The 288358-nt window shown below is 39.6% G+C and overlaps 8 protein-coding genes and 2 pseudogenes across 29 annotated transcripts; 9 read left to right on the forward strand and 1 right to left on the reverse strand.

The window, feature by feature from the left end:
- Positions 1-36107: 36107 nt before the first annotated feature.
- On the reverse strand, positions 36108-112744 carry PIKFYVE (phosphoinositide kinase, FYVE-type zinc finger containing). 10 transcript variants are annotated; one of them, XM_082396307.1, is made up of 43 exons: positions 112679-112744; positions 108839-109019; positions 107101-107250; positions 106815-106850; positions 103953-104071; positions 102915-103086; positions 97098-97305; positions 95204-95293; positions 88421-88559; positions 87126-87283; positions 85877-85988; positions 84765-84912; positions 84056-84223; positions 78575-78634; positions 76832-76961; positions 76223-76403; positions 75537-75611; positions 72310-72417; positions 68992-69132; positions 68194-68320; positions 66798-67957; positions 64936-65036; positions 63670-63741; positions 62828-62999; positions 60629-60807; positions 58564-58677; positions 58066-58174; positions 57807-57961; positions 56820-56910; positions 53557-53617; positions 52540-52677; positions 51599-51719; positions 50715-50810; positions 49087-49170; positions 47887-47984; positions 46078-46242; positions 44621-44680; positions 43762-43938; positions 42870-42973; positions 41820-41948; positions 40459-40720; positions 39962-40036; positions 36108-39409 (listed from the first exon to the last, which is right to left on the reverse strand). In XM_082396307.1, exons 2-43 carry the CDS (start codon positions 109008-109010, stop codon positions 39294-39296), a joined length of 6333 nt encoding a protein of 2110 aa, XP_082252433.1. In that variant the 5' UTR covers positions 109011-109019; positions 112679-112744; the 3' UTR covers positions 36108-39293. The 10 variants fall into 10 exon arrangements, with proteins under 10 accessions (XP_082252433.1, XP_082252427.1, XP_082252426.1 ...); XM_082396301.1 differs by having other exon boundaries at positions 112591-112741; XM_082396300.1 differs by having other exon boundaries at positions 112536-112741.
- A 3149-nt stretch (positions 112745-115893) lies between these two features.
- On the forward strand, positions 115894-135669 carry IDH1 (isocitrate dehydrogenase (NADP(+)) 1). Of its 4 annotated transcripts, XR_014245910.1 has the most exons (11): positions 115894-116790; positions 117810-117875; positions 120215-120352; positions 123754-124045; positions 126208-126313; positions 127594-127771; positions 128896-129047; positions 131512-131593; positions 132082-132222; positions 132925-133087; positions 134732-135669. XR_014245910.1 is itself a non-coding variant. In XM_082396373.1 (10 exons), the coding sequence occupies exons 3-10, from the start codon at positions 120231-120233 to the stop codon at positions 135495-135497; spliced, it is 1170 nt and encodes a 389-aa protein (XP_082252499.1). In that variant the 5' UTR covers positions 115922-116790; positions 117810-117875; positions 120215-120230; the 3' UTR covers positions 135498-135669. The 4 variants fall into 4 exon arrangements, 3 of the variants coding, with proteins under 3 accessions (XP_082252499.1, XP_082252497.1, XP_082252498.1); XM_082396373.1 differs by lacking the exon at positions 131512-131593 and having other exon boundaries at positions 115922-116790; positions 135482-135669; XM_082396371.1 differs by lacking the exon at positions 131512-131593 and having other exon boundaries at positions 115930-116790.
- Positions 135670-158255: 22586 nt separating this feature from the next.
- On the forward strand, positions 158256-182741 carry LOC309630743 (uncharacterized protein C2orf80). 8 transcript variants are annotated; one of them, XM_082396397.1, is made up of 7 exons: positions 158256-162433; positions 164502-164583; positions 166534-166616; positions 167932-168019; positions 168408-168479; positions 174707-174794; positions 175085-182741. In XM_082396397.1, the coding sequence occupies exons 1-7, from the start codon at positions 162393-162395 to the stop codon at positions 175168-175170; spliced, it is 540 nt and encodes a 179-aa protein (XP_082252523.1). In that variant the 5' UTR covers positions 158256-162392; the 3' UTR covers positions 175171-182741. The 8 variants fall into 8 exon arrangements, 6 of the variants coding, with proteins under 6 accessions (XP_082252523.1, XP_082252520.1, XP_082252519.1 ...); XR_014245911.1 differs by lacking the exon at positions 158256-162433 and having other exon boundaries at positions 164328-164583; positions 175085-177328; positions 180494-182741; XM_082396394.1 differs by lacking the exon at positions 158256-162433 and having other exon boundaries at positions 164328-164583; positions 175085-175206; positions 180494-182741.
- On the forward strand, positions 178673-187928 carry LOC309630928 (gamma-crystallin A-like; annotated as a pseudogene). Its single transcript has 4 exons — positions 178673-178676; positions 182665-183003; positions 185031-185047; positions 185164-187928. The product of its transcript is annotated as a gamma-crystallin A-like (transcript).
- On the forward strand, positions 184328-184858 carry LOC309630747 (small ribosomal subunit protein uS12 pseudogene; annotated as a pseudogene). The gene has a single exon. The product of its transcript is annotated as a small ribosomal subunit protein uS12 pseudogene (transcript).
- Positions 187929-197983: 10055 nt separating the features above from the next.
- On the forward strand, positions 197984-200840 carry LOC309630749 (gamma-crystallin B). The gene is made up of 2 exons (XM_082396404.1): positions 197984-198193; positions 199663-200840. The coding sequence occupies exons 1-2, from the start codon at positions 198071-198073 to the stop codon at positions 199936-199938; spliced, it is 399 nt and encodes a 132-aa protein (XP_082252530.1). The 5' UTR covers positions 197984-198070; the 3' UTR covers positions 199939-200840.
- Positions 200841-207481: 6641 nt separating this feature from the next.
- On the forward strand, positions 207482-211772 carry LOC309630753 (gamma-crystallin B-like). Its single transcript, XM_082396412.1, has 2 exons — positions 207482-207763; positions 209236-211772. The coding sequence occupies exons 1-2, from the start codon at positions 207641-207643 to the stop codon at positions 209509-209511; spliced, it is 399 nt and encodes a 132-aa protein (XP_082252538.1). The 5' UTR covers positions 207482-207640; the 3' UTR covers positions 209512-211772.
- A 2230-nt stretch (positions 211773-214002) lies between these two features.
- On the forward strand, positions 214003-216447 carry LOC309630929 (gamma-crystallin C; the record flags this gene model as incomplete). Its single annotated transcript, XM_082396770.1, has 3 exons — positions 214003-214167; positions 214274-214516; positions 215450-216447. 3 exons carry the CDS (start codon positions 214003-214005, stop codon positions 215723-215725), a joined length of 684 nt encoding a protein of 227 aa, XP_082252896.1. The 3' UTR covers positions 215726-216447.
- Positions 216448-224344: 7897 nt separating this feature from the next.
- On the forward strand, positions 224345-231410 carry LOC309630930 (gamma-crystallin D; the record flags this gene model as incomplete). Its single annotated transcript, XM_082396771.1, has 3 exons — positions 224345-224521; positions 224602-224844; positions 225959-231410. 3 exons carry the CDS (start codon positions 224345-224347, stop codon positions 226229-226231), a joined length of 693 nt encoding a protein of 230 aa, XP_082252897.1. The 3' UTR covers positions 226232-231410.
- A 1936-nt stretch (positions 231411-233346) lies between these two features.
- LOC309631005 (gamma-crystallin F) lies at positions 233347-236294 on the forward strand. The gene is made up of 2 exons (XM_082396908.1): positions 233347-233547; positions 235329-236294. The coding sequence occupies exons 1-2, from the start codon at positions 233425-233427 to the stop codon at positions 235599-235601; spliced, it is 396 nt and encodes a 131-aa protein (XP_082253034.1). The 5' UTR covers positions 233347-233424; the 3' UTR covers positions 235602-236294.
- The last annotated feature ends 52064 nt before the right edge of the window (positions 236295-288358 follow it).

The following is a 288358-nucleotide window of genomic DNA, read 5'->3' on the forward strand; positions in this document are numbered from 1 at the left end:
CTCACACCGTCTCTTCCTCCCTCCACTCTGTCCCAGGTTCCAACGCCCTGTCTCTAGGGGCTCCCTGGGTCGTCGGGAGTGTCCGAAAGTTCCCGTCTATCCAGACGCGCGCTGACCACTAGCCACCGAGACTTGGGCAGTGTGGTTAAAGGTTTCCGAGGCCAGGGGCATTCTCCATCCAGGGCTCTGGGCTCAGCAGTCTCTACAGCGCTAAAGTTCTCTGGTTGCCTTTCTCCTAACCACTGTCATAATACTGTGCGTGCGTGTGTGCGTCTGTGTGTGAGTGAAAGAGAGAGGGAGAGAGAGAGAGTCTGCTCCAGCAGAAATCTCTGGGTCGAAAAATTTTTGGATCCATGCATTTAAAAAAAGACAACTATTTAATATTCTTTAACAGTTTTTTGTGTGTGAACACCTTCGTTTGACACAAAGTTTTTTTCTTTATTTTTCTTACAGGCATAATCATCAAGATGCCAGAGACCTTGCTTCACAGACATTGAGTTGAAGAATATACAGTCTCCGAGGATCTGATACAGTTGGGAAGGAATGAGTCCCACAGATGAAACACGAAAATCCCCTCACCTCCTCTTCACAATGAGGATCTGACATTTGCCACCACTGGCTTTCATTTGAGTGCCAAAGTGAAAACTTGGTTTGTTTGTTTGTTTAATTATTTATTTATTTTATTTTTGGCTGTGTTGGGTCTTCGTTTCTGCGCGAGGGCTTTCTCTAGTTGCGGCAAGCGGGGGCCACTCTTCATCGCGGTGCGCGGGCCTCTCACTATCGCGGCCTCTCTTGTTGCGGAGCACAGGCTCCAGACGCGCAGGCTCAGTAGTTGTGGCTCACAGGCCCAGTTGCTCTGCGGCATGTGGGATCTTCCCAGACCAGGGCTTGAACCCGTGTCCCCTGCATTGGCAGGCAGATTTTCAACCGCTGCGCCACTAGGGAAGCCCTGGGTTTGTTTTTAAAACAGGTAACTAATGACTGGCCAGGTCTAAAACACTAGAAATAGATGACTTTCATTTCTAATTCTATGTGTGTGAAATAGTTCACTCCTATCTCTATTTTTATTGTTTATAGTACAGATATTTGTTATAAACGATTTCATGTGCTTTTTGAAAGTAGCAAGATCTAAATCAGGGTTCCTCAACCCAGGGGATGCGGACCCATAGCGGTCAGCGGCCTGTTAGGAACCTGGCGGCACAGTAGGAGGTGAGCAGCTGGTGAGTGATGGAAGCTTCATCTGCCACTCCCCATAGCTCACATTATATGCATTTTCTTTCATTTCAATAGTGTTTTAAACAGCAAGTACAAATAAATGTCTTCTCCATTCACTTTTTTTGGAAACTCAAGGGAAAAGATATATTTTAAATTTCTTAGTCACATTTTTTATTATAATACATATTCGAAGAGAAAATTTTGCAAATGCATAAAGTCACAAGGAGGAAAATAAAATCCAACCAAATTTCTTTACCTAATCTTTTGTCTACTCATAATTCTTTTGAATTAAGATTGGCCTTGTACTGTACATACCATTTTTTTAAATAGATCTTTACTGGAGTATAATTGCTTCACAATACTGTGTTAGTTTCTGTTGCACAACAAAGGGAATCAGCCATATGCATACACATGTCCCCATATCTCCTCCCTCTTGAGTCTCCCTCCCACCGTCCCTATCCCACCCCTCTAGGTGGTCACAAAGCACCGAGCTGATCTCCCCGTGCTATGGGGCTGCTTCCCACTAGCTATCTGTTTTACCTCTGGTAGTGTATATGTGTCAATGCCACTCTCTCACTTCGTCCCAGCTTACCCTTTCCCCTCCCTGTGTCCTCAAATCCATTCTCTACGTCTGCGTCTTTATTCCTGGCCTGCCTCTAGGTTCTTCAGAACCATTTTTTTTTTTAGATTCCATATATATGTGTTAGCATACAGTATTTGTTTTTCTCTTTCTGACTTACTTCACTCTGTATGACAGACTCTAGGTCCATCCACCTCACTACAAATAACTCAATTTCGTTTCTTTTTATGGCTGAGTAATATTCCATTGTATATATGTGCCACATCTTCTTTATCCATTCATCTGTCGATGGACATTTAGGTTGGTTCCATGTCCTGGCTATTGTAAACAGTGCTGCAGTTTTACTTCTTATTTTCCAATTTGTATTCCTTTTATTTCTTTTTCTTCTCTGATTGCTATGGCTAGGACTTCCAAAACTATGTTGAATAAGAGTGGGTAGAGTGGACATCCTTGTCTTGTTCCTGATCTTAGTGAAAATGCTTTCAGTTTTTTACCATTGAGTATGATGCTTGCTGTGGGTTTGTCATATATGACCTTTATTATGTTGCAGTAGGTTCCCTCTATGCCCATTTTCTGGAGAGTTTTTATCATAAATGGGTGTTGAATTTTGTCAAAAGCTTTTCTGCATCTATTGAGATGATCATATGGTTTTTATTCTTCAATTTGTTAGTATGGTGTACCACATTGATTGATTTGCGTATATTGAAGAATCCTTGCATCTCTGGGATAAATCCCACTTGATCATGGTGTATGATCCTTTTAATGTGTTGTTGGATTCTGTTTGCTAGTATTTTGTTGAGGATTTTTGCATCTATATTCATCAGTGATATTGGTCTGTAATTTTCTTTTTCTGTGATATCTTTTTCTGGTTTTGGTATCAGGGTGAAGGTGGCTTCATAGGATGAATTTGGGAGTGTTTCTCCCTCTGCAATTTTTTGGAAGAGTTTGAGAAGTATGGGCGTTAGCTCTTCTCTAAATGTTTGATAGAATTCACCTGTGAAGCCATCTGGTCCTGGACTCTTGTTTGTTGGAAGATTTTTAATTATGGTTTCAATTTCATTACTTGTGATAGGTCTGTTTATATTTTCTAATTCTTCCTGGTTCAGTCTTGGAAAATTGTACCATTCCAAGAATTTGCCCATTTCTTCAAGGTTGTCCATTTTATTGGTATATAGTTGTTTGTAGTAGTCTCTTATAATCCTTTGTATTTCTGCAGTGTCAGTTGTGATTTCTCCTTTTCCATTTCTAATTTTATTGATTTGAGTCCTCTCCCTTTTTTTCCTGATGAGCCTGGCTAAGGTTTTATCAATTTTGTTTATCTTTTGAAAGAACCAGCTTTTAGTTTTATTGATCTTTGCTATTGTTTTCTTCATTTCTATTTCATTTATTTCTGCTCTGATCTTTATGATTTCTTTCCTTCTACTGACTTTGGGTTTTCTTTGTTCTTCTTTCTCTAGTTGTTTTAAGTGTAGGGTTAGATTGCTTATTTGAGATTTTTCTTGTTTCTTGAGGTGAGATTGAATTGCTATAAACTTCCCTCTTAGAACTGATTTTGCTGCATCCCATAGGTTTTGGCTCATCATGTTTTCATTGTCATTTTTTTATATGTATTTTTTTTAATTTCTTCTTTGATTTCTTCAGTGATCTCTTGGCTAAAATTTTCCGAGCCTTGATTTGTGACCCAAGATGTGATCTATCCTGGAGAATGTTCCATGTGCACTTGAGAAGAAACTGTATTCTGCCATTTTGGGGTGAAATGTTCTATAAATATCAATTAAATCTATCTGGTCTATTGTGCCATTTAAAGCTTGTGCTTCCTTACTTATTTTCTGTTTGGATGATCTGTCCATGGTGTAAGTGGGGTGTTAAAGTCCCCTACTATTATTGTGTTACTGTCGATTTCTCCTTTCATGGTTGTTAGAATTTCCTTACGTATTGAGGTGCTCCTCTTTTGGGTGCATAAACATTTATAATTGTTGCATCTTCTTCTTGGATTGATCCTTTGATTATTATGTAGTGTTCCTCCTTATCTCTTGTAACAGTCTTTATGTTAAAGTCTATTTTATCTGATATGAGTATTGCTACTCTAGCTTTCTTTTGATTTCCATTTTCATGGAATATCTTTTTCCATCCCTTCACTTTCGGTCTGTATGTGTCCCTAGGTCTGAAGTGGGTCTCTTGTACATGGCATATATATGGGTCTTGTTTTTGTATCCATTCAGCCAGTCTGTGTCTTTTGGTTGGGGCATTTAATCCATTTACATTTAAGGTTATTATCGATATGTATATTCCTATTACCATTTTCTTAATTGTTTTGAGTTTGTTTTTGTGGGTCTTTTTCGTCTCTTGTGTTTCCCGCCTAGAGAAGTTTCTTTAGCATTTGTTGTAAAGCTGGTTTGGTGGTGCTGAATTCTCTTAGCTTTTGCTTGTCTGAATAGCTTTTGACTTCTCCATCGAATCTGAATGAGATCCTTGCTAGGTAGAGTAATCTTGATTGTAGGTTTTTTCTCTTTCATCACTTTAAGTATATCCCGCCACTCCCTTCTGGCCTGCAGAGTTTCGGCTGAAAAATCAGCTGATAACCTTATGGGGATTCCTTTGTATGTTATTTTTTGGTATTCCCTTGCTTCTTTTAATATTTTGTCTTTGAATTTAATTTTTGTTAGTTTGATTAATATGTATCTTGGTGTGTTTTTCCTAGGGTTTATCCTGTATGGGACTCTCTGTGCTTCCTGGACTTGGGTGACTATTTCCTGTCCCATGTTAGGGACTCAACTATAATCTCTTCAAATATTTTCTTAGACCCTTTCTTTTTCTCTTCTTCTTGTGGGACCCCTATAATTTGAACGTTGGTGCATTTAATGTTGTCCCAGAGGTCTCTGAGATTGTCTTCAATTCTTTTCATCCTTTATTCTGCTCCTCGGCAGTTATTTCCACCATTTTGTCTTTCAGCTCACTTATTCATTCTTCTGCCTCAGTTATTCTGTTATTGATTCCTTCTAGTGTATTTTTCATTTCAGTTATTGTGTTGTTCATCTCTGTTTGTTTGTTCTTTAGTTCTTCTAGATCTCTGTTAAACATTTCTTGTATTTTCTCAGTCCGTGCCTCCATTCTATTTCCGAGATTCTGGATCATCTTTACTATCATTACTCTGAATTCTTTTTCAGGTATATTGCCTATTTCCTCTTCATTTATTTGGTCTTGTGGGTTACCTTACTTCTTCATCTGTGACATATTTTTTTCCCCATCTCATTTTATTTATTTATTTATTTTATGAGTGGGATTGTCTTCCTGCCTTACTGGTTGTTTGGCTTGAGGCTTCCAACACTGGAGTTTGTAGGCTGTTGGGTAGAGTTGGGTCTTGGTGCTGAGATTAGGAACTCCATGAGACCTCACTCCAATGAATATTCCCTGGGGTCTGAGGTTCTCTGTCTAAGGCTCCAGTGGTTCAGATTCAGAGCTCCCACCGCAGGAGCTTCAGCCCGACCCCCAGCTCATGAACCAAGATCCTGCAGCTGCGTGGGGCTGCCAAAAAAAAAAAAAAGAGAGAGAACAATACAAAGTAAAAAATAAAATTAGACTAGGAAACTAACAGATGTGTTAGAAAGAATATAAAAATGAATATATAGATGAATCAAAAAATGGAAGGTACATCAGTACCACAATAGTAAAAAAGAGGAGGAGGGAAAAGGAAAAAAAAAAGGTGGGGGGGAAAGGCCTTGGCTGTGGAGGGCAGGGCCTAAGCAAGGGCGAGGTTTGGGTGGTGGGCAGGGCCTATGCTTAGGACCCACAGGGCGGGAAAATGTCCTAGGGGATTGGGGGGGTTTAGGCTCAAGGAACAGAAGGGGCCCAGGCATGCCCCCCAACCCTGGTCTCGGAGAGAAGGGGACCTCACCTGGGAGCCCAGCAGGCTTCCTGGGCTCGAGTGGGCAGGGAAAATGCCCTCCTCTCCTCTCCTGCTCCTCCCAGAGGGCCCCTCCCACCTGCCTCTCCTGATCTCCCCGGCCTCCCTCCTATACCCCCAGGACCAATGCGGCCAGGGAGGAGGGGTGGCCTTGGAGGGCAGGGGACCAGCCTGGGAGCTCAGCAGGCTCCCCGTGCTGGAGTGGGCAAGGCAAACACCCTCCCTCCTCTCCAGCTTTTCCCAGAGAGTCCCTCTCGCCTGCCTCTCCTGATCTCCCCAGCCTCAGGGGCGCCAATCCTGTCTGGCCTCCACTTCTCCTCCCCTCTTTGTCCCCCCACATCCTACCTGTTCACTTTGGGGTTCCTCCCATCTCCTTGGGCGTCAGAGTCCCCCACCAGTGGCCGGCAGGCACCCTAGTTGTGGGGAGATGCTAACTCCGCATCTTTCCACACCGCCATCTTGACTCCCTATACATAACATTTTTTAAAGGATGAAAAACAGACTCAATAAGAATGTTCAGTTGGGTGGGTTTTATTATTTAATTTTCTATACTTTCTATGTATTATATAATAAAACATTCTGGAAACAAAAAGTTATTAAATATTCTAGAAACAAAAAATCCACTTGGATGACTATCCTTGAACACGTATTTTTATGTAAATCATTGAATATTGTCTTAAATTTTTAAATCAAAAATTTTGTAAAAAGATATGCTCAAATTTAAGACTTATTGTAGATATTTATAAACTGAACTTGTTTATAGTCATTGTGAAGCATTTCCTTACTCTCTTGCTTTCACTGGTATCCTTTTTTTAGAATCTTGTCCATTTCGCAAAGATGACATATCCTTTTTTTTTTTTTTAATTTATTTATTTATTTATTTTTGGCTGTGTTGGGTCTTTGTTGCTGCACGCGGGCTTTCTCTAGTTGCAGTGAGTGGGGGCTGCTCTTTGTTGCGGTGTGCGAGCGTCTCATTTTTGTGGCTTCTCTTGTTGCGGAGCATGGGCTCTAGGTGCGTGGGCTTCAGTAGTTGTGGCACACAGGCTCAGTAGTTGTGGCTTGCGGGCTCTAGGGCGCAGGCTCAGTAGTTGTGGTGCACGGGCTTAGTTGCTCCACAGCATGTGAGATCTCCCCGACCAGGGCTCGAACCCGTGTCCCCTGCATTGATAGGCAGATTCTTAACCACTGCACCACCAGGGAATTCCCGACATGTCCTTATTGTTTTAATTTCACTTTTTAGTTTATTAATAAGGTTGACTATTGCATACATTTATTGGCCAATTGTGTCACTTCTTTTCAAAACTTATTCTTGCCTCTTGAGGGAAGAAATGAAGTGGCACACAGCTTGAAGGCAGAAAGCCTGGGTTTGAATTCTATCTCTGCCACTTCCTAGCTGTGTAACCCTGGGGAAATTACATAATGTCCTTCCTTTTTCTTAATCTCCTCAATCGTAAAATGGAGAAAATAAGAGTACCTCCCTCAAAAGTTTGTTGGAAAAGTTAAGTGAGTTAACAAACATAAGCACTAAGAACATATCTGGTTCAGCAGAAATGCTCAATAAATGTTGGCTGTTGTGATTAGTTTTGCTTTATTTACTATTACTATTATTAATGATTTTAGTCTTGTGACCATAGTGTGTGAATGGGCAAAGGACTGTGGTGAGTTTGAGTGATTCTTATTTATGTAGAAAAGTACTATCTCTATTTAGAATATTAAGTCTTTTTCTGTTATAAATACTAAAATGTCTTTTCAATTTTCTTTCTGGCTTAATTTAAAACGTCTTAATCAGTGCAGAAGGTTTTTTTTAAAACTTTTATGGATCTAAATCTATCAATCTTTTATAGTTTCTTTCTTAGTTTTTAAGCCAAGAAAGAAATTGCATTCTAAAAATTAGAACATCTTTTCATCAGATCTTTTTCTAACTGTTTTTTTACTATTTCGTAATTTCACATTTAACATTTTAAAGTATTGACGTTTTAAAAATGGTGATTTAACCATTTTCCCAAGTACGTAACCAGTTAACACAGCATCATTTATTAAAGAATCCATCCGTTTAATGAGGAAGATATTTTGAAGAAAGGTGGAGAATGAACTTTGCTGATGGCTCTAAAATCAGAACTTCGGCTCCACATAAGGCCGCTATGCTAGAAGACATTTAGAAATTACAGCAAGGTTTGATAGAGCATCGGTCCATTTTATCCAGGGCGGAATCCCATTCATCGAATCCAGATGTCAAAAGCCCCTACCAAACAGTTGGCAATGTTTCTTCTGAGTATCTGTTAGATTTGGAGAGCTGTAAGAAATTAGCCCTCTGAAGGCCCAGTCTTGAAGGCTTTCTGGCTGGAACTCAGGAAGCAGGCAGATAGCAGCAGGAAAAAGCCTGGCCATTTAAACACAGTTATTGGTCAGTTACCCCAGAAGAGAAAATGTGCTCCACAAGGAAAGGGCTTCTGTCTGGACCCCAGAATGATGTTCAGCGGCTCATATGCAAGTGGTTTCCTGTGTGTTTCATCTGGGAAGGTTGTTCTTAGTAATAACCACTCGCCTTACAATGTTTGTGTGAGAATTAAACAAGATAATGACAACGTCAAAGAAAGTTTTACCAGTTGCACAGAATTACACAAATGATAGTAAGTTTGTATTTACAGAGTACTTTCATGTACACTATCACTCTCAACTTGTAATTGTTAATATGCAAAGCCTATTATAAAATACTTAGTAATTAATTGGTAGCTTAAGAGAAAATAATGAAAAGGAAACAACAGCAAATCTTAAAATTTTCCTACTGAGAATTAAAGAAAACAATTAATTAATTCAGAACCCAACTTAGTCAAGATAAAGCCAAAGAAAATTAAGAATTTGAACACTTATGTGCCTGGCACCTTTCCACTTCCTCTCTCTTTTCTTTTAATTTTTTAAAATTTTATTGAAGTATGGTTGATTTACAATGTTGTGTTAATTTCTGCTGTACAGCAAAGTGACTCAGTTATATATATATATTCTTTTTCATATTCTTTTCCATTATGGTTTATCACAGGATATTGAATATAGTTCCCTGTGCTGTACAGTAAGACCTTGTTGTTTATCTGTCCTATATATAATAGTCTGCATCTGCTAATCCGAAGCTCCCAGTCCTTCCCTCCCCAACCCCCTCCCCCTTGGCAACCACCAGTCTGTTCTCTATACCTGTGAGTCTGTTTTTGCTTCGTAGATATGTTGATTTATGTCATATTTTAGATTCCACAGATAAGAGATCAGAATGGCCATCGTTAAAAAGTCTACAAATAACAAATGCTGGAGAGAGTGTGGAGAAAAGAGAACCCTCTTACACTGTTGGTGGGAATGTAAATTTGTGCAGCCACTATGGAAAAATAGTATGGATTTTTCTCAAAAAACTAAGAATAGAGTTGCCATATGATCCAGCAATTCTACTGCTGTGTATATATCCAGACAAAACCCTAATTTGAAAAGATATATGCACCCCTATGTTCATAGCAGCACTATTTACAATAGCCAAGACATAGAAACAACCTAAATGTCCATTGACAGATGAGTGGATAAAGAAGATATGGTACATATATATAATGGAATATTACTCAGCCATCAAAAAGAATGAAATAATGCCCTTTGCAGCAACATGCGTGGACCTAGAGGTGATCATACTAAGCAAAGTAAGTCAGAAAGAGACAGACAAATACCACTTCTTCTCTGTTAAATCTACATTTGCCCTGGCTTGTTAAATACCCAATATTTTTCTTTCATTTCTTGAATAATTAGATGAGAATGTCTTTCCCAATAGCTAACTAACGGCTCAACTCAACCTTCCCTCCAAGACTTCTGCCCTCTGTTCCCTCTTTGTATTCTCTATTTATAGAGGTTTTAAAACTTGTCCCCAAAATTCTTTGAAACTCTTCCCTTCTTGGGGGAAGTGGGGGATGGTCTCTGTCTCCTCCCCTTGATTCTGTGACTGCTCAACCTATAAAATACAGTGGAAGTAAACCCTAGCTTTAAGAAACTGGCAGCTTCCACTTCTAAGGACTCAATTTCACTCTTGGAATTTAGCCTCCATGCTCTGTGGAAGTCCAAGAAGCCCACAGAGAAACTCACATGGAGACAACTAAGGATTTTAGCTCTCAACCCTAACTGATATTCCAGGCAACAGTCAATGCCAAGGCAGCCATATGAGTGAGTCATGTCAGAAATGGATCCTCTAGCCCAAGTTGAGCTTCCTCAGCTAATGCTGTGGGGAGTAGAGATGAGCCCTGCCCAAGTTACAGATTTCTGAGCTAATGAATGGTTATAGTTACTTTAAGTCATTACGTTTTGGGTTGGCAGGTTATGCCGTAGTCATAACCGAACACTACCATGCCATCTAACTGCTACTCCTGTGGCCTCATGAGCTCACCTACCAACGTTTATATGGAAGGCAAAAGACCCAGAATAGCCTACACAATATTGAAGGGGGAGAAAAGCTCGAGGACTGGTGCTATCTTACTTTAAAACTTACTAAAAAGCTATAATCAAGACAGTGTGGTAATGGTGAAAGAACAGACAAATATATCAACGGAACAGAATAGAGAGCCCAGAAACAGACCCACATAAATCCAGTCAACTGATCTTTGACAAAGGAGTAAAGGCAATACAATAGAGCAGAGACAGTGTCTTCAACAAATGATGCTGAAACAATGAGACATCCACACGCAGAAAAAAAATGAATCTAGACACAGGCTTTACACCCTTTACAAAAATTAACTCAAAATGGATTACAGGCCTAAATGTAAAATGCAAAACTATAGAACTCCTAGAAGATAACATAGGAGAAAACCTGATGACCTTGGGTATGGTGATATCTTTTTAGATACAACACCAAATATCCATCAAAGAAATAATTGATAAGCTGGCCTTTAATAAAATTTTAAAACTCTGCTCTGCAAAAGACAATATCAAGAGAATTAGAAGAGGGAAAAAACATTTCAAAAGACACATTTGATGAAGGACTGTTATCCAAAATATACAAAGAAGTCTTAAAACTCAGCAATAAAGGACAAACAACCCAATTTAAAAATGGGCCAAAGACCTTGACAGTTACCTCACAATGGCAAGTAAGCATATGAGAAGATGCCCCACAGCATCATTAAGGAAATGCAAATTAAAGCAACAGTGAGATGCCACTACATACCTCTAGAATGGCCAAAATCTGGAACACAGAATTGAAGCCATGCATGTGTGGGGGTAGGAGGTATAAGAGAAATCTCCATACCTTTTTCTCCAGTTTGTTGTATACCTAAAACTACTCTTTAAAAAATTAAATCTTGAAAAAAAATCTTATCTAGCTGATGGCATAGGATATGAGAATAATTTGGTTTCATTGTTAGTTCACTCGTGACCAGGATTCAATCCTGACCAGCTGTTGACTGGACAGGTGACCTCCTCTGTCCTTTTAACTCTATTTTTGTCTTTCCAAAATCTACTGGCTTTCTCAGAGTTGACTTATTCTTCTGTCCAGAATTTCTAAGAACTATGATTCTTCTCTAGAAATGACACAGAATACTGGAATTTGAAATTTTCAAACTTTCAACTTCTTCCCAATACTTAAATTGCCCCTACAAATCTAAAGCGATATTTCCTCAATAAAAATAATTCAAGTGATGAAAATCTTACTAATTCAGTAGGTAGTGAGATTTACATGGAAAACAACTGATTGGACTAGCCAATACCATAGATTAAATGGCTACAGCTGGCTGACTATAACAATAACTCATATTTTATAGTGTATAAAATTTTTACAAACTTTACAAATTCCCTTCAAAAATTCATACCTTGCAAAATATTTGTGTCAGCAAAATATCCTGGTCCTTCAAACAAGCAAATAGTTAGGTAAACTAAGGTGCCCATTTTAATGATGGTACCCATTTAGATGAGGAAACTGCAACTCGAAAGAAGCTAAGTGACTTGCAGAAGAATACACAGCAGGAAGTAGGAACTTAAGCTTTGGTCTTCTGTTTTCACATTTATCACTTTTCCTACTATCCTATCCTACCTTTATATGACGCACCATTTAGCATTCGTATAGAACTTCACAGATCTATTAAGTGCCTTCTCCTTCATTTTCTCATTTCTCCCACAAAGATAATTTCCTAGTAGAATCACATTTTTAAAGATATTCTTCTTAAACTACAGGATTAGTCACATCTCAGACAGTATGACATATCTCTGACTGATTTATTTTGAGTCTTTCAACACAGGGAGCCATATGCTCCCAAGAATGTACCAAATAACACTAAAAAGAGAAATTTAACCTAGATAAGCAAAGCAATGACCCTTTAACTTGGGGATGGATTAGGAAAGAACATTGAAATTTTTGAACTAGTTATTCCTCTATTTCTTAAAAAAAAAAAAAAAAGGTGCAAGAACCCTTGAAAAAGATAATTTGGCTAAGGCTTTTAAGACTTATGGAGCATAACAGTTTGTTAGCAGTTTATACTCAGTACTTTCTAGACACAGAAGCTCACTGTAAGAAGTAAATGTTGATAAAAACAAAGAAGGAGAACATATTGTTTGTGTCCTAAAGAATTTATATGACAAAGCGAAGTATCAACACAGACAAAATAAGGTATTATAAAAGTAGCTACAGGCTGCGGAGTGAGGGAATGATCACTCTGGGGCTGAGGTTACTTTAAAGGTTCTAGGAGGTGGGAAGATATGCAAAGCTCCTCAGGTGATATGACGGAGGGAGAAGGTGTTTTATGTGTTTTGTGTGGCATGAGCTTACCAAGAAGATGGATGTTTTACAAATTATATATTATAATTTTCTAATCTGTATAAGAAACCACGAAGAAAACTGCCTTGTTGGTAAGAATGGGAAGGTGAGAAGCAGCAGGGGCTGGGAGTCCCTCCTTCCGGGCTAAGAAATGGACTGTGGAATGGCATGGCAGCGAGTCATACACCACTGGAAAGTTGAGATATGAAAATGTCTTTATAGGAAAAGCATTCTGTTCGCTCGTGTAGAGCAGTGAGGAGGAGCCAGGGTATTGTGTAAGAGGTCCACGTGCAATAATAACACACCAAGCATTGTGTTAGGTACTAGAGCTTCAGACAGGACAGTCTCGTCCTGTCTCTGATGTGATCCCAAGAGAGAGCAGCGGACGCAGTGGAAGCCCACTGCACCCTGTGTGGGTGAGAGAAGATTTCTAGGGGAAACGTGGGAACTGAGTGTGAAGAGCGGCTACGTGGGAGTCAACACAGGGGAGGGACGCTGAAGAGGACATTCAAGGTGGGGAGCAAAGTCTGCGCAAAGGGAAGGAGATCGGGGAGAGCGTGATGGAACATCAGTGTGAGAAGGAAGGGGGAAGTGCAGCTGCAAGTCCTGAGGATGACAATGACAAGCAGGAAAACACAGAAGAAAGGGCAGAGCTGAGAGAAAACTTGAAAGCAAATATTAACAGGACTTGGTCACCGACTGGCACGGGAAGATAAAAGGGATGATGAGGTTTTAGAAAGTCCCACGTTTTGCAGGTCTTGGGGACGAAAAGAATGGGAATAGTGTTGGCTGTAATGGAAAGGCAGGAAGGGTACTGTTTTGAGAGGGAAGAGAAGCTAATCTTGACTTTCCTCGTATTAAATTTCAGGGAATATTAGAACATAGAGGTGGCAGGTGGGGAAGAATTTGGGGATTGAAGAGAATGTGAAATTGGAGAGTGGGGCTAAGATGAGCGCTAGAGCCAGATTTAGGAATCGTCCAGATACAGGTGGAAGCCGAGACCACCTGTGCAGGAATTACTTGAAGAAACTCAAAGTAATGAGAATATAAATTATTTTCTCATAGAACTTGTACACACACATCTAATATATAGAGTATAGCATTATCCTGTTGTATGCCTCCTTCAGACGTTTGGAGTATAATTAACAAATGAGCAGGATGTTGGTAAACTAGCTCTACTGACCCTCACGTATCAATATCCAGTTGGTTTCTAATCTGGAACTATGAGGTCAACACTTGTCAAACATTTATTAAGATGCACTATGAAATGTGCGTTTATTCTCTCCACAAAACTTTTTTGCTTGCACGGAAAAGTTCAAGAGATACAAATATCTGTGCAGACGTCAAATATCTTTTGATAAAAGACTATCTTGATTAGTTGAATTATAACACACATACACTGTATTTCCAATAAGACATAAATAGGCTTTAGAAATTAAAGAAACTTAATAGAGCCATTATATATTGAACTCTAGCTGACCTGATTTGAAAAACGTTTAGATAAAGTTAAGTTATTGTCTAATTTTTTCAGATCTAATAATTTTCCCTAAATTAAAATAAATCATTGGGATCTGTATAAAAAGTTATAGATAATGTAATAAACCTAATACCAAAGTAACCACTAACATAATTTATTCTGAACCATCCATTAGTGACCTGGGTAATGCTATTTTTACTAGGTTACCAGGTTAAACTAGACATCTAAAAAAAAAGAGGCTTTAATGAGAAATTCAAATTGCTCTTGCCATTCCTAAAAATAAAAGAATATCCCTTCACAGAGTAAATAGCCATAGCCCTTCATTTCAGGTGGTCCCAAGGATAGGTACTGATGACTAGCTCAATAACTGGGCAGATTTTTTTGGCAGGTACTTCTCAGGATATTACAATATTACAAAAGAGAGACGTCTACTAAAGTCAATTCTACCACTTACCTTTTAATGAATTTGGACCTCACTAGTTAGAATTCATATTTTGTTTTATTTGCAATAAACAAGTACTGTACTAGCCTCTGGACATATAACTACTATAATACAATATTTATTTTCATAAGCTATAAAAAGCAGCATTATCTGCAAAGACAAAATAGGTCAAATAACTCAAGGAAGTAGTCTGAGATTTAGAAAGAGAAGATTTAATTTTCCAGGTGATTTAACTGAAGACCTGTTGAAATAAAGTTTTATTTTCTATGAGGTAATTAATGAAGGTTTAAGGCTCCAGAAAAAATGAGTGTCATTATAAAGGGCTGGAGGAATACTAACATAGAAGTTTGCATCTCTATTTCAGATGCTGGAAAGGAAAAGGTAAGCAGCAAGCCTGCGAACTTTTCTCTATCAGAGGGAGAAAAAACCCTCAAATCTCTTTGTGAACATGCTGTATTGGTGGGGGGGGGGGGCGGGGAATCCCACAATCTTCACTCTGGATGAATTGCTAGAAGGACTCCTAGGACACAGAAACTATTATATGCGTGGTTACAGTTCGTTACAAAGAAAGCATACAGATTAAATTCAACATAGGGAAAAGGTACATGGGGCAAAATTCAGGAGAAACCAAGCACAAGCTTCCAGGTGTCTTCTCCCAGTGGAGTTGCACAGACTTTAATTCTCTCAGCAATGATGCACGCAAAGCACTGCCAACCAGGGAAGCTCACCCAAGCGTTAGTGTCCAGGGTTTTTACTGACCTCACCTACTCCAGCCTCCCCCTACCTCAAGCCAAAACAGATGCTCAAACATAGATCCCTTTTTTAGCATAAACTATCTGGTCAAGTCAGCAAGGTCTCAGGCATACAAAAATACTTTCATCCAGCAGAATATTGCCGGGGCTCAGAGCTTATCTCTCAGGAGTCACCCAAGGGCCAATCCTGAAGACTTGGCCTTTTGCAGGAATGTGCAGGAGGAGATCCACCCAGGCCTGCTGAGCTAACCGCCTTCTGCACACACGTTAATGACCAGACTTCCCAGTAAAGATACAAATGGTTTTACTAGGAATGGAAAGATAATGGCGAGAGATCTATATGTGTAAAATGTTGTTAGGAGGATATATCTTGACTATGTATGCTGTTTATTATAAATAAACTTAGAATTTACAGATTTATGGGTGATATAGTTTGCTACAAAATGAGATGACCATGCAAAGTTAATCAACAGGGTGTGAAGAAGAGATGTTTCATAACCAGAATTACACCCTTTGTTTGAACAATGTCTCTGCCTACATTGCTTAGAAAGAAACCCGTCTGTTTAATCTAAAACCAAAGCTCATTCTACTGCAGGAGAATAGGGACATTTTCAGAGGGACATTTGCTGAGAGGTATCAGACTTCTCCAAGAAAAGACTGTCTTATTTGTGCCTGGTGTTTGCTTGATCTTTTGAATCATTAGTCAAGTTTGGTGCTGGTTAAGAGCTAGAATTCAAGAGAGTCTAATTTGAAAATTCAAGCCTCTGCTGTGTTATCACAAGGACATAGGTCAATGAGACAACTATTCTCTGCTTTAAGACACATTGTTCTAGGTATGAATCAAATGGCACAAGATCAAAATAGCAAATAAATTGGTAATATAACAACTTTGGGAAAGACAGAAGTCCCTTTAAATATTGTTAGCGGAATGTTCTAATCGCATTCCCAAATCACATCCATACACCCAATGTATGGGCTCTAAAATGACTCTCTCTAAATAAATATATGTCCCTAAAGAAGCTTTTCCTTTGAACCCAAGAGTGTGATTGTCTTCCTTCTCCCTTTTTCTATGTCTAAGATTCTGTGCCTAAGATTCTATATCTAAGAACACACATTTAACTCCTCCACTAAATCACAATGGTAACTGGAAATGGGTGAAGCACTGATGGCAGCTGCTACAAAAAATAAACACTTCCAACCAACGATCACTATAAGTCCACGGTGAGTTTGCTGTTCCATTTCTTGCATAAAACATGTGTGTGCCTTTCACGGCCATTCTGGCATCAGATCCTTGAAGAGAATTCCAAGGAGTACTAAGTGTGACATGGACTCTATATTGAAAATTAAGAAACATCACTACTTCATTATAGATAATGAAGATGTATCTGTTATGGGACTTAAAATATTTCATTCTGAGAGAAAAAGAAACTAATATTTTTGAACAAAATGCCTAGGGTAGTAGATTCATTTTTGTCCATGATTTCTGTGGCTTACAGAACATTAAAAATCCAAAAAACTAATTTTCTATTCTTTGACTTTATTTTTAGGCTGGATGATAAATTGCTTTCTAGTAATAAATCACATGTATTATTACTACTATTATTCATTGAATAATAAATACTTTCAATTAATATCTTCTGATATGTGGTATTTGGAAACCAAGAAAAATATGACTATGCTCTCAAAGGTAGAACTAAAAGCAACTTGTTTATCTTTCCAAAAAATATTTATTGAACACCTACTGTGTGCCAGATGCTTTTAGGTTGTGGTAATACCATAGTTTTTTGTTTTTGTAACAGCATTATTGGAGTATAATTGCTTTACAATGGTGTGTTAGTTTCTGCTGTATAACAAAGTGAATCAGCTATATGTATACATATATTCCCACGTCCCCTCCCTCTTGAGCTTCCCTCCCACCCTCCCTATCCCACTTCTCTAGGTGGTCACAAAGCACCAAGCTGATCTCCCTGTGCTATGCAGCTGCTTCCCACTAGCTATCTATTTTACATTTGGTAGTGCATATATGTCCATGCCACCCATAGTTTTTTAGAATCAGGAAAAAATCTTTCTTCAAGGATCTTAAAATTTTGCTCATCGATAGTCTGTAATAAAACATCAGTGTTTGGCGCACTGTGTTAGAGGTAATAGCAGAGCCAGTTTAACCGTGATTCACGACTTCCCCTTCTGGGTCATGTACAGCCTAGACTTAGCAAGAAGGTGCTATTCCAGGTCTACATACCCACAGCAACCTGCAAACTAACAGGAGCTAAATCCTATTTGTTAGCTAGAAATTAAAAGATGCATTTCATTATCAGTCCTCCAGTGCTTGTTATCTTTTGACATTTATGAGAGTTAATAAACTGCCATGGTTTCTGCAATTACAACTGGCAGTAATCCACAATTGATTGAGTTAATTAAGCAGAACAGTTGTCAAGAGCTAAAAATAATGTGAAGGAAGAATTTTAATGAAATGGTGCATAATTCTATAGAGCTGCACAAAAGAGTGTAGACAGTTTATTTGCAGATTTTCCCTAATAAACCGTGTGTGTGTGTGTGTGTGCTTGTTTTTAATGTATCATTCTATAAAGTATTAGCATATTCCTAACATTCAGAGTAATGGAAAATAAATTTTTAGAAATTCAGTCTTTTCCAATAGCTTGACTGTATAATACTTTCTGATGTTTAAATTCTGATATAATGAAAGCATCTTCTCATTATGAACGCCCATTTATTATTAATCATAATCTTTTTAAAATTTATTTATTTAGTTATTTATTTTTGGCTGCATTGGGTCTTCGTTGCTACGTGCAGGCTTTCTCTAGCTGCGGCGAGTGGGGGACTACTCTTCATTGCAGTGCACCTGCTTCTTGTTGCGGTGACTTCTCTTGTTGCGGAGCACAGGCTCTAAGCGTGTGGGCTTCAGTAGTTGTGGCACGTGGTCTCAGTAGTTGTGGCTCGTGGGCTCAGTAGTTGTGGCTCGCAGGCTCTAGAGCACAGGCTCAGTAGTTGTGGCACACAGGCTTAGTTGCTCCACGGCATGTGGGATCATCCTGGACCAGGGCTCGAACCCGTGTCCCCTGCATTGGCAGGTGGATTCTTAACCACTGCATCACCAGGGAAGTCCATAATCATAATCTTTTGATTCTGAGATGAAGAGGGCAAAGATGTTGATGCTAAGGTTACTTTATTCAATTCAACATATTCATTAAAAAGGTTCAAATATTCTTTCATTGCTTTCTTATTATGTGTGTGCTATGCTGCAAGGAACCTGGGCTACAGGATATTCACTGCTTACATCCATGAGTTCTTACCAGGTATCAGACCCTGGGTGAGTAGAATGATAACCAAACACGAGAAGAAGCAGAGTTTCAGGGATTTGGGCAGTGAATTGGTGTGTGTCATATCCTAATAGTTTGGCCATCATCTTTGACAGTTTTCTTTCTAAAGTCATGTTTATTTCACCACTTCTACTTTGTCTATTCCAGAGCAGTTACTCTTATTTGATATTTCAAATCACACAATCTGTAAACATGTATTTCATGCAAAGATAGAGGATTTCAGGAGTTACAGTAGCTAGATACCAACACAGAGTAGGTAGATAGATAAATATGACCTAACAGTTTATCCCAAGTCTTGATGGAATGGGACTCATGAGTGGACACAACAGAAGAAAGAGATCTCATGGCAGTGTTGAGGGGTGGCATGAAATGTTACCCAAGATGAGACCTTCCTGAAAGTATGTGTGAAATTCTAACTTTAGTGGTGTTAGGTCCAATGCAATTGGCTTAAGCTGTTGCAAGTTCATCCTGACCTCGTCTACTACTATGTAGCCTAACTCCCCAAGGAGTTTGTGAACTGGCTTTGAGTGCGAGAGCCCTGCACCCAAATCCAGGGTCTGTCAGTGCCAGAATCATCTGTGATCCTAGAATAAGTTATTTAACCCTTAAGCACCAGTTTCCTGCTTTTTGTAAAGCAAAGCAGAGGAGAACGATACCTATATCAGAGATTTGTTGCAATGATGGAATCCGTGACTGAGACAGATGTGGTCACTCCCCTTCAGAGAATAGTCAAGTAAAAAGATTACAATACCTCTAAGTATACTAGTATGATGGTAGAATAACAAAGCAAAATCTCCCCAATGTCATTTTGACTCAGTCATTTTCATTATGGAAAATGATCTAATTGCAAAGAACAGAGCCACACTTTTAAGAGGGGATAAAATTCTCATATGATTAAGTGGCTCTTCATTTCTGAAGCCCCAGGAATTTGTCCTACAGGAATCAAAGCAGCGGAGTCAGGAGCTCCAGCGATTGGGAAGGCAGGGACAGAGAATGTACTGGAGGGAGACTTTTAGGAGGGTGCGTAGTGTTGTAAGTCAGGAACTGCCTGTTGGATTAACGTTTTAACTTAAAATTCTACCAATTATTAATTATGTTTTAAATATAGAATATAAATTCTTGAAATTTTTACCTTACCTGTTATGGGCTGAATGTTTGTGTACCCCCAAAATTCATATGTTGAAGCCCTAACCCCCAATGTGATGGTATTTGGAGGTGGAGTTTGGAGCTCTCTTTCTGCCATGTGAGGGTACTGCAAGAACCCTAACCTTGAACTTCCCAGCCTCCAGAACTGTGAGAAATAAATGTCTGTTATGTAAGCAACCCAGTCTATGGTATTTTGTTACAGCAGCCTGAACTAAAACATTATACAAATAAATTGTTATGCTTCTTAGCAGGTTCTCTTTTTCTGTGACTCTCTCTGCTTGTCTCTCCAACTCTCTCACTAATTATTGATTGATGGCAGTTTGCCAAGTGCTCAGAGCTTCACGAGTATCAATTTACTTAAGCCTCACAACTCATTATTGTATTGATGTAGATACAGTCCAGATGTATATGAAATATAGATGTAATTATACAGCTGTCTGTATCTATGTCAATACTGTATCTACAGCCATCTGTAGCATCTGGGTGTATCTACATTTAAATCCATGGATCACAACACAGACACAATGTGTTACACATACACAATGTATACACACATTCATGTGAGTTATATGAGCACAACTCCTCAGGGATTAACCTGTGATGTCCAGAAGATGAATACGATGAAGGATATAAGTCTAAATCTCACTTTCTCTGAAATAAGGTAACTGGGATACCTTCTTTGTCAGATATATGAAACAAATGAAAGATCTGATGATTCAGATCTTTTCAAGGATTCTGTATTTGAAGAGACATAGTAAAATCAAGAGTGGAGAACAGTAATCTAGCTACTTAAAATGATTACTAACAGAACATGGTAGAAATGAATGCCCAGATTTCTGGGTCTCTGAGTCAGTGTAGGCGTGGTGAGTTTTTTCATATGTGTGTTTCAGGAGGGAAGAGCTGCTTGGTTTAATATGAAAAAAACTTCTTTTTCTTATAAAAGAACTTTTTTCTCAGTTTAATTCTATTGTCCTGGTAGTTGGTAATTTTGGCAATAAGTTATCTGTCAAATTTGTTTCTTTATCTTCCGGGTCTAGGTCTTCATAGGTCTTTTACTATGAAGTTGGGAGAAGTCACATCAAGGCTGAAAGCCTGATTCCATTTCAAATCCAGAGCCCTACAAATAAATTTGACCCAGGAGATTGATTGGTGATATGTGGTTGAAAATTAGAGAATGAACCACTGCAAAAAAAGACTACAGCCCAGGAGAGGATTGCAGCGTTTCCCAATCTTTACATTACTCTGACACCTCTAAACCTCACCAGGGTTTCTTCCAATGACCACAGAGCTTTACGTAGCAAAGCCTAGAAGTGGAAATGCTGGGTCAAAACATAAAAATATTTTTAAAGTTTCTATTATGTGCATCAATTTACTCTCCCAAAATGTGTGTTGATTTGCAACCCTATCCATAAAATTTACGCAACAATTTTAAAAGTATTAATTTGAGAGGCAAAATCGCATCCCATCATTTTTTTTTTTTAATTTTTTTTAAATTTATTTATTTATTTATGGCTGTGTTGGGTCTTCGTTTCTGTGCGAGGGCTTTCTCTAGTTGTGACAAGCGGGGGCCACTCTTCATCGCGGTGCGCGGGCCTCTCACTATCGCGGCCTCTCGTTGCGGAGCACAGGCTCCAGACGCGCAGGCTCAGTAATTGTGGCTCACGGGCCCAGCCACTCCGCGGCATGTGGGATCTTCCCAGACCACGGCTCGAACCCGTGTCTCCTGCATTAGCAGGCAGGCTCTCAACCACTGCGCCACCAGGGAAGCCCGCATCCCATCATTTTAACTTGCATTTCTTTGAATATTAGTGAGGCAACATTTTTGACGTGTTTATTAACCACTTTTACTGCTTGCTTTTTAAATGACCTGTTCATGTCCTTTACCTAACAGGCCATCTGAAAATAATCATAGCACATGTCCAATTAAAGAACACGGTTTCTTGGAACAGACTGTTCCTCTGTATTTTTTAAAGAAAGGTACTAAATGAAAGTATTATTATCACTATCAGGTTAACAATTGTAACTTGGAGAATGACAAGTACACATAAAATTTCCCTATCCAATATTTTAAAGCAAAGGCTTTTATTTCTGTTCTAAGAAGGGAGTGCAGGATGGGATGATTCCCTGAGTCTCAGCACAAAATTGATAGTGAACTGTTTTCATTGTGGATCATTACCACCATCCCTCACACCCAGACTTTAAGTTCAGCTATTAGCAATTGACATGTTCCCCATTCATTACTTCAACCAAATGTTGTATTTCTAGATTGTTTTCCTGGGACCATTTATAGTCTAGAAGAAATTTAGATAAAGAGGCTAAAAATAACCACATTTTTCTATGCTGCACAATATGGCCAGAATACATGAAGTTTTAGAGAGTCGTTAGGGTTGTCACTGAATGTTGTCTGAATTTCACAAGGACATTTCAACATTTAAGCAATTCTACCTTTTGCAACAATTCTACCAGGAAATTTAAGGAATTCCTTACATCTTCTAAAGTGCCTTGGGGCCCGTGACAATGTTATTATTTCTCCTTGGCCGTGTATACCGCTCCCCTTGTAAACCTCTGCCTTGTAGCTACACGAGAGCAGTTAAGCAGAGATGCCCGATTGTTGGAGGAGGTCATCAAGAGGACGTGACCGACACCTGACACATAAGCTGTACCTGGACAATTGGAGGCTCCCCACCCTCTCCCCTGTCCTTGGAATGTACATTCTGCCCACCGTTCCCATAGCCGGAGCCATTTTCAAGGATGCAACCTTGAGAGAGCAATGTATTATTGAGACCATCTGGACACTGAACTCAGATAAAACCTCTATATCAACTTTTAAGATTCTGTCAGGCAGGTGCAGAGATCTACTTCTTGTGGCCGCCCAAGACAAGCTTCATATGTAAGTTCCTTTGCTAATTAAACTGGCCACCTACCAATCTTTGGTCTCTCGTTGCCATCCATGTCCAGGGGCCAGCTTCAGATTTCACCCAGGGAGCGCCTAAGGTTCTGAAGCAACACAGATACACCCTTACTTCATATCCATGATCTTTAAAAAATTTCTGCCCAAAGTTTAAGAATCAATTGGTATATGCTGTACAAATAATAAAAGGAAAATTGTCCTTGCTTTATATCCAAATTACACTTAAAAAGAAAGAAAAATATTTAGCACCTTACAATCTCTAACTACTTTCCTTGGAGTAGTTTTCTCACTGATGAATTTCTAGAGAACATAACAGTGTGACTGTAAAACAGTCTTGGCACAAAAATTAAGGGTTTGGGCCAGCCCTAGATCTACCCATTAGCGTGAAATAGAAAGAGTAAACTGGTTAGTGCCCAGGTGCAGTTCTTAGGTAGACTAGACTAATAACAATGATAAGCCAGAGCCCCAGGTCTCCCAAGGGGACAGAAATGGGAAGGCAGAGCAAGGAGCTTAGAGTGGAATCAATGCTGAAGGCCCAGCTTTATGACCCAGGGCACACTAACAGCACAAAATGAACCTCAGAGAATAACAGAGCCTACTGGTCAATGCTGGGCTGATAAACCCCAGGTTGAGTTGGCAGCTGGGGGTGACCTGTATGGCCAACCAGGGATCCATAAGTACAGAGTAATATCAAAATTTCCTTGAAATAGCTTAAGTTCTTCCTGCCTCTGTCTGATGGTTCAGTAACTAGAGCAGAAAAGGGCCTAAAGCCTGAAGACTACCTCTAAAGGTGAGGGGTTCAGGAGATCAGACTCAGCAGTGAGATGGGATGGGCAGTTCTCCAAGCCAAGTTTCCCATGTACCTGCTCCATCCACATTCTCTGTGTATTACTTGGACAATTCCTACATTGATGGGGAAGCTTTTTGATTCTCTAAGCTGGTGTATATATAGCATCCAAAGAGCTAGCCTATTTCTTCTTTTAAAAATCAAGTATGGTAAAACCATTTTGGAAAACAGTTTGGCAATTTCTTATCATCTTAAACATATGCTTATCATAGGACCTAGCAATTCCACGACTATGTATTTAGTTAATAAGGTAGCTATTATCACCCCCATTTTATAAACAAGCCTCCATGAAGGGTAAGTGATTTGCCCAAGGCACAGAGTTAATGAGTGATGGGAGCTGAAATTGATATTTAGGGGCATGTCCCCTCTACCAAACCTGGCATTCCATTATACATGGCACCTCCTCAAAAAAAAAAAAGAAAGAAAGAAAGATTTTTATTCCAAGTTTGGTTTAGGAAAAAAGTAGTCAAAAAATGAAACACTTTTTAAAAAATAACTCATTATTAAGAAAACTGTATTTTTCTGAATATTTCCATCATAGTGATTTTAATAATATCATTCACATGTTTCTTGTTTTATTAAAATATATGAATATTTAATATGTCCAATCAATTGTTTATGGTGCTGATTTCATAAAAATGGGGCCTGTATGATTATTACTAAAAATAGTTTGCTAGAGTTTTTATGGAAATCAGTTTCTCATTTCAAGGCTGATTTGGGAAAGAATGAAACATGCCCACTTGGTTAAATGTCAGGAGTTAAACAACCTATTTTTTTCCTGGAAAACAATTTTACATTCATTTCCAATTTGTTTACTAGCATAGAATATAGGTCTGTAAAACTTATCTTTAGTAACTTCTCTATTCTCTGGATATAAACATAAACCTGATTAGAGAATAAAGAAATTACTAAAGATAGGTTCTATGGATCTATAATATTATGCAGCAAACAAATTGGAAATGAATATAAAATTTGTTTTTCTGGGGGAAAAAACAAAACAATTATACACTTTGATTAATATAAATAGACCAGAATTTTACCTCTAATGTAAGACGGAACCACACAGGGCTTGTGAGGGCTGGCAGTGTATCAGAAAAAAAATCATGGGCTTCCCTGGTGGTGCAGCGGTTGAGAATCTGCCTGCCAATGCAGGGGACATGGGTTCGAGCCCTGGTCCGGGAAGATCCCACATGCCGCGGAGCAACTGGGCCCGTGAGCCACAACGACTGAGCCTGCGCGTCTGGAGCCTGTGCTCCGCAACAAGAGAGGCCGCGATAGTGAGAGGCCCGCGCACCGCGATGAAGAGTGGCCCCCGCTCGCCACAACTAGAGAAAGCCCTCGCACAGAAACGAAGACCCAACACAGCCAAAAATAAATTAAAAAAAAAAAAAAAAAAGAATAAAAATCATGACTGCACCAAAGAAACTTTTTACATCCTTTGTAGTAACAACTAGTTAGACTCCAAAGAGCATAGCTGAGAACAGGTATCTCTGTAAGGTACTGCTGGCAATACTCCTGTTTGAGAGGAAGTAGCTATTATTGAATTTTATTGAAACAGAAATAACTTTTCACCAGAATAAAGGGTATTCTTTATATGTGAGTCATTGTTTTCAGTACGTGAAGATCTGCCAGCAAAATGAGTCAAAAAAGAAAACTAACAAACAAACAAACAAAGAAAAACTACCAAAATTTATAGAATCATAGATCAGGCTCTGTTTAGAACTTCCATGATCTTAATTTAGCAATAAATGCTTGCCTGTGAATTCAGGCTTAAATTAAATTCATAGGAGCCTAATACAAATCCAGCAACAATCCTTAAATAATTTGGCTACTTTCTTGCCTTCCTGTATTTTTCCATGTCCTTATGAAATTCTTGAGCTTTCATGAAGAGGCCATTATATTTCCCACATGTATACTTATAGTTTTTTACTAGTTATAACATTTATTCATATGAAAGGTCTGGGTTAATCATTTTAAAATATTTGCTAAATGCTTTTAAATACACAGAGCGGTAGGAACTGGGAGAAACCCCATACTGTCAGGTGCCCTGTAAAGTCAGTGCCACCTGGAAACTCCTGAATGGCCCACTGAGTTGGCTTGATAACTTAATTAAATTAAACCAAAACAGATCTGAATTCTGTTAAGAGCTCAAGTCAGTCTTAGGCACTAAGGAAGGATACCAGCTATGCCTATGAGACCAAACATGTCTGAATAACAGTTTTTCCCCCATTTGAATCTGAATTCCTGATTTTATGTGTACAGACAGCCCATTTTAGAAAAAAGAAAAGAAAAGCACATGTTCTCAAGCCCCTGAGGAAAGGAAAGGGGAGGCATTAGGTGCTGAAGACAATCATCTGTCAAATGTACCTTAGATACCTGAAAGAGAAAATTTCCATTACAGGGGTGGGAGTGGGAGCTCATAATAAGGAAAGATGGAAGGGGGACTGGGTACCGCAGAGAATAGAGCTCATATATGTGAATATGACCAAGGCATGTGCTAAATATTATGAATGAAGAAATAAAATGCTACTTCATTGGGTGGAACCTAGATTTTAATTGATGATTCAGATTTCTTTTTTCTTATTCTTACTTAATTGCCTGTGTGGGCTGGGGAGCAAGTCCAAAAATAATAGCAAAACCCTGTGGGTCCTCTTACGAATCAATTTACAGATTGTAAATGAGCTTCTGCTGATCAATTCTTGTGGTAACATGAAATTTCGACTTCAAACAAGGACAAGTTTTACAACCATATTTAGTCTTCAATCAAACAAAACCTATCTGATGAAAATCACATATTTGGAGTCCTAATTTTATTTGTATGTACAAAATACGTTAAAATATAACAGCAGGTATTTGGATTTAAATAAGAACTAGTCTAAAATAATATGGATAATAAAATTTCTTCTCAAGCTTGCCTGGTTGGTTTTCTTTGTACTACTTTTTAAAGTGCTCATTTACATTAAAAAGCATAGTATTTCAAGTTATGCCATTTAACACTATATTATTTTGGCAAAAATGCAAGCATTACTGACTGAAAAACATAAAACAACATGGTGAATTTGGCATGCTGCTACAATGTGTGATATGGCAATGGAAGTATTAATAATTCCTTCTAGAATTATTAGCGCCTAATAATTAGGCGCTAGACTCTCACAAGCTGTAAGAAGCAGGCTACTCCCAGGCCACCCAATAGGCACTTGTTACATATGCACAGGAAAAAAGTAGCAAACCCTCGGACCTATTTGGGTTTCACGGAGAGCTAGAAAAGTCATTCTTATCCACGAGGAAGTGTCAACTCTCGCAACTCCAAGGTGTGCCGGAGACATGAACGTCTAGTCATCCCATCAGAAGCCAGCTCTCTCTAACTCCTTCTACTGAGCCCACAACACTCACGACTCACCTTCCCTCTCAGTTTCTCCCTCTGACGTCCCATCCCGGCTGACACACACAGTCCCAGCTTCTACTGCCTTCCCCGGGACATCAAAACGACCAAGGGAGAGAATTTGACTGGATCCATTAGGCACTATCCAACATGGAGCATCTCTATTGGACTGAGTCCTCAAACCAGATCACCTCATTGGCTGGTGGGCTCTATGCTTCTAACCTATGTGGCGAGTTGCTTTGGGCATAGAGAAGGGTTCATCCATCAGTAAGGGTCATGATAACCAAGTCACATGACAAAAAAACTGAAGAAACTACAGCTAAAAGTAGTAGCACTCTGTCGCTAGAGTGCCATGGCCTTGTTTCTAGTTCAACTATGCAAAGAACTGTTAGCGAGGACACAAAAGTGAGTAAGGAGAGGTCCCTGCCTTCCTAGAGCAGTTTCAAACTATTATGTTTTTAGGTGGGATTTCATGTAATTGTCTCACAAGGGTTTTGAGTTATCCTTCTGCCTTAACTTAGAGAAACCCCCTCCCTGAGGCATTCAGCATGTTCCATGAGAGATGCTTTAAAATTAGGTGCTTAACTTAAACTTTCCTGATGTTCACAGCGGGGATGTATCACTTTACAAAGAAGACTACATAAGGTTTGCACCTTAAAAATGAATAAATAAAAGATTTTTGCAACTAACATGATTCTCTAAAATTAAAAAAGTAAAAAACAAATCTCTTTTCTTAATTCACTTAAACAGCATTCTTCCAATCACCAAAATTGTCATGATGCTAATTGAATAAACATTCTCAACAGAGAATGTTTGCCTCCATCAACAAAATAGATGTTTATCAGTCTCTACTCACATCTTATGGTTATTTGTTTTAAATCCATTGCCATCACTGAACTGTAAGCTCCTTGAAGCTGGGAGTAGTGTCTTTCATCTGAGCAGCACCAGGACCTAGCCAACAGTCCATGTTCCAGACATGTTTGTTGATAGAATGAGTGAAGTAGTGCCTGGATTTAGTTGTTTTTAAAAATAAATGTCTTTTCAATTCTAAATGGTAATCAACATGTAGTTAGGCCCTTAGATTTCACAAGTATGCTAACTAAACCAATGACCTTCAAAGGAGAGATCAGTGGAGTAGAAAGCAGACTGCAGAGGGTGAGGTGAAATTAGTATTAGGTAGCAGTGAATGTGGCATGTGCTTTCTCAAATTCTGTAATAGGAAGAAGAGGAAGGAGAGGATTACAGCATTAGGGAAGGTTGAGAGAGAAGCCTGTGACTGATTGGAGCTTCAACAGACCAGCATATGGAAAGGAAAGAGTAAATACAACAGAAGAAGCTAAAGGCATAGGAGAAATAAGGGCTAATTTTTGAGAAAGATCCAGCAGGAGACAGGCAAGTAAAGGATTAAGAATAAGAGGAGAGAGGAGGTCATCTTTGAGAGGAGAAGACACTCTTCCTCCTTCAGGATGAGGTTGAGAGGAATACAGGAGAATTGAGAAATGAATTCATCTAATTCACACAAGAGACTTAAAATACTGTATAAATGTAAATAGATGATACGTAATACTGAGTAATCTGAGGAGCCATGAAATTTCACATGAACTGTAAAACTAACATTTGCATGGATTTCGGGTTCATCTTATTCTAAAAATGATATGTTGTTGCTGCCCTGAGAACAATAAAATTCTTCATTTATCCATATGTACGTATTGTTCTGGAACGATAGCTTTTAGTTGGCAATTTTTTAAATCAGCAAGTGTTGTAGCAGATATAATTGCCAAAATTAAAAGTTGTAAGTCTCATTTATATGATTATTTAAGCATAAAAATTTCAAAATCATCAGTTTATTCTTCCATTGCTGCATCAGTTAATATATTAAAAAATACCTTCTACTATACACAACTTAGGTTTTCTCTGGTTAATTAAACTTGGCTGAAAGCAAAGCAAGGACAAAAGAAAAAGTGCCTTAGAAACACCCAGCTGTTGATCATTTCCCCTGTGAATTGGAGTATACATACACACAGCAATTTGGGAAAATGTTGCAAAATCAAACAAGAATTGAGAAACAAAATAACATGAATCAAAATAGCCATGGGCTGATTTATTCCAGGGAAACCCTCTATTCACTCAGTGGTTTATTACCACCAGGATAGAGCATAAAGTGTTGCTGATATAGTATGAATAACAGCACATGCCATGTTGCTGAGAAGTAGCAGACAAAAATCCCACTCCTGTGGCAGCCAGACTGAATGTGCCAGATAGCATCTTCCCAACTTGGATTAAGGCAGTGAGTATCCACCTTCCAACATAACCAAAGAGCTTGGATTTCTCAGTCATCTCATCCAGTTTCTTCAGTGTCACCGATAATTATATTTACTTCTAATGGACAGAAGGAAAGCACAATCCTCTTAAAGTAAGAATAATCCTTGTAATTTCCACCTCTGGGCATTTATAGATGAACACAGAAAAGAAACAACAGGAGCCCTGTACAGTAGAGATGAGACCAGTCAAAATATAGAATTTACTAAAGGAATCATTTCCAGAATGCTGAGGTGTACGCTTCTGGAAGCAGCTTGAACTGCATTCCCCTAAGGAGTAGCTCTTTAGTGATATCATGTTGTCGTTTGGCCCTTTAAGTGATATTACTGGAGGGGATGATGACCTCAGTCTGGGGGACTGGAGCTGCCAGATGGGTTTTTCCTGGATGAAGTGGCAAGTTAGCAGCAGAAATGACAATCAAATTCTATGTGGAAAAATCTAGAAGAAGCTACCAAGTTCTGCTGCCAATAAACTAAAGGGCAATTAATTATACCCAGACATTCTTGAGCAATCTCGATGTTCAGCAGCACTTTCAAGATGAGAAGCTAAAAGGCAAAGATGGTGGCAACATCAGGAGTCTGGCTCAGGTGTTGTATCTCCCTGGAGTGTGCTCTGTCCAGGAGATGACATGTATCTGTGGATAGGGGCGCAAATATGCTCAAGGCATATTTTCCCATGTTGAGCTAATTAAAAATTTCTCTTCCTGTTATGCTATTGTCTATTCTAATTTGTTGCAGATAACAGGACTTCAGTTAGAAGAAGAGACTGGATTTTTTAAAAACATTTTTAAAACAGTAATGAATAGAGAACTACCTTTTACTTTGGACAGAGAAAACATTGTATCAATGATCCAACACAGCATTTAAATATAATCGTTATAAAATTTCGTCTGACTTGGCCTTCTGCTTCTGGGCAAGGTGAGATAATAGGGACCAGATTTACCCTCCTGCTTGAAACAATCAAGAAAACCAGGCAAAATATACAAAACGGCAGTTTTCGAGACAGCAGCAGATATTAGCCAATAAAGGACAGTAATCCTGGAGAGAGAGGAAACAAGTCAGGTGAGCCCTGTTTGTCCCCAGTTATGCCTAGAAGGATCCTGTTCTACTCCCTGGGGTCAGGAGACAGAGCTGAGAATCCAGGGAGACCAAGACCCTGAGTTTGAAGAGCAGAGTACTAGAGAGGAGAGAGCTGCACAGAGAGAGAGCCCCAGAGATCTGCAGAGGATGGGTATCCAGCAGGGCACTGATCCGACATACGTGAAGAAACTACCCAAGGCCAGGGAGCAAGCCATCAGAAATGGCTCTACAGTCATCCCTCATTAACTGTGAGGAATTGGTTGCAGGCCCCCAACAGATACCAAAATCCACAGTTGCTCAAGTCCCTTGCAGTTGGCCATCCATATCCACAGGTGCAGAACCCAACTGTGTATCTTCATTTCACTTGCTTAGCTTCAAAATGTAGAGCAATTGGTTCTTTGGATTGGGGAAAGAAAAAATATTTTAATAGGACAGTAAGAACAAAAAAGACCTTCTAACAATCTCACTAAAATCAACGTCTCTAAGGTAGGGCTCTTCCTATCCACTGTAGAATCACTCATTTTGTTGTTTTTGTTTGTTGGTTTCAGAATAGCAGAGATAGTATAGACAGTTTCCATCTACTACAATTGCTGTACCCTGTTTCTCCTGTACCCTGTTTCTCCTACTATTGATGTCTTACATTTAGTAAAGTACAATTGTCACAATTAATGAATCAATGTTGAAACATTATTATTAATTCAAGTCCACACTTTATTGAGATTTCTCTAGTTTTTCCTAATGTCCTTTTTCTGATAGTCATTCATTTGTACAGCCTTGACTCTACTATTTCAGGGATGTATGGACAACAAATGTATCAAGCATGTGCTCTGTCAAATGAAAAGCTTTTAGTGTTACCTTCATCTGAAAAAAGAATTACACTCAGTAAAAAATATTAAGCTATTTCCAACTTAAACCTCCATATGAAAACTACATATTCTAAGATTTAACGCACTCTTATAAAAGAATAACTTAGGACTCTGGCAAAGATTTGGGGGACTTGGGTTCCCCCAGTCCCACGGGTCCCTCTAACGGCTTCATACTGCTCTGCCAAGCAGATTTGTAAATCTTAAGATCAAGTAGTGATACTTCAGAGCCCTCCACTGGCCACTGCTCACTACTGCAACCTCATTTTTGTCCATTCTTGACCCTAGCAATCTCCCTGAAAATATCTTCCTGCACCAACATGAGCGAGGTCAGCTTTTATGGCACCTTGCTAAAAGCCACATAAGTGCAAACAATGTCTTAAAGGTGAAAATTTATACAGTTAAAAGTTTACACCCCGCCACACATATTGTGGCAAATTTGAAAATTTTTAAAGTAATAAGTCAGCAAACAACAACCAATCAGGGCCAAATTCAAGACACCTAACTCCAAAGATGCATTAAAGGACATTTACTACAGTAAAATTATCTTTTCATAAATTTTATTTTCAATTTAACAAATCAGGAGAAGATATAAACTTAAAAAAATTTTCTTAATTAAAAAAAAAATTTTAACTTCTTTCAGTAAGGTGAGGACATCAGAAAAAATTCCTAGGGCAGCAACTGGTGACTTGCTCATATATCTCACTCATGACTATCAGTTTCAAAACACTTTTCTTTGATCTCTGCCTCATCTTTCTTCTCTTTTGTTTTGGCCTAAGACATCAGTATACATGTTCTGGAACAAAAATTTTCTTCGGGGGCATAAATTGTTCACAAGAATGAAATCATACCAAGTATCTTTACCAACTACAATGGAATGAAATGACAAATCAATAACAGTAGGAAAACTAGAAATTTCACAAATATGTGAAAATTAAACAACACATTCTTGACCAACCAAAAGATCAAGGAAGAAATCACAAGAGATTAGAAAAAAATCTCAAGATAAGTGAAAATGTAAACACAACATACCAAAACTTAAGGGATGCAGTGAAAGAAGAACTAAGAGGGAAGTTCATAGGTGTAAATATGTACATTAAAAAAGAAAGAGCTCAAATCAATAACCTAACTTTATACCTCAAGGAACTAGAAAAAGAACAAACTAAACCCAAAGTTAGCAGATGGAATGAAATAATAAAGATTAGAGCAGAGATAAACAAAATAGATAATAGAAACACAATAGGAAAAAAAATCCAAGAAACTAACAGTTGGTTTTTTGGAAAGATCAACAAAATTAACAATCCCTTAGCTAGATTAACTAAGAAAAAGAAAAGAGAAGACTCAAATAAGTAAAATCACAAATGAAAGAGGGGACATTACAACTGATGCCACAGAAATAAAAAGGATCATAAGAGAATACTACGAACAACTATAGGCCAACAAATTGGATAACCTGGAAGAAATGGATAAATTCCTAGAAACATACAACCTACCAAGACTGAATCATGAAGTAATAGAAAGTCTGAACAGATCTATAACTAGTAAGGAGATTGAATCAGTAATTGAAAACCTCCCAACAAAGAAAAATCAGGACCAGATGGCTTAACTGGTGAATTCTACCAAACGTTTAAGGAAGAATTAATGCCAATCCCGCCAAAAAATTGAAGAGATGGAAATACTCCCAAACTCATTTTATGAAGGCAGTATTACCCTGATCTCAAAGCCAGAGAAAGACACTACAAGAAAAGAAAATTATAGGCCAATATTCCTAACGTATACAGATGCAAAAATCCACAGCAAAATACTAGCAAACTGAATTTAACAGCATGTTAAAAGGATCAGACAACCATGATGAAGTGGGATTTATCCCTGGGATGCAAGGATGGTTCAACATATGAAAATCAATCAATGTAATATACCACATTAACTGAAGGACAAAAAACACTTGATCATCTCAATCAATGCAGAAAAAGCACCTGACAATAGTGAATACAGCTTCATGATAAAAATACTCAATAAACTGGGAATACATGAAAACTACTTCAACGTAATAAAGGTCATATATGAAAAGTCCACAGCTAACATCAGTCTCAATGGTGAAAACAGAGCTTTTCCTCTAAAGTCAGGAACAAGGCAAGAATGCCCACACTTGTCACTTCCATTCAAAATAGTATTAAAAGTCCTAGCCAGAACAATTAGGCAAGAAAATAAAAGGCACAAAAATTGAAAAGGAAGAAGTAAAATGATCTCTGTTTGCAAATGAAATGTATACAAAAAGCCCTAAAGAGTACACACAAAAAAGTTAGAAGTAATAAATTCAGCAAAGTTGCAGATACAGAATCAACACAGAAAAATCAGTTGTGTTTCTACACACTAACAATGAACAATCCAAAAAGAAAATTAACAAAACAATTCAATTTATAATAGCATCAAAAAAAAATAAAATACTTAGGAATAAACCTAACCAAAAGGTGAAAGACTTATACTCTGAAAACTACAAAACATTGCTGAAAGAAATTACAGAAGGAGCAAAAATGGAAAAGCATCTTGTGTTCATGAATGGGAAAATTTAATACTGTTAACATGTCCATATTACTCAACACAATCTACGGATTAAACACAATCCCTATCAAAATGCCAAAGGCATTTTTTGCAGAGATAGAAAAATTCACCCTATAACACCTCTAGAATCTCAAAGGACCCAAAATAGCCAAAACAATTTTGGAAAAGAAAAATGAAGTTGGAGAGAGATCTCACACTTCCTTATTTTAAAACATACTACAAAGCTATAATAATCAAAATAGCATGGTACTGGCATAAAGACAGACACATAGACCAATGGGATAGAATAGAGAGCTCAGAAATAAACCCTTGTTTGTACAGTCAAATGATCTTTGATAAGGACCACTCAATTGGGAAAGGACAGTATCTTTACCAAATGGTGTTAGGAAAACTGGATATCCATGTGCCAAAGAATGAAGTTGGACCCTTACTTTACACCACATACAAAAATTAGCTCAAAATGGGATAAAGACCTAAATGTAAGACCTAAAACTATAAAATTCCTAGAAGAAAACAGGGGGAAAGTTTCAAGACATGAGATTTGGCAATGATTTCTGGATATGACACCAAAAGCACAGGCAACAAAAATAAAAGTAGACCAATGGCACTACATCAAACTTAAAAACGTTTGTGCATCAGAGGATACAATCAATAGAATCAAAAGGCAACCAATGGAATGAGAGAAAAATATCAGCAAATCATATACCTGATAAGGTATTAATATCAAGAATATATAAAGAACTCCTACAATTCAACAACAAAAAAATCAAGTAACCCGATTAAAAAATGGCCAAAACATTTGGACATTTCTCCAAAGATAATATTTAAATGACCAACAAGCATATGAAAATACACTCAACATCACTAGTCATCAGAGAAATGCAAATCAATACCACAATATTATGTCACGCTCATCAGGATGCCTACCATCAAAATAAATAAATAAATAAGCATTGGAGAGGATGTGGAGAAATTGGAACGCTTGTGCACTGTTGATGGGATTGTAAAATAGTGCAACTACTGTGGAAAACAGTATGAAGTTTCCTCAAAACATTAAAAAATAGAAGCACCATATTATCCAGCAATCCCACTTCTATTTACCCAAAAGAATTTTTAAAGGAATTTGAAGACATATTTGCACTACCATGTTCATAGAAGCATTATTCATAATAGCCAGGAGGTGGAAGTAATCTAAATGTCCATTGATGAATAAATAAATGTAGCAACATACACACAATGGAATACCTTTCAACCTTAAAAAAAAGTAAGGAAATGCTACAACATGGATGAACGTTGAGGACATTATGCTAAGTGACAAAAGTCAGTTACAAAAAGACAAATACTGCATGATTTCACTTATAAGGACGAATCTAAAGTAGTCAAATTCATGGTAATGGAAAGTCGACTGTGGTGGTTACCACGAGCTAGGGTGAGGGGGAAAAAGAGTTAATGGGTATAGTTTCAGTGTTTGCCAGAAGAAAAAGTTCTGGAGATGTATTGTGCAATGTAACACTTCTGAACTTCATGCTTAAAAACAATTAAGATGATAATTTTTAACTTCTTTTCCGTAATTTAAAAAAATAGGTTTAGGGACTTCCCTGGTGGCACAGTGGTTAAGAATCCACCTGCCAATGCAGGGGACGTTCAAGCCCTGGTTCGGGAAGATCCCACATGCCGCGGAGCAACTAAGCCCGTGAGCCACAACTACTGAGCCCGCATGCCACAACTACTGAGCCCGCGCACCTAGAGCCCATGCTCCGCAACGAGAAGCCACTGCAATGAGAAGCCTGAGCAACGCAACGAAGAGTAGCCCCCACTCGCCGCAACTAGAGAAAGCCCGCGTGCAGCAACGAAGACCCAACGCAGCCAAAAATAAATAAATTAAAAAAAAAATAGGTTTAAAAAGTCTCTTTCAGCGTTAACCCAGGAATTTTATAAGTAATTAAATTTCTGACACAAGAGATGTCAAGATAGTGGGGACAGAAAACTGGTACTATGCATAAGCCTTTTCCACCACTGTTGGGGGTTGAGAGGGAGCAGAGACAGGCCGCCTGGGCATCCCTGGGCACAGGGGCCATCCCCTCTGTCCAGCAGTTCTCACTTTCGCCCTGTGAGTCTGGGCATGGTGAGTGGGAGTCGCTGTGCTTACAGCTGCGGGTTGCAGCACAATGGATCCACTTCAGGGATCCTGTAAAGGGTGGGAACAACTAATAGTGGAGGCTGCCGTCCAGGTGGTCTCAGCCATTCCCCAACGGGCAAGGCCAAGCTTTCTAGAGCGCCCCATAAGGAAAGCAGAAACACAGAATTGAAGAGAGGCGGGAGGACAGAAAAAGCCAGGCCCATACTGGGCAAAGTGAACCCAAGGATTTTAGCACCCTCTTTCTGAGACCTAAAGAGGAGGGTTATTTACTGGAGAAAGACTTCAATTCTCCCATCGGAAAGGGGAGAGAATGAACAGAAGACAACACTGCTGGGCCACGGGCACCAACTCCATCTCCTCTTAACTTCCTCAAACAGATTCAAAACAAAGTGAAGTTGATTCTCAGTTTATTGTAAGTTCTCTTTTTACAGTATAAGTCTCCAAAAGGTCAATGCAGTTTTATCTCATAAATAACATGTCAATCATATAAAACAGCTGGAACCAAAGTAGAGAAATATATACAATATAATACATTAAGTATTTTCAATATTGTTAATTGAATTTTTCATATTAAATTAAAAGAGGCTATTCTGATTTACAATGTCATTTCTCTAGTTAAAATTAAACCTGTCAAAGACGTAATATACATTTTTTACAAAACAAGCACAGCAGCATTAATAAAACTGCTCATGATTGTAATTTTTATTTTTCTATAATACAACTGCACCCGTGTTACAAAAACAAACAAAAAAGGCATTGCACTAGATGGTTTGAATACTGCTTAAGTCAGTATGTTAACACTTGAGGAATAATGAACGGCCTGATCTGTTTCACCACCAGGCTCATTCACAAGGGTTTTCACTCTGCCAGCTAAGCAAACTTTCTATACAGGTAGATTACTTTCCTCAGCAGTTTTATACAAGCCCACCACACTAATGGGTAAAAAGCCAAGGAGAAGCTAATGCCACAAAAAACAATACAACCCTACTATTTACAATACCCAATAAAGGCCAAAGCTAGAAAACTGCTCACTGCTGGATCAAGGAAAAAATTATAAGTAGGACATTCTGTAGGAAAATTTGAGTTATCTATAAATTTAAAATATTCAATAGACTACAAAAGGGCTTGCAACAGCTTATTCCCCTTATTTTTCTTAGGCTTGGGTAAGAAAAAAGTGAATCCTTTTCATTTTTAAATAAAGTTTTGATGGCATCAAAACACTTCACATTTATAAATAAGATTTTTATACAATGCAACATGTTCACATAGCTTTCTTGTGCTACTATCAATTATTCTCAGAATTCATTTTTTTATTCTAAAGAAGAAAGTATTAAGATTTCTTCCTCGTTCTTAACTTATCATCATCAAGGTTCTCCAGGCCTCAAAGGGGAATTCAAGAGAGGTAAACAGCCATTCAGTGCCTGACACTGAGTACACAGTATTTGAAAAGCCTTATGTATCTGGTAGTGGCCTAAACAAGAGCAGCAAGAGGCCGGGTATATAGTTCTACCACTCAAAACAAATTAAATTTTATATTTCCCCTTCATTAAGACAGTTTTAAAAGGACAGATCACCCTTGCAAGGCAACAAGTACTGTTTCAGATTATATCATATTGGAATTTTTTTTAGCCACAAAATTACCTAAGCAGCAGCAGTACTTTAAAAAAAAATTGGTTCTTCAAGTCATGGGCAAGGAAAACAAAATCAACATGACACATTATTGTCAAGAGCTATTCCAATGGCGCATTCAAGCTATACACTGAGACTAAAACAAAGAAACAACCTGATTACAGCTGGGGGAAGACACCTGCTCCTGGAAGTGCTCCTGACTGGGGTGAGGGAAATGGACACGATAAATAACCCTAAGTCTCCTGACAGAAAAAATAAACAGATGCAAAATATGTCTGCATTCAAAATGAGATGCAAAATCCATGTTCCTGACACATGAGAAGTGAATAATGTTCCACATCTTTCAGCCCTGTACAACTCCTTTACTGCCCTTTGATATCAAAACTAAAATCGCCATTGTTTTGTACGTTTTCAAAAGGCACATCACATGTTAAAAAAAAAAAAAAGAAGAAAGTGCTTATCATCAGATCAGTCATAAGTCCTTGGTCAGTTTGTTTCTAGTACAGAACAAACCATGTTTCTAATAAGCACCAAACACCAAACTAATGCTTTCATTTTCTCGAGCAAACTTTCCAAAATGTTCCTATTTTACATACTTAGTCTCTGTAATTGGAATGTAACCAGATTTTTTTCTTATTATGTGAAAGTTGCAATAGAAACGTGCTACTATAGGAAGCCTGAAAAGAGTGGAACCCTTAAAACTTTACAAACCCCAAATTATCCTTATTATGGAAAAGAAACCAAGAAAATATTCAGGGTTGTGTTATTTCCTCAAAGACAGTTTAGTATACTTCTGATCACTTTTTAAATAAACAAAAACTCTATTAAACAATAAGTTTCTCACTAAGAATATCTTACCTGTTAACATTTCTCAATAGTCAGAACTGGCCTAGAAACTGGTACAGAAAGTTAGAAAACAGGGATGTCCATACTGGAAACTTCTTAATTTTATAGATGTCACATAAATTGCTAGTTATATTGAAAAGGATACTTTACGTTTATAAAAAATAAAGCAAGTGCTTCCTTCACCCAATTTATTGGATCAGGCCTAATTTATTTTTTATATTAAAAAAAACCCTTCATTAATAATTATCCCTTTGGGGATTTAGTCATTGTAGACTAATTTACTAATGTTTCCCTGAAAGTGGGAGAAAACCTAGAGTATGAGCATGGGTAGACAAGTGCAGTTCAGCATACTACTTGCACAAAAGCTGTAAACAAGCTTAAAAAACAGGTCCAGAAAAAGGCTTAAAGTTAATGGCTGTAGCCTCCTGTCACCCACAGACAAGTAGAGACAGAACTTGAAAAATATCAAACACACTTGAAAACAGGGCAAGATGCAGAACATGACAGGATTCTCAATTTAAGTCAAATTCCTCAGTAAAACAAGAATAGATTGTACCAATCTGTTTGTTTAACTGGCCATTAATAAAACAATTCAGAATTTTTTTAAGGTTTCAGAAATTCTGCTAAGAGGTAACATTAAATTGTTACATAAGAAACACAAAACAAATTCACCAGCTCTACAAATGCTTTCTAGGTAAAGAATCTGTCCAATATGATGCCGGGAGAGTCATAATCTATGAGACACTGTTTTCTTAACAGGATTGTTAGCAAATATGACAACCCATTTTTTCACCCTATCTCGTCTCTAACCATACATTTGTCCTCAGCCCTTCAAAATGTGCCTAGATTTCAGCTTAAGTGAACAAAATGTTCATGCAACGTCCCAGCCTATGGATAGCTCATTTGTAGGTATCAAAAACCAAAGTGCAAATCCATGGAGTTTTAACCCTTCAGGCTACAGATGGCCTCCACAGCCGCAGAACTAAAAGGGCTTTGCATACAGTGGTGAATGTGATGAAGGAATAAAACATGTAGCTTAGTTTTGGTCCTTGGTTCCAGGTCCCTTTTCTCCCTGGTCCATTTCAAAATATGTGCTTCGTTTCAGCAGTTCAGACCCAAGCCTGTCCAGTGGTCTGGTACCATCAGGAAATACTTGTCCATTGCTTCACAAAATCTGGTCCTATACAACTCTGGAGAGACAACAGTCGGCATTTTACCTAGGATTATGAAAGAGAAGAGGGAAAAGGAAGCTGTTACATAATTGATAAGACAACTGACTTCAACGGCTATGTTCTTTCATGTAAACAGACATAAAATGCCATGGTCTGTAAACAAACACACCACGGCGGGCTCAGAAAGGAGGGAGGGTGTTCACTGTGCCACATGACAAGGGACAGGTCCTTCTCGGTAGGAGCTGATGCTCTTGCTTACAGATGAGAGATGTCTAAAAGCACAAATGGCGCTGGCAGCTCTCAGAGAACTTAGAGGATTTCAAGTGTTAATTCAGGACAACCTCCTGTTCAGAACTTCTGGCCTTTTTAACTTATCATTTTGAGAACCTCTGGCATCTTAACACAAATTTAAAACCCCATATTTCCCCACCTAAACAATTCCCCTTATTATTTGATCACCTTGGAAATGATGATAAAATCAAAGATAACCACTTACGTTTTAGAATTTTTTTTAAAGTATCCATTTAGTATATGTTAACTGATGAGGAAGATAATGAGAACAGTTTAAAGAGTAAACAGAACAAAAATTCTGCTCACCTTGTCCTCCTAAAATTCCTGTTGATTTCACAACCATCTCAAGCTTTTTGTCCCATGTAAATGTTCGGATATAATCTGTTGCAGGGGGCGAGATTAGCAGTAAAGGTTCTCTTAATAAATATAAGCAGATGACAACCGCAATTACCATTACTATTACTTCTACAACAGTTATTAAGTGCTGGCAATACTGCAGGTGCGGACAATATGCCAGGGACTCTCCTAAGGGTTTTTACCATATTAATTCATTTAATCCTCATAACAACCTCATAGGGCTTCATCTTCAAGTGACTTTTGAATACAGATATTTTTGGTAAAAATAATGAAAATGGAAATGAGGAACCTGAATAAAAGGTACCAGAATAGAAAAACTATTATTTTTAAAATTTCAAATGAAAGTTTGTGAAATTATTCAATACGCTATTACTAGACCAGATAGTCTTCAAATTTTACTCTGGCTTCAGTCATGAACTATACATAAGGCATGCGCATCAACTTACCTATAATTCCAACTACCAGCTCACTGCTGGTATCATCTCGCCCAACCAGCAAAGAATAATCTATAATGAGGTGGCTAGAAAGGAACTGGGAGTCGCTACGGATTGAGGCTCTCAGCACAGCTTTGGAATGAGAACGGATATACAGAGGGTTGTCTCGAACCATCTTTAAGAGATTTTCATCCAGCAGGACTACATCACAACTCTCTTTCCCGGTATCGGTTTTTACGTTTCGATTCCGAAGTGAACCCTTCAAATCAAAAACCTAGCAGAAAGAAAACTCTCTGTCATTTATGTGTGAGTTGTTACAAATGGTTAATTAAATTAAAAAGGCAGAAAGCTTCCTTGTAGCCACTACTGTTATAAACACTTTAAAATTTAATTTTAAAACCTAATAACTTACATAAGTCATTAAATGCATACATTGTAATTGTACAATAGATAAAACACATGGTCATGTAATTGTATCATATGAAATTAATAGCTAGGTACTCATTTATTGAAATATTTCAGAAATATACTGACCCATTTAATCAACTCTAAGAAACATTAACAAGTAACTCCAAAAATATATTGTTGAATCATAACGCAGTTTAAAAAACAGATGCAAACATTCAGAGGAAACTTTAAGTATCGATACCAAAACTGTGCAATTACTTAGGACAATGTAGAAGCAACAGCATATCTCTAGGAATTTCTCGGCATTAGGAAAAGCAATGCACTCAAAGGTCAGAGACTTGGGTACTAGACCAGTGCGACCTGAAGTGTTATTCGACAGACCACTGCTAGACAGGCTTTCCTGGCTCATGATGACAGAGAGGTTAGTGCCAGAATGTAAATCAATTACATCATTAAACCCACAATTTAGTTCAGCAGATGCTTTTTCCATAGCAAGACATTCTTGATGAAGAAAGCAGTGTATTAAATTACATTCTATTGATTAGTACAAGCTCTCATCGCACCACGGACTGGAAACAGTTCAAGGACCAGCACAGTGAAGAGTACTGTTCTAGAATCTAGACCAACCTGAGTTCTAGGCATAGCTGTGTGACTTTGATAAAGTACTCAATGTCTCTGAGCCTCAGTTTCTTCATCTTTAAAACGGTTATGTTGCATCTGCCTTCTTTTTCTATAATTCTGTGTTTCTAGGATATTGGATATGTTAAATTTTAGGACCAGTCCACAATATTCCTCTTTATTCTTTCCTACAGGGTTCAATAACTCAAAAGTTAAATTTTGCCTAGTAACCAAAGTTTAGTATTTACTATCAAATATCATGTTACTCTCTGATTCATTATGTTCAGGAACCAGAAATACAAAGGGTAAATGCTAGCTAAATGCTTTGCATAGTCCAGTATCCTTACCTGTGCCATCTTTCTCCCATAGAAAAGATTTTCCATGACAAGGAGATCTAGCTTCTTCTCAGTGTTGTTCTGGGAATTCTTATAACCAATTCTGTAAACTCCAAGAATCTTGGCCAATGCAGTGGGCCTCTAATCAAGAAAAAAGTAAACTCTTATCAAAAAGGGTTATTTATGAATATTATGCTTAGTGAAATAAGTCAGTGAAAGATAAATACTGTATGATATCACTTATATGTGGAATCTAAAAGTAATACAAATGAATGTACACGCAAAACAGAAACAGACTTAGATACAGAAAACAAGCTTGTGGTTATTACCAAAAGGGAAAGGGAATGGGGGAGGGACAAATTTTTTGTATGAGATTAATAAACTACTCTGTATCAAACAGATAAGCAATAAGAATATATTATATACACAGGGAATTATAGCCATTATCTTGTAGCAACTTACAATGAAGTATAATCTGCAAAAATACCAAATCACTGTGCTGTACACTTGAAACTAATACAATACTGTAAATCAACTATACTTCAATTTTTCAAAAGGATTATTTATAATTTAATACCAATATCTGGACTATTCATGTATTACCCAAACATGATTTTCTATTAATATGATCAGTCACAGGACCTTAAAACAAACTCAAACCTTTGAATCTATGAAGCAAGTAAAGCAGCAATGCCAATAAAATTATTAGATCTTTAACATTCTCCCAAGGGGTAATCGTTCTCAATTTCTCAAACTCACAAATTTTATTATGACATAATTGCTCCAATAATAGGCAATAAACCCATAAATGGAAAAAAAATCTATGTGACTCTTTCATATTCACGGAAGGGTCACTGCTTCATGACAAGTGGGTAATCTATATCTCTCTCTATATATATGTAGGAAAAAGAGTTTGAAATCCATGCATTCTACCACACCTCAATAGCATAGCAGAGATCTAGCCATGTTCTGTTCACATATTACCATGGAGAAAACTGCCATTAGGACTCTCAGGATGTGAAAAAGCCCAGTAAACTTACAGATCAAGGTTTGGGTTTCTACCTTTTGTTGAACAGCATTTGTAATATAATTGAAGTAGTGTGGTGCAAAGTCAAGGAAAGACTGGACTTCCAGACGAGGCATTTGCTTCAAAATGAATCTATCATCTAAAAGGCAAAAATTTCATGTTTATTCAATTGCAATATTTACTGAGGTAATCTAAAATAAATCATTCTAAAAATCCCAAATGATTTGTTTGCTTCACATTTTTAAGGGATATTTTCTGACACCACTGAGAAGATTTTGATCAGAACACAGCTCTCAAGTAATTGAAGGTTTGGAAGGGCTTCTGAGGATTTACATAGTCAAGAAACCTCTACTTTCGACAGTACCACACCTAAAGTCATCGCTAAATGATCTATTTTTTTTTAACTACCAAGTAAAATGTTATAAATTCCTTTGTTTACAATCCAATAAGTGACAGTTATGAAAGTTCTTATCTAGCACATCTTTCCTGATGCATTTTCTCAAATAATTTCGCTTTCAGTGAGTATGGAAAATGGAATGTGAAATAAAAATGGTCACGATCTTCTGCAAAACTTTGTAGGTTAAGAACTTGGCCTTCTGGTTTTCAGGTCAAATGTTTCTATTTTTATCTTTCTCTCATGAGCTCTGAGGTACCTTTTGAGTCTTCTAGAAGTTCTCTGTTATTATTTACATTTGGAAAACTCAGGACTAGAAAGAATTTAGTAAGGATTTGATCAATATTTGTCTCTCATTACACACCATACATCATATATTCTTTTAAATATGCTTCTTTCATCCTCTCAAGCATAAAAAGAAAAACATGTTTGCAAAAAGGCAGTATCGTATTACCTCAGTTCAAGGGATTCATAAATTATCCGAGGGAAAAAGATGGATACCGCTTAATTAGTAAATGATTAAAAAGACTTACCTTCAGTTGCGTAAAAGGCAGCTCCTGATTTGCCTCCTCGGGCCTGCCACGGAGAAGAGTGAGAAAGGGAACGAATGAAATCTTCTTCACTGCTGCCCAGAATCACTTCTCGCATCTTATGAAACTCTCCCGCATAGTAGAGCCGACAGTAAAACTTGGCGTTGGCATCGGAAAATTCTATAAACAGAAGTGTTTTTTTAAAAAAAAGCTCTTCTGGATCAGAAATACCTTGTCCTTTTCCTTCTTGCTCACTCCCCACCCCCACCAAATGCAATCATTTAAGTTTCTCCATGATAGCATTTTTCACATTAAGTCTACTACATCCCCGTTTATCACAATTCAGTTAAAGTTATCTTCAGGAAGGATTAAAGAGCATCTTATGACCACCCTTCATATTTCTAGAAAAATCAAACAGAAAATAAGACCCATTTCTAATTTTATGCTGGTTACTGTATTTTCATCATTGCACTTTTACATCTTAAATTTTTCTATAGTGTTATAATTCTGGATAATAAATTTTTGGCACTCACATGTACACACACAATTCTAGATGCCTTATTAAGGCTCTGTGGCTCTAGATTATACAAATAGTAATTATTTAAAGATCAGACATTGCATTAAATTATAATTTATAAATTAAATTTTAATTTTAATTAAATTTATAAATAAATTTCCTTCTAAAATAATGTATATTTTATAAACTAAATTTAGACTAAACAAATGTTCATCAGTACACAGACTTAATATTCATTTCAAGGAGTAGAATATTTATCTAGTGAGAAGCTGGAAGCTTCAAATAATGGAGTTTGCTCAATTATAGTCCTGGTCCCCAAACCAAAGGTATTTATCTCATACTTACGGAGCTCCACATGAGGATTTGTGAGTTGCTTCTTCTGTGTATCTCCTCCATCTACTTCATCTAAAAGATTTAACATCATTAGTAAAGCCAAAGTTTTAGATAGTTATCAGGTCATTTTGTCTCTTCTTTTTCCCCTGATATAACACTAAAAACAAGTCAATTCATGTTATCCTAGTCAAGTCACTCTCAAGCAAGCATCATGTATACAATTAACTGTGTAAATTACAATAAAAATCTAGGTACCTTTTAAAAGATCAATTTTTAGATTAAAAATCAGAGAATTCAGATTGAAGAATAATTTTTCTTATAGTTAAGTAATCTCTATGATAGCAATAAAATAGCTCAGCTCTAACATCACGACTTTCTGTGTGGCTTCTTTACCAGAGTTTATGACCAGTTTTCCCTGTGTATGGAATAATGCTTCCCCAATAGTCTGAGATGCTTTCTTTATCATATACTAAGATATATGTACAATATAGAAAATATACTAGTGTCTACTTCAGAGCTATTTTTTTTATTTGACTGATTTGTCTGGCAAACCTACTGCCAGATCCACTCTAATTATTGTAGAGTTGTAATACATTTTAATATCTAGAAGAACAAGTCATCCACTAAGTTTCACATTTCAAAATTATTTTTTTCAAAGCACCAATGCCTTCCAAGGATCAGAGCCCAATAGCAGCCTATAGAATACTTAACGCATATCTTAATTACTGATGAAAGCTTATCATGCAGTTCCTATTTTTTAAACAAATAATTCATGATCTAACCCAGGGGTTGCCAAACTATTCCTGTAAAGGACCAGATGGTAAGTATTCTACTCAGTTGCAACTACTCAACTTGCCGATATAATGCGAAAACAGCCAGACAGTAAGTACAGGAAAGGGTGTGCCTGTGTTCCAACACAACTTTATTTACAAAGACAGGTCAGCATAGTTTGCCAACTCCTGGTCTAACAACCCTGTATTCAAACACAATCAGGTAGATATATTTTTTAAATATCCAAATGAAGGTGGGTATCAACAACTTCCACCTTACAGAGACTGGAAAAGAAAGGAAACGTCCAAGGGGGTAGTGGGATGAAAACATTTGAATATATACTGTGAGCTACGTAGTGAGACAGATATTTTACATGTATAATGTCACTTAGTCCTCAGTAAACCTTAGTCCTCAGTAAACCCAGTAAACCTTGGAAGACACTGCTTTTCCAGTTCATGAGTACAGAAAGTAAGGATTTCTGATTCCACCACACAGTAAGTGATAGCAATGACATCTGAAACCAGTTGGATTCTCCAAGCGCCATGGTTTTCCCACTCTACCCCCACCAAGGCGTGAGAAGAGAGGAAATGCCCTGGTCTCAGCAATAGAAGCATCTACTTCAAGCTACAAGGAACATAAGCAACTAAAATAAGTAAATCGAAACCTAGAATAAGCATATTTGGTCTCCTTTAACACACCTTGAGGCTCAATGCCTTGATTCTCCGTTCCCTCCTTGCCCGTCTGCCCAACCTGGTAGTAAGCACTATCTGCTCCACGTAAGGTCTCTCTCTTCTGGGAAGAGAGATCAGGGCTTTTCCCTGCTGTCCCTCGGAAGAAGGACAACATTCCAGAAGCCTTTTTGGCTAAAAATAAGAGGTAACATATTAAGTACAGGTCACTGCAGGTAGAAAAATAAAAATTTTCAACTCATTCCTTTGTTAGCAGTAACCATTATATGAGAGTAATAAATATGAGTAACACTGATAGTTTTACTTGCACAGATTATTATTCCACATGTTTTATGGGATCTTTAGGGGGCAGTCAAGTACTCTTATCATCAGAAACATAAAAGAAGAGCAATGTTCAGATAGCTATATATCAAAATGTGAGAAATTATATAGAAGGCCTTTTAAAAATATCTTTCCAAGGCTGTCAGAATATCTTCAGCAACAAGATTAAGTTACGGCTGGGTTCTTACAGTATCGCAGTATAGTTAAATAAACTAATACAAAACAGTATTCCAAGCTACAATGCGTCAAAGTTAAAGGTTTTTATATCATCTGTCTTCCTACATTTCAACAGAGCAAAATATACAGTTTTAGTTTTAGCATTTTTCAAAAATAAGTAGTACAGGATGACCAAAAATATCACTAAAGCTTGCTCTATACTTTTATTCTTAGTTTTGAGCTTCATCATATCACTAATACATATGATCCTAATCTTGTACATTTACCATTAACAAAACCCACATCAAATGTCGATCATGAAGTGCTTACATAGGGCAGCAGACACCATTATGGCCTCCTTAATATCCAATCCCACCTTGTTCCTTGCTAACAGAACTCCAATTTTGTTTGAGGCAGCAATGTGTAGAGTCCCAGGAAATGAATCATGATTTATTTAAGCCAACCAGGACAATGCTGCTTACCACTTTCTCAGTCTGCTTTGCAGGAAAGGGTGGCCATGAGACTCACTTCTAACCAATGAGATTGAAGGGGGAAGGGAATTTCCCAATAAAAGAGAACAGTTGCAGCTTGTACGTCCCTTCCTTCTGCCTCAAGTGCAGAGGTTAAGTGGGACATTTTTGACCATGAGTAAAACTTAAGAGAATCAAAGAGAAACTACCCCTATGTTGTCATGACAATGCTGAGTAGCTGAACCAATGCTAGCAACTGTCTACCTGCAGTTGCTATCTTAGAAAAATAAACTGTCATTCAAGACCCAATAGTCACTTGAGTTTTCTGCTACTTGTAGTGAATATTCCTAACTGACAAAGTCAAAGAGATCCAAGTTCAAATCCCAGCTCCCCATTACTTGTGTAACCTTCAGCAAATTGCATTATCTAAGTCTTAACTTACTTTCTGAAAAATGGAGATATGTCAAATAACTCTTATGGGGTTATTATGGGAATTAAAGGAGACAATACATGAAAAGTTCTTTTCACAATGCCAACAATGCTGCAAAAACAAACAAGCAAAAACTGCTGTTATATTTCTTCAGTTATATGCTTTAAACTGAAAGCTCTAGCCAGGAAGGCAGATTCTCCTTCTTTTTGCATAGACCTATGAGTTTCTAGGAGTTTCAAATTCAATAAACTTAAGGTAAGAATCAAAGAAAAGTGAAATATGTACAAAACAAGATATACAAAAAATTTTACATCCATATTGCATTTCAAAGACCAGAAGTAATATATCCTTGCCAGAGGGCATTTCTTATTTAATGTGTTTTCTTCTTCAAACCACAATTACAAACAAAACTATGAATTACTTCTCTATTTGTAATCTTACTTGGTTGTGGTTCTACTTCTGCTGTACGGTTTGTCTGTCCTCCACTGATCTCAGGTAATCTAATAGGGCTGCTACTCTTTGGTCTGCTGTCTAAAGTGCTAAAATGAAAAACAAAAGAAAAGTTGGTTTTATATGATTCAGACACAAAATAGCAAGTACTCTAATTCCTGTATTAATCTACCCCCCACCTAACCCCACCTACAATATCAGAAATCTGCTTCATAATTTATATAAACACAGGTTAGCATGGAAGAAAAAGGCTTGAAAAGTCTACTGGGCTTAAGAAAAAGCAAAATGTAAAGCTATAAAAGCGTATGGAAAAATATATGAAAGTATAGGCTCTTATAATATTTTTCACAAGTCTATCAGAGCTATATTAGCATCCATAAGTCCAACAATTATGACAATTTCTGTCTCAAATGTCTAAAATACTGAACACACTTAAAAGAACTGGTTTGGTGGGGGGCTGTTTTATTTTTTAACTGTTAAGATCTTTAATTATTATGGAAAATTCATAAATACTTTAAATTACAAAATCAAGCAGTAGTTTACTAATTTCAAAGTTACTATTTTTTAAATGAAAACGATAAAGAGAACTTAAAATGTTAAAAGTTTAGGGCTTCCCTGGTGGCGCAGTGGTTGAGAATCTGCCTGCCAATGCAGGGGACACGGGTTCGAGCCCTGGTCTGGGAAGATCCCACATGCCACGGAGCAACTGGGCCCGTGAGCCACAACGACTGAGCCTGCGCGTTTGGAGCCTGTGCTCCGCAACAAGAGAGGCCGCGATAGTGAGAGGCCTGCGCAACGCGATGAAGAGTGGTCCCCGCTTGCCACAACTAGAGAAAGCCCTCGCACAGAAACGAAGACCCAACACAGCAATCAATCAATCAATAAATAAGAACGTGAATTTCTTAAAAAAAAAAAAAAAATGTTCTAAAAAAAAAAAAAAAAAGTTTAAATCTGCAATACACAATGAACTTCTATGACAAATTATCAGAAAACTGTATCCTAAGAGACTTCTTAAGGTCTTTTGCTATACCTGAATTTTGTTCTATCAACTATTGGCTAAAGGATGAGTGCCACTGACTATATTCTAGAAACTTTTATATTGACAATAAGCTAAAATAAAATTGGAGTTGGAGCACCTAGAAAATGATGACGTAGCTCAATGAAAATAGATTTTACTCAATAGCAAATCACCTGTTTGTTGGAAGCCCTTCTTCAGCACTGTTCCGCAGAGTCACTTTGGACAATTCCTCTAAGGCATTCCGGTATTCTTTACAACTTAGGGTAGAAATAGGTTGAAAAATGTTAAACATTATGGTCTTCTTTTAAAGAAAATCATATGCTTTAGAATAAGCTTTGCATTGTAGAAACACAATCATTGTAAGCATCCATAATTAAACAAACACGAGTTAACTAACAAAAGTTATCAAGTACAAGCTTCATGAAGAAGGTCAATGTCTTCACAAAAAATAATACAAAATACGACCCGACACACCAACCAGGCTCAATATCCTAAACTATGATTGTCAAGGTCTCCACACTAACATTTAGATCAAATGCCTTCAGGGGTTGAACAACTAACTGAAAAGCATGAAACTTCACCATTTAGTATAATAGAGAGGAAAGGAACTTAGAGTACTTTTCAACTTAAAGGTACTGAACTTTAAGAAAAAGCATATTTTTTTAGTTTGCACTGGCCAAAAAAATCCAACTCTTGGACTAGCAGTCTGGAAGCCCTCATTTAGATAAATCAGATGTTAGGGAACAAGGGAAGCATCTTAGGATTTATTATTTTTCCAAAACATTAGAAAAAGGTGACCTCAACTAGAAAACTTGCTTCCTCATAGTACAAAATATATGTTTTTCTTGGTTGACTTTCTTGTCTTTCTTATCTATTAATGTAGTATGTCTAACCAATAAAAGGAGAAGCAAATACTATCTTCATAAACGTCAAAAGGCAAAGATAAAAAATTTATCATATGGAATCTTCTAAAGGAAAAAAATTCCTCATTATCCAAATAGTAACTCTAAACTACATAAATGCTGAAGCCTATAAATCTATCTTGTTTACCCCTGTATACCCAGTACCTAGTATACCACACATTGCAGACATTCAAATATTTGTTGATAAATGGACAACTTGTAACCAATATTAAAAATAAAATTTTAATTTCAATGTCTTCCAAGAGGAAAAAAAATGTTTTTATTAAACATCTTAGATTCTACTTAAACTAGGTTCTACCACTGCCAAGATACCATTAAGATTAAAAAGCTTTGTTCTTTTAGACATGATATATAAATATTTTTAACGAGGGGTCCTTCTTTAAGACACATGATAACTGTGGGCATGTAAATGGGTTAAGGCATAGGAACAGCATTACTCTAAGTAAGGAAACTTTACCTGCTATGTGTGGGAAGCAGGAAGGAAATGAATGAAGAATACAAAAACAACATTCAGATGATATAAGGCAGATATGTGCCAAGTATTATGCCAATAAATAAAGCAAAGGAAAGGATACAATGGATACATAATACAGAGAATGGTTAAAGGATATAAGGATTAGTAAATAACTTGCCTAGTTAATTTAATTATTAGAAGCTTAAGAATCATCCTGTTATTATTTGGGTAAAGAGTACATTATCAGATACAAAAAGAATAAGCTGTCACACCCAAAGAATATATTCTTTTACTTATATTTAATATTTTACATTTACTTATATTTTGCTCTACTCTATGTAACAGAATTCAAAATACAGCAATTAATAAATACACATAAAATATAAAGATATAACCATAGGTGAAAAAGCCCCATGAATAATACCTGAGAGCAAAAGCAATGATGGAGCTGGGCTCCTTCTCACAGACTGCAATGGGCACTCGTTCATGTTCATACATTAAGTAGTGTTTATCTGGATCACTGTTCAATATTTTTAAATACATAAATCAGAACAAAATTAGCAGAAAATCACACATACAAACCATTAGCACTATTACAAGTAAATCTCAGGACAATTTTAAGTTAACTAAATAATGTACAATTACAAGAATATAATTAAGCCAAAATGTAGGCAGAACTTGAACAAACAGCCAAGGAAAATACATCAACAGAAAGTTTTTGAAGACAACTGAAAATTATCAGAATTGTTTTTCAAATCAGAGGGTTCTGGAATCATCACTCCAAACAAAGCTTTCCACACTGGCAGTGTAGAAAGCCAGCCTATGTTTTTCCCCACTCTTGAGTGAGTCCAGTACAAACAAGATAACACAAAAACTTGTATAGCCATTGCAATTCATCATCACTATTAAAAAAGCATCACGTCCCAGTAAACTACTGGGTCAGTAATAGCCTCATATACAATCAGCAATATGTTTTTATGATTATGAGATCAATAGATGTAGCAGTATATCTTAATAATATATATATATAAGCAATTCTTTTCAGAATCAGTACTCTTAAGCATTAAGTAATATTAGTTAATGCTTTTTTATCCACTCATTTACTATATAATGATTACATGTTCTACAAATCATATTATACCAAAAGACATCTCTTTTACTATGATGAAGTATAATTTTGGATTGAGAAATACATATATACAGTTAAATAAACATATTTAAATATGTAGAGAGTATATCTATAGAGAGATTTTTTAAATGAAGTAAAAATAAAACCACCCAACAGCCACTGGCTTTTATAATACTTACAAAGGAAACGGAATAGGGTTATAGCTGTTTCCTGGAAGCAAATTTGCAAAGATGGCTTTCATGGTTGATTTTTCCTTCACCTGGCTGTCTGCAGATCCCAGCAAATGTCCATCAAATACATCTAGAATGAAAAATACTCTATTTATACGTTAATATTCAGAAAGAGTACAAGAAAGTATAAAGCGTCAACTATATTTCATTTCCTTTTTGGAACACAGACATGTGCACACCATAATTACCAATTATGGTGTAAGATTTTTGATCTAGGAATAATGACTATCAAACAGGAAGCAACAGTGAAGCATACATAGCACTGACCCCAAGTGGCTCGTTTTTTTTTTTTACATTTCAACATGTTTGAAGTTGAGATCATCCTGCAACCGATGGCCTCTTACCGTCACAGGGCCAGGCGGCAGCCATGGCGTAATTACTGGCCGAGCATGCGTGAACTCAGTCACAGCTGTTCCTGTTGCCACTTCAACTCAGTTATGCACACTGTGGCTATTACATCTGAGCTTAACTGCAATTTAAAAGTTATTTTTAAAGTTTACGCTACAATTAAGTAGTTGGTGCTTAAAAACAGAAAGCAAGGAAAGCAAGAAAAAAGGTATAAATTTGTTATTAGTAAAACAAATATTTGTTGTTAGACAAATGGCTGCAATTTCTCTTTCTTTCTTACAAGGCAAAAATCATGTGCTTTAATGAGACTTAAGAAAGTAATAGCCCCAGAAAGTAGATGAAGCTGAATAACATTTTGTTACTGAGATATTTACATGTCAAGCAGTGCAACTGAAGAAGGGATATGGTAAAAAGCTACATCTAAAAGAGCCCTTTCAATAGTAAAAACTTTAAATCATAAGGGCTAAGAAAGCACTGTGTCACAGCACTTAGCGTGTTTGTCTCTACTGGATGAAGTGCAGTAAAAGTGACTTGACCTGTACCTTCGGAACTGCTGGCGGTATCAAGTTCTGGAGGCCCTCCCACGGCCTGCTCAGGCACGCCTTCGGGAGGAGTGGGCAGCTGGAGGTGGGGGGAATTGGTGGAGCTCTGACTGGACAGGGTAGCTAAGAAGCGGTCCTCTAAAGAAAAACAGAGTGCAAATGAGTCACTTTAAAACATTATGTCCATTTCTATCTAACAGCAATGTTTTTAAAATGCCAACTCCTATTTCTACTTCATAAACCAAAGAATTTTAGCTTCTTAAAAGTTACGTAGGCCATTTCAGTGCATATTTTAGAAATGGATACAAAAATCCAGACAGGTTATATGACTTGACCCCAATCAGATCTTAGTGACAGCACTGTGACTGGCAACCAATTCTGGCTCCTATGCCATATTCTTTGCACTAGACCATAATGCCTACCTAAATATTAGTTCATTCAATTTAATAGAGAATGCAATTATGACACTACTGGGGGGAAAAAATCACATGCTTATTCTCAGGGGGGAAATTCACTTACTTATGATAGAAAAATGCCAAGAATTCTGAGTTGAGCTCTTGTTCTACAAAGATAGTCTAAGTAAATTTCCCTACCAATTTTCTAGGAAAGCACCTAGAAAAGTTACTCTATGAAATACTAAGGAAAAATTAAGTCTGGAAAAGATTTTAGTAATATAAAAATATAAATTAAACTTTATAAGATTTTTTTCCATGAAACCTGGCAGTTGACTTCGTAACAGTCAAGACAGAAATTCAGTTTCCTTTTGTCTTTTTGTTCTTTCCCTAAAAGCAGTCTACTCTATTTATCATGTACTTCTATAGCCTAACTTATCTTATGCAATGTACTTTATGATAATCTTAAACTTAGAGTGCTATAAACGTTTTACAGGAAGTAAAAAAAAGTCTATGTCTAATTGCAACAGAAAAAAATTCTCAATATTTAGTAGTTAAAAACAACTTATAGACTAAGAAATGTCTTAAATTCAATGGCAGGTGATCACCAGACTCAAGGACCAACCTTTTTCCCCATTCTGAAGTCCTGGAGAAGCATTCCGTGGAGATGCATCCATTGCGCTTATCTGTAGAGAACAAAATACTCTGTTCTTAAGGAAACATTAAATTTTAAATTTTTAATTTAAAAAAAAATTTTTTTAACCCAGTGAATCTTAACCATTTTGGCCTCAAGACCCTTTCAACCTCTTAAGAATTATTAAGACACTCAGATAGCTTTTGTTTATGTGGGTTATATCGTCCAATTTTTCCTTATTAGAAAATTGAAACTGAAAAAGTTATAGAACATGCATTTATTAATTCATTTAAAAATAACAATAATAAGCCCATTACGTATTAACATAAAAAACATATTTTAATTAAAAATAGATTTTTAAGAAAAAACTGTTAAGAGTGGCAGTGTTTTATACTTCTACAAATACTTTAATGCCTAGCTTAATAGAAGACAGTTAAATTCCTCTCTGACTTCTGCATTTAACCTGTTGAGCTATATTATTATGATTGAAGTATATAAAGAAAATCTAGCCTCACACAGATATACAGTTGAAAAAGGGAAGGTTTCCCTGGTGGCGCAGTGGTTAAGAATCCTCCTGCCAATGCAGGGACACGGGTTCGATCCCTGGTCCAGGAAGATCCCACAAGCTGCGGAGCAACTAAGCCCATGAGCCACAACTACTGAGCCCGTGTGCCACAACTACTGAAGCCCACGCGCCCAAAGCCCATGCTCTGCAACAGGAGAGGCCACAGCAATGAGAAGCCCGTGCACCGCAGCAAAGAGTAGCTCCTGCTCGCCACAACTAGAGAAAGCCCGTGCGCAGCAATGAAGACCCAACACAGCCGTAAATTAATTAATTAATTAAAAAAGAAAAAGAGAAACCTTGTGGAGCCCTTGAAAAGGGTCTTGGACCCCCAGGATCCTTGAACCATACACTTTGAGAATACTGTTCTAAACAGTGGCTCACAAACCCATTAAAGCATCTAGGAACTACTTATGATTATCCATTAAGCCTAGTAATCTCTGATTACCCACTGGACTTTCACAAGTCCCATTATCCATAGATAAGATACATTTTAAATGACTATCAGCCCTGTGTACAATTTCATTACAGAGTCATTTCTTAGATTGCTACTTAAAATGTTCTTTGATTTGTTCACCATACCAGAGAGACCTCCCTGGGCACCCTATATAAAATAACTCAGCATCACCTACTCCCCTAGCAATACTCTCCATTTCTCTTAATTTTTTCTTCATAGCCTTGTTTCCATTTGTTTTTTAAATGTTTATTGGTTCATCTGTTTATTGTCAGTCTCATTAGACAAACGCTCCATAGGGACAATAACTATGGCCTTCATTCACAAACGTGAATTCCTTGCACTCAGAACAGTGCCTAAAAGCACTCAAGAACTATTTATCAAATGAATGAATACAAAGGCAGTGCTACAGATTGTCAAATCAACTTTCCATCTTTCAGAAAGATAAATGATTATCAACTGACTGATTTTGTATTTTCAATTCTATGTCTCAATATTATAATGAGAGGTCTTACACCACTAGCTTCACTGTTTCATCAGTAAGCAAACAGAAAGGCCACTAGCAGTTTGTGATAGCCGTTAATTGTCCTAAACTACTTGGCAAATACTAATAAATCATCTTCAGTAATTCTTATTCTTACTCTCACCTAAACTTTAAGGAAAAGTGATTCCTACACAGTTATTTATGAGACAAAAAGGAAGAATTCAGTTACACAGTGTTACTAAATAACACAAAGATCCAAGGCACTGGAACCCATCATTCCATGAAAATACTCTGCTACAGATACTACACACTTGTACAAAAAGATATTCTCTCAAAAGCCCTCATAACAGAATATTAAGCCCTTATAATATACTGACATTAACTCATCTGTTCATGGTTAGCATGGTAAGCAGAATTCTGTGATGGCCCCCAGGAACTCCGCCCCCTGGCATACACACACACAGTTATTCAACCAAACATTAATCCAGATACTGTTGTGAAGGGATTTTACCATATATGTAAGGTCCCAAATCAGTTAACCTTAAACTACGGAGCTTAACCAGGTAGGCCTGATCTAATCACATGTGCCCTTTAAATCTGTGTCCAGAGGTCAAACACAGCAGAAGAATTCAGAGATTTGAAACATGAAAAGGATTCAATCCACTGCTGTAGGCTTTGAAGATGAACAGAGCCACATGTAAGGAATCAGGCAGCCTCTAGGAGTTGAGAATCATCTCTAGTCAACTGCCAGCAACAAATGGGGGACCTCAGTCCTATAACCACTAGGAATTGAACTCTGCCAACAACCTAGATGAGCTTGGAAGAAGATCCTGAGCCTCAGGTAACGGCCCTGGCCAAAACCTTCATCTCAGTTCTGTGAGCAGAGAACCCAGCCACACTGTGCCAGAGTCCTGACATACTGTGAGATAATAAATTTATGTTTTGGGTCACTAAGTTTGGGGTAATGTGCTGTGCAGCAAGAGAAAACTAATACAGTTAGGAAAGGTTAATTAAATCAACACGTAGAACTAACCTGGTGCAGACCCCTTAAGAAAAGCTTCTCACTTAAGCACAGAGATAAGAACACCCAAAACTCATAGTAAATTAGGACTCTATTATACACTCAGCACATCCACACCTTCTCCTTTATAGCACTTACTGCCTCTGTGATACTATCCTCAGTGATGCCAGTAGACAGTAGCTTTTGATAAATGTTTCCAATAAATGAATTATAATGTATTTTATTTCAGGCTAAGACAAAAAAAATTAATCCAGGTCACACCACCAAGAAACCTCATAACTTCAAAATTAAAAACTCCTACTATTATTAATAAAGTATATATTAAGCTACCACTTTATTTTTTTTTGGCTGCGTTGGGTCTTCACTGCTGCACGTGGGCTTTTCTAGTTGCGACGAGCGGGGGCTACTCTTCGTTGTGGTGCACGGGCTTCTCATTGCATTGGCTTCTCTTGTTGTGGAGCATGGGCTCTAGGTGCACAGGCTTCAGTAGTTGTGGTTCGCGGGCTCTAGGGCACAGGCTCAGTAATTGTGGCACACGGGCTTAGTTGCTCCGTGGCATGTGGGATCTTCCCAGACCAGGGATCGAACCCATGTCCCCTGCGTTGGCAGGTGGATTCTTAACCACTGCACCACCAGGGAAGTCCTTAAACTACCACTGCTAAGTGTCATAAGAGAAATTAATTATATCTATACCAATATATATAGGCCCAAAGACAAAACTACATTTCATTACCTTGCTTTCTTCCCCTTGCCTCAGTCTTCCAGGACTTGGAGGAACTGAAGGCCGCTTTCTACCCTTCTCTTGCTGGAAAAGGTCCTGCAACCTATAGTTAATGAAAAAAAGGAAAAGAGAAAAGAATATGATTTTCCTTCTAATATCTTGAATAATGTTTACACATATTCTCCTTATAACTTTGAAACCACAAGAATTAGATTTTCCTATTTCAAATGCAATAGATTTTAAAACTGTACATAACTAAGACTAAATTTTTGTTTTCTTTCTAATCAATTAATCACTTGTTACTGATACAACTATAGTTATAAAAGAATAGCAAGTTATAATGAGACAATAAAACATAACGTAAAAAATACGGGTGTTAAAGACCAACAGACCTGGGCTCAAAGCCGAGCTCTGACAATTAACAGCTATATAACTTGGGCAAATCCCTTAGTCTCGTAAAGCCACAGTTTCCTGTGTAAAATGGAATCAGTATATATACATTGTAGGACTCAAAATCAAATCAAAGAGTGCATGTCCATCTACTGCCTTACTTAGTGCCTAGCATGATCCAAGTGCTCAATAAATAAATGCTATAATAATCTAACTGAACTTTTCAATAAGCATTAAAGGGAAATATTTCCCCAAATAAATATTTAAATAAAGGTACAAGATACACAAAATAATAGAGTTGAAAGTCATGGCCTAAAACCCAATAATCACTCCATGACATACTAATACAGATAAATTAGATTCAGTAAGCACACACACTGTACTTGAAACAGCAATGAAGGCTACTCTCATCTTTGTTTTTTTTATCTTCACAACCTACACTTTAAAGGATGAAAGAGGTGGAGGGTGGTAGTGGCAATAAAAATAAAGCTCCTACAACTTGAGAGTAAAAGGAAACATCCGAATTAATAAGGACATTTACATCAAAAACATGATAGCAGAGCAAATTTTGCAATAATATAAAGGAAACACCAGACTGCAAAGTCACACCTGTTATTCCAAGCCTGCAGCACTTCGCAGAGGCTTTGTTTCTTGGCGATGAGTGACTCGAAGACCGACTGCAGTTGCTGAGGGGTCTCCACAGAGGAAGACAGGAGCCGTGCTTGCATCTTCTCAGTCCAGTTCTTGAACTCGCTTTCTTCCATCTACGAGGAACAGAAAGCACTCCAGCAATCTGAGACACACCCCAAAAGGAACCTCTAACAAGTTCACAGCTAACATTTGGGTTTCTGTCAGAAAAATGAATTACCTCTTTTTGTGCAAAGATATCTTCCATTTTCTCCTCTCTTGTTTTGCTAAATGTATCAGTTTTCAAAGATGCGAGTCTTTCATCCACAGCAAGATATACCTGTGAAACTCTAACAATATAAATATAAACAATATTAAACACTTTAGAAAAGTCAGAATCAAATTGTCTAACCTCACACAAGTAGAAAAAAGATGTACACACAAAACTTTACCTAGGTCTTACCTAATTAAGAATCACATACAATTTTGCAGAACAAAAAAGGACGTATATCAAAATTTTAATAGTTGTTATGCCTGAGAGCGTTTGACTTCTTTGTTAATACTTTTATGAACTGTCTACACTTTTCCTTTTTTACATCAGGCATATATAACATACAATTAGAAAAATAGGTTATTTTTGTTTTCAAAGAAAGCTAAATGAACAAACATGATATTTAAAATAGTTTAGATTTCAGGCAGTACTAAACAAAAACAGATGATCAAAGAAAATAAAACTTACTTTTGAAAGAAGTCCTTCAGATCCTGAAGAAGGGACACTTTTAGTGGCACCTGACGTTTAATGAATATTTTGGGAAGTGGAACACACACTTCAAGAAGCCGAATGGGAGAATAACTGAGAGGAAAAAATACAAGTAATAGTAGAAAAGTGAAAAATATTTTAATAGTTTGAGTAGAGGTGTATCATGACAGCCAACTAAGTCCTATGAGGTGCAAGAGATCATAAAGTTTCTATGAAATGGCATTTTTAAAACAATCAAAAATACTGAAGGTAACTTTCAGACATTACAAATATCCTCCCCAGTTTTAAAAAGATTTTGTTTTATTTTTCCCTTGCATTGTGATGTCATCATTTATCCCCCGAGGCCATTCTCATGTGCTTTAAAAACAAATGACTGGGATATAAACCTCCATGAATGAGGAGAGGGACTCCTTCCTACAATTAGCTTAGACACAGGTATTCACTACCTTCTCATTTCCCAAGGATTCTTTTTGAGTTTCCTTTCCACCTGAAGTTCATGATGTCTAGTAAATGCTATATCCCACCTAGGCCCTAGGTTCATGGTTAATAGCTCTTGCTTAAAAAAGGAAATAGGGTTCAATTACAAGTATTTCCTATTTGTGTGCCTATTTGTGCCTATTATGTGTCAGATGCTGTTTTAGGTGCTGAGATACAGCATGGAGTAAGGGCCAAAATTCTTGCTCTCGTGATTCAGGAATAATAAGACTTCGGCGATAAACAAAAACAAATACTTAAAACATATCTTACGCCAGATAGTAGGTGCTACAGGGCAAAATAAAGCAGGAAAGGGAAGCAAGGAGTGCCAGGGGTGAGAGGGAGTCAGGGCAGGTGAAATCTGAACAAAGACCTGCAGGAAATAAGGAAAAGTAGGCAGATATCTGGGAGCAGGCAGCTCAGAGACGGAAGATCAAGTGCAGGGCTCCCAGGTAGGAGCCTACCTGACATAGCTGAGGTCCAGCCAGGAGGCCAGTGAGGCTGAAGTACGGTGAGCGAGGCGGGAGTAGTAGAGGGTGAGAAGCCAGAGCATGTAGGGGCTCACAGGCCCGTAAATGGACTCTGGCCTTCACTCAGGGTGAAACAGACACCCACTGGAGGCTCTAGAGCACATGAGTGGCCTGAGTTGATTTTCATATAACAGGACCACTCTGACTGCTGTGTTGAGAACAGGCTGCAGCGGGTTAAGGCCAAAAGGAAACTGACTGAGGTTAGTGCCATAATCTAGTAAAAGACAACAGAGGTTCAGTCCAGAGTGGTAGTGGTGAAGGTGCTGAGACATGTTCTGGGTATATTCTGAAGGCAGAGCCCGAAGGCTTTCTCAAATCATTTAAAAACAAGTGTAGGGCTTCCCTGGTGGCGCAGTGGTTGAGAGTCTGCCTGCCAATGCAGGGGACATGGGTTCGGGCCCTGGTCTGGGAAGATCCCACATGCCACGGAGCAACTGGGCCCGTGAGCCACAGTTGCTGGGCCTGCGCGTCTGGAGCCTGTGCTCCGCAGCGAGAGAGGCCGCGGTGGTGAGAGGCCCGCGCACCGCGATGAAGAGTGGCCCCCACTTGCCGCAACTGGAGAAGGCCCTCGCACAGAAACGAAGACCCAACACAGCCATAAATAAATAAATAAATTTAAAAAAAAAAAAAAAAACAAGTGTAAATACCCATTCTTTGAACTAGTGATTTTAGCTCTATCCGGAATATCTGATTGCCCTTATGCTAAGTAATGTCTTAGCAAAAATTCTGATAAGCTCTCATATGGAAAAACAATGGTTAAGAGTAATACCTGCAGTAGCAAGAATCATGGATCATGACTTGCTAGCTCTATTTGTCAGCTGTACGCTCTCTAAGTTAGGGTGATTATAATACATATTTCTTAAAGGATTAAATAAAATAATAACACTGAAAGCTCTTCACAGAGTATGGCCCTCTGCCTTTGCAAGAGTGGGAATGGGGAACAACACACACCAAAAATTAATTCAATCTAGTAATACTGGAAATGTTACAAAGCCTTCCAGGGAGTATGTGATTGTGACAAGGTCGCTCAGACTTCTTACCTGAAAGATGCCACCATCTGGTTATAGGAGAAATACTGGTGATAATCATGGTGGATGGAGTGACCACACGGCTCAGCATTGGCTCTACGGGTGTACTGGTGCCCATAAAACCTAAGTTCAAGGTATTTTGCAAATGACATGGACCAGGACTCATTGGAAAGAGCAACAACTGGTGTTACCTGAAATTCAGCATAAATTGTTATCTAATCACATATTGAGAATCTCTTTTTTAAAAAACAATGTATTTTCTTCTCTAGTACAAATCTAGTGTATTCTGACTGCAGAAAACTAGAAGAAGAAAAAAATGCTTCGAGCTGAGTGGAGTTACGGATGGCTGGGGAAAACTGTCTTGCCAGTAATCCCACTACCACCATCAATATGCTAGTATGTTTGCTTTCTTTCTATACATGAATACATATATGCTTAGCTGGGATGTTTATAAATAAAAACTGTTCCCTATAATTAGCTTCATAACCTTTTTTTATTAGCAATATATCATATTTTCCCACATAGAATATTCTTGTACAATTTAATTTTTAATGGCTGCAAAGTATCCCATAATATGGAATTATTTAACCAATCTCTATTGATGTGCATTTAAGACATTACAAGTTTTTCATTATTTTGATGAACGTCCCTGTTTGTGTGTGTGTGTGTGTGTGTGTGTGTGTGTATACACTTATAAATATCCATAATTATTATTTCCTTGGAATAAATTAATGAAAGTGGAAATTGGTAGGTCAAAGGGCATGAACATTTATATGGTCTTTGATACTTTCTGCCACATTGTGTAAACCAGTACACCTGTTTCAGGAGACAATCTCCAACAGTATCTGAGAATATCAATTTCCCTACTTTCTTACCAATCTCAGGAATTATAAATCTTTGAAATGTAACTTCTTTAAAAAATAAATAAATAAAAACACATTCCACTTATTTTATTTATTTATATTTATTTATACTTCTTTGATTATTACTAATGAGTAAAATGTATTTGCACATGTCTACTGGCCATTTGTATTAAATTGCTTTGTCACACCCTTTGCCCATTTTTCTATTATCATGGCTTACAGAAATTTAATAGTAAGTATACTAATATTTGGTCATATATATTATAACTTTTTTGGACACCTAAAAGTTTTCATTTCTGTGTAACAAAAACTGTTTACCTTTTCCTTTCTAACATAACCCCAAAGGCAGAAGTTTTTGTTTTAAAATAAAGTGCATACACCAAACATGCAAGATATAAAGATCGAACTTAAGTTATTCATTTAGTTCACTGGTCAATCTACAGAATTTCACATATTCTACAACAAAATATTGCCAGCTGTCTAACAGCAACTAAAGGCCTAGAAGAACAAGTATAAAAAGACCAGTCATTGCAAGAAATGATCTCATGGCTCTATGTTCCTACCGAAGAAGGCACTACCTTTGACTTTGCCCTCCTCAACCTCTGATACTGAAATAGGTTGCACTATTATTTTATCTATAATTCCCATATGTGCTTCCAAACATACACTCCAAAATAAGCCAATTAAGATAACAATGAAGTTAAATTTGGCATATGCTCACTGTAAACAATTTGAATAAAAAGTATATATTAAAAACATAATATTGGCACCAAATATTCCCTCCAGAGTTAGAAAAACACACAGAAGAAATAAAACACATGGTTCTTTCCTCAAGAATGTATATGAAAACCAGCAGAGATCAATTAAACATGGTCTCTCTTCTGTATGTCTTAAGATAGAAATGTTGACATAGACTTAAACTTACACAAACATTCTAGCATACTGTAATCACTGTAAGTCTGTCTTCCCCGCTAGAGGACAGGAGCCTTACCTTGTTCTTCCTTCATTCCTAGGGCCTAGCACAGTATCTGGCACCTAGGTGGTGCTCAATAAGCATATACTGAATGAATAAACAAACATAATGGAGAACTGTCAAGATAAAATCTCCATCTATTTTACTGGACATGGTACCTATGTTTTATATAATGACTGATAAATCCTAAAATGGAATCTTTAGGAAACAAACATTAAAGGGAACATACAGCACTAGAAGGTAAAATAAATAAGAGCCCAAAGACAAATACTAAATCCAAAAAAATAGAGGCCACCCTCCCCACCAAAAAAGAACTATATAAATATAGAAATTAAAGATACTATGTGATGTATTACAGCAACAGGGTACACTTACCTGTTTGCAGATTCTGCACCAGGAATAGGTGAGAATTGTATGCTGATATCCAGGTACTGGAGAATCCAACTCCTTCAGGATTATCTGCACACAGCCTTGGCCATGGACAAAGCGTCGAATGTGATGCACCATGGGGGTATCACAGAACATGCTAGGACACTGATAGGAAGGCCTTTGACAAAAAGAAAGTCCTCACATTAACCACGAAACCGAGGAGCAGTGTATAGTGAATCCTGGCTAATCAGGACCACTGTAGAGAAAGTGCAGCATCCTCTCAAGAGTAAGGATGACTGGGGGATGATCTGCTCGGGGTACGACTCATCCTTCTCAGAGCCTGCAGCTGAACATCCTGCCTTCAACCACATCACAGTGACAGGTTCCACTTGTTAAGCACCTTCTATTTGCCAAGTATTTCTAAAACATCATCTCATTTTACCTATTAAAACTCCTGACATTTGTGGAGTTTGTTAATACCTATAAAGAGGGCTGGTAAAGATTAAACTACTTGCTCTTTGTCATATTAAGTGGCAGGTGATAGCTCTAAGACTTAAACTGAGGTCCTTAGCTTCTCTTGCCTCTCATTTAAATCACTGTGAAAACAGACATTCTAAAAAAAAGTCTGTGGGATTGAGGGCAATTAGATGGGCAAAGATCTGAGGAATGAACTGGAGAAGACATGCTGGGTTGAATATGAAAGGATTACTTCTCTGTATAGTAAACCCTGGCACGTGGCAGGAACAGGAAGGTCACACAACAGTGCTCCAACTCATGTTTATATTTAGGTTGAAATTCTAGGCATCAAAAAAGCATAAATGGAACATAAGGAGAAAATTGGTTCTTACCGGAAACAGTATCTCTCTAAAAATATTCCTAATGTAAGATCATTTTTTCCATAAAATTCCATTGTTACAATCCTAAAAGAAAAGATTTCTTAGAAACATATCATATGAATTACCACCCAGCAAAAGATATTTCATGAGACTCCAAACTGATACCTGTTAGATCTGCTTATAATACAGTATTAAAACAGGTGCTACTCTTTTGTTGTTACGGAACAGGTTTTACCTCATCTGATAGACCAGGTTTGTACTAGCCATACTACAGCATCGTATCCATTCCCAGTCCATTAGTATCCTATGAAACTACTTAATCAGGATGCACAAACTGTAATATTAAATGAGTAAAACTGATCTGAGTTAGGAAGAAGTAAAAGTTTCCCTCACAAAGCCTTAAGCCCGGTCAGTATAAAATGGGACTCCTGCCTCTGCTCTCTAGTCCACACCATTGCTGAGCACGAAGAGCAGCAGCTCATATTCCTCCAGGAAAGGCACTTCTTAACTTTATACCCAACTTATAAATGCCCACAAATAAGAGAGTTCAGCTATACATACCTGTCGAAACCCACATCTTATATCAAGCCTTGACCTAAACTCCCAGAGAAAATTCCCATGGGCTCACCCAGCCCCAAGTCAGACTGCTAGAGCTCTACTGATGCTGGAAGAATCCCTGATCTCACTGGTAGAAATAAGGGTTTCTGGTGTCCAAAATTAAAATACGGAACACATTTTGTCATGGAAAGTACTCCAAAAACAAGCAGTTATGTTCTTTAGTACTTTTAAAACTAAACTATGTAATAACTAGGCTTTTGTGACTATTACTGGAAATAAATTATAACATTATAAAATGTGTTTCTATCAATCTACTTAGAATTAAGTTTTAGAATAAAACTTAAGACAGAAGACTGACTGCTCTTATGAAAACGATGCCTAAAAAAAACCTGCCTGATTTGTACATGTTATCAAAATGCTTAAAACTAGCTTTTATGTATCAACTTTCTCACTTTTATAACTACAAATTTCTCTTCCATCCCTCACATCCGTTTTCACTCTCACTAAAGGTACTTTCATTTACTTCTACCCATGAACAAATAAAAATTTCATATGTAATTCACAAGTTCTAAAGTTCCATCAATTCACATATGACCAGCAGCATGCCATTCACCTAAAAACAGAGCCTAAAGGCTGAACTTTGTTCAGACTTGCTGGAATTCTATCCTCAAGTACAATAGTGGGGGGGGGGGTGCAAGGGGGGTGGGCAAGGAACCCTACCACGGACTGACGCAGGCACTGGGAGCGTTGCTGGACTGGGCAGAAGAGCTGCTGAAGAGCACGCACAGTCTCTGGTGGTTGGCAGGATTCAGACAGTCCACCTGCAAGAGAAGGAACATCCAGATGAGCACCCGCAGGCCATCACGCACTCCAACCCCAAGGCCCATCTCCAACATCCGACACACTCCACTCGATTTGTAAAGCCTCTGCCATCACTACAGGGTGAGTTTCAGTGAAGATTCAAAACTACAAGACACTAAATATAAGGAAGAAGAGCAGTTAGTTTTTGAGGTAAAGCAATCCAAAAGGTTTAAGTGAAATGTAAACATACAAATAGATGTCTAAACAGCTTGTTTTCTTAAATACTCTTATTTTTACAAAACTACATTAAATTATCTTGGAAGTAGTTAATTAAATATGAAACAGTCTGAATTGATAGCTGGATATAACATCCACCTGAGATACCCAGAAATCTAAATCCTAAGGTATTTATTTATTTGTACTTTATACCTGTTTTTGATCATTACAAAGGTAACACCTGTCTCTGCTGAAATTCAAACAGTACAGAGGTATATGAAGAAGTTCATGAAGTACTTAAAGCCTCTCCTCCTTTGATGCTGCCCCACCTCCCAAACTGACAAATTTGACTGTATGGTTAAAAACCATGTACTTTTGCTAGCTCATACACATAAACACACAAAAACACCCACATAAGTATACACAGGTGATTTTGGTTTTTTACAAAAATGGTTTGATGCTACATATATTAAAACACAATTTGCTTTTTAACACTAGAAAATATATCATGGGTTCTCTCTGGGTCATGAAACGAGATCCAACTCATCCTTTTAACAGCAAACAATTAGAAATAATGCTTCAGTAAACACCCTTGTACATATATTATAATAAAATGTAAGTATCCTTATACCAAATGCTTACTTATCTGCAGGAATAAGTTATAAAAGATAGGAATCCTAAGTCAAAAACATATATGTGCTCATGTAAATTTAAAAGACCTCCCTATCACTTTTAATAAGTTTACATAAATGTATATAAACATAAATTTATTTAAAGTTTATTATAAGTATTTTTCCATACCTCACTAACCATGGCTCTTATCACATTCTTTTTTGCCAATTTCATGTATTAAAAACGGTGTACCATTATTTTTTAATCATTCCCAGACTTGTGAAAGTGAACATCTTTTTGTTTTATTAAAAAACTATTTCCTCATCTAGAGATAAATTTGTTCATTAGTTTTATTACCACCATTATCAATAATGTATCCATGAATAAATCTTACTTTTTTTAAAACACATCCATTTCCTACAATAAACTTCCAACCCTTACTGTCCTGCTCATTGCCATTAAAAGGATCAAGGACGCATCACACTAAACCCAAGTCATCATGCCAGAAATTTTAAGCAGCTCCACGCTGCCCCCCTACCTCAGAGCTCCTCCTAGTTTACTGTGAGCTTAGCCTGAAACCCTCAAAATCCAGTTTCATTACATTACACTCCTATTTCATACATTTTAAAGCAACACATAAGCCGAAAGACCTAGACAAAAAAAAAAAGCATAGAGGAAATATTTAATAAATCTGCATGCAATTTGCCACATTTGATTATATTTACCCTGCTATAGCAGAGATTTTCAACACATTTTTTTTAAAGACCTGTATGTTAAGTAGATTTATTTATTTATTTGGCCTCACCTCAAGGCACGTGAGATCTTAAGTTACCCGACCAGGGATCGAACCTGCGCCCCCAGCAGTGGGAGCGTGGAGTCTTAACCACTGGACAGCCAGGAAAGTCCCCAACACATTTTAAATTTACACAAGCACACAAAGTGGTCTTGCTCACCTTTGTTGACCACACTGCATCACTTGTAATCAACCCTTTCTCTTCGTCACCTTCACTTTTGCTTCCGGATTTGCCACTTGAAGTACCCGATGCATCCTTAGAATAAGCGAAAGGGTCTGAATTTTTCTGCTGAATTCTTCCTCCTCTGGCCCGATAATCGGCCAGCATTCTCCCCAGGCTCTGGCTATCACCCAGGTGCTCGGCAATTCTGGTGCTCACTAGCTCGTGTGAGGGCAGGACTTGAATAGACTTGGCCTGAACACTTCCATTCATGCCCTGAAGGCCAGAGAGATCCCTGAGCATCTGTTTCTTCCGCCTGCTCTCCATTTCTTTGAACTCTTTATTGAGGAGAGGAGACCAGTAAACCTGCTCCGCAAAATAATCTCGGGTAGAGCATCTCATCCCCTTTTCAGTTAAAAGGAAGGGCTCCCGGAATGTGATTACTGGGGAGATACAGAGGATCACATCTTTCAATTCCTGTTTAAAGGTCAAAGAATAAGTCTTTCGTTTATCTTCAGAGGAGGTAACTTCCTCAGTAATATACAGGCCAGTGTCATCCTGTAGAGGGTCTCTGAAGGCTCTCATCTGGCTTTTGGGATCCTGCAGCTCCTCTGTTTGCTGCAAAGCCTCTGGCTGCTCGCTGCCTACGGCATCCTGTTGGTCGTCTATATGGAGCGGCAGCAACGATTCCGGTACCGATGGAAAGAGAGCACAGGGGGCGCCTGCTGGGCAAGCTGCTGTGGCATGCTCTTGATGCTTCGAAGAGGCAACATCCTGTGGCACACTTTTAGTTTCCTGATCACCCTTCTCAAACAGAATCCTTGATTCTAGCAAACTGCTATCATCAGAGGGCAGAAAGTCCGGAGGGAAGTCAGGCTCCCGGGGGAGGGGACTTCCGCTGAATGGCTCTTGTGCGGCCCCTTCATCCTCCTGTCCCTCAATCAGAGAATGGAAGGAGGGGTTTGGTGTTAATGTAGGAGGCATAGCAAATTCATCCATGAGGAAGGAGATTTCTAGTTGAGAATGATAAGCTACACAGATCATAAATATTAGGATCTCCTTAACTCGAGCCAGCTCATAATCAGAGCCTCCTCTAAGCTTGATTGTACAGCCCAAGTGCTGTGGACAGCCTTCAAAAAACATCAGTGTTTTGGTTTGTTCTACAAATAAACAAACACAAGGTTAAGAAGGCTTAGGTGGCAATCCAGAAGTCCAGACAGAACTCACCATCTTAACATCTACCAGAGAAAAACCCTTAAGTAAAACCACAGTTGCCTGTCCTCATTTAACCACTGCTAATAGCTATTTCCTACTAAGTCAACCTTGTAGTACTGATGAATTTATTCATGTCCTCAGGTCCCCAATTCCAGGTAAATCTATACTAGAGATCACTCACCATTAGGCAACTGAAACATCTGCATGTAAAATTTGTGACAGGTGCCCAGGTGAGGTTTTGTAAGCAGCTGGTCCATCGACATCACCAAATCACCTTGGGTCATCCGACTGATTCGTTCTAAAACTTGCTAGAACACAGAACAACATTATATTACAAAATTAGACAGAGAAGAATAAAATTCTTAGAAAATTTAATATGAAAAAATAATAGGAACATATGAAAATGCCCTCGCAATGAATTTCCTTGATTTTAATAATTAAATGACTTTTACTGACTCTAGATTAGTCTACACTTAGAAATCAATATGTGCCTACTAAAATAAACCATATTCATATTAATGACATTATCAAAAGACATTTAAGCATCATGCACTGGCAAAAGGTACTGATTCAGGGGCGGAGGGTGGGAAGCTTCCAGGAGGGTGGGAAACTTCCAGAACTGACCTCTGTTCTGAAGAGGGTAACTTTTCAAGGGAGAGAACATTTTCTGCTACAAAATGAAGTCTCCACAAATACTACTTATTAACTAATGTCTATTACACCTTTGGTCTTGTAGAACCTATGATGAGCATTATATAACTCGTATGAGTGCTATATGAATCATACTTTCTTCCAGCCTAAGATTCTCCAGTCTTATAAATAATGAAATCACTGCCATGCCTGTCCTACTTTCAATATAGATGGCGCAGCAAAGAAATAAATAATTAAAGATCCCTGCATATCTACCATACATGCATATAAATTTACAAGCCGTGATTTTTTTTAAATGATATAAAAATAGAAAAATAAGAACACTCACTGATTTTACATTAATGACCAAAGTAATGCCATGTTCCAGTAACATATCCTGAGCAATTCGAGATACCGTTTTCTCAACTAAAACCAATGTGGGCCGAACATCAACTATTCGCTGAACGTAGTTCTTCAAGAATTCCCTTTCCTAAGTAAGATAAATCAAAATTATTATGTGTGGTACAATTCAAGATCTAGACATGTAAAAATATCAGGATAGTTTGACTATTAATATCAAATTCCGCCTAAGTTTTCTTTGCCCACAAACCACTAATAAATGTTTCCTACTAAGTAAACACTGTAGTACTGATGTGTTAACTCATTTCTCAGGTCCCCCAATCTCAGGTGAAACTATGCTAAAGATCACTTACCATTGCTATAAGCAAATTAACTCAAACACAACCAAGAATATTTTTCATCATTCTAATCTGCTGATTATGCTGAAAAGAGTTTCAGGAGAAATTTCATCCTCCAACCCACTAACTTTACTTTGAAGGATTTTGAATTCTTAATAACCTATGACATAAAAGCCAAGAATCCAATTAGCTAGCTCTCAAAGGTTATAAATAAATAAATAAAAAACCCTAACCCTAAATGAAAGCAATTTCTAAACGTTTTTAATATAGTTATGAATTCCCCCTTTTACAATCTGAAAGTAACCAGAATATCTCTTCTTTTGGGTATCTGAATAAATAACTCTCTAACAGATGCTATTTCAGCTACTTACTAATTTCAATCTCCGAACAGGTAGTATTCTACCTAGAACAGCTATAGTTAAAAATTAAAACATTTTTAATACAATTTCATCACAAAGGCTTACTTTCAAAGCAAATGAATATTGTAAATAACAACCAGAGTTAAAACAATATAATTCATTAATTGTTTTATAAAATTTCTGGGCTCAGAGAGGTGACAATGGAATGTGGGAGCACATCTGTCACTTCTGCTCCCTATGCCCAGTGCTTTCTGAGTAAGACTGTATTCATGGTCAGTGCCACCAGTAATGGACGAGCCTATTCCCTGCAATGAACCTGCCCTGTTAAGGAGTATATTTCTTCTCACCCTTCTCTGTTTTACTGATAGAAGTTGCACATTTTCAAATTCCCCCATTATTAACAAAATGGAATTTTTTTTCCTTGAAACGTGTTAATTTCCTTCTCTGCTTACTAAATTGTTATTTAATGACATTTTAAATGATTTTATTTGTGCAGCTCCAATAAAGAATAACTAAAATAAGTTGATTTTTTTTTTTTTTAAGTTTCTGGCCTCTGATACAGGGATAGCAAATACATTTCCTCTCAGTTCCAGCTCCAGTCAACTATTATGATTATACATGAAGCACCATGCTAAAAAGGGGTCCTGGGAGAGGCTCAGCAAGTAAAGAGTATCAGAAGGTAGGCCAGGAACACAACGGAGCAGCGGCAGACCAACAGATCTTGAGGGCCGACCTTGTGAAGACAGTATGGCACCACAGGCTAATTATCTCTTTGCCCACTGTTTCTCATCCTCCTTTTTCTAACTGTCTACCTTTCAGCTTCTTCTTTGATTGGTTATTCCACAATGAGTGGACCAAAAAAAGGATTAAAAAAAAGTCATATCAATTGATACTTTCTATCAATTCAAACTAAAAATTTTAATAGGTCAGAACTTAAAGATATAATAAACTATGTTTTATAGCACTGATGAACCAGATGCTTTAAATTATATGAATTAAATCATGTTTACTAATATACATTGCCCAGAGCACAGAGCATACTTCTCTAACATAAAGATTTTAGTCTGTTAACCTGGTCGTAAGGGTGGAGTTAAAATAAAGCAGATAAATTTAAGTATAACTTTTTTGTAACTAAATATCTATGGATTCTGATTATTAGTTCATCAACTCCAAGACATAAAATTTTACACATTTTAACATCTCTGCAATTAGGATGCACCTTGCAATCCATGTGGTTGTGACCTAAACCTAGAAAAGTCTTTCACTGACACCTTCAGTGAGATCAAGAAAAGTCCCAGCATCACAGTACCTTAGATTCCATGAACGATAATTGTGTTTCCCCTTTTTCCTTATTTCAGTTGTCAGTGAAAAGTCATAGTAAATAAGAGCTAGAAGGAATGGTATAAATCTAGCTGAAACCCCTCACTTTACTGATACACAGCTGAATTCCAAAAAGGAAACAGTCCCAGTTAACAGAGTTCATTAAGCAATAGAGCAGAGTTTCATAACCCATGGTGCCTTTCACCACAATTAAGTTTTTTCTGTTGCTGTCTACGAATTCAGAACAAAAGTGATTAACCACTCTTAACCACTCTTGAGAAAATGTACCTATCACCTATGAATTTTCAAGCAATGCTTTTCCTAAATGTTTCTGGAACTGAATGTAAGTGTTTCTGCTATAATAGGAATACACATTCCTGAAAACTTCCCATTTTGAACAACTACAAATTAATTAATAGCATTTATGGGAGAAAAGAGGTTGAGGCAGACCACTTTTAAAACTTATGTAACTTCATATTCAGAGCACTAACAAGAATAAAAATTGGTACCTTGACAGAGAACTTGGACAGCCCAGACAGGCAGCTCAGTGTAGCTGGAGGTGGCCTCAAGGGAAATTTAAAATGTACAAAAGCAAGTGCAACAGTACAATTGGAAATGGAACTCTGAACAGTGAACGCCTAAGAGCCATCCAGGACCAGGGGTTGCATCTCTCTAGGGAGAGAACTCTTCGAACAGGAGCTCACTTCTAATTTCTTAAAATAGAGCTAAAAGGGTTCCTGCCTTTATAGGAGCTGAGCTGTGGCTGATTTTCTCTCCAGCTGAGGGTTATAATCCTACCGCAGTTTTTCTGGGCCTCCTCACTTAAGCAAAACCAGACAGAAACTGACACAACTTCCATCTGATGTTATTCCCTTTTACCAACTGTGTGTAAGCTACTTAGTGTTCTAGAAACATGTGTTTTAGTAGAACAGACTGTATTAAAAATCAGGTATTATCATTGGGAACCTGATTAAGCTAGAGAAATCCTTAAAGCAAATCCATGACCCAGGTGGGAAGGAAAAACAGGATTTGGATTGTCACTTTTTCTTCATATATTCCCAAAAAGTCATGTGTTGCCTTTAACACTTTGAAACTAAAAATAGTGACAGAGGTTTTGGTAAGCTTCTAAAGTGTGATACATAAAAACATCTTTTATAATAAATTTTTCAAATGAAACAACAGCAATTAAGTTTGTCTGTCCAATTTAACCAGCTGGAATGCGTTATAAGAGCTGGCAAGCATCATAGTACGCAAACATCCCTCCAGATTACTGTTTCAGTAAGTTCTTACCTGAAGCACAATAGGATCAATGCAAGTAAATTTAGTTTCTTCTCTGTAGAGATACTCAATGGAACACTTCAACAGAAGAATTTTGGGGTTTTTAATAGAAGAATTCATCTAAAAAATAAATGAACAGTTTGTTAAAACTTCGAAGTTTGCACCTTATAGTCCTCCTTTAATCAACTTTAAATTCACACTGTTCATAATTCCTCTTAAATAGATGATCTCATTATATTCATATTAAAATACTCTCATTTAGTTCTTTTGTGGTATTCTCTTACTTTTTTTCAAAGCAAATTATTAGTTTAGGGCTATGCAAAATTCTTCAAAAATTGGCTTCTTTTCTAATAATGCTATTTTACCTAATCTTCTATACTCTTAACTATTTGTTTTTTTTTAATTTCTAATGTTGCAAGAAAAGCTATCCAGCCCTGGGTAGGGCAGAGAGGGGCTTAAAGACAGACTACTCCACAAACTCCCACAAATCAGCAACTCTGAAGGCAGAATTTAACTTTTCTGAAATTCAAGAAGGGTAGATGAGGGAGAAAAGAATTAAAACACCTGCTGAATATATTTTTGATGGAATAAGTTTCCAAGCAGTCGTAAATTTGCAAGCCAAATTGGGTAATAAGAAGTTAAAACAGAAAACCTTAAAGCATATCCTGAAGCAGTGACTCAAACAATATATCCTAACAGTGCAACTAAAGCCACAAGCAGAACAGCCAGGGCCTGCAATCCAAGTTTCCGACTGACCAAGCTTATCAGGGCCAAACCGGTAAATGGTCCTGAAAACAGTGACTCATCAGCTGGGAAACTACATTCAGGGCTCTTTTAGCAACTACAAATTAAAGACTAACTCTAAACATGGTCAGTGGAGCAAGACAGTCATTCATGCATATGTGTCTACCACACCCACATAACAGTTTTTAATTCCGGAGATGAGCACAACATACCTACCTCTGAATTCAACAAAGATCATTTAATTTGATTTAAAGTACTACTTTGGGGACTTCCCTGGTGGTCCAGTGGTAAAGAATCCACCTTGCAATACAGGGGACTTGATCCCTGGTCAGGGAACTAAGATCCCACACGCTGCGGAGCAACTAAGCCCGCGTGCCACAACTACTGAGTTTGCGCGCCTCAACTAGAGCCCGTGTGCCGCAAACTACAGAGCCCGTGTGCCGCAAACTACAGAGCCCGTGTGCCGCAAACTACAGAGCCCATGTGCTCTGGAGCCCACGCACCACAACTAGAGAAGAGAAAACCCGCGTGACACAACAAAGATCCCGCGTGCTGCAACTGAGACCCAACACAGCCAAAAATTTTTTAAAATCTTTTTTAAAAAAAATAAATAAATCTTTAAAACAATAAAGTACTACTTTGATGGGTAAAATGTTTTAATAAGACTCTATGTAGAAATATGAACTCTGGATCATTGCTATAATATCAAATCCAAACATACTTTTATTTCTCTTTGGTCACTAACAACTTTCAGGAGGCTTAATGACTTACAAAAAATAAATTATTAGACTCTGCTTAGAAAAGAGTGAAAACAGGACTGCAGTTTCTCCATCTAGTTGTTCAGGCTTGAGATCTGCCTGAGCTCTCACTGTAACCGAATCAGTATCCTCAGAGGTGGGGCCAGGGTGTCTCTATGTTTGATAAGTTCCCTTAGTGATTCTGAAGCACAGCAAGGTTTGAGAACACTGTTACAGATCAACGGTTTCTCAAAATGTGAGAACCAATAAACGACACTGGAAACACCCAGAGTGCCTCCATTAAAAGCAGTCCCAGCCGAATGTGAATTGGTGCAGCCACTATGGAAAGCAGTATGGAGGTTCCTTTAAAAACTAAAAACAGCGTTACCACATGATCCGCAATCCCACTCCTGAGGATACATCCAGAGAAAACTCTAATTTGAAAAGATACATGCACTCCAATGTTCATAGCAGCACTATTTACAATAGCCAAGACACGGAAGCAACCTAAATGTCTATCGACAGATTAATGGATAAAGAAAATGTGGTACATATATACACAATGGAATACTATTCAGCCATAAAAAGGAATGAAATAATGCCATTTGCCAACAATGAGGATGGATCTAGAGATTACCATACTAAGTGAAGTAAGTCAGACAGAGAAAGACAAATATTACATAATATCGCTTGTATGTGGAATCTAAAATATGACACAAATGAACTTATATACAAAACAGAAACAGACTCACAGGCATAGAAAACTTATGGTTACCAAAGGGGAAAGCAGTGCAGGGAGGGATAAATCGGGAGTTTGGGAATGGTAGATGTAAGCCACTGTGTATAAAATAAATAAAACAACAAGGTCCTACTGTACAGCACAGGGAACTATATTCAATACCCTGTAATAAACTATAATGGAAAAGAATATAAAAAAATATATATATGTGTATAAAAAACTGAATCACTTTGCTGTACACTGGAAACTAACATAACATTGTAAATTATACTTCCTTAAAAAAAAAATTTTAAAGTAGTCCCACCCTTCCCCTACCCACGCCCCAATTCCCACCCCCGTAAACCTACTGAATGAGAATTTCCAGGGTTTGGACTTAGGGATCTACATTTTTAACAAGGTCCACAGGTGATCCTGATGCACACTACACTTTGCTAATCAGTAGCCTTCAGAATAAAGTGAGATACAAAGCCCCTGCCTGCTTCCTCCACAGCCCCATCTCCTGCCATTTCCCATCTTGCACCTTAGGATCTCAGAGTTTCCTTAGTCCACCAGGTTATTTCACCCTACTCTCTGTGCTAGTGCTAGAAAGAGCCTCAGGGTTGAAGGTAGAGATAAAAGGGAAGAAGGATAACAGAATTCCAGTGATAATTCTGAGCTCAGCCCTATGAGGAAGAACAAAGTTGTCAAATGGTAGGCCTCTGGAAGGACTCCAGTCTGTTAGAAAATCCTGTCTCCTTGAGATGCGGTGGGGTGAAGGGAGACATGATACCAGTGTCCTGTCAGCCTGCTGGTTGGGAAGCCTTCTTCTGTCTGATGAGTTCCCACTGTACAAGTCCCAATCATCATCGGCTCTGGGAGACTCTCCCTCAACCCCCAAAATTTCACCCCTATGGGAGACATTGCTAGTCACCCCTCAATGTCCAATCTCCTTTTCTTCCATGATTAAGGTACCCCCAGCTTGTGAGCTTGGCACATAGTCACAGTCTGCTGAACGTCACTGTTGAACTGAATCACATTACCTTTTTATGGGCAATATTCTTGGTACAAACAAACCCACTGACAACCACAGAATCAAACTTCTTTCCACCTGGGATCTAATGAAACAATTAAGAAAACAATAAAATTCAATGACACATCCTTAGAATCCAGTCAAATAAATTCTATTATTTATTATTTATTTTCAAATAAGTACAAAAAGTTCCAGGATGCATTTCTTCCTTTCAACCAATAATTAATGGCCTCTTAGCATGATCATCAACACTCTAACATACTACCTGGTACTTGATGCCAGATGTCAATTAAGACCACTATTAAGTTACATATCATAGGCAAAAACTACAGGCAAAACTCCACTACTCTCTAAATAAAGCAATTACCCACTGCTTTTACTCAGAACAGTGACAGTAATCTGTGGAAAGAGGCCCTTTCATAGATGACACATCAAGAAGAGGAAGCAAGAAAGTCTGGGTTCCCAACTCATTGCAAGCCCAACTTACCCCCCACCCCCATTCACCTCTCACTTCCTAACAGTGGCTTCTATGACCCTTAAGTGCACTGCTAACAAATAGAGCAGGCAGAGAAACTTCCCCCTCCTCACCTAGCACCCCTCCTGGTAATGAGCCTTTCAGATGACCATTAAGAGACAAATTACTATCAGGCCCATCTCATCAATTCCTAGCATTAGGAAAGCATTAGCAGAGCTCACTTTTTTGATGTGGACAAACTGACGGACATCCATGTCATCATCCCGGTTCTTGACATCAGGTCGGACTGTCTGAACAACCTGGCAGACTAGTGATACAATGATGTCCCTCCAAGATGGTGACAATGACTCACTATGGAGCAACTGCTGGAGTAGTGCCATCATGTGGTTGTGATTAGCTGAGCTACAAAAATGTTACAGGAAAGAAGTCTGCATAGTTAATACTGCCAGAGACAACAGTTTTGAAGATACAACAGTCTACCAAAGAAATAAGCACACAAATTATGGTTCACAGATGAGATCTTCTTGGTCAATTTTATTCTTTCTGCATATCTGCACCTTAATGATTTTTCACATAAAGAAAATCTGTGAATATCTTCAACTAAGATGACCCATTTAATTTGATTAAACTTTAACACATAAATGACAATGGGGACAGATAAGCACAATTTAGGACACTTTTTGTTTTATAAGAAATTTCACCAGAACAGGCTTTATTTCCTAAGTAATGTTAGTATTTTTGACTTTCTAAGGAAGAACTATGCACATGCCTATCAAGTCACTGAAGATTATAAAAATGGAGAATTAAAATTAAAAAGCTCACTGCCTTACAGCAACCTCTCCATGGCTTGTTTCTCTCCATTCTCCTCCCTCAGCAGCTCCAGGTTGTTATGATGCCAGCCCAAAGGTGTGAAAGGCAGCTCTTTGGATTTTTCCTCAACTCGACGGTTAAATAAGGATTCTAAGTGTAAAATAAGAAATTATACTTCATTGTCACGTTTTATACCATCTACTCATAGATTTAGAAATTGCCAACTTACGTTTTTACGTTTTTTAAGTTAGCCAATTCAATTGTTGGTGTAAAAAAAGCAAGGACATGTTTAAATTCATAAATAAAAAAATGAACTCTGAGTTAGATCATCAATATTCTCAACAGACAAAATCAGAGACAGAAGTGTGAAAAGTAAATTTACATAAGCAACCAGGACTCTCAAGAAAATAATTATAAATACAGCTTCTGAAAAGCAAATAAAATGAGATTTTTTTACAGTCTTTTTATTTATTTGGGGACATAAACAAAACAAGGTGGTTAATTTTTCCTATAAAATCACAAACTGAAAACTGCATTCAATAGAAATCAGAATGCAAGCAGAACATGTGATAGTGTGGGTGCTGAACTTTAAAAAGTTCAGCCCTGATACGTCTGAACCAGTACATGACAGTATAGAAAGTCTACTCAGACAATCCTTTTAGTGTTTCTTTTTCAATACAGGAACAAAAGGCTTTCTTTTTAATTGGCAAAACTTTTACAAGTCAGACCTAAAAATTAACTGTAAAGAAATTAAAACATGGTAAATAACAATTTATGTAAAATTCTGTTAATGGATCAAGACCAAAAAAATAATAGATAATACTACATGCTTTGCAAAAAAAGATGCTCACTAAATGCTGAAAAATGTGATTGAATAAATGGAAAGAAAAGAGGTGAGAAATGCTTACAAAAATTCTCAAATCTTTCCCCGTTTAAAGCAAACTAAACAAACAAAAAAACTTTCAACATTCCAGCAGCTTACACAGTAAAGCAAGTGTCCATGACAAGTGAAGTACAAAAATGGCACATTTCAATTATTTAAACCCCTGGTCTATAAACATCTAGTTGGACCAGATGCTTGGAGGTGAATTCAGAAACACTGCTAAGTTATGACACCAGCTGCAAGTGGCTGCCCTTGTACCAGCTTGCCCTACCTTCTCTCTTTTATGTGAAACCCTCCCATTATCTGAGGCCTAAGCTGTAGAGTGTTATGGACCAATTAAGTAAGTGTGTCTTCACTCCACAGCAAGCTAAGTAGGGTCACGGCTGGAAAAGGCTTGTACTTCCTCTTGTCCCCAGGGAAATGGTCAGCAGAACTAGTTCTTTATCCCCTTCTGTCCACTTGTCTCCCCAACTCCACAGGGCAAGCGGCATCCTCAATCGGATGAGATCTGCCTGTAGGCTTTTTGACAAGCTTGACAATCACTGATGATATGTATATCAATACTTAATACTATACTCATGATATAGGAAAGCATAAACTATTCAGGCCTTTAAATGAATAAAATTCAAAATCTATTTAAAAGCTTTTAAACAATTACTTTTCAGATCAGAGACCTTCTTTCAAACCAAGTCCGAGTTTATATTTTTGGTTCTCAACAGTCTCAAAGTTACTACACATATTAAAATCCGTGTTCCCATGATACTAAAATAATCATATACATTGTCAGTACCTACTCTGCACCTATCAATGTGCTAGGCCCCAAGTATATCCCCATGAACAAAAGAGACACCATCCCATGTATAGCTTTTGATAAAATTACCTTTGATGAAGGCATCACTTATTGAGAGCTGTTGTCCTCCATTGTCAGAAATCAAATACTCTGCATAGCAGGGAGAGAGGAGAGAGAGGAGGAAGGAAAGGAGAAGCTTATGACTATTAACATGCCAGCATAATTATACAGAAAACACACCCACACACAAAGTATTACCCATACTAAACCCATCAGTACACAGCCAAGTCACAAAACTTTAGGCTAAAATGATGCTTTATAACTTGTTCTGCACACTTCATACTAAACTTGATAGACTTAAATTAATAACTCAACAAAACCTTGAAACAGTAATGACAGATAATCTTTAACAGATCATTCTTCCCTTATCAAAACTGAACTGGTTTACGAAAACTGAGATCGTCAGTAATTTTCATGACAAGCCTAAAAAGTTACTCTTTTTCTCATGCACAACTGTATTATTTAACAAACAATGAGTTCAGATAGAGAAGCCACCTCATAATACAATATAAGGTGGGGTTTTTAAAATTTCAGAATATAAGCTATAAAATAAATTAATACAAAAGTGACAATGGCAGGGAATAAAGATGTAACTCGTAAGGATTTATATTAGTTTTTAGAGTTTTAATTTTCAAAAATTCTAACCAAATACTTCCAAATAGTTGCTGAAAGATAACTTCTGAACACACAGTGAATGTGTTCTTTTAGAACTTTTAGAATAGTAATTATTTTTCTTATAAGTGAAACTTACTCTTTACTTCCCCATGACCTTTTCTCTAGGTCTGTGCCCAAGCACAGCTCAAATGAGGTTCTTTCTACCGTGCAAATTTAACCACAATGCATTTTAAGCCCTTTAAGGCAAAGGTGCTCCACAAAATTCTTTGTAGGCAGAGTTTATTTATAAACAAATGGGCTTCAAAAGTCAATGTGTCTATAAGCCAATATGCTCATCCTTCAAACAAGAAAGTGGAGAAAAAAATTTAGAAAGTTCAAGTGTGCCATGTCAAATACAATAAAATCAAGTATTATATGGACCAGTGAAAACAGATGTTATACTTTATTCCTGTACCTCCCGCACAGAAATTAATAATGCCTACCCCTATTTGTTCAACTAATGTAGAGGCTTTACAAGCTTTACTCTTCATACTAAAGGATATATATATATAAAATTCCAGAAGCGATGGATTTTCCCCATTATGAAAAAATTTCAAACATACAGAAAATCCTGTATACCCTCCACCTAGACTGAACAATTGTTGATGATTTGCCATATCTGATTTCTCTCTATATGTGTGCTTTTTTCCCAGACCATTTGAAATTACACATATCATGACATTTTACCACTAATACTTCAGCATGCATCTCTTAAAAATAAGGGCATTCTCCTCTATAGCCGTAATATTTACACACTTAAGAAAACTGACAATTTCTTAATATCATTGAGTTAGTCCATATTCAAATTTATCTAACTGTTCCCAAAATGCTTTAATAAATGTTTTTTTCCCCCTCAAACCTGGATCCATTAAGGTTCATACATTACATTCTCTTTATTCTCTTTTAGTCTAAAGTAGACTTCCTTTTTCTTTTCATGATATTGAATTTTGAAAGAACCCAGGCCAAATGTCCTGGTGAACATCCCACATTCTGGATTTGGTGGATTGTTTCCTCATGGTGCTGTTTAAATTGCTCTTATACCCCCTGTTTCCCTATAAATGGGAAGTTAGGTCTAGAGGTTTGCGGAAGCCATGATTTTCACTTTCTTCTCTAGGTTCTACTTGCTAACTTTCCAACAATGGTTCAGAATCCTGCGACCAACACAGAATAAAATATTTTTTAATTGCATAACTCTCCAAGACCAATAATGAAAAATTAATCAAACCAGAAGATCGCGCTGTCTCAGTTTTACAAGTTTCTGAAAATGAGGGGTTTGCTTATGTAACATAAAAAACATGACCAGTTTTTTTTTAAGTATAGCTATTTCAATCAATTTTATAAATTCAAATTTCCTCAGCCTTAAAAGCTAGCAGATGATCCCAAAGAAAAGACTTAATAAGTATTACCTTTGCCTTTAATGGAAAGATAAAAAGCACCCATTCTCATTTTTATTTAAGAGAAATGAAAACCAGAAGCAGAGGAAGTCTTTCACTTCCCTAACTAGGTCACTCTGATGACCTTTATTTTCTGGTAACCAGTGTTCCTCCTAACTACAGTGAAGAAAAAAATAATTTATTGTATCTCAACTTCACAAGAAAAATAGAAAAAAGAATAATTCCTGTTAGTATGCTAAAAATTAACAAGAGAGAACTGTGAAAGCCAGAAATGTGTATTAAGGGATTTATAAAGTCCTCAAATTACAGGCTCTCAAGGTTGCAAATGACCTAAGAGGTCAATCTAATAATTACCTTCTTTCTGGGGTGTGTGGGGGTGTGTGTGTGTGTGTGTGTACACATATACAATGTAATATTACTCAGCCACAAGAAAGAATAAAATCTTGCTATTTGTGAAAACATGGGTGGAACTAGAGAGTATTATGTTAGGTGAAATGAGTCAGAGAAAGACAAATTCTGTATGATTTCACTTATTTGTGGAATCTAAAAAACAAAACAAATGAACAAACAGAACAGAAAAGAAACAGAGTTATAGATACAGAGAACAAACAGGGGTTGCCAGAGGGGAGGGGGGTGGAAGGAGAAAAGAAATAGGTAAGGAAGATTAGGGGTACAAACTTTCAGTTGCAAAATAACTAAGTCATGGGTGTAAAATACACAGGGTGGGGCATATAGTCAATAACTATGTAATATCTTTGTATGGTGACATACTGTAACTAGACTTAACTGGTGATCATTTCAAAATGTATAGAAATATGGAATCACTATGATGCGTAACAGTTGGAGATCAATTATACTTCAAAAACAAACTCAGAAAAAGAGATCAGATTGGTAGTTACTAGAGGAAGGGAGTGGGGGAGGGGAAATTAGACGCAGGCAGTCAAAAGGCAGAAACTTCCAGTACTAGGGACGGATGTACAACACAATCAATACAATTAACACTGCTGTATGTCATATATGAAAGTTGTTTAGAGAGTAAATTCTAAGAGTTCTCATCACAAAGAAAAGAATTTTTTCTATTTCTTTAATTTTCTATCTATGGGAGATGATGGATGTTCACATAAGTAAACTTATGCTGCACACGTTAAACTTATACAGTGTTTTATGTCAATTATATCTCAGTAAAACTAGAAGGGAAAACAAACAACAACGAGGCATCCTCTAACTCTTCATTATTTTGGACTTCACTTCCTCTTAACAGACAGTGTTCTTTCCTGGGTAAGGTTATCTTAACAGAGGTTAAAAAAAAAAAAAAAAGTTCAATTAATATTGTATCAACTTCCCCAAATAACTGGCCTAATTTTTCTCTTTGCATCACAATTTTAAAAATCTTTCCCAAGATATCCTTGGCATTTCCTCCAATCTTCCGTGCAGTCTGGACTTCAGCTATCCTGCCACTTTTCTAAAAGCACTGGCCCCTCTTTCAGACTGCTCCTCATATGAAGGTTTCCTCTCACAATTTTTCTAGAAAAAAAATTTTTAAAGGTTGAGATCAGAAAGTTGCCAGAGGAGTCATGATGGTTTTTTTCAACTGCAGGTGCTGCCCCTTTAATTTTCCTTATAAATGCAGTTTGAGGTTGTACTGTAAAAACGTCATTATCGCAGCCTTCTATTCCCATTCTTCCCCCAACATTATGAAGTTAGGTTTCCTAAAGCAAATGCCTGACTGTGCTCAGCAGTCCACCTTTTGCTATTATTAGTTGCATGATGACAGGTCACTTTCTTCATGATTTTCAAAAGTTCCTTAACTTTCCAAGAGATGAAATCACCAGCAAGTCAAAAATGTATTTCACACTCTTCTTTCAGCACAATGAAATTGCCAACAGAAGTGTCCAGAGAACAGATACCCTCCGTCATGACAGATCATCCCACCTATGAACCACATCTGTCATTTATATTACAAAAATCCAATATCCTCCATGTGACCAGAGTCTACAGTTAATTCTCACACAAGTGCCACGTCTGCTTCACTGTCCTTTCATACTCACCCAAATGTCTGCCATCATTTTTCCAATTTCTGCTTTGAGGATTCCCATAACGATGTGTATCTTACTTGTGCTCAATGTGAGTCAGGTGTCCTCTTTTCTCACACCCTCTCTAAGTTTCTATTCTTAAATAAGATATACCTTTTTATTACTATAACCCTTAAATGCCATTTTACCACATCTTGATGAGAGTGGCTAATATCGACAATTATGAGAAATCTGTTGTAGAAATGTGAATTTGTTTCCAATTATTTTAGCATAGATGTTTACATTCAAAAGCTTCTCTCTTCTGATAATATTTTGAGGCTCAAAGTAGGCAGCAGCAAAGAATTAGGCAGGAATTTCAGATCTAAGTAAGGAGACAATTCAAATTTAGAGCGCTAAATATTAAAAATTCAAACTACAGGTGAAATCATGGAATAAATTGCTTCATCTGTAGAATAATGATTTTTCAGTTACTGTAACATAATGAAATGCCACAGTTACTTATTACTTATGTTTTTTTCTTTTTTTTTGGCCGCATAGCATGCGGGATCTTAGTTCCCTGACCAGGGATCGAACCCGTGCCGCCTGCAGTGAAGTGCGGAGTCCTAACCACTGGACCGCCAAGGAATTCCCAATTATGTATTTTTTACTTATTTACCTTTACTAATGCCACTTTAGAGCTAAAATTTAAATTGCCTTTTAATTATATCCAACAAAGTAAACCTCATCATCCATTTTTAAAGAAAGCATTTCATTTCTATGTACCACTATGTTAGATTTTAGTAATGGTTTACCTTACTTTTCCTTTTATACCGAATGTCTTTTGAATTATTATTTTTCAGTAGACTAAAGCCTCAAATAAGACAGCTAAAAGAAGGAATTTGTTTTGTATTAAAGAAGAAACCTTGTTTATAAATATAGCATATGCACAATAAGCATTTTAAATTAGAGGAGAAAGATGTTTTGGAATGTGTGAACGTTTTTCACCAATCGAGTTCAAGCATCTGGAAAGGTTTAGTGGAATACTATGCTACTGGGCAATAGCATAAGCAAATAAGCTTTAAAATATTAAATGAAGAAAGAGAAATGAATAGAGCAGAACATCCATGTTATAAATGCAAAGAAATGCCACCTTGGAAGTTGCACATTATGCTAAGGGAAAAGCAGTCAGATGTAGTTCCTTTTAAAGACTACAAGCTTTAAACTGTGTGTGGTGGTACTGAGGTAGAAAACAAGAAATAAAAGGAACCAGAACCAACCAAAAAACAAACAAAAAAAACATGTGGGGAAGAGGTGTGGGGAAAATGAGAAGGGGTGGACCAAAACCCACACCAAATCCCCTCAGCCATAGGGGTCAGAGGAAGCCAGAAGGACAAGCTGGCTTGAGATCTCTCCAGCCTGTGTTTGGACTGCAGATGGTGACTACCTCCTACCTTTTTGGTCAGCAGGGTGAGGGGGCACATGTGGGTACTTGGAGGGCTTCTTGATATGGAAGTTCACGTTGTCCAGCTCCACGTTCAGGCTGATGGACGCGGCTGAGTCACTGTCCACTGTGGACTGGAAACTGCTGACTGATGTGCGCTTGCTAGGACTGGCAGAGTCTTTTAGTGTTGGGGAGGGGAAAGAAATACAGGGAGAGGAGGGGAGTAAAGATGGGTTTCATCAGGGTATCGGAGGAAAGGAGAAAAATGGTTTTTTTAATATACAAGCCCAATGTGCAATACCAAAATGGATACAGTATTTTCATGTATTTCTGTGTAGACTTAATAAAATTTGAGCAAGTTAAATGTAAAATGAATTTTTAAAATGAAGAAACATGTTGGAGGTTCTGCAGAGAGAAGGTCTGATATCATAGTGAAGAGGTGAGAAAGTTGTCTACTGCAATATTAGCTCGGAGTTATTTTTAAGCTGCTGCAAACTAAAGACTATGGCAAAATCTGAAAACACCAGTAGCCTAACAAGTTGGTTTCTTAAGAAAATACTGTATCTAAGACAAGGATTGCTATCAGATGTTGTTACATTTAGTTGGAGCCATAAATCTTAAAAGTAGGACTGTTTCAACTAAATAAACAAAACACTCATTTTATCATACATACACAGTAATGATTCATAAAAACTAAAATGTCAGAAAGTGAAACTCACTGGTCAAATTGTCGTCACCTTCTTCAGCTATCTGCTCTGTGTCGCTGTCATCAAACTTGATGTCTTTAAACCAGGATGGCTCAGAGTGTCCTTCCACAGAGTTCACTGAGTCACTGTCCGGAGAAGGGGTCTCGGAAAATTCTGTACTCTGAAAGGGTCAAGACAGGATCCAAGCGATTGACCCTCAATGGCAACAATGTTGAGGCTGTCACACTACAAATAAATTCAAGCCCAATATTTGTACAAGGCTAACCACTAAATAAATTTATGTAAAAATAAGCAAATTAATAGAAGCTAAGTTGTAAACCAGCATCATGCTGGCAACTCCACTCTTCCAATTATAATATTTATGAATCAGTAAGCTTAAAGGCAGCATATTACGAACAAAACATACAGATTTTATAGTGTCTCATCTTTTATTCCTGAGAGTAAAGACAGCTCAGAATTTATCCTAACCCTGTGCCAACATACTGGAAAACAACTGTTAGATTTTAACACATAACACCACACTAGTGTTTTGGGTCTTTGTCTTTTCTAACCATTGATTTTTCAATTTTAGTTCACAAAGGTATTACTGAATATTATTTATATCAAATTAACATAAACCAAAAGTGAAAGTATATCTTTTTTTAAAAGTTCTATCTTTAAGTAATTTCCAATTTCCTAATTAAAGTAAAAAAAAAAAAACAAACAGAAAAGAGAATATTCACCGTTTTACCATTACTGTACAGTTGAATACTGCTATAGAGTCAAAATCTATTGCAATGGTACCATGAAGTTTTTTCAATTGTTTTATTATGTATAGTCCCTCTTAGTCCTAAAAATGCAGACACAGTAAAACTGAAAACCACTGAAGATAAATGACAAGCAACTACAATATCACAAAGCCAAGCTTAAGAGAAGCCACACCAACTGAACAGTGTTTGATTCCAATGGGTTTTTTAATCACCACTACCTATCAAGTAAAAATGTTTAACTTTCCTCAAACGGCAGGGAAAACATGTTAGAAGAGTGTATCTTTGGGTTATTCAGCTAGTTTTTATTCCCACTGATGGAGAAGACTTGGCAGCAAAGCTCACTATACTCCCCTTAGCAGTGCCGCTGAACACTACCTGCAGTGGTCTGTACAGCGCGTACTCATCCCGGAAGAGCTGGTCGTGATGGCTGACGCAATCCAGCCAACGTCCATCCACCATTGCCTGTCCAATTGCTATAGCTTGTGCCCTGAATCAAGACCAAGAGAAGTGAAAACTTTTAAAAGTCAGTCAGAATAATTTTACAAGTACAAGATCAGACACAAACTGAATTTTTTTTCCATTCTAATCAGAGTTGGAATTTCAAATGGTCCTTGGATAGGTGAGGGATAAAACAAGAGAGACTTGAAGCTAAATTAAAAGATCTTCCCATGTACCATAGTAAAGGAGAACCAGTCCCAAGAAAACCTAATTTCAATTACACAAACATTTACAAGTACTCAGTGCATGCACACCCCTGTACTTACTAGGAGTAAAAAGTGTTGAGAATAGCATGGCTCCTGTCCTCAAGGAGCTTACAGTCTTTGATGAGAAGACAATACCAAATATTATAAATATAGATATAAAATGTATATCTATATATATACATGAAATAATTATTAACACATTACATTTATATGGCAGTTCACAATGTACCAAACACATTTGCCCATATTATTTCATTCTCACAGCTTCTTCATAGGATCACATATTATCCTCATATTAGAGCTGAGAGGTCAAGTCTCTAAGAGATTGAATAACTTGACAAAGGGCACAAAACTAAAAAGAGATACAACCCAAACTGGAACCCAGGGCTTCACTGCTTACAGCTGTTTCTTCTCTTCCTACATACTTGTTTCTTCTAAGCAAGCAGAAAAGCCAGGTGACGCATTACCCTGAAAGGCAACAAGACCTGTCTGTCTCTTTCTCACAAATGATTTGTGAGGCAGGCTAGGACACTCCTGGTGTGGTTAATGGACCCAATTCTCAAGACAGGTTGAAAGTTCAGATTAGGGAGCAGTAGCAGGAGAATCTACTGTGGCCTTAGGATCTAGCTGCATTCCCCAATCCGGCTTAACTAGAGAGCTCTGGGCTTTGGGAATTAACTGTACATTTCTGCTTTTAATAAATAAGGTGAACTGTGATCCCATTTGGCTCCTTGCATCTACTCTCTACTGATTACAACTCAGAAGGGAGGAGGGTTGAGTAATTAGCAGCCCAAACACCAAATGCAGAAAACAAGCAGCACCCCACTCACAAAGAAATTTGCTCCCTTTATATCTACATGATATGTCATTAAAAATAAATTCATAAATAATATCAAAAAGTCTTTCTTAAGCTCCATTACCTTGTAGCAATGTGTCCATTTCGAATTAACCAGTTGACTAACTCCTTTCCTACAATGCAGTTGGGATGAGTTCTCAGCCAGTAGCGGTGATCCTGAAACTCCATTCCGCTACTGTGATGGCAAATTTTTTTCCACAGGTCTTTTAACTGAACACTGTCCTGAAATCACATTATGAGGAAGTAATTACTCCTAAGAAGGATGCTATATACCGTTTCAGACTGCTTCTTGTGATTTTTAGATTCATAAAAGGAAACTCAATTCAGATTTGTCATAGCTAACTTACATGATTTAATAGAAATGACACATGCATGGGGAACAGCTTGAACTCAGCTCATCTAATTGCAAACGTAACTTTTTCTCTTGAGAAAAAAAAAAAAACTATCCCAAATAATTTTTTTTTCAGTCAATGGCACATACTATCGGTCTCCTGATTATCTAAACACAGAATGTCACACCCCTCTTTGGAGACAGAACAAAAGAGAAGGAGGGAACAGTGAATCACATTAATCTAAAGTAACTTTCTGTAGCTTTTACCCCACCAGATTCTTACCATTCTCACATATACCCAACTGCCAGGTGAATTTCCTAGAGAAAGGCCATCAGGGAATTACTCCCTGCTCAAAAAAACCTCAACACTGCTCAGCACCTACAGGTTCAAATCTAAAACTTACAGAGACTGAATTCACCACCTTCCACCAAGTAGCCCCGAATAACTTTCCATTCTCATTGCCCACAGAACTGAACTTAATATCCCTCCCAACATCTCCCAATTAATAAACGTCACTTCAGTCCACAAAAAATGCCATGCTTATTCTCACCTCTATACCTTCTGAATTGTAAACCTGAGGACAGAAGCCATATCTTCCATTTCTTTAGTCACTCTTATGATTGAACACAGTATTTTACAAAGATAAATTCAATCAACAACTGATTACTACCTACTTAAACATATAATATTAAATGTCTGAAAAGTATTCCATGTGTATAAGAAACATGTTCCAAAGTTTAAACAGCAATCTGGGACCTAACTCAAAGTTAAGCTCTAGTATTATGTAGGCATCTGAATTCTGATTTTGCCAGATGAAAGCAGTCAAGAAAATATTAATGTAGCATATGAGCATGGAATGCTTGACCAATTTCAGGTCATCCTAATAAAAACTTAGCAAATTATTTCCTCTGTTTAATTTATATGATAACAGGCTATTTCATTTGTATTTGTCTTAAAAAAAAAATTAGTGAGATAAACATTCTTTATGCTCTAAAGTTGCAATGGGTCAAAGATACTGGACCGGTACCAGAAGAATTTTGCGTTCATCCTCAGTGGTCTCTGTCCTAACATATGTTCGGTTAGCCTGGGGACTGACAGATGTCTCATATGATGGTACCATGGGAGACCCAGATCGATCCAATGACAGGTTAGTAATGCTGGCTGATCTGGAAATAAAAACAGAAAGTGAAAACACAGTTGTAAATTCTTCATCAATAAACAGGATTATAATGAAAGTTCATTTTTAAATAAATGGTTACTTGCCAATGCTAAGGGCACTTTTAAAAGTAGTTATGATGGTTATATATGATACTATCATCGGGGAAGCTGGGACAGAAGTATCCAGAAATTCTCTGCACTATTATTTCCAACTTATATGTTAGTCTGTAATTATTTCAAATTAAGTTTAAAAGAAAGTCATTATGGACCTAAGTGTCCATCGACAGATGAATGGATAAAGAAGATGTGGCACATATATACAATGTAATATTACTCAGCCATAAAAAGAAATGAAATTGAGTTACTTGTAGTGAGGTGGATGGACCTAGAGTATGTCATACAGAGTGAAGTAAGTCAGAAGGAGAAAAACAAATACGGTATGCTAACACATATATATGGAATCTAAAAAAAAAAAAAAGAAAAAAAATGGTTCTGAAGAACCTAGGGGCAGGACAGGAATAAAGACGCAGAAGTAGAGAATGGACTTGAGGACACGGGGAGGGGGAAGGGTAAGCTGGGACGAAGTGAGAGAGTGGCATGGACATATATACACTACCAAATGTAAAATAGATAGCTAGTGGGAAGCAGCTGCATAGCACAGAGAGATCAGGTTGGTGCTTTGTGACCACCTAGAGGGGTGGGATAGGGAGGATGGGAGGGAGACGCAAGAGGGAGGAGATATGGGGATATATGTATATGTACAGCTGATTCAGTTTGTTATAAAGCAGAAACTAACACACCACTGTAAAGCAATTATACCCCAATAAAGATGTTAAAAAAAAAAAAGTCATTATGAAAAGACTACAGGAAAAAAATTATAGATGTAGTTCATACACCAGTAATATCTCAAAGGAAATAAATACTAACTCTTCTTAAAATGCTGAAAATTAGGGTGTTTTCTTTTTTTTAATTGGCGAATACAAAGCATCACAGTCTAAATGCAGAAATAATCTTGCAGATCAGGCATGGGAAATTATGGCCCACAATCCAAAAAGTTTTTGCATAACCACTGAACTAACAAGTTTTTTTTAAATTGAACATCTATAACATTCTGATGACAAGAAACACACTAATTTTGAACCCCAACTCAGCAAAATCATCCCCCAAAAAAGAATTCCTTTCTTCTCATTAGTAGACCTATGTTAAAAATATTGTCCTCAATTATTATTATATTTTGAATTTGATCGATAGAAAAAGTAGTGAAAATTTATTTCCTCTCTTGGTATATAAGTACTTACAAAATATCTTTTTTTTTTTAACATAGGAAAAAAATTGTATTTCTAAAGTTTACAGTCAATCATTAGGTAAGTGTAATATCAATAAGTTACCAGATAAGTGACTTGTAAATGGAATATCAATAGCAGCAAGCAAGCTTTTATTTATAAATAAATTTTAACTAGAAATTTAGTTAGCTTCTACATAGAAAAAATGAAACCCAATTTTAGCTTCTATATAAAGGATAAAAGGCAGAAGCATCTACAATGTGTTCAAGTCCCTCTCAGGATGTATTTTCCCTCATTTGGTCTCACAGAATCCTATTGAATAGGTACAACTAGATCCATTCTACAGATAAAGAAATCAAGAGTCAGAGATTAAGGAATCTGTCTAACTCAGCTAATAAATAACAGGACTGCCATTCAAACCAGGTCTCAATTGAAAACCTATGTTCTCCTAGCATAAAGATACTTTTAAAATAATTTAAGAAATTATTCACAGGTCTGTAACAGGTTTAGGCAAAAAAATCATTCTTAATAAGAAACCCTGGTATCAAAGAAATATAGTCTATAGACAAGACTTTTTAAGTAACCAGTTCTTCATGGGTTTTTTTTCCTCTTTTTTTTTTTTTTCTTCTTCATGACTTGGCATATTCTTTTAGTGAAAAGTTGCCACTATGTCTTATTCAACCAGTTAAAGTCTCTTGTCCAATATGTGCTTTATCCATGCATTCTTCTTCTCTAAAAGTCCATCATCCCTACACATATTCTGATATAGTGGCAATAAGAGTAAAAGAAAATTAGTCAATTTTGTTGTCAAATATTCAAATAAGTAGCCTAGTGGTAAGAATGTTAGCTAACATTTTATTTAGAGAAAGTACTCACTGACTAAATTACATCTTTCCTAAAGACATATATCAATATTAGCATTAATTCAAAACACACAGAGATATACTGTACATTAGCACAGCTATCTCTACATTTGTATATGTGCCAACAGAAATCTTGGAATTTGTCCCATCTTTTAAAAAATTGTCTTGACTTCACATTCTTCTAGTGCGTTCCCCTGCTTCAGTATAACAAAACTCGTCTCCAATTCTTCTTCCACTCTCGCCAGAACCCCGAACAACCCACTGAAATTGCCTATACCAATGTTATTGTTAAATCCCATAGTCAGTTTTTACTCTTCATCTCATTTGATGTATCAGCAGGATAACTCCCTCTTCCCTGAAATACAATACTTTCTTCACTTGGCTACTAAGACAACACACTCTCCTGACTCCCTTTCACCTTATCACTAGTCTCTCCTTCTCAGTCTCCTTTTCTGGTTCCTCTTCATTTCCCCAGTCTCAGTCCCTGGTCCTTAATTCCTCACTTTCCACACTCACTCTTTTGATGATCTTCACACAGGTTCATAGTTTTAAATACCATCCACATGATAACAACACCCAAGTTTATATCTCTGACTTGTACCCCTCTCCTGAACTCTAGATGTATATATCCAACTATTTGATATCTCAGTTGGATGTCTAGAAGGTATCTCAAATTCAACATGTCTAAATGTTCCTCCCCCTCTTCCCCATATCAATAAATGGCAACTCTGTCCTTTCAACTGCTCAGGCAGGAACAAGGCAAGGACGTCCTCTCAAGACTTATTTTCAAAATCATACTAGAAGCACTAGCTAATGTAATAAGAAAAGGAAATAAAAGGAATACAGAATGGGAAGGAAGAATTAAAACTGTTTTTCTTCACAGATGGCATGATCTTCTATGTAAAAATCTGAAAGAATCAACCAAAAAAACTCCCAGAACTATAGCAAGGTTGCATGATGCAAGGTTAATATACAAAAGTCAGTCACTTTCCTATATAACAGCAATGAATAAGTGAAGTTAAAAATCAAAACACATTACCATTTACATCAGCACCCAAAAAAAATGAAATACTTAGGTATAAATCTAACAAAATATATACAAGATCTGAATGAGGAAAACCACAAAACTCTGATGAAAGATATCAAAGAACTAAATTAATGGAGAAATAGTCATTGTTCATGGCTAGGAAGACTCAATATTGTCAAGGTGTCAGTTCTTCTCAACCTGATCTATAGATTCAATACAATCTCAATCAAAATCCCAGCAAGTTATTCTGTGGATATTGACAAACTGATTCTAAGGTTTATATGTTGAGGCAAAAGACCCAGAATAGCCAGCATAATACTGAAGGAGAAGAACAAAGTCAGAGGACTGACACAATCCAACTTTAAGACTTACCATAACGCTACAGTAACCAAGACAATGTGGTACTGGTGAAAGAACAAATAGATCAACGGAACAAAACAGAGAGCCCAGAAACAGATCCACATAAATATAGTCACTAATCTTTGATGAAGGAGCAAAGGCAATACAATGGAGCAAAGACAGTCTTTTCAACAAATGGTGCTGGAACAACTGGACATCCACATGCAAAAAAATTAACCTAGACACATACCTTCTACCTTTCTAAAAAATTAACTCAAAATGAATCACAGACCTAAATGTAAAACGTAAACTAACTCCCAGAAAATTACATAGGAGAAAATCTAGATGACCTAGGGTATGGAGATGACTTTTTAGATACAACACTAAAGCATCATCCATGAAAAAATTGATAAGCTGTACTTCATTAAAATTAAAAAATTATGCTCTGCAAAAGACAACAGCAAGAGAGTTAGCAGACAAGCCAGCGACTGGGAGAAAATATCTGCAAAAGACCCATTTGACGAAGGACGGTTATCCAAAATATACAAAGATCTCTTAAAACTCAACAATAAGAAAACTCAGTTAAAAAATGGGCCAAAGCCTAGACAGACACGTCACCAAAGAAGGTATACAGATGGAAAGGATGGAACCATATGAAAAGATGTTCAACATCACATCATTAGGGAAACGCAAATTATGAGATAACATTATACACCTATTAGAATGGCCAAAATCCAGAATACTGATGACACCAAATACTGCCAAGGATATGTAACAACAGAACTCCCATTCACTGTTGGTGGGAATGCAAAATAGTACAGCCATTTTAGAAGAGAGTTTGGCAGTTTCTCACAAAACTAAACATACTCTTAACCATAGGATCCAGTGATCACAATCCTTGGTATTTACCCAAATGAATGAAAAACATATCCATACGAAAACCTGCACATGGATGTTTGTGAAGCCTTATTCATAGTTGCCAAAACTTGGGAGCAACCAAGATGTCCTTCAGTAGGTGAGTGGATAAATATAACTGTGGTACTTCCAGACAATGGACTATTCCTCAGCACTAAAAAGAAATGAGTTATCGAGCCATAAAAACACATGAAAGAAACTAAAATGCATATTACTAAGTGAAAGGAATCAACCTGAAAAGATTATATACTGTATGACTCCAACTATATAACATTCTGGAAAAGGCAAAACTATGAAGACAGTAAAAAGATCAGTGGTTGCCATGGGTTGAGGCAGGGAGGGAGGGATCAATAAGCAGAGCACAGAGGATTTTTAAAACACTGAAACTATTCTGTACTTTACTATAATGGTGACTATATGTCATTACATATTTGTTTAAACCCACAAAACGTACAACACCAAGAGTGAACCCTAATGTAAGCTACAGACTTGGGTGATAATGCTGTGTCATTGTAGGTTCATCAGTTTTAACAACATACCTCTCTAGTGTGAGATGGTTATAGTGAGGGAGGTTGTGGGGAGCAGGGGTATATGGGAACTCTCTGTACTTTCCGGTCAATCCTGCTGTGAACCTAAAACTGCTCTACAAAGTGGAGTTTATAAATTTTTTTTTAAGTAAAGGATGATGATGTCTGCAACTTACTCTCAAATAGTCTAGAAAAAAAAGTAACAAAGCAAATGGGCAATATGTAAATTAGTGAACCTTAATGAAGAATATATGAAAATGTATTTTATTCTATTACTTGCAACTTTTTTGCAAGTATAAAATATTTTCAAAATAAATAAAAAATGAAACTCTACAACGGCTTCCCATCTCACTCATTAAATGACAAAGTCCTTACAATGAATTGTAAGAAGGTTCTACTCCTGGCACACAGGACTCTTTGTTATTCCCTGCCAGACATGTTCCCTCTCAGGAACCAGCAATTCCCTGTTTGTTTGGTAAACTCTTCTACAAAATTTCCACACGGCTTACTCCCTCACTTCCTCAAGTCTTTGCTTAAACGTCACCATCTCTGTGAGGTCTTCACTGACCACACTACTCAAAATTCCAACCTTGGGACTTCCTTGGTGGTCTAATGGTTAAGACGTCGCCTCCAATGCTGGGGGGAGGTGGGGAGGGGGAGAAGGGGGGGTTCGACCCCTGGTCAAGGAGCTAAGATTCCACACACCTCACCACCAAAAATCCGAAACATAAAACAGAAGCAATATTGTAACAAATTCAATCAAAGACTTTAAAAATGGTCCACATCAAAAAAAATCTAAAAAAAAAAAACCAAAATTCCAACCTCCTCCCCTATTCCTTATGTTTTCGTATGCTTTAAATTTTTGTTTATTTGATTCACTGTTATACAAGTACGTAGTTCGTAGGTACTTATTAATTACTTGTTGAAAGAATAAATTGAAAGTATGTTAAACCATGGTGAGTCAGATATCTTGTTCTTCAGGTTTATAACCACTTACCAACTGATTTTGTAATGACAGTATTTTTGGTGGGGAGGTGTGGATGTTAGTAACACCCTAGTAAGTTGAAAAGGAGAAGGAAGTGTGCAGGTATAGAACAGTTATGGGCTATTATTTCAAGGAATTTGGCTAAGAAAATAAATTGAGACTACAGATAACTAGAGGTAAAACAGAAAGGAGGGGTTTTGTTTGTTTGTTTGTTTTTAATAGGTAAGGCTTGAGCTTGTTTAAATGCAGACAGTAAGGAGTCAGCAGAGAGAAGTGAAAGATAAGGAACACTAATATGGTAACTAATAAAAACTGGTAAGGGATGAGAACCAGAACACAAGTGGAGAATCAGAAGTGAAGAGAAAAAGGATGAGCTGCAACTGTAATCAAGTTGGTAAGTGATGTTAAGAGTTGAGGACACCCTCGTCTGTTATCTCCCCTCTGCTGTGTAACTGAAGGAGAGGTCACCTGTTAAGCGTGAAGAAAGAAGGAATGAAGGTTCCGAGATCTGAAGCCAATAGACAATAGTAGAAAATGGCCACTGAGAGAATGCAAGTGACAGCTAACTAGCAAAAAGGAAACGACAGTTTAGTTCAGCTTTTAGAGCTAAGAAAGTGTATAACAATCAATCCCATCCATTTTATGTCTGTTCTTCTCATTACTATAAAAAAGAAAAACCAGACACAGAACAGTGCTTTCATTTGGCAGTTTACCTATTTCGAGCAGGAGATTTCCCAGCGTCCTCTTGAACAGACACAAGTCTTGTTGAAAGAGCAGTATTTGAGGAGTCTGGATGAATCAAACTATAAAGAAAATAAGAAAATACTGAGATGATTTAAGAGAGCTACAGGCAAATCCAATTTCAATAAAATGCTTTAACATTTAAAAGCAGGTTGTTTTTCTGCAATAATGAGCTTATGGGTCATTTTTGTTTTCTTCTTTTAGTTGAAGTGGAAATAGGATGGTTTTTGTCTTAAGGATATCAAATACCAAAAGAGTGATAAAGAGAGTTTATTAAGTATAATGGGTGTCAATGAAATAATAAAATTGGCTGTTTGAGTGACTTGTAGAACTCCTTCTCACATCACATATACAAGATTGAAGTGCTCTGAGGGGGGCCGGAATCCTGAGTTCAAATATTTTATTCTCAGTCCCCATAACTAGGTGGAATAGCACTGCAGAGTCACACAAACCTAGGTCCAAGTGCAGGCTCTACCTCTTACTAGCTGTGTGACCTTGGGCACGTTACTTAATCTCTCTGAACGTCAGCACCCACATCTGTCAAAAGGAGAAAGTAGTGCCTACCACAGAGATATGATGGCTAAAAGAGAATGAACATTAAACTATTAGCACAGAACCTAAAGTTATTCTGCCTTTGACATCTATCCGGCATCTCCCAGGAAGCTTTCAAACCTGGTTTGTTTTATTAAATCACACTTGCCAATTCTGGGCTCACACAACAGGGCCAGGCATCCACATGGCATTGCTTACTGAAGTAAGAAATGAAGAATCCCTCTCCTTTCTTTCTTGTTCATTAAATGCAGAGTCAATCTTCAAAACTTATAAAATATATGTAAGGTATAAAGAATCATGATGCCACAAACACCAATGCACCCATGGAGCAATTTAAGAAAAAGAACATTACCACCGACTTTGAAGTGCTTGTTCCCCTGACCCAATCCCATTCCCTTCCCTGCCCTCAATGAAACTACTGTTGTAAATTTTATATATATCATTCTCCTCCTTTTCTTTAAGTTTACCATGTTTGTATCCCTAGATAGTGTATCCATTTGTATATTTTTGAACTTTCTATAAATAATCACTGGCTGTATCATATGTGACTTTCTTTTCTCCTCCACATTATATCCCCGAGATTCATACATGTTGAATGTAGGTATAATTCATTCATTTTTTACTTTTGCCTAAATTCATTGGTTACCTATTAATTGCTCACTCCATTAAGAGGTAACTGAGAAAATAACAGAAAGATGCTAGTTAAAACTTCAAGCACTTTGACATGGTCATATGTGGTATGACGCATGAGAAAATTACCTAGCTAACGAAAAACAACCAGAAACTGATGAACCTAGGATTCTAATTCAAACGGTTCCAGGTAAACAAAGAGTAACATCCTCCACAACCAGACAGTGCAGCATATTTACACATACGAAAAAAGATGAAATGTTCCTCAGGAAGGGAAAAAACCTAATTTCATTTGCAAATATTATGAACACAAATCTTGGGAGGATCCTCCTTCTCAAAGAAGGCTACATTAGAAATTATTAATGGAAATAACTTCTGTTGTTTATTCAACAAATATTATCAGGATCATATATACGCCATACACTGTTCTTGGTGCCAGGTGTAGAAGAGCAAACAAGAAAAAGTCTCTCCTCTGGTGGAGCTAACATTCTAATTAGTCAACATTATCACTATCCATAAACATCTTCTTGTGATCCTTCCTAAGGCAAGCTGAGAAAAAAGGAGAAAACGGTGTATTTTCAGGAGACAATTCAGAGAAGTTAGATGTTAACTTAAAGCACCCTTAGGTCACAAGACTATCAGTATTTATCAAATATAAATAAAATTACATGTAAGTGACAGTACCTTTGCCAGGCAAAATCATCCTCTAAAAATATGTTGCGGCTGGCTTTTCTACTCCCTACAGGTGTTCGGGGTTCACTCGGATCAAGTACAGACACAGAGGAAGCAGAATCTGAAAGAGCATTCAAGTCTTCACCAATGGAATTACTGTCTGTGGAATGAGCATAACTTAAGGCTATTTTTCTACAGTATGTACAGGCTCGGAGGTCCCCTAGGAGGAAAAAAAAAAAGAAAATTAAGTAAAAGATAACTAATATATTACTTACCAGAACATATTAAACCCTTGGGTTAATAGTTAATCTAATAACAGAAACCATCCTCAAGTAAAGACTACCAAAAAAGACATCTTTTAAAAGTGAAGTAACTTTGTTAGCTCTGTTATATATTTTAAAAACCATCATTATGCAAAATCCATCCAGGTATCCAAATTACCTCAAATATTTATAACAAGAAAATATGACTCAAGGTACTAGAAAACTGCTAAAAGAATATTCCTCAAGGTTCCAAAAGTGAAGTAAGGGATCTATCAGAGACAGGAGGTTCAAGAAAAAAAAATTTTTTAATTGAGTACATAAATCAACACAAATAGAAGTAACACTTTTTCCCTAAATAACAAGTAAGGAAGAAAATGTCATTTAGTTATCTATATGAAGCCATGAAGAGTGGCCTCCACAAGGGGGCACAGTTTTAAAAACAAACTAACAAAATTGGCTTACAAGCAATATGAAATATGGGGGGGAAGTATAAAGGAAATTCTTATAGTGAAAGTAAGGGTGGAAATGAAATATTCTCGGGAAGACAAAAAATAAGGCTATTTAATAATTTTAAATGTATTTTTTTTCAGGATGCAGTCCTGCCCAAATGTAAGTTTTCATTTCTACCCTCTTTTTCTGTAACAATTTTTTGTGTGATTCTATAACAATTTAGTGTACTAAAAAAGGAGGTAAGATAATTAAACTTTACTAATAACATGTTATGTAACAATTCTACTTTAATTCTTTTTACCATTAACACTAGAGAACTGAAGTGACATGAACAAAAGACTTCTGAAAGTCAACTGTACTGCGTTTTTACCATAATTACTACCAAGTACAATAAAGGGTCTTTTATTTTTCATTTTAAGACAACTATTACATAGTACTCAGCTTTATTAAATTATGCATGTATTTTAAGCAAAATTAAATATCACTTGTTGTGTTACTCATTTCTAACACCATGATTCAACAGATGAATCTAAAGAACGATATCTCCAATCAAGAGCCCCCCCAAAAAGTTGAATTCCAGTCCAGGATAAATGAGAGTGCTAGGACATACCACCACTGGCTGACCAAAGTAGAACTGTAGTAAGGAGATGAAATTACTTCCTGCAGAAAGGTCTTTAAGTTGCCATAACAAAGGCTTGGTTCTTACACTGTAAAGGAAATCTCCCTTCATCGTTCAGCTATTAGAATGAAAATGATCAGATCAATAAAGGGAGCCAACCCTGACCAGAAAAGTTTTCATTTCCTGAAGAATCCTCACCAGCAAGGGCCTACTGAGCGCATGCCTAAATTAAAGGACGTGGTATAAAGGTCGATGAGACACAGCCCTGCCATCAAAGAACTCAGTCCACTGGAGACAAGAGACACATACAATCAGAAAGTTGCATGGCAGATACAGAGATAGCACTGCTACACCACTATAACTTCACATTCATTAATCTGTTTCTATGTGCCTAGGTATTCTAGGTATTTATTCGGGGCCTGGATATACAATTGTGTCCAGAATTCATTGTCCCATGTGCAATGGTTAACTTTATGTGACAACTTGGCAAGACTGATTATTTGGTCCAACAATAGTTTAGCTGTTACTGTGAAGGTTTTTTTTTTTTTAAGATATGATTAACATTTACCATCTGTTGACTTTAACCAGATTACCCTCCATAATATGGATGGATCTCATCCAATCATTTGAAGGCCTTATGATCAAAGACTGAGGATTCTTAAAAAAAAAAAAAAATTCTGTCTCAAGTCTTATTTATTTATTTATTTTTGGCTGTGTTGGGTCTTCGTTGCTGCGCGCGGGCTTTCTCTAGTTGTGGCGAGCGGGGGCTACTCTTTGTTGTGGTGCACAGGCTTCTCATTGCGGTGGCTTCTCTTGCTGCAGAGCACGGGCTCTAGGCACGCGGGCTTCAGTAGTTGTGGTTCACAGGCTCTAGAGCTCAGGCTCAGTAGTTGTGGCGCACGGGCTTAGTTGCTCTGCGGCATGTGGGATCTTCCACAACAGGGATCGAACCCGTGTGCCCTGAATTGGCAGGCGGACTCTTAACCACTGCGCCACCAGGGAAGCCCTGTCTCAAGTCTTTAAGACAGAAATTCTGCCTCAGTTTCCAGCCCGCTGGCCTATCCTAAGAATTTCAGACTTGCCAGCTCCCTTAATCACTTGAGCCAATTCCTTAAAATAAATCTTTCTTTCTATATAAATGTGTGTGTGCTGGGGGGGTGTGGGGGGGGCGTAAATACCCTATTAGTTCTGTTTCTCTGGAGAACCCTAATACAAATTTTGGTACCAAGAGAAGTTCTAGAGCAACAAAATCTTAAGGTTGAATTTTCTGAATTGGTTTTTGGGTTTCTGGAATTGGTTCTCTAATTAGATTTAAAGGCAATAAGTACTCTATTCCCAGTAGTAAAGAGAATGCTGATAGTCCACGGTGTGATGGGGCAACAGAGTCACGTAAAGTATCACCTATGGATACTCCTAATCAAATACTTATAAGAGGCAAAGACCTGATTGACCATGTACTGCACATCTTAGGACATTTTTGTCAAACTAATGAGTATGAGATTAGCTGCTCCTAATTGCACTGGACAAAAGGGGAAAAGAATGACATCAGGAATTCAGATTCCCAGCTCAAGAACTGTACAATGTACCTGAAAGTGTCTATGTCTTCCCTGAAAGAAACCATATACAGCTGCAGAGCTGAGATTGCTGCAAATCAAACCAAGAGTCTCATCATGCAAGTGACTGAACCACAACACACACTGAATCACTTAACCTTACAGTGCATCTATTAAAGTTAGGGCATCGATTAGAAAGGAATGAGATCCTGAAAACTGGAAGGGGATATTTGGGGAAGCTGGGAACACTGAACTGCCAACTTCTACTTAGTCTTCTTTGCGAGTAGAAGTAGCCTTTCCACCCTGTCTGAGATTAACCCTGCTTTGCCTGAGAAATTCACAACGGCCTCCCATGAGTTAGCTGCCTTGCAAGACCTTGCTTATTCTCCTCAGGACCCACTCCCACTACCCTCTTTGCTTCTAGGCCTGTAAGACTCAGGTCCCCTGAAAGGAGAGTTATAAAGTGTGACCCATGAGGAAGTACACTACATTCCAAAAGAACTACATGATTTTTCCAATTTAGACAAACAGAAACCCAGGGAATACGTGTGGGAATGGCTACCAAGGGTATAGAATAATACTGGAAAGAACATAAAGTCAGATCAAACTGGATCTATTGATATGGACCCACTAAGCAGAGATTCTGGATTTAATGTTATAGCTCAAGGTGTTCAAAGGGGCTCTAACAGTCTGGTTAATTGGTTGGTTGGCTAAAACATGGACCAAAAGTGTCCTATACTAAATGAAGTTGAAATGCCAGAATTACCCTGGAATGCTATAAAGGAAGGGATCCAAAAGCTTAGGGAGACTGTTAAGAGCAGATTTACCAAGTAAGATCTGCTCACTTGCCCCAGGAGGATCCAGGGGACATACCTTTCACCATGACTATGAGAAAAAAAATTTGTGAGGGGAGCCCCAGCATCCCTGTAGAGCTTTGCAGTCACCCATTATAGTGGGAACTGCTGGTGCTGAACTGGGTAATCTAAACACACTGGGGACCACTGGATCCCAGGCTGGCAGGGGCAGAGTGGTGGCATTTAATCACCAAAGACAAGGTAGGCATGTTACCAGAACAGACATCAGAGTCAAAGCTGTAAGCAGAATAGTGTAACATATACAGAGATCTATGACACATCTCATCATGGTGTTCCTAAAAGTAAATGGGCAGTCTTCTAAACTCTTACTGAATTTGTATAAGAAAAAGAGTTCTAGATCAAGTGAACAAAACTCAAACTTGAATCAAAAAGAGTCATGACCCCTCAACCAATTCTCAGACTTAAGCCATTTACAGACCCAGAATTCCTTGAATGAAGGGAGGCTGGGTCACCTTGAGGAAGGACCCCACTACACTGCCAAAAAATGTATACTGTTTATCTTCCTAAAAGGCTTCCCGAAAGGACCTATAGCCTTTCACCAGAGTGACAGTGCACTGAGAAAAAGGTAACAGTCAAACTTTTAGGAGATGACTGGACTTTGGCACTGAATTAACACTAATTCCAAGAGGCTCAAAATGTTACTATAGTTTCAAGTCACAGCAGGGGCTTACAGAGGTCAGGTGATCAACAGAGTTCCAGCTTAGGTCCATCTTACAGCGGGTTCAGTGAGTCCCCGAACCCATTTGTGGTTATCCCTCAGTTCTAGAATATATAATTGGAATAGACATAGTCAGCAAATGACAAAATCCCTACATTTGTTCCTGACCTGTGGAATGAGGGCTATTATGGTAGTTCTGGCCTCCAGAACTGTGAGACAACAAATTTCTGTCTGTCCTAAGCCACTCAGTTTGTGGTATTTTGTTAAGAAAGCCCTAGTGAATCCATACACCAACCATATTAACAAGACAGGATTTTATCCTAAAGGTAATGAGAACTCTGAAAGGGTTTTACGCAAGGGAATTTGACATGATCAAATTAGCATTTAACAAGATACTGACTAGAGTATGAAAAATGAATTCGAGATAGGGAAAAACTAAAGGTAAAAAAATCTTTTAAAGGCTGCAGCCATAATCTGGATGAAAGATAACTGGGGTCTGAACTCTGAAGCAGTTTAGGTTAAAAAAAAAAAATCTTTTTTTTTAAAGTGAGTAAGGCCAAAAGGAAGATCTACATGATAATAAAAATAACATGAGAGAGATACTAAGTGTTCTCGGACTTCCCTGGTGGTTCAGTGGCTAAGACTCTGCGCTCCCAATGCAGGGGGCCTGGGTTCAATCCCTGGTCAGGGAACTAGATCCCACATGCCGCAACTAAGAGTTCACATGCCGCAGCTAAAGATCCCGCATGCCGCAACTAAAGACCTGGCACAGCCAAAATAAATAAATAAATATTTTTTTAAAATTATATATATATATATATATATATACACACACACATATATACACACACACACATATATATATACACACACATATATATACTTTAAAAAAAAGAGAAGTGTTCTCTTTTTGGTAACTTCTGCCCACCTTCTACTTCCATTCCCTAATCACTACACACACCGTTTAGTTTTTTTCGGCTTCAAGAAATAATTTTAAATCTCTATATTACTAAAATTTAGGGAAGAATATGAGTAAATGCAATTTGTTAAAGCACACTGTCATATAACTCAAGGAATATCTGTATTTTGTAAAATAAAAACTCTCATAATAATATAAATTAGTGATCATTCCAACCAACTTGTCTAATAAACATTAACGGTCCCATGGTTTTTTGGTAGCATCTATGATACACTGTCTTTTACTCATGTTATTTATGAATATCCCCATCTACTTTATTATTTGACTATAAGGTCCTTAAAAGCAAAGCCATGTCTCCCTCATGTTTGTACCCCCCATAACTCACAAATGATGTCCAAAATTTAAAAAATGACTTAACATGGGTACTGTATTATAACTATCTTATTGTTATGACCTTTAAAAATTGTAAACTTGTCAATACAGCTCATTTACCTGTATAACCCATAAATTTTCCAGGGATTTCTTGATTGCAGCAACGACTGCAGAAAATCTGCCCACACAGTCGGCAGTGGTGTCTGCGCCTAAAAGTGGTAAATTTCTCATTACAGTCATAGCACTCTTTACACTGGCTATCTGGCATCCAGTATTGCTTCAGGTCACTATCCTGTAACAATAAAAATGTGTGAAGGCTTCTTGAAACTACTGATTATTAAAATGCAATGGCAAATGCAATGCTAATCAAAATCCTAGATTTCTTTTGCAGAAATTAACAAGCTATTTCTAAAATTCATATGGGAATGCAACAGGTCAAAATGACCAAAACAATCTTGAAGCAGAATAAACTGAAGGACGTATAATGTCAGCCATTAAGATTTATTCCAAAGCTACAGTAATTTTAGACAGAGTATTAGTGGAAGGAAAAAATGGAGCTGTGGAAGAAAAAGGAGAGCCCTGGACATATATGGACTCACCCTCATACATATAAGTGGATTTCTGACAAGATCTGTAATGCAGTCAGTGAAGGGTGGTCTTTAAAAAAAAAATGGTGCTGGGACTTTCCCAGTGGTTAAGACTCTGAGCTTCCGCTGCAGGAGACACGGGTTCGATCCGTGGTCCAGGAACTAAGATCCCGCATGCCGTGTGGCACAGCCAATAAATAAATAAATAAATAAATTTTAAAAATTTAAAAAATGGTGCTGTGTCCAACTGGACATCCATGGGGAAAAAAATGAATCTTGATCCATATACTTCACACAAATAATAAAGCTTCTTAAAGAAACTATGGGAGAATATTTACTACCCTGGGCTAGAAAAACATTTCTTAAACAGAACACAAAAAGCACAATCCATAAAATGAAAAAAATTGATAAATTAAAATTAGGAACTTATGAGTAAAATATATGGTGTCCACAGGTGAAGTTAGTATTAACTGAACTTTCTTTCAAGTGGCATTGTACCATTTTTAGTGAGTACCGCATGGTCCCCATGTAAGTGCTTAAAAAGTAATCTTCTAAAGCCTCTAGACAGTACCTGGCTCTTCCCCTCCATGATTTCCTTGAGGCGTTTTAATACTGTGCTGAGGCTTCGGAGCTGAACAGCTGTACGAGGGTCATGACCTCCAAAGGCAGGTTCTGCCTTCCTTCTGGTATCTGAGTCAGATTTACAAAACAAAACAAAACAAAAAACTACCTTAATAGTCTCTAGTACCAATGCAAAGTACCTCTTATTTTTAGCATATATCAATACTTACGTTCTCCCAGCCAGTGACACAGACTGAAAGTTAAAACTAGTCTCTATAAGGGTAAGAGGCTGTTGAAAGTGTTTCTTATTACCATGTGAAACACTGCTTCACAAGCAAATGAGGGCTACCTGAGACAAACACTGTCTGAGACCACTGATGATTTTAAGGCCTGGATGGGAGCATCACTTAACATGGCCCAAAATTCATTAATGATTTCTTGGGCCCTTCGGTCCTGCTAGAAATACCTGCGAGAAATTTAACAGAAGGAAAAGCAATTCCCGTGTGTTATCCTAGCCCAGTCTCTACAGTCAAACAGGTCAGCGACAGGGTTGAACAGTTCAGTTCAGTCTGCAGACCACAAACCCAAAGGCTCGTGGAGTAGATCATCAGAAAGGAGTTTAATAGCCAACCCCATAGTCTGACAGACTTCAGAACATCCAGGATGGTAATTTATCCACAAACTTCCCTTCACCAATGTCCAAGCAGACTTCTCTTCCCCAGAGAATTGCTAGAACCCCAATGCTACCCTTCCCTGCCACCTCCCTACTCCTACAGTTCCAAACTAGACGGGATCACTTGCTCTTGAAACAGCAATACTGAAGCCAGTCCTGTCAATAATAAAACACGCCCATGTTCCAGCTTTGTGTCCACCAAAGCTGTCATGTATCATTTCCTTATTTTAGAGCAAGATTACAACTGAAGTTTCTACCTATTCCTGGCTCCAGCAGTTATTAAACCTAAGGATGAAGTAGAGGTGGCTTGACAAAAAGGATGAACATCCTTATTAGCTTAAACTCATTACCCTAATAACCTATGGTAAAGCAAGATGGAAAATAGCCCTCTCTAAATCCTTCCCAAACTCACTTGTTTGCTAGATTAGATTTAGGCGTTCTTTGTTTTGGTTGAGTGGGAAAGAAAAGATTACAAAAAATGTGAAATTGGTATCTAAATCTAAATTGACGAAGAACTTTCCAAGATATTAATTACGGAAATAATTATCTAAACAGCACCTATGTTAGAAAACTTTGAAAACTCTATCTTTCTATAAATAATATCTTAATTTCAGCAGATACCTCAGATGTGTTATTACTAGAATAAAAATGTATGTGTATTAGAATGACCAAATTGTTCTTGAGTCTCTATGATAAACCAACTCTCCATGATTTACAAATTGAAAAAGGAGACAGACGAAGCTGTTAGAACAGTAAGGCTGTGCTCCCATGCACAGGCAACAATTAATTGTGAAGCCCCTTGCATTTAGCCACGTAGGAGTACGAGAAAGTAAAAACAGCATCATCCACAGAAAAAGCAGGAGCAAGACTGTTCCTGGAACCAACAGATGATGGTTTCATCATGGATGAAGATGAAAGAAACATGAGAGAAAATCTGGTCTAGCACTCTGCCCTCAAGCAAATCATCTTAGTTGCTTCCCTTGTAAAATGAATATTAGAAAATTAAATAACTTCCCAAGGTCACAGAGCTAGTAGATTGTGGAATCACAGCCTTTTAGTAGGAAAAGATTGGTAAAACAGTCCCAGGCTTGTGAAACTCAAATGCCTCTAGCAGCTAAGGCAGAATCAAAGAATCAAGTGGACTTGATAAAAGACAGTAAGGAATGGTGGGGATTGCAGCAAACTAGACATTACAAGCTCCACCTAGTGATATTTAAATTCAAGTTTATCAAAACACCAAGGCAAGGTTTGGTAGGCTGTCAGTTTGTAACCCCTAAATGATTAGATTCTAGTCCAACTCCTCAATTTTATAAACAAAGAAATCCTATGCTTGACTCAGTATAGGATTTAGTCAAAAGAGCTCCCTTAACAAAAATAGGAGTGTTGCCACAGGCCAGGTTCAAGAGCTAAGGAGAGTTTAAGGTTAAAAGTGGGGATGGTCTCTTCCCTCCATCCGTTTGGAGTAAAGAGCTCACTTCTCTCTCTCCCCCTTCCTACCTTCTGATTCTTCCTTCCAAACAGCTGACATGACCCAGGCTGAGTCCCTTTGCCCTGGGAAACCTACAGAGGTGATACAGCCAGCTCCGCTCCAGTCCTTAGCGTGAAACTCTTCTTCTGCTTGGTTTCTCCTTCTCCTCTGAAGAAGGTTCTGAGCCAAGTCTCAACTAGCAATAAAATATCCTTCTGCCAACAACCATCACCTGTGCCTGCCTACTTTTCACTCGAAGACCTCATGGGGAAGACTGGCCAGACAAGGCAGGATCTGACATTCACGGACACCTGATTTCCAATGCTACATTCCTTTCCCTCTCTTACGCTACCTCTCATTGCCTTTCTCCTGTCACCTTGAGTTGGGCAAACCACTGCACTGAGTTTAATAATCTAACAGAAATAAAACATAAAAGAACTCACTTTATCTAGTCTGTGGATTCAGGCTGATCCCAGTCTGTACTCAACAGAACAGCATGAAAATGAAGGACATGACCACATAGCAGACCAGGATGGAGAACAAACAGGCAAGAGGAGCTCAGCTTATCCAGCCACACTGACAGTTTGCACCCCGACAAGGACAGAAGGCCAAGAGCAAGTGGCAGCCCACTAATGGAAATGAGAGACTTCTGCAGCCAGAGGCATGCACATCACATTACACTGGCCACCCCAAGAAGAGATGCAGCAGTCAGTCACAAAGTTGAAACTAACCTGTGTTCTCCTGGGGGTGTCGCAAACTGTCCTCTGCTGAAACCCAAGCAAGTAATTAATCAAAAAACAGTCAAAGAAAGCTCTGCCTTGCCTAAAGTTTAATGAAATGTTTAAGAACTCTTGTTTAGGTATCAACAGTTATCCAGGTAACAGTTTCATTAATTCTTAAGAGCACCTGACTATTCCAAATAGCAAAAAAGTTAAGTCAATAAACAACCTGCAAAACACAATGACTGTGGGAAAAGTCTAATACACAGAGAGGAATGAAACGAGAACAGTGTCATACCTAACACTGAAGATCGCCGCTGGAGCTCCTCATTAAGCTGTTTTTTATAAGGTGTAGGTGATCTCACAGATTGTGTCCTTGAAGGGAGCTGAGGGCTGGGCCAACTTCCACTCAGAGACTGTTGCTCTCCCTGAGCCCCTTCTCCTCTCTCTGCAGCAAACAAAAGCTTGGAATTATTGGAAAAACTAAGACTCAGAGTTCAGCAAAGAGAAGGAAATAGATGAGAATTTTTTAGGAAAGAATGTGTACTTGTATTACATGCCTAAGTAAAAATTAGGTTTTTCTTAAAGAAAAAAGAGAGAGAAATTCAAAGAAGGTGGCAAAGTTACATCCTTGGTATATGTGACCTTCAGTTTGTTTCACTTTTTTTTTTTTTTTTTTTTAAATATTTATTTATTTGGCTGAGCCGGGTCTTGGTTGCAGCATGTGGGATCTAGTTCCCTGACCAGGAATCGAACCCAGGCCCCCTGCACTGGGATCATGGAGTCTTAACCACTGGACCACCAGGGAAGTCCCTGTTTTACTTTTCATTAGAAATTTCTTGAGCATATTTAAGGAAACAGAATGCAAGCTCCACAAGAAGGCAGTGATTTTTTTTTTGTTGTTCCGCTTTATTTATGGGATAGATCCCTTGTACTATTAAAATAGTGCCCAGTGGATAGTAGGTGCTCAATAAATATATGCTAAATAAAAAGACTACTGTCATTTAATGGCTAAATGTAACGTATCCTAGACAGGATCCTGGAACAGAAAAAGGACATTCAGTAGAAACTGAAGAAATATGAATAAAATACGTACTTCAGTTACTAATAATGTATCAATAATAGTTCATTAATTGTAATAAACGTACTCTACCAATGTAAGATGTTAATAACACAGGAAACTGGGTGTAGGGGTATATGAAAACTTCCTGTATTATTTTCCTAATTTTTCCATAAATCTAAAACTATTCTAAAAAATAAGATTGTTGCAGTTTCCTTAAAAAAAAAAAAAAAGATTATTGTCTTCAAAATGGACTAACAGGTTTTACAGAGCTTTAAACATGACTGCTAATAAAAGTCAGTTAATACTATTAAAATTTCTACTGAGTTAATTAAACTATTAACCCCCAAATCCGTTACAACTAGAGGGATTACTTTCTAACACATTTCAAACAATACAGGCAAATATAAAGCAAAAGATGTAGGCCATGTTTTTTTTTTTTTAATTCTTCTAACAAGTAAAAAATATATTACTTAAAAAGAGCTCATTTTAAAATTATCTTTTCATTTGGTGTCATTAAATGTATACCTTAACAGATCAACAACAAGCCTGCTGACAGCTTTCAATTTTTGAAAAATATGAACCCTTCCTCCCATGTGCTGGTCCTTTAGTTTCATTGCTTTAATTAAAATCTTTTGGCTATTAACCCCTAAAAGAGAAGAGTCCATTCTATGAACTTAAGAAAACTGAGATATATAAAGAAAGGAAAAAAAAGGAATGCTAACTTCTCTTTAAAAAGAGACCCCCTTTTAACATTTAGTTTTCAATTCTGATCTTCAGTTGCCAATAATTAATAAGATTAAAGTGAAAATTCTAGCTTTCTCTTCTTATGCAGTTAACCCCAGTGACCTATGATTATAAAGCTACCTCCTTGTTAATATTTCACTTTCTTGCAAAGACACAGCATGAAAGCTGAACAAGAGAATTTCAGAGAATCAAGATGGTAGGGGCTCTGATCTTTAAGAATAAGTCTTACCTTTGTTAAATCGAAAGAGATTTACAAAAGAACTATACGCTGATTTAAAAGGAGGTTCGTCCTGATCAGGAGTCAAAGGTTTGAAGTGTGTGAGATGAGAAGGACTAGTAGGAGATCGAGGCAAATCATTAGCAGAGTCCAATGTAGGGGAAGTCTTATCATCTGTGGCCATTTCATGAGTCTAGTAAACAAAAGAAATAAGCAAAAGTAAGTTCCTCAGGAAGCCCAAAGGTTGATTCCAAACAGCATCCAAATATCTAGAAATCTGACTTCAAAAATTCAGACCTAAAAAAACCAATGAGTAAATAAATCTAGTTCAGCATACACTCCAAATTAAGACTTGAAAACACTGAAGTCTAGATCATAAGGAAGAGTCTCAATTACCTAAAACTAGGAACATATAGTCAATCTCATTTTCAAAATTACTATTCAAATACAGAAAAATACAAAAATTATTAAAACTTTGAAGGCATAAATGTGAGCAGGCAAAAAGGAAAAAAGAGGATTTTCACATGATTTATATAGTTTTCATTTTAAGATTTTTTTTGAAAAAATAGCTTTTTAAAGGGGAAAACTGGTTTTACACAAGCATACAAATTCCTCAAAGTTTTATTTTACTTATTTCAATGTTTTCTTTCAAAAAAATATAAAAAATGAATATTTCCAAGAACAGGAAATGAAACAGTCATCCCTTAACGACATTTCTATATAACCTCAAAAGTTACCTCAAACTATGCCTCATCACCTATAAGAACTATCCAAATCAACAAGCTGATTGATCCCCATCATATGTCCTCCTAGGCACAGGAGCCTGGTTTTTCTCCTTTTAAGCCTAAATTCATAGGCATTAAAATGAAGATCTTAAAGGGCTTTTTTTTTTAAATAACCAAAAATTATAATTCAACCAAAGCTGTAAAGCTAACCACATCACCAGATGCAGGTAACAGAAAAGCACTGATGTCTATTTTCTGCCATATTGATTAATACTTCAAAGAGAAGACCATGAATTACGCATAACTCATTAAAATGCTATAGCTTGTAATCTAATTTATATTTACAAGGAGGACACTACACTCTTACAAAATGCTTTTCACTTTCAAAATCCTATCTACCATCTCATTTCATTTTTATAAAAGCCTGAAAGATACAGAGCTGGGCTTATTACCACATTTTACCTCTGAAGCAACCAACGTACACTGAACCTAAAACAACTTTCTCGAGGGTCACATAGCTAGTCAGTGGTAGAGCTGTAACTAGATGCCAAGTTTTACCCCAGAATTACTCTTTATTTTTTCCTGAGGGCAGCATTTTATTTAATTACTTCTTCTTTCAATTAAAGAGATATCTCGAGTTTGCATTGGTTTTGGAGGCAGACACTCTTGGTTTCAAATTCTGACTCTGAAATATCTTAGCTGAGTAAATTTGGGTAAGAGCCCTGTGAGATATGTATTACCATCTTCATTTTACATAGTGGAAACTGAGGCTTAGGGTGATTAAGTGGGACGGTATATGTGAAGCACGTTTAGCAGAGTGCTTGCCCATAAAAGGCACAGAATTAGTCTTTAGAGCAAAATTATCTTGTAGCTCTTCCCAGACTTTCAATTCTGGCCTACCTGAATTCTAACTACTCAGGACACTGCCAAATTAAAATTTTAATTGATTATTAATTAAACAAAGCAAAAATAAAAGCACTGATGAGGAGAATGTTGGCAACAAATGTTTATTGGAATGGAGGGAGCGGGAAGAAAAAGAGGAAGGAGAAGAGGAAGGGGCAGAGGACGAAGAGGAGGAAGGGGGGAGGAGGAGGGGGAGAACAGGAAGAAGGAAAGAGGGAAAGGACACGTCCTTCTAAAGTGTCTTGACAACCCATATTCCAGCATAAAGGATTGGGAAATCAGCTGGTGATTGATCAAGTGTAAACTCAAAAAGGTAAAAAGAGGAAAAAAAAAAAAAAAAAGAGGGTTCTGGAGAGAAAGAATAATGTGACAGCAGTAACAACCTGAAGGCCTCAGAGAACATCCTACATTCTACTTTGACGCAAGTTAACATGAGAAGGAGAGTTAGCAACCTTCCTAAAGTCTTAGCATCACACCTAAGGGTCACCCATGCAGAAACTTTTATTAGGTTCTGAAGATGTGAGGATAAAAATTACCATGCAAACACTCACCAGTGTAGTTTCTAAAACAATACAATCACACAGGGTGAATATTAATAACTACATAATAATACCAGGACCCTGAAAAAACTTACAACTCTTATTCTGTGGTAGCTTAATAACTAACTGTCTGTGATATAAACTAGGATGCTTTCCTATCTGAGAGGTAATTAGAAGCATTCACTTACTCATTCAAAGACCTCTCATGTATCACCAGCACTTTGCCTCTTCTCACTTGAATGCGACTAGTATATGCAGACCCACTCAGCACTATCAAAAGGCTTGTCAGGAATTGAAATTTAGAAAATAAGCCTGCTCTACCAGCCAAACCAAAATTTTAGCGAACAGAAAAATGCAAGTATCAGTTCAGTCATTTCTAAGTACAGTGTTTTGTTTTTTTTTTAATACTCAAAATATATCTAACAATGCAGGACAACTGAATACTAGAAATGTTAGTTTCCATCTACAAAGATTTTTTTGTTCAATTTTTGATCGACATACCAACAGATGGAGGTTTTCTAAAGGAAAACCATATGATCCATATTATTCTTCCCAGAAAGAAGAAAAAGAGAGGACACAGGAAAGCAGTCTTGCTCTGCAAAGGAAACTTAACCTGCCCTTCTTTGTCACAAACTCGAATCTAATCGAAAGGAACTAAGAAACTTTTATGTAAGAATCCTGATAGTGGGAGTGCCAAAAATCAAGACTCAAATAAATCAGAAATAAGACACTACAATATACCAAGAGACCACCTCTATTGTCAATATCGGAGTAGTTTTACAAAAGGATGCACTGAATCAGTACGGGATAATATAATAAATACACTCACCAGATAAACAGGAATAACTGGACTAATACAGAATTCCAGCATTTCTCGTATTTCTTGAATGCCTTAACAGTGACTTCTACATAGAACAGAAGGCCCCTAATTCCTAAAAATATTCCATTCTCATCCTTTTGTTGAGAACGTTCTAAACAAGGGGAAAATACTAACTGGGAAATCAAGTCTTCTCCTCAAGAGACTTTGAAACATAAGTACACATGGAATAGCCTCAAAGAGCAGAGGCAAGCATTTAAGGAGGTATATACATATTTGAAACCCCACTACCGGTACCGTTTCTGCAGACGAGGAACTTTCTTGTCCAGCCTACGCATACACCTCCGAAACACAGGCTCAGAGCTTATCCATCAGAGGGAGGAGGAGCTGGACTATGCATCTCCGAAATAAGTTCAAGTACACGGGACAAGAGAGGAGCAAGAGAACTTCAAATGCTTCCAAGGAAACCTCTTCCAGAACAGCCCCACCCGGCTCCCTTCCCCACTCGCCAGACAAGCGGCAGCCGGGGAATCAAGGGAGCCGCCTGAATGCGGGCACAGGTTCTCTGCCCTTCCTTGCCCAGCCTCGGCCGCAGCCGCGGCTGCAAAGCCCCAGCTCTCGCCTTCACTTCAGACTTCCCCTCCGCTCCGGCCCCAAAGCTTCCTAAACCCGCCTTCTTCACCACTCTCAGGCCCAGCCGGCCGCGCGCCATCCCCCTCCCTTACCTGCGCCTCCCGCCGCGGCCCCGCCGGCCACCCTCCACCCCAGACCCCGCTTCACCGGGTCCAAGCTCAGGAAGGCAGCTTCAGAGCCCAGTGCCGCGGTTCTCAGGCAGCCGACGGTTACGGCAGAAGGCAAAGCTGCTTACATGGTTGCTGCAGCTTCTCTCGTCCGCCACCCCCCCAGGCTCCGCCCTCTGTTCCTCCTCCCCTCCAATCCGTAACTCTCCCGGGCGCCGGCTCCGCCCTCCCTGCTCCGCCCGCACGACGTTCGGATCAGACGCTCAGGCAGAAGGAGTCGAGCCCAGATAGAGTCGTGCTCGACACCTTGACCAAGATTAGGCCGCCTCAGCCTTCCTAGAGGAAGCCACGGCGACTGCGCGCGTGAGCGTCAAGTGTCCGGGTCACGGGATGGGTGCTGGCTGGACTGCGGTTACCGTATGTGCCCGACGATATGGGCACTCATAATATGTTACAGCGCTCAGCGTTCTTACGGACTGACATTCACTTGCGTAACACTTGCGCCTAAAGCGAATACTGTTATCAGACTTGGGTGACTCCGCCAACAACTAGCCAAGTAACCTTAAATTACCAATTTCTTTAGGCTCCAAGCCTCTTATCTGTAAAACGGAGCTAATGATAGTACCCTTCACCGATAGTTTTTTGAAGATTAAGTAAAACATTGTACGTAAATGTTTGTAGACATTTGGCGCAATGTCTAATCCGGAATAAGTGATGTTAGCTCTATAGCTATTTTTTTCACTCAAGTTTTGTGTTGCAAAGACTGGCGCAGATAAAGTTACCAAGCCCCGTATTGCTCGGCCGGGCTAGCGTTATCCATCATTTTGTCCTGCTAGAGTGTTTTGCCATTAGCTGAAGAGAACATACCAAAACCTGCTGACAGGATTGTGGGACTTGGCAGGGGCAGTCAGAAAGGAAGTGAAACCCAAAGTGAGGTGCTGTTTTAATTAAACTCTGCAGACCCATTTTCCCCAAGAGTTTTGGCAAGTTCCCACCCATTTCTCCTTGAGCTGGGTCTTTTCAGCCACTGGAGAGTAGCATGGAAGCCTGAAGGCTGATAGCGGTATAAATGCCAGTCACCACCCTCAGCTGAGCCCCTCAGCAATCTTCCTAGGAGTCAGCAGTCAACTTCCTCTTCCATTCCTCACTACTGCTATTCCGCACCAACACCACCTTGACTATCATTCTCAGCAAGAGAATCTCATCTACCTGAGTGAAATAGCCGAGGTATTGGGTGCGATCCCTAACTACCTAACCACCCCAATCGCATTTACCTGCATTCACATCCACCCTGGCCTGACTCCTGCCCTCATTTCTGGGAGAAAAGAGCCTCTTCTCCTGCTCAGTCCTCCCAGCTCTCAAGCCAGTCTCTCCTCTCTCCCCTGGGAGTGTCACCAAGTCCAAGCTCCAACTGCTGGCAGCGCGACAGGCCAATAAATCGAGAGACGAGGCGTTGGGGCAAGCGACTTTATTCAGAAAGCCAGCAAACCAAGAAGATGGTGAACTCGTGCCCCCAAAGAACCATCTTGCCTGAGTTAGAATTCAGGCTTCTTTTATACTAAAAGGGGAGGGAGTGAAGTCAAACATTTCCTGGTTCCACTCAGCGTCCACACGAGATGTGTTAATTTCATCCTCCCTGAAGCCATCCACAGGTCCGCCTGTTCAGGATGTTTCCTATGAGCTAAGCAAAGGTATTTTAGCTTAATGCTCATTACCTGGGAGGCAGGATTCCCAGAGATGGGCCATTATGTATAAGTTAAGCTTACAGGCAACATTTCTTTAGTGATTAACTCATAATAGAGTACAAAGTGTCTTCCCTATTACAGAAGTTTGTGCCGTCTCTTCAACCTCTCTTTTTCCAATGACTCTTCCTCCTTAACCTGTGAACGTGCTCAAGTCTATGCCTTCCAGAAACAAAAACAAAGACAAGCAAAAAAATTCCCCCCTCTTGTAGTTAGCCTGGTGATGTTAATATTTCATAAACATACAATAAAGTATAAATTAGACCAAGAGATCATATGAACAGAATAGATAGCCCAGTAAAGATAGTCCACTGTACAGCAAAGTGATTCAGTTATACAGGTGTATACATTCTTTTTTATATTCTTTTCTAATCTGTTTTATCACAGGATATTGAATATAGTTCCCTGAGACATACAGTAGGACCTGGTTGTTTATCCACTCTATACATGATAGTTGGCATGTGCTAACCCGAAATTCCCAATCCATTCCAACCCCACCTGCGCTCCCCCTCGGCAACCACAGGTCTGTTCCCTATGTCTGTGAGTCTGGAAGACTGGTGTTCTAAATGAATCCTCACATGGCATCCAGTGGAAAAGCCAAGCTAAATTCAAAAGAACCAGAATGTAAGCAGTGAGTTTCATATTCAAATTGCAAGCAGTAATTTAATTTCAGCCAAACATCGTTTGTTACATTTAATTAATGTTGACAATGGTAATATATTTTTTATAATACTGCTTCTAGTCATTTTGTCTATAAGTTTGTTATTTTATAGTTGTATGAGAGCTACCAGCATAAAGAGCATATATCTGTATATATTAATATAAGTCACTGCTCGGGATCTACAAGAAAACTTTTCAGTTGAAAAGTACTTCCTGCATTACTGACTTAGGAAACGCTGTTTTAGATGCTGAGACCCCCTTAAGTGTTACCTTTCCTCCCACATTGGCTTAGAGCCAAATTTGTAGCCCCCTTTTGGCACTGTTTAGGATTTGATGGAATACATTTTGTGATTAAACTCACCTTGGTTCTGTACAATTTCCTGTATTTATTCTGTCTTTTCCTCACCTATATTCAATGTCCTTTGTCGTGCTATACTGTATGTATCTTGAAGGTTGCCCTAAATCCTTTCTGGAACAAGAATGAATATAAATAATTTTAGTAGTGGACAAGGGATAATAACGTGAGCCTGATATAATATAGAGTAAATTTACAATCTCAGGTGATTTGGAGTCTCAAATTAGAGATGAAAATACAAGACCATATACCTCTATAATCAGTTCTATAGGAATAAATGGAAGTGACCGCTATTTTCAGTTAATCCATCTCAATAATCAACAAGCGCGAGGCTGTGTATGCTTTCCTTCTTCCTTTTCTCTTGGGAAAAATACCAGTGCCCTCTAGTGACCAAAATGCACCTCGCATAGTACCCTTCATAAGAGTGATAATAATAACCCGATATTAGAGATAATTTTAAAAAATAAATTTGGGGGCATTGAATCCTGGACCAAGCATGCGATTATCCTACAAATCACGATCGAAAATATTCCTCCCCCGCCTTCCATGTTTTCAAGAGTAAGGAATACACAAAAAATAATTCCTTGCAGAGGACAGAATTTTTTTTTAATCCACTGTTCTCTAAGACTTCCGATCTTTATTTGAACTTCTCTGGAACCCAGATAGTAATCTCATTATCCTTATCTTCTAACGCAAATGACTGCGTTTATTTATAGTACGCAGTAGTAATTGAAATTATAGATACAGAAGCTCTAAAGACTTAGTCATCGGCGGTGGCGGAAATTTACTGTAGCATGCCTGCTTGTGCAACTGTTCAATCCTTTGCATTCCAGCTGCGCGAAGCCCCCAAAGCGACGTCACGCTTGCCCAGGGCACTTTTCCTTCTGTCCAAGCGCGTTCCAGTCTACCCCACAGCCGGGGCGCGCAGGGAAGGGGATCGGTCCGAGCCGCGCCGTCGCCGGTTTGCCTTTATTGCAGACGTGGAAACTCACTCCGCCGGGCCCTAGGTTGTTAGCCCGGGGGGCCCCTTCGCGGCGGAGGATTCAGAAGACCAGCCCAGGCGTGCCCTGCTCCCCAGCCTGCAGGTGGCAATCTCGTCTTTCCGCCGTAGAGGAGTGGAGGCCGACTCCAAAGGCGCTGCAAGGCCTTCCCCACCGCGAGCGCTTGGAATTCGCCGCGGAATTCGACCTAGCCTTCCGGGACCCGCCCCTGGCCCCTGGCCCCGCCCATGTCAGCGGGTCAGCGCGCGGCGATTGGCGGCGGGGCAGGGGCGGAGCTCCGGGAGGTGGACTGAGTGGGCCGGGCCTGGGTCGGGACAAAAGCCTGGAAGCGCCGCCGTTTCAGCTCTCGGTTTCTGCGGAGGCCGTGTCAGAAGCCGAAACAGCTGGATTGCATCTGGGATTGCCAGAGTGTGCGCTTGTGGGGTTAAGCGTGTGAGGGCTGTGGCGTTCCCGGGTCATCGCCAGCGTACCTTCTCCTGCAGGTAACCGCAGGCTTCGAGGGGCGTCTCCGGCCCCTGGCTTTTGTGGGGAGGCTCTGTCAATAGCTGGAGTGGGAAAAAGGAAGGAAGCTCAGATCTTGGGTATGGTAGGGGCAACTTAGCGGCGAGTCGTGGAAGCAAGGCAGGGAAAAAAATCCAGGTATTGGGCGTGGGAAAAGGAAATGGGGAGGAAGAAGGTGCTGGATACCTGGATGTGTAGAAGGTCCGCTCTTAGGCAAGGGAGGACGAAAACTGGGCGGCGGAAGGTTGCATGCCATGACAGACGGAAGGCCAGGTCTGCAACAGAAAGGACAATCGGGGCGGGAGGATGCAGGGACGCGTGGAAGACGAAGTCTTGGGTTTACGGGGAAGAAAACGTGCGGCCTCAGGAGCTGGAGGACTTGGGCGTGTGCATCGAACTTGGGCGGCTGGGACTGGCGGTGCGGCGAGCTGAATGCGTCTGCCTGGGGATCCTGAAGCGGGGCGGCGAGGGGCGTTCGCTAGGCCACCTGGTGGCGGTCGGGGGCGGAGTGAGGGTGGAGGAAACCACGCCGCCGCCGGCATCTCGAGTTCTGGGGGAGGCGTCCTTCGGGCTGCTCCTGGAGCCCGGGTTTTAAAGGTCCCGGCACCTGGGAGGGAAGGGGCGGGCGTGGAGACCTGGAAGGAGAAACCGAGCCAGCTTCGGTTGCAGCCCTCTTGCACAGTGGCCCCAAGGACGTATGCAGGCCAAGAGTCCGCTGGTCACAGCGTCCCCTAGGGACGTGCAAACCCCAAGACTAGCTAACGGACGACGAACCCGGGACTCCCCACGGGCGCACCCTCCAGTGTGTGCAGAGATATTTACTTTATTTGAAAGGTGCCTGCGGACCTAAAACTGCCCTTTGCCCCCCCCTGTGTACACTGAGCACTGTACTTTAAACCAAACAAACCGGGCTGCCTGGCCCGTATTGAAATCAGCTAAATTCTCCTGACAGGAGTGCCTTGTACCTTACCTTTCTCTTCCCTTTTTTGATTTGTTTTAGGAGATAAACTGCACTCAGCTGAGTCTGCAAGATTGAGAGGCGTTGGGGTGATTAGAAGTTGTAAAGGTGAGAATTAGCAATTCCTTCCATTCTTTGATATGGCATTACTGCGTTTAATTGGTCTTGGAGGTCTTGGAAGTAGTCGAAGCCACTGCAAGGGAGTGAGTCAGGAATATTTCCAGCAATAAATTGCACTTGCTTCCTTGTTTCTTTTAGTCTAGTCTTCTCTGCAAGAGACTGGTTTTTTGGGGGGTTTTGCCCAGAAATTAGTGTAGTTTATGAACTCAGCCCCCAAAAAAATGTGGCTAAAAATTTGGGAATAATGAAAATAAAATTAAACAGGGTGAGCAGCTCTTTTTTCTTAAACTACTTTGTATTAGTCCAGGTTTATTTTCTAGCATTGCACATGTGTGTCAGGAGATTGGAATTCAACTGCTTTCAGAATAAATGAACTGGTTTGTTGGAAAAGGCCTTCCTTCTGAAGTCAGGGTTTGGGTGGAGACAGAAAATCTGAGGGACTAGGGGAGAAAGTGAATTCAGTGGTGTCTAATGCTCACCGCATGGAATTCAAATCTAGGAGAAATAAAATAGTGTCCTACATTGTAGAAAGCCAGGGTCTACAATAAAGCTTCACTTTTTTAGTGAAAGGATAGTAAAAATGTAATGGATAAGTAATGTGAAGAAAACATGAAATGTTTCAGTTATGCATTATGAAATATAGAAAGATTACTGCAGAAAGTGTTTGTTTCAATTGAGAAGAAAATAATTAACTAAAAAACATTATCACTCATTGAAATTTCAAGTATGATGTATAACCTTTTATTAACTGTATTTGCCGTCAAAGAAAAATAGCCATCATAACCCTTGCATAATACTATGTAGGAATATGGCCTCGGAAATGTATCAAAACTAAGATAAGTTTGCTGCCTCTTTTTTTGTTTTAAATACAAGGATAGATGTGACAGTGGGATCAGCATGACTAAATCATACACTTTAAGCTGTACTTTAAATTGTACTTGAAATTACAAATGGGAAGTAGCTGACTCATTCACACCAGTTTGTTCACTTTTTTATTCTAGTTGAGTTCCAGATGGTTCCCCAGTAATGGTCTAGAGATCCTCCTAAATACTAACAAGCAGGATCCCAGAGTTAGAAATCAGGAAGTGAAAACGGGCCTAGGGGTTAGGAATATATCCTGGCTTGTGGTGAGGAACTGAAGCTCACAGTCTACTAATCATTACGTTTTAAAATTTAAAGACCAAATTACTTTAGCTTAACTTTTTAAGAAATACTGTTTACAGGCCTCTTACTTCTTAATTTTTTTAGTCAGTTCTCCTGACTTCCAGTCCTCAGCCATAACTTAAAAGAATAAAAGCAATCTGCAGTTATGTTGCTAGGGGGAAAAAAGTTTCCATTAGAGCACCATGAAAGGGAACCTTTAGCAGGCTCAAGGCCTCCTCTGCCTCTCAGGAAACACGCCTTTCTTTAAGCCTCATCCAAAGGGTGTACCCCTGCCCTCTCTGGGAATCAGATTGATTTGTATCTGGCATCCCCCCACATCCCAGGAAGACACCTCTTCCTGGAACAATTCCAACCCCCTGTCCCACCCACTGGCAGCTTGCCTTTGCCCACTAACAGCCAGAAGAACAGTCCAGGAGTTGGGATACCGAGGACAGGACAGGGGCACGTCCTGGACAGTAGTCCTTCTCTATACGTACAGATTTCTCTAACTGAGAAATCACTTTGTATTCAGTGTGACATCCCCAATATCCATTATTGTCTCTAGGAAAATATAGTTCCACCCGGAATTCTTCATCTTTCACTTTTAAAAGGACTTAATTAAAGTTTCTTTAAAGTGGGTCTCTAGAACTTGTTGAATCTCCTCAAGGATAGTTGTTTTAACCAAAACAGCCTCTTAAAAGATGGGAAATAGTAGCACACGTCATTCTGCTCCTCTTGAGGGCCCAGTAAAATGAGGAGTTGGATAGAGGTTTTCAAATAAACATGATATTGTGGAAATAATCTCATTTTATAGGACAAACCAACAGTCAAGAATAATGATTACATTATTAAGGGCATGTGACAGGCTCAGGCTCCCCGACCCTCCAGCCGGATGGCCTTGCGAAAGCTTTTTTTTCTTTTAGCAAAGTAGAATGGAAAAATAATTTCCATCTTACAGGGTTGTTGTGAGTGTTGATTCAGAAACCACACAAGAAGCATGTAACACAATGCTTTATACAGGGAACGTATTCGATTCTAATGGTTAATGTAATTGTTATTATTAGCTTTTTATGCAATCATGCTGTTATGAATTGTTCTTTTAGTAGTTACCAAATTGTATTTTGTTTTTACATGGTAATGAGGCAAATGATGAGATATGTGTCTTATCATTTTTCCTCTTGAAGGTTTATTGAAGTCAAAATGTCTCAAAAAATCCAAGGCGGTTCTGTAGTAGAGATGCAAGGAGATGAAATGACACGAATCATTTGGGAGTTGATTAAAGAGAAACTTATTTTTCCCTATGTGGAATTGGACCTGCACAGGTAAATGAATCACTCTGCCAAGCAGCAAAGTCAGAAAGCATATGTGATTTCAGGGTATAAGTCGCTTTTTTACATAGATACCACTGTATCTTGTGTATAAAGATTTTGGTGAGCTTATATGCAAGTGAATGTGTAACTGGTGTGCCCCTGGTGCAGAAAGCCAAGCTCTGACAGTAGGTGTTTGCAGCAAAGTAAGGGTTTATTTGCAGGGCGCCAAGAAGGGAGTGGGAGACAAGTCTCAGATCCATTCCAAATTCGTCTTTGAGTTGGGGTTGTTTTTAAAGGGGAAGAACTGAGAAGCTTGTGAAATTTCTGTGACATTTCTTAAAATGTTAGTTTCAGTGGGTCAGATTGTGTCCTGTTTACCTTCTCTGGCCAGGTGGTTCATGGCTTGGGGGTCTGTTAGCTCATCTTGACCTGGAGAAACAACCTGAGTTTGTAGTAACTGATGATATCTACAACAGCAATTTTAGTCATTAACAATGTTGTCTATAATAGCAATTTCAGTCATCTGATTCTGGTTGATTAGTGTTAAATTAGCACAGGATTGAGGTCAGAGGGGACTAGCAAGGGGATAAAGTTTCAGATAGAGAGATTAATCATAAACTCAGTAAGGGAATTCGATTTTAGGGGCACTGGGTTTCAAATATATATGCAAATGAATCTTCTATTTTAATTTTAACAGAATACTAGAAACACTGAAATTGTCATTTTTCAGAAGAGAAGAATTATGATGGCAACAAAGTAATTCTCAGGTCTTTCCAAGCCTCTATTTCCTGTGAGGGTTTTATTTGTAATAAATCAGTGGCCAAGAGCAGCAGGAGGTATTATTTACGGAGGAGAAAATAATAGAGCTACATCCTCTGCTAATCGGTAAAGAATGTAGTTAACACAATTTTGTCCTTTCAGAAGGTTAGTGTATTTTCTGTCACTCTACTTAACTAGTCAGTGGGCCCTGCTACCTTTTCATTCCTTGTCTTTTACCGTTTTCATACAATTGTAGCACACAAAGAATTCTTGACTTATCTAATACAACCCTGACCTTTCAGAAGTTCCCTAAACCATTTGTGTCCTGGAGATTGGAGCCTTTGCCCTGTTTTAAAAGTATTTGGAGACAGATATGAAAATCTCTATGGAATTCTTTCATTTTTTTTCCCCCTATGTTTTTCATACATTTGCTCATGCTCCTTGTACATTTGGACTAGGTAGAGACAGAATTTTCACAGGGGTGGAGTGGCTGAAGACTGGCAGGGTAATATGTTGAACAACACATTTCAGCCAAACTATTGGCAACTGTAAGTGTGTTTGCCTTGACCCAGAATTATTCCTCAGACTGTCCTGAGGACCTGTTATTTGCTTGGGTGTAGACATTTAATTCACATGTTGTCATTAAATGCCCTTTTTAATTATTCTAAGCCTAAGGTGTTGATAATATCTATATTGCAGCCTTGAGAGGGAGGGAGCAAATATCTGCAGAGGTCCACCAAACACACAGGAAATGACGTTTTAAAAACATCATCCAAGTGGTTAAAGAAGCATTTTACAAACACTTTACATAACAATAGGTGAACTTGCAGAGCTCTTCCCAGTATAGTAGCTGCAAAGATGCTTTTGAGCTGCTTTAGTATAGAGGCATAAGGAGTTTTAAAGGACAGTCATTATGCCTAGAAGGCAAAAAGTCACTGGCTAAAGACTAAAGAATTTTTGGAGACTTAAACAAGTGTAAGTTGTTCCAAAATTGCTATTATTATTACATGATTGGTTCTTTTTGAGGGGAGTGGAGCGATTCATTTGTTTTATTTTCTGTTGGCTAGGCAGTAATCGAGGCCATTTATTCATTCTTTTCGCTTAGAAATATTAAGAAGAGAAGCAAAAAATCCACTAATTTGCTGGCAGGTTCTTCTGATGAAAAATGTTTCCTATGAACATAAATACTGCTGACCACACTGCTTGTTTGAGTTAGGAGTAGACATTTATAGATATTGAGCACTCCCTAAACCATAAGATAAGAAAGTCAGTGGCTTTGTAAGTGTCGATGAAAAAAAAATTAACCAATAATCGATCTAAGAAAGAAAGGGAAAATTTTATTCATGCCAACTTGAGGATTATAACCCAGGAGACAGTCTTTCAGAAAGCTCTGAGGACTGTTCTGCCCGCTAGAGGTCAAAGAGCAGTTAAGTAAGTTTTTGAATAAAGGGTTGTACGTCAAATGATGTATTGACAGTTTACACACAATCCGCATCTGTGCGTACAAAGCAAGTAGTGGGTCATCATGACCCCTTACAAGACTAAGAAGGAAGGATATCTCCTAAGGAGGTCTGCTTAATGCAAATGCACGATACACCCTCAAGGGGAGGGAGGAAGCCAAAACAGTCAAAGCAGTTTGGAATTATTTTTATTTGGAAATACACTGTAAGATTGGATTCCCTTTTCCATTTCCATCACAAGTTGGGATATCTAAGGAAAGGAAAATACAGGAACTGAAGGGAGAAATCTGGAGGCTTAATGGTTCAGCAAGTTTTGAAAGCTGAAAAAATTTGGAAAATTTTTAAAGCCTTGGAGAACAAAATAAACTGTTCATTACTGTTTTGTTTTTCCTGTTTTTGACAAACTATTACATACTTTAAATAAAGCTTTACAGTCTTTTTCTATACTTCATGGACAACCAGCATTCTTTCCTGCTCTGAATAACCTGCAGTCTGGGTGTTGGTGTGTATTAAGCTATAATTCACTGGGGTATATAAAACCACTGCGGGATTCCATTACTTATTCTATAAACTGCAGGCTTGTTTCCAGAAATAAAGAGATTTGCCCAAGATTTAGGGAAAGATTCTTCATATGACTAATTGTCATTAATGAAGGGATCATTAGCTTTTTCTGGCAGTGTCCGTCTCATCTGTAACTCCCAACACTTCAATGCCAAAATACTAGAAACCCTTTAAACCCTCTGACCCCTTTATTTTTAGAGCACAATATTTACTAAGGGAAAATTAATGTTTGGGCTTGCGTTCTTACGTTAATCGTGCGGAAGGGAGTCTGCAGAAAGGTGGCTGGTGTGATATTATTGCCTCTATGGTGAAGAGCAGGCATCAGGGCAGAGCGCAGTGGTTTCCATTTAGTTTCCTTCTAGACAGCTTCCCACAACACGGGGAGGCATGCGTGGCCTAGCAGTCCAGCCTTTCTTGGTGCTTTTTTTTTAGTTGGCAGCCCTCTTCTGCGTCTAGGATAGACTCATGCTAAAACTTGGCAGATTTGGGTACATATGGAGTCTTCACTTTCTTCAGGGCAGGCCCTGCATGCCATCACCATGCACAGAGTGGTACATGGGGATAGAATAGGAGTACCCTCAATCTCCTGTCGGTTTGCCTGGAAAGTTACGCTTACAGTTTTTCCCCTCCCAGCTATGATTTAGGCATAGAGAATCGCGATGCCACCGATGACCAGGTCACCAAGGATGCTGCAGAAGCTATAAAGAAGTACAACGTTGGTGTCAAGTGTGCCACCATCACCCCCGATGAGAAGAGGGTGGAGGAGTTCAAGTTGAAACAAATGTGGAAATCACCAAATGGCACCATCCGAAATATTCTGGGGGGCACTGTGTTCAGAGAAGCTATTATCTGCAAAAATATCCCCCGGCTTGTGAGTGGATGGGTAAAACCCATCATCATAGGTCGTCATGCTTATGGCGATCAAGTAAGTGGTGTTGGCATAACTTGATTTTCCATATTCTTTTTTCACGGGCTTTGACTGCCCAGCAGTTCTGATTTATATGTGCTTTATTCTTATCTTTATTTTATCTTATCTACTCCCATTAATTGAGGTACGGAATTGAGAAATGAATGTATGTATACATTTAGGTAAAAGTAAATACAGATAAACTTACAGATAGGTACCTGTCTCAACACAGATGATTTTTTTCAGGCATGTTTTTTTCTTCCTTATCTTTTTATTAGACTAAACCATATGATGTAGACATTTTTATTTAGATAATTTCCTGTGGTTCGGCCAAATCAGTGATTCAGCCAAACCCTGTGGCTGTACAGTAAGGTCCCTTTACAGGTTTTTTGGTGTTTGTTTTATTTTGCTTCGCGTTTTAAAAAAATTCTGTTGGTTTTAATTCCAGTGCCTGAGTCCCACCCTACACCAGCTAAATCTGAATTCCATGGCATTTTAAAGCTCCCCAGGTGATTCTAATGTGCAGACAGAGTTGAGAACTACCAAAGATTATATTAAACATGATTGTTTCATGCATAAAAGGAAAAACTGACTCAGTAGTTGAAAACAGTCTCTTTAAAACATTCCCTTCCTGCTTGGGGAAAAAAAAGTATAGTTTCTGTACTTCTATACAAGTTGGCTTGTTGCCAAATTAAACAAAAATTGCCAACTAAACAAAATAAAAGTTCTGTGTTGAAACTGAAGTTTTAGACTTTCATAGAAAGCAGCTTATGTCTTAAAAGAACCTTGAAAACAAGACTCCTGATGCTGACACCCAGAGGCTTTGATGTAGCCGTCCTTAAAAATAGTATGGATAGAGCAGACCACTCTCCGTTCCTGGGGGCAGGGTCACCAGGTCAGTCCCTGAGGGGTAGTTCACTTTGTTCTACCGTATGGCTCAGACTATCCCGTCCTCCTGGCCAGTCCCTTCACAGATACCTCTCAGAGGCCCAGGAGAGGGGATGTAGATGGGAGTGCTACAAGCTCACTAATCCTGGCAACACCACTCTTAAGTTCTTACGAGTTCAATGATGTCCTTTTCCTTTCTTTCTTTTTTTTTTTTTTTAATTATTATTTTGGCATCAATCACCTGGAATAATGGTCATTCTATTTATTAAAGTCTAGATTGAAAATTCCAAACCTCTAGAAAGTATTTATTGTACTTTGGTGCCTCGGTTTCTGCCTTTTGAGAAATGGGAATCAATTACCACCCATAGTGAAGGACTTTATATGTCAGAAATATTCTGCATAGAGTAGATATTTAATCTGTATCGTTATCTGACAGCTTTTCTACCAGCTGTCATTAGTATTATTCTACACAAACGTAGACAAATAGGTTTGGCTGGCATCGGCTGGTACCTGACTCTGAAAGTATTCTAATCTAAGCCATTGAAAAAGATACAAAGCAGCAAAGATTGACATAAGCCTAGTGTGGGCTGGGCACATTTTCCATACCCATGACAAAGGTAACTGTCCTCCAAAGGCCCTTTCCTAAGGGTCATCAGCCTGTTGCAGCTACTTTCAGAATGATGGCTTCATGTGGACAGGTCCTGGACTGGGCATTAGTAACAGTGATTACCATGAAGAGACCGAGTCCTGAAGGTTCAAGGACCAGATCCCGAGTCTTTTGAGCCTAGATGCATTATTTCCACTACATCGCAGTTCCTCCCTTGTAAGATTGATGGAAGAATCAAATGAGGTAATAAGGGATACAAGTTAATCACTTACAGTATGTCACATAGTGAGAACCAGGCATTGGCATTGGCATCATCGTCTTCAGTGCTACAGCTAGTATATTATCTCCCTATAGGAAGACTTCCTTGACCTCCAGGTTATAGTCATTCCTCTTCCTCTGTCTTCCAATAGCATTTTTTATCTGTGCCCCCTTTTGACATTTGAAAGCTCTAATGTTACTTCTTTTGTATGTCTTTGCTAGGTCGTAAGCTTCATAAGGGGAAATACTTTGTTATTCTCTCTCATACCCATATCTGAACTCAGAAAACTGCCCCATGCATGGTAGGCGCCTGATAAATATTGATTTCTAATGTGTACTACCACTAACTAGCTAGGACAGTTTTGGGTTTTTGTGGGGGGGTTTTTTGTTTGTTTTTTTTTTAATATACCTTTTTTCCCCCATACAGTACAGAGCAACTGATTTTGTTGTCCCGGGGCCTGGAAAAGTAGAGATATCCTACATGCCAAGCGATGGATCCCCCAAAACGACATACCTGGTACATAATTTCACAGGTATGTTTAAGTCCACCATGAGCTACATCTTTCATTTTTTTAGCAGATCATTTAGACAGCGTTATTACTGGTTTTTTAAAGTTCTGTGAAAATTGTGTGGCTGCCTAAAAATACAACCTGAATCTACAACATTTCCAGAGGACTCAAAATCAATGCCATGGCTTCCTGTGGCATTGCTAAAGGCATAAAAAGAACTAGCCACTTAATTGGAAATGCATATAGATAATTGGAAATGCAAGTAGATAATTATGCGTCTCTCTTAAAACATGGAGGGAAGGTCGACAGGAGTCTGTTGTGCACAAATTATACAAATTAAACATTAATAGCCCCAAATCGCCTGTCATGTAATCCTGCCCTTTGGCTCTGTTAGGGTTTAGTATTTGAAAATGGCTGCATTATTTATTTGCTGAAGTTTTCTTCTTGTCCTTCTGAGTATTTGTTCTGTGAAAGTGGAATGTTTGTTTTTTTTACCTCTTCTTTCCCCCCATCCTGCTGCTTCTAAGGTCCATTATGGCAAATCCCTCCCAAAAGCTGTTGAAAGAACAGAGGACCCTCTTTCTCCACTGTTAAGGTTGCTAAAAGCACTCACACAAACAAAACCTCAAAACTTACCTAGCTGTTGTTTTCCTTGCCTCCTCTAAATCAAATCGTTTTAATGGAATCTAGTTCTGCCAGTTTCAGCAGCTCTAACATCCTCAGCCCAAGCTGGCCCTGGGCAGTGGCACAGATTCAAGTTCTAGCTTTCAGTAATAACAAAGTTCAAACAATAAGAGCTGTGAAACACCAGTGATTACATGGAGCGTAATTATTTCTACCAATGACAGAATGAACTTTCAGTATCCGCCAGGAAATTACAAGAATTTTCATCCAGTATTTGAAATGCAGTTTTCTCAGTAGCTAAGGATTGAGTTCACACCAAGAGTTTAAAAAACATGCTTGAAATTTTTAAAGTATGAAAAGAGAGTTTAAAAATTATTCACCTCTTGAGTGTATTTCTGGTTCATATCAGTAGCTTTTGGTACTTCAAGAACTTTAGGATCCTAAAGACCATGTTTTTCTCATTTATGTTGCCCTTTCAGAACAAGTTAGAATGTCCTTACCTAGAACTGACTTTCCTCCGATTATGTGTCTCAGGAACTCATGGAATATTGAAGTTTGAAGCCTGGACTCAGACATGAGAGCTGGGAATTGGGTGTTTTGGGGGTGGTGGGTGTATATAGACTTGTTACAACTATACCCTGTTTACCTTTCTTTTTTCCCTCATTGTTGTCCCCCCACAGAGGGTGGTGGTGTTGCCATGGGGATGTACAATCAAGATAAGGCAATCGAAGATTTTGCACACAGTTCTTTCCTGATGGCTCTGTCTAAGAATTGGCCTTTGTATCTGAGCACCAAAAATACTATTCTAAAGAAATATGATGGACGTTTTAAAGACATCTTTCAGGAGATATATGACAAGTAACTACAGTTCTTTTTCTTCTTTTTTGTCACATAAGCTGGCATTTATAATATAGAATTTGTATGCTTATCCCTTTGATTGTGGGACAAATTGAGTGAAAATCATCACTATCCCATTAAGATAAGGACAAAACTGAGATTTAACAGGAGTGAAACGAAACTCTTGAATTGCTTTTAGAAGGGAAATGTGTTCTCAGATAAAGGCCCCACATTTATTTTCTTCAGGGCCAGAGTTATTTAATGTGTGAGTAAAGGTACCCTGTTAGTGATAGAAAGTTCTGATTTTTCATGGGTGTGAGTTTGAGTTTGGGCCCATTTCCATTCTTTCTGAAGCCCACTGCTATGATTTAAAACTCTGCTTTTGGGAATTCCCTGGTGGTCCAGTGGCTAGGACTCCACGCTTTTACTGCCGAGGGCAGGGGTTCAATCCCTGGTCCGGGGAACTAAGATCCCATAAGCCGTGGGCCAAAAAGCTTAAATTAATTAATTAATTGATTGATTGATTTTATTGAAAATAAATAAATAAAGTAAAACTCTGCTTTAGTGGAGTCATTGGAACTTAAGTCTACATTTATAACAACTTTGAGTTCAACACTACCTGAGCACTTGTTGACTTTTAAGATGGCATCCCTCCCTTTTAGATACAAGCATTCAGGCCAGGGCTAGGATTTTAGGTATCTTTCCTGAGACATTTTAATTCCTCCTTCTACTACCTATCTATATCAAACCTAGAAGCTGTCCTAGTTTCCTGAATGATATTGAGCAGTAAAGTAGTCTTTTTCTCCCCGATTACATTCTTAAAGTAAGCTGAATCTCATGAATCTCATTAGTGGTGTATTGAAAACTGTAAAAGTAGTACTTGGAACACTCCACCGTCTTGCTTAATTCTCACATCTCTGCAGAGTGGATGAAATCACCCTTACAGAAGGGGAAGTCGGGGTTTCACAACTAGAAAATGAGTGGGCAGAGATTTGAGCCCATGTCTATCTGGTTCCCAAATTTGTGTTGCTTCAACTAAAATGTGCTGCTTCCAACCCCACCCCGACTCCTTTGGAGAGGCACATGGTATCCCAGCAAAACCAGTTTTCTTTGTCCGTTGTTCTCTTTTCTTTCTTGTTTCTCAGGCAGTACAAATCTCAGTTTGAAGCTCAGAATATCTGGTACGAGCACAGGCTCATAGATGACATGGTGGCCCAAGCTATGAAATCAGAGGGAGGCTTCATCTGGGCCTGTAAAAACTATGATGGGGATGTGCAGTCGGACTCCGTGGCCCAAGGTAAGGAGCTGGAGAACCAAGTGGAGGTGGGCTTGGCCTGCAGCAGACAGGTCGTGCCCTGCTAGCTCTCTGGCGCAGGAAGGGGGATTCTGTAGCCCTTTGCTGCTAAAAGTCATGAAATGTTAACACCGCAAGGCGTCCAGGTCCATCTTCTCAGCTGATAGATGAGGGCATTAAGCTCAGACTGGGTAGGCGACTTCTGGCAGGGACGAGACTCCCGGCTCCAGCCTCAGAGGCTGACACAGCTCATGTCTCAGCCCTTTCCCCGCTTGAAGCTTCCCTGCCTCCAACGGTAGCCCAGCGGCCCGATCTGAAAACCACTCCCCACCCTTATCTGCCTTCTGATGAGAACGTAGAAAGCTAGGGGACTCAGGCAAGGAGGGCCCAGGGTTGTGTCCTAAGCGAGGGGCCTCCCTCCGAGAGCCCATTCATCTGGAGACAGTTACAAATCATGCCCCTTTTGCCAGCCTTGACGGCTCTTCTGTCACCATGTAAGACACATGTGTTTACTGCTTAGCTCAAAACACACAGAATTGAGCAAAGAAGCCCCGGGCTCTTCACAGAAATTCCAGGAACCAGGAGCTTCATGCCAGAGATAAGGACCAAATGAGCAAAAATGCTCCCTTCCCTGATTTCCTCGGCACCAAGTTGCCCTCCAACTTCAGTTACTCAGGGTAGCTGTATAAACTGAATTTCCCCCATGAATGTTTGTGGTAGCTTTAATTATTATGTTTGCTTTTCCCCAGGAAGTACTACTTTTTCTTTCTCTTATGAAAAGTTAATCATCTCCTATCAGTTTGGAAATCAGTAAATACGCCTGGTTAAAGATAACTTTTATGTCAGATAAATGAGTTACCCAGTTCTCCTTCTTTACCCTCCTTCTGTTTCTCTTAAGTCCTCACAATCGTTTGTATTGAATGCAGCAGAGGAAGGAGTGTTGCTTTGTGGTGCGTAAAAAAGCTTCCTGGTAATCAGAGTTCTTAGAAAGGGACCCAAATCATTCCATCATTTCTAAATGTCCTCATGGCAATAAGAAGAGGGTATCTGGAGGGATATCTCCAATGTAATTGTCAAGTTATGGAGGTTCAAAGGACTTCAAAATAGGAATGTGGAATTGCAGTGTCCAGCAGTGCACCGATAAGATACCTGGAACCAAGGCTCTGTGTCTGAGCAGCGCCTTTAGATAAAGGTGAACTCAACGTAGCTAAACAGATTAGAAGGCAGCCGAGCTGTTCTTACGTTCATTCTTTTTTTTTTTTTTTCATAAATTTATTTATTTATTTATTTATTTTTGACTGTGTTGGGTCTTCGTTTCTGTGCGAGGGCTTTCTCTAGTTGCGGCGAGCGGGGGCCACTCTTCATCGCGGTGTGTGGGCCTCTCACTATCGCGGCCTCTCTTGTTGCGCAGCACAGGCTCCAGACGCGCAGGCTCAGTAGTTGTGGCTCACGGGCCCAGTTGCTCCGCGGCATGTGGGATCTTCCCAGACCAGGGCTCGAACCCATGTCCCCTGCATTGGCAGGCGGATTCTCAACCACTGCGCCACCAGGGAAGCCCACGTTCATTCTTTTCTAGAGGCATGAACTACTTTGGACTCACACCAAACATTTTATTTCTGTCCTCAGTTTTGACAGTGGTACCAACTAGTGTCTCCTAATATAAATAGATAGACACATTCACCGTGGATATGGCCCTAAACGTCTCCAATCAATGAATATTTGAGACTCTACTAAAGCCTCATACCAACACAGTGATAGGAAAGGAGCTGCTAATTCAGCACAGAAATTGCCATTGTACTCGATGAGTTTAAAAAGGGTTTTACTTACTCTCAAACAAAGTAGCAGCCTATTATAAATTCGCATTATTAACTCCACAGGTGTTATTGGGAGGTAGCAAAACTGGAGAAAAGTGTTCTTTGAATTCAAGTGTAAAAAAAGAAAAAAGAAGAAAAGAAAAATCAATTGTATGGACTTAAAAGTTGTAATGTGGTTCTCTGAATAGGAAACCACAGAATAGAGTCGTTCTGGGGAGGCTGTGAAAGAGCAGGGGCGAGTGGGAGGTGCTTGGATCCATCCCATTCTGTGTGTGTGTGTGTGTGTGTGTGTGTGTTTATTTTATTTATTTATTTTTGGCTGCATTGGGTCTTTGTTGCTGTGCGTGGGCTTTCTCTAGCTGTGGCGAGCAGGGGCTGCTCTTCGTTGCAGTGCGCGGGCTTCTCATTGCGGTGGCTTCTCTTGTTGCGGAGCACGGGCTCTAGGCGCACGGGCTTCAGGAGTTGTGGCTCACGGGCTCTGGAACGCAGGCTCAGTAGTTGTGGCGCATGGGCTTAGTTGCTCCGCAGCATGTGGGATCTTCCCGGACCAGGGCTTGAGCCCGTGTCCCCTGCATTGGCAGGCAGATTCTTAACCACTGCACCACCAGGGAAGCCCCATCCCATTCTGTTTTTAATCAGCTTTCTTTTCCCAGTCCCACATGAGCCTGTGAGCAGCTTGATGGCAGGAGACAACTCATTAATCTTTATTTTCCTGGAACAGCAGAGTATCTGCACGTAAGCATGACAGTAATATATTGAGTTCTTACTCTGTGGCAGGTACTAGTCTAAGAAATAGGAATATGTATTCTCTTCATATATATTCACGAACATATGCATATTCATCTAATTCTCTTCATATATATTCACGAACATATGCATAGTCATCTAATTCTCACAACAACCCTATGAAGTAGGTGTTTCTACTATTCCCATTTTACAGGTAAGAAAACTGAGCCACAGTAGTTAGGGAGTCACGGAACTAGGGTGGACTGCAGGCAGTCAGACCATGAGTTCTTCGTCATGGAGCAGGTGCCTCTGAGGTAGATAAGTGAGGAAAAAGCACAGCCTTTTCTGAAAGGCAGAAGAATTATTGGTGACTCCATGTGCTCATGTTTATTTTGCTCACTGAGACCTGTCAAGACGAAGTCATTTTCTCTCATCTCTGGGAGACCCAGTGCTCTTCATGCAGTTGAATCCCATACTTCATGTTCTGCCACTCATAGGTTATGGCTCTCTTGGCATGATGACCAGTGTGCTGGTTTGTCCAGATGGCAAGACAGTAGAAGCAGAGGCTGCCCACGGGACTGTAACACGTCACTACCGAATGTACCAGAAAGGACAGGAGACATCCACCAATCCCATTGGTAAGATAGTGTTTGCTACTACATTGATTGCCAACCAGAATAGAAATCTCCAAAGGAGCTCAGACGTGTTCCTTTGGCTGCCCAATGCCTTGTGTGTAAAATCATCACCAAACAGCTGATTTGCTCTACTCATAAGAACTGTTTTAATATGTTTCTTAAAATATACACAATATATGCTTTTCCAGTTTGTGGGAGAATATTCATTACAGAGAAGAATGTTATCAACAAGCATTTTCCTTTTCCTCTGCTGCAGTGAAATGTCACATGTAGCTAAGAATCTAAAGCCACATTGTTAGATCCTTTTAACTAGGTTTTAGGGATAGCACTTTAAAAACAGATTATAGCCTGGAAAGAGGAGAAGAGACCAATATAGACAAGAGGTAGAAGAGATTGTGACCTTTTCCAAATTCGTAAATGCCTTAAGCGTCATGTATTCCTACCCTGAATATGTGCTTTCTTAAAGGTCTAACAAAATCCAAAACGCTTCCTCTACAAAAATGCAGGTTTTTTTAAAAGTTTCAATTTGGTAAAATGTTTCCAACTTTCCTAAAACTTACAGCTCATGCAGATAGCATCCAATGAAGTCAGTTACCTAAACAAACAAACAAACAAAATGTTCAGTTTTGGGGAACTGAGGCACTTGGGAATATTTCTAACCAGTGTGATTGAAGTGTGCTTTTTTTTTTTCTCCCTCTCTTTTAGCTTCCATTTTTGCCTGGACCAGAGGCTTAGCCCACAGAGCTAAACTTGATAACAATAAAGACCTCAGCTTCTTTGCAAAGGTTTTGGAAGAAGTCTGTATTGAGACCATTGAGGCTGGCTTCATGACCAAGGACTTGGCTGCTTGTATTAAAGGTTTACCCAAGTAAGTATAAGATGCCCTAAGCTCTGTGGTCAAATTACCATTTATCCTCACTGGACTCAAAATATCAAGTGCTTTTTGGAGTTGCATGAATTAGTATTTGTCATCTGGTTCAGGAGTCAGCAGACATCTGTAAATTGTCAGATAGTAAACATTTCAGGCTTTGTGGAACATACGGCAATTATTGAACTTTGCCTCCATGGCAGGAAAGCAGTTAGTGGTGACACAAAAGCTAATGGGTGTGGCAGTGTTCCAATCAAACCCTGTGTACAGAACTGGGCTGCAGCCCAGACTGGGTTCATGGGCCAAGCTGTAGTTTGCTCACCCCTGATCTAGTTATAATCAAGTGGGTGGCCAGGTTCTGCTTAATTTAACAAGAAAATTATAAGCATTTAGAAACAAAGGGACCCCCGAGACTATTTTATTCCACCTCTTTATTTTCTTCAATTTACAGTAAGAAAAGTAAGCAGTGCAGGTATAAGATGTCCGGTTTATCATAGTCCCTTCCTTAAGTATCTGTAACCAGCAGTCAGATACTTGAGGGCCCATGTATCGCCCAGGACTTTTTTGAGAACATGGTAGCCTGTATCCCAGCTGGATCAGCTGCTGATCAGGGATTCCTCCCTCAATCAAAGTTGGCTACTATGACTCACATCAAGAAACAATACTAAAATTTAACACCAATCCCGTGTCCCATCCATGTGTCCTCAGAGATCTCTGTTAGGGTCAGTGTACCTCAGTAATGGGGATACACTCCATCACTACATCTTTCTCATCTTAAATTTCCAGCAAGAATACAGTGTTTGAAATGTTCCTATGGGTGCCAAGCCGATTTGAGTAGGCACCTATTAGCAGGATTAGATAGCCAGTCCATTGTCTTTTGCTTTTTAAGTAAGACAAAGGTAGAAATAGAGCACTAAAGCTTTTCTTTTTTTTTTTAATGTGAAAAGACGTGATGAAATTGTCTTTATTTTCAGCTTATAAATTATATATCTATAAAATTCAAACAATTCAACAAAAAAAGGCTAAGGTAGCTGGATACTAGATAAATAAGCAACAACAAAGTAGCTTTTCCTTACACCACCAATAAACAAAAATGGAAATGGAAGAACCATCACATTCACGTAGCAAAACTATTTTTTTAAAATATTTGAAAAACATATTTGAAATATTCTATTTATGATAGCATCAAAAAGAATAAAATACTTAGGAATAAATTTTTTACAAAAGGTTTTTTTTTGAGGACATGTGACATTTTGTGGGGATATGAGTAAAAGCATGACTGTACCTGGATATGTTCTATTATTTTTAAGAATGAGGAATAAGAAGTGGGATGATTTCAGTGTCCCAGGCATTAGTGTGAATGAAGCTCTGGGGCAGTTTCACCCTCAGAGCTACATGGCCAGGAACCTCCTGTGAGTGTGTGTGTGGCCCAGCCTCTGCTTAGACTGCCTGTAACCTGGGTTAGCCCCTTGAACCTTGAACGCAGTCATTGGCCATAAACTTACAGCTTGTTCACATTAATCAGTTTCCTTCTAGAAATAAATAGAATGTTATTTTAAGTAGCACGTCTCGGACTTTTCCTCTGCCTGCCACCAGATCAAAGACAAACTAAATTTCTTTCTTTTCTTTTTCCTCTGCTATTAGTGTGCAGCGTTCTGACTACCTGAATACCTTTGAGTTCATGGATAAACTCGGAGAAAACTTGAAGACAAAACTAGCTCAGGCCAAACTTTAAGGTCATCCCTCGTCTTTGGAGGATGTGTGTTTTTGGTAACTAGGTCCACTGGTTTACATTTTTCTCTATAACACTCGAGAGTAAAGGCAAAATCAATTCTGTAATTTGTTTAGAAGCCAGAGTTTATCTTTTCTATAAGTTTACAGCCTTTTTCTTATCCATACAGTTATGCCACCTCTGTGAACGTGGCAGGGGACTTTTTTTAAATCTTATTTTATTTTCTACTAGTAGCCTAGGAATTACTTTTAGTGTCCATTTGTACTCACTGTCACTTTTCTTCATGTTCTGATATAAATGACCAAAATGAAGAGTGCTTGAAAGGGTAAACTATAGCCACGGTACTATTCCCTAAAATTGTATAAAGTAGAAATTCATTCCCTTTCCCACTTTCCATGGCCTGTGGCACTGGGTGGATTTGATTTAACAGATGTCCCATTATGTGAGGTAGAAGCTGTACGTTAAACTTGCGCATGATTTGGAATGAAAAGCATGGCTGTAACTAAAAGGTGTTGAAGACACAGTCATCCTTGTAAAGAGCTCTAGCTGAATGTTTCAAAAATACTACATATTTTTGAGCTCACTGGAGAATCCAGAATAAATACTAACTGGGGGTTTGTCCTCTGTGTTTGTCTCCTCCTCCTCGCCTTGTGTGGCCTAAGTATTATGCTACCCTGAACGGCGTATTTCATCCACATGCAATACTACAAGCTGCACCTTTCTTGGACTTCTGCTGACCTGTTTTATTTCCTTTATATAAATGTGATTTTTCAGAATTTGATTGTAAACACTATTCTAGTCCTGTTCTTAATCTAAACTATCAATTTTAATTAAAATTAAGTGCTAATGAGTAGTCTTCTGAGTTTTTATTTATCAAGTATACTTCAGTTGCCAGGCTAGGTCCTAGCCATAGGAATTTGATTTTAAAAAGTCTCTGTCCTCAAGGAGTTTACTGAGGGGAAAATGGATAAGTAAACAGACAGTAAGATGTAGATTCTACAGTGAAAGGGAAAGAAGACCAAAGAGAACAAAAGGGTAATAATGGAATATTAGGGAATTGAGTCTATGCATATGCTAAGGGGTTTAGGTATTATTAGCACGTAAGTTAATAGGGAGCCAGTTAAGACTTAGGAAGGGAGGGACGTGATCATATTTTCATTTAAAAAAATAGCACTCTGGGCAGCTTTTATGAAGAATGGATAGTAGTGGAGTGAGGCAGGGAGTAGTGGGCACAACTGAGGAAGGAAGACCAGTTACAAGGTGGGAAAAGGTGAAGATCTCAACTGGGACAATGGCGCTGAAAGTAGAGAGAATGGGGTGGATCCTGAGAAATGAAAGTGGAATGGATGGGGATTGGGGGATCCCAGGATATGTGAGGGTTGAGGGAAAGAAACAAGTCAGAGATTTCCCAAATTTCTGACTCCATACCTGGAGAAAGGTTGGTCCACATCCCAACATTATCTGTATTTGGGGGAAGAAAATTGAGGCTTGAGAGGAGTTTTGATCAAGCTGACACAATACATCTGTGGCCATTTTGGCCTGGAACCCAGGAATCCTATAGCTGAGCTAGGGCTCTTTCTACTATACCAGCATACGTTCAGGTTTGGATGGAAGGGGAAAGCATCTCGTGAAACAAAATGGTGGCATTGGATTGGTTGAACTTAAATAGTCCTTCCAGCACTCATCCTGGGAGTCAAATCAATCAGATGAGTGTTCGTGGCACCAAACCCCACTCTGAACGATGTCTATCAGGATCAGCATTTGACCAAGAACCAGTTAATGTTCTAAAATAATCAGCAAATGAACAGATGCTGACCAATACATCCAGAAGCTAGTGGTTTATTTTGTAACTAGAGGATCAGAATTGTTGGCCTGGAAAATGACTGGTGCTTAGCATAACACTGAAGGCAGCAGGATCCAGGGACAGAGAAGATGAGAGTTTGAAATTCTCTGTATTGCAAGTATCGTTTCTTAGGTAGAATTTCTAACTGAAAATATTTAAGATCTAATCTTAATTAGAATCACAGCTGCCTGTGTTCTTGCCTGATACAATCTTTCTGAGACACTTCTGACAAGTCATTTCCCATCTTCCATTTGAATATTTACCTAATAAAAATTTCCCCCAAATTCAGGGTTTTATCTCTTCCTGTGAAGAAGGAAATAAGATTAGAAACCAACATAAAAAATATTAAGGAAGACTTTGAATATTTATATAAATACTAATAAAAATGTACTTTTATCACTTAATATTTTGTTTCATAGTCCCTGTTTTTAATACTAGGGAGAATATAAAATCCAAACTGCTAATTCCTCTGCAACAAGAAATTTGAACAACTCTGAATTTGGATGGTTTCTCAAACTCTGAAAGAGGTGAATTTTGCAGACATTGTAGCATTGTTTATAACTTGTAATTTTGATAGTGCAAATTTACAGAAAAAATTGTGAGAACGGCATGAGGAAATCCCATAATCCTTTACCAAATTCTTACTCAAACACACACTTTTTTTTTTTCTGAACCATTTCAAAGTTGAAAACTTGTAACCCTCTATCCCTAAGTAATCCAGTGTGTACTTCTTAAGAAGAACAAGGACGTTCTCTTATATAACCACAATACAATGATAAAAATCAGGAAATTTAATATCAATACAGTATAGTCCCTATTTAAATTTCAACAATTGGTCCAATTATCTTTACAGCTTCCCCTCTAGAATCCAATCCAGGATCATGCGTTATAGTTAGTTATCTTATCTCTTAAGTCTCCTTTTGTCTGAAACAGTTCCTAAACGTTTCTTTTTCTTCCTAGAACTTGACATTTTGAAGAGTATAGGCTAGTTATTGTGTAGAAAGTCCCTCCATTTGAGTTTGTCTGATATCTCCTTGCAATTAGATCCAAGTTACACATTTTTGGTAGAAATACCAGAAATACAATTGAAGTGATGTAGTATCCTTCTCAGGGTACAGTAGTGGGGAAAGGGGGAAAGGACATATGATGTTGGTTTGTCCCAATATTGGTGAAGTTAGCTTTCCTTTTTTTTTTTTTTTTTTTGGGCTGCACCTTGTGGCATGTGGGATCTTCGTTCCCCAACCAGGGATCGAACCTGAGCCCCCTGCAGTGGAAACGCAGAGTCTTAACCACTGGACTGCCAGGGAATTCCCCCTATAAGATTTTGACACTGCAAATTTCCCACGTAAATTCCAAAGTGTTTTACTATTTGATAGAAACTGAAAACTTTGATTCTGAATTTTGATTCTAACGTTCTAGAGCTACTCTCACCTGTTTAAAAATTCCCATATTTTCTGGTTGCAATTATTCCACTTGCTAGAAATACTCAATGAGTTTATTTTTCATGTTTCTATTTTTATTGTTTGAGAGAGCCTGCATGTTGGTGACTTGTTTGTTGCTGCAAATTAATTAACACAGTGGGGTACTAGTCCATGAAACCTGCAACTTGGATCTCAGTGTTTTAATTCTGTTTTTTCCATCTGTATCAACTTATTTATATGAGGGTTTTTTTTCTTTTCTTATATCTTTGAACACAATTCACCCAACAAACAGATGAAGTATATCCTCTAATTCTGACACTTTCTTGGGATATCAGTGTCCCATAAGGCCCACAACCTCTAGGTTGGGGTACTTCTCTTACAGTTAAGGTTATACCAGATGCTCAAATTGTACCGGGCAGCTTGGGTTTTGAGTCATTGGGTTCATTACAGTGTTTCTTTACTGTTGTAATGGGAATGACTTTCAGAATTTATTTAGAGTTAACTTGGAGTTAACTAGAGTTAATTAACTTTTAGAGTTAATTCTGTTTCCATGAATACATTCTTCAAATGTCCTAAAGCTATGGCAAGATACACAACATCTTTATCTGTACAATAAAAGTGCTTTAATCCTCGCCCTTTTGCACAGTTATGTCTAACTCACCTGGTTCAGTGATACTGGTTCTATTTCCTCAGACAATTACTGGAAAAGTATCAGTAATCGTGATACTGCTTCACAGACTCCCAGCTGAGCACAGGAGGAGATTTAAGACATCAGAGGATGGAATTTTCCTACCGACACATTTATTTCTAGTCTAATTCTCTTTTAGGAAGTGGTTTGAGGTTATTCCTTTCTCAGAGTCTCCGGTGATAGACTCATTAGTGATTTTGTATATAGAAGTGGTATTCAGATCTTATCATTTGCCTGTACACGAGGCATTAACCCATTTTTGGATTCTCAGCTACATTTGGAATGCTTTCAATGCTTCCCGTAAGAAACAAGGTGGCATGTGATACCTTCTCAGAGTCAAGAAGACATAAGCCTTTCCACTTGAAATAGATTGCAGATGGTTATTTTAATTATATAGTGTCAGTCACCCTTGAGAAATAGCAGGCCACTAACTATTTTGCCTATAAATAGCAAAATAGGAATCAAGTCCATAGGTTTATTTTTTATGTAACTAATACCATGTGTTTCTTTGCTATAAACTTCGTTGGGTTCGAAGCCACAGATTAAAAATATAAAACCTGCTATAACTGTGAGGTAATCTGATTTTGCAGTAGAGGTTACCATACACCATTAAGAAGAATCTGTCAAAAGCCAATGGCAAGGAGAACATCTTGAAAGCAGTGAGAGAGAAGCTACTTATCATGTACAAGGGATCTTCAATAAAATTAACAGCTGATTTCTCATCAGTAACCATGGAGTCCAAAAGGCAGTGGAATAATCTATTCAAAGTGTTGGGGGTGAAAAAATAGTCCAGACACACTTGAGAATTGTTGAGTCTATATGTAAGAATAGCCTAGGAATTGGAATGACTTCTGAGGGTAGTTAGATCACTTTTTTTTTAATATATAAATTTATTTATTTGTTTATTTTTGGCTGCGTTGGGTTTTCATTGCTGCGAGCGGGCTTTCTCTAGTTGCAGTGAGCAGGGGCTACTCTTCCTTGTGGTGCATGGGCTTCTCATTGCGGTGGCTTCTCTGTTGCGGAGCACAGGCTCTAGGCACGCGGGCTTTGGCAGCTGTGGCACGTGAGCTCAGGAGTTGTGGCTCACGGGCTCTAAGAGCGCAGGCTCAGTAGTTGTGCTGCATGGGCTTAGTTGCTCCACAGCATGTGGGATCTTCACGGACCAGGGCTCAAACCCGTGTCCCCTGCACTGGCAGGTGGATTCTTAACCGCTGCGCCACCAGGGAAGTCCCAGTTAGATCAGTTTTGAACTTCCTTTCTTACTACCAGGATCTGTTCAACCTAAAAATATGTCAATGAATATGTCTCAAAGTAACATCCAGCATCTTATTGGTATCACACAAACATTTTTTCCTAATCTGCTGTATAAAGAGTATGGATTTCTAACAACCACTAAAAGGCCTTGTTAACAACTATTAACTCTGCATATGTTTATATCTATCACACATACTTCATGTCTATGGTAAAAATATTAGGAAAAAATACAAGTAAGCATTGTATAGTCTGGAGCTCTGTACTATCTATTTTGTTTAATCTCTTTATCAACTTGGTTTTTAGGGTTAACTGATACACTATTCAGTAAATCTTCTATATTGGTAGAAGCCATTTCACATGTCTTTGGAATGACAGTGTCTTAGTTTCCACATTATCCACTCAGCAGTCAGAGATTTCACTTTCAAAATAAAGAGGAGAAAATGCATTTTAAAGATTCTTCTTTTTGAGTCTGGAGGAGTGAATCACTAAGGGACCACCGTCAAAAATAGAGAAGTCCCAAGAAGATTGCTGGTTCCAAGCTAAAGATGAGTTCGGTTATAGACACAGTGAATTTGAGATAGGCAGAACACCCAATTGGAGAATTCCTAGCAGCATTTGAAGATGAAGGATTGAAGTCAGGGCTAGAGATGTAGTCAGTAGCTGAAGTCTTGAAAATAGATATACTCTAAGAAAGAATAGCAAAATAAGAACAATAGATGGTCAATGATTGCCACATTTAGGAATCAGGAAGAAGGACAAAGGAGGAACAGTCTGACAGACAGGGGAGGTCAGTGTCAAAGAAAGTCAGAAGAAAAGCTAATTCATGTAGAGAGGGGTAGGCATTCAGGTAGTTGTTAGAGAAAAATGTTAGAGGGATCAAGGTGAATGAAAACTGAAAAACTATCACTGGCAACTCCTGACAATTATACTCTAAAAGGCCTCCTAAGATTTTAAAATAAACGTTTAAATAAATGTTTTACTCATTTGTATGAGGCTTATCACATTCCCATCTTCTAAACTGATAACACCTTGCCATCTATGATTAAGAATCACCTTGAACAAAGGCAGTAAAATCATTATCAGTACGGGAACAAAATAAAGGGCATCACATAAGCAACTGAATAAAGTTCTTTTTTTAATTGAAGTATAGTTGGTTTACAATATTATATTAGTTTCAGGTGTACAACATAGTGATTCAATATTTTTATAGATAATACTCCATTTAAAGTTATTACAAAATAGTGGTTATATTTTCCTATGCTGTACAATATATCCTTGTTGCTTATTCACTTTATACATAGTAGTTTGTATCTTTTAATCTTCTACCCCTAATTTGCCCCTCCCCCTTCCCTCTCCCCACTGGTAACCGCTAGTTTGTTCTCTATATCTGAACAACTGAATAAAGTTCTAGGAGAAATTTAACTCTACTGAAACTCCATACCTGTGCATTAATCCAACAGATATTTTTTGAGGATCCGCTGTGGGCCAGTTACTGAACTAAACAATGGGCACACTGTGGTGACTTACACTTGACCTCTGCCCTCTTGAAGCTTAATATTACACCATTTACATTCTACCCAGAGAGAGGGGGGCTGGTAAGAATATATATTATGTATATTACATATCACTTTTAGATCGGCATTTAGGGCCTACGTTTATAAATTATACAGGCAATTTTCATCAAACAAATGTAAATCCATTTGTCATTTCAATAATTATATCAATTCCTCATGGAGGATTTGGTCTTGTTTTTATTCAGATACAAAGTGAGTAAGCACTTTTGAAGTTTTAGTCTCAAGTGGCATAATTATATCTTAAATATAGTTTTCTCATTCTGATCTGCTTATGGAAAAAAATTAGTTAACATTTTGCAGGAGTAGGGTAGACTAGGAAAAGAAATACAAAGAAAAGAGAAAAATGAACACCTGCAGAGTCCTAGACAGTGAAAGGGTGACCAATTCTAGACATAAGTTAGAGTGGGGTATATGAGTAGAATTACCCACGTAAACTGGAGTTATGGAAAAGCAGATTATAGACGGAGTTCTATGCAAAATTAATGACCTTAGCATTTATGCTGACAAGGCATATAATCAGAAAGTAAATTGTTTTCTGGACACCTGGTTTTCTGTAAATAAGGTTAACCTTATACCAGGCTGAAGTTGCAAGCCTGCAAATAGACCATGTTTCCAAAGTTTGTATAATTCAGTTGTTTGCCACTAGAACACAATTTCTTGCGGAAGTAACGTAGTAAGTGTTTAATTTCTAACTAGGTTGAGAGAACTCACATTTGTGCATGTGGTCCTTAACATGCATTTGCATTTAATTCCCACCACAATATATCACTGCATTTTATAGGGGGAAACTGAGGCCCAGAGAATAAAAGTGATTGCCCAGGGACGGCTAATAAGTAGCAGAATAGAGGTCAAACTTCTCAGTCAGCTACAAAGAATGTTTCTCAAAACATGAACCACGGGCCTCATGAACCTGAGGCTCACTAGGGATGGGCAGAACACCCAAACAGAAAATTAAATGGAAAACCCCCAACTGGATATTCACATGCAGATTCCTGGGCTCCATCTACCGAATCACACTCTGAAGGCAGCATTCCAGGAACCTTCAGGTTAAACAAGCTTCCCAGGTGATTCTTATGAATGCTAAAGTTTGAGAACCACAGAAGAGGGTTAGGAAAAAGCCCCCAGATGTACGCAAAGTTTTACGCAAAGTTTTGATTGGCTAATAACAGCCATTTAATAAAGAGGAGGAGGATGATGAATTGCGAGTAATCCCTAACAGGTGCAATTTAAGGTGTATTACTTACTTTATGCCCCTTGTATTATTTACTTGAATTACTTGTATTATTTATGCCCCTTGTGTTATTTACTTTATGCCCCATTGGCAATTTTCATTTATAGAAACTTTCTCTGAGGTTCACTATCTAACCTGTTGTTTTCAACTTCCTTCCTTTCTTCCACTTCAGAACCCATAGGCTTTATCAAATACTTAAGCTAGGGTTGGTGTCACTGTCATTCTTTTAAGAACTCCCAGTGGTGAGGTCAGGAGAGTGTCAGGGCCAGCTGTGGTACTTTGTACAACAGGTCATTTGTAAAGCAGGAGTTCTTGATTCTCTAGCTCTTGAGATATTTGTCCTGGTTTTCAGGCAATTCTATGATATTTTCCCCAACATCTCCTGGATAAAATGCACATTTGCATTCAAAGCCACCTTGGATGTGAAAACCTTAATGATAAAGGCCATTAATCACAGATAACATCAGGAGATATGCTATCACAACATTGTTACAACTGCAGCAGGGAAATATAGCTCAGGTTATATTTTAATGGTGTTTTGTGATAACTCAGATAAAGAGTTCAAACTGATGATGCAGAAACTGTTCCATCATCTGTGTGGGTGTGGGTGTGGGTGTGCCCCCAGCGTCCCTATCCTCCTTCCCCTGTCCCACACATCAAGTTTTTTTCCTCTCTCATTTTTTTCTTTCTGTGTAGGGATTAAGTATTACAGAAAAGGTTGACTGGGCTGAGTTAGTCATAGTGAATCCAGATTCCGGGGCAACCTCCAAAAACACCCATACAGATCACAGGCAAGGACTAAAACCTAAGGGTTAATGATGCGGCATTTTCCAAAGTCTGAAGTTCTAAGTATTTATCCAGATGCTGCCCAAGGGCTTCTATTGCTGCAGCACATCCCTGCCCTGCCAGGCAGCTGTAGTCAGCACTTTCGGGTGAAATGACCCCTCCTTGGTTTCCGACCAGGCACTCTCTCTTGAGAGAAATTCAGACTCCTTGGGGGTGGCCTCAGGACACCATGCTCCTCTGAATCAGTTCTGCCTCCCCTTCTGTCAATTTTTCCTTCCAAAGGTTGTCTGCTCTCCTGACCTGTAGGTGCAATAACTATGTGGTCAGGAGGTAGGAGTAGGGTGGGAATTATAGGATAATTTTTTTTTTTAATGGTGCAGTGAAAAGAGGACTTTGATTTAGCACATTCTGTGCTCAAATTGGGGAAAGGGAGAAGGCCTTTCTTAATGCTGTGTATTACAAAGTGGGCTTCCAACTAGCTGAAATGTTGCTCAAGCAACAGACATTTTCCATAAAAGAATGTTCTTCGTCCCAAGGAGCAGATTAGCACCCACAAATACTTTTAACCCATATAGAAGAAAAAAGTTACTCCCTCTGGGGTTGAGGGAGAGGGGGGTAACTTAATAGAGCCATCATTTATTTTTAGAATGTACACTTACCCCACAGGCAAACCACAGGGTAGAGGTCATACAAGGATGTGCTCAAGATAGAAGCCACTCCATTGCCAAGTTCTTGTGTCTTGCTCTCAATCTCTGGGGATAAGAGGAAACAAGTAATTTAGTGTCATTTTGGAATTGACCCAGAGCTAAATGGGCTATTTAATATCTTGCTTGTCCTGTTATTATAGTTTGGATACACAGTAATAATAACTGGAGCTAACATTTATGAACCTCATTAAGCACTGCCCCAGATTCTTTACTCGATTACTTGTTTCATGCTTGCAATAAACTGTGGTGCAGGCACTATTACTTTTTCATAAGTAAATAAAAAACCTGGGGCACAGAGGTGCCCAGGTCACATTGATGGTATTCTGGTCATCTTTTGTTGCCTAATGAATTATCTCAAACCATAGTGGCTTAAAGGGATAATATTACTTTACTGTTACCTCACTAGAGGTTGACTGGGCTCAGCTGGGCAGTTCTTACTTAGAGATTCTCACCTGGGGTCTCACATGCGGTTGCAGTCAGATGGCAGCTGTGGCTGTTTCCCCACTCATGTGTCTGTTGACTGGGACCCCAGATGGGGCTGTCATGCAGAATGCCACAATAACCTCTCGATGTGGCCTGGACATGCCTATAGCATCACAGCTGGGCTCCAAAAACAAGCATCCCGAAAGGACCGATGAAACCTGTAAGGCCTTTAAAAAAACAAACAAACAAACAAAAAACTGTTTATATCGAGTTAATTATAGACTAACAGGAAGTTGCAAATATAGTAATAGAGTCCCATGAACCTGTCACTCAGCTTCCCCCAATAGTGATCTTCTGTAACTGTAGGCCAATATCATAACCAGGAAATTAACATACAATTAACTAGACTGTGAACTTACTCCATTTTACCAGTTATTACATGCCCTCATTTGTGTATGTGCGTGCCTGCGCGTGTGCTCTGTGCAATTCGATTTCACGTTAAGATGCATGTAATTGCCACCACAATCAACATACAAAACTGTTCCATCCAGGGACTCCCTTGTGCTATTTCTTTATAGTCACGCCCACTCCTCCCCACCCTGATACCTGTCCCTTGGCAACAGTGCACCTGTTCTTCAACTCTATAGCTTTATCATTTCAAGAATGTTACATAAATGGAATCGCACAGTACATCGTACCCTTTTAAGATTGGCTTTTTTTCACTACACATAATGTCCTTCAGATCCATCCACTTGTGCATGTATCAATTGTTAGTTCCTTGTGTTGCTGTGTAATGGTCCACATATGCCTTTTAAGACCTAGTCTTGAAAGTCACATAGTTTTACTTCTATGATAATTAGAGACCTGTCCAGATTCAAGGGGAGAAATCTGCCCCCTACCTTGATAAAAGTGGAGTCAATATCCCCTTATAAGAAAAGCATGAGGGGGCTTCCCTGGTGGTGCAGTGGTTAAGAATCCACCTGCCAAAGCAGGGGACACGGGTTCAAGCCCTGGTCTGGGAAGATCCCACATGCCACGGAGCAACTAAGCCTGTGCGCTACAACTACTGAGCCTGCACTCTAGAGCCCATGAGTCACAACTACTGAGCCCGTATGCCACAACTACTGAAGCCTGTGCACCTAGAGCCAGTGCTCCACAACAAGAGAAGCCACCGCAATGAGAAGCCTGTGCACCGCAATGAAGAGTTGCCCCTGCTCTCCGCAACTAGAGAAAGCCCGCGCACAGCAATGAAGACCCAATGCAGCCAAAAATAAATAAATAAATAAATTTATAAGGGAAAAAAAAAAAAAAGAAGAGCATGAGAAACAGGAGGACTGCTGTGGCCATCTGGGAAAATGTAACCTGCCACAGAGGGTAAGTGGCAAAGATGGGATTCAAATCTGGGTAGTTTGACTCCAGGTCCCATATTTTTAGGGTGACAACATGGCCATTCTTGCCACAACAAAGGGAATGAAATCATTACAAACTTAATTGAAGAACAGGCTGATAAGCATAGTTTAAATATGCAACATTCGTTATATTTAATTTAAAGAATTTGGAGACAATTAGGAAAGGCTTGGCAACATTAGAATCCTATATGTTCGCTGAAAAAAAACTGATGATAAGAAACTTTTAGGGGGTTTCCCTGGTGGCTCAGTGCTTGAGAATCTGCCTGCTAATGCAGGGCACACGGGTTCGAGCCCTGGTCTGGGAAGATCCCACATGCCGCGGAACAACTAGGCCTGTGAGCCACAACTACTGAGCCTGTGCGTCTGGAGCCTGTGCTCCGCAACAAGAGAGGCCGCGATAGTGAGAGGCCCGCGCACCGCAATGAAGAGTGACCCCCGCTTGCCACAACTAGAGAAAGCCCTCGCACAGAAACGAAGACCCAACGCAGCCAAAAATAAATAAATAAATAAATAAAGCTTCTTTCCTTCTGCCCCATTTAAAAAAAAGAAAGAAAGAAACGTTTAGGTAAGCATCCTGGAAGTAAAAAGACAGATATTATCATTCCTTTTTCATTTTACAGAACTTCTGATCTCCTAGCTTTCTGTTGACTGGAAATACTCCATGAATGTTTACTACTTAGGAAGATCTCTAACTGAAGCTGGAACCTAAAAAGCCCTGCCTTAGAGGTAGATTGTCCAGAATACTTTTCTGAGAGGAAAGAATTCTGGAACCACAGCACAGTTACTGCCCCAAATAAGTTAATCTTCTGTCCTCTCTAGGACCATCACTAGCCCATAGGCACCTTTAAGTGAATTAGAAGAAGACACCCTTTCCTCTGGGCAGATGCAGCCTGGCACCAACTCTCATAGCTTAGCCTTTGTTGCTGTGAGATAATAGAAAATGTATATATTCATCTCTGCTCCCAGTTCCTGGCACAGAGCTCCTAAAACCCTTGTAATTTCCTAAATAGATACACCAGGAGCATTTTTTATTCTAATATTGGTCTTTGACCCTGCATCCTGACACGGAGCTCCTAAATCCCTTGGAATTTCCTGGATGATAGGAATGTATTTTGCTCTAATGAGGTGACTCTTGGTGGGCTTCTGGATGGGACTGGTCATCAGAAAGACCAAACCATGATTAGAAGCTTGAAACTTTCACCTCCACCCACCCACCCAGTTCTCTGAAGAGGGGCTGGAAATTCAGTTAATGTTCGATCATGCCTATGTGATGAAACTTCCATAAAAATCCCCAGCTGGCACTTTTATGCTCTGAATAAACATAGCAATCAGTTGAGCTCTACCTCCTACCCTGCAGTGGTAAAGGGTAAACCTAGGATGATAATTCAAATCTCTGTTATTCCAGGGTTTGGGTTCATCACTAAGCTGCATCCATTTCTCTCTCCAAAAGACAAATAAAAGTACTCTATTTTTATGGCTAAGTAATATTCCATTGTATATATGTACCGCATGTTCTTCATCCATTCCTCTGTTGATGGACATTCAGGTTGCTTCCATGTCTTGGCAATTGTAAACAGTGCTGTAGTGAACATTGGGTTGCATGTATCAATATCTTTTCCAATTATGGTTTTCTCTGGATATATCCCATTTGCAGCAACATGGATTGACCTAGAGATTATCATACTAAGTGAAGTAAGTCAGACAGAGAAAGACAAATATCATATGATATCGTTTATATGTGGAATCTAAAAAAATGATATAAATGAACTTATTTACAAAACAGAAAGACTCAGAGACTTCCGAAACAAATTTATGGTTACCAAAGGGGAAAGGTGGCAGGAGAGGGATAAATTAGGAGTTTGGGGATTAACATATACACACTACTATATATAAAATAGATAATCAACAAGGACCTACTGTATAGCACAGGAAACTCTACTCAATAATCTTTAATAACCTATATGGGAAAATAATCTGAAAAGAATGGATATATGTATATGTATAACTGAATCACTTTGCTGTACACCTGAAACAAACACAACATTGTAAATCAACTATACTTTAACATAAAAAAAAATTAAATTTAAGAAAGTACTCTTAAAAACAATCTACAGAACCTACCAACTTTTCACTTTAAGTTAGAACCTTGGAAGGAATGAGACTAAGCTCTGTTCAAATATGGTAACAAAAAAGTTGGATTTAATCAAGCAAATAAATCAGAGAAAATAAGGAATTAGAAGTGAAAAGGAAAGTTAGAGAAAAAAGCCTTTCACTGATTTTTTGGATTTCCCCTCAGATTGACACTTGTATACTACTATGTTACACTGATTACAATAGTGGGTTCCTTTATTCCAAATTCCGAGATGAAGAGTTTATAGTACAATATTTGTCATCTTTGTCATCTTTCTGAATGACGTTCTTCATAGAACTCCCTTTCAGAGCATTTCTCAGCATAGTACATGCCTTTAGAATGTAGCATAAATTCTAAAAGAAATTGAGGAGGCAGGAATAGACTGGGATAGGACTCCTTATTATATAGAAAGACTTGTTTAAGCAACTATCGTCACTCAAAACCTAGAGCCCATGTCCAGTCATTTACTCTAACAAATCCCATGCTGAAGAACATTCTCAGCACTGGCAGGGTGTCTGGGCACCCAGTCCCCCACTCCACCAAGCTAGACAAGGCTACAGCAACACTCCCAATCACCCCTGAGTTACGGTGAGTAGATGCAGAGTCCCTGGGCCCTCCTGGACCTTGCGTGCTACCAGGGTAAGAGCAGCCAGAAGTAAACCTGGCCAGGCAATCACAAAGGTTTCTTTTATGCTGAGGTGAATGCTAAAGAGGAACAGCTTCAATAACAGCTCTGTTTGACACCCATATGACATTCCTGGCCTGACCCCATGAGTCTATGGCATCACCACTTCTATACATCCAGAGCCGCCATTTTAAAATGTCCCAGTCTTGATGGTGTGTCAGTGGCATACAGCTGGGTGTCCATAGATGTCCTCAAACTTTGGGGGTTTTTTTTTTTCTTTTCTTAATTAATTTTTATTGGAGTATATTTGCTTTACAGATGTCCTCAAACTTCGTAAAAGCACCATTTCCAAATATATTTCTCTATTAGTGCCTTTATCTTATCCTCAAGAATAGGAGGTTATCTTTGAATTCTGCAGAGAACCAAACAGTGCTTGTTATGAGGTAGCAAGTTTTGGCTGATTTACAACCCCGGTAGAACAAATTCTATATCTAATCACGGTTGGGCATGATTGCCTCCCCACCACCTTGCATACCCTTCCTTTAGAATAAGTTTTGTATCTTCCAAGCTAACATCTGACAACTTTAAAACTAAGGAACATCTTCTTTGCATTATCTAAAACAAGACTGGCAATCTTTAACCTTGGTGTCCAAATTGGCCCATTGATTTAGGACACAGGTCATCAAAAACAGTCACATTCTCTCTAGAAACTACTATCAAAATCTAGGGCATATGTGAGAATATCACCGGGTGTGGGTCGTGCTACCTTGAGAGAAGCAGGGAAAGAGCTATAAAGAGAACCCAGAAACAAGGAAATGAACAATGGATAGGAGGAAGAGAGATTTTCACCCTTTCCTCTCCTCCACCCCTGCTCTTGGCTCTAGTAGGTTAGGGAGTCTTCTGTTGCCAGATTTAATAAATAAAAATACAGTCTGTCTAGTTAAATTTCAGATAAATGATGAATAATTTTATAGTATAAGTATACCCCTGTGGAATATTTGGGACATACTTATGCTAAAAAAAATTATTTACTCTAACTGAAATTCACATTTGACTGGGGCAAACTGTACTATGGTGAGAACAGCAAAGATTTTGAAACAAGGCGAACATAGATTTGAATCCTGCAAAATTGCTTATTATTCATGAGGCTCTGGCCATGTCGTATAGCTACTTTGAGCCTCAATCTCCACATCTTCAGATGAAGAAATGACATTACTTCATAGAGCTGTCAAGGGAGTTAGAAATAAGCAAATGCTGCAACTAGCAAGTGCTCAACAAGATGATGTCCTCTGGCTAATCCTCTTAAATTGTTGTTATATTTTCTGCTTCATCCTTCCTCCTACTTCTGATCTAAAATACGTCTAAAATCCAAATATTTTTACAGCCTTCTTCTCCCCCCACCCATTACCACTCCACTTCATGTAATATGGAGAACACATATTAATTTTCCACAGCTTTTTTCCCCCACTACAGATAATTTATTGTCATAGGAGCCATAAAGTGTCATAAAACTATGGCATTTTCATTTGCAGCAACATGGATGGGCCTAGAGATTATCATACTAAGTGAAGTAAGTCAGACAGAGGAAGACAAATACCATATGATATCACTTATATGTGGAATCTAAAATATGACAAAAATGAACTTATCTATGAAACACACTCACAGACATAGAGAACGACTTGTGGTTGCCAAGGGGGAGGGAGGTGGGGGAGGGAGGCAGTGGGATTTCGGGGTTAGCAGATGCAAACTCTTATATACAGAATGGATAAGCAACAAGGTCCTATAGGGAACTATATTCAATATCCATAATATTCCATTATGGATAAACCATAATGGAAAAGAATATGAAAAAGAATGTATATTTATGTGTAACAGAATCACTTTGCTGTACAGCAGAAATGAACACAACATTGTAAATCGACTGTACTTCAATAAAATAAACTAAAAAAAAAGAGACGACTATGGCATTTTAATTCCCCAGCTCAAGATAGGCCTGGAGAGTCCTGCAAAGAGGAGAGCTGGGACTATTGCAGGGACAAGAGAGCACAGTGTGATTAGAGGGGGGTTACAGCACAGAATACCAGCTATCAGTGTTATTCCTTAACCACTGAACAATAATGAAGCTATTCACTGGAGAGAAGCTAAGAGTTTAGTAGGTCTCTCTTCCTACGTAAGCTCTGGAGAAGCCAAAGGGAATGATTTTTAGGGTTAAAAAATGGTTTTGGCTTCTCCCGCCTGAGTCGTTAAGGAGGAGAGAGAGGGTTGTCTCAGTACAATCCAGATCAGATAATTACAACTGACCTACTGACAGCTGTAGCCACACTTAGAACACAAACTGCTGCTGAGGGGAGGAAATGTGCTTGGAAAGTTTTATTAATAAAGCATAGCATTATGAAAGAAACCTCACAGACACGAAAAGAAATGCTTACCTCAGAAACCACAAGCGTACAAATCCTGTCCTCCATCACCTACTGGAGCAGACTCTACAACCCAGGAGTTGAAGAACTGCTTTCAATAGCTGAGGGGTCCAACGTACTCTGGAAAATTTTCCAAAATCTCTCTTTGTCTGCTCACACAAAATCCTGGTGATCCCCCATCATACAGGGAGACTCAGTTGACAGTGAGACTGACGACTCCACTCAATGTTAGGGGGAAAGTAAATGGAGAGAGCCATTCTATCAGCTTCTGTCAATATTTAAATGCACCCGTCCCTTAATTCAACAATTCCACTATGAAAGATCTCTCTTAAGGACATGCTTATTCACAAAGTTAAATATGTATTTTTAGAAAAATGTCACTGTGGAATTGCTTATTGTAGCAAACAATTAGAAATATCCTAAATGTCTCTCAATAGAGGAACACTTGAACGTATGACAGTGTAGTTTTACTGTGAAATATACACCACAGTTAAAAAGAATGAGATATGTTTATATATCCTAACAAAAAGAGCTTTCTAAGACATTTTTTTTTAAAGACTCTGCCCTGCTCCTTTTTTTTTTTTTTTAATAAATTTATTTATTTATTTTGGGCTGTGTTGGGTCTTCGTTTCTGTGCGAGGGCTTTCTCTAGTTGTGGCAAGCGGGGGTCACTCTTCATCGCGGTGCGCGGGCCTCTCACTATCGCGGCCTCTCGTTGTGGAGCACAGGCTCCAGACGCGCAGGCTCAGTAGTTGTGGCTCACGGGCCCAGTTGCTCCGCGGCATGTGAGATCCTCCCAGACCAGGGCTCGAACCCATGTCCCCTGCATCGGCAGGCAGACTCTCAACCACTGAGCCACCAGGGAAGCCCTAAGACATATTTTAAGAAGGTGGGGGAACTGCAAAAAATATCAGTATAATCCAATTATATTAAAATAAACAAGTGTTTCTGTATTTACCTGTGTATGTAAATGCTTAGTGTAGTGTCTTGAGTGATGTGATAGCGATTACAACTAAAGAAAAAAGATTACTGGGGGAAATGGAGGGACGTCCCCACACATTGAGTCAGTATACCTCTACCATTTGAGTTTTTAACAAGGTGTATTTGAGAATTAGTTGTATCATTTTAACTACTCACTCTTAAAAAGAACTGTAAAAAAATTAAATTAACTACTTTGAATATTCTCCCCAAATCTTATTTACTTACCTAAAAGCCCTACTTTTCTTTTTTTTTTTTTTTAATTAATTAATTTATTTATTTTTGTGTGAGTTGGGTCTTCGTTGCTTCGCGCAGGCTTTCTCTAGTTGCAGCAAACAGGGGCTACTCTTCGTTGCAGTGTGCGGGCTTCTCATTGCGGTGGCTTCTCTTGTTGTGCAGCACCAGCTCTAGGCGTCGGGCTCAGTAGTTGTGGCACGTGGGCTCATTAGTTGTGGGTCTCGGGCTCTAGAGTGCAGACTCAGTAGTTGTGGTGCACGGGCTTAGTTGCTCCACGGCATGTGGGATCTTCCCGGACCAGGGCTCGAACCTGTGTCCCCTGCATTGGCAGGCGGATTCTTAACCACTGCACTACCAGGGAAGCCCAAAGCCCTACTTTTTGAAACAAATCTCAGAGAACATCTAAATTGTGTACCTGTGCCAAATTCACACGTATCTAGGATTTCCTGAGCATATTCGCCCAGGATTCTGGCATCTAATTGCTCCAGAGGTGGAGGAGACTCAGAGAAAGAATTCACACCCTGGATCAAGTAAAAATATTCAGGCTTTGCTCAAGGATTCTGCAGAACCATCCAAAAAGAGGAGAGGGGTCATTTGTGAGTACACATGGATAATCACGGGTGTCCTCAGATTGCCCTCAAACACAGGGAATTAGAACAAAGTCGTAGAGGAAGAAGGCTGTTTAAAACACTAACCAACAACCAAAATCAAAACCATCAGATTCTGTGAGTCACCAAGAGCCTAGACAGCAATGCACTATAAACCGTAAAGAGGAACGAACCCAGGCGTGTGTGGGGTGGAGTTTCTCCACATCTGAGAGAGGTGACTGCAGGATGATTCTGGCCCATGGAAGGCGGTTGGTGTTGACTCCTGGGAAGCTGAGAGTAACCTGAACCTCAAGCTGCTCAGATTGAGAGAGTGGAGGGTGGAATGCTGGCAGTGACTGGGGGAGCATGAGACCAAATACAGACCTGGGAGAATAAAACTAGACCAAATGGCAGGGAGAACCCCATGGAACGTTCTGAGCTTCTGGGGGAGGGTTTGTGGGAAACTGAAGCTTCCTCAACTCTGTGGGAAAGAACCAGCATATTAATACTGCTCATTATCATTATTGAAACTCTATTATAAACACTGCCCCCAGCCTGATGTGGTTGAGGAAACCCAGGTTACACTTAAAAACCAAGCCCACCTCAGAAGTCTTACTTCATTTCTGAAATCTTCTATCTGGTCCCCTTACAGCCAACAGTTAAAACCAGATTCTGAACAGGAAGGGGAGAGGGAAGTGACAGATGACTGAATGATCTGAGGTGAGAAAAAAAATGAAAAGGGCTTCTCCCTCTTGACTCCATGATTCTGAGATGTATTAACTGTTCCATGAGCTGGTGAAGGAGGTGTACTCTGCTTTCAGGGTTCCATCCCCAGCTATTAATCAGATCAGTGATTCTCAAGTGATGGTGAAGGGTAAGGAGAAAGTGGCAGCAGGGAGGGAGAGTTGAGATGTGTTGTTTGATCAAAAGCAAATTCTGTATTAGATTGTAATTTCATTTTGGGGAGGGTTGTAAAAATCTTCTTGTTTTTGATAATACAAATTTTTATATTTAATATAATGGGAGATGCTTCAGTTTAGCAAAATGGGGCGTGGTCTAAAACATTTTGAGAACACTGAGGTCAATCTCATCTATTTTATTGCTCAGATCCTTTTATGGGGGTGGTGGATTTACAGACTAGGACGATGTTATTTTGGTTAAAATATAATTAACAGCTAACATGTAATGAGTAGTCTTGATATGTCAGGTAATATTCTAAGTTGTACACATGAATGATCCATTTAATTCTCTTAATAGCTTTTTGAGGTAGATACTATTAAGATCCTCCTATTACAGATGGAAGAGTGAGGTACAGAAAAGTTAAGCAACTTAGGTTACACACGTGTAAGTAGCTAGAGCAGGATTTGAACCCAGAGATCCTTCTCTGAAGCCCTACTCTACACTGACTGTAAAGAGTTGAAATTGGGGGGGGGGAGCTAATAAATAAAATCTACTTTTTCCTCCTTGCCTAACTTTGGAATCATTGAGAGATAGACACAAAAACCAGGCAAGGAAAGTCAGTTTGATTACTGAGAAAGCTGATACTGAAGGATGGCTTGGATTTGTAGCCCAGCAGCCTTGCTACTGCTTCCCCCTCAATGAGGCCGACTTTCCCACCCAGCCACAGCACTGCTCTGCAACCCCAGGTCTCTCCCGTGGGAAGGAGCAAGGCAGAAAATACTCCCCAACTTACCAGCCAGATAATTCATTCCTTTTCCCCATGGGAGGAGCAAGTGTGGGTGAAGCTAGGTTTGAAGGCCAAGAGCCTTTCTCTAATGGACGGGGCTATGCTTACGGGGGGCGGATGTGTTCTTCCAACATGCATATAAATGTACAGAAACATGTCTGTAAAAATGAATAAATGGGTGTATGGGTGAAGACATTAAACAGGGGCAACAATCAGGTCAGAGAAATTGTAATTGTTTTGTGTTACAATCCAAGAAGAGTGGTGTTTTTCAAGAAGATGACTGAATCATGATCAACTGTTAAAAGAAGAAAAAGTGCTTAAGTGAAAGAGTCAAAGCAGATGCATAAATAATTTTCTGATAGTTGTCATCAAGCACCAGTTAGGTACATTCTGCCCCAAAGGAGTGGACATATGAGGATTTCACTGTAGAGATTCTACTTATTACCCACTGTTTCTGAAAGACCATCCTCGCTCTCGCCTCTTCTGTTGTTGCAGACCATCATGTAACAGCTGGTGAGATGAGTGCCCGCATGTGACACACCAAAGCATTTTAGAGGCAGCCAAGAGCAAAGAAAATACCTCTCTCTGACTGCACTACAGAGTGGACATTTTCTGATGGGTCGCCAAAGAAGTAAAAACTGAATCATTTTATTCTCAAAGAAAAGCACAGTAAAATTCAACTTCATGTGTCCAGCTGAGATGGGGTATACAGAAGAACAGATTATAAAATAGCTATATTTCTAAATTTTGCTCATTCCAGACACACTCAAGATAGATCCAATACCACCACAATGCCCCCTTTCTCTGTGATACTTTTTATTGAAAAATAGTAAATATACAGAAAAAAGCACATGTCATAAGTATACAGCTCAATGAAGTTTTGTAAGTTGAACATAGTCTTGTTCCAACCTCAGATGAAGACCCAGAACATTACCAGAACCCCAGAAGCCCTCACTTGTGCCCCTGGCCACAAAGTTTCGGTAACCACTACCCTGACTTCTGACAGCCTGGATTAGTTTTACCTTTTTTTGTATGTTATATATATGGATCAGATCATACGTGTTCTTTTGTGACTGGCTTCCTTCATTCAACATTATGGTGTTGAGATTCATCCTTACCTGAGTAGAGTTTACATAGCACTTTTTGAGGCAAATTTGCTTTTGAGAATGTAAGGGTACAGAATGAAATAAGGTTTCACATGACTAACAAAGACTTTTCACTTTTCTTCACTTTAGGGTCACCAGCACATGACTTATCATGGCATCAGATATCCTAAGACAAATGGCAAAGCTAGCCATATTTACTTCAACAAGAAGGAAAGATGAATAAAGGAGCATTGATTTGGACAACCTCGGGCACCTGCTTCCCATAAGATTTCTAAAGCTTATTTGTAAAAACAAGGTCACTTGGACTCAGTTGGGAGGCTTGGCTTCTGGTCTCAGCTCTGTCTCTGGTTTTAGGGACATTTCTTATCTCTCTGAGCCAGAGGAAGTTTCACTAAATGACCCCAATTCCTTCTAGCTCTTACAGCCTATGCTTCTATGATTCCAACGCCAATCCCCTGACGCCCTGTCCGCACAGCCAGAATTCTCCTCTGTCACATGCAGGCTGCTGCAGCCCAACCAGCTAATACAGAGAGAAGCCACAGTCTTAAGTTGGAGATAGTGACACAGAGAATCAGTCTCATTTCACCTGTTGTACTGGAGACAAATATACCCATGTTTACTTTTAATGGATACTATTTTTAACATGACAATTCCCACTTTAAGGTTTCTTAATGGCTCCTGTATCTAATAAGCGGGACCTATCTTAGAGTGGGGATGAGGGTAGAGGATCAGGGCAGGGGGTCCATTTAGCTCCCACCTCGCATTCACCCCACTCGTGACATCATTTCTAATTGTATCTACACTCAGGGTTGAAAGGAACAACAAAAAAATCTTTATCTGTCAACTTTAAACTTGAATCTTGGACTTCCCTGGCAGTGCAGTGGTTAAGAATCCACCTGCCAACGCAGGGGACATGGGTTCAATCCCTGGTCTGGGAAGATCCCACATGCCGTGGAGCAACTAAGTCCGTGTACCACAACTATATATGTATATATATTTTTTTTATATATAGAAATTTTTTCTAATGTTTGGAACAACCTGTGAGGTAGATTCTCCCTGTGCTTTAAAGAACAGAGAAATAAAGTGCAGAAGTTAAGTAACTTACCCCAAATCACAGAGTTACTATTCCATTATCATACTATGTGGTAGTATTATTCTTCAGTAATTTAAATATAAATTTTGATGAAGACAAAAAATTCATACCAACATTCTGTGAAAATGTAATTCCATTTCCACGGTATCAAGTCAATATATTACATGCAGCTATCGTGACTATTTTAGGAATTTTAGAAAGTTTAAAGAAGACATTTAAATGTCTGGTGAAGATGCAGTGCTTGGGGAGTCAGAGCTGATAAAATGACTTCCCCCAGCAAACCACCCCCCTTTCCATCCGTGGTTTCCTTATGTATAAAACATGGATACTATTTTTACACCTGCCTCAAGGACATGCCATGAGAACAGAGAATTTCCTCACTGCAGTGTAAGAGTGGTTTTGTTTTGATTTTAATGTCCTGAGATTAAGAAGTTTGAGAGGTGGGTTTTCTCCCAAAGCAAAAGCAGCCAAGGCGGAGGGTCTCTCATTTTCCTGGGTTCTTCCAAGGCTGAATGTGTCCTCCATGGGGGTTGCAAGGAGGAGGCAGCCTGGCCCCAGCCAGAGGTCACCCTCCATGCCCGGCAGGTGGTCCTGGCATTGCGGCAGGACAGGCACACTGCTAGCATTGCCTTCACCAATGAGTCTTTTTTTTTTTTTTTTAGAAGTAAAGAATGTCTGGGTTTTTTAAAATTATTATTTATTTTATCTATTTATTTTTGGCTGCGTTGGGTCTTTGTTGCTGCACACGGGCTTTCTCTAGTTGCAGCGAGCAGGGGCTACTCCTCATTGCGGTGCCTGGGCTTCTCATTGCGGTGGCTTCTCTTGTTGCAGAGCACGGGCTCTAGGCACGTGGGCTTCAGTAGTTGTGGCACGAGGGCTCAGTAGTTGTGGCTTACGGGCTCTAGGGCATAGGCTCAGTAGTTGTGGCGCACAGGCTTAGTTGCTTCGTGGCATGTGGAATCTTCCTGGGCCAGGGATCGAACGTGTGTCCCCTGCATTGGCAGGCAGATTCTTAACCACTGTACCACCAGGGATGTCCCACCAATGAGTCTTGGCAACAAGCAGCCCCTGACGGACCACTGAGCACTCGAACCTTCTCTCTGTCTCCAAGGACCAGAGCTGGGGAGGGGAACACTGAAGTTGACGAGTACTTGGCTGAGTTGGACAAGCTTCAGCAACCTCAGCTGGGGTGGGCGGGGGGATGGAGGTGGGTGTGGGTGTGGGGTTGAGGGGAGGGGGAGGGCAGGGGTGAAGAAGCCTAGCAAGGTCAAGGCTAAAGCCTTCCAGGAGTTTCCCCGAGGAAGGAGCATCTCCTGAGAAGGAAATTGTGGAAAACGTAATAAAGGAGACATTACCAACATGGAGTCAATAAGCTGAAAAATAACTTTTAGTTTATTCTAATACTTTATTTATAATTTCAAATAAATTGTAAACAGCTACACTAGAGGAAAGACAATTTTCTTTCCAATCTCTCTATAGAAAATAATTATTACAAAATCTTTGTCACATCAAGAGGTAATCAAGAGTATGCAAGAAAAAAAGATTTTAGGGTATGTTGGTGAGCTAATAAAGATAATATTAATACTGAGATTTTTCTCTTTATTTTTAATGTTTGTGGTATTTATTAGCTCTTTCAAATGTGTAACTTGTGGTGATTAATAGTTCTAAATAAACATTCAATCTTGTATTCACATTTTTGCATTCTTTGTCTTAAAGAGCGTCCCCAAATTGTATAAACTTCAGGCTCACAAAACCTGGAATGTTCTGAGTACAATATAAATTCAAGATGGAGTGAACAACTAGTCTATAAAAGTCCAAATCTAGAGTGTTACTGTCACTCACAGAACACCTGAGATATCAGGTAGATGAGAGACTTGGAAGGTGCAGAGGGGCGGAAAAGAGAGTTGAGTGGTAATGATAACAGACACCCAGGACTAGATGGGCCAGAGTGACAGTCTGCCCCTGTCCAAGGGCATGGAGGACACTCACTCACAGGCCATGGTTAGGCGTTTAGATCTTCCTCTAAGGGCAACGGGAAATCATCAGCAAGCTCTAAGCAAGGGAGGAAGTGTTCCAGATGAGGAAGCAAGTGTGTGAGCAGGGAGACCACTTGGCAGGAGAGAAATGGTGACAGTTGTTCAGGATTTCCCCTGCCCCATGTCTACGGTCACCAAGTAGAATCAGCCTGCCTGTGGGGAGCCAGAGGTTCACTGGCTCCCCCAGAAATCCTCGCTTGGTCAGTTGACTCCTGAGTCTGCAGCCGAGTGCTACAAAAACCCCTGGGGGAGGTGGACAGCTCGCATGCTCTCTGCTTTCCATGAATCATTTAGATGGGAAACTGAAGCCTGCTCAGATAAAAGGATCTCTGAACTTCAGGTCAGGATCATACTCCTGTCCCAAATGTATGACTTTTTCTCCCCCTTCAGGGAGTATGGGTGTATTTAAAAAACAAACTATTTTCATTCAGTCACCGTTTCCTAGCAACCAAACAAAAAGTATCTATTTTCCGGATGCCTGTGAGCCCCAGCCCAGTGGATGCTCAAGCACGCCTCCGGAAGCAGGGAGAGAACAGAAGCACTGAGATCACTCGGTTGGTGAGAGATTCTGAAAGGGGGAATGTGTTAATAGAACACGGTCTGAAGGACCTGTACCATAGATGCGGGGGTGCAGAGCAGGGACCTGCAGGGAGTGTGCAGATTTGCTTCAGGGCACGATATTCCTATAGAAAATGGGGGCTGTGACTTCTGGGGGGGTTGGTTTCTATGAAACAGCTAATGCATGAGGCAGCTGACATCTTTCCAGCAGCTCTTTTATGTGTATTTCCAGCCAGAGTCTTGTTTTCATTAAAACTCTATAGACAGAAAAGAGGGGCAACTGGCTGAATTCAAATCTAAGCTGAACAGAGTCTGTGCAAATGGTCCTCTTTCAACCAGGCACAGATACTCAATGCATGGAAGTCACTGAACTGGATAGTTGGCAGAAACCTCTTCAATCATTCAGTGCTTTTTTTACAGAGGAGGAAACACAAAAACACAGAGAGGAAAATGAACTCGTCCAAGGTAGCCTCACAGCGTCTCCTAACCTCCAGCCTAGTGGGAATGGAAGATGCTCATATTTTAAAAATCTTTATAAGAATTCCCTGGCGGTCCAGTGGTTAGGACTCTGTGCTTTCACTGCTGAGGGTGCGGGTTCATTCCCTGGTCAAGGAACTAAGATCCCGCAAGCCGTGTGGTATGGCCAGAAAAAAAAAAATCTTTGCATATTATGCCACATTGAGTGGTAAGGGGGAGGAAGAATGGGTCTAAGAGGAAGGTGTCCCAACAACCAAGAGACTCACATTTTATAATTGGTGTTCCTGAAATTCAAAGGACTAGCTCAGAATTACAAAACAAGAATAGGTTAGAGCAAATGCTAAATCTTTTGCTTTTTAAAAAGGCATCTAAGCAAAGGAAGTGCCACTCCCCCACCCCAGTCAAGGAAGTGAGGTAGGACAAATGTTCTACCAACAAATGTTTTTTAAATTTTTGAGTTAGAAGAATGATAGCACATGCCAGCCCTTATGGAGTTGTGGAATGTTAGGGTGAAAGGTGCTCTGGGTGATGTTAACCAGGTTCATCACGTTTCAGATGACACCTGAGACTGGGGTGCAGAAGAGCCAGGAGGCTTGGCCACGGCCACGGCCACAGCAGTCAGCGGTGGAGTGGACTCCACATTCTGGCGTCTGGCCTCCTCAGGTGCAGCACTTTTCCTTGTCTAGGACACCAGGCAACCTTTCTGGCTTGCAGTGTCCTATCCCAATTGATTCTCCTATAGGGCGCAACATTATTCTCTTTATAGTTAAGCCGTTCCTATGGAATGCTCTGACTTTATTCCCTTTTTTACATCCCATCCAAGGCTTTAGCAGATGTAGCCACAGCAAGAATGGTCCAAAATAATTAAACCAATTCGGTGAAGAAATTATTTAAATCAGTGGCATCCTGTTTCCTCTCTGATTATTGTTGGAGAGCTGAATCGAATAAAGTTTAATGTTTATATGCTACAATTAAAAAAAAGTTTCTAAAGTTTATTTTCCCAACCATTTCAGAGTAGTGATTTAAAAACATGTGCGTAATTTCAAAAGTACAGAAGGTAATATAATGAACATCTATGGACCTATCATCCCAGAGACAACAGATGTTAACAATTTTCTTATATGTGTATTAGGGTTCTCCAGAAAAACAGAAACAACAGGATGTGTATATATACGTAAAGAGAAAATTAGTTTACTGAATAGGCTCATGTGATTGTGGTGGCTTGACCAGTCCAAAATCTGATGGGGTAGGCTGGCAGGATTGAGACTCAAGGAAGAGTTGCAATTCAAGTCTGAAGGCAGTCTACTGGCAGAATTCCTTCTTGCTCAGGAAAGGTCAGCCTTTGTTCTTTTAAGGCCTTCAACTGATTGGATGAGGCCCACCCACATAATGGAGAGTAATCTGCTTTACTCAAAGTCTACTGATTTAAATGCTGATCTCGTCCAGAAAACACCTTCACAAAAAGAATCAGAATAATGTTTGACCAAATATCTGAGCACAGTGGCCCAGCCAAGTTGACACATAAAATTAATTAACCATTACAACTTGCTTTAAATCTTTTTTAAGAAATAAAACATTGCAGATAAAGTTGATATCCCATTTATACCTCTCCCTGGGCACTCCATTCAATAGTGATGATTTCTAAAATTAACTCCTTTTTGTGACTTCAGGCCCCCTTTGACCCCATCACCTGAACTTCAATTTCTGGTTCAATGTGGGGGTGAGAACTGAAGGTATGGCCTCATCTTTGCCATCACCACACGTTCTTACCAGGACCTGCTAGCCATAGGAAGTTGTACATGGGTTCTATAGAAACCTCCATCATGAGCGGGGAACCAGGTAGGTTCACGGAGAGTCACTATGTTGAAGGCACACAAAACTCAAACATAATCAGATCACAAACCATCTTTATTTAGATGGTTCTGTCTAGATAGTCTCATCCACGATTACATGAGCTGTGTCTGTTTTATTGATACTTGCAAGGTTATGGCAAGAATAAGTAAGTGATGAATATTGGAAAAGTGTGGAAGGAATAAGAGGTGTCAGATAAACTCAAGGTACAGTGCACTGGCCTCCAGACAGCTTTCTGACCTGGAACCTGCTGGATAAGAGGCCTGCACACTCTCGGATCCCTTCCAGAGCCTAGGACTCCATGACTGGTATTAGGAGTGATAGCATCCCTAACTCAAATTCTCTCTGATTTGCTGCTGTAGCTTCTAGGCTCAGAGAGGCTGGGTCTTTCCAAAGGAAAACAGGTGCAGTGTAGCTGCAGATACCTGCTCAGCTGGATAAGCTTTTAATCATGGAAAGAAGACTACTAAAGAAGGAAATGAAAAAACTCCTGTAAGTCTGATTGAGAATAACTTACATTTACTGCACTGAGCATTTGGTGGGGTTTATGTCATAGATGGTCTGGATATTGACAGTGGAGTAAAAACCTAAGGAAGAATCTGTTCCTGGGCTATAGGAGAAAGCCGGATGATCTGGCCTCTGTCTCCTGCCCAAGAGGCCTCACATGTGGTGCAAAGCAGGATGCTGAATCTCTTGGGAGGATGTTTCTGCCAGCAGCGTGCACATCTGAGGCATCCCCATTCTAGAGTCAAAGATCTGAGCCCACAGTCCCAGCCTGTGCTGGGCAGGGTATGCCTTTGAAAGGGCCCGACTGGTAAAAGATATAGGAGAGATTTCTGGAAAAATGTACCCAAGGGCCCAGCATTTAAATTGCAGACTCTGCTTCTTCTATTGTCAGGCTTATTGATTAAATAATTTACCTCCATTTTCTGCCCTCCGAACTTTGTTTTAAACACATAAAGAAAACATTAAGTTTTCCCATGGAAATTTTTTTCCTCCTGTGCTAGCTTTTCTTTGACTTGGTACTTTGGTAAGAGGTTGGTGAAAATCACAGACCATATAAAAAGAGGAGGAAAATGTTATTATGTTCTAGTTCATGATTATAGGCACAACAATAATACCCTTTTATTAGAGACCTTATCATAGTCCCCAGTAAGTGCCCTTTCTCTGCCTACTAAGATAATTATCTTTTAACAAGTTCTTTAAGAAATGCTGCAATAGGGCTTCCCTGGTGGCGCAGTGGTTGAGAATCTGCCTGCCAATGCAGGGGACACGTGTTCGAGCCCTGGTCTGGGAAGATCCCACATGCCGCGGAGCAACTAGGCCCGTGAACCACAACTACTGAGCCTGAGCGTCTGGAGCCTGTGCTCCGCAACAAGAGAGGCCGCGATAGTGAGAGGCCCGCGCACCGCGATGAAGAGTGGCCCCCGCTTGCCGCAACTGGAGAAAGCCCTCTCACAGAAACGAAGACCCAACACAGCCAAAAATAAATAAATTAATTAAAAAAAAAAAAGAAATGCTGCAATAAACTATGTATGAATTCATACATGTTTACATGTATGTGTTTGGAGGTCAACATAATAAAGAACGAAACCATAATTAGGAATGCCAGTTCCTCTACATATCTCATCCAAAGAACTGGAATTTCAAAACTGATATAAATATAATTTTTTATATATATATATAGTTTAATTTTACCCAAAGAATCTATTTAGACTACTTTAAAGTGCCTTGGAATTACAAAGCAAAATTTCAAGAATTTTTATCAATCTAGAATAACTTAACGACTCAGAAGAAGGGCTTTTGGAACCCCAAAGCAAATTTATCCCCAGCATAGGAACTTGCCCAAAGTGTTTGGTAAAGACCTTGACAAACAGAACTGATCTTATGTAACATTGTGAGATCGACCTTGGAGACCCCAGAGTCCTTTTTCCTATATCCATTCCCTCTTCTTGACTTTCCCAGGGTAATACGACTTTCTATTCACCTCCCAGGGCCCTTATTCTACCCTCCCCTTATTAAAAGTCTGTTAGGAAAGGCTCTGATAAGGATACGCTAAAGTAGAATCACTAATATGTTTTTACACATAACTCCTCCTAACGGTATTTGCATTCTAATGGGAAAGAAGCCTTCAGACAAAAGAACACATCTGTACGGAATATCATATATCTGGAAGTTATCAACTTTGGACATCCTGCCTGAATTTAGCAAGGGCAGCAAGGGAATCTTTATTTTAAATAGTGGGTCTCAATCCTTTTGGTTTTGTAAAATCTGTTCTGCCTTTGGGGATTTATCATACTCCCTGCTTTCCTAGAAATTCAGTTCTATATGAGTTTAATTTTACGATAAGTGTGATTTGTTCATGATGGTTAGACACTTTAAACCTGCAGGGTTGCAGAATGGCCGTTTAAATCAAAATGAATATTAACTCAGCTACCAGAGCCATCGGTGACTTCGCTTGTATTTGGTGGAGGAGGGAGGGATGGGGAAGGAATGTTCTTCTGCAGACCGTGCTCCCATGTCTTTCCCGCTGGTTCAATCCTGCTCTCTTGCTTTTAAGGGGAGATTATATTGGCATCAGACTTCGGGAAAATGAATTTGACCCAAAAGGAAGAAGGCAACTCACGTTTCTAGATGATATGGTAAAGAAATGCATGCTGCCACAAGTCACATCTGTGTAATATGTGTATTATGAGGACAGAACAAGGATCTGATATCTATCATAAGCAAGGCTAATCTTGATCCCCCCAGAATGTCCTCTTCCTCATCTTCTCAACCTAGGATTGTCCATGTGGTCTTTTCAACTCATTAAACTGAAACAAGAAGAATGAGAAAATTAAAGTCATGAGACTTTTGCTCTTTATTTACTATCAGGAGAGAAAAGATTTAAAAGCAAAACGAGTACAAGATTAAATGTGACAGACATGATGTTAAAAGCTTGTTGACGAGATTAACTACCGTGTAGTTCTCAAATATAATTTTTTACCATTTATGGAGAAAACCAAATAATTGAATAATCCTAAAAATCCTTTTTTATTATATTTTACATGTTGAAACTCAGATTCATACTATGTAATCAAAGTTCACTTTACATAAATTAAGGAAGCTATGTAAAGATCTAATTCAAAAGAGATTAGTAAACCCTCAGCTTTTTTATGCTACCCATTTACTATTCTTGCACTAATGAGGAAGAAGAAATCACCTGTCCCTCCCCGCCCCCTTCCCTTCCCTGTCTGATTTCTCTGGAGCTGAACGAGCAGTTAAGGCTTGGTGTTCTAAACTACTTCTCTGTGCACATATTAAATGGAGAAATTAAATCAATTAGATAAGTGCTTCTCAAACTTTAATGAGGTCTTATTACAAGACCATTTTGATTAAGGGGTTCAGGGCTGGGGCTGGAAATTTGCATTTCTAATGAGCAAACAGGTGAGGCCAGGCATGCTGGTCCAGGCATTAATCTTCGTATTAGGTTTCAACAAGTGAGCACGGTCCTTCCTTCCCTCCTTCCTACCTTCCTTCTTTCTTTCCTCCTTTCTTTCTTTCCTTCTTTCTTTCCTTCTTTCCTTCCTTCTTCCTTCCTTCCTTCCTTCTTTCTTTCTTTTTCTTTCTTTCTTCCTTCCTTTCTTCCTTTCCTTCCTTCCTCCCTCCCTCCCTTCCTTCCTTTTCACTTTGGTTCAGTCCCTGAAAGAAATAATTACATTGTTATAATTACATTGTTTACACAATGTTAGAGTTACATAGAACCTTGGAACCCATCTACAAACACAAAAACAAAACTGACCTTCCTTTTTCTGGGGTTGGGGGTGGGGAGGAGAAAAGGAATGTTTTGATAGATAAATGGCAAATACGCTTAGAAATTATCAGGAAAAGGTAGTGGGGAGGATAGGAATGAACGTGAAATTGGTCCTCAGCTTTTTACCACATATAAGACTCTTAGAAAGTCACTTGGTCTACCTCCAGTTCTCTGCTTCTCCTGGACCCTCCTCCTGGGAGGTCCTTCTCCACCTGTAGAAATTCTCCTCATCCCCCAAGCCCCAGCTCCACTGACGCCTCCTCTCTGAAGCCTCCCAGGATTCCCCCAACTCCTCAGATGGACACACCACCTCCCCTGTGACCCTGGGCACTCAGTTCTTAGGTTCCACAGAATTAGAAATTGTTCTCTGTGTCCCTCTTCTCTATCTTCCCCTTTTTCTATTTTAAAATTCAAGGAAACTGCGGCCCAGAGAACAGCAATTGCTCACCCAAGGATATAGTACCATGAGTTGTTGGCAATACCTAGATTTGAACCCAGATTCCCTGATTCCCAGTTTAGTATTCCATGAATCTATCTTTTCATTTTTGGCTCACGCGCACACACACACACACACACACATACACACAGACTGCTCTAGTGGGAGGTAAATGTAATGCCTGAAGAACACTAGTTATTTCTGCCTGAGCATCAGGTTACTGGACACAGCTGGTGATCCTCACTTTTGTGGACATGACAAACGAGTAGAATAGGCTTAGCAGTGCCATTGTCATTGTGCCTAGCACGTGCTTCGGCCAATGTCTCAGCCCGTTCCTTTGCTGTCTGTGCTTCCTGTTTCCAGGCACACTATGACTTGGCCATCAGTGTTGCTTTGCAGTGGCTGGATCACTCAGAAGACTTAACTTGGCTGGAGTGGAAGAAAGTGTAAGTTGAATAGTTTTTTTTTTTTTTAACTGAGTAATGACAGAGGAAGTTCACCACAAGGCACTCAGATTTAAAAATACTATGGGGTACGTATCCCTCTCCAACTAGAAACCTGAAGAAACCTTCACAGTTGTCGATTTGAGGAAGTCATATGCATGCTTACCTATTTTGCATCTCTGTGAGTTGGTTCCTGTCAGATGCAGATCTTTCTTGCATAGAATGTTCTGCCTTAGAAATACAACTGTGCTTTATTGTGTACGTGCCTTGAATTTTTTTTAAAAAAATGATCAGTTCTGTGGGTAAGGCTGCAATCTTTTCCTAAGAACTATTAAACACAACTTCTTAAGCATTTAACCAGATGTGCGCCTGAGCTGAGCGGCTTGCATCACCACTGCTGGAATCCTTGCCGGGATTATTGGCGTCTTCTCCCGTGTGTGCCGAGCAGACGCATTCAGTTAGGAAGATCATGAAACGAATGAGGCCAGGATTGAATCGCTTGTTCTGGAGGCCAGCTGTTTTTCCTGCTCTGTGGCTTTAGAACACACACCTGGTGCTGAATGGTTGTATCAGTTAGTATTTAGTTGTAATAAGCAGAAAATCCAGTTTAAACGGACTTAAGCAAAAAAATAAATAAATTTAAAAAAGGAGAGAGGGAGGAGAGATTTATTGCCTCTGTATCTGGAAAGTCCACGGCTAGGTCCTCATTAGGCATGGCTTAATTCAAAACTCAGACCAAGTCATCAGGATCTACCTCTTGGCTATTTCCTCTGGATGGACGCTATTCCTAGTTTTAGCCCACTTTATCACGACATTCAGGCCAGGGGAGAATGGACTTTTTACAAATCACAGAATTGTATCTCAATGGTTCTGTTTGCTCTGACTTATCTGGGGGTGCTAGCTAACTTAGGCCACAGTGTGTTTTCCATCCTTGGAATCTAGGGGTGTCATCAGCTTCCCTAGAAGCTTACAGGCTTACAGGGGGTTAAGGCAGTTACCCCCAAGCAAACTGCCACAAGAAGGGGGAAGGATATAGGTTGGCGAAACCACAATTTTCCACCATAGTGGCCAGTCTGCCAGGGTTTGATAGCTGCAGAAATGTGGATAGATGAGGGCAAATTCGTCACCACTGTTGGAAGATTCAAAATTCAAAGTGTACACTTTACTGATGATGGATTAATCATATCAATTTTGTGAATAGCATAGCACACAGCTGTTGGTAATTACTTATTACTTATGATTATTGTCACAACCTTAGCAGGTGTCAAACAAAACAAGAATAAACCCTCCATTCTTATTTATTCATATTCCCCCTTAGGAAAATGCCATTTCGGGGTAGACCCATATATCCAAACCACAGAGAACGAGAAGCAATGATTTTATCATCTTATGCTGGAATCTTAATGGTAAGGAAAAGAACATTATTTGCATACATGGAGATTTTGTATCTACAATGTGCATTTTCATATTAATGAATATTTATCTTACTTTTTCAACCAATGTTTCTAAATATGTAGAATTTACTAATATTAAATTTTTATTTTTAAAGATTAATAAAAAGACTGACTTCTATATTGTATTGTGAAAACATTTATTTAAGGGGAAAAAATAACACATAGATAATTGGTATTAGGATACTGTGATTTATCCATTTATTTAGAAGTCATTTATTTGGTGCCCATGCTCTCCAGGCATGGTACTGGATATATGGGAGCTATAATAGCTTTGTTTTGTAATAAAAGAAAAGCCATGGTATGATAATACATTTTTGTTATTGTCATTGTTGTTTAACAGAACAGTATCCCAATTGAGGAAGTCTTTAAAATTTATGGGGCTGATTCTTCTACCAATTCTGGTGCTACCAAGGTAGGGATGACCTGAGACTATCAATATAAGGGATTTTTAGAGAGAATTTCTTTATTTTATGAATTCATAATGTTGCATTTCCAGGCATGAAATAACAGTTTTATATCATGATGGATAAAACCAGATGTAGCCATATCTTACCTGGGTAATAAATGTAAGATATTTTCCTTATGTAGAGGACTATATTCATAATACCAAATGCAGTTTATGGAAGGCCAAATAGAGGCAGCCAATAGAGCACCAGGCTTAGAGTCTAGATTCTGCCTCTGTCTCTGATTAACAGAATTTCTCACTTACACCTTTCATAATGTGGATCCGGTAAGTCCAAGCACTCCTCTTGTATGATATACTATAACTTCTAGCACTAGGACAAGATCTACAACATTCATTCTCATGAGAAATTATCTAGTTTACTGCTGCCACATTTCTCCTGCCCACAAGACTACTTGGAAGTCAGTCTAATAGAAGCACTAATGATCTGGGAGTCCAGAGACCCAGGGTGAGTTCTGACTGGGTCCCTTTCCCTCTTTGGGCTTCCATATACTAATCTTAAAAAAACAAAAACAAAATCGAAAACAGAGTATTCTGAATGATCTTTATGGTCAGTTCAGGTTTTGCTGTTTATGAATGTATGAACCTTTAGTAAACATTTAAAATATGGGCTTCTATTTAGAGGTGAACTACTCATCCCTTTAGATATTTCTAGAAAAGGGAAGAAGAAAGGGCAGATGGGGTGGGGTTGGCAGGGATGTGCAGTGGGAGGGAGTCAGGGAAGGAAGCAGGGAGAACCCACACCCTCACACGAGGACTTCTGCTCACACAGTTGCTTTCAATGCCCCCCACCAGGATTTGGATGGGAGGCGAGGGCAGGGGCAGGGCTACGGCCACAGGAATGCCTGCATCCTTTGTTCTCTTACCAGCAGACCATACTGCAGACAGTGGGGTCCTATAAAGGAAAGAGTCCACCAGGGCCAGCTTAGGAGTCAAGCATTTACTCAGAAGTGTTGTAACTGAATCCAATGGCCCTCTCACCTTAATCCGTATGTAAGCTGGCCTGGTCCTGAGAATCAAGTTCCCTTGATTACAGAGGAAATCAGTACCTCCTCTCTGATCACTCTGATTTCAACTCTATCCATTCATTCATTCATTCACTCATTCACTCACTCGTTCATTCAATATAGTTGTAGGTGCAGGGATACAAGGGTGGGTGAGTCAGAAAAGATGACTTTCTCATGGATCTCATATCTTGGAGCTGACATTCTACCTTGGCTGAGGTATAAGCCACCCCAGACTCAGTGCTCCTCAGAGACCCAAGCTGTTCTTGGCTTTTAAAGAAAGCCCAGCTCTTTTATGTTCTTACAGAGACAAGTAAACCATGCTGCTTCATTCCTGTTTGTTTTTTCTGCAGCTTTCTCCCTTCCAGGCTGCCCTCTTCTCCCCTTTCCTCAAACCCTCCCCGCCAACACATACATATAAATATCTGAGCCCAAGCTCCTCTGCTTCAGACATTGTGTTTTCTCCCCCTTCATCTTCTGTGCCTGGGAGAGGTCTAGAGCAGGCCGCAGGCACCTCTGCTTGGTTGGTCTCAGCTCAAGTGGCCAGAGAGCAAATACGGAAAATCACATCCTGGAGGGAATGGCACCGTGAACCCCTCCAGTCTTAGCTGGGTTATCCATCAAGAAGGTTTGCAAACATGGGTGTCAGAGTAGCTCAGATGAGCCAGATTCATTAAAGGGGCCAGAACAGGAAGCCGCACTGTTTACAGTGGGCTGGCCAATCTCTATCCATCCATCCGGCCTTTCACTCATTCCTTAAAGAGCCTTTATTCAGCACCTTCTCTGTTCTTCACAGTCTCTGTCTTCACAATCAGTCACCGATAACAAAAAGTCCAGATGTACAGGTAGACTACATAATGACCAGTTCTGCAGGGAAATAAATCGTATCCTCAGAGAGGGGGTGTTGTCGAACTCAAGTTCACGAGCCTGATGCACAGTGAGACCAAATGACCGAAACGTCTAAGTTTGGAGCAGAGCAAAGTTTATTGCAGGGCTGAGCAAAGAGAACGGGGCAGCTTAGGCTCAAAAGACCCAAACTCCCTGATGGGTTTCAGGGAAGACGTTTTTATAGGCAAAATTTGTGGGGAGGGCTGCAGAGTATGTAAACCTCCTCTGATTGGTTGGTGATGAGGTAACTGGGTGGTGTTCTGGGAATCTCAATCATCAGCCTTCTGGGTCCGTGTGCCCGTGCTCAGCCTGAAGTGACCTCCTCCACCTGGGTGGGAGCCTTAGTTCCCATAGAGGAACTCAGAGATACGTATCAGATTGCCATGAACATCCCCTGAAGAGGAACCAGGACCAGCCCCCATCTCTGCACTACTGTTCTCTCTCTGCGTTCAGTCACTCCCCTCACTGGTAACTGTTTGAATCTGCCCTTTGGAACTCAGGGAATGTCTGATGCTTTTTTTCTACAAACACAAAACGGGGGACATGGAAAGGATTTGGTGTCCAGGAGAGCTCCACAGGGTCCTGCTTGGTGTCAATTCCCCCTTTTCTTTGAACTCCTCAATCTTGAGGGGAACAGGTGTTGGACAAGAAACGGAATAATGTTTTGGATAAAGAGGTTAATCATAACTCAGCAGAGGAACTCGGTTTCAGGGGGACTGGGTTTCAGGGGCTTTTTTTCAAAGACCTGAGTTTGTTTATTGTTACAGAATATGAGTGTCCTGTACGTGAAAGGCCATTTGTGTGAGGGTTAAGTATGAGGATCCTAGAGCCAGGTAGCCTGGGTTCGAACCCCAGCTCTACCGGCTACCAGCAGATTAATCCTGGGCAAGTCTTCTAAGCTCTATCAGCCTGGATTTCATTTGTAAACACAGGGACCAGAAGATGGGGTTTCTGTGGGAAATGAGGTGAGTTATATCCGTAAAGCCCTTAGTGGTTGGCACATGGTAACCTCAAAATAACAGCTATGGTTAAGGTTCTGGTACCCAGGGGGAAGGGGGTGTATCTGATTTCCTCTATATTCCTCTAAGTCAGGGTTTCTCCACATTTTGGGTCAGATAATTCTTTGTTGTGTGTGTAGGGGGTGGAGTCGGGGCTGTCCAGTGCATTGTGGGATGTTTAATAGCATCCCTGGCCTCTACCCATTAGATGCCAAGAGCTTCCCACTCCTGCCCCGTGATGTGACAACTAAAAATGTCTTTCAACGTTGCCAAATGTCCACTAAGAGGCAAACTCACAGCTAGTTAAGAACCACGTCTCTAAATATTCAAAAATTAAATAGCTCATCAAGCATCCATTGTATTATTAATACATTATAAACCTTGCCTATTTTAGATAACAAATTCTCACAAAGGGTATGAGATGATGTGAGCTACAGATATAAGCATCTGAGGATCATCTACCCCTGTGGACCCCACAAGCTCCTCACTGCCTCAAGGATGCCAGCTCAGGCCTTTCTCTTGTGGCTACACATCGGCTCTACTCAGGCACCCCCTCCACATCTTAAAGAATTAGCAGGACCTCTTAATGGAAACGAGCATTTCAAAGATTAAATTGTAAGAGCTATTTTAAAACAGTCCTTTGGGATTTAACATAACTTCAAAACAATGGTTTTAACTAGGAGGTGTGGTTGTTCAAAAAAAAATAGTTATTGACAAAGGTTCCTCTCTAACTGCTGCATGTATATGAATCACTTTTGATTCCTTCAGATAAAATGTCTCCCAAGCAACAGCTAAAATCCTTCCCACGCAAGAGCTTAAAGCTCTGTTGAATACTAAACAGATTATGTAGAATTTCTGGCCGCTGGAGTTGGCCACTTTGGTAGCACATGGGTACTGTGTGTGGGCTTGATGGCTTTCTTCAGGACTATTTGCTGCCACCTAGTGACAGAAAGGCCTCCTGGACTCAGAATTGTTCAATTCTGTTAAGCTTTGCGTTCTGCTCCCGATAAGGAGCTGGTTTTGGCTGAGAGGGAGCCATTTTTCTGCTGAGGAACATGGACCCACAGGGAAAAAAAATTTAACTAAGAACTTCACACAAGTGAGGGTTATTTGCAGTTAGCTTCAGATAAATATAAGAGGTCCTAGTCAATTTTAAACTGAAGAAAAAGGAGCATAAATCTTCCTTCAACAAATAAAGCAAACAATAAAAATATTCTTCAGCTCCCTTTGACAGAGAAAGAGGGGAAAAGGAAAGGGGGGCAGAGAGAGTGAAAACTGGTGTAACAGAGAGAGGAAAAAGACAAAGGCAGGTAACTAGAGAACACCAGAATCTCTTCTTTCCACACCCTAGTGTCTGACCATCCATCATTTCACTCTATCCAGACTTACATCCAGAGTCCAAAGCAAGCTCTTCAGAGGCAAACAGACTGGTGTCTAGTCCCAGCTCTGTCACTTGCTAGCTGTGTGGTACACTGAAGATATCAGTAAGTAACTTTGAAGTAAAAAAAGAGCATACGATTAACTCTAGGTTTAGGATTTCAACGTCATCCTACTTGAAAAATAATTTTTCTTATAAACCACGCAGGAAGCTATATTAACTGCTTGCATGAAGCCTCAGATTATCAGGAGTCATAGAATATGTGAGCTGGAAGTGACCTTTAAAATCCTCGGGTTCTCTCTTCTCCAGTGAACAAGGAAAAGCCTGTCTTTTTTTTTTTTTTTTTTTTTTTTGGCCATGCCACGCGGCTTGCGGGCTCTTAGTTCCCTGGAACCCAGGGCACAGCAGTGAAAGTGCCAAGTCCTAACCACTGGACCACCAGGGAATTCCCTGCAAAAGCCTGTCTTGAGTCTTCTAAGTGTAGACAATGCATCAGGGATGCCGTACGAGCTGGTTACACGCGGCATGTATCATCCTGCAGGGCTGTTATCACAGCCACCCTTGCTCCACACAGATACAAAGCCTCCTTTTAATTACTTTCTGTGTTTTAGGGTCATCTTTCTGAATAGATTACGTGCTTCTTGAGGTCAGAAGCCATCATTCATGCTTATGTTTAATTCTTTACAATACTGGATATGACACAAACTCTCAGTAAATATGTTTGCCATTTGAATAAAAGGCTGAGGTCAAATCTAGACGTGCCCGGCTGAGGTGGCTATAAGCTGTCCTGTCTATAAAGACAGCACGACCTCATTTATTGTTTAATCCAAATTTTCTGTCCTTTCTGTGAGAGGTGGTGGTTGCCCAGTAACTTGCTAGCACGTTCTCTGGTTTAGTTGATTAAACTTATCACAATGTGTAGTTACCCTGGTTGTCTAATAGTTTATTGGTTTTTTCTCCTCACTCAGCCCTGGAAAGGCAGGAACCTTGTCTGTCTTACCAACCACAGCTCCTAAAACAGGGCCTGACCCACAGTAGTGCTCACTGGAAACTTGTTGAATGAATGAAAGATTGAAGAGACAGTCCTAACCTTGAGGAAGTTTCCGGTGCAATGCAACAGACAGCGGGTTATAACTACTGCACACTGGGGGTGTTCTATGTGACGACGTGTTTTGAGTTCACAGATGAGTGAGTCAATAATTTGGCCTTGGGCTTCCCTGGTGGCGCAGTGGTTGAGAATCTGCCTGCTAATGCAGGGGACACGGGTTCGAGCCCTGGTCTGGGAAGATCCCACATGCCGCAGAGCAGCTGGGCCTGTGAGCCACAATTACTGACCCTGCGCGTCTGGAGCCTGTGCTCCACAACAAGAGAGGCCGCGATAGTGAGAGGCCCGCGCACTGCGATGAAGAGTGGCCTCCGCTTGCCACAACTAGAGAAAGCCCTCGCACAGAAACGAAGACCCAACACAGCCATAAATAAATTAATTAATTTTAAAAAATAATAATAATAATTTGGCCTTAGGATGGGATGGGGGGGTGCGGTGCCAGCACCGGAGAGGGGAGGTGGGAAGACATCGGGGCCAGTTTCCCAGAAAAGGTGATGTATGAGCCACATCTCAAAGGAAAAGTAGGAGCCTCTAGGCAGAAGAGGAGGAAAAAGCTATTCCAGGTAAAGGGAACCATGTGAAGAGCATCATTGTGTGAAAGAACATTCTAGGCAAAGAACGGCAACAAAAGGCAGCGTGGGAAAGTGCATGACCCATGAAACATGATCCTCAACTACTAGTAACGTGTCAGGATGGTGGGTTGGGGAAACAGGCCGAGTCCTGAAACAAGTGCTATAACCAGCAGCTGCTGACAGCACGAAGTGGGTGTAGCTTTTAAAAGTAGAACTGTTTTTTTTTTTCAGGTTCCCAGAGCTCCACCCTTCCACCTCTCCTTGCACCCTTTTGCCATGTTAACAGCACCCAAAGCAGCAGAATATGCCCACAAACAGAGTAAGCCTGTTAACTTCCATGGCTTAGAAAAATTTAAGTAAAACTAGGAGATGTACTTACAAAGTAAGGTCAAAGTTGTTATGGTAATAACATCATTCTGTCTGGTGGAATTTAAAAGAATCAGGAGCATTTATGACTTGATTTCCCTCCATCATTGAAATCAGGGAAGTCATTGCTCAGAAATTTTGGCGATGGAAGCAAAGCACCCTAGAAGGGAAGGATCTAAAACTGAGGTGGACTCATTTTAAAAAATGTTTTTATACAGACGTGATTACTACATGTGTCTCTAGGTGTCAAGTTAAGAAGGGGAGCAACGAATCAAAATGCCACCAGCAGCTCTACAAAGGAAGCAAATGTCACAGAATGGAAACCATAAAATAATTTATCTTTGGACACACAGCCAAAGAACGAAGTAGGTCTAAAAATGCAAACTGAACCAAACTGATACCAGGTGTTTGGGGAGTACTTTACTTATATTGTGGCTAAAAGTCTGGCCTTTGGGAGTTAGATGCTCTGGGTTTGAAACTAAAACCTGCTATATAATATACCAGCTGTATGACTTCGGGCAAGTTGCTTAACCTCTCCTCCTCTGCAAAATGGGAAGAATAATGGTACTTACCTCTTAAGGTCGTTGAAATGATTAACTGATATTATGCATGTTAAGAGATTAGAACAAAAAAAAGAGAGAGATTAGAACAGAGTAAATCCTAAATAAATATTGACCATTATAATCTTTTTAGCATTTGAGAAATACTATCCACAGTTAATCAGCTATTATTCTGTTGTTTCAAATAAGTGTGTTGAGGAGAGGATTTGTATTAATATCTATGTCAAATGTTCCTATTCTTGGTCCCTTTCTCACTAATGAAAATTTTATCTTTGCCTGCTTTGCATCTCTGCTGCTTCTGCCCTGCCCATCTAATTCATTGGGCGTTTATGCTTCAGAATTCAGAGAATGGTCAGAGATGGACAGGGCTGGAAAGTAAGGAGAAAGAAAGTAGGGTTCTTTGCCGTTCCAGCTCTGCATTCTCAATTGCAATGTGCAAAGTGAAAAGGAAATTTTAAAAGTCAGAGAGACCAAAGCTGAGCAGGGAAAGGATCAGAAAAGTGGTACAGACTGGCTGGCTGGGATGTTTTAGGGTTTTGTTGAATGAGAGACTCTGGGTCAGCTGGAGGGTTGTAAGGCAGGAAAGGGAAAGGGGAATTTTGAAAACAGAATCACTGGGATATGAATTGGGTTTGCTTCAAGAAACACAAGTGAAAATTGAAATTCCTTTTTATGTAGTTTGGTTGCTATACTATACATTTTTAAAATGTGAATCTCTGAATAGACTGGGTCACACAGGGCTCAGGATTTATTCAGATTTTCTGAGGCAAACTATTGACTGATTAGAAATGTAACCTTATCATAGCAAATGCTTTAAGAACTGCCTGAAATCTTTGGTCAAATCAGGGCTTTAATACGTGTTATTCTAGTAACAAAAATCATGCTATTAGGAAATATTTATGATATTGAGTTTTCTTTTAAAGGCCTTTGTTATAATGAGATTTGAAGGTGTAGCTTTTCTGGAACCATATCTTTGTTACTTAAGATCTTTTTGAGTAAGATGATGTTAATTTTTAAGATGTCAGTTTGGGGATAGCAAGCTTTAGAAAGTAAAACAGAACAACAGAAAATCAAAAAACAGTAATAACTCCAGAAATAACAACTCCAGAAATAACATACACGTATATGCACACATATACACACATATACTGATAATCTAGACCTTAAACTTAACCATGAAAAAATAAATCTCTGAGACAGGGGTTCATAGCCCCCTGAGGCTCATCTATACACCTAGGTACTGAAAATCTGGCTCTCAAGATTACTCATTGGTATGTTATTTTGAACGTATAATTTCATTCCTTGTATGTTCTTTTCCATAACCGTTGAAGACTGTTGGCTTCTTGATGGAAGCAGATCTTTTATTTCCTTATTATTTCCTACATGTATATAAAGTGCTTTGCAGGCAGTAATATTCAGTAATTATTACTGATTAGTGAATTGGCAGTAAGTGAATGGTCCTTAGGTGAGTGCTTTCAAACCGCTGTGCCCTACCCATACTGACTGAGAGGCTCATTTTAGGGACCAGCCATTTCTATAGGCTAATCGATGCTTGTGAGCCCAGGAGTGTCAAAAGAATAAGTGCCCATTTTGCAGTAGGATCAGATCCTGACATGAATCCCTCTCCTAAGGCCCCTTCTTGACAATCAAACAGCAGAAACCACATTCGTGTGGGTTTTTCATGCTTTATTATTTGTACTTTAGGCATCTCTTCCAACTCTTGGGTTATGTACTTTCTAAAGTAGTTTTTCTTTTTCTTTTTTTAAAATTTTTATTGGGGTATAGTTGTTTTACAATGTTGTGTTAGTTTCTATTGTACAGCGAAGTGAATCAGCCATATGTACACATATATCCCCTCTTTTTTGGATTTCCTTCCCATTTAGGTCACCAAAGAGCACTAAATAGAGTTCCCTGTGCTACACAGCAGGTTCTCATTAATTATCTATTATATACATATTAGTATGTATATGTCAATCCCAATCTCCCAATTCATCCCATACCTCCTTTCCCCGCTTGGTGTCCATACGTTTGTTCTCTATGTCTGTGTCTCTGTTTCTGCCTTGCAAACCGGTTCATCTGTACCATTTTTCTAGATTCCACATATATGTGTTAATATACGATATTTGTCTTTCTCTTTCTGACTTACTTCACTCTGTATGACAGTCTCTAGGCCCATCCACATCTCTATAAATGACCCAATTTCATTCCTTTTTGTGGCTGAGTAATATGCCATTGTATATATGGACCACATCTTCTTTATCCATTCATCAGTCTACGGACACTTAGGTTGCTTGCATGAGCTGGCTATTGTAAAGAGTGCTGCAATGAACATTGGGGTGCATGTGTCTTTTTGAATTACGGTTTTCTCTGGGTATATGCCCAGTAGTGGGATTGCTGGGTTATTTGGTAATTCTATTTTTAGTTTTTTTAAGGAACCTCCATACTGTTCTCCATAGTGGCTGTATCAATTTACATTCCTATCAAGAGTGCAGGAGGGTTCCCTTTTCTCTGCACCCTCTCCAGCATTTATTGTTTGTGGATTTTTTGATGATGGCCATTCTGACTGGTGTGAGGTGATACCTCGTTGTAGTTTTGATTTGCATTTCTCTAATAATTAGTCATGTTGAGCATCTTTTCATGTGCCTCTTGGCCATCTGTATGATGTCTTCTTTGGAGAAATGTCTATTTAGTTCTTCCGCCCATTTTTTGATCGAGTTGTAAAGTAGTTTTTCAACTATAATAGTAATACATGCTTACAGTAAAAATTTCAAAAGTACAAAAAATAGATAATGAAAAGTAAAAGAATCCTCACTTTCCCACATCCTTGTCCTACTCCTCAGAAATAACAACTGTTAATAATTTTCAATTCAAATATTTGCCATACATGTACATATACATATACATACACGCACACCTATCTGGTTTGTTAGAAATAACAAATAAATAAATTAAAGAAATAGTTTATTAAATGTATGAAAAATACGCTTTCACAGTTTATTGTTTGAAGAAATTTTTCATTTATATGTTTAAGCTTCTTAGTCTTTTCATTCGTGGCTTATGGATACTGTATTGTGTCTTTTAGCTGATGAACATTTTTTTAACTGCAAGATATCAATGCCTTATTCAGAATTTTTGATTCATTTCCAGTCACTGAATTTCTTCAATAAGGGAAAAAGAGAAATTATTTTTTAAAAATCCAGGTATTCTGGAAAACAGTTTTCAAGATTTCTTTTGTACTGTATTGGTATTAGTAGCTCATTTATTAGTCAAAATGGGTATGAGCAATACCATATCCTTGGAAAGGCAGAAAAAGAGTGAAAGACAAATAAGAACAAAGAACAAGGGCAACAAATGGAAAACATTAACAAATAAGATAGATATTAATTCAACTATATCAATAATCATTTTGATCATCAAAGGTCTAAATACACCAATTAAAAGACAGAACTCAATAGCCACAGACTACTGTATCTGGACAGCACAGAGCATCCCCCTCACTGCAGATGTGTTAAAGATGTATGTTAAGGAAAATATAGCAAATATGGCAAACTCTTTTTTTTTTTTAATTGAAGTGCAGCTGATTTACAACGTTGCGTTAGTTTTAGGTGTACAGCAAAGAGATTCAGTTATACATATATGTAGCAAACTCTTAACTGCAGAATCCAGGTGGTGGGCATATGTATCTTCATTGTACAATTCTTTCACGTTTCTGTATGAAAATCTTCATAATACAATTATGAAGAAGAAAAAAAAGACAGAAATTGTCAGAGTGGATCAAAAAACAAGACCCAATTATATGGTGCCTATAAGACACCCTCTTAACATAAAGACAAATATAGATTAAAAGTAAATGGATGTAGGGAATTCCCTAGCAGTCCAGTGGTTAGGATTTGGTGCTTTGACTGCGGTGGCCTGGGTTCAATCCTTGGTCAGGGAACTAAGATCTTGCAAGCTGCACAGCGCAGCCAAAAGGAAAAAAAAAAAGTAAATGGATGGAGAACAATAAATCACACTAAAACTAATAAAAAAAAAGAAAAGTAGCTATATTAATTTCAGACAAAGTTGACTTAGAAGCAAGGAAAGTTATTAGGGATAAAGAAGGGCATTACATAATGATAAAGGGGTCAATTCTCCAAGAAGACATAACAATCCTTAACATGTGTGCATCGAACAATAGAACATCCAACTATGTGAGGTAAAAACTATTAGAATTGCAGAGAGAAATCAATGATTCCATTTTCATTGTTGGAGACTAACACTTCTCTATCAGAAATGGAAAGAGGGCAATATAAGTTTAAATTCAAAGCAATATATAAGAAATTCAAAATAGTATGGTGCAGGCACAATACACAACTGCTAAGGGGCAAAGAAATGATTTGCTTTGGTCATGGTTAGTGAAAAGGAGTATTATTTTTATTATTTTTTTAAATTTGGAAATAATTTTGAGCTTAGAGAAAAGTTGCAAAAATAGTACAAAGAGCTCTCATATACATTTTACTCAGATTTGCTCATTGTTAACATAACATTTTGCTTCATTATCTTTACCATTTTTCTCTCTCTGTCTCTGTCCCACTCTTTTATTCTCTTCTTCTCTCTTTGTTTCTCTTTCTCTCAGTATATAGATATATAACGTTTTCTAAGCCATCTGAAGTTATATACACCATATCACTTTACCCCTATATACTTCAGAGTGTATTTCCTAAGAATAAAGTTACTCTCTTAAATAACCACAGGATGGTTATCAACTTCAGAAAGTTTAACATTGATACTTTACCATCTATGTATCAATTTAGTCAATTGATTCAGTGTCAATTGTTTTGTCAATTTTGTCAATTGACCAATACTGTCCTTTTTTATATATTTTTCCCGTGTGGGATCATATATTGTATTTAATTGAGAAATATAACTCAATTTCCAAATGTCTAAGAAAAATTCCATGTAAATTCTTTTGCACCCACTTTTATTTTAATTCATCTTTGTCAGTAATTTGGTATCTGATATTTGACCTTAACTCCCTATAGATTGAAAGCTAATATCTGTGTCCATGTTAAATTGATGTGCTTGATACAAAAATTATCTTTTTATTCTACAGGTCACTTAGAAACTTGGAATTGCACCATGGGAGTTCATAATAAATTCTCTGGGAGAAGAAAAGTCTCTGCATCATCTTAAAATTTCAACTCTTGCTGGCATATTTTTCTTTGCATTTAGCTTTTGATACAAAGTGCATTGAAGTGTTATTTCGGGTGTTGAGCTTTCTTAGAATCACATTGTTTGGCCATATTGTGGTTAAAAAAACAAGTATGTATCTTATGCTACTTCATTATGACTAGAAGATTGTTGGTTGGAGGATTTGGAGAATATATACTATTTCTGTGTCAGAGCAGACTGGCTTTGTAGGACATTTTACAAATGTTTAGCACTGAACATTTCAGAATGGTGGAGTAGGAGGCAGTTTTTCAAGTTTCAATCCAAAGTAAAATTAACCTGTCATCGATTGCCCTTACTATGTTCTCACATGGAAATATTTAAACTTATTTCAATAAAGCCTTAAAAGAAAAACAGGTCCAGGCTTTCTTTCAGTAAAATATAAGGACTACTAGGAAATGAAAATGATCTGGTCTTTCAACACATTTCCAAAATTCTGATTAGGCGCATAGTTGAGCTTATAAATACATGTAGTAACAATTTGACCAAATGAATGTAAGTATAAATTATACCACCTTAAGGTTTTGATGTGTCACCTTTCTGCAGAACAGTTTTCTTTAACATGTGCCAAAACTGGTGTGTGATTTGTTGACTTTTGCTGAAAATGGTGGTGTATTCCGATGTGGTTTTGTAGCTGGGGAGACCAACGCAGCCTTTTCCACACTGGTTCAATTACAGCTGTAACTGAAGCTTACCAGTACACCTGCCACATTAGGTATATCCTCTGGTCTCTGGGTATACTGTCTAACTTCATAGGACTCTGCCCAGTTTTCTTTTGTCTAGCTCTGCTACTTGCAAGGGAACACTTTTTCTTTGTGGCTATTAATGTCTCTCCTCTTAGCATCTGCACATTTTCTTTACATGCTGCCTGAGGACTTTCACAAATGCATCGTGGACATATTGCCAGCTGTAGGTGGCTGTCCCTCCATGGGTCGTGAACCGTGAAGGTGTTTGATTTCACCTTCCTACATACACACGGGACGACAGAAGAGCTGGGGATTGGGATCATCCTCTACCCCTGAATATCTGAAGAGTGCTTCTAAACCAATAGGTTGGCAGCAATGGGAAAAGCTTTCAAGCAGTCACCTGGGTCCTATGAAACAGTGTTGCTTCAGGGAGGGAAAACTCAGGCAAATCACCATGCTAGTTTTTGGGTTTTTTTAACATCTTTATTGAAGTATAATTGCTTTACAATCGTGTGTTACTTTCTGCTGTATAACAAAGTGAATCAGCTATACATATACATATATCCCCATATCCCCTCCCTCTTGTGTCTCCCTCCCACCCTCCCTATCCCACCCCTCTAGGTGGACACAAAGCACAGAGCTGATCTCCCTGTGCTATGAGGCTGCTTCCCACTAGCTATCTGTTTTACATTTGGTAGTGTATATATGTCCATGCCACTCTCACTTCGTCCCAGCTTCCCCTTCCCCCTCCCCGTGTCCTCAAGTCCATTCTCTACGTCTGCGTCTTTATTCCTGTCCTGTCCCTAGGTTCTTCAGAACCATTTTTTTCTTTTCTTTTTTTTTTTTTAGATTCCATATATATGTATTAGCATATGGTATTTGTTTTTCTCTTTCTGACTTACTTCACTCTGTATGACAGACTCTAGGTCCACATGATGCTAGTTTTGAAAACAAAAAGCAACCCTAGAAGCTGGGTTGAGGGGAGAGGGGAATGGGAAGATTCTGTGTATTTTCCTACTCCTGGAGCATCTCAGAGAGTCTTGGGAGACCTCTTTCTTTTTACCCCAAGGAGAAATGTTTAATCTCAAGACAAAATGTGGCTATTTACAAAATTTGCTGCTTTTCACCAGTAACTCAAAGTTATACATTTACAAATTGATTTTATTTTTTCATCTCATGAAAGTAATATATATTTATATAACAAAAAATTAAAGCAATTGAGAACAACAAAAAGGAGAAATAAAGACATAAAATTAAGACCTATAATCTTGCCATTCATTGATAAACATGATTGACATTTGGGCTTATACATTCACTGTTATAATCTTTTTTTTCCTGCATAAACATATGCCACAGCGTGCCTGCTGAGTGTCTACTGTGGGGTGGGGGGGATGTACCTCCCAGCTGACTCCCTGCTGTCACCTTGCTTTCCACCTGCAGATCACCTTCTACGAGGACCGGGGCTTCCAGGGCCGCCACTACGAGTGCAGCAGCGACCACTCCAACCTGCAGCCCTGCTTCAGCCGCTGCAACTCCATCCGGGTGGACAGCGGCTGCTGGATGCTCTACGAGCGCCCCAACTACCAGGCCACCAGTACTTCCTGCGGCGCGGCGACTACCCGGACTACCAGCACTGGATGGGCCTCAACGACTCCGTCCGCCCCTGCCACACAATTCCTTACATGATTCTTAGTTCAGCACGACTCATGTGAAAGCATCACTGATCCATGGCCATAAATTCCTGTTTATAAAAGTCAGTTTGTTTCAACTCAGGACTAGTGTTCACAGTGAAATAGCAAAGCCCAACTCTCAAGCATTTAAAAAAAAATTGATTGCCTTTACTATGCTCTCATATGGAAACATTTAAACTCATTTCAATAAAACATTAAAAATGGGCAGATTGTTTTTAGGCACAAGAAATCACAACAATATAGCTTCTAAAGTTGAATTTGGAAGTATCTAGCTGATCCCTAATTTCTAAATAAAAACTACCTTGTTCAGTAAAGAAAAAAATCTATCTAGATCATTATTTCTTAATGAACACTGACAGACTATGGGAGAACAACATAAGTATAATGTATTCTGACTGTATTGGCGATTATTTTCAATACCTTCTTTACGACCTACGGATCTAGAAACTAGAACAATATGTTTCTGCTTGCAAGTGGCTCCTTGTATTCAGCAGTCATTATCAACTAGTTTTTTACAAGGGTCAGAAAAAGATCATTAATTAGGATTTCATGGGACATGGTCCTCACCAAAATGCTGTTTAATGTTTTTTAATCACGTGGAATTTGTATTTCTACTTTCTGATGACACCAAATTATGTGTCGTGACAAGCAGATTCAAGAAGTGAAACCAAAATTCAGTTACAGAAATTTACAGATGCAAAAAGAGGTACAAGTAAGATAGAAACTTCTTTGAGGCAAGAAACTCAACTTACAAGTGACTTGGCAAAATGTTGGACATGTGGACTCAGAGTAAATATGAATTGTTGTAAGTGATGAGTGCAAAAGTGACTTAAAAACAAGCTTGAGGGGCTTCCCTGGTGGAGCAGTGTTTGCGAATCTGCCTGCCAATGCAGGGGACATGGGTTCGAGCCCTGGTCCGGGAAGATCCCACATGCCGCAGAGCAACTAAGCCCGTGCGCCACAACTACTGAGCCCGCGTGCCTAGAGCCCATGCTCCGCAACAAGAGAAGCCACTGCAATGAGAAGTCTGTGCACCAAAACGAAGAGTAGCCCCTGCTCACCACAACTAGAGAAAGCCCTCGCGCAGCAATGAAGACCCAACACAGCCAAAAATAAATAAATTAAATAAATAAATTCCAAAATAAAAATATTTAAAAACAAGCTTGAGGAGCTCAGCTCAGTGCTTTGTGATGACCTAGAGGGGTGGGATGGTAGGGGGAGAGAGGCTCAAGAGGGAGGGGATATATGTATATGTATAGCTGATTCACTTTTTTCTACAGCAGAAACTAACACAACGTTGTAAAGCAATTATACTCCAATTAAAAAAAAAATACATCTTTCGCTCAGGCCCGTGGCGCTGGCAGGATGGGCAAGTGCCGCGGTCTTCATACTGCCAGGAAGCTCCGTAGCCACCGACGAGACCAGAGTGGCATGATAAACAGTACAAGAAAGCCCATTTGGGCACAGCCCTGAAGGCCAACCCTTTTGGAGGTGCTTCTCATGCTAAGGGAATTGTGCTTGAAAAAGTAGGGGTTGAAGCCAAACAGCCAAATTCTGCCATCAGGAAGTGTGTCAGGGTTCAACTAATCAAGAATGGCAAAAAAATCACCGCCTTTGTACCCAGTGATGGTTGTTTGAATTTTATTGAGGAAAATGATGAAGTTCTGGTTGCTGGATTTGGTCGCAAAGGTCATGCTGTTGGTGACATTCCTGGAGTCCGCTTTAAGGTTGTCAAAGTAGCCAATGTCTCTCTTTTGGCCTTATACAAAGGCAAGAAGGAAAGACCAAGATCATAAGTTTTGATAATGAAAGCAGGATAGTAATAAATTTCCATATGCCAAAAAAAAAAAAAATACAAAAAACCCAAAAAAACAAAAACCAAGCTTGATAGGATTCAGTGATACACAGTCATAATGGTAAAGGGAGTTAAAATCCTCTCTGCAGACTCAACTAAATACGGTTGTGACAGTTGGTTTTTTTTTTTTTTACAAAGGAATCCCTTTTATTGACTTTATTTCAATTTCAATTCTTGTTTCTTCCACAGGATAGACCACTGGTCAGGTCAGATTTATTTTAAATACTCTCCCTAATTTGTTAGACCAACCATGTAAGGAAATGATACATATATGACAGGATAGTTTGAAAACCATGCTTCATGAAGCTGCAGGCTGATTGAGTCACTTTTACTGACATCAAGGATGCCCACAACTTATTTTTCATCTTTGGTTTATTGTCACGACAGACTAGCTCTCACAGGATAAAGCTGTATGAGAGACATGGCTACGGAGGCCTGGTGTCCAAGCTCATGGGGGACTGCTCCTGCATGCAGGACCGCTTCCAGCTCAATGAGCTCCACTGCCTCCACATGCTGGAGGGCTGGTGGGTCCTCTACGAGATGCCCAACTACCAGGGGTGGCAGTACTTGCTGAGGCCGGGGGACTACAGGAGCTACCACGACCGGGGAGGCCTGGATGTCAAAGTCGGCTCTCTGAGATGTGTCATCGATTTGTACTAGGCTGTGTTTTTCTTATTATAACCCACATAGAGTTGCACTAAATATACAGATTGTGTTCCTGGCACTAAGTGATTCTTGTTCATCTTAAATGATAACTGAATTTTAATAAATGGTGACCCTTGGCAACTTATCTGACCCTGAAGGTCAAGTGTCTTGAATGTCTACTTACTTCCTGCTGGTCAGGCAGCAGTAATTATGAAGTCCCCACTCATGTCATGGGAAGGAGGGAGAAACACTGTCTGCCTCTATGACCCACGATCTGAGGGAGAGAGGAAAGAAACATAATGAAAAACTATGAAACCCATATACAGGAGAAAATATAGAACCAGTTGTGGCTGGGATACCAAAGACAAAGGATTGCTGGAGAGGTTAGGGCAGCTGAAGTTTCAGGTAAGATTAGTCAAGAAAAGCTGAGTGAAAAGAGAAGTTTTAAGCGGAATTCCCAAAGTAGAGAAGGTCAAGTACGCATGATGAGGTCATCTGGGAGGAGAAGTGTTAAATTAAGAATTAAAGGACCTGGGCCTCGCCGCAACCAGAGAAAGCCCGCGCACAGCAACAAAGACCCAACTCAGCCAAAAATTAATTAATTAATTAATTAATTAATTAATTAAAATAAAAAGAGTTAAAGGGCCTGAGTTGTTATCCTGCCTCTTCTACTTACTAATAAAATGCCCCTCAGTCTCAGGTAAACTAGGATGGTTGGTTACTCCACTTCCTAGCTTATCTCTTCGAGCAAGTCATTTCTTATTCTCTCTGTGCCTAAGTTGTCTTATTGAAAACTACAGGTGATAATAAATTCCTGTCTCGCTAATTTCCAGGGTAATTATGATGAACAGCTGGGGAAAGATTGTTAACACAATTTGTTATCTTTAAATGTTTGTACAAATATAAATGTAAGAAATTAATGTATTATCAGGGTTTCCTCAAATTCAGCAGTACAGTATACTCATCTTTATTTTGGACTCCAATATGAACTTTTATCAAGATTCAATTATGGAAGACTCAACTATGCAGAGTGAAGTAGGAATATTTGTTTTCCTGCATACCTCTGGCATTTCTTTCCACTAGAGTAGAGCTGCTCTCCCAGAATGCTAATTCTTTTCACAAATTTACATAAGCAAAAATAGTGCTCTGTCCCAGTTAACTTCTTCATAGAAATTGAGAAGCTAATTTTAAAATTCATATGGAATTGCAAGGGACCCAGAATAGCCGAAACATTCTTGAGAAAAGAACAGAGTAGGAGTACTCACACTTCTCAATTTCAAAACTTACCAGAAAGCAACAGTAATCAAGACAGCAGGGTACTGGCACAGGGTAGACATAGAGATGAATGGAGTAGACTTGAGAGTCTAGAAATAAACCCATATGTCTATGCTCAACTGATTTTTGACAAGGGTGCTAAGACCATTCAATGGGGAAAGAATAGCTTTTCAACAAATGGTGTTGGGACTACTGGATATCCAAATGCAAAAGAATAAAGTTAGGCCCCCATTTCATACCACATATAAAAATTAACTCAAAATAATCAAAGAACTCAAGCTATAAAACTCTTAGAAGAAAACAGAGACATACATCTTTGTGATCTTTTATTAGGCAATGATATCTTAAATATGACCAAAAGCACAAGCAATAACAATAAAAATAATAAATTGAACTTCATCAAAATTAAAACCTTTTATGAATCAAAGGATATTATCAAAAAAGTGAAAAGACAGCCCACTGAATGGGAGAAAATATTTACAAACTTTTTATCTGGTAAGAGTCTAGTATCCAGAATATATAAAGACTCTTAAAACAACAACAGAAAGATAAACAACACAAATAAAAAATGGGCAAATGATTTGAATATACATCTTTATGAAGAAGATATACAAATAGCCAAGAAGCTACTGAAAAGATGCTCAGCATTATTAGTCATTAGGGAAATTCAAATCAAACCACAGTGGGGTAGCACTTAATACCCACTAGGATGGTTATAATAATTTTAGGAAAAAAAAAAAACAGAAAATAACAAATGTTAGTAAGGATGTGGAGAGATTGGAAGTCTCATAAATAGCTGGTGGGAATGGAAAATGTTGCAGCCACTGTGGAAAACGGTTTGGTATTTCCTCAAATAGTTAAATAGAGTTATATGACTCAGCAATTCCACTCTGATGTTTATACTCCAAAGAATTGAAAATGAGTGTTCAAACAAAAACATATACATGGGGACTTCCCTGGTGGTGCAATGGTTAAAAATCTGCCTGCCAATGCAGGGGACATGGGTTCAAGCCCTGATCCAGGAAGATCCCACATGCTGTGGAGCAACTAAGCCCGTGTGCCACAACTAGTGAGCCTGCACTCTAGAGCCCACGAGCCACAACTACTGAGCCCGTGTGCCACAACTACTGAAGCCCACGTGCCTCGAGCTCATGCTCTGCAACAAGAGAAGCCACCACAATGAGAAGCGTGCACACTGCAACGAAGAGTAACCCCCGCTCTCCGCAGATAGAGAAAGCCCACGCCCAGCAATGAAAACCCAAAGCAGCCAATAAATAAATAAATAAATAAATTTATTTTTTTAAAAAGTATACATGAATGTTCATAGCAGCACTATTCACGATAGCCAGAAGGTGAGAACAACCCAAATGTCTATCAGTGGATGATTGGATAAATGAAATGTGATATATCCAAACAATGGAATATTATTTGGCCATAAAAAGGAATGATGTACTGATACATGCTACAACATGGATGAACCTTGAAAACATTATGCTAAGTGAAAGAAGCCAGTCACATAAGACCACCTATTATAGGATTCATTTATATGAAATAACCAGAATAGGCAAATTTAGAGACAGTAAGTGGATTCATGGGTTGCTTAGGTGTGGGGGATGGGTGGATAAAGCAACAAAAACTAAAGGGTACAGGACTTCTCACTGTGGGATGGGCATGCTCTAAAATTGACTGTGGTGATGGTTGCACATAACTGTGAATATACTAAAACCATTGAATTATACACTTTAAATGGGTAAACTATATGGTATGTGAATTATATCTCAACAAAGCTGTTTAAAAGTAATAACGCCCGACACAGAACCTTAAGTAATAAATAACCTTTTAGAATAAGATTCCTTCTTGCTGAAGGAACATATGGTATAAATTATAAATATGAAGATACACATATTATTAAACTGCTGTGGCTCTTACCAATACCAAATATACAGAAAGATTTGTTGTTTTGCCACTAGCTTAGTTAAACCATAGTGTGTTGTCCTTTGTTGGGTGACTAATGAAATATGAGCTCTGCTTTTTTTAAAAAAAAAAGGAAAACCCAGGTCAGATGTCTCACTGAAAATAATTTTAACCTGAGGTTTTGTTTTGTTTTGCTTTAATCTAGTGAACTTAAGGGTTTAGAAAACGGCATTTTATCTAAGAAAGCTCAGTGTGCCACAAGTTTTCTTCTCTATAAAATAAGGGGTGTGGACAAGAGGAGCTCCATGTTTCCTTCCAGCTCTGATTCTTTAAGACTGTATTAGGTTTCAAGGTGGAGCATCTCAATGGTTACCAATGTAGGCCTTGAGGTCCATGGACATGGTTTCTGGTTTGACCACCTAATGGCTGTGTGACCTTGAGCAAGTTACTTATGCTCCCTAAGCCTCAGTTTTCCCACTTGCATGTTCTTATGAGGAATAAATGAGATGCCTCCTGTAAAGAAGCTCAATAAATAGTAGTCATCACTCCATCAGTTTTACCTTGTTATGCTATATACATGGACTTCAAAAAAAGGCGGGGGGGGGCAAAGTAAATTAGCTATTTTCTAAAAAAAAATCTCTAATTCAAGGAAATGTGAACATCCTCAACGTCCTTTTAATAGTCACCCATTACTGCTGTCTTAGAAGGCTACACACAAATCAGTGACTCAGGGATTAAGGAGCCCTTTGCAGTCAGTTAATGCTGAGATCCTAGAGCCAGGCTGAAGAAATCAGCCTGGCAGCAATCAGTCAATTGAAGAATCCACTAGAATTTACCAGAATTCCTGTTAAAGCCAAATATTCTCAAGGTTGGTAGGGAGAACAGGCTATTTTGATGCTAGACCCTTTACAAATTAAAAAAAAAAAGAATGACATTGAACCTACTATGAGAAGTGTATAATTAGGGAAAATATAAGCTATGCACATCTAGAAACATAACCTCTAAAACAAGTCATTGTTATGCAGAAACAATTAGTTTAGGACTTCAAGGCTGACACACCTGAGTTCAATTCACAGTGCCTCTACTTACTAGCTGTGTGTACCTTTTTGAATTTGTTTCTCATAGTGATCAGTATGTAATTAGACTTGGTCAACTGGGGACCCCGGCCTGGAATGGGTGTTCAGAGAGCCTCCTCTGGCCTCCTCCAGATACAGTCTTCCCCACAGGACGGGAATGTGTGGAACAACAACGACATGCCCACACGTCTTCTAGACCACAGTCCTTATACCTGGAGCTCCAGAATTTCCTCCATTTACACCCTTGCTTCCAAAATCTAAGAGAGAGTCTTCACGCACTCACCCAAGGACACTGGTACTCAAAGGGCAGCTGTTTGGGGGGCATGGTCGGGATGGGGGGGTGGAGCATGTGGATGGAGCTTGGACATGTGAGGGAGTGAGAAGGAAGGAGGGCGGTCCATGGGGTGGTGGAGGGGGCCTCTATTTATGCTCTTGCCCTGGATCTCTCAAATATTTGGGGAAGTCCTGATAATAATTGTGCTGTGTTAGCTACATGATGCACTCTATATAAGATTCCTGGTACAATGTCTAGAACACACTAAACACTCTTCATACAGTAGGCTGTCATTATTAACTATTATTATTTCCATCATCATGAGCCAAGTGAGTGCTGTAAAGTTTGCTGCAGGTTCAATCCTACCTACTTAAGTGAGAGCAGATGTGGCTTCCTTCAGCAGGGTCATGTCAATGATGTGCTGATGAACTCAAGAGGTTTCATCTGGGAGACACATAAGTGGTTACCAGAGAAAGAAGTCTGCAAACGCTTCAGGAAAACCCAGCTGACAAACTAAAACATTTGTATGGGGGAAGGGAGGCAGGGAGGGTAATGAACTATTTCCACAGAGCCTTCTAATAGGCCTCAGGTAACTTTAATGGCTCTTTTTTTCTAAAGATTTATTTATTTATTATTTATTTTTATTTATTTTTGGCTGTGTTGGGTCTTAGTTGAGGCACGAGGGCTCTTCGTTGCAGCACGCGAGCTTCTCTCTAGTTGTGTTTTTTTCTCTCTCTAGTTGTGGCACACAGGCTCCAGGGCACGTGGGCTCTGTAGCTGTGGCACACAAGCTCTCTAGTTGAGGCACACGAGCTCAGTAGTTGTGGCACGTGGCCTTTGTTGCCCCGTGGCATGTGGGATCTTAGTTCCCTGACCAAGGATCAAACCCACGTCCTCTGCATTGTAAGGCAGATTCTTTACCACTGGACCACAAGGGAAGTCCCCTAATGGCTCTTAAATGAACTATTTTGTTTTTGGAAGAAACCAGGGTTATATTAGATCCATTCAAATATTTTGACATGCAAGTCTATGTATTTTGATATATGAGTTTGTTTAACCATGAGTTCCTAAAGAACTTTAAATGGTTTTTTAATTTTTTTTAAATTTTTTAAAATTTAAATAAGACCTGTCTTTTTTAAAACAAGTTTTGCAGTTCTTTTTAAAGGAAAAACAAAAAACTTGTATATAACTTTAAACTTGGAATCAAATATTTGTGCTAAAAGGCTCATTGGCTCAGTCCCTTAATCTCCCACATATTTTAGACTGGGGTGTTGGCTGATACTACAAAGAGACAGAACAAAGCATGTCTTGCAGCATCCAGGACCCAATGTCTTATTCCATTGACCCATCCATCTTCTAAGATGCAAGGAAGTGGCTGGGAATCTCATTATTTTTCTTCGCAAAAATGTTGCTCATCACCTTTTCTTTCATTTTTGTTCTCTTTCTCAGGCCATCTCTCCTGTCTCTCTCCTTTAGCAGTTAAAGGTAAGTTCTGAGACCTTCACGGGAGAGCTCTGGTGGTGCTCTAACACCTCCCCTCCCCTCAGGAAGGCCTCCCTGCTGCCATCCTACACCAGCCTGCCCAATTTCTGGGCCATTTTTACCTCCCTTCAAGTTTTCCCAGGTCACCAAGGACCAGACAGGAGTGGAGGCTATCAGAACCAGGGGACGTGGTAGAGGACTGAGTGGGAGAGAATGATGGCTGTGTCTCTGAACATCCACACAGGTGACCTCATGTGGGCGAGTTATTGTTTTCCAAAATAAAATCAGAATCATGTGCAATAAAATGGGCATCACTTGCTTAACCGTTTTTCTTGTTTCCAGGACTCTATCCATATAATTAATTAGTAAATAATCATGGGGGATAGATAAGTGTGACATGGCCCTTACCCTTAAGCTTATTACCTTGTTGAAGACACTAAACCAGGCTGGGAAAACTGGACAGCTACATATAAAAGAATGAAATTAGAACACTCCCTAACACCATACACAAAAATAAACTCAAAATGGATTAAAGACCTAAATGTAAGGCCAGACACTAACAAACTCTTAGAGGAAAACATAGGCAGAACACTCTATGACATAAATCACAGCAAGATCCTTTTTGACCCACCTCCTAGAGAAATGGAAATAAAAACAAAAATAAACAAATGGGACCTAATGAAACTTAAAAGCTTTTGCACAGCAAAGGAAACCATAAACAAGATGAAAAGACAACCCTCAGAATGGGAGAAAATATTTGCAAATGAAGCAACTGACAAAGGATTAATCTCCAAAATATACAAGCAGCTCATGCAGCTCAATATCAAAAAAACAAACAACCCAATCCAGAAATGGGCAGAAGACCTAAATAGACATTTCTCCAAAGAAGATATACAGATTGCCAACAAACACATGAAAGGATGCTCAACATCACTAATCATTAGAGAAATGAAAATCAAAACTACGAGGTATCACCTCACACCGGTCAGAATGGCCATTATCAAAAAATCTACAAACAATAAATGCCGAAGAGGGTGTAGAGAAAAGGGAACCCTCTTGCACTCTTGGTGAGAATGTAAATTGATACAGCCACTATGGAGAACAGTATGGGGGTTCCTTAAAAAACTAAACATAGAACTACCATACAACCCAGCAATCCCACTACTGGGCATATACCCTGAGGAAACCATAATTCCAAAAGAGTCATGTACCACAGTGTTCACTGCAGCACTATTTATAATAGCCAGGACATAGAAGCAACCTAAGTGTCCATCGACAGATGAATGGATAAAGAAGATGTGGCACATATATACGATGGAATATTACTCAGCCATAAAAAGAAACGAAATTGAGCTATTTGTAGTGAGGTGGATGGACCTAGAGTCTGTCATAAAGAGTGAAGTAAGTCAGAAAGAGAAAAACAAATACGTATGCTAACACATATATATGGAATCTGAAAAAAAAAAAAAAGGTTCTGAAGAACCTAGGAGCAGGACAGGAATAAAGACACAGATGTAGAGAATGACTTGATGACATGGGGAGGGGGAAGGGTAAACTGGGACAAAGTGAGAGAGTGGCACTGACATATACACACTACCAAATATAAAATAGATAGCTAGTGGGAAGCAGCCGCATAGCACAGGGAGATCAGCTCAGTGCTTTGTGACCACCTAGAGGGGTGAGATAGGGAGGGTGGGAGGGAGACACAAGAGGAAGGGGATATGGGGATATATGTATATGTATAGCTGATTCACTTTGTAATAGAGTAGAAACTCACAGAACATTGTAAAGCAATTATACTCCAATAAAGATGTTAAAAAAAAAAGACATTAAACCAAGAAAAGGAGACATTATATGATAAAGGCAATGCTTAAGTGCTAAGCTGGGTATTAATGAAGTGGATGTAAACGTTCAGAGAAGGGAGAGACAAGTAAAAGCTGGTTGTAAGAGGAGCCATCCTGAGAAGAGGAACCTAGACTGCCTTGAAGATTGGATGGAATTTGATAAGCCTCTAAGAAGGGAAGGTGTTCCAGTATTAGGAACAGCTTCCTTCCATAGGCCCAGATCATCAGACATCTTGAATTTAGAGGCAAGATGGGGGAAAAAATCTCCCTTCTGCACTGCCAAGATTTAAAACACATTTCAGTATGAATTGTGTCTACTCGTACTATTTCTCTACTTAACCAAAAAAGGGTTCAATAAAATAATGTGACGACACTTCTTGTGACTTGTTCATTATATATCAACTTTCCTTTCTATACTGCTTCAAAGACCTCCAAAGCACTTTAAGAGAAAGGATACAGTTATAATGTAATGAAAACTAAAAGTAAACACATAAAAAAACCTCACTGGTGACACGGAAATGAGAAAGGGGGGAAAATTCTACTGTTAGCCAAATCAGGCCTAAATCACCTGCTAGATCTGAAATGCGCACACATACACACACACCAGCCCATACACCCCTAAGCCTCTGTTACAGATGATGACGCCCCTGGCCTCTGCATCTTCAGTCCACCAACCACAGTGAAGTGGGTTTACAACAGGGGCTGGTCAATGAACTCACGACAACGTGTTCTTGAGAGGATTTCCCTTACTGTTGGCATGTTGCATTGCAGATCCCCTCCTATGAGGGCAGCAGCGACCACGCCTACCTGCAGCCGTGCTTCAACAGCAGCAATTTACTGCATGCAGGTGGACAGCAAGGGCTGGCCGCTCTGGGCTGGTTCATCCACCACCAGCACTAGGAGGACTTCAACCACTCCATCTGCTCTGACTGCACGATCGTCACATACGTCAGTCCTCCTCTTAGCATCTGGCTCCAGATCACACATAAATGACAGTCATCATTTGATTGTGAAATCAAAATTATCAAAGGATCTTTGCTAAATTTGATCAAAGCATTCCAGTATATGAAATTACCAATTGATCATACTTAGTCTCCATACCATAAGCAAAAACGAAGGCTATGACATCAAAGCCCAGAAACACATTTATTTTTGATTAATGTAGCAAGGAATGCTATTATCGACTTCAGCATTTTTTTTTTTAATTGCAAGCACTGATTATTAACTTCTTTTTTTGGTTTGGGTTTTTTCCCAGTTTCTTTGAAATGTAATTGACATACAGCACTGTATGAGCTTAAGGTGTAAAACATAATGATTCGACTTGCATACCTCATGAAATGACTACCACAATAGGGTTAGTGAACATTCATCATTTCATATAGACACAACATTAAAGAAACAGAAAAACAAAATTTTTCCTTGGGATGAGAACTCTTAGGATTTACTCACTTAATAAATTTCATATATAACTTACAGCAGTGTTAATTATCTTTATCATGTTGTACTTATTTATTCGTACATCCCTAGTACTTTTTTATTTTATAACTGGAAGTTCGTACATTTTGACCACCACTACCTACCCCCACCTCCCACCTCTGGCAACCATAAATCGAATCTCTTTTTCTATGAGTTTGTTGGTTTGTTTTTGAAGTATAATTGACCTATAGCACTATGTTAGCTCCTGTGCACAATATAGTGATTCAGTATTTCTATACATTTCAAAATGATCACCATGATAAACCTAGTTGTCATCTGTCACCATACAAAGATATTACCTACTTGTTTACTATATTCTTCACACTGTACATTTCATACCTAGGACTCCTTTATTTTGTGACTGAAAATTTGTACTTCTTAATCTCCCTCAACTATTTCTCTGGCCTTGGAATTTTATTTGTTGGGAGTTTTTAAAATTATTGATTCGATTTCATTACTGGTAATTGGTCTGTTCATATTTTCTATTTCTTCCTGATTCAGCCTTGGGCATCTTTAGCATTTATTAAAATATGAATGATATAATGTTTTTAACCACTGGTATTACTTTGCAATTTACCATGTGCTTTCAAGTCCATTATCTCCTTTGATTTTCATTGTCATTCCTATTTTACAAATGGGGAAACTGGGGCTTGGGGAAGGTAAGTGGCTTTCCAAAGATTACACAAGCAGTAACTGCAGGAGTATGGATGGATGGATGCTGCCGTTGTTCCCTGAATGTGTTCACCAGAAATAGTACCTATTCAAGAATTTCATGGTGCTTGTAAGTACTGTGAAAGAAAAAAAAGAGAGAGAGAGCTTTAGAAGAAGCAGTGTGAATGCAAGGCATGGGCTAGGCAGGTGGTTGGTCACAGGTAGGGTCGTTTGCAAGCACTTGCTCCTCCACTAAGCAATGATGCAGGCCCCGAATGCACCACTCACCCCCTGCCTGACCCAGTCCAGATCCCTGACGCTCTAACATCAGAAGCTGACTATACACGTAAAAGGGCTTGTGTGTAGGCCTCTGACTCAATCTTTCCCATGACTTTGGAGTCAGCAGGTAAAGCTGTCTCTCTCACCAACCTCTTGAGCCAATACAGTCAGTCCTCTGTATCCACGAGTTCTGCATCAACGGATTCAACCAACCACAGATCTAAAATATTCGAAAAAAAATTCCAGAAATTTTCAAAAAGCAAAACTTGAATTTGCCGCACACTGGCAACTATTTACATATCATTTACACTGTATTCACAACTACTTACACAGCATTTGCATTGTAGTAGGTATCATAAGTAGTCTAGAGATGATTTAAAGTATATGGGAGGATTGTGTAGGTTATATGCAAATACTACTCCATTTTGTATAAGGGACTTGAGCATCTGCAGATTTTGGTATCCGTGGGAGTTCTGGAGCCAACCCACGGATACCGAGGGACGGCCTGCTTTATTTCTAGTATTTTATTTGATCCCTAAAACGTCTTAATATAATTGTTTGCCTCAGGGCTCTGTTAGTGCTGCCACCAGTTTTGCAAGAGGTCAGGATGAATTCTACCATGTCACATGACATAGGCTATGAAATAGACTGGAGCCAGCCTGTAAACACCTATATACTCTTTATCGTCCCATGGAGGGTCATGCCAGGGCCTGGGTATCTGCTGGATACTGTGTTGGTTCTATTCCAATAGGGGGACTCCTCCTCACTGTGGGTTCCCCTTTTTATAGGAAGAGCCTCAGGTAGTAAACCTATTACATGTTAACATAAATAACATATTTTATGAATAATGACCATATTTTCCAAAGCAAAAACAATGAAAAGACTGGAATTGCTTTACATTTTACCAAATCCCTTTAATGTCATATAGGCTCTGGAAAAACTCCACTGTACACTTGTGAAGGAATAAGAGTGAAAAGGGCAAATAACATCTTGGTATTGTTATGAAAACTGTTCTGACCATATGAACCCCTTGAAAGTGTCTTGGGGACCTTAGAGGTCCCCATATCACACTGTGAAATCCATACTATCAAGATACTCTGTTGTCTGGCCTGGTATCAAGATTCTCTGTTGTCTGGTACTGTCTAGCATCTCAAAAGTCTGAGGAAGTAGAGGGTGTGGTACCTTGAGGGTTTCTACATCACTCCTTACACTAACTCAAATCACCCTTATCAAGTGAGCAAGAGTTTATCATGGTGAAGAGGAAAGATAGATCTTAGGACATTTGAAGGAGCCCAGGGACCCCAAAGAGCGAGCAATCTCTGGGTAGCCACCAGCAGAAGGAAGGATGTGGGCTCCAAGGGAGATGTGAGACAGGAAGGCCACAGCAATCTGCTTTCTTTCAGGTCAAAGCCAAGGACTGAGGGCCTACTATGTGCCCAGCCCCTGCTCTAGGGCTCAGGGGCAGAAAGGAAAAAGAGAGAATTCCTGGCCTCAGGGAGCCCACAAATTTCTAGTCAAGTATCAATTTCACTCAAGATAGGCCCCCAAACAACAACATCAATGATCACAGAATCTTGAATTTGAACTACGCTTTATGCTTTTCAAAGCATTTTCACAGATTACTTGATTCCCTCTTCCTTAAGATTTCTTATTATTTAAATTCTGGTTTTCAAGAAGTATTTTTGTTTTGTTTTGTTTTTAAACACCACTCCCTGAGCAGAACACGTGGTTTAGTTTAATTACCTTTAAGGAGTCAATTAAGCAGACCAGGCTATAAAATAAAAGCATGGGGATAGAATTTCGCTCATCCTTCTAAACGCTAAAGACTTTTCATTTTGGTGGCAACAGCAGCTTTTGTGAATTAGAACAACCCGAACCTACCAGAAAGAATAAGAGTAAACATTCAGCTAACCACAGTGACCAGGGGGAGGGAGAGGAGAGAGCTTGCAAATCCCCTTACTCACCGAAATGGGCTCCTTTTGTGTGATTTCCTGCGGAGGCAGCAGTCAGGGCTGCTATTTATACAGCGGCCCTCCCCCTAGTCCCACACTGCATCCAGCGAACACCTCCTGCTCCCTCTCTCCAGAATGGGAAAGGTAAGTGCTGGGTACCTGATGCTCAACCTTTGCCGCGTCGCCGCATCTTCAGAGGGGATGCAAATCGCTTCATGCTTCCACATTTCCCATTTTGCAGATCACCTTCTACGAGGACCGGGGCTTCCAGGGCCGCTGCTACGAGTGCAGCAGCGACTGCCCCAACCTGCAGCCCTACTTCAGCCGCTGCAACTCCATCCGGGTGGACAGCGGCTGCTGGATGCTCTACGAGCGCCCCAACTACCAGGGCCACCAGTACTTCCTGCGGCGCGGCGACTACCCCGACTACCAGCAGTGGATGGGCCTCAACGACTCCATCCGCTCCTGCCGCCTCATCCCCCCAGTGAGTGTGGCTCTGTCTTTGCCTTCCTCTCTTTGGAAATCAAAGCCATTAAAAACTGTTATCCTTCGACCAAATCGTTCCACCTGGAGAGCAGAAAGGGGGAGTGACCCCAATGCATGCAGCCAGTTCTAGAAGGGTGTCCCAGATAGCAAGCCGTTCTTCATGAACTCTGTGGTGGTTTTCTTAAAATCACATATTCCCAGTGTTTCATGTTTTAAACGGAATCAAAAATGAAAAGACTCATTAACAAAAAGCAGAACATAGAAGAGACTGATGTTATCATCTGTTCGAGACAGAATTTCTTTTTTTTGTATTGAAGTATAGTTGATTTACAATGTTCTGTTAATGTCTGCTGTACAGCAAAGTGATTCAGTTATACATACATACATTCTTTTTTTTATATTCTTTTCCATTATGGTTTTTCACCAGATACTGAATATGGTTCTCTGGGCTATACAGTAGGACCTTGTTGTTTATCCATTCTATATATAATAGTTTGCCTCTGCTAACCCCAAACTACTCCCACTACAAGATACAATTTCTTTTTTTTTTTCAAGATATAATTTCTTAAAGTGGTCATTCCAAGCCATATCAACTCAGAAATCCAATAGATCACAACTTATAAATACAATCTGGTTCTGTTTAATTGATAAAAATACTTTTGCTTGCTTTGGCTTACTTTTCTATTTGATTATCCTCCTAGAGAAGACAGGCCCCCTGGCTTCTATTCTGATTTTGTAGGCAGTACCTATTAGCTCACCTAGAGGTAGAAATTAGAGGACAGGCCACATCCAAAAATAAACTTTGAGATTCAGTCTTTCCTAGAGAGTGATGGCAGAGTTCTTAGAAGAATGTGTAGAAGTGTGGGAGCATGAGATATAGTGTCATCCAAACAGAGCTGCAAGAAGACCATTCCTGCTGCTGAGGGAATGAGGAAGTGGAGGGTAGGAGGCCAGAAAGGAAGCTTAAGAGTCACATAGGTTGAAATTTGAACTGCAAATGAAATTATGAAAACAGAGGTAGGGAAGATGTGTCATCTTATTTTTTTTACGAGAGCTTAATAATCCATAGTATGCATGAAAACCAAAACATTAGTCTTACAGAAAATAGCTAAATGTTGATTCCTTTATAACAAGGGTAATATATCAAATGAGGTTTCACTTTCCAATGACGCTCACTTTTCTCCTTTGAGAGGGACGTTCTCTAATAACAAACACTAAAATGATCAGTTTTATTTTAGACAAACCTAAATTCCCAAGGACAGAGACTGGTGCATAGCAGTTGAAGAGCTGCTAAGTTCTGTTCCTAGCTTAGCCCATCCACCGTGAGATTCACGGCTGGGCGATGGGGACCAGGAAGGCTCCTTAACTCCGCAACATGGTTGTGGTGAAAGCAGACTTGGACTAAGGGAACTTTAATTTCTCTCTATTTGTGTTCACTTACTTTTTCTTTTCTGTCTGCCACCCTAGCACACCGGCACTTACAGAATGAGAATCTATGAGAGAGATGACTTCAGAGGACAAATGTCAGAGATCACAGACGATTGTCTCTCTCTTCAGGACCGCTTCCACCTCACTGAGATCCACTCCCTCAACGTGCTGGAGGGCTCCTGGGTCCTTTACGAGCTGCCCAACTACAGGGGAAGGCAGTACCTCCTGAGGCCGGGGGAGTACAGGAGATATCTTGACTGGGGGGCGATGAATGCCAAAGCTGGTTCTCTAAGACGGGTGACAGATTTTTACTGAAGTATTTTCATTCTCCACTTTTCTCCTTTAGAATCTAATAAAAGATTTAGCTTGTGTTTCTGGCACTAATAGAGTCCTGCCTTTCTTTTAATCTATTAGGACTTCAAAAGCAATAATGGCACTTGGCCAGACATGATAACATATGTTTTCAAGATGGGAAACAACCTCCTATAAGGGGAATTAAGTAGAGGATATTATTGCCAGCATTCTTTTAAAGGCTAGGCCATGTAGGCTCAAAGTTCAGTTCAACTGGGCTCAACCCATTTGTGGTTAATCTTACAAAGATATATTTACAGTTACAAAAATAAACAAGTACTTATTGAAACACCTCAAGTTATCCCTCCAGGTTATCCCCACCATCTTCCCTATATAGTCCAAGTCTTAATTGATAAGGAAAGCCATTCTCATCTAGACTCTTACTTTAGCTCCATAAACAAACAAATAAATGAACTGGTCCTCTTACCTACTGCACTCCTTATCCTTCTAACAGCCTCCATCCCTTTTCTCCCATTTCCAATACCTCATACCTCCATGAGATTTCCCAATAGAGTTCACTGTCTCTTTGCTATATGTGCTTTGTACAAAATTTTCAGGATTTTTACCAAAAACCATATGCACATAGGAAAACTCTGCCTCCTATCATTTTTTTTTTTTTTTTCTGGCCACGCTGCATGTGGGTCTTAGTTCCCCTAGCAGGGATCGAAACCACACCCCCTGCAGTGGAAGCATGGAGTCTGAACTCCTGGACTGTCAGGGAAGTCCCTGCCTCCCATCATTTTAATGGGAGTAAAGTACTATGACCATATATGAAAAATAAGGGACTTCCCTGGTGGTGCAGTGGTTAAGAATCCTCCTGCCAATGCAGGCGATATGGGTTCGATCCCTGGACTGGGAAGATCTCACATGCCAAGGAGCAACTAGCCCGTGCACCACAACTACTGAGCCTGAGTTCTAAAGCCCACATGCCACAAGTACTGAAGCTTTCACGCTCTAGGGCCTGCATGATGCAACTACTGAACCTGCGTGCTGCAACTACTGAAGCCCATGCACCTACAACCCGTGCTCCGCAACAAGAGAAGCCACCGCAATGAGAATCCTGGGCACCGCAATGAGAAGTAGCCCCTGCTGGCCACAACTAGGGAAAGCCCGCGTGCAGCAATGAAGACCCAATGCAGCCAAACTAATAATAATAATAATAATAATAATAATAATAATAATAGTAATAATAATAATAAAGAAAAATAATACTAAATCAAAAAAGGGCATTAAAATTTGCTGGAGAAGTTTGCTTGTTTGATTAGTTTTCTTTATTTTAAAAACATAGATTAAGGTCACTAATAAAAAATTACAACATAATAAATTAAAGAAATTAAAAATAGGGGAATGAAAAAATTGGGTCAGAAGAAAAGCAAGAGAGAGAGAGAGAGAGATGGAGCCAGGAGTGAAGTTTGAGCCCAAACTGGGGGCTATAAACGCACTTTGGTGGCTGCAGTTAGAACCAGATTTGGATCCAGCAGCCAAGACGTAGAAGGAAACATGATCAGTTCCATGACTGACAGAGTCCATAAGACAAATAAATTAATTCTTCAAGACTAGACTAACCATTCCCAGTACTGAAACCTAAAAGAAAATTTTCTTGTGGGTCCTAGTAAAGAAGATACTGAGCAAACAACGTCCTCAATAACATCCTGCGATAATTAAATACAGTTCTTAGCACTGTTTCTTATAAAGTTCCCCAATGAAGCTGACAGCTTCAGGTCAAAATTCATCTGAAGTACCCCATCCTTTGAGATTCTAATAAATGGCTCAAAGCTCATCTCACAGCAGGTGGGAGACTTATGTACCCACTTCTTCCAACACACATATACCCAGTGTTTCTTGGAATTCTGGAGAGGAGACGAGTTGTTTATGCTTTTCCCAGTTACTCTCCACTCTGAACTCCTGCCTTGTCATTGAGTGGATCCACACTGACCCAAAGTGGAGACATAGTGCCTTTTCCTTGAACTCCTAAACCATTTCTCACATAAAGCATTAATGTGTGCAGCCAGCTTTGTTATAGAGGTTGTGAGGGGAGAGATGCAAGTTTAGATCACAATAGCACAACAGTATCAAGTTTAATATTGGATGACCCTGCTCTAGTCTGCAAGCTCCAACCTGCTGCTGGGTGGTCTGGCCTTTCCCTTCCTTGCTCCTCTCTTCTCTGTCCTTAGATGTACCCACATGGTTGTTCATTCTCTGTAGAGTCTCCTTCCATCTCACGCATTCAAGGGCTCCATATCCACCACCCAAGTGGCTTATTACCAGAGCAAGCATATAATTTGTTGCTTATCCTGAGTCATTTTTGAGAGTGAGTGTGTTCTATTAAGGATTACACTGGAGCAAGAGGCATGAACCAGGACCGTTCCAGGCAGGCTGAGGCACATGGTAAGGCTCTTTATAAAGGTTCCTTCCCTGGAAAATAGATTCTTGTATTATTTGATATTAATTGTTCCTAAATCTCAGTTCTTTAACCTTTAAACTCCCAAAACTAGTGTTGGCTTCCTGGAGACATTAACCAGGGTCCTCTGTTTGCCAATAATAATACAGCAAACACGAATGAGAAAGCCAAAAGCTTCTTGCAGTGCCAAGTTTTACATTATTTGCCTAGTAGGCTTAAAATCACACACATCAGACATGGAAATTATCCTGAAACACCTGAACTGAAGGCACATAAAATTAGAGACCTTGGATCTCATTGATCAAGTTTGCAAGTTGCTTCCCTTCCTGGGGCACAGGCAAAGAGAATGCTATCCACCCTCTAATCCCAACTTAAAGAAAAGGTCAACAGTGGGGAGTGGCCGGGGAAAGACATTATGCCCAAACTAACTCCTAATCTACCCTTCCTCCTTCTCTCTATCCTCTCTCTAAACACTGGGACCTTGAAGAGATGAGTGTCTGAGGTGAAAGCAGAGAAGGGATACCCTACAGGATCCCACTAACCTTCTCTCCACGAAGATGAACCAACAATTCGAGATAACCTTGGTATCAACCTACATACCCTACACACACTAGTATTTCCTATATATCCTAGTTTGTTATAAGTCCAGATTTTAAAGCTTTTTCTTCCCTTTTTTTCCTCTTTTCTCCCTTTGAATCCACAGTGTCTTCTGGACTAACCTTACAAAAGTTCCACCAAGCACAGAAACTGAAGTAGCAGCTATTCCATAAAAGTGTCAAGACCCCACTCTATTGAGCTATACCCTCAAAATGTTCTCCTCACTATGGGTTCCCTCTCCAGTTTTCCTTCCCCATTGTCAAGGGGTAGGTCCTGATGTAAGCAGGTGTCTTATTCCATCCCCTCTGGACTTTTGGAGTTCAAATTTTCTTCTTTGTGGGTTTGTTAAAGCGAAACTGACAGTCACAACCACCTGTTGCTTAAACAAGAAGGCGTATTGTTTTTGTTTCTTTTTTAAAAATTTTTTTAAATTTTTGTTTATTTATTTTGGGCTGTGTGGGGTCTTAGTTACAGCACGTGGGATGTTCGTTGCAGCATGCGGACTTCTTTGTTGCAACATGCGAACTCTTAGTTGCAACATGCATGTGGGATCTAGTTCCCCGACCAGGGATCGAGCTCTGGTCCCCGGCATTGGGAGCGTAGGGTCTTAGCCATTGGACCACTGGGGAAGTCCTGAGACGTATTGTTCTTGTCGATGAAAAATTAATCAGTCAATTTAAGAAAGAATTGGAAACTTTTATTCGAGCCAAATTTGAGGATTATAGCCTGGGAAGAGCATCTCAGGAAGCTCTGAGAACTGTTCCGCCTGTTAGAAGTCAAGACACAGTGTATATATAAGTTTTTTGAGACAGAGGGCTGTACATTAAATGACATATTATTGACAGTTTACATAATCCAGATTTAAGCGCCATCGTGGTGGGTCACGTGATCCTTTACAAGCTCTAGAAGGAATGTTGGACTTATCTGGTGGCACAGTGGTTAAGAATCCACCTGCCAATGCAGGGGACACAGGTTCAAGCCCTGGTCCGGGAAGATCCCACATGGCGCAGAGTAACTAAGCCCGTGTGCCACAACTACTGAGTGTGCGCGCTAGAGCCCTCGAGCCACAACTACTGAAGCTCGCGCGCCTAGAGCCCGTGCTCCACAACAAGAGAGGCTACAGCGATGAGAAGCCCGCACACCGTAACGAAGAGTAGCCCTCGCTCGCAGCAACTAGAGAACGCCTGCGCACAGCAAGGAAGACCCAACACAGCCAAAAATAAATAAATAAATATTTATTTATTTAAAAAAGAAAACCAAAAAGAAGGAATGTTATCTTTTAAGGAGTTGTCTTTTTGGTGCTAGGAGAACGTTGCTGTTTATGGTTGAGCAGGTATTCTTGATGATGGGGGAGGTTTGGTTGATGTATAATGCAGATACACAATGTGGCGGGGAAAGGGGAAGCCAAAGGGCAGAAAAGAATTTTTATGTTGAAATTTTTCTTGCCTTGCCATAAAATATGAATTTCATTTCACATTTTGAACATGAAAATCCATTTGTTCCAAGAGGAATGCCATAGGAGTTAAGCAGAGGTGGGTCAATGATTGCTTCCTGTCTTCATGTCAGTTACTGAATGGCCATCAAAGACAAGCCAAGAAAGAGAAGCAGAGGCTGGTGTTATGATCTCCGGGTCCTTACCCAGTCTCCTTGTTTGGGAGAGTTTGGTCTACATGGCCGCCAACCAAATGACCTCTTCTCATTTAACCAAGCATGTATATGATACAAATGCTACGTTAATTATCAATACTAGGAAGCAAGCATGTGGGTAGTAAGGTCAACAGTTGACTGGACCTCAGACACTAGCAAAACTCTGGAATTGGACACTGCTGTTGTAACAGTAATTTGGCGTCTCAGGAGACATAAAATTAGAATCACGAAGGAGCAGAGGGCTTAGGGGACAGCACAGTTCTGTTTCCTCTCTTTTGCTTACTCATCTCGCCTATTATAAATGCCCATTAAATAGATCAAGTGCAGGGTGCTTGTGTCATCCTACACATTGAAAGTTGCAAATGCTGAACTTTGATGTGAGTGTGTAGGCCTGTTGCGCTGAGCATTTGAAAGAGGTCCCGTGGACTATTACAACGATGAATTTCAGACGAGGGAATAACGCTCATATCCCCCAGACATTTATTGAGTAAACTTTATGGGCCAGTTCATTTTTCCAGTTAGTGAGAATACAAAAGTAAAGATGGGTGGCAGGGCGGTGGGGTGGGGATTAACATATACACATTACTATACATAAAATAGTAAACAACAAGGACCTCATATATAGCACAGGGGACTATACTCAATAACCCATAAGGGAAAATCATCTGAAAAAGAATAGATATAAATATATGTATAACTGAATCGCTACACCTGAAACTAACAGAACGCTGAATATCAGCTATACACACAGACACACACACACACAAAGAAAAGAAAGGAAAAGAAAAGAAAAGAAGAAGGAATAAATCAGAGTAGTGTTTTTCAAAGTTTGGTCCAAGAACAACCTGCTGCTGCCAGTTAAAATGCAGATTCCTAGAGTCTTTTCCAGATCTAATGATGCAAATCTCAGAAGAGGGTAGAGCCTGGCAATTAGCATTTTTAATAAGCACAGGTGATTCTTAATGCATCCTAGAATTTGAAAAACGCTAGATGATTTCTAAAGTTCCTTCCATATCTACATTTTTACCACAAAATGGCTTTGTGGTGGAGACATTTTTCAGGCATCTTTGAGAGAGACAAATGGGCTGAAGTCATCCTTAATAATGTCTCACTATTACTAATATCAAACGTTTATTCAGTGCTCATTTGTGCCAAGTATGTGCCAAACACATTAAACACATAATCCCATTTATTCAGGTCCATGTCCTTTAGCCAAAAGCCACCAGACACACCTGTTGTGAAACAAAGGGGTTTGCTACTGGTTACAGTGACGGAGAGAACATACACCATAGGGAAGCATGGACTGTCTCCGTAAGAGGGTTAGAAAGAACTATGATAGGATTTCTACATTGGTTGGGTGACTTGGGGAAGTGCCTAAAAAGGCAGAAGTTGGACTTCCCTGGTGGTCCAGTGGTTAGGACTCCGCACTTTCACTGCAGGCGGCACGGGTTCAATCCCTGGTTGGGGAACTAAGATCCCACATGCTGCTCGGCGCGGCCAAAAAAACATAAAATAAATAATACAATAAAAAGCAGGAGTTCACTTAATTGGGTGTTGTCAGACAGCAAGTGTAATTTTATGATTGGATATCTTAATAGATCTACTCATGGGGAAGGGAGCAAAGAACAAGGATTAAGCTGCAATTGATAAAGAAGTAGTAGTTAATCATTTTGGCTGAGAGAGGGCCTGTGTCTGGTATTTTGTGGGTGGCACATTCGCTTTGTTTTTGCCTATGCTTAGACAAAATTATGAAGTCCCTTATTTTGTCTCGTTTCATCATGGTCTCAGGGTAACCTTGCCTCAGTTGGTATTTCATGAGATTGTTTATGTCTAATAGGGAAATATGGCCTAGCTCTGAGGGCAAAGCCAGCTTCCAAATATTAGAGGCTGCCGGCCCTTTCTTTCTTTCTTTCTTTCCTTTCTTTCATTCTTTCTTTCTTTCTTTCTTTCTCTCTCTCTCTCATTCGACATAAGTATTATGAAATAACTCCTGCTCTGAGAGGTTGTGTGGCTTGCCAAGTTCATGTGGCTACAAAGTGGACATTCTTAGTCCATGAAGCTTTACTGCCTTCCCCTGGTAAAGGGAAAGCAGTCTATAAAGCAACATACTTCCCAGTCTTAAACCCAATGGTCATAAAAACCTTTCTTCTGGTTCTTATCACAAGTCGGCTACGAGGGGCTGGTTTCCAGTTATATGAAGCGTACTCACCAAAGAGGAAGTTAAAAGCTATGCCTTAAAGCATTGTCAAAACTAGCAAAAATCAGAATCCAGATTTGTGTCCTGTACTGGATTGACAAGTCCTGTGAAGAAAGCAGTTTTAAGATACAGTGGTCTCTGTGGTCCAGAAAAACCAGTGCTTGTGGCATTCTGCTTCACCCACAGCCTCTCTGGAATTCTGGGGCACTTACATAAAGACATGGATTTTTCTCCCAATATACACAGGGCATAAATGAATCATATGTATAGAGACATGAGTTTCAGGTCAAAAGTTCAGACTGATGTGCTGATAAATTTATAAAACACTAAGAATCCAAATAAAAGCAACTCTAGGGACTCATCCAGAACCCGAACAGGACAGCGTTAGAATATACCAGAGAATGAGGGCAGACTAGACAGGCATTTCCACTGAATGCAGCATGTAAAAGCGATCCATAAAATCCCCTTACTCACCCCCGGGGCCCCTTTTGTGTTGTTCTTGCCAACACAGCAGCCGTCCTGCTATATAGACCCGCTGCGCTGCCGGGGCCCCATCACACTGAACTTGCATCATCCGTGTCAACCAGCCATGGGGAAGGTAAACGGAACACAAGTGAAATAAAATGGAGGGGGGAAAAATGCCTCTCTACAAGATCTATTATGGGGAGCAAATGATTTAATTTTGAATTATACTCCCTTTGTAGATCACCTTCTACGAGGACCGGGGCTTCCAGGGCCGCTGCTACGAGTGCAGCAGCGACTGCCCCAACCTGCAGCCCTACTTCAGCCGCTGCAACTCCATCCGGGTGGACAGCGGCTGCTGGATGCTCTACGAGCGCCCCAACTACCAGGGCCACCAGTACTTCCTGCGGCGCGGCGACTACCCCGACTACCAGCAGTGGATGGGCCTCAACGACTCCGTCCGCTCCTGCCGCCTCATCCCCCCAGTGAGTGTGGCTCTGTCTTTGCCTTCCTCTCTTTGGAAATCAAAGCCATTAAAAACTGTTATCCTTCAACCAAATCGTTCCACCTGGAGAGCAGAAAGGGGGAGTGACCCCAATGCATGCAGTCAGTTCTAGAAGGGTGTCCCAGATAGCAAGCCGTTCTTCATGAACTCTGTGGTGGTTTTCTTAAAATCACATATTCCCAGTGTTTCATGTTTTAAACGGAATCAAAAATGAAAAGACTCATTAACAAAAAGCAGAACATAGAAGAGACGGAAGTTATCATCTGTTCGAGACAGAATTTCTTTTTTTTGTATTGAAGTATAGTTGATTTACAATGTTCTGTTAATGTCTGCTGTACAGCAAAGTGATTCAGTTATACATACATACATTCTTTTTTTAATATTCTTTTCCATTATGGTTTTTCACCAGATACTGAATATGGTTCTCTGGGCTATACAGTAGGACCTTGCTGTTTATCCATTCTATATATAATAGTTTGCCTCTGCTAACCCCAAACTACTCCCACTCCAAGATATAATTTCTTTTCTTTTTTTTTTCAAGATATAATTTCTTAAAGTGGTCATTCCAAGCCATATCAACTCAGAAATCCAATATAGCACAACTTATAAACACAAGCTGGTTCTGTTTAATTGATAAAAATACTTTTGCTTGCTTTGGCTTACTTTTCTATTTGATTATCCTCCTAGAGAAGACAGGCCCCCTGGCTTCTATTCTGATTTTGTAGGCAGTACCTATTAGCTCACCTAGAGGTAGAAATTAGAGGAAAGGCCACATCCAAAAATAAACTTTGAGATTCAGTCTTTCCTAGAGAGTGATGGCAGAGTTCTTAGAAGAATGTGTAGAAGTGTGGGAGCATGAGATATGGTGTCATCCAAACAGAGCTGCAAGAAGACCATTCCTGCTGCTGAGGGAATGAGGAAGTGGAGGGTAGGAGGCCAGAAAGGAAGCTTAAGAGTCACATAGGTGGAAATTTGAACTGCAAATGAAGTTATGAAAAGAGATGTAGGGAAGATGTGTCATCTTATTTTTTTACAAGAGCTTAATAATCCATAGTATGCATGAAAACCAAAACATTAGTCTTACAGAAAATAGCTAAATGTTGATTCCTTTATAACAAGGGTAATATATCAAATGAGGCTTCACTTTCCAATGACGCTCACTTTTCTCCTTTGAGAGGGACGTTCTCTAATAACAAGCACTAAAATGACCAGTTTTATTTTAGACAAACCTAAATCCCCAAGGACAGAGACTGGTGCATAGCAGTTGAAGAGCTGCTAAGTTCTGTTCCTAGCTTAGCCCATCCACCGTGAGATTCACGGCTGGGCGATGGGGACCAGGAAGGCTCCTTAACTCCGCAACATGGTTGTGGTGAAAGCAGACTTGGACTAAGGGATCTTTAATTTCTCTCTATTTGTGTTCACTTACTTTTTCTTTTCTGTCTGCCACCCTAGCACACCGGCACTTACAGAATGAGAATCTATGAGAGAGATGACTTCAGAGGACAAATGTCAGAGATCACAGACGATTGTCTCTCTCTTCAGGACCGCTTCCACCTCACTGAGATCCACTCCCTCAACGTGCTGGAGGGCTCCTGGGTCCTTTACGAGCTGCCCAACTACAGGGGAAGGCAGTACCTCCTGAGGCCGGGGGAGTACAGAAGATATCTTGACTGGGGGGCGATGAATGCCAAAGCTGGTTCTCTAAGACGGGTGACAGATTTTTACTGAAGTATTTTCATTCTCCACTTTTCTCCTTTAGAATCTAATAAAAGATTTAGCTTGTGTTTCTGGCACTAATAGAGTCCTGCCTTTCTTTTAATCTATTAGGACTTCAAAAGCAATAATGGCACTTGGCCAGACATGATAACATATGTTTTCAAGATGGGGAACAACCTCTTATAAGGGGAATTAAGTAGAGGATATTATTGCCAGCATTCTTTTAAAGGCTAGGCCATGTTGGCTCAAAGTTCAGTTCAACTGGGCTCAACCCATTTGTGGTTAATCTTACAAAGATATATTTACAGTTACAAAAATAAACAAGTACTTATTGAAACACCTCAAGTTATCCCTCCAGGTTATCCCCACCATCTTCCCTATAGAGTCCAAGTCTTAATTGATAAGGAAAGCCATTCTCATCTAGACTCTTACTTTAGCCCCATAAGCAAACAAATAAATGAACTGGTCCTCTTACCTACTTCACTCCTTATCCTTCTAACAGCCTCCATCCCTTTTCTCCCATTTCCAATACCTCATACCTCCATGAGATTTCCCAATAGAATTCACTGTCTCTTTGCTATATGTGCTTTGTACAAAATTTTCAGGATTTTTACCAAAAACCACATGCACATAGGAAAATTCTGCCCCCTATCATTTTTTTTTTCTGGCCACGCTGCATGTGGGTCTTAGTTCACCTTCCAGGGATCGAACCCACACCCCCTGCAGTGGAAGCACGGAGTCTTAACCACTGGACGGCCAGAGTAGTCCCTGCCTCCCATCATTTTAATGGGAGTAAAGTACTATGACCATATATGAAAAATAAGGGACTTTGGTGGTGGCACAGTGGTTAAGAATACTCCTGCCAATGCAGTGGATATGGGTTCGATCCCTGGGCTGTGAAGATCACACGTGCTGCGGAGCAACTAAGCCCATGCACCACAACTACTGAGCCTGAGCTCTAGAGTCTGCACGCCACAAGTACTGAAGCCCATGTGCCTAGAGCCTGTGCTCCGCAACAAGAGAGGCCACCGCGATGACAAGCCCACGTACCATACAAAGAGTAGCCCCTGCTCGCCGCAACTAGAGAGGCTGGGTGCAGCAAGGAAGACCCAATGCAGCCAAAAATAAATAAATATTTAATTTAAAAAAACAAAAAGAAGGAATGTTATCTTTTAAGGAGTTGCCTTGTTGGTGCTAGGAGAATGTTGCTGTTTATGGTTGAGCAGGTATTCTTGATGATGGAGGAGGTTTGGTTGATGTATAATGCAGATAAACAATGCTGGGGCGAGAGGAGAGGCCAAAGGGCAGAAAAGAATTTTTATGTTGAAATTTTTCTTGCCTTGCCATAAAATATGAATTTTATTTCACATTTTTAACATGAAAATTCATTTGTTCCAAGAGGAATGCCATAGGAGTTAAGCAGAGGTGGGTCAATGATTGCTTCCTGTCTTCATGTCAGTTACTGAATGGCCATCAAAGACAAGCTGAGAAAGAGAACCAGAGGCTGGTGTTATGATGGTGATCTCTGGGTCCTTACCCAGTCTCCTTGTTTGGGAGAGTTTGGTCTACATGGCCGCCAACCAAATGACCTCTTCTCATTTAACCAAGCATGTATATGATACAAATGCTACGTTAATTATCAATACTAGGAAGCAAGCATGTGGGTAGTAAGGTCAACAGTTGACTGGACCTCAGACACTAGCAAAACTCTGGAATTGGACACTGCTGTTGTAACAGTAATTTGGCGTCTCAGGAGACATAAAATTAGAATCACGAAGGAGCAGAGGGCTTAGGGGACAGCACAGTTCTGTTTCCTCTCTTTTGCTTACTCATCTCGCCTATTATAAATGCCCATTAAATAGATCAAGTGCAGGGTGCTTGTGTCATCCTACACATTGAAAGTTGCAAATGCTGAACTTTGATGTGAGTGTGTAGGCCCGTTGCGCTGAGCATTTGAAAGAGGTCCCGTGGACTATTACAACGATGAATTTCAGACGAGGGAATAACGCTCATATCCCCCAGACATTTATTGAGTAAACTTTATGGGCCAGTTCATTTTTCCAGTTAGTGAGAATACAAAAGTAAAGATGGGTGGCAGGGCGGTGGGGCGGGGATTAACATATACACATTACTATACATAAAATAGTAAACAACAAGGACCTCATATATAGCACAGGGGACTATACTCAATAACCCATAAGGGAAAATCATCTGAAAAAGAATAGATATAAATATATGTATAACTGAATCGCTACACCTGAAACTAACAAAACACTGTAAATCAGTCACACACACACACACACACACACAAACACAAGGAAAAGTAAGGAAAAGAAAAGAAAAGAAGAAGGAATAAATCAGAGTAGTGTTTTTCAAAGTTTGGTCCAAGAACAACCTGCTGCTGCCAGTTAAAAATGCAGATTCCTGGAGTCTTTTCCAGATCTAATGATGCAAAGTCTCAGAAGAGGGTAGAGCCTGGCAATTAGCATTTTTAATAAGCACAGGTGATTCTTAATGCATCCTGGAATTTGAAAAACACTAGATGATTTCTAAAGTTCCTTCCATATCTACATTTTTACCACAAAATGGCTTTGTGGTGGAGACATTTTTCAGGCATCTTTGAGAGAGACAAATGGGCTGAAGTCATCCTTAATAATGTCTCACTATTACTAATATCAAACGTTTATTCAGTGCTCATTTGTGCCAAGTATGTGCCAAACACATTAAACACATAATCCCATTTATTCAGGTCCATGTCCTTTAGCCAAAAGCCACCAGACACACCTGTTGTGAAACAAAGGGGTTTGTTACTGGTTACAGTGACGGAGAGAACATACACCATAGGGAAGCATGGACTGTCTCCGTAAGAGGGTTAGAAAGAACTATGATAGGATTTCTACATTGGTTGGGTGACTTGGGGAAGTGCCTAAAAAGGCAGAAGTTGGACTTCCCTGGTGGTCCAGTGGTTAGGACTTCGCACTTTCACTGCAGGCGGCACGGGTTCAATCCCTGGTCGGGGAACTAAGATCCCACATGCTGCTCGGTACGGCCAAAAAACCATAAAATAAACAATAAAATAAAAAGCGGGCTTCCCTGGTGGCGCAGTGGTTGAGAGTCTGCCTGCCAATGCAGGGGACACGGGTTCGAGACGTGGTCTGGGAAGATCCCACATGCCGCGGAGCAACTAGGCCCGTGAGCCACAGCTACTGAGCCTGCGCGTCTGGAGCCTGTGCTCCGCAACAAGAGAGGCCGCGACAGTGAGAGGCCCGCGCACCGCGATGAAGAGTGGCCCCCGCTTGCCGCAACTAGAGAAAGCCCTCACGCAGAAACGAAGACCCAACACAGCCAAAAATAAATAAATAAATAAATAAATTTTTAAAATAAAGTAAAAAGCAGGAGTTCACTAAATTGGATGTTGTCAGACAGCAAGGGTAATTTTATGATTGGATATCTTAATAGATCTACTCATGGGGAAGGGAGCAAAGAACAAGGATAAAGCTGCAATTGATAAAGAAGTAGCAGTTAATCATTTTGGCTGAGAGAGGGCCTGTGTCTGGTATTTTGTGGGTGGCACATTCGCTTTGTTTTTGCCTATGCTTAGACAAAATTATGAAGTGGCCTTATTTTGTCTCATTTCATCATGGTCTCAGGGTAACCTTGCCTCAGTTGGTATTTTGTGAGATTGTTTATGTCTAATAGGGAAATATGGCCTAGCTCTGAGGGCCAAGCCAGCTTCCAAATATTAGAGGCTGCCGGCTCTTTCTTTCTTTCTTTCCTTTCTCTCTTTCTTTCTTCCTTTCTTTCTTTTTTTCTCTCTCATTCAACATACTATATCCCATGAGATAAGTATTATGAAATAACTCCTGCTCTGAGAGGTTGTGTGGCTTGCCAAGTTCATGTGGTTACTAAGTGGACATTTTGAGTCCACGAAGCTTTACTGCCTTCCCCTGGTAAAGGGAAAACAATCTATAAAGCAATATACTTCTCAGTCTTAAACCCAATGGTCATAAAAACCTTTCTTTTGGTTCTTATCACAAGTCGGCTACGAGGGGCTGGTTTCCAGTTATATGAAGCGTACTCACCAATGAGGAAGTTAAAAGCTATGCCTTAAAGCATTGTCAAAACTAGCAAAAATCAGAATCCAGATTTGTGTCCTGTACTGGATTGGCAAGTCCTGTGAAGAAAGCAGTTTTAAGATACAGTGGTCTCTGTGGTCCAGAAAAACTAGTGCTTGTGGCATTCTGCTTCACCCACAGCCTCTCTGGAATTCTGGGGCACTTACATAAAGACATGGATTTTTCTCCCAATATACACAGGGCATAAATGAATCATATGTATAGAGACATGAGTTTCAGGTCAAAAGTTCAGACTGATGTGCTGATAAATTTATAAAACACTAAGAATCCAAATAAAAGCAACTCTAGGGACTCATCCAGAACCCGAACAGGACAGCGTTAGAATATACCAGAGAATGAGGGCAGACTAGACAGGCATTTCCACTGAATGCAGCATGTAAAAGCGATCCATAAAATCCCCTTACTCACCCCCGGGGCCCCTTTTGTGTTGTTCTTGCCAACACAGCAGCCGTCCTGCTATATAGACCCGCTGCGCTGCCGGGGCCCCATCACACTGAACTTGCATCATCCGTGTCAACCAGCCATGGGGAAGGTAAACGGAACACAAGTGAAATAAAATGGAGGGGGGAAAAATGCCTCGCTACAAGATCTATTATGGGGAGCAAATGATTTAATTTTGAATTATACTCCCTTTGTAGATCACCTTCTACGAGGACCGGGGCTTCCAGGGCCGCTGCTACGAGTGCAGCAGCGACTGCCCCAACCTGCAGCCCTACTTCAGCCGCTGCAACTCCATCCGGGTGGACAGCGGCTGCTGGATGCTCTACGAGCGCCCCAACTACCAGGGCCACCAGTACTTCCTGCGGCGCGGCGACTACCCCGACTACCAGCAGTGGATGGGCCTCAACGACTCTGTCCGCTCCTGCTGTCTCATCCCCCAAGTGAGTTCAGCTTGATTCCAATCATGCCACCTGAGTGTCCTCACTCTGTTATTGATGGGTGTTAGGGCGAGGGAGGTTTTCCTTTAAATACACCTAAGGGTTAAGTGGGCTTTGGGTAGCTGCCAAAGCCCAGGTAGATCCCTGCAGAAAAACAGCAGAGAATATAAGGAAGACTTCACTTAGGGAAAGAGTCAGTTTTGTTTTTATTCTTTGCTGCCATTAGGTCAGTCAAAGCTTGTCTGTAACAAATGTAGTATCACAATGGGATATAAAACAAACTTGCAAGTGGGAAACTGTTTAGGCATAAGAAGGCAGTATTTCTAACAAATTAATTTTTACCTATAGTAAAGGAATTGATAATGAACAAATTAGATAGTGTCCACTGCAGACTAGTAAAAATGGAAAACTCTGTTGTTAATATAGGCTATTCAAAGCTATCTTCCAATTTTGGAAAAGGTAATTTTTCTTAATTTGGAAAATCAGTTGAATTCTGGTTTCAGACTATTTAAACAAATTTTCCACCAAAGGATGTGATTTTTTAAAATCCTGTTTTAGTGGTAAATGTATGTGTATATGTATATAACTTTGGGAGATAATACTCTTATTAAAATATAGGCAAAATACTTATCGTTTTCCCCCAAAATGTAGGTTTATCACCTAGGAATCAAGAAATTATGGAATTAAGAATTAGGAATCAAGATATTTGAGTTCATGATGGATTCTAACCCAGACCTTGAACTTCTTAAAAATTCCATGTCTCACATAAGAAATAGAAAATGAGCATTTGTTAAATGCTAGTGGAACACAGATCCATATGAAGCATTCACAGCAAGTTCAGAGTCTCAGTTTTGACACTGACAATCTCATGCCCCAACCTGCCAAGTTCATCTCTTGTTTGGTTGCTTTTTCTGCTCTTTCTCTTTGTGGACCGAGCAGACAAGCTCCCACAGGCTGCGGTTGTATGAGAGAGAGGATCACAAAGGCCTCATGGTGGAGCTGAGCGAGGACTGCTCCTGCATCCAGGACCGCTTCCACCTGAATGAGGTCCGCTCCCTCCACGTGCTGGAGGGCTGCTGGGTCCTCTATGAGATGCCCAGCTACTGCGGCCGGCAGTACCTGCTGCGACCCCAAGAGTACAGGCGCTACCAAGACTGGGGGGCCATGGATGCTAAGGCCGGCTCTGTGCGGAGGGTGGTGGATTTATACTGAAATAGTTTCCCACTACCGTTTTCTCACTTTGGAACCTAATAAAGTATTTAGTCTGTATTGTTGGCAATCGCTGGCTTCTGTCTTTCTTTCATTGTGTGCCCATTAATTCACCTGTAAATACTCCCTCTTAAAGACTGAGGAGTGGATAAGAGGTGGCGGGGTCTGTTCTAGAAGAGCATCAAGGTAGGAAGAGTTTTGAACAAGGCTCAGAAGTGGGGGTGGAGAAAGGAGAGAGCCTGTCTGAGAAATAAAGGCAGATCAAAGGAGAGAGATGGGAGAGGGTGACTGGTGAGAAGGGAGGCATTCAGTTGAGGGCCTAAGGAACAGCATTCCAGGAGTTTCCATCTGATCCAAGAAGTAGCTGTAAGCCACAGAGTCACAGGTGAGTGGTGAGGGCAGCCCATTTGGAAAAAGCCTGATTAGACTATATAAGGAATTATACTTTTGTTTCCTTTCAAGCACAGTAATATATAACTAATGCCAGGGCTGCCATCAGCCGTTGCCATACTTTTGGACTCAGCTGAAGACACTCCTTCTTATTCTAAAACAGCTCCTGACCAGGGTGCACCTCTTGGCCAGTACAGCTGCTGGACCAAACACTGAGTGAATTTTAGAAACTGCACAGCTGTTCACAGTGCCCAGCTAATGCAAATAAATTAATAAGATACACATTAATATTTTAAATAGATTTGCCTGATATAGTGTACCACAAACAATAAAAAGTTCTTTACTACAAAAAAGCAGGCTCAAATTTAAAAGCACATTGAAGAAAGCCATAATTTCTAGAGCCCTCTGATTGAAGTAAAATCTGCTTGCTCACAAGGGAAGCCCTACATATTAAAAAAAAAAAAATGAAAATTCTTTCATCAGTAGAAAATTAATTTATTTTTAACTTGAAGTTTTCCCTCCAAAGTGAAAGTCTCCCATAATCTTACTACTTTACACATCCTATAAAGAAAGAAGTGGAGGGGTCCCTCTGATCCCACACTTCATTGCTAGCCCTTCTGTACATTTGGTGGGTACCCTTCTTGAATTTTCCCTCATTTATATAGCTATCTCATGAAACACATATTTTTATTTCTTTACAAAAATGAAATCATGCTGTACATATTAGTCTGCAACTTGCTTTTATCAATAAAATGTAACGTGGTATGGACATCTATCTAGGTCAGTACCTTATTCTGTTAATGGCTGCATTGTGTTCCATTGTTGGAGGTTCCCTAGATTATTTAACCATTTATTCACTAGTGATTGGGCTTTTCCAATTTTGCTTTTCCAAACAAGGCTGCAACGAATATCGTCATACATATACCTTTATCGACACACGCCACAGTTTCTGGAGGATAGAGACCTAGAAGTGAGACTGCCCACTCATAGTGCAAGTTATTTTTTCTTTTAATGGACTGCGCAATTATTAGCCACCAAGGAGCCTACCTTCTTTGAGTTAGGGACATCACCATTTGCTGAGCACCTACCATAGGCTTGCCGTGTACAGCACTGGGGATGGAAAAACAAACAAAACAAACAAACAGAAGGCATTGTCCCTACTGCCACAGAACTCTACACAGAAATAATACTAAATACTGACACCAAACAATAAATACATAATCACACTTTTTTGGTCAAGTACTTCCCAAGTACTAAACAACACATATGTAATCACTTGTTTATCAAGTGCTGTTGCTAAGAAGTTTTAAGGCATCCCATGACGCATTTCTAGGGGGAAAAATGGAGCAATATTTATTTATGTATTTCTCGTGAGATGTGTTTTTATTCCTTAACATTTGGGGAGGGAAAGTGTTTTCTTGGCATGACATACACATTTAGAACTTAATTACATACCTTTCTGTGACACTTTTTTTTTTTCCTGTTTTGGAATAACACCTCCAATGAAAACAGTTTCCTGTGAATAGGAAAAAAACTGTTTTTGACACAGCAGACAAAATGTTGCATCTCAGGAGTAGCCAGTTCCAGCCTTTGGCCCTTTGGCTGGGGAACAGGAGACCAGGAAGGCACAGGTCACTGTTTCCCTATCATGACCTCCTCCAGCTGACCTCCTTTTTTCTCGCCCCTCCTCCCACCTCACCCCCACCTCCATCCCCTAAATTTCTGCCCCTTTATTCCTTTCTCGAGCCCACTGGTCTTGAGGTACAAGCCTCCATTGGAATCCTCCAATGTATCTCCTGTCCGTCAGGAGAAATTTTAACAATCCAGAACTACAAAATCTGTCTTTTTCTTATGCTAAACATGCTTAAGACGTACATATAGCAATTCTAATAACAATCCAAACATTTAATAAATGTCTTATTTTCTCTCCCTTTTTTTCTCTCACACAAAATCACAGGGAGCTTGCAATCCAACAAGAAGTGGACTTTTTCTTCTTTAGAATTCCAAAAGAGAAATGTTGAGGAACCAGGTTCCAATCACTTTTACAGTCGGTTTTGTGCCTTTACTGGTGAATCATACATCTTTAGTAAAGGATTCTGAGAAGAATAAAGATTCATTATAGTTAATGAGAGTGGTAGTAGGCAGGGATGAAAATGCTTGAGTAATTCTACTTTATTTAAAATGAAAATGTCATGTGACACAAGAAGAGTATGATAGTTTTCTAGTATAAGCCCCATTTGACAAACATTATCTTGAAGGTGAAAAAAATTAGCTCAATCACATAAAAAGCTTATATATTGGACAAATTAAGCCTTTTATTTACAACACTTATGAAAAAAACTGGGGCTAAATTAAACTTAGTAACACGTCCAGGGAGGTGGGATGAATTGGGAGATTGGGATTGACATATATACACAATTGATACTATGTATAAAATAGATAACCAATGAGAACCTACTGTATAGCTCAGGGAACTCTACTCAATGCTCTGTGGTGACCTAAATGGGAAGGAATTCCAAAAAAAGAGGCACATATGTGTACATATAGCTGATTCACTTTGCTGTATGGTAGAAACTAACACAACATTGTAAAGCAACTATACTCCAATAAAAATTTATTTAAAAAAAACCACATCCAGTGTCCCACAGTAAGAAGCAAGGATGGGACTGTAGCATGTCCTTTACTGCTATGCTTATCCTAATGTGGGGAGTTCTATGGAGGGATAACTTTCTTTCTATCTTTCTATTTTTCTTCCTTTCTTTCTTTCTTTCTTTTTCTGTTAGATCTATTTTACTGAAGAATAGTTGATTTACAATATTAGTTTTAGGTGTACAACATAGTGATTCAGTATTTTTACAGATTATAGTCCTTGAAAACTTATTACAAGATAATGGCTATAATTCCCTGTGTCCTACAATATATCCTTGTTTCTTATCTATTTTATACATAGTAGTTTGTATCTCTTAATCCCATACCCCTAATTTGTCCCTCCTCCCTTGGAGGGATAATTTCTGGAATAACTCTAGGATAAGATTTTGAAGTATCAATATTATAAAAAAACAAGACCCCCCCAACAATTGCTCATCATATTTTCACATTTTTAAAATCAAGGGGTTCTTAATATTTTAGATTTCCCAGACCAATTTTCCTTGAATAGGAACCAACATAGGACTGCCTATTTTTATTTTGCCAAGCAAGGACATTTGAAATTAAAAACAAAACAAAAATTCAAAAGTAAGCACTATCTATTATTACATCATTTTATATTTTTAAAAAATACATTTAAAAAAGAATATTTCAATCCCCTCAAATACACAAGTTTCTAATAAAGTGTGGTTCAGACCAAGAAAGAATGCTTGAGAATATTGCTTTGATTCATAGGCTTTTTTATTTGGCAAAAACTAGTAGAAACCGAGCAGAGTTTGAAGACTCTTGTCTGAGGTTGCAACTCAATACCTTCAAGGGTCAGGGAGATGATGTAAATACAGGCATACCTCACAGACACTGTGGGTTCAGTTCCAGACCATGACAATAAAGCAAATATCACAATAAAATGGGTCACATGAATTTTTGGTTTCCCAGTGCATATAAAAGTTATGTTTACACTATACTATAATCCATTAAGAGTACAATAGCATTGTGTCTAAAAAAAACCAATGTACGTATCTTAATTAAAAATACTTTATTGCTAAAAGAGGCTAACCATCATCTGAGCCTTTAGCAAGCCATAATCTTTTTGCTGGTGGAGGGTCTTGCCTCGTGCTGATGGCTGCTGACTGATCAGGGTGGTAGTTGCTGAAGGCTGGGCTGGCTGTGGCAGTTTCTTAAAATAAGACAACAATGAAGTTTGTCACATCGATTGATGGCTCCTCCTTTCACAAACAATTTCTCTGTAGCATGCAATGCTCTTTGATAGCATTTTACCCACAGTAGAACTTCTTTCAAAATTGGAGTCAATCCTCTCAACCCCTACCACTGCTTTATCAAGCTCATGTTATCAAGTTCATGTAATATTCTAAATCCTTTGTTGTCATTTCAACAATCTTCACAGCCTTTTCACCAGGAATAGATTCCATCTCAAGAAATCACTTTCTTTGCTCATCCATAAGAAACAACTCCTCATCCATTTAAGTTTTATCATGAGATTGCAGCAATTCAGTCCCATCCTCAGGCTCCACTTCTAATTCTAGTTCTTTTGCTATTTCCACCATATCTGCAGTTACTTCCTCCACTGAAGTCTTGAATCCCTCAAGGTCATCCAGGAGGGTTGGAATCAACTTCTTCCAAACTCCTGTTATTGTTGATATTTTGATTTTTTCCCACGGATCATGAATGCTCTTCATGGCATCTAGAATGGCAAATTCTTTCCAGAAGATTTTTAATTGATTTTGCCCAGATCCATCAGTGGAATCACTATTTATGGTAGCTATAGCCTTATGAAATATATTTCCTAAATAATATGACTTAAAGTCGAAATTACTCCTTGATCCATGGGCTGCAGAATGGATGTTGTATGAGCAGGCATGAGAATAACATTAATTTCATTGTACATCTCTATCAGAGCTCCAGGGTGACCAGGTACATTGTTATTGACAGTAATATTTTGAAAAGAATCTTTTCATGGAGTAGTAGGTCTCAACTGTGAGCTTAAAGTATTCAGTAAACCATGTTGTAAAAAGATGTTCTGTCATCCAGGCTTTGTTGTTCCATTTATAGAGCACAGGCAGAGTAGATTTAGCATAATTCTAAAAGACTAGGATTTTCAAAACGGTAAATGAGAACTGGCTTCAACTTAAAGTCACTAGCTGCATTAGCTCCCAAAAGAAAATCATCCTGTCCTTTGAAGCTTTGAAGCCAGACGTTGACTTCTCTTCTCTAGCTATAAAAGTGCTAGATGGCATCTTCTTCCGACATAAGGCTGTTTCATCTACACTGAAAATCTGTTGGTTAGTGTAGCCACCTTCATTAATTATATGAGCTAGATCTTCTGGATAACTTGCTGCAATTTTTACATCAGCACTTGCTGCTTCACCTTGTACTTTTATGTTATGGAGACAGCTTCTTTCCTTAAGCCTCATGAACAACCTCTGCTAACTTCAAACTTTTCTTCTTCAGTTTCCTCGCCTCTCTCAATCTTCATAACATTGAAGAGAGTTAGGTTCTCCTTGCTCTGGTTTAGGCTTTGGCTTAAGGGAATGTAGTGGTTGGTTTGATCTTCTATCCAGACCACTCAAACTTTATCCATATAGGCAATAAGGCTGTTTCAGTTTCTTCATTAGTGTGTTCACTGGAGTAGCACTTTTAATTGCCTTCAGTAATTTTCCCGCTACATTCACAACTTGGCTAACTGTTTGGAGCAAGAGGCCTAGCTTTCAGCCTATCTTGAATTTCAACAAGCATATGCCTTCCTCACTAAGCATAATCATTTCTAGCTTTTGACTAAAAGTGAGATACACGTGACTCTTCCTTTCACTTGAACACTTAGAGACTATTGTAGGGTTATTAACTGACCTAATTTCAATATTGCTGTGTCTCAGGGAATAAGGAGGCCCAAGGCGGGGAAGAGAGATGGGGAATAGTCTGTCGCTGGAGCAGTCAGGACACACAACATTTGTGGATTAAGTTCGCTGTCTTATATAGGTGCAGTTCACGGTGCCCCAAAGCAATTACAATAATAACATCAAAGATCACTGATCACAGATCACCATAACAAATATAATTATGATGAAAAAGTTTGAAATATTGTGAGAATTACCAAAATGTGATACAGAGACTCTAAATGAGCAAATGCTGTTGGAAAAATGACCCTGCTAGACTTGCTCGATGCAGGGCTGCCACAAGTGTTCAATTTGTAAAAAACACAGTATCTGCAAAACTCAATAAAGCAAAGCACAGTAAAATGAGGTATACCTGTAAGTGAAACAACCTTCTTTAAGATGACAAGGAGTAATGGGTAGTATGGTGAACTGTGGAAAGAATGAACCAACCTAAAGCATCACCAAAAACATCTAAACACTGTGTCAGCCAAGCGAAATACATCTCCAAGTCCACAGCCCTCAAGGCTGTTCTTATTTCCACATTGGTGTGAAAGCTGGGGAGAGCCACCAACAATGGACATCACAGTAGTTTCCAGTGAATCCTCCCCCACCATGAAACGCCTTGGTACCATGTAAGCCCTCAAAACCCAACCATAGAGCCTGGGTAAGTGAGGAGAGGAAATCCCAACAATGACTAAAGTTAAATTTTCTCTCCATCCCAGTGGAATGAGACTTAGATTCATAAAATATTCTGAGTTACAGAAAATAAACAAAGTGGTATTTCTTATATACTTCATTTTGTAGACTATTTACACTAGCTACACAAATCATTAACCCTGCATGCAGCAAAATCTGAACCTGAACTAGTCTCTTTTTTCTTCACTTTTGTTTGAAACCATGTGAATATTTATAGATTGACAAAGGGTTACTTCCTGGACCAGAGCTCGGGACAACAGGGTGTTTCTTCTCTCTTGTTCTCCCTCCAAAGACAATTGCCATCATTCATTCCAGGCAACTGGTGTAGAGCTCTGCTTCTATGCCACAGGTGCAAGGAGTCTCAGGTCTTAAACTATGCTCACTTAGCACACTAAGTACAATTTGGGACTTAGGTTTTATACGCATTTGTCACTCCCAGAATTTTCTGTAGAGCATTGAAATTAAGCCACCTTTTGGCCCACAGCATTCACACTTCAATTCTATGAGAAGTGTAAGGGGTTTTCCCTATTTCTTCCCCCAGGCAGAAATAAAGCCTTCCCTCTTCCCATTTAATGAAAAAGCCAAGCCCAAAGTGCCCTTGTTTTGGTCCTCCAGTTGGATCCTAAATTTCAGCTGTAGCTGCATGTCAGCTGAAGTGGTGGTCGACACTGACATCCCCATGCTGCTCCTCTAGACGCTCTCTGGGACTCTGCATTAGGGTTCTCATGTTTTACTGTTTTCACCTATCAACACTCTCCCCACAGAAACAGCTCTGAGCAAACTGATGGTTTTTTTAAATTTATTATTATTTTTCATTCTTATTTTTTTCATTTTTAATTAAAATGATTTTTATTCTTTAGATTCTGGCTGCATATATTCCACTAGGCTAACATAAGTCACTCTGCAAATACATGCCTTTACATACTGGATAACAAGAACTGAAACATCATATTATACAGAGTTGGTGTCTAATTGATAAATATCAACTTACAAAGATTTATGACCCAAAGTAAAGACAAAGTATTTCAATGAGTCAACATAGGACTAGGACTAATTCTTTGAACATCAAAGAGGCTAAAGGTGTAGGTCATCTTCCCCTCCAGTGCTCTTTCAGTCCTACAGACTATCCTCTTCCAGGCTGATAAATACTGTCTAAAGCCTTCCTAGAGTCCAAGCTTCTAGACATTTATTCCTCCCTCTCCCTACACCATTCCAGCTATAGCTCCTCTTTGTGTTCGTGCAATTAATTTCCTCTAAGTCAAAAGCTCTGTGTACTCTTGTTCCCCGTAGAACAAAGGTATATCTAGATCCTACCAGAAATGGGTTTCTTAGGAATTTGGTTTTCTTTTATAATAACCTAAGAGGTAATCTGGTTTTGAATTTTAAAGTATTACTTTTTCTTATTTCCTTAAGCTTTTAGAAATTTCCCTTTTAGTTCTTCTTTCTGAGATGAATCATCTTAAAACTATTCTCCCTTTTGAATTACGAGTAGCCAAGATAAAACATCCAATCTTCAGTCTACTTCCAAGTATGACTGCAACAAAATCAGACCAAATACTAAAGATCTGCGTTTGCTGTTTTTGTTTTTTTACCACACTGAAAGTTTGAAATTTTGTGAACCTTCTTGGTAAAACATTCCAATTTCTTACACCCTTTAATGAGGAAGCTCTCTTAAAAGACTAATTTGAAATTTTCAGTATTCAGTACAGGTCATTTCCTTATTAACCATTAGTATTCAATATTATGGTGTATACTTCTTACAGATTAATTTATATTTGCTATATTAAGACTCTGACTTTTTTGCTCCACCGCTTATATTTTTTTGTTTTTCCCCAACCCGTACAAATAAAAGAGTGGACTATATATATGAAATGGCTGAAGCTCTACTTCTATTATTAAATAGACAATGTCCCAAATTACTTTTTTTTGTTTTTCCAAACTGTCTCAATAGCATCAGCTAGTGATAGAAACTCCAGAGAGAAAGGGACCAAAACCCACAATGAGCCCCACGGACTCTGACAGCAAAGAGAAAAAAGAGAACACGAAAATCCCCTCCTCACCCGCGGGCCCCTTTTGTGTCGTTCCTGCCAACGCAGCAGCCCTCCTGCTATATAGACCCGCGCGCCCGCCCCTCCGCACTGAACTCGCATCGCCGCATCCAGCAGCCATGGGGAAGGTGAGCCCCGCGCCGGCGGGAGGGGCCCGCAGCCGGCCTGGAGGCCAGGCCTCTGAGCCCTGTCCTTCCCTTCCCTGCAGATCACCTTCTACGAGGACCGGGGCTTCCAGGGCCGCCACTACGAGTGCAGCAGCGACCACTCCAACCTACAGCCTTACTTGGGCCGCTGCAACTCAGTGCGCGTGGACAGCGGCTGCTGGATGCTCTACGAGCAGCCCAACTACTCGGGCAGCCAGTACTTCCTGCGGCGCGGCGACTACCCCGACTACCAGCACTGGATGGGCCTCAACGACTCCGTCCGCTCCTGCCGCCTCATCCCCCACGTGAGTCCGGTTCCATATCATTCTGGTTCACTTTGGACCCAGAATGGATAGTTTCAAGCAAAGGTTAAACATTTGCAGTAGTGATCGTTTAGAATAATTGAGAGTTTGGGGAAAAGGTAAGCTATGGTATATTAGTTCAATATAATTTGCCTTGAACAAAAGTAAAGTGTTGCCCAGGTACCAGTTAATCAACAAATATTTATTGAGTAAGAATGTATCGGCTGCCCCGGGCACGTATAAAATAGAGGTCCTGACCTGGAATCATTTACAATGGAGTTGTAGAAAAACCACTAATATCCAACAGAAAAATAATTAAGTGCTAGTTAGTTTCTGAGCAGACAGGAGTCGAAAAGGAAAATTTTACAAGGGTTAATTCTTGTAAGACTCTTCTCCCCTTTTTGCCTCCCAATTGCATGTTTTGGTTTTCCCCACCTGTACAAATAAAAGTACTTTTTCTCAGTAGAGAGCAATGCAGAGATTTTACACACAGGCTACATATAATTCATACGTGTCTTAAAACACTAAGGTTTTTTAAAAGTTAGTCCTTGGGCTTACTCATTTTTCTTTCCCATTTTTCCTCATTCTATTCATAAATTACTAAATGAAAATCAAGTATGTAACTGAGAGACTTCAGATGTTTCACTTTGCTTTCCACAGAAACAAAAGCATCTAAGCCCTTGGTGATTTTTCCAAGATTTATTTTAAACTCAATGTAGAGTAATTCATTTCATAAACTGACTTTACTGTTCAAAGACACATGCTTGAAAATTTAAAATAATTCTTCAAAATGGCAAAAACAGTAATAAGCTGTTAAAGATTTGGGTTTCTCTATGGTACAGTGTCCTGAGCGTGGTTAACAGTTCATCCTGGGAAATATCTGAATATATTAAAGAGTGAGATTTCCTTCTTAATTTTTAGTCATACTTTATGATCTTGGAAAGGTACTGAATCTCCACCTTTAAAAATGAAGAGTATACAAAGATTCAGAAATAATGCATTTTTACCATATATTTGAAAATGGCTTGAGCTGGTCCTCACCAAACTGAATGGCATGAATGTGTTGGAATCATTTCATGGTTTGCTTTTCTCCTCTTTCCACCTCCGGATGGGCCAGGCTGGCTCTCACAGGATCAGACTTTATGAGAGGGAAGATTACAGAGGCCAGATGATAGAGATCACTGAGGACTGCTCCTCTCTTCAGGACCGCTTCCACTTCAATGAGATTTACTCTCTCAATGTGCTGGAGGGCTCCTGGGTCCTCTATGAGTTGCCCAACTACCGGGGAAGGCAGTATCTGCTGAGGCCGGGGGAGTACAGGCGCTACCATGACTGGGGGGCCATGAATGCTAAAGTGGGCTCCTTGAGGAGAGTCATAGATTTCTACTGAAATAAGTGCATCATTTCTCAATCTGGAAAGTAATAAAATATTTTCTGTTTTCCTGGCAATGGTTTGCTTGTGTTTTTCCTTTTTGTCCTACATTTATTATTTTATTTATACACTCACTCACACACACACACACACACACAAGATGCACGTGGAAATCAAGGTGTATGATCTACGGGTAACAAAGAAAATTCTCACAATAGAACTATGCCTTCAAATGAAGCAGAGCTTTACAGTTTACAAAACACTTCATAATACATTATCTTATTTGATTCTCTGGCCTTTAAACACATTGCTGCTTCAAACCAGATAGTGAGATATCTCTTCAGTTTTTCTTTGAGGAGTGAGGATCTGAAAGCTGGGGCTCAGAGATAGTGTGACCCACTTCTTAAATCAGGGATTCTGAAGCTGGCTACAATGGGCTTCAGAAGATTTTTAAATTCCATAAATTGTATGCAAAATTGAGTTCACAAATCTCTGGCAGGCAGACTCTCTCTTTTTTTTTTTTTTCTCCTTTCATTATTTTGCCTTTTTTTTTTTTTTCTTTCATGTTTGATTTTGATGCTGAACTGGTCTCATGACACTCTCTGGACATTGAAACATTAAGTGGAGGAATGCTGATGGGGAGAGAGGAGACGGTTCTGGAAAAATTTTTGCCTTCCTAATGAAAGGGAGCAGCTGCCCTGGTGCCACAATTCCCTCTTATTTCAGACATTTTACACTCAAGGGGTGACAAGTACAAGGGAAATGTCACAGTTTCAGAAATGCTGGCCTTGATGTGGTCAAGCCCCTGAACCAATGTTTATTAGTCAGGGCTCTCCAGAGAAACAGAACCCACAGGATCTATATAGATATAGATGAGGAGATTTATTATAGGAATTGGCTCATGTGATTATAGAAATTGAGAAGTCCCATTATCTGCAAGCTAGAGAATCAGGAAAGCTGGTGGAATAATTCAGTCTGAGTCCAGAGGCCTGAGAACCAGGAGTGCTGATGTCTGAGGGCAGAAGGAAGAGGGAGTTCATCCTTCCTTCTCCTTTTTGTTCTATTCAGGCCCTCAACAGATTGGACGGTCTTCTCTACTCAGTATACTGATTCAAATCCTAATCTCTCCCGGAAATACCCTCACAGACACACCTAGAAATAATGTTTTACCAGCTATCTGGGCGTCCCTTAGCCCAGTCAAGTTGACATAAAATTAACCATCACACAATGCCAGCAACCCTTTACCTTGAGACTTCTTGTAATGGGAGTAAAGTAAACCCACATTTGATTATGGCACCACCATTGGGTATTCTTTTACTTGTAGTTCAATACACATTTCTAGCTGACACAGAGTATATGTGACTTTTTCCGAGGTGACTGTTTAGAACTTTATTCAGAGTCTCAAAGAAATTTGTAATGGAAAATCCCCCCCCCCACCCCCGCCAAGAAGAAGAAGAAGGGAGGGAGGGAGGAAAGCAAGTCACTATAGCACAATGAAGTAATATGGTGTTTAACATATTTCAGACCTGGAGATCCTCTAACCTAGATCATTCATTTTATGTAAGGTAGACTAAGGTTCAATTCTAATTTCAAACAGTTAATAATAGAAGTGGCATCAGAATTCAGAACTCACAGCTCAGAAAATCAGTGATTTTCCATTGTGGAATCAGGAAGATGCTTGTCAAAATAACGACAGCATCAGCTTACAGATTCTTACCATGAGGTAAGCAACCAACCAACCAGGAACTGAATTAAATATATAGGATAATCCAAAGCTGCATTCTCTGTCTATATAAATGCACAAATGATACACACACAGTTATATATATTTATATAACTGTATACATATACTCTCCATATGTGTGTATATCTGTGTGTGTTAGTATATTGCCTGTGTAAGGTTATAGGGAAGTATAACACTATATTCACTTACTTAGTTCTTCTACTGCTTGTTTTCTTACTTGCACTCTCATTGCTAGAATCTTAGAAAGGAGGAGTGGCGACTACGTTTGTACTCAAAGACTGATCTGATCAAGTCATTTCCCTGATTAAAAACCTTTGATATTTAAAAAAAAAAAAAACCTTTGATATTGCTCCACTGCCCACAAGGAAAAATTCTACCTTTTTCAAGAAACTGGCCCCAACCTATCTACTTCCTCTCTTATTACCTGACCCCAGTTGTCCTTTACTCCATCTCATCCAAGTCATCCAATCACATTAAGCATTTTCACACCTCTCTGAGTTTGCTCACATCTTTTCCTCACCCAGATTACTCTTCCCCACCTTCTACCCAGTGAGCTACTCATCCTCCAAAGCTTGATCAGAATTCACCCCAATCCTTTGGCCAAAAATGGATCTGAATCAGTTAGCATACATTAGACTGAAAGTAGCCAAAACACCATAGCAATGGATAAACAATGTGGAAATCTATTAGCTCACATGATAGGAAGTCCTAGGGTAGCACGGAATTTAGGAATGGTTAGTTCAGCAGCTCAACAATATTGTCAGGGCCCCAAGTTTTGTCCATCTCCCACCATATCATCAACCTGAAACTGGTGTCCCTGGAAACCGTAGCTGCTAGCTGCAAGCAGGGCAATACACAAGGAAGGTTGGGTGAAGGAAATCAAGCAACAAGCTTTGCCTACAGCACAACTGTGCCCAGAGCACTAATTCCCAGGATTAAAGAGGACCTTGAAATATTATCAATTTTTGGATGTAAGCTTTGGTGGTGTAACATAGTCAGAATGGAATGAATAAAGGGAGAAAGAGGAAGAAAGCCCAAGAAGGGAAATGTAAAAAAAATTTTTAAGACATTAATTATATTAATTATTCCCTTCTTATAAAGTAAGAGGACTATAAGTAAGTTAAAATAAACTCTGTTTTAAATGCTTTTTAATTCCCTTTCAAGCACTAGGAGTTTTCCCATTTTAATGTTTTCTTACAACCACAGTAGATTTTGTGTGTGTGTGTGCTGCACTGCGCGGCTTGTGAGATCTTAGTTCCCCAACCAGGGATTGAACCTGGGCTCTCGGCAGTGAGAGCGTGGAGTCCTAACCCACAGTAGCATTATTGAAATCAAGAAATTAATATTGAAAAAATTCATATTGATTCCCTTTTTTCTTGTTGCTCATGGAAGATGCTTTAAATTGTAATAAAATATACATAACATAAAATTTACCATTATAACCATTTTAAGTGTACAATTCAGCAGCATAAAACACATTCACATCATTGTGCAACCACCAGCACTATTCATCTTCAGAAATTTTTCATCATCCCGAACTGAAACTCTGTACTCATTAAACAATACCTCCCCATTCCCACCTTCCCCCAACCCCTGGTAACCACCCTTCTACTTTCTTTCTTTATAAATCTGACTATTCCAGGTATCTCAAATGCATTGAATCATATAATATTCGTCCTGTGTCTGGCTCATTTCACTTAGCATAGTGTTTTCAAGGTTTGTTCACGTTGTGGCATTTATCAAAATTTCATTCCTTTTTAATGCTGATTAATATTCCATTCTATGCATATACCACATTTTGTGTACCCATCCATTCCTAAATGGGCATTTGAATTGTTTCTTCCTTTTGGCTATAATAAAGAATGCTGCTATGATCATTGGGGTACAAATAGCTGTTCAAGTCCCTGCTTCCAATTCTTTCGGGTATATGCCTAGAAGTGGAATTGCTAAATCATATAGTAATTTGATGTTTAATTTTTAAGGAACTACCATACAGTCTTCCACAGTGGCTGTACCATTTTACATGCCCGCCAGCAATGCACAAGCTTTCCAATTTCTCCACATCCTCTCTAAAACTTGTTGTTTTCTGTTTTGATTTTGCTTTTTATACTAGCCATCCAAATGGGTGTGGAGTAGTATCTCATTGTAGTTTTGATTGTATATCCCTAATGATTCGTGATGTTGAGCATCTTTCCATGTGCTTATTGGCCATTGTATTATTTTCTTTGGAAAGTGTCTATTCAAGCCTTGTTTTTCAATTGGTTTTTTTTTGGGGGGGGGGGTTATTGTTGTTGCTGAGTTACAGCAGTTCTTTATATATTTTGAATATCAATCCTTTATCACATATGATTTGCAAATACTTTCTCCCATCCCATTGGTGTCCTCTTCACTCTGTTGATAGTCTCCTTTGATGCACAAAAGTTTTTATTTTGATGAACTCCAATTTATCTATTGCCTATGCTTTGGTGTTATATCCAAGGAATCATTGCCAATTCTAATCCCATGAAGATTTTCCTCTATGTTTTCTTCTAAGAGTTTTGTAGATTTAGTCCTTATATTTAGGTCTTTTTAATCCATTTTGAGTTAGTTTTTGTACGTGGTGTAAGGTAAGGGTCCAACATCATTCTTTTGCATGTGGATATCCAGTTTTCCCAGTACCATTGTTGAAAAGACTTGTCTTTTCTCCATTGAATGGTCTTGACAACCTTCTCAAATATCATTTGACCATATGTGTAAGGGTTTGTGTCTGTGTTCTCTATTCCATTCCATTTGTCTGTATGTTTATTTTTATGCCAGTACCACACTGTTTTGATTACTGTAAATTTTGTAGTAAGTTTTGAAATCAGAAAGTGTGAGTTCTCCAGCTTTGTTCTTCTTTTTCAAGATTGTTTTGGGGGAGTCCACTGGTGGTCTAGTGGTTAGGATTCAGCACTTTCACTGTGGTGGTCCGGGTTCAATCCCTGATCCAGGAAATGAGATCCTGCCAACCTCTCAGTGAGGCCAAAATTAAATAAATAAATAAAAATTTAAAATGGCTTCACACACACACACAAAAAATTGTTTGAGGTATTTGGGATCCTTTGAGATTCTATATAAATTTTAGAATGGGTTTTTCTACTGCCACAGAAAATATCATTAGAATTTTATAGGGATTGCATTATATCTGTAGACCACTTTGGGAAGTATTCATATCTGAACAATATTAAATCTTCCAATCCATGAACACAAGATGTTTTTCCATTTATTTATATCTTATTTTCTTCAGCAATGTTTTGTAGTTTTCAGTGTATAATATACTCATGTTAAAATTTTAACATATGGTGAGCATTTTCCATATCCTTAAATAAATTCTTTGAAAACATGATTTTTGGTAGCTGTGTAGCATCTCATCAAAGAGATGTTCTATAACTTACCTAATTAATGCCCTATTTTGGACATTTTATTTGTATCTAATTTTTTATATTATAAACAGTGGTCTGATAAAATGCCACTGTGCATAATATTTTCATGTACCTTTAGTGATTTCCTTTGGACAAATTCTTAGAAATGAAAGTATGAGATCAAAGAAGTGAAAATTAAGAGGGTTTTTTTGCAGGGGAGGAATGAGGTGTCTTTTTTATTGTGATAAAAAACACATAACATTAAATTTACCATCTTAACCATTTTTTAACCACATAGTACAGTAGTGTTAACTATATGGATGTCCTTGTGCAAAGATCTCTAGAACTTTTTCATCTTGCAGAACTGAAAGGAGGTCTTAAAATATTCATCCACAGTGATCTTTAAAATACGGTACTATGGTTTTAATTTTTTCCTCCTTTCTACTTCTCTATAGTTTCCAATTTTCTATAAAATTAGAATTTTTAAAAGAAAGACTGTGAATAAGGCTTATTAAATTTATGTGTTTCAAATAAAATTGTTCAGGGCAAACAATTTATTAGCATTAGACTTAAGTAGCAAGAATCCAAACTAAGGAATGAGACACGTGTATCACGGTTATATCTGTTTGAGGACTAGCTCCTTCTAAAGCAGTGGTTTGCAACCAGGGTTGATTTCACTCCCCCAGGGGACATTTGGCAATGTCTGGAAATATTTTTTGGTTGTCACAACCTTGAGAGGAATGCAAATAGTATCTAGAGTGTTGAGACCAGGGGTGCTGCTCAACATCCTCAAATACACAGGACACACCCTCACAACTGAGAATTTTTTGACCCAAGATGTCAAAATAGTATGAGGTTGTGAAATCCTGTTCTAAAGAGTGGAGCACCGGAAGCTGCTGGGGGGATGGACGGGGGGAAGGAAGGAAGCCTGCAGCCCCTGGAACCAGAGCATTAACTAGAGAGCAACCAGGCTTGCCCAGGGCTGGGGAAGGTAGAGAAGGCAGAATCTTCCCAAGATTGTAGGATTTTAAATCTGTTACATTTGCATGTTAACTTGAATTTGTCAGCAGCTAGAACTAATTAACCTTAGCACCAGGTTTGCAAAATTATTGGTTAAATGAAAAGTCACGGTGTGAGTAATAACCACCCGTTAGTCCCCTCGTGAACTCCAAAGTTGCGGGCTTCCTGCCGGTGGGCTAGAGGTAGCGGCTGAGTCGGGAGGTGGCCCTGGTCCAGTCTCCAGGGAGCAGAGCCGAGCCAGGTGCTTAAACAGGGCTTCCTGGGGTCCAACCCCCATCACCTTTCCTCCGGTGTGCTGTCTGCTGCACCCGCTCATCAGCAGGGAGGCTGGTAGGAGGTCCTCTTAGAGGAGAATCCCATCCTCCTTCAGACGTCCTGCGGAGAAGGCAGGTGCATCCCACGTCCCACATCCTCACACCAGGGAAATGCTCTCTCATCTAAACGCCTCCCGCTGGAGCCCATCCTGACCTCTGACCCGGTCACTACCCGGTGCTGTTCCTCAAAAATAGATCATTTCGAAATTCAAAAAGGTTAAAAAATATTTCATTGCAAGTATTAACCCGGTTAGGCGCTTTTGCTCGCTTCCAATCTCCTGAATAGGCTTCATTTAAAGGCCCCAGAGGCACCAAGTGACAGTTTTACGCGGGTCATCAGTTCGAAAGCTCTGGAGAGTCTAAGAGAAAACATACAATAAGTCCCCCGCCCACCCCCGCCGTCATTATATAGAAGAGAGAGAGGAAATCCTCCTCACCCGGGGGCCCCTTTTGTGTCGTTCCTGCCAACGCAGCAGCCCTCCTGCTATATAGACCCGCGCGCCCGCCCCTCCGCACTGAACTCGCGTGCCCGCATCCAGCAGCCATGGGGAAGGTGAGCCCCGCGCCGGCGGGAGGGGCCCGCAGCCGGCCTGGAGGCCAGGCCTCTGAGCCCTGTCCTTCCCTTCCCTGCAGATCACCTTCTACGAGGACCGGGGCTTCCAGGGCCGCCACTACGAGTGCCGCAGCGACCACTCCAACCTGCAGCCCTGCTTCAGCCGCTGCAACTCCATCCGGGTGGACAGCGGCTGCTGGATGCTCTACGAGCAGCCCAACTACTCGGGCAGCCAGTACTTCCTGCGGCGCGGCGACTACCCCGACTACCAGCAGTGGATGGGCCTCAACGACTCCGTCCGCTCCTGCCGCCTCATCCCCCACGTGAGTCCGGTTCCCCTGGGCCTGACGTGCCCTCGGGTCACACCAGTGCTCCGGACGCAGTGGTCAGGCTGCAGGACGGTGGCCTTCTTTTGCTGGCTCTAACCGGGTTCTCTTTCCCTTTATTAATATCTTTAAGGTTTCTTTCTACTAAAATATTGAGTGATGCAATGCTCTTAATTGGAATTGTATTCTCCTTTGCTAAAATTATACTCACCTCTACTGGGCAAAAGTGGTGCACGGTATTAGAGTGTCTGTGCCACCGCTGAGGAATAAGCAACAGGTGAACTCCTCACACTCAGGTGGCCTTAGGCTAGTTATTGGGCTACTTCTCTCCTTCCTCATCTGTAAAGCGGGGTTAATAAGGGCAGTTGGTTCATCGAGCTGTGATGAGGTCAAAAGGAGATTGCCCAGCACCTGGCAAACTACCCCCTCCTCCAAATATTAACCATTATGAACATCAAGGGTCCCTCAAGTTCTGCTTTTTGATTAGGCAAAACAAATAACCAACAATGTGATTCCAGTAGCACCTGCAAAGCCCACTGCTACCCAAGTAAAGCCCAAGTAGCCTGGAATTCCACAGTTAGGGATGCTTTAATTTGCCTATGACAGAGTCCTGTGGAAAATGTACCACTCTGGGGAAGTTTGAAATCCCCTCAGAGGGCTGAAAGCCTTGATAGGACCCAGACTGGCATTAGGAGCCTGGAAATCTGGGCTTACACTTTCCAGCCCTGACTCTTTGATTACAGCTGGAAAGCTCTAGTCATTAGTTTCTCTTAAGAAAAGACTTAGAATGGTTGCTCCACATGTGTCAGGCTGTTGTGAAGATCAAATTAGATAATGCACATGTGAGTCCTCTGCAAACCATGGAAGATACCTTATTAGCAATTTTTTATACCTCAGAATGAATTGCTTATGAGAACCTTTCCTAACAAGGATTTAATGGTGGAAGAAGGAAGAAGGAATTGAGTGGGTACCTGCTGGGAAGGAACAAGCAGATGAAAGAACAAGTGCTCTGGAAGAGACAGACAGGATTTGCCCAGGACTGACAGCCTGCCCTTCCATTTTTCTAAAGGTTTTATAATCTATTGATCTAGACAGGCCTCCTTCATGATCTTGAGCTTCTATTTTTATTAATTACCTAAAAGTGTTTTGCCAGACCATATATTAGAGGTGAGAACTGAAACCTAATCGTTACGATGGCTCTTGCTTTTCAGGATTTTAGAATAGCAGGACTCAAAGCAGAAAGGAAGGGATTAAGGAGTTGCCTGGGCTGGACTGCCACCATCTGTGCTTCACTTTGGGGAAAGCAATTCCACTTCCTGTCTCCCCAGCCTCTTCTAATGCTGTTGAGATTGAAAATAATGCCTTTTGCCAGGGATATATTTGTCTTTTTATTTTAATACCTAATTATTTTTATATCCTCCAAGGAGAGCTCCAGACCACCGTTTAAGTCTATAAAGGAGAGAGCACAAAGTATATATAAAAATTGTCACTTAAGAATGGTAGTAAGTAGGTACTAAATATGATTCATGTAGGTTGTGGCCCTAGAAAACTATGGAGCACCATGCATATCTTGATCTATGTGAATGGCCCCCTCTTCAGTTTGGCAGTGTACAATCTACCCAACTGTACACAGTGGCCCTGGTGGTGGCTGTCTTTTTAATTTGTCATCTTTGATATAGAAAAGATTAAAAAATTGCCCATTCCCCCAGCGGTGTGAGTGACTGGTTGCTAAAAGCTAGGTTTTCCGACTCTTCCCATTTGCTGATTGCTGAACCCAGACCAGCTCCCACCGGCTGAGGATCTACGAGCGGGAGGACTACCGAGGCCAGATGGTGGAGTTCACGGAAGACTGCTCCTCGCTCCGCGACCGCTTCCACTTCAGTGAGATCCACTCCCTCCACGTGCTGGAGGGCTGGTGGGTCCTCTACGAGATGCCCAACTACCGGGGGCGGCAGTACCTACTGAGGCCGGGAGACTACAGGCACTACCACGACTGGGGGACCCTGGATGCCAGAGTGGGCTCCTTGAGGAGGGCCGTGGATTTCTATTGAAATATTTTTACTCTACCGTTTTCTCCATCTGGAAGTGAATAAAATATTTCCTGTGTGTCTCCTGCAGTTATGTAGCTTTCTTTTCCTTTCAGATTCCTTGGAAAGAAAGGCTCAGCAAAAATAAAGCTGGGAGTAATATGGATTTTCTTACATGTATCAGTGGAAAGGGTGGTGTGGGGTAGCAATTAAGAGGACAGGCTCTGGAGCCAGAGTGCCTGGGTCCACATCCACTTACTAGCTATAGGCTATGGAGCAAGTTAGCACTTTTAACATTTTTTGTGTCTCAGTTTTCTAATTTGTAAAACAGGGGGTAATAATACTTTTCTCTTTATAGGAATTAAATGTGGCTTAATTAAGTTAATAGCCGTAATTCTCTTACAACGATGCCAGGCACAAAGCAACTGATATATAATAAGAACTTACAACGTAAGTGTTCCTTAGTTATTACTGAGTATCTGGACCTTGTACGTTAGTGTTTTCAAAGTATCAGTCATGAGTTGAGGATCACCTGCAACAGAATCACCTGGGACACCAGTTAAAAGACAGAATCCTAAACCCCACCCCACAGGTGATTCATATGCAAATGAAATTTAAGAACTGCAGTTCTAAATCTAGTCTCTTGTACTACAGAATTACATCCGAAAAGATTGAACACCTCCATTTTTAGACACTGGGCTCTGTACCAGGAAACAACAATGAAGGGAGCAGAATATCCAACAGAATTTTAAAAATAATTGTCCCAGCAGCATGGTTGTGGCATGTATGTCTACATGGCCGTGGGAGCGTTGAGGAGGAAGCCCAAGATACTGTCAGAGTGTCTGAGACGCTCCTGCTGCAACTTCATCCATCCCTAGGAACGACTTTGAATTCCCACCACCACACTGAGAATTATCAAAGATCTGGCTTATTATCAAGTATCAAAGATCCGGCTCCAAAATTCTTCTGGTAAAATTTCTAACAGAATGCTAGGAAAAAGAGATTGAAACAGATTATCATACCGACATAACAGGCAAAATAACAAAGGGATTAGAACTCTAAAATATGACTGCAGTGAGACTGCTTTAGTTTGAATCTCAACTATACCTTGTATGAGCCAGGCAAGAGTCTCAGATCGGGTTCCCCCAGACACAGATCATGAACCAAGGATTCAGGAAAAGTGACTCATGGGGAAGTGGTCCCACAAGGAAAGGTGAGGGAGTTGGAGAAGCAAGATGGGGAAGAAAAAGCCAACTTAGCCGGATCCCTTGGAGAGCCTCAGAGCATGGATCATACCTCCGAGTTTCTCCCGCCTGGAGGCAAAGGATCTGGGGGCTGGTTATCCGCCAGCCGTCCCCTTTGCCATTGATCACAGGGCAAGGGAGACACAAAACTCCCAGAGTCCTCACTGGCTGGTGAGGGGCAATCGTCAGAAGGTTGCAGGGCAAGCGTTAGCAGCAAAGCCTGCAGAAGCTGGGGGTGAGCACTCGGAGCTGGAAAGAAGGCCTGAAAGGATCTGGGCAGAGTGTACCTCGTCAGTATAATAGGAATAGTAAAAGTAGCTCCCTTGCATGGTGTGAGGTTAAAATGATATAAAGCCTGTAAACACTAAGTACAGTGCCTGGCACATGGTAAGTGCTCACCAACTGTCTACAATTATTATTATCAACATCATCATTATCATTATTATTATTAAGTTCTATGCATTTGGGAGAAATGGCTATAAATGTTGTGGAAACACCATGAACTAATCTTGTCCCACAGGGAAGAAAGCATGGCATATACGAGGGAAACAATGAGTAATTTGATTTGACCGAAGTATGAAGGGCCCAGAGAAGTAAGAGAGAAGGTAGTCTGATAGTTAAGGCCAGATCTGTGAGGGAAACAGCATTAGTCATCAGACCTTGGCTGAGACAGAAGTGATATTGTCAGTAGGCTCAGAACCAGCATCTAGAGCCTAAGCTCTAAAGCCAAAAGCATTTTAAAAAATAAAAGGAGAGCAATGGAACAAGCAAAATTATTTCAAATCCACATAAGCAAAAACCAGTAAAGGAGAAGCGTTAGTACAAAACACTAACACTGCTGCTTCCTCCACAAGTAATGTGACCCCGTTCTCCTCCAAGAGGCCGAAGCTAGCTGCCTACTCAGACCTGTGAACTGGAAAAGGTGATTGTGTAGGGGCTTCCCAGGTGGCACAGGGAACACGGGTTCGAGCCCTGGTCCGGGAAGATCCCACATGCCGCAGAGCAACTAAGCCCGTGCGCCACAACTACTGAGCCTGCGCTCTAGAGCCCGTGAGCCACAACTACTGAGCCCGTGTGCTACAACTACTGAAGCCCACTCGCCTAGACCCTGTGCTCCACAGCAAGAGAAGCCACCGCAATGAGGAGCCCGCACCGCACAACGAAGGGTAGCCTCCACTCCCCGCAACTAGAGAAAGCCCGCACACAGCAACGAAGACCCAACGCAGCCAAAAATAAATAAAATAAATAAATTCTTTTAAAAAAAGAAAAGTTGGTTGTGTAATAATCAACACAAGCTATTTAAAACCTTTACATTTTCACTGGCACTCCTTCTCACATTACCTTTCATTAAAACTATTCCAATAGCTTCTTAACTTAGTTACTTTCTCCTCGGCCCTTCCAGCTCTCGTTAAAAAACAACTTTTTTTCTCTAAGAACAAAACTAGAATATTGAATACATTATTTGGGGATATGGGTTGCTTCTGTTAGGATTAATTGCTAAGGTTATTTGAAGAAACTTGAAAATAAAAAGAAAGAGGAAGGGGAGAGGGAGAAAACAGAGAGATACTAGCGATGAGAGAATGGTGGCTCAGGACAGGGTGTGGCATTTATGGAGGTGAAAAGTGGTGAGATTCTGAACATATTCTGAAGGTGCAGCCAACAAAAACTCTTGCTGGATTCAATGTGGAGGTGAGAGAGAGGTTTGGTCTGAGCAACTGGAAGGAAGGAGTTGCCTTCAACCCAAACAGGGAGATCTGCAGAGGAGCAGGTTTGTGGAGGAAAACCAGGAGGTCCCATTTTGGACAAGATGAGTTTGAGGTGTCCGTGAACATCTAAGTGGAATCGTTAACCAGGCAACTGTTTATACTAGCCTGGAGTTCAGGAGAGAGGCTGGGCTGGAGATCTACTTTTGTAAGTCATTGGTGGGTAGATGGTATTGAAAGTTATAAGTCTGAACAGGATGCCCAAGGGAGTGAGTGTAGGTAGAGAAGCCTGGGGTGCACTCCAGCTTTAAGAGCACAAGACAAAGAAGAATGTATGGGTCAGGGAAAGCTAAATGCTGTAACAAAGAGCACCAACAGTTCAGTGACTTACACAATAAAAGTTTTATCTTTCATTTAAAAAAATAATAAAATAAAATTTTAAACAATAAACAGAGGTTTTTTGTTTTTGTTTTTGTTTTTAACATAATGACTTTTTAGCTAGTTCTTCAGACCAGATACATCCAGAAACACTGAAGTCAGCAGGAACAATGCCAATATAATTAGAGAAGTGGAATCTAATTGTTTTATATCACTTTTAATTTTTTGCCCATTATACTAAAAAGCACTACATACAGATTCATCAAGGAAATTTGGAAAATTGTAATGAATACTTAAAAATACCAGGATGCCCTGTATACATCTATAAATCTCCTTCAGTTTGAACATAAATGTGATTATGAATAAAGCTGTTATAAACAAACAAACAAAAATTACCAGGGTGCCTATGCACCCACATTTAGAATTACTAAGAGAGAGAGAGATTAAGGACTTCGAAGCTGTGGTAAGTAGAGCGACAGAGGCCTGGTGCACAACTGCCTAGATTTCCTTCCTCTTAGATGAGAGCACCACCCAGTGCTCACCAGAAGGAAGGCAGGTATGGTTTAAAAGTTTGTCCCAACATCACAATTGGTAAGAGATTATTTTGCACCTTTTAAATATACTGTTATGCCGTGTAGCCAAGGTAAACTTATAACTTAGCCGAAGAGCTTATTAAGTAAGTGTAAATTGTACTCAAATAGCAGTGTTTGAGAGCTTTGTGACACAGCATAGGCATTTCCTAAGAGAAGGTGAAGAAAGGCATGATGGTTGGTCTGTGTTCACCGGAGCGGCTGTGGCCCTTCGGAGAAGGGAATCCAGCATTTGTTTGTGCCTTTTCTCAGAGCCTATGCCTTCTCCTCCATCTCGCAACATCTGACAGATCCATTTCTAATTTATGAAACTTTGAGTTCATGAGTAAGATAGATCCCATACCCTTGTTCAAATACTTCCTTCACTTTCACCTTCAAGCTCAACACCTATATACTTATGATTTCTCAACCAACTCTTTTTTACATCCTTTACATTTTTTCTTACCATTGTATATGAGTGGTTCTTTTACCAGAATATTGATTCATCTCTTTTAGAAAACAGAGACAGCTATGCCACATGTCATTGGCTGACTTCCTCTGTGTCTCTATCCCTCTCTCAGTATCTACAGACATATATGGTTGTTCATAACCCACTGGTCTTAAAATGTCTCAGATCAATCTAGGTGTATTCAGACATGATGAGCAGTGTGTAGGGCAGTTCCTCTGTCCATCCTTGCATTTGAAAGCCATGACCTTGGCTCTTTAGAATAACACCCAAGCTTGCGTCTTGAGGCTGCTTTGAGCAGTATCCTCCAAATGATGTTTGTCTTTCTGCCTGAATCCTCCCACTGCCAGCTTACGCTGGTCTCAAAGGTGGGAATTGGGAACTGTTGATAGAGCGCATAAATATAGCTCCTGTTCTCATAGCCTTTGGGCTTTGTTAAGAGTTCCGGAAAATTTTCACCACACGTACCACATGAAAGGGGACCGCTGCAAATCAGCCCAGATCCCAGAGCCCTACTCAGACTTTGTGGCCACCTGCCTCACCCTCTCAGAGTCCTGACTTGGAAAATAAGATAAACCCTGTTGTACCTCATCATCTTTTCTTTCCTTGAAATCAGACTAGTCCATTCTAAACTAAGTCTCACCAGATCCTTCATCATGGTTTCCAGGTCCTACAGCTCACTTTTTGCACCACTTTTGTTCTTGAAAACTCTTCCTCTTTAATACTTACTTAATCTGCCTTTTTTTTTTTTTTTTAAAGAACTTCCCTTTTATTTATTTATTTATTTTTGGTCGCACCACACGACATGTGGGATCTTAGTTCCCCAACCAGGGATCAAACCCACGCCCCCTGCACTGGAAGGGCAGAGTCTTAACCACTGGACCGCCAGGGAAGTCCCTTAATCAGGCTTTATTTAAAATGTTTCTTTTCCCCCTTCATCCTCCATTACAATCCTCCATTCAGGGATTCACAGTACTCAATTTTGCCTTTAAGAAGCAGCAGCACTAGAATTGGGCGATTGGGATTGACATGTATACAGTGATGTGTATAAAATTGATGATTGATTAAAAAAAGAAAAAAATAATAAATAAATAAATAAATATTAAAAAAAAGAAGCAACAGCACTAGGAAAAAAAAAAAGCAGCAGCAACAACAGATTTCAACTCAACAAATTTAAATTAACTAATAATCATTACAACTTTTAAAATGCTTCCGCGTTCACAGTTACAGTTTACCATAACCCTCTAGCTGGTTTTCTGTTAGAAGCTTTGCTCCTGAATTCTCAAGAGCTAATTTTGGGAATCAAACTTAGATACTAACATTACCATCCACTAGCTGTGAGACATCAGGCAAGCACTTAACCTCTCAACTTCAGTCTTTACAGCTGCCTAATGGGGCTAATCATAGAAGCCACCTCATGGGGCGTTTGTAAGATGTAAATAATAACATAGTGCTATAAAATGCCTGACATATAGTAACTCATTAAATGTTAACTATTGTCGTTACATTTTATTTATCTTTTTATTGTCCTAAGTATTGTATTTTGTACTTGTTGTGGACTTTTAAAAATTATCAAGAAGCCCAAAGCTTGGCTAAAAATAATGTAATTATAAGAGTATGTAAGGGAGCTATAGTACCTAGAATACAGGAAATAATAGATCTACTGTTCTCCAAACTAGTCAAATAAATTTCTCATTTCTAGGCAATACATTGTAAAGGTATCATTATTAACGTCACATTTTCTAAAGAGGATACCAGAATTGTGAAGAGTCTAAAAACCATCTCCTAAGAGTAAAGAAACTGGGACTACTGAAACTGTAGAGAAAAAGTATTTTCAGATATTTAAAAGGATCCCATGTGAAAAAGAGCCCAGACTAATTTTCTGAGTCCAGTACAGAAGCAACACCAATGGGTATAATTTATGGGGAGACTTCTATCAGCTCAACATAAAAAAGACTTTAAAGCAGGTAGAAATAGCGGCAATGTAATAGGCACAGCATAGTGACCATCCTGTTCCTTGAGGGGCTCAGGCATCCACCGAATAATAGAGGGTTTCTGTGCAGGTGAGAATTGAACTTTACTCTGAGCATCCCTTCTTACTCATGGGAGTTTATTTATCCGATTCTAGGGAGGTGGAGTAGATGCCTTCTGTTGCAAGTGACAGATGGTCAACTCAAAGGAGTTTAAACTGAAACAGGATTAGAACTAGGAAGTCACAGCTGTTGTCACGCTGAAATGCATTCAAGGGTTCAAGCAATGATATCCTTTCCTTCGTGTGGGCTTCATCCTTAAACAGGCTTTCCCCATGAGTTAGTCCACAGGAATCCAGGATTACCAGATCACTAGTGTTCAAAATCCCCATCTCTCTCCCTAAACATTTAGATCAGTTCTCTCAAAAGGACTCCTGTTAGTCTTGCAGGGGTGAGTTGCCAGCCCTGAACCATGAGTGCTTCCTAGAGGGTAGCATGTTCTAATTGGCCAGCCTTGGTCACATGACCACCATGTGTTGGGGAGACAGGACCTTGGGATTACTAGCTCTACCTGTGGAGGAGCAGTTCTCAAAGAGAAGAGATATTGGGCTGACAAAGTAACAGATATCTGCTACAAGGGGAGGCTTGAATACATAGATGTGAACAATTATGCCTCCAAAGTCCCTGGATGACCCCAAGAAATCCTCTTCTTCTGTAAGGTATTATCCATTATTCACAGATGTAAAGTATGGACAAAACCTTATTTTCCCTTTTGTAAACGTTTTTCTTTATAGGTCCATATTTTTCTTCTCTAAGAGGTTTATAAGAATAGGTGATTATAATTACCAAAGTAATCTAGAAATTCTTTCTAGGAATAACTAGTGGAAAGTAGGATTCGGTTGGGTTCAATTTGGTGCAAATGAACCACAAATGGAAATATTAGTTTACATAGGCTTAATTTGACCTTTCCTTCACAAATTCAGATTAGTGGAGAAAACCATTTGTAAGAATTAGTTCTTTGAATTGTGACTGTCGTGAATTTGGTTTGGGGCTACCCATTGGTTCTTTCCTTCCCAGGAACAACTATTGCTTTCCCGTTTGTCTCATTTTGTGTCCTGGGAACTTTGGTGACTTTTGGAAAGTCCATAATGACGGGGACTGGTAGCCAGGGGGGCCAACCTGTAATTAGAAGTTTGAAACATCCAGCGCCACTGCCACCAGCCATCTCTGGGGAAGGGAGAGGTGGTCAGTAATTTAACCAACCATGTCTATGGAATGAAGCCTACTTAACACCCAAAAGGACGAGGTTTGGAGAGCTTCCAGGTTGGTGAACATGTGGAGGTGCTGGGAGAGTTATGCACCAGGCAAGGGCATAGATTCTCTGAGCCCCTTTCCCCACACCTTGCCCTATGCAGCTCTTCCATCTGGCTGTTCTGCCCAAGATTTTTAAGTGGCAACAAATGATATATATATAAAACCTTAGACTCTTTAGAATGCTAAACCTGTCCTAAGAAATTTTCAGAAACAAAAGAGTAGCCACTTCTGTGAAAGAAACGAGTTTAATAGCCATGATCTTATCACCAGCTATTTTTAGCAAAAGTCTTTTCTTTAAACCACTACTTATACTCCTTAAACAAATTAAAACTAAAACCTCTTAAAAGTCCTTTTATTAAAAAATATCCTTTCCTAATAAACCTGTAATCTAGTAAATAAACTGTTTCTCTGAGTTGTCTGAGACAGTTTAGCAAATTCACGAAATTCAAGGAGGAGGTCATGAGAACCTCCAATTTATAGCCAGTAGGTCAGAAGCACAGTTGATAACCTGGATGCGATTGCCATCTGAAGAGGATGCAGGCAGTCTTGTAAGACTGAGCCCTTAACCCACGGGATCTGATGCTATCTCTGGGTAGATAGTGTCAAAATTGAGTTATATTGTATGACACCCAGTTGGTGCTGGAGAATTGCTTGATGCGGAGGATGGGGGGAACCTCCACACATTTGGGGACCAGAGTACAGAGCGTTTGGAGTATTGTGTGTGGTGTAGGGAAAACAATAGCATGTTTTTTCTTTATATCTAAGCACCCTTCTCCAATAAAAGGAACCAGGGCTCCTAGGAGAAGTGGTTAATTCCAAGACAGGAGCAGGGAAAATAAATATGAGTATGGAACATTTTGTGGTACCAGAAAATAAGAAAATACTAAAAAAATAAAAGGGAGAGACACAAGCGCCAACCCAATGGTGATCCTAATGACAGAAGCTGGAACCATTTAAACCGCTATGTCTCAGCTTGTCCTGGGCTAGTGAGGATTCATTGTAACTGCTGCCCTACAGGGAGCTTTTTAACATGGTGACATGGTGGGAAGCAGCCTCTTCCCTACCCACTTCCTCAGTGGACCTATCAGTTTTAATATCTCCATTAGCTCAGAAGCAAACAAAAAAATTCCCCATGAGGTATAATACACATTATTATAATTTTAGAGATGAGACTTAATTGGCACTGTTCAGACGAGTCTCTGCTGATGCTTTATGACAGGAAAATATTGAAATTCTTTAAACATCTGGAATATATATCCAGACATGGAAAGCTGACTTGGTGGCACTGTGTAATATAACTCCCGCATCAGTGACCAGGGATCAAGCAGCTGCTGAAAGGACAACAGCGTTGGAAGGCTGTCCTGCTACTTTGACAATGTTTCTCTCTGCCATGTAGCCAATAATAATTGACAACATTTACAATGTTTCCAGTGTGGCAGGCACAGTGCCAATCACTTCACATCCATTTGCTTGTTCAATCTTTTCACAGCAGCCATATGAGTTAGGTACTGGCAGTATCTGCATTTAACAAGGATATCAGTTCATAACAGTTAAATGATTAATCCAGCGCCACATACAAATGGAAGGAGCAGAGCCAGGATTTGAAGCTGGATTTCTCTGACTCCAGAATCCTCGCAGTTCACCATTATGTTATACAGCACTGCCTCTGGCAGGATAAGGACACGCTTTGACAAAGGAAGACTTGGGGGGTTTGGGAGGGTCAGAAACATGTACAGCTGGTCCTCAGTATCTGCAGGGGATGGGTTGCAGGAGTCCCTGGGGATACCAAGATGCCCAGATGCTCAAGTCCCTTCTATAAAAAGGCTGGCACAGTCGGCCGACCTCATCCGTGGGTTTGGCATCTGCAGATTCAACCAACTGCTGGTTGAAACTGGATGTCCTGGATGCAGAACCTGTGGATGTAGATGGCCAACTGTATGTTTATGGGAAAAAATCGATGTAGAAGTGGACTCAAGCGGTTCAAAACTGTGTCGGTCAAGGGGCAACTGTATACTATTTCCTGGACATGCCATTTGTAGCAATAATTTACTTGAAGGTTGTAATCTCATCCAAAATGAGGAGGAAAGAGGCAGAGGGAGAGGCGGGAAAAGCGGCCCACCTAGAGGACTGGAAACAGAGGAAAAAGGGATCTTTGAAACTCAAAAGTAACACTCATGAAACCAGACTGGCTATAGTAGCTTCCGTCATTTTAGACAAGGTCGCCAGCAAGACCATAAAGGAGGGTGTGACTGGGGGGGGTCCCTGCTGCCAACGGGTCCCACAGTGAAAGGGAGTTCGCAGGCCTCATAGTGAAATGGAGCAGGACCCTGTGGTCTAGCCCCCCATGTCCTCAGCCTGCCTTTTGTCTGTGGAAAAACTTCAGCCCACGAATAAGTTTAATCAGAGAAATGAGAAAATACAGAAACAAAGGAAAACAGTCCAACAAGACTGAATAATCATAGTTCAGTCAGCAAACACAGTCAAGGACCTTTAGCTCCTCCTCAAGGGCTATGGAGAATATTCTGAGCCATATCCTGTGAGCTTGTGAGCTGTCTTATAGATACTAAAAGCCCCACCAGGTGGAAGAACTTAACTACGTGATGACCAGATTGTAGTCATGACATAAACTGCCACAATTCTGAGAATTAACCTCAAGAAAATGGGAACAAACCAACCCTGGAACTGAAGATGAACTGTACTTAAAACAATCAAGATGATGCTGGTCAGACCACAGCATTTCCAACTTCAACATGACGGTCAGAGCTGACTGTGCTGTTTCTACATGTAGCCCCCTCCCTCCGTCTGTAAAGGCTCTTGCCCCCTGCTTGTCTGGGGGGACGCGGAGGGGAGTCGGCCTTTGGACAAGAGTCCGCCCTCCCCCGCGGTTGCCGGCATCCAAAACAAAGGAAACTTTCCTTTCCACCAATCTTGCCTCTTTATTGGCTTTTGAGCGGCGAGCAGCCAGAACCCCACTTCCAGTTACAATAGTGGTTTGTTCTCCATGACAATCCTGCCTTCATTTGGGGAGGAAGGGGTTTGATAAACCACCACAGATCTAGGGCACGATACCGTAAGTCACTGGCAGGCCTTTCTCAAAAAAGACTATTTGTACAAGTTAAACAAGGAAGAGAATGAAAGCATGGAAAGTGCTGCAACATGCCAGTAAGTGGCTCTCCATCAGGAAACGTGAAGGATGCTCTCCAGGAGGGAGATCAAGATGGCAGAAGAGAAGAATGTGGACCTTACCTCCTCCCACAAAAGCATCAAAAACACATCTACGTGTGGAATAATTCTCACAGAACACCTAAGGGTGCTTTCCAGTGTTCCTGTTAGGGAGCAGAGGAAACCTGTCTCCCTGGGCTACTCATCAGAAAAGGAAAACGAATGCAGGATGGCACTTCGGTCAAGCATCCTATTGGTAACAAGGGACTTGAGTCACTTTACCGCTTTAGAAGAAGCAGCGGGACTAGCTCATATCTGTGAAAGTGGCCATAGACCCCCCTCTGCAATACGGAGATTTAGAGATGGGGGTGGTCTCCCTGTGAAACTTTAAAAAAAAAAAAAAAAGGAAAAGATAAGAAATCTTATCAGCCCAGGACTGAAAACCCATACGGGTAGCATATGATTATTATTCATTCCCTTGAGTTGAAAATAAGAAGGGCTTTTTTTTGCTTTTTAATAGAAGGGCAAGTGTACCTAGATAGGTGCAGGAAGGACTAGGAAATCCAAGATCAATCTTTAGCAGACAGAAAACAAAAGGATAAAGATCAACTTGGAAGTAGAGGCTGAGAAGACCCAGGGGCAGAGCTGACACGACTCTGGAGGGCTGGCTGAGCTCAGGCTGGAGCGGGTAGCCTGGAGCTGGCCGCAGTCATGAGGACAGGAGCAGGGAAGGGTTCCCCACTCCAAGGGAGGGTTTACTGCATATGCCACGAGGTTCCAGAGGGAAGAACAAATGCTCGTGGGTTCTCATCTGTGTTCCCGGCAACCAGACAAGAACATGGAGGCAGAACTTTCCGAGCAGTGCCTGATGCTGCGTCAAGAAAAGGGATGATGGGAGCCAAGAAGATGGACGCTGAGAATTCGGCTAGGTGCCAGGAACCCACAGCTCCGAGGCCGCTGCTATGATCCGGGTTTCTGTCCCGGTAGGAAACTCAGGCAAGAAGTGAGGCCAGTCAAGCCCTACTTCCCACTAGAGGGACAGACAGACTGGTGGGCAGAAGTAGCCTGAGGTCGGGTGGAAATCTGGGATTTTGTTCTCCACTATTGCTTCTGAAACTACTGGCCATAACACATGTTGGTTCCTGAGTAGTCAAGCTTCCTAACGTCTTAGCTTGCCGACCTCCTCATTGGCTTAATGATTAGAAGAGCAGAGCCTGCAGGTCACAGGTATTGCTGGCAGCTGGGGAAATTAACTAAGAAGGCTACTGAGAAGGCTAAGGTCAATATGGGGTCAGACACAGGTTGAGACCTGCTGTGCCAGCCACACAGTCAATGGATAGTTCAAAACAGGTTAATTGAGCAGGTCCCAGTGCTGCTGAGCTAAGCAGAGAAATTTTGGAGATGGTAAGACAGTCACTGCCATCAAGGAGATGGGGGGAAGCAGCTATGATTGACGGAGTCCCCACTCTGTGCCAATCGCTGTCTCAAGTTCTGGGAATGCAGAGGACTAAGATAGGGCCTTTCCCCTTCAGGAGCTCAGAGTCTAGTAGGGAAGCCAGACCCACAATTAATTTGATGCAGTAAAACGTGGTTAACTGGGCAGGAGCTGAGGATGTGAAGGGCTACAGAGGCACAGAAGAAGAAGTAGGTGAGTTCTTCCTGGGTAAGTAAGGAGAATTCCCGAGGAGGATTCTGTCTCCTGAGGAGACAACACTGGAGATGGGTTTATAAATTATAAGTAAGAATTTAACCATTGAGAAAGAGCAGACGGACATGATAGCACCAGAACAGCACGAGAAAGGCGTGAACACACAGAGGCGTGACAGGGCATGGTGCATCGGGTAGGCAGCGAGGAACCCAGCATGGCCGGAGGACAGAATATAAGGAGCGGGTGGAGACAAAGGCCAGAGAAGACACTAAAAAGGTGGGGTGGAGCAGGGTATGAAGTGCTTTCAGGTAATCGGAGACGCTGGAAGGCATTCAGCAGGCTTCATGCAACTGGGCCTGCATTTCCTTAAAGACAAAGGACGGGCAATTGGGAGGGATGGAGGCAGGAAAGCCAGGGAGCCGCAAGAGCATTTACAGAGAACTGGGCCAGCTCGGAGTGGAACTGCCCCATCAACAGGGGGCAGCTGGACATAATCCCTGCCTCCCTCTTTGGGAAAAGGAGGGGCTGGGTGGCCAGAACTTCCAAGTTTTCATGAAAATCTAAAACTGTACATTCTGATGTTAACTATCCACCCACCACCCCAATTTGTAATACTGGTTTAAAATTTTAAAAATCATGACAATCAGGCAAGTATAACACCCTCAGTTAAATTTATGCACATTTAGGAACAAAGAAAGGATTGGAAATCCAGATAGTATAGTTTGGTAATTAAGCCCTGCAGTCAGACAGCCCTGGGTTTGAATTCAGGTTTTCCCACTAAGCAACCAGGAGGCCAGGGCTAAGTTATTGAATATTTAGCCTCTCTGTGCCTCATTACACAAGATGGTTGATGGGGTTGTTGTGAGGGATAAATTAAATAATGCATGTTGCGCCTTTAGCACAGGACTGGGCCTATAATAAATGCTCAATATATGTAAGCTTCTATTGCTGTTATATCTATTGTATTATCATTGTTGTATATTGTGTCATTGTGTGGTTAATGCGTTATTCGCATTTTCATAAGTTGAGTTTCTTTAAGATTCAAAGCACCACAAATAACCACTATAATCTTTAAAAAGATTAACTTGGGAATTCCCTGGCGATCCAGTGGTTAGGACTCAGCGCTTTCACTGCCGGAGCCCATGTTCGATCCCTGGTCGGGGAAGTAAGATCCTACATGCCGTGCGGTGCTGCCAAATTAAAAAAAAATTTTTTGTTAATTAAAAAAAATTATTTTTAATTAAAAACTTTTTCTGTTAATTAAAAAATTTTTAATTAAAAAAATTAACTCATATTTCTCTAGTTTTGATACCCAAAGTAGTAAGAAAAGAAAAAAATTAACTGGCATTATTTATCCTCAAACCAGAAAATATGGACCTGAAATTCATTGAGCCTTTTCCTCAAGAATAGAAGGCTCATTTTTTAATGAGCTGCATCTTTCTCTCCCTTCCTTTAAAGTCTTGCAAATAAGTTTTTAACTTAGCAGATGTTTTCCAGCTTACATTTTCAACAATGGAGATTTGTAGACATTTAAAAAACCTAACCTAAACTTAAAATTAGAGACAAAGCTGACCGTTTAAAGAAGCCTGTCTGAACAAATATCTCACTTGCTAAAGATAAGTGTTCAGTGATTTACACTTAATCCCCCAAATATCCTGGATCCAACTTTGCTCAGAGGGTGTTCAGTAGAAGGTTAGCAGCAGGGCTTCCCTGGTGGCGTAGCAGTTAAAAATCCGCCCGCCAATGCAGGGGACACGGGTTTGAGCCCTGGTCCGGGAAGACCCCACATACCGTGGAGCAGCTAAGCCCGTGCGCCACAGCTACTGAGCCTGCGCTCTAGAGCCCACGAGCCACAACTACTGGGCCCACGTGCCACAACTACTGAAGCCTGCGCGCCTAGAGCCCGTGCTCCACAACATGAGAAGTCACGACAGTGAGAAGCCCGCACACCGCAACGAAGACCCAACGCAGCCAAAAATAAATAAATAATTAATTTATTTATTTATTTTAAAAAAAGAAGTGTTCTGAAATCAAGATGTTGTTTTTTAGATCGATGGTTCTCCAAGTGGAATCCAGGGATCTCTGGTGGGTCAGCAAAGATTCTTCCAATCGTTCTGTGGGCTCTCTGGGACCCCCCCCCCACCCTGGTTCTTGAATGTTTCAGCTAAGGATTCCCTCTTCCAAAGTCTGCAGAAGCTCAAGGACCCGCAGCTTCCAACAGTAGCCAAGAAGGAGAACCATTCTCTCTATCAGATTTTTCATTTCCCCTCCCATCCAAGAAAATACCAAAAAAAGATACCCCACATCCAAAGACAAAGGAGAAGCTGCTAATGCTGGAGGGTCTCCTGCAGAGGCGGGGGGCGGCCGTGGCTCACTGTGGGGACAAGGACACTGGCAGCAGAAGTTCCGGGAAGTACTCCTTGGTGTGAGTCCTCCCAAAGTCCGCCACCAGCCCCACCAAAGAGCCAGGTAGGCTCTAAATACCTAAATTCTTTAAAAAAAAAAAAAAAAGATTAGCAGCAGCTGTTATGTCTGACTGATACTTGGGTTACATTTCTGTCTTCTTGCAAAATAGGAAAGGAAAGATCAGCCTACATGGGGTCAGAATGCAGAAAACTCTGAACTGAGATCACTTATATTGCACTGGGCAGGATTCTTCCAATTGCAAGTGACTGCAAACTCACCCACACAAGCTTTAACAGAAAGGATGTGTGGGTGCACATGATCGACAAGCCTTGGGCATGGCTGGGTGCGGGGGTTCAAGTGAGATCATCAGGAGTCGTTCTTTGTAGGCTTCTGTCTTCCTCAGCTCTGTTTTCCTCTGTGTTGGCTTTGCTCTCAACAGGCTCTTTCCACGTGGTGGACCTGCATAGCTCCAGGCACACAGCATGCTGTAGCTCAGAATCCCGAAGGGGAGTTCTTACAAAGTCTTTGCTTTGAGTCTCACTGGCCAGGTTTGAGTTAATTTCCCTCTTCCTGAGCTGGTCACTGTGGCCTGTAGAATAGAATATTCTAAGTGGCTGAAATGAAGCCCGAGCTTATCCCTGGAGTTAGGGATAGAATGAGCGAGACCTAAGCCAAATGGTTTGAGAATGAGGAAGTGCTCACCTAAGGAAAGAGGGATACTGGAAAGTGGAATGGATTCCAAGCAGGAAAAAACACAGATGCCTGCCCCCCAGGTGCCAGTGCCACCCACTACAAAATCCAGAGAAAACTGGTAACTTGATTTGTGGCACAGCATGTAGCAAACAGCCCTGCTAACAAATGGGCAAACTAGCTACCAGCTCCATCATTACTAGGAAGACAAGCTGAGAGTGGAGTCTATTGCTAGTACCTTTGCTTTCTCAGGTCAGCATTGTCAACTTTGACTTTATGAAGCAAAATGTGATTTTTTTTCTTCCTTGGAATTTAGAATGCTTTTTTTTTTTTTCGAACTTGCTATTGGGAGGATTTAGGATTAAGTACAAACTATCCTGTTGTTAAAAGTGAGTAGACCCTGGAATGGAATTATTGGGTAAAGTTAAGATTGTTGTACCATGAACTGTCTAAAAACTAGGGCCAATGAACTTGCTGATCTCCTAAGGGCAAGTCTTAGAGTGAGCTGCCAAATAATCACATTCCTTTGAATGGCCAGGTCTCCCCACAGCCATAACACCTAATACAGTCCTTTAGTCTATTACCTCATTTTGAAAACCAGACTTAGAACTTCTGTAAATTTCTTAAACCAAGGCTTTGTAAAGCTCCTGCTTGTAACAGTAGGATTGTGCAGGAAAAAGAGGTTTAGATTTGGGGTCAAAATCTTTGTGAATTCAAACTTCCAGTGTCCTTTATTTTTTGGTCTCATATGTGCTTTATTTTAGTTTTTAATTGAGATATAATTGACATAGAACATTATGTTAGTTTCAGGCATACAACGTAATTATTTGATATTTGTATATATTGTGAAATGATCACCACAAGTCTAGTTAACATCCATCACCACACACAGTTACAAAGTTGTTGTTTTTTTTTATTGTGGTGAGAACTTTTAAGCTCTACTCTCTTAGCACCTTTCAAATACACAATATGCTGTTATTCTCTGTAGTCACTGTGCTATCCATTACCTCCCCATCCAATGTGCTTCTTGTTAGTTGCATGGCTTTATGCTCTGTGAGCCTGTTTCCTTTTCTCTCAAATACCTATAAGAATTCCTGCCCTATCTACCTCAGCAGACTTTTGTGAGAAGCAAATATGAGCATGTTCAGGAAGCCAATATTTAAACTATCAAGTGTTCTACTTTATTGTAAGGTAGACACATGGAGTTATTCTATAATAACACTGCTGCTTACAGAGCCACTCAACTTCAAACACATTCCTAGACTCTCCCCCAAGTGGCAGCTATTCGTATTTGAATATTTTCATAAATGTGGATAGAAGTTCGTTCATTGAAGGCTTAGGCTGCCTTCCTTTGAGAGAAACGAAATCTTATTTTTTCCTTTAATAGTTATGGCTTATTTAGCGGATTTTTTATTCCTTTGTAATTAATCTATTTTTCCTTCAGATTATGGAAGTATTTCTTGAGACAATATTTGCTGCATCTTCAGATTATGGAAGTATTTCTTGAGACAATATTTGTTTCATCTGTATGTCATTTCTGGCTTCCATTTTTTCCATCTTGGATCCCTTTTCACGTCTTTTCTTTATGTCCAACACTAAGGTTCACAGTTCCCACCTCAATCCTCCATCCTCCATCAAGTAGGAAATGGGACACACACACACACACACACACACGAGAAGAAGCATACAGGTCAAAACACAGGAAGAAAGGAAAAAAATTCAGGGGACTCAGAGAAGGGTGTGGACATTAGTCCAAGCATTTGGACTAGGAGAAAAATTGCCATAAAAGTTGGAATAAAATGAATTGAGGGGAGGAACAGAGGGTTCTGAGTCATTGCTTTAAAAACCTGGATCTCATTTTTATCTCTTGTTTCTTTGGCTGCCCAAGTGTTTGGGGGGACTGTGCTCGGCTTCAGAGACATGGCTGTGTCACTTAGGGTCATTTAAGCCGTCTTTTGTAATTTTTTCAGAAGTGTCATTTTTGATCTTTGGAGTGTATTTTCAAAAAGTAACATGGATGAAACTCACAAATGTAATACGGTGCAAAAGAAGCCAGATACAAAATGTCCATACTGTATGATTCCATTTTTATAAACTAGGAAAACAGGCAAAATGATTTGATGATGTTACCCTAAACGTTAGGTAGGGTAGTGATGAGAAAAGACACAGGTGGGTCTCTGGGTTTCCGGTAATGTTCTGTTTCTTGATCTGGGGACTGGTTACATGGGTATGATCAGTTTGTGAAAAATCATTGAACTGTATACTTACAATTTGTGCACATTTTGGTATATATGTTATACTTTAATTTTTAAAAACATTTAAATAACATCAGGTGCTTTAGGTAAATGTCCAGCACAGAAGCCTTGAACTTATATTTTCTCGTACATGACTGCAGCTGGCTGGAGTGAAGACGTATGAAAAGGCTCTTGACATTCAAGCCCTGCTCAGTTATTCGTTCAATTAACACATGTTTATTGAAGAATGGGGCCAGGCACTAAAGTCTAGTTAGAGGGGGGAGGAGATGGATGTCAATCAAATAATCACACAAATCAGTTTATAAGAGACTGTAAGGAGGGAGGGGTAACGCTGGGAAAGGCCTCTCTGAGACCGGAAGGGTGAGTAGCTGTTGATAGATGAGGATATTAGAAAAGATTGATTGTCAGGTAGCGTTTAAATGTTAGGCTTAACTGGGCCACTAGAGGGCGACCACAGACAGGCATCTGCGGCAATTCCTAAACCCGTCCAGAACCGAGGCTGAAAAGTTCTCATAGCTTTTGCTCAACTTTAACTTCTACAGTGTTAAGAGGAGCACAAAATATCTAACAGAAACTAACAATCAAGTGTCAATTTACATATGTAAATGTTGCTGTGTAGTCTTGCCTAACAGTATAAGCAGATTCCTACCAAATGTCTAATGGCCTTAAAAAGAAAAAAGATAAAAAGTCGAAAAGCAATGGTTAAAAGAATCTTTCTCGGCTTTTACATATCCTGAAAGAGCTGCCCACAAGTCACAGATATGCTATTACTATTGCTTATTCATTAGTACCTTCCACACCCAAGTCCCTCACATCTGCTGCACCCCAGGCCCCTACAGAAAGTACTCCACTGTGGATCTGCTACATGATATTGCCTGTTTCTCACTGAGGCAGCTACCGAGCAAAAAGAAGTTTACCTGTTGCCTTCCGACACACAAAGGCAGAATAAGCAATAGTTTGTCACATCCTATTAAATGATCAGTGATGAAATCAGAACCAAGACATTTCCAGTGTATTAATGAGTAAGATTTCTTTAGCACCCAAGCATTCCAGTAAGCATTTAAGGCATGGCACTCCTTTCCTTTAAAACTAATTTCCAGGGCAATTAAAATCTTTTTAATTTTTTTTAAATGAAAGCAAATCTCTCCTGGCAACAGGTGAAGGCCTGTGTGGTCCAGCCACTGTCTGTCTCTGGGACTCTTCTCCTCTCCTCTCCTCTCCTTTCCTTACTGCTCTCCAGTCCCACTCCACTTGTTTCCATGAAGTCACCAAACATTTCACATTTCCCATAACTTTAGTTTTTCATTTGCTGTTTCTCTTGCCTGAGATGTCCTGCTCCCGTCATCTAAAAAGAGGCTTTTTGTCCGTCAAGTTCCGGATGAATTGGCACTTCCTAGAAGACTTCCTGAACCTTGCACTCCTGGCTGCCCTTCCCCACAGAACCCCAATCTTTAGCTGGGCCCTTTGATGCCCAGGATACTGGTCCATATTTCCTAGCCAGTGCTGGCAGCTGGATGTGGCCATGTGTCTTGTTAATGGGCTGAAAGTGGAAATGTTGAGTGAGACTTCCTAGAAGCCTCCTTAAGGGGAAGCAAAGAAGCCCTTCTTACTTTCTTCTCTCCTACTGTCTGGAATGCATATGTAATAACTGCAGCTTCTGGAAGCATCTTGGACGCTGAGATGGCAGTGAGGATGGGAAGCAGGGCAGATAGGGGCCTGGAAAGCTAATGGCGCTGTGGGGTGGTGGAGGGGCGTGCAGTACCAGCCTCTAGGTATCTTTTTTTTTTTTTAAGATGTTCTTTCTTTCTTTCTTTCTTTACGCCTGCGCTGGGCCCCTGCTGCTGTGCGCGGGCCCTCTCCAGTTGCAGTGAGAGGGGGCCTCTCGTGGGCTCTAGGCACGTAGGCCTGAGCAGCTGTGGCACTCTGGCTCAGCAGTCGTGGCTCAGGGGCTCCAGAGCGCAGGCCTAGCAGTTGTGGCTCACGGGCCCAGCCGCTCCGCAGCATGTGGGACCCTCCTGGACCAGGGCTCGAACCCGCATCCCCCGCATTGGCAGGCGGACTCTCAACCACTGTGCCACCAGGGAAGTCCCCTAGGTATCTTTTATATGAGAGAGAAATAAACTTATTTGCACCACTGCTCCTTGTAGCTTTACGATTACATAGCACCACACCTCAATACTAACATACCACACCCACCCCCAGATACACCACCCTATTGTCTTCAGTGCCCTTTTACTACCTGCAATAGCTCATTCATTTGTGTTTACATGAGAGCAGGGACCTGGTCAGTCTTGTTCACTGCAGTAACCCCAGCACCTGCAGCAGTGTAGTGTTTCCATCCTTTTCCAGAAATTCTTGGAACGTTGATATTTTTCTGAATTCTGAGAAAAATCCATTGAGAAATCAGGGGAAAATATTATAATTCTTCCTACAAGAAATAAAGTTTAACAATCTGCATGGAGGTGTTACTGGTTTGAAGGAATCCACCAATATCAAAAACTAGTGATGCCGTGGCAGTGATGGAAAAATCTGGAAAGTTTCCAGCAATTGTGCTACTTCACTTGGCTGTAACAAAAGTGTTTTAGTTAAAGCCTTGAAAGGTGAAAGCATCAAAGACAACTAGCAGAGGAAGCACACACAGTGCAGATTCTGAACATGAGAAAGATGAAAGCAATTAGCACAGATCCAGATGATGTAGCTGAAGCTAATCAGTATGATCTGCAAGCTGATGTCCTTCTGACAGTTTTTAGAATAAGAAAAATTACAATACTGTTTACATTTTCTCCAATGAGAAATTCTCTTTTGCAACAAGAATGGGAAAAAAAAAAAAACAACTTACAGGTCATTTTGGACTGCAAAACACTCTGGAACACACACATACAAAAATAATAATCGAGGGCTTCCCTGGTGGCGCAGTGGTTGAGAGTCTGCCTGCTAATGCAGGGAACACGGGTTCGAGCCCTGGTCTGGGAAGATCCCGCGTGCCGCGGAGGAACTGGGCCCGTGAGCCACAATTGCTGAGCCTGCGCGTCTGGAGCCTGTGCTCCGCAACAAGAGAGGCCGCCATAGCGAGAGGCCCGCGCACCGCGATGAAGAGTGGCCCCCACTTGCCGCAGCTGGAGAAAGCCCTCACACAGAAATGAAGACCAACACAGCCATAAATAAATAAATAAATAATTTAAATAAAAAAAAAAAAGAGTAGTTTGAACAGTACTTTTAAAATAATAATAATAATAATAATAATAATCGAGAGATTTTTAAAAGCCCTAAATCAGAAAAATGATTTTAGGCCCACTGAAGTTAGAATACTTGTTTGCAAAGAGAAATATTACGAAATTGTGAGAGGGATATTAAATTGCTTGAAACTGGCTTGATCAGCAGTTGAAGCATTAAGTAACCATGGTGCAACTCTTCTAAGCAAAAACAGAATTCTGCTTAAACAAAAAATTAGAATCGAATTGCTTAATTCAGAAAAAGAGATCTAATATCCCTCACTAAACATTTAAGCAATGTTAGTAGTTTATATTAGGTGGACAGATTTTTGCTTTGGCAAACAAGAACAAAATCGCTCAATTAACAAAATCATTACTGGAAAGACTTTTGTGAAGGAGAATATGCCTTATCAGAAGAAATGCAAAGAAGAGTATATATTTTTGTGGACTATCCATCATGAAGTCTGAAACTGGTCTAAAATCTGAATTAGCAAAAATAATATGAACTTCAAGGGCAAAAAATCAAAAGCAGAGAAAGACAATATTTTAATCATTTAAAAAAGGGAATGAATTTATAATAAACAAACAACATGTACCTTAACAACCAACTTGAAGACACTTCTAGACATACTCTCAGCAATTCAACTATCAACACAAAATGAAAGAACATTCAATATCTGGAATATTTGTCATAAAACAAAGACCAAGACAATCAGGGCAATTCATGCTTTATGTGTTTTTAAAATTTCATTTTAAGAATGATAATTTTTAACAGAAACAGGCTCACAGACATAGAAAACAAACTTATGGTTACCAAAGGGGAAAGGGGATGGGGTAGGGATAAATTAGGAGTTTGGAATTAGCAGATACAGACTACTATATATAAAAGATAAACTACAAGGTCCTACTGTATAGCACAGGGAAGTATACTCAATATCTTTTCTAAACCATAATAGAAAAGAATATGAAAGAGAATATATATACATGTATAACTGAATCACTTTACTGTACATCACAAACTAACACAACATTGTAAATCAACTATACTTCAATTTAAAAGAAGAATGGGACTTCCCTGGTGGTCCAGTGGTTAAGAATCCACCTGCCAACGCAGGGGACACGGGTTCAAGCCCTGGTCCGGGAAGATCCCACATGCCGCGGAGCAACTAAGCCCATGCGCCACAACTACTGAGCCTGTGCTCTAGAACCTGCGAGCCACAACTACCGAGCCCGTGCGCCTAGAATCTGTGCTCCGCAACAAAAGAAGCCACCGCAATGAGAAGCCCGCACACCGCAAGTAAGAGTAGCCCCCGCTCGCCACAACTAGAGAGAGTACGTGGGCAGCAATGAAGACCTAACACAGCCAAAAATAAATAAATAAATAAATATAATTTTTTTTTAATTAAAAGAAGAATGATAATTCTTTTTTTTATAAAGTGTTTTTTTTTAATGTAATTTTTATTTATTTATTTATTTATTTGACTGTGTTGGGTCTTCGTCTCTGTGCGAGGGCTTTCTCCAGTTGCGGCAAGCGGGGGCCACTCTTCATCGCGGTGCACGGGCCTTTCACTGTCGCGGCCTCTTTTGTTGCGGAGCACAGGCTCCAGACGCGCAGGCTCAGTAGTGGTGGCTCACGGGCCCAGTTGCTCCGCGGCATGTGGGATCTTTCCAGACCAGGGCTCGAACCCGCATCCGCTGCATTGGCAGGCGGATTCTCAACCACTGCGCCACCAGGGAAGCCCAGAAGAATGATAATTCTTAAAATTTAAATGTTTGTGGTATTATTTTTCAAATTCTAAAATCACTTTATTTGGCATTTGTTTTGTGGTGATATTCCCTTCTTTTAATGTTTTCTATTATCAAATGTCTATATCAGGTAGAGATCATTTTTACATGTCACTAAAATTGTTGACTTAAAACAAATAGACTGCAGTTATTCTCCAGCAAAAATGGGTTTATTTGAAGTCAGCAAAGAATTGTAATTTGGGGTCTGCAACCACAGTGCACATACCAGTCCCCAGCAAAAGTGGAGAGGAGAACTGTTTTAAAGAGGGAAAAGGAAGAGGGTGGGAAGTGGGGAGAGGTGATAGTAAACAAAGAGTTCATTGGAGGAATTGAGAGTTTGAAGTCTAGTGGCTTTTCATTGGCTGAGTTGTGACAGTCTCTCACTGGCTGAGCTCTTGCCAGGAAAAAAAGAGGAGTCTTTCTTCCTCTTGTTGGGCTCAGCTATCATCTATGGCATGACAACTCTCCCTTCTGGTCTCCTGACTCTATTTTAATTGAGGTTTCTATTTATTAATTTTTTTTACAAAATGTAGTATAATCTTGCATCAATAGATATGTCCATAATAATAAACCATGAATTTATTATTACCTTTTTCTTTTTTGCAGAAAACTTCAGAAACTTTTAGTATAACCCTGTCACAGAAAAATGGTTCACTGTTTACTATAGAGTCATTCATTATTTAAAAACATGTAAAGAAGGTACTATGGCAAAATACAGAATAATTTATGATTTTGATTCCCAAGAATTCCTGGGAATTCCAATTTCTTCTTCCAGAATCCTGAAGATTAGTATCTATCAGGAATTTGCAAACCCTAGTACAGTACCTGGCACAGAGTAGACACTCAACATATATTTCAAATGAATGAATGTTATTTTGTTCAATAGTCCCAACAGTCCTGTGAGGTAGAATGTTGTCCATTTACACTCAAGAAATCCAGGGCCTTCTTTGAGGCTGGTATGGGACAACACCCTTAAAATTCCTGAAAGCTCCATGGTTTACTGAGATGGCCTATGAGACGTGCTCTTAAGATTCTTAGAAGTACTCCCAAGCCTGTCCTGAATTTCTCTGACAAAGCATCTTATAGGCACACTCTGGATTTGATCTTAGCCCTGAAGCCATTTCCTGTTTAAGAATCTTTTTTTTTTTTTTATAAATTTATTTTATTTATTTATTTATTTATTTTTGGCTGTGTTGGGTCTTCGTTTCTGTGCGAGGGCTTTCTCCAGTTGCGGCGAGCGGGGGCCACTCTTCATTGCGGTGCGCAGGCCTCTCACTATCGTGGCCTCTCTTGTTGCGGAGCACAGCCTCCAGACGTGCAGGCTCAGTAGTTATGGCTCATGGACCTAGTTGCTCCGCGGCATGTGGGATCTTCCCAGACCAGGGCTCGAACCCGTGTCCCCTGCATTAGCAAGCAGATCCTCAACCACTGGGCCACCAGGGAAGCCCTTGTTTAAGAATCTTTTAATGGGAGTGACTGGGGATGAACGACAGTTTTATTTCAGAACCCAGTGAATCTTAGTTTCTTTGTGTTTCCTTCCAATTCTGCCAAAAACGTGAATGATTTCTTCATTAGATCATCTCTCCCATCTTGTATTTTATCATAGGCCACCAGGAAAAGCCAGTTGGCACTGTCTACATTCCGCTTGGACATCTCCCCCAACGACCCCATGAGTTAATTAAGCAGCCTTTCTATTTTTCACCTTCTTACAGGTGACAGTGTTGCCACACTTTGTGCCACTACATTTAAAGGGTCCTCTGTTTTCCAGCCTCCATCGTCCTTCACCCCCTCACCATAGCCTCCTCATGGCCTTTTCTTCTTCTTCCTGACACCCTGTCCCAAAGCCAGTGTCATATGGTTTAGGTATTTGTTAGGGCAGCATCCACTTCCAAGGAGCAAATTCTTTTTTTCTTCTTCTTCTTTTTTTTTTTTGGCTGTGCCACATGGCTTGTGGGATCTTAGTTCCCCAACCAGGGATCAAACCTGGGCCCCAGGCAGTGGGAGCACAGAGTCCTAACCACCGGACCACCAGGAAATTCCCCCAAGGACCAAATTCTGTTCAAGTTATCTATTGCTGCACAGTAAACTTAGTGACTTGAAACAACAACTTATTATTACTATATTTGAAAAGGGCACAGTAAGGGACAACCCATTTCTACTCCAGAATGCCTGGGACCTCACCTGCAATGAGTTGAATATCTGGGAGGCTAGAGCAACTGGAAGCTGGTCGGGTATCTCTTTTTCTCTCTTGATCCCACTTTCCTTCTCCAGGGGGTTTCTTCATGTGGCTAGCTTAGGCTTCCTTATTTGGTGGCAGCCTCTGGACAGTTAGTCTTCTTACATGGCAGCTCAGGGCTCCAGTCAATGTCCCAAGAGACAGGAATGGAAGTTGCCAGTCTCTTAAGGGCATACCTGGAAACTACCATTTCCACAATATTCTTCTGATCAAAGCAGTCAGAACTCACCTGAAATCAAGGGGAGCAGACATAGGTTCCATTTCTCAATGAGAATAGTGTCAGAAATCTCTAGTTATCTTCCATCTACCACACTTTTATTCCTAGGGTGATAATAATATAGTAAAAACTTCATGATAACAGAAATTCAAGTGTAACTTAACTCCTGCCTAGTCCATGTTCTTAAAGGGGAGTAGCCTCAGGTTCTTACATTCTACAGAGGATCGTCCTGGGAGCATTTGAGACTCTTAGTTCTGTATGTGGTACACACTGTGCTTGAAATAATTGGTGTTCTGAACATTCCCCATTCATCTCTCCATAGAATTTCTAGTGAGTCAAGCCACTAGGTGATAGCAGCAAGAGATCCATGGCTGGGGTGGGGGTAGTGAATGAAGTCACAGTATTTACTCCTCGAGCTCCCCCGCCGCTGAGTCATTGTGGTTTGGCTCTGTGGCTCCCCAGGCAGCCGCCTCCATTCAGCTGACCTAGGGTAGTAACGGCTCCCTGGCTCTTGCTAGCTCCAGGGTACTGCACCATTAGGTTTTAGTTTCCCTTCATCCTGACTCTTTATTAAATTCTCCTCAGTTATTCTATTTGTGTCTTCTGTTTGCCGATGGAGACTGGTATAGATGGTGTATTTCTTATAAAACTAATAGACTAAAACTCCCCCCTCTTTTCTTACCAGAATTGTCTATCAGTGTATTTTTTCCCATTTTCCTATCAGGTTTTTGGTCCTTGTCCCTCACTTTTTAGAGTTCCTTATGTATTAAGAATATTAGCGCATTATCTGTAATATATCTTACAAATATTTTCTCCCAATTTGTTAGCTGTTTAAGCCATGCAAAAACAAATTTTTTAATGTTTTATATATTCAAATATATTTAAATGTATTCTTTCATTGCTTTTAGATTTTGAGTCTTTTCCTGCACCAAGGTTAAAGAATTCACTCCTATAGTCTTCTAGTACTTGTATGATTTAGTATTCTACGTTTAGATCTCTGACCATTTTGAAATGATTCTTGACTCTGATGTGAGGTATGGGTTTAATTTTATCTTTTTCCAAATAGTCCCAGCACCATTTATTAAAAAGTCTGATCACTTCAAAATAGGTGTTTTTGTTTTGAATGGGTACACACACACACATATACACATGCACACACACACACCAGAATCTAAAAAGTGATCAGACTTGGGAGATATGCAGTTCTCTAAAAATTTATGCCAGATGTGGAAAGGACCAGTTTCATTCAGATCAGCAAGTATTTACACATTATCTACTATTTGCAATAAAATATAGGGAGATGAGCAAGCCACGGTCTCTACCCTCAGGAGCAAAACCACCTGAAGGGGGCGATAAACACATATAAAAGACAGCAGTGAGCCTTACATAGCATTTAATACAGTGTATCTGTTAGGTTAGCACCTCTCTGAGCCACAGAAATCTACAGCCCAAATGCCCATGTGAAGTGCTTACATATATCTATGATAATCCATGGTAGAAATGCATTTTGTTTGCTCGTGTATACACTCACTGCATGCTGATTCCGTATTGTCCATGTATCCTGATCACCTCTAACATTGATCTTCATCCCCATAATGGTCTCTTTCATAGGAGAAGAATTAAGATGAGACCATTTATTCATTCTACAGATACTTACTGAGTGCATTCTATATGTGAGGAACTGCTCTTGGAGCTGAGGTCATAGTAGAGAGCAAGAAAGACCACATCCCTCTTGTGATGATTGCATCCTAGAGGCAGAGGCAGAAAACAAACATTTAAGATATAATGTCAAGTAGTGATAGGAGCTATGAGGAAGAGTAAGGCAGGTCAAGGAGATGAAGAGCAAAGTACCATCTTAGATAGAATAGTGAGGGAAAGCCCTCCTTGGGAGGAGAAAGCAACTGGGCAGAGTCTTGAATGACATGAATGGGGAAATCATGTTAAGGTCCTTGGAGATGAGCCTTCTGGGCACATGGGAGCAACTGCAGAACTAGGGACATCATGGGGGCCAACACAGCCAGAGGAGAGAGCAAGGGAGAGACTGGGAGAAAAAGTCTGAGGTGGGCAGTGCCTAGATCAGGTAGGAACTCTAGGCAAAAAGGAATTTGGATTTTGTTCCGTGAGACGGGATGCTTTTGGCAGGGGCATGATATGCATGATCTGATTTATGTGCTGAATTTGGCTGCTATGGGGAGACTAGATCACAGTGAGAGTTGAAACGGGGGCTGGTTAGGAGTCATTGTGTTGTTCCTGTGACAGATGACAGGAGCGTGAACCAGAGGACAGCTGTGAAGAGGAAAAGAAGTGGAGAAGCAGAGGAAGGTGGGGAATTTTTTGGAAGTGGAGCCAACAGGACTTGCTGATGGACTGAATTCAGGGGTGAAGGAAAGACAGGAGCCAAGGATGACTCTGTGATTTTGGACTTAACCCAGTGAATAAGAGTACCATAGATGGAGAAGGGCAAAAATCTAGAGATCCGGATTGGACACATTGTTTCAAGATATTTGATTACTCCCCATTAGTTTTTAACATCCCAGCATAAACTGCATGTTCCTTTTCTATTCTTCTGTAGTCTCCAGTTAGACTTGTTCCCAGAAAGATGTTAAAGCCCAGGTGTAAAAGAAGGGAGGGTAAATGACCATTTGATCATTTCTCAAGGTCTCAAGCATTATCCTTCTATAAAGAGAATTAAATCACTCTTACTGTTAATTTAATAAAAGCTGTTTGGATCTAGTTGATTTCAATTGTAATCAAGCAGGAAAAAATTAATGGAAGTTAATCTAGGTTGTCTGCAATGTTATACATGGCCAAGAGCAGAGATGAACTTATAGCTTGCAACTGGCTCAGGCCCATGGGTGTTAGTTAACTGGGAAGCAGATGCTTTAAATGATAACCAAACCCTGATGTGATTTCTGATTTGGAGTCTCTTAGTCATGGAACACTTTCTCAGCATCTGCTATAGGTAGGGTGCTGTGCTGGAGACAGTCACCATGTCAGATACCGTGGCCCATCTATTGTTATTCTTGCACATCTCTTTGTTCCCCGAGAGTTTCCCATGATTTCCAAGATACAATTAATCATTGCATTTTGTCTGTGGAACTGTGATGAGTCTCCAAGACCAAACACATCCCTTAATGAAACCATAAATGGGTTAAGGCATGTGAAGTACTTTGAGGGGTTAAACAGCTCATAGGAGTACTATTTAATGTTATCTTTACCTTAAAAGTAGCTCTTCAACAAAACAATAAGCCAAACGTGGGTAAAAAAAAAAAAGAAAAAGCTGTGAAGAGGATATTCTTTATGAAGACCTTGGGTTTACAGTCGATTCTTTCCTTGCTAAGTGAGAATCCTTGATATTTTGTGAATTCTGAAGAAGCGCAGCCATTGCAGGCCGCAGCACTGAGTCTTAGTAGGTAAAGCAGAGCAGAATATCTGTATCTATTGTGAGCCATAAATTATTTTGTTTTTTGTGGGAAAAGAACAGTGGCATGGGCCAAATATGAATGATTTACATCTTAAGCAACAAATGTGCAAATTTTTTCCCTAAAATTAAAAAACCTTTTTTCTTATAAGAAATGTATTTTAATACAGAAAATTATAAAAAAGAAAACTTAATCATAACCACTACTCAGAGATTACCACTGTTAATATTTTATTTATATGCTACAACTATATGTGTGTGTGTATATATGTGCGTGTGTGTATATATATTTGGAATATTGACTTCTATGAGTATATTCTTTTTTTTTAATAAATTTATTTATTTATTTTTGGCTGCATTGGGTCTTCATTGCTGCGCACGGGCTTTCTCTAGTTGTGGCAAGCAGGGGCTACTCTTCACTGTAGTGCATGGGCTTCTCACTGCGGTGGCTTCTCTTGTTGTGGAGCAGGGGCTCTAGGTGCACGGGCTTCAGTAGTTGTGGCACGTGGGCTCAGTAGTTGTGGCTCATGGCTCTAGAGTGCAGGCTCAGTAGTTGTGGTGCACGGGCTTAGTTTCTCCACGGCATGTGGGATCTTCCCGGACCAGGGCTCGAACCCGTGTCCCCCACGTTGGCAGGAGGATTCTTAACTACTGCGTCACCAGGGAAGTCCCTATGAGTATATTCTTTAAGAGGATATGATTTGAGGGGCTTCCCTGGTGGTCCAGTGGTTAAGAATCCGCCCTTCCATTGCAGGGAGCACGAGTTCGATCCCTGGTCAGGGAAGTAAGAACCCGCAAGCCGTGCTGTGTGGCCAAAAATAAATAAATTAAAATTAAAATTAAAGAAAAGGGAATATAGGGGCTTCCCTGGTGGCGCAGTGGTTGGGAATCTGCCTGCCAATGCAGGGGACATGGGTTCGAGCCCTGGTCCGGGAAGATCCCACATGCCCCAGAGCAACTGGGCCCGTGCGCCACAGCCTGCGCTCTAGAGCCCATGCTCTGCAACAAGAGAAGCCACCGCAACGAGAGGTCCGCGCACTGCAACGAAGAGTGGACCCCGCTCACCGCAACTAGAGAAAGCCCATGTGTAACAACGAAGACCCAATGCAGCCAAAAGTAAATAAATAAATTTATTTTAAAAAAGAATATGATTTGAAAGCTGAAAGATCATCTTCTAAAGAACTTAAAGTTATAGTGAAAATTTGCCTAGCATAGACATAATAGTAGTTATTTGCACTTTATAGAACATAGAACATGTTCTGTGCATTATCTCTTTTATCTCTTTTATTACTACTAATAATACTGATTGTTATTAATGTCATTAATAATAATTATTACTATTGTTGAAATACTGGTAACAGAGGAGAGAATACCTTGCTGGGAGACATAAGTCCCAGTCCCAAGTTATGATTAGAAAAAGACAATGAACTTTGTTAAGCCTCAGTTTCCCCAAGCGTGCAGTAAAAATCTTGGACTAGATGAAGTCTGAGGCCTCTTCTAATTTTGAAATTCTGTCTAAGTCTGGTTTCAGAATATGGGCACTTACTAAGATGCATTTCCTGAGATGCCAAATTTTACTTTCCAATATTTTATCTAAAATACACCTGTTTTCAAGCAAAGAAAAATGGATCACATTTTGAAGAATATTTGAATGCTTTGAAGATGGGGCCTATTTACAGAGACCAATTTGTTTCTCTGTATAATTTTAGCATGCAACTCTATTCCAGTACCGAAGCTTCCTAAGTATCTGAGGCTTCGAAAAGTGGGGGTGGAAGAAGCTTATTACCATGGAGATAGATGGGAGCAAATGGTCACATCATCAAAAGCAAACTAGAAATGTACAAAGCTTTTGTGATGCTGATCCTTTTTTTTTTTTTAAGTAAGAAGAAGAAGGAAAAAAGGCACAAATAAAAGGACAGATCTCTCTCATTAAATCCAACACTAATTTAGTAATCAGTGAAATAAAGGTTCCCTTGAAAGCCCGCTGCCAGAAAATACAGTACAACAAAGAAGCACAAAAGGTTGCTGGCTGCCAGGTGTAATTTCCAGGTACTCCAAGTGCATTTGGACTCCCTGTTCTCTTAGCTTTTCTTTACAGATTGGCTGTCTTCACGGTAGATGTGAACTATCTATTTAGTCACCCCAGTATGTTATCCAAATATTTAGGAGGAAAAAATTGCAGGAAAATAACCTTTAATTTCATGATTCTCCAAAAGAAACTGTTCAAAATTAAGAGGTATGAGAAGCTAAGAAAGAGCTAATTTATTTTTCTGTTTATTACACATCACCTTGGATAACCTGGAAATAATTTTGACAGTGGCATAAGAGTCAAAGTTGGGATAAGAGTCAAATTTACATAAAGTGGCTTGTATCAGAATAAAATCACGATTAACTCCATCTCCATCTGTATTGATAGATAGACAGCTTTTCTCTTTTTTTTTATAAATTTATTTATTTGTTTTTATTTTTGGCTGTGTTGGGTCTTCGTTGCTGCGTGCAGGCTTTCTCTAGTTGCGGCGAGCAGGGGCTACTCTTTGTTGTGGTGTGCGGGCTTCTCATTGCGGTAGCTTCTCTTGTGGAGCACGGGCTCTAGGCGCGCGGGGTTCAATAGTTGTGGCGTGCAGGCTCAGTAGTTGTGGCTCACGGGCTCTAGAGCGCAGACTCAGTAGTTGTGGCACATGGGCTCAGTAGTTGTGACACATGGGCTTAGTTGTTCTGCAGCATGTGGGATCTTCCCGGACCAGGGGTCGAACATGTGTCCCCTGCACTGGCAGGCGGATTCTTAACCACTGAGCCACCAGGGAAGCCCAGATAGCTTTTCTCTTAATTCCATCTATTATTTCATTTTACTCTGGCAGAAGCTGCCAAAAACCTAAAGGCAGGAAACATTTACATTCAGTTCTTCATATATACTAAAAAAAGAAAGGAAATCGTTTAAGAATAAATATATAAAAGTTAAAGAACTTGGTCAAGATTCTGCCTTGCACTTTCAGTCTATAAATTACAAATAGTAATTGCAGGGAATTCCCTGGCAGTCCAGTGGTCAGGACTCGGCGCTTTCACTGCCGGGGCCCAGGTTCAATCCCTGGCTGCAGAATTAAGGTCCCACAAGCTGCGCAGCAAAGCCAAAAAAAAGAAAGAAAGAAATAGTGATTGCATAATGTTGGGACGTTTTAGAGATTGAGGTAATATTTTTAAAGTGTTTTGCACTATTCAGAGGGAAAATGCACTTTACATTACATTTTATGATGTGATTTATGAGAAAAATGGTCTCTTCTTCCTTATCTTCCTCTTCCTTTTCTACTTCAGATTTTCCTTCTTTGGTTGCAGGATTAAAAGAGAAGACTATTTGCGATTATAAAGCATTAATTTCTTTAACTGATCTATAAATTCAATGCAAAGACAAATAAAACATCAAGATTTTTTTTTAATGTGACTAATACTAAAGTTCATCAAGAATGTTAATGGAGAATTATAAAAATTCTGAAAAATAAGAATAATGGGGAAGTAATTAATACAACCATATATTAAAATATATAACATTATAATAATCAAAATATTCTAGAGAAGAAATAGATAGCTCAATAGACTAGAATAGAAAGATCAGAAATAAATCTAAATACATATGTGAATTTAATATATGAAAAGGTAGATGTGTCAAATTTGGGGTAGATGAAAAGAAGGGAAGATGCATTAGTTAATAAATAGTGATAGGTAAACTGGCTAGGAATAAAAAGTAAAATAAAATAGGTCCTTTATCACACTCTTTATAACCCAAAAATTTCCAGAAGATTTAAAGACTGTAAATGTTAAAAAAATAAAATTATAATAGTCTTTGAAAGAGTTCAGAACTTTGATGAATTTCTTTGGTGAATAATATTGGCATATAAAAAGACTTTCTAAGTAAGACACATACTCCTAAAGTCTTACAGGAAGAGAAAAAATAAACCTGAACATATACAAACTGGAAAAAACTATTGCAAAATAGTTGGCAAACAAAGAGATATAGTCATTAATATACAACACTTTGTACAACTCAATGAGTAAAAGCAAATCAAATGGAAAATGGTCAAATATATTAAAATCATCTCTTTCACAATTAAATAATTACATATTAAAACAAGAGTATATCCATACAATGAAATATTTCTTAGCAATAAAATGTAGCATAATTTATAATAGCCAAAAAGAGTAAACAACCCAAGTACTGGTCAACAGATAAATGGATAAACAAAATGTGGTATATCCATACAACAGAATATTATTCAGCCATAAAGAAGAACAAAGTACTGATAACTGCTACAACATGAATGAACCTTGAAAACATTATGCTAAGTGAAAGACGGCAGACACAAAAGAACATGCTGTATGACTCTAATTACATGAAATTCTCAGAATAGGCAAACCTGGAGAGATAAAATGTAGAATAATAATTGCCTAGGGCTAAGGGAGTGGAAGTTGGGGGAAAATGGGAGTGACTACTAATGGTTACAGAGTTTTTATTGAGGTCATGAAAATTGTGATCGTGATTACACATTTCTGTGAATATACTAAAACCATTGAACTGTGCACTTTAAATATGCGAATTGTCTGATATGTGAATTATATCTCAATAAAGCTGTTATTTTTTTAATCTTATTTTAAAAAATGAGGTATGTTGAATTTGTTCATCAGATTACAAAACTCAATAAATAATGAATATTGTTAATAGTATAGGACACAGGCATTCTTGTACTCAACTGGTGGAAGTATAAATTGGTACCCTTTTTTGAGGACAATTTAGCAGTATCTTTCAAAATTTAAATACACCACATCTTTCGATTCTGCAATTCAAACTCAAAAAATTACTATGCTGATACAGTTGCAAAAACTTGCCAAGTTGCATATAGAAGGAAATCGTGTGTGATAGGAAAATCTGAAAATCTGGAGGTACCCATTTAAGTAAGTATTGTACATATGGCCTTTCAAAAATATCATGGAGGGCTTCCCTGGTGGCGCAGTGGTTGAGAATCTGCCTGCTAATGCAGGGGACACGGGTTCGAGCCCTGGTCTGGGAGGATACCACATGCCACGGAGCAACTGGGCCCGTGAGCCACACCTACTGAGCCTGCGCGTCTGGAGCCTGTGCTCCGCAATGGGAGGCCGCGGTAGTGAGAGGCCCGCGCACCGCGATGAGGAGTGGTCCCCGCTTGCCGCAACTAGAGAGAGCCCTTGCACAGAAACGAAGACCCAACACAGCCAAAAATAAATATATAAAAATAAATAAATAAATAAAAGATTTAAAAAAAAAAAAAAAAAAAAAAAATATATCATGGAGTTATATGGACTGATATGGAAATATCTCCAAGAAAACAATAAAAGTAACTATTATTTATTGAGCTCTAGCTATGTGCCAAATTCTCTTCTAAGTGCTTTACCTGCAATGACCCATCGAATCCTTTTTGCAATCCTATATTCTTAATATTATTATTACCTCCATTTTATAGATGACAACACTAGAAAAGCACAGTTGGGTTTAAATAACTTGCCCAAGATTACAGAGCTCCACCGTGGTAGAACAGAATTCAAACTCATTTGCATACAATTTTAAGGTAGCTATCTATAGATCTGTCAATATGGATTTATAGTTAATTTCTCATTCTAGAAGCATACATAAGTAACTATTGAAGAGAGAAAGACTGAATAGCAAAGAGAAAGTTTTTGCTCTGTATTTTATATATTTTTGTATTGCTTAAATAATTTATCATGTGATATTTATTTTATTTCAATAAAGAGATTTTAAAGCCTCAAGCCCCCAAAATTTGTATTCTAATATCTAAAGATTCTGAGCTTTAGAAAGGGGGCTAGTTCTGCCTTGAAAAAGCAATATGATTTGCCTACAACAAGCAATAGGCTCTGTTACCTCCATTTTTTTTTTTTAAATAAATTTATTTATTTATTTATTTTTGGCTGTGTTGCGTCCTCGTTGCTGCACACAGGCTTTCTTTTTTTAGTTGTGGCCAGCGGGAGCTACTCTTCCTTGTGGTGCGCAGGCTTCTCATTGCGGTGGCTTCTCTTGTTGCAGAGCATGGGCTCCAGGCACGCGGGCTTCGGTAGTTGTGGCGCGTGGGCTCAGTAGTTGTGGCACGTGGGCTTAGTTGCTCCACGGTATGTGGGATCTCCCCGGACCAGGGCTCGAACCCGTGTCCCCTGCATTGGCAGGTGGATTCTTAACCACTGCACCACCAGGGAAGCCCCTGTCACCTCCATTTTTATCTCCATTTTTCAGATGAGGTCAAAGAAATCAGAAAGCTTAAGTGAATTGCCTAATATTACAGAGCAGTGAAATGACACTGTGGGATCTAAACCCAAATCTGAGTCCAAAGCCTATGCTCTTACAAATATATATACCCCAGCAAGAAATTGGATACAATGTAAATATCCATCACCAGATGAAATATTATACATCAGTTTAAAAAAATAACTCTGGTTTAAAAATAAAGCTTCTGGGACTTCTCTAGTGGCACAGTGGTTAAGAATCCGCCTGCCAATGCAGGGAATGTGGGTTTGAGCCCTGGTCCGGGAAGATCCCACATGCCTTAGAGAAACTAAGCCCTTGTGCCACAACTACTGAGCTGCGCTGTTGCGCCCGCGGACCACAACTTCTGAAGCCCACATGCCTAGAGCACGTGCTCCACAACAAGAGAAGCCACCACAATGAGAAGCCAATGCACCGCAATGAAGAGTAGCCCCCGGTCACCACAACTAGAGAAAGCCTGCTCACAGCAACCAAGACCCAGTGCAGCCATAAATAAATAAATAAATAAACAAATACATTTATTTTAAAAAATTTAAAAATAAAGCTTCTTGGGCTTCCCTGGTGGCGCAGTGGTTGAGAATCCGCCTGCCAATGCAGGGGACACGGGTTCAAGCCCTGCTCTGGGAGGATCCCACATGCCACGGAGCAACTAGGCCCATGAGCCACAACTACTGAGCCTGCGCATCTGGAGCCTGTGCTCCGCAACAAGAGAGGCCGCGACAGTGAAAGGCCTGCACACCGCGATGAAGAGTGGCCCCCGCTTGCCGCAACTAGAGAAAGCCCTCGCACAGAAACAAAGACCCAATACAGCAAAAATAAACAAATAAACTTGAAAAAAGGCCACAAGCAAAATTAAAAAAAAAAAAAATTAAAAAAAATAAAGCTTCTTTATGCCCTTGAGATAAGAAAAGATTTCTTAAATAGGACACACAAAAAATTAATCACAAAGAGGAAAAAATCTAATAAATAGGGTTATATTAAAATTAAGAACTGCTATTCATTAAAAGACATCCCTAGGAAAATGAAAAGGTAAACCACAGATAAATGAAATTATCAGCAATGCATTTATCCTACAAATCATTTCTTTAAAAAACACAACAAGAACTAAAAAAAAACAAAACAAAAAACAAAAAAAAAACAACAAAAAAACACAACAAGATACAAAACAGACAAAAGATTTGAACAGGAACTTCTCAAAGGAAGAATCCAGATGTACAATAAACACAGGAAAATGTATTAAAACTCACCAGTCAACAAACAAATACAAATTAAAACAAGACACCCCTACCTATTACCAGAGCAACTAAAAAGAAAAGGACTGACAATGCCATGTATTGGTGAAAATATGGAGCAACTGGAACTCTCATATATGACTGTTAGGGTTGTGCTGATTGTAAATTGGTACACCCACTTTAGAGAACTGTTTGGCAATATCTGTTAAAGCTGGACTCAGTGGGCTTCTCTGGTGGCACAGCAGGTAGGAATCCACCTGCCAATGCAGGGGACATGGGTTCGAGCCCTGATCCAGGAAGATCCCACACGCCACAGAGCAACTAAGCCCGTGCTCCACAAATACTGAGCCTGCGCTCTAGACCCCGTGAACCACAACTACTGAAGCCCGCGCACCTAGAGCCCATGCTCTGCAACAAGAGAAGCCACTGCAATGAGAAGCCCACGTACCGCAAGGAAGAGTAGCCCCTGCTCGCCGCAACTAGAGAAAGCCCACGCGCAACAACAAAGACCCAATGCAGCCAAAAATAAATAAATAAAATAAATAAATTTATTTAAAAAAAAAAAAGCTGGACTCAGCAATTCTACTCCTATATACCCAACAGAAATGCATGCATCTAGTCACCAAAATACATGTTCATAGCAGCATTATTTATAATGGCCAAAATCTTCAAACAACTCAAATACCCATCAACAGTAAAACAGATAAATGAAATGTGGTGTATTCAAACAATAGATAAAGCAATGATACACAGTTTATTCATAAAGCAATGGAAAGATATGAACTATACCTACAAATACCAATATAGATGAATCCTACAAACGTAACATTGAGCAAAAGAAGTCAGATACAGAAAAAGTACTCTGTTTTGATTACATTCCTAAAAAGTTTAAACAGAGATAAAACAAATCTATGTTGATGGGGTGATTACTCTGGGGGAGGAAAGTAGTGAACAGAAGTGTACACTTCTGGTTTTTGGTTTGTTTTTTTTTTATTTTTTAATTGAAGTATAGTTGATTTACAATGTTGTGTTAGTTTCTGTTGTACAACAAAGTGATGCAGTTATACATATATATATTCTTTTCCATATTCCTTCCCATTATGGTTTATCACAGGATATTGAATATAGTTCCTTGTGCTATACCATAGGACTTTGTTGTTTATCCATTCTATATATAATAGTTTGCATCTGCTAATCCCAAACTCCCAATCCATCTCTCCCCCACCCCACCTTTCCCTTGGCAACCACAAGTCTGTTCTTTATGTCTGTGAGTCTGTTTCTGGTTCATAGATAGGTTCATTTTTGTCATATTTTATATTCCACATATAAGTGATATCATTTGATACTTATCTTTCTCCTTCTGACTGACTTCTCTTAGTATGATAATCTCTAAGTCCATCCATGTTGCTGCAAATGGCATTATGTCATTCACAAAAGGGTATTTTGAGCACTGTTAATGTTCTGTTCCTTGATCTAGCTTCTGGTTACACAGGTATTTTCACTTTGTGAAAATTCATCAAGTGGTATGTTTAAAATTTGTATACTTTTCTGTATATTATACTTTTATAAAAATTCACATAATAAAAATTAAAACAAATGAACCAAATTTATATGTAACAACATGGATAATAATAAAAACATAAAACTGAGAAATTGTAATGACATTAATTATATAATATATGTAGTAACAACAATATACATTTTACAGAAGTTATATTCCTGTAAACATTTTTTTGGCCATATCGCACGGCTTGCAGGATCTTAGTTCCCTGACCAGGGATTGAACCCAGGGCCACAGCAGTGAAAGTGCTGAGTCCTAACGACTGGCCCACCAAGGAACTCCCTCCTGTAAACTTTTAAAACATACTGAATAATATTGTATATTGGATAGGGACCCATATATATGGTAGCAGTATAAAAATCATAGAATGTATAGCATGATGACTATAATTAATAATACTGTATTGAATACTAGAAATTTACAAAGAAAGTATATTTCAGGTGCTCTCATCACACACCAAAAAACAGTAACTATGTGAAGAAATAATGTTAATTAACCTGACTCTAGTAATCATTTTACTATGGATATATAAACATCAAATCATCATGTGGTACACCTTAAATATATACAATTGTTAATTTTTAAAACTTATAGAGGGCTTCCCTGGTGGCGCAGTGGTTGAGAATCCGCCTGCCAATGCAGGGGACACGGGTTCGAGCCCTGGTCTGGGAAGATCCCACATGCCGCGGAGCAACTGGGCCCGTGAGCCACAACTACTGAGCCTGAGCGTCTGGAGCCTGTGCTCCGCAACAAGAGAGGCCGCGACAGTGACAGGCCCGCGCACCACGATGAAGAGTGACCCCCACTCTCCGCAACTGGAGAAAGCCCTCACACAGAAACGAAGACCCAACACAGCCAAAAATAAACATAATAAATAAATAATAAAAATAAATAAATAAATAAATAAATAAAAATTTTTTAAAATGGTGAGAAACACTGTTTAAAAGAAAAAGAGGGCTTCCCTGGTGGCGCAGTGGTTGAGAATCTGCCTGCCAATGCAGGGGACACGGGTTCGAGCCCTGGTCTGGGAGGATCCCACATGCCGCGGAGCAACTAGGCCCGTGAGCCACAACTACTGAGCCTGCGCGTCTGGAGCTTGTGCTCCGCAACAAGAGAGCCCACGATAGTGAGAGGCCCGCGCACCGCGATGAAGAGTGGCCCCCGCTTGCCGCAACTAGAGAAAGTCCTCGCACAGAAACGAAGACCCAACACAGCCATAAATAAATAAATAAATAAACTTTAAAAAAAAAAGAAAAAGAAAAAGAAAAAACAAAACTTACAGACAGCAAAGAGTAAACATCAAGTGTGTGATCATGGCTGCCTCTAAGAATGGAGGAAGGAGAATGGAACTGGGTTGAATCCATAATTTTTTCTTAATAAAATATCAAAGGTAAATATCACAAAATATTAACATTTGTTAATTCTGATAGTGGGTACACATAAATTTGTTATATTAATTCTTGTATTTTTTCCCATATGTTTGAAGGTTTTAATTTTTCTGAAAAAAATAAATGATCTTTGCACCACACTAAACTGCCTCTTGATTGGTTACTAGAAGGCAAATTGACAAAAACTCCTAGAGAATGACATAGTTTTGGGGGGAAAAGGAGGGGAGTTAATGTTTAGTTAGTTTGTATGACTTATGGTCCCATGTCTCCATTACTGATGTGAACCATTTTGCCAAAGCCATAATCCAGTAAAACACAAACAGGACTTGTCTGACATTTTTAGATGTGATAAATCAAAGGTCAACTCAGCATATTTGACTGAATGACTGACCTTCCTTCTTTTGGTCTCTTTCTTAAATGAAATAGCCAGGTTACAGATCTAATTTTCCTGTCTTAGGATGTCTAAGACCTGACCCTTCTTTTTCTTTCTAACTCAGCTGTGCATGGCTTGCTCATGCCCAGGCCCTAGTGCAGTCTAGCTTGAAACACTGTTGGTTCAACATGCATTAACTATTGGTTTGTTTCATCATGTCACATCACTTCCTTGGGCAAAAGCCTTCAATCTCTCCCAAGTCTTCCTTCCTTCTAGGTAAGATGTGGTGTAATACCCAGTCCCAGAATTACCCCCATTTCCTTGCCAGGGGGATTCAAACCAGAGCAAAGCTCTGCTTCCTTAAGCTCTCTCTCTCAAATCACCTAACACAAGACGAAATCCTATAATAAATCTGATCATCTTCTTAGTGAGATGCCCCCTGCTTCCTCATGCTGTGCGTTCTCCCTCACCACAACCAGTAATAAATCCGACTTCCTCAACTGCAGGAGCACGCCTGTTTGATTGGAGGGCACTGATGCTTTACATTAAGTGAAAGAAGTAAGTCTCAAAAAGATATAAACTTCCTTTTAAATGTGGTTAATAAAAGTCAATACTAATTAAATTATTTAGGAATGCATTGCCACATAGGTGATAAAACTATAAAATAAAAGCAAGGAAATGATTATGACAAGTGTTGGCACAGTGTTAGTTCTTAGAGGGAAGGAAGAGATGGGATGAGCTGAGGCACAATCAGGAGGGCAGCTCTGACTTCCCTGGCTGTCCAGTGGTTAAGAGTCCGTGCTTCCACTGCAGGGGGCACGGGTTCCGTCCCTGGTTGGGGAAGTTCCACAGGCTGCACCGGGTGGCCAAAGAGAAAAAAAAAAAAAGAAGAAGAAGAAGGGAGCACCAGTGAGATATGTTGCTGCAGGAAATCACAGGTGGAAGCAGGCAAAACCCTGGAACTAATCTGAGAGCTGTGAGTGAGACCTCTGCCCCAGAAGTGTCTGAGAAGAGGATTCAGCTTTATTCCGCTTGACAAGGAATGGATTCAAGAACATGTCTGGTGATAAAGCTTCAGTCTGGGCATAGCTTACCTTATTCAAGGATGAGTAAGGAGAATAAAACACAACAGCCTAGGAAAAACCTTTTGCAGAACAGGAGAAAGGAAGCAACTTCTAGGAGCCTCCTGAGAAGAGCTTGCTCCAGGAATTGATCCACTGTAGACTACTGAAAACTTCAGGGAACTGATAGCCTCAGTAGGTCCCAAATGGACTTTTTAAAAGGGAAAGGTTATGAGTCATTAAAAAAGGGGAATAGCATAAGAACACATTAGGGTGAAATGAAAATGCAACAAGATTTTTTTTAAAGGAAGAATGATGTGATAAGAAAAGATTGGAAGGCAATTAAAACTGAATCCTAGAATTTTAAAAAAGAAAAACTATATTGGAGGTGCAGCAAAATTCATGCTATTGTGATGTAGAGGGCAAGTTAAATAACTCCCAAAATACAGAGAAAAGGAGAGAGAAATGAAAAAGTTAAGATGACAGAAACAAAGGATAGAGAGCAAAGAAAAGAGTGAACCTATGATCCTTTAGAAGAACTTGGAATGGAAAGACACAATCGCCAGAGATATGATAGGAGAGTGATTCCTTACTGGAGGTTGGGGGTGAGGATGCGTGGCACAGCCTGGTGGGCACATGACCAGAACTGCCAGGGAAGGCGTGGTGTACTTTTAAGTACGTATGTATGTATGTATTATATTGAGGTATAGAGGATTTACAATATTATGTTAGTTTCAGGCATACAACATAGTGATTCAGAGTTTTTATAGATTATATTCCATTTATAGTTATTATAAAATACTGACTCTATTCCCTGTGCTGTACAATAAATCCTTGTGGCTTATTTATTTTATGTGTAGTAGTTTGTACCTCTTAATCCCCTACCTCTATCATGCCCTCCCACTTTCCCTCTCCCCACTGGTAATCATTAGTTTGTTCTCTATATACGTCACTCTGTTTCTTTTCTGTTATATTCACTACTTTGTTTTGTTCTTTAGATCCCACATATAAGTGATAAAATACAGCATTTGTCTTCTCTGTCTGACTTATTTCACTAAGCATGATACCCTCCAGGTAGGAGTGGTGTGCTTTTAAATTATAGTAATGAGTGACTGCTGGTCAGGCTGTGTTGTGTCCCTCAGTTGTGTTAGGGAAAAAAAAAAAAGTCAGAATCATTGTAAAATAGATCTAAGATAATACATGAATGAATGAATAAAGATGTTTAGACTAAAAGTGCTAAACCACATTCCATGTAAAATCAATCAAGAGCTATCCACACTGAAGAAAAGGGAACCCTCCTACACTGCTGGTGGAATGTAAATTGGTACAACCACTACGGAAAACGGTATGGAGGTTCCTTAAAAAACTAAAAATAGAGCTACCATGTGATCCAGCAATCCCACTCCTGGGCATATATCTGGAAAACACAAAAACTCTAATTCAAAAAGATACATGCACTCCAACGTTCATAGCAGCACTCTTTACAATAGCAAAGATGTGGAAGCAACCTAAGTGGTCACTAAAAGATGAATGGATAAAGATGTGGTATATATGTATGTATATATATACACACACACACACAATGGAATATTACTCAGCTAAAAAAAGAATGAAATTTTGCTAATTGCAGCAACATGGATGGACCTAGAGAATATCATACTAAGTGAAGTAAGTCAGACAGAGAAAGACATAATATCTTTTATATGTGGAATCTAAAAAATAATACAAATGGATCTATTTACAAAACAGAAACAGACTCACAGACGTAGAAAATAAACTTATGCTTACCAAAGGGGAAAGGGGGTGGGGAGGGATAAATTAGGAGCATGGGATTAACATATACACTAATATATATAAAATAGATAAGCAATAAGGATTTACTGTATAACACAGGGAATAATATTCAATATCTTGTAATAACCTATAATGGAAAATAATCTGAAAATAGGTATGTATATATATATATATATATATATATATAGCTGAATCACTTTGCTGTAACCTGAAACTAACACAATATTGTAAATCAACTATACTTCAATTTAAAAAAAGAGAGAAATCCACACTTAGACACATTTGGACAAAATTTTTGCACCACAAGATTAAGAGAAAAAAAAATGCTACCATATCCATTTTCTTCCCTTAAAAAAAAGAAAAACTACCTAAAGCAAACAAATTAAAAAATCAGACTTCTCACAAGCTTTTCTTTTTCTGCCACGTGAAATTCCTTTGACAATGAAGCAATGCTTTTAGAATGCTAAGGAATGAGGTTGAAATCCAATAGCACTTAGCTCTGTTGTCACTCAGGGAAAGGCAATACAAAGACTACAATTTGCAAGCACTCAGAAAGGATGCCACCTAATTTAAAGGATGCCCTTTAACAAAAATCCCCAGGATGGACTCTAACAAACTTTTGGTAAGTTTGTTATTGGTAAGTCATGGAATGAAACGATTGGTGGTGAGTACTAAAATCAATTGAAATTGACATCATTTTGACCAGTGGCAGCATAGTTTATTTTTTAACATCTCCATCCTCTATACGACAAAATTAGTTTTAGTAATAATAATTAAATAAAACAAATAATACTGCCCAAAAAGGAAATGTAGACAGTGAAAATAGTTTATTAAATTTTATATATATAATTATACTAGTAAAAAAATTACATTACAAAGAAAGAGAAGCACGGATTAATATTTTTAAATTACAATGATCTGTGTTTTTGGTCAAAAAAGGAAAAAACTTGTACCTACATATTGGTCAGTCACAGTAATGAATTAAAACATTACAGTTTAATGTCAGCCTGATGGCAAGTGTCTCAGGTTTGACTCTCCAAAGGAAAATAATCCTAATCCTGTATTTTTACTAAAAATCAGTAGATGGATAACTTAGATCCTTGGCTAGTTTGATTTGGTATTCTTTTATCTTGACTTCTAGTAAGACTATTGCAAGGCTTTTATAAAGGATATAACTTATATTACCAGAACCATAAAAGATACTAAAAATAAACGCATAACCAAAATTATGAATACAATATATATAATGAAGACAAAAGAACCCATTACACTTTAATAATAATTGCAAAAGACTAACAAGGTTAAAAACAAGAAGAAAGTTTTATTTTAAAGATAAGATTAGAATTCAGTAAAACATTTCATGTATAAACTAAATTTTGCACTTGCCAATCACAAATATTCACCTTGCAGTTTGCACTGTTTCACTCTTTTCTATTTTAAATACCAAAAGTTCAAATAATCACAAAGAATGACAGAAGTCAACCCATGTTCTGATTCTTTGTCTTTGCAATCACCGTGATACTTATGTCAAATCTACTGCTTAAACACAGGCATTTGTGGTACCACAGGGGTTGGAAACACAAACTCCGTCCCTAAAGTGAGTTGGAAAAATCCTGAACCGTTATAAAGTTACCTTTGAAATGAGCTTGTGTGTGCCCGTGTGTTGGAAGCCCAGCATATAACTGAGAATTCTTGTAATTGATGCCCATGTAGAATACAACGTTTACTAAAGGACAAGTAATAAAATGTGCTAAGTTGATGTTTATATGTGTCTTATTAAAATTCAGGAACCTCAGCAATTGTTTAGGATTTAGGCCAAAGATTTTTTTCGGGGAGGAGTATTTTATCACTGGCTGTTGACATTTGCTGGAACATGGTGATAATAAAAAGCAGACAACTTTTAGTTGGTTTCATTATGCTCCCACTGCTCTGCCCTTGGGCAACCGCTGGTTTTAATAATTCTGGTAAATCTGGGGGTAAAACTGAATGCCAGGCCCTAGGTCTCTCTTTTCCAAATTATCCTCCAAAGAAAGGACTGTGGTTTAATCAGTTAGGATTATGCTCTCACTCCATGTATCAGGAAGCCAGTACAGTGGTTTAAGCAAGTGAGGGGAATATTTTTTTCTCGTAATGGACATTGCAGGGCTGTAGAGTATCTCCGTGTTGCCATCAGTGATGCATGCTCCCTCTAGTTTTTTGTGTCAACATCCTTCACTTCTGTCTTTTTCCCTTAAGCTCACCCAGTAGCTGCTAAACCTCAAGATCCTGCGCTGACGTTCCCCTCAACGTGCAGCAGGAAAAGCATAGGCAAAATGCTCATAACAAGCCAAATCTGTCTTTTTTTTTTTTTAATGAGGAAAACAGTAGCTTTCCTAGAAGCCTCATTCATCAGATTTCTGCTTACATCTCATTGGCCAGAACTTGTTATCCTAATTGCAAGAAAGAGTGGGAAATAAAGTGTTTGGTTTTGTTTTTGTTTTTAGCTGGGCGCATTGCCATCCCAAATAAAACTGGGCTTTTTTTTGAGAGGGAAGAATGGATACCATTTAGGTAAACCCTCTGGAGATTAAGGGCTAGCTATTAAATTCTTTTGTTGCTGTAAAAGTACTGAAATAAACAAACTTGGGGTATACTTGAATTTCCCAAAAGGAGAAACCTGTGGTTAAGAATCACTATAATTTTAATACATAGTTCCAGTGCTATAACAGGAGAAAAATCCATGCTATGTTCTGAATGTTTACGTCCCCTAAAATTCATATGTTGAAATCCTAACCTCAAAGATGAAGATATTATGAGGTGGGGCCTTTGGGAGGTAATGAGGTCATAAGGGTGGAGCCTCCATGAGTGAGGGGATTAATGCCCTTATAAAAGAGACCCGGGAGAGCTCCCTTGCCCCTTCCACCATGTGAGGACACAGGGAGAAGTTGCCTTCTATGAGGAAGTGGACCTAACCAGACTCCAAATCTGAGGGTGCCAAGATCTTGGACTTCCCAGCCTCCAGAATGGTAAGAAACAAATTTCTGTTGTTTGAAAGCTACTTACTCTGTGGCATTTTGTTATAATAATCTGAATGGACCATCCATATAAACAAACCATTTTTTGAAATATGCTTAATTCTGTTGTAGTAGAAACTAGAATTGCTCTGGGTCACAATACTTCATGTTTCTACTTTAAAAAAAAATTTTAATATACTTTGTATTTTAGTATTTTTCCCCTTGTTACTTTCCTTTTCTGTGACCAAGAAAAAAATAAAACAGTATATTACCTTATTCAATCACCATGAGTATAAGTTCTAAAGACTATTAAATCCAGAAGCAGGCTGCTGCAAAGGTAAATACTGACACCTCTTTTTCTGTCCACCTGTCTTTCAAGTTCTTGAATTTGCCTAGAGTTAAAAGCAGCTGTGGCCCTGGTAGCACTATTTACTACTTGCCATTCACTTATGAGTCATTGGTCCCACCTGCAAAGCAACTTGTGGGAGGAAGGAGAGAAGCAATGGTCATTCTTTGGATGGTGTTTTTAATGCCAGAGCTCCCTAACATTGAGGAAGTTCTTCATTTCATCCAGTCTAGGGCTTTCCCTTTCAGTATTAGGCCCTTGTTTTCTTGTTGTGAAGTGAAGAACATATTTTTTGGTGAAAATTTGCATGATCAGATATCTATTTTCTTAATGTCTCCCACCTCGGAAAATGGCATGAAGGATGAACTCAGGAAAAAGGATGCTAGAAGAAAAGCCTCACATGCTGCAGCAATAGAGACTGAAAGAAGTTTCTGATCATAAAGACTTCCAAACTTCTAGGGGGGGAGCAGGCAGGGGCAAAAAGTCTCCACCGCCAAGCTCAAGAAACCACCACTTGCTGGAGACAAATTTGTGGAGCTGAGAATGGTCTCTCTTAAAAAGACCCTTCTCAAAAACTGTGGGTGATCTACAGATTCAATGCAATCCCTATCAAACCACCAATGGCATTTTTCACAGAACTAGAACAAAAAATTTCACAATTCGTACGGAAACACAAAAGACCTCGAATAGCCAAAGCAATCATGAGAAAGAAAAACGGAGCTGGAGGAATCAGGCCCTCTGACTTCAGACTATACTACAAAGCTACAGTAATCAAGACAGTATGGTACTGGCACAAAAAAACAGAAATATAGATCAATGGAACAGGATAGAAAGCCCAGAGATAAACCCACACACATATGGTCACCTCATCTTTGATAAAGGAGGCAAGAATATACCATGGAGAAAAGACAGCCTCTTCAATAAGTGGTGCTGGGAAAACTGGACGGCTACATGTAAAAGAATGAAATTAGAACACTCCCTAACACCATACACAAAAATAAACTCAAAATGGATTAAAGACCTAAATGTAAGGCCAGATACTATAAAACTCTTAGAGGAAAACATGGGCAGAACACTCTATGACATAAATCACAGCAAGATCCTTTTTGACCCACCTCTTAGAGAGATGGAAACAAAAACAAAAATAAACAAATGGGACCTAATGAAACAAAAGCTTTTGCAGAGCAAAGGAAACCATAAACAAGATGAAAAGATAACCCTCAGAATGGGAGAAAATATTTGCAAATGAAGCAACTGACAAAGGATTAATCTCCAAAATATACAAGCAGCTCATGCAGCTCAATATCAAAAAAACAAACAACCCAATCCAAAAATGGGCAGAAGACCTAAACAGACATTTCTCCCAAGATATAGAGATTGCCAACAAACACATGAAAGGATGCTCAACATCACTAATCATTAGAGAAATACAAATCAAAACTACAATGAGGTATCACCTCACACCAGTCAGAATGGCCATCATCAAAAAATCTACAAACAATAAATGCTGGAGAGGGTGTGGAGAAAAGGGAACCCTCTTGCACTGTTGGTAGGAATGTAAATTGATACAGCCACTATGGAGAACAGTATGAAGGTTCTTTAAAAAACTAAAAATAAAACTACCATACAACCCAGCAATCCCACTGCTACTGGGCATATACCCTGAGAAAACCATAATTCCAAAAGAGTCATGTACCATAATGTTCATTGCAGCTCTATTTACAATAGCCAGGACATGGAAGCAACCTAAGTGTCCATCAGCAGATGAATGGATAAAGAAGATGTGGTACATATATACAATAGAATATTACTCAGGCATAAAAAGAAATGAAAAAAAGACTCTGGGTAAGGGTCCCCATTTTGCTTTTATGTGGAACTTAACGCTAGATAGATATACATATACAATAGGTATACGTATACACATACATATAAGATATACATGGATACATAGATATACATATATACATATAAGATATACATATATTGATACAGAATAGATATAGATATAAATATCATGTACATATATGTGTAAGATATACACATGTACATACATATATTGATATACATATACAAACAGATATAGATGTAGATATATAGATATAGCAGACTATGATTACTCCAGTAAAGAGCTGGCTTTGAACACCCAGGCCTCCACTCCAGCTGATCTACTAAAAGCTTGAGCACATCACATAGCATAGCCATCTTCACAACCATATTCTAAAACACCCCTCTTATCAGATTCTTCCCAGCATAAGAACCAACAGTGACAAAACATGGTGCTTCATTGCTACCTCATTATACAGTGAACACTATGGGACCGTTTGAAAGAACGAGGTAGATCTTTAGGACTAACAGAGAAAGACTGACACAGATATGGAGAATTGTGTTGTGAAGTGAGCAAAGGAAGTTGCATAGCTGTGAACAGAGGAGACTTTGTTGTTTTTTGTGGGGGGGGAGAGGTGATTAGATTATGCATAGAAAAAATTCTAAGGGAATCTACATCAAAATGTTACTTTTTTTCCTTTTGAGGAGGTCATGGGGAAACATTCTATTTTTTCTATGTTACATGCTTCTCTAATGTCTTACGTTTTTATACAAAAAATATATATTACCTTTGAAATCAGAGAAAAACTAGATGTGGATATCTATGCATACATATATTCGTATTTTATGTGTAACATGTTTTCTAAAACTCACTTCCTTACAAGATCTGGCTTTGCCTTCATACCACCCCCAGATCTTCAGCTTCAATCAGCCCCTTCCATGCCATGTTCATTTTCCCCTCCACGCCTTTACTCCTGTTATTCCTTCTGCCTGGAATGCCCTCCCCTGAGCCCTTAATTATTCCAAATTCTACTCACCTGACCTTCAAGGATGGCCCAGATTAAATTCAAGGGTTTCCTTGAAACTCTTCCCCCAGCTCTCAGTTCGTTCAGACTTCTTTCCCCAACTTTTATAATGTCTTTCAAACTTCAGTGTGTTTAAGAATCCGCTGGAGAGATTGTCAACCTGCTGTTTCCCCACCCCCAGAGATTCCAATTCAGTGGGACCATGGTAGGGCCCCAAAGTCTGCATTTCTAACGATACTCCCAAGTGATGTTGATGCTACAGGTTGTGGACCACATTTATAGATACACTAGACTAGAACCCAACAACTTAGGACTCATTATATCTGTTGTCCCATTTATTTTATAAAGCATGTATCTTTTCCTATAGATTGTCAGTTCCCTGTAATAGTGGGCACCTTGTGTTACTCTCTTCTGTGTCCTCTGCAGCTTGAGAGCCAAGAGCTGTTCATAGGATACATGTTAACTGAGGCTTGGAGGTCTGCAGGTTTTCTCAGTAATTTAGTCAGGGGTAGAGATTATGTAACAATTTACACTATTACCAGGTCCAGAAAACTTTCTGATCCTGGTTCTGAACTTGAATGCATCTGGAATCCATGCATGTGACCATGTGAATTTACATAGGTTAAGGGACAACAGACATGCCGTCCTCAAGCGGACAGTTTCTTCATGGAGCCTCAGATTCTCTGAAAACACAACTTTATAGTATGACTTTCTTTCTTTAATTTCCAACCTGTTCTTAATTAGTGGAATCCCAAGGCTGGCTGATGCAACTTGAATATAATAGAGCAGTCTGAATTTAGGTGGCCTTAACTAAGTGTGAAAAATGCAAGTGTGCAATTGACTTCTAGCCTTAGTTGTTTTTTTTTTTTTTAATTTATTTATTTATTTATTTTGGCTGTGCTGGGTCTTCGTTTCTGTGAGAGGGCCTTCTCTAGTTGCGGCGAGCGGGGGCCACTCCTCATTGCAGTGCGCGGGCCTCTCACTATCGTGGCCTCTCCTGTTGCGGAGCACAGGCTCCAGATGCACAGGCTCAGTAGCTGTGGCTCACGGGCCTAGTTGCTCCGCGGCATGTGGGATCTTCCCAGACCAGGGCTCGAACCCGTGTCCCCTGCATCGGCAGGCAGACTCTCAACCACTGCTCCACCAGGGAAGCCCTAGCCTTAGTTTTTAAAAGGAGTGATGGGCTTGGTCAGCCCACTCTTTGAATGCCTGATGCCACTCAGTGCAAGTCAAGGGACACTCAGCTGGTCCCATATAGGCCAGCCTTGGTGGCCATCTCTGCAGAACAGCCCAAGCGACAGAATACATGCCCAATCCGTGCTGCTACTCTGCATCTGCCAAGGTCCACCTTTCTTTCTCCAACCAGTAGAGAAAGTCCCCAGTTTTCATGGGGACCAAAGACAATTGGAACAATCTTACCCAGCCATCTCTGTGCCAGTAGGTCTGGAGTGCTGAGAATCTCTAATCCTTGACTCCCCTCTTTGGCTATACACCTCATTCTCTTTCCCACCGGGTCTTGACGAGACAGGAGGCATCATTAAAGCTTGTGTGTGTTTATTTGTGCCTTGTGAATCTATGTTACTGCATAAAGATCCACTCATTAGGGGAATAATAATGTGCTTTTAGTTCTACCCCTGAAACTGGAAAATTAGTCTTTAATCTCATAGGAAAGGAGCACGGGCCTCTATACTGTTATGGGAAAATATGGGATATTGGTAATTCCCAAAGATAATAGTCATGGGAACCTCTCAGGGAACAAACTTCGTTTGAAAAATTGAAAATAGGCAGGCACTCAGGTCATAGACATTGTTCTGAGCACTGAGGATATAATGATATACAAAACCAGGCATAGTTATTGCTTATAGAGCTTATGATTATTCTCATGACATTTACAATCTCATGAGGAGGTAATTATAAATAGCGTAAGCCATTCAAATAAATGTAAAAGTTTAATTACAGTAAGTGCCGTGAAGGAGTAGTATATGTCGTTATAAATGCATGAAATAGAAGTTGTCAGGACTTCCCTGATGGTCCAGTGGGTAAGACTCCACGTTCCCAATGCAGGGGGCCCAGGTTTGGTCCCTGGTCGGGAACTAGATCCCACATGCATGCCGCAACTAAGAGTTCGCATGTTGCAACTAAGAAGCCCACATGCCACAACTAAAAAGATCCCACATGCCTCAACGAAGATGCCACGTGCTGCAACTAAGACCCGGCGCAGCCAAAATAAATAAATTAATAAACGTTAAAAAAAAAAAGTTGTCGACTTAGAAAGGGTAGTAAGGGAAGACTTTCCTGAAGATCTGACTACTGAGCCGAGAGCTGAAGGATGAATGGAGAATACGAGGCAAAAAGTATACTGGGCAGAAAGATGTACAAGGGACCTGTGGCAGGAATGAGCAGGACATAATCACAGGAAAAGGTCCCCCAGTGGCTGGATCAAATAGCTGAAAGAAGCATGATGCAACATGTTGCTAGGGAGGAAGAAAGGGCCAAACCATGCTGAGTCTCATAGATAATATCAAGAATTCTTACGGGTAATAGGAAGCCACTGAGGTGTTTAGATTTCTGTTTTGAAAGAGTTGCTCTGGCTGCTGTAGGGAGAATGAATTGGGAGGCTGATAAAGCTGGCTAATTATTATACGGCAGTTTGAATCCAGGTGGCCATCCTAAGTTTGAAACGTAAGTGCATGACAGACTTAAAAGGAATAATGGGACAAGCGATTTTTCTGGAGAAGTAGACCCCTGAAAGATGAGTAGAAGCGGCAAGCTAAAGGGGGAATTGCTGGGGGTGTCATTCTGCTTTATTCTCACTGAGTGCTGCTGTTTTCAATGACAAGTTCCCCAAAACCCAAACGGCCACAAACCAGTAAGAGGAAGAGAGGGAAAATCTCCTTGGAATAAAAAAGAAAAAGACAAAGATGTTTCCTCATTTTGAAAACCGGAGTCCTGAGCAGGAGGGGTCCATACCAAGTTTTTGTGAAGGTCATTTTGCAGTATGGCTTTACTGTCAGCATCTCTAAAGACAGTCCCCAGAAATAAAGGGGCCAAGAAGGGGCTTTTCTAGAACCATTAGCAGGCCCCCTCCCGCACAGCTCCATTAGCGGGCCTTATTAAACCAACTCAGACAAAGAGCAAAGATGCCCTAGTTAATGGAGAGTCTCCGATAATTACTCTGCTCAGCCGCTTCTTTTAGGGTCTGAATGGCCTTTAAATAATGTTTCTCTTTCGGTGGTCGCAGACAATGACCTAGCAATCTGCTTTAAGCGGTGCCAATCCCATTAGCTGAAGAATAGCAAACTCTGTGTGTGTCTGTGTGCCAATGAGTGAGTGAGTGTGTATGTGTGAGTGTGTGTGTGTGTGTGTTGAGGAGCTCAGCTTACGGTAGAATCAGGTTTAAATGTTGCTTTCTTCCTCTTTTCCTCCCTTCCTTTATAAACCTATCCCTCCCAGGAATCAAAGGTATCACTGTATATACTGGGTCATCTACTGGGTGAAAAATCTATTCCTGAAAATGGCAAGGGGCCCCCTCAAATGGTTGCAGAAGATGCCTCTCATTCTTATTTACTAAGCACTTTTCTGTAGGATGTGATTTTTCAACTTATCTCTGCCCTCTAAAAACTTCAAGTCCTGAACCACAATCATGCAAAGAATATAGTCACCCCAATACACGTCTACTGTTCAAAGCTGAAAAGCTTTATAAATGTGGAAGAAAAAGAGTAGAGGACAAAACTAATAGGAGGGAACATTGAGATCATTGGAATATTTTCCCCTGTGGCCCTCTCTCCTGATGCTTGCAACTCTTTTTTCTAACGATGTTGACAAAAAATTAATCAGTCGATCTAAGAAAGAAATGGAAATTTTTATTCAAGCCAAATTTGAGGATTATAACCCAAGAAGAGCATCTCAGAAATCTCCGAGAACTGTTCCACCCGTTAGAAGTAAAGGCACAGAGAGAGGAGAGAAGATGGCGGAAGAGTAAGACGCGGAGATCACCTTCCTTCCCACAGAAGTAAAGGCACAGTAAGCTTTTGGAGACAGAGGGCTGTACATCAAAAGACGTATTATTGACAGTTCACATAATCTAGATTTAAGCATCATTGTGGGGGGTCATGTGACCACTTACAAGATCAGGAAGGAATGTTCTCTTTAAGGAGTTGTCTTGTTTATGCTGGGAGAATGTTGCTTCTTATGGTTGAGCAGGTATTCC

The sequence above is a fragment of the Balaenoptera borealis genome, assembly GCF_965194805.1.
Source record: "Balaenoptera borealis genome assembly, chromosome: 6".
Lineage (NCBI taxonomy): Eukaryota > Metazoa > Chordata > Mammalia > Artiodactyla > Balaenopteridae > Balaenoptera > Balaenoptera borealis.

Bases quoted from the DNA above. Each gene is read 5' to 3' on its own strand.
- PIKFYVE (XM_082396307.1), bottom strand. From the start codon at position 109,010: ATGGCCACAGATGATAAGACTTCCCCTACATTGGACTCTGCTAATGAT. The intron at 58,175-58,563 runs GTAAGTTTTATT...TTATATTGTTAG, and splicing joins CTGAAGGACTTCTTTCAAAA to AGTTTCACAGGTATATCTTG. The intron at 49,171-50,714 runs GTATTATTCATG...TTCTACCCTAAG, and splicing joins ATCATTGCTTTTGCTCTCAG to TTGTAAAGAATACCGGAATG.
- IDH1 (XM_082396371.1), top strand. From the start codon at position 120,231: ATGTCTCAAAAAATCCAAGGCGGTTCTGTAGTAGAGATGCAAGGAGAT. The intron at 127,772-128,895 runs GTAACTACAGTT...CTTGTTTCTCAG, and splicing joins TTTCAGGAGATATATGACAA to GCAGTACAAATCTCAGTTTG. The intron at 133,088-134,731 runs GTAAGTATAAGA...CTCTGCTATTAG, and splicing joins TGTATTAAAGGTTTACCCAA to TGTGCAGCGTTCTGACTACC.
- LOC309630743 (XM_082396393.1), top strand. From the start codon at position 164,359: ATGAATATTAACTCAGCTACCAGAGCCATCGGTGACTTCGCTTGTATT. The intron at 164,584-166,533 runs GTAAAGAAATGC...TCCTGTTTCCAG, and splicing joins TCACGTTTCTAGATGATATG to GCACACTATGACTTGGCCAT. The intron at 174,795-175,084 runs GTAAGCCTGTTA...ATGTGTCTCTAG, and splicing joins AGAATATGCCCACAAACAGA to GTGTCAAGTTAAGAAGGGGA.
- LOC309630749 (XM_082396404.1), top strand. From the start codon at position 198,071: ATGCTCTACGAGCGCCCCAACTACCAGGGCCACCAGTACTTCCTGCGG. The intron at 198,194-199,662 runs GTGAGTGTGGCT...CTGCCACCCTAG, and splicing joins CCTGCCGCCTCATCCCCCCA to CACACCGGCACTTACAGAAT.
- LOC309630753 (XM_082396412.1), top strand. From the start codon at position 207,641: ATGCTCTACGAGCGCCCCAACTACCAGGGCCACCAGTACTTCCTGCGG. The intron at 207,764-209,235 runs GTGAGTGTGGCT...CTGCCACCCTAG, and splicing joins CCTGCCGCCTCATCCCCCCA to CACACCGGCACTTACAGAAT.
- LOC309631005 (XM_082396908.1), top strand. From the start codon at position 233,425: ATGCTCTACGAGCAGCCCAACTACTCGGGCAGCCAGTACTTCCTGCGG. The intron at 233,548-235,328 runs GTGAGTCCGGTT...TGCTGAACCCAG, and splicing joins CCTGCCGCCTCATCCCCCAC to ACCAGCTCCCACCGGCTGAG.